General features: G+C 38.4%; 10 protein-coding genes and 3 long non-coding RNA genes across 28 annotated transcripts; 6 read left to right on the top strand and 7 right to left on the bottom strand.

Moving 5' to 3' along the window:
• The first annotated feature begins 11,063 nt into the window (after window positions 1-11,063).
• PEX6 (peroxisomal biogenesis factor 6) lies at window positions 11,064-39,338 on the top strand. 2 transcript variants are annotated; one of them, XM_026684088.2, is made up of 17 exons: window positions 11,064-12,548; window positions 15,030-15,193; window positions 15,951-16,034; window positions 16,397-16,499; window positions 17,071-17,207; window positions 19,673-19,784; window positions 22,282-22,490; window positions 23,147-23,339; window positions 24,298-24,374; window positions 25,399-25,531; window positions 26,144-26,349; window positions 26,435-26,496; window positions 31,144-31,252; window positions 36,414-36,530; window positions 37,244-37,321; window positions 37,759-37,898; window positions 38,846-39,338. In XM_026684088.2, exons 1-17 carry the CDS (start codon window positions 11,619-11,621, stop codon window positions 38,977-38,979), a joined length of 2,988 nt encoding a protein of 995 aa, XP_026539873.2. In that variant the 5' UTR covers window positions 11,064-11,618; the 3' UTR covers window positions 38,980-39,338. The 2 variants fall into 2 exon arrangements, with proteins under 2 accessions (XP_026539873.2, XP_026539864.2); XM_026684079.2 differs by having other exon boundaries at window positions 25,396-25,531.
• Window positions 39,339-39,863: 525 nt separating this feature from the next.
• Window positions 39,864-53,431, bottom strand: GNMT (glycine N-methyltransferase). The gene is made up of 6 exons (XM_026684108.2): window positions 53,131-53,431; window positions 49,069-49,196; window positions 46,263-46,376; window positions 45,332-45,474; window positions 41,375-41,496; window positions 39,864-40,590 (listed from the first exon to the last, which is right to left on the bottom strand). The coding sequence occupies exons 1-6, from the start codon at window positions 53,334-53,336 to the stop codon at window positions 40,419-40,421; spliced, it is 885 nt and encodes a 294-aa protein (XP_026539893.1). The 5' UTR covers window positions 53,337-53,431; the 3' UTR covers window positions 39,864-40,418.
• Window positions 53,432-59,283: 5,852 nt separating this feature from the next.
• On the top strand, window positions 59,284-65,284 carry LOC148132763 (uncharacterized). Of its 2 annotated transcripts, none has more exons than XR_015749061.1 (4): window positions 59,284-59,483; window positions 60,227-60,374; window positions 60,590-60,723; window positions 62,312-65,284. It is a non-coding gene; the product is annotated as an uncharacterized LOC148132763 (long non-coding RNA). The 2 variants fall into 2 exon arrangements; XR_015749058.1 differs by lacking the exon at window positions 62,312-65,284 and adding an exon at window positions 60,882-61,167.
• Window positions 65,285-66,885: 1,601 nt separating this feature from the next.
• Window positions 66,886-73,007, bottom strand: CNPY3 (canopy FGF signaling regulator 3). Its single transcript, XM_026684120.2, has 6 exons — window positions 72,866-73,007; window positions 71,405-71,528; window positions 71,014-71,110; window positions 70,760-70,882; window positions 69,544-69,661; window positions 66,886-68,205 (listed from the first exon to the last, which is right to left on the bottom strand). The coding sequence occupies exons 1-6, from the start codon at window positions 72,972-72,974 to the stop codon at window positions 67,973-67,975; spliced, it is 804 nt and encodes a 267-aa protein (XP_026539905.1). The 5' UTR covers window positions 72,975-73,007; the 3' UTR covers window positions 66,886-67,972.
• A 3,242-nt stretch (window positions 73,008-76,249) lies between these two features.
• PTCRA (pre T cell antigen receptor alpha) lies at window positions 76,250-81,355 on the bottom strand. Of its 2 annotated transcripts, none has more exons than XM_087962200.1 (3): window positions 78,792-81,355; window positions 78,192-78,236; window positions 76,250-77,077 (listed from the first exon to the last, which is right to left on the bottom strand). In XM_087962200.1, exons 1-3 carry the CDS (start codon window positions 78,961-78,963, stop codon window positions 76,938-76,940), a joined length of 357 nt encoding a protein of 118 aa, XP_087818326.1. In that variant the 5' UTR covers window positions 78,964-81,355; the 3' UTR covers window positions 76,250-76,937. The 2 variants fall into 2 exon arrangements, with proteins under 2 accessions (XP_087818326.1, XP_087818336.1); XM_087962210.1 differs by having other exon boundaries at window positions 76,327-77,074; window positions 78,792-79,208.
• A 110-nt stretch (window positions 81,356-81,465) lies between these two features.
• LOC113422950 (uncharacterized) lies at window positions 81,466-82,470 on the top strand. Its single transcript, XR_003372316.2, has 2 exons — window positions 81,466-81,607; window positions 82,063-82,470. It is a non-coding gene; the product is annotated as an uncharacterized LOC113422950 (long non-coding RNA).
• Window positions 82,471-90,546: 8,076 nt separating this feature from the next.
• POLR1B (RNA polymerase I subunit B) lies at window positions 90,547-115,627 on the bottom strand. The gene is made up of 15 exons (XM_026684149.2): window positions 115,367-115,627; window positions 114,243-114,410; window positions 112,816-112,962; window positions 110,403-110,535; window positions 109,006-109,142; window positions 108,231-108,454; window positions 105,864-106,035; window positions 104,134-104,305; window positions 101,857-102,138; window positions 99,325-99,458; window positions 98,841-99,011; window positions 97,303-97,459; window positions 95,421-95,617; window positions 94,174-94,421; window positions 90,547-92,443 (listed from the first exon to the last, which is right to left on the bottom strand). The coding sequence occupies exons 1-15, from the start codon at window positions 115,541-115,543 to the stop codon at window positions 91,564-91,566; spliced, it is 3,399 nt and encodes a 1,132-aa protein (XP_026539934.1). The 5' UTR covers window positions 115,544-115,627; the 3' UTR covers window positions 90,547-91,563.
• Window positions 115,628-115,655: 28 nt separating this feature from the next.
• On the top strand, window positions 115,656-136,523 carry LOC148132762 (uncharacterized). The gene is made up of 3 exons (XR_015749048.1): window positions 115,656-115,701; window positions 127,283-127,469; window positions 135,949-136,523. It is a non-coding gene; the product is annotated as an uncharacterized LOC148132762 (long non-coding RNA).
• TTL (tubulin tyrosine ligase) lies at window positions 124,427-143,262 on the bottom strand. 2 transcript variants are annotated; one of them, XM_087962162.1, is made up of 8 exons: window positions 142,922-143,262; window positions 134,734-134,812; window positions 132,109-132,341; window positions 131,026-131,161; window positions 130,494-130,763; window positions 128,682-128,825; window positions 127,822-127,864; window positions 124,427-125,138 (listed from the first exon to the last, which is right to left on the bottom strand). In XM_087962162.1, the coding sequence occupies exons 1-7, from the start codon at window positions 143,076-143,078 to the stop codon at window positions 127,849-127,851; spliced, it is 1,035 nt and encodes a 344-aa protein (XP_087818288.1). In that variant the 5' UTR covers window positions 143,079-143,262; the 3' UTR covers window positions 124,427-125,138; window positions 127,822-127,848. The 2 variants fall into 2 exon arrangements, with proteins under 2 accessions (XP_087818288.1, XP_026539946.2); XM_026684161.2 differs by lacking the exon at window positions 127,822-127,864.
• Window positions 143,263-143,750: 488 nt separating this feature from the next.
• Window positions 143,751-163,076, top strand: LOC148132761 (uncharacterized). Of its 4 annotated transcripts, none has more exons than XM_087962114.1 (7): window positions 143,751-144,604; window positions 146,335-146,456; window positions 146,879-146,965; window positions 155,078-155,288; window positions 155,512-155,695; window positions 157,564-160,845; window positions 162,833-163,076. In XM_087962114.1, the coding sequence occupies exons 3-7, from the start codon at window positions 146,935-146,937 to the stop codon at window positions 163,028-163,030; spliced, it is 3,906 nt and encodes a 1,301-aa protein (XP_087818240.1). In that variant the 5' UTR covers window positions 143,751-144,604; window positions 146,335-146,456; window positions 146,879-146,934; the 3' UTR covers window positions 163,031-163,076. The 4 variants fall into 4 exon arrangements, with proteins under 4 accessions (XP_087818240.1, XP_087818231.1, XP_087818234.1 ...); XM_087962105.1 differs by having other exon boundaries at window positions 143,751-145,479; XM_087962108.1 differs by lacking the exon at window positions 143,751-144,604 and adding an exon at window positions 145,489-145,863.
• Window positions 163,077-164,470: 1,394 nt separating this feature from the next.
• Window positions 164,471-183,773, top strand: LOC113422970 (vinculin-like). 4 transcript variants are annotated; one of them, XR_015749047.1, is made up of 5 exons: window positions 164,471-165,753; window positions 170,797-170,979; window positions 174,274-174,446; window positions 176,515-176,632; window positions 177,496-178,883. XR_015749047.1 is itself a non-coding variant. In XM_087962169.1 (4 exons), exons 1-4 carry the CDS (start codon window positions 165,697-165,699, stop codon window positions 179,579-179,581), a joined length of 360 nt encoding a protein of 119 aa, XP_087818295.1. In that variant the 5' UTR covers window positions 164,471-165,696; the 3' UTR covers window positions 179,582-183,773. The 4 variants fall into 4 exon arrangements, 2 of the variants coding, with proteins under 2 accessions (XP_087818295.1, XP_026539954.2); XR_015749046.1 differs by having other exon boundaries at window positions 164,472-165,753; window positions 170,820-170,979; XM_087962169.1 differs by lacking the exons at window positions 170,797-170,979; window positions 177,496-178,883 and adding an exon at window positions 179,570-183,773.
• Window positions 180,364-212,724, bottom strand: ZC3H6 (zinc finger CCCH-type containing 6). 5 transcript variants are annotated; one of them, XM_026684189.2, is made up of 12 exons: window positions 210,874-212,724; window positions 203,854-204,040; window positions 203,246-203,368; window positions 200,149-200,380; window positions 197,030-197,142; window positions 196,027-196,143; window positions 195,425-195,536; window positions 194,014-194,123; window positions 186,669-186,922; window positions 185,834-186,303; window positions 184,091-184,333; window positions 180,364-182,674 (listed from the first exon to the last, which is right to left on the bottom strand). In XM_026684189.2, exons 1-12 carry the CDS (start codon window positions 210,963-210,965, stop codon window positions 181,176-181,178), a joined length of 3,552 nt encoding a protein of 1,183 aa, XP_026539974.1. In that variant the 5' UTR covers window positions 210,966-212,724; the 3' UTR covers window positions 180,364-181,175. The 5 variants fall into 5 exon arrangements, with proteins under 5 accessions (XP_026539974.1, XP_026539983.1, XP_087818263.1 ...); XM_026684198.2 differs by having other exon boundaries at window positions 203,854-204,037; XM_087962137.1 differs by having other exon boundaries at window positions 211,349-211,718.
• Window positions 212,725-226,846: 14,122 nt separating this feature from the next.
• Window positions 226,847-257,530, bottom strand: FBLN7 (fibulin 7). Of its 2 annotated transcripts, XM_087962099.1 has the most exons (9): window positions 257,317-257,478; window positions 256,244-256,528; window positions 251,438-251,597; window positions 249,163-249,333; window positions 243,675-243,800; window positions 242,771-242,908; window positions 242,149-242,286; window positions 233,510-233,648; window positions 226,847-228,370 (listed from the first exon to the last, which is right to left on the bottom strand). In XM_087962099.1, exons 3-9 carry the CDS (start codon window positions 251,589-251,591, stop codon window positions 227,998-228,000), a joined length of 1,239 nt encoding a protein of 412 aa, XP_087818225.1. In that variant the 5' UTR covers window positions 251,592-251,597; window positions 256,244-256,528; window positions 257,317-257,478; the 3' UTR covers window positions 226,847-227,997. The 2 variants fall into 2 exon arrangements, with proteins under 2 accessions (XP_087818225.1, XP_026536272.1); XM_026680487.2 differs by lacking the exon at window positions 256,244-256,528 and having other exon boundaries at window positions 257,317-257,530.
• Between the last annotated feature and the right edge of the window lie 5,181 nt (window positions 257,531-262,711).

The following is a 262,711-nucleotide window of genomic DNA, read 5'->3' as shown; positions in this document are numbered from 1 at the left end:
TGGGCAGTGCTGGGATTGGCAGGATGTGCAATGGGGGTCGCCATTCCTGCTTTAAAGAAGTTGGGAAAGGGTGCGTGAAATGTGTACAGTACATGGGAGTCATTTGTGAAATATGGGATGATCGGTCCAATGTAACGCAGGTTTTCTGTGTCATTCATTGTCAAGGAGAAACAGCCCAATAGAGAAAAAATCCACGGAGAAATTTTTCAGGAAGCTACTCGGAAGAATGACAACTGCATTGCAGTTAATTTTGCTTGCGTTAAAAACAAATATTTATATATGGTATATCGTGACTGGAGGTGTTTTGGTATTGCTGGTTTGTTGACACTGTGCTAATTCGGTACAATAATTTCCTACTGTTGGAAGTTACCCCCCCCCCCGAAAAATGAAATATTTCAGGGTATATTTAAAAGGCAGAATATTTCCCCTAAAAGAAAAGTAGAAACTCAAGAGAGGTAGAAACTCAGCCCCCCTACCTTTACTAATGGGCCATTAAGGCCTGGGGCAGTCTATTCTACATAACAAAGATCTACCTCCTTCAGGCAGACCCATAACAGGAATCTCAAAGCCTTTTCATTACATCATCATCCAGCCAGGCTCAACCAAGCCTGGGACTCAGGACAGCCTACAGAGTTGCCCCTGCATGGCCCATGGGAGTCTGACAAGCTCAAAATCAAATCCCAACAGAGGGCATAAAACCCAGGAACTCTCAGCATCACTTCCCTTTTTTTCCACCCAGGAGCTCCCAGGCATGTAATTCTGTCCAGCATTAAACCATCTTTCCAAGCAGTCACCAAGTTTCCAGTGTCTTTTTCCCCACTTGGAACTGAACCCAGAAGAATATTTCTTCCAACACTACAAATATGTAAACAAAAGTATCCTAAAGCTATTCTCTGATATTAATTAAAAATTATATTATGCAGACTAAAATTAGAGTGAAGTAAGTTTAAATTTATAAGAAATAAATTAACTAGATTATACCATACTCATTGAAAATGATTTTTTTTTCAATCAATAAAACATATACCAAAAAAAAAAAAGATTCCCCCCCCCCACTTTTTTGGTATAGGGTTCAATAAACTTCACCCAGGCTGGATTTACACAATTTGGTTTGCATTAGGCCTTAGTTTTCATTGGTTGAAATGAAAACAAGGCTGAAATTTGAGACATCTTTGCTGGGATTGTGGATCTCGCACTCATTGAAGAAAAGCAATGTAAAAGTAAAAATTCGGCTATTATGGAAAAAGTATATCTATACTTGAAAGAATTATTCACACATCATGAAAAATGTATACTATTAAGTGCTATTATTTACTGAATAAACTTCAGTTGCTGTGATAAAACATGTTAAGGAAACGGAACCAAATCTTAAATGTTCCAAATTAATACAGTTTTACCAAGCTAGTCAGTGTCTTTTTCATCAACATGATTAGGTCAATTAGAAATCTAGTCTTTAGATAAGCTATATAAAAATTATACTGAAAAATAATAGATTGAAATATCAGAAGCAGTTTGAGAAGAAACATTGTGAAGATTTATAAATATTACAATCTTGGAAAACTATTTTCCCTTCTGAAATTAAATGAACATGTGCAGTTTATGATAACTATATTGAGTTCAGCTGAATTTATTTCAAACTAAAAATACATAGGACTGGATCAACAACATATGTGAAAAATATATGCATTCTATAATATTTAATCAAATATACTCCCCAAAACATAAGTATGCAATGCCAGGATTCGTAGCAATAGTTATTTGATTAGATAACTCCACAAAAATATCATGATAATCAACAGCAATGTTCCTGTAGTATTATAACAAATATTGTACACTTATTGCACAGATTATGATAATCACAAAGACCCCAAGATGGATGTTGTAGGAATGGGCAGAAAAATCAGTCCTTGAACATTATTTATAAGCATACTTAGCAGAAATAAGTGGTTGAACAGAATGATTTATTTAAATATGGTTCTAAAATTGAACCAGCCAAGAGATTCTCAGATCCTCTCAGACTTGAAGAGAGGAAGGGGAATGGGAAAAAGGTTTTTCTTGCTTTTATCTGGGACTTTGATCAGGACAAGTCACTGCAATTGAAAGTAGAATTTTATATGCCACTAAGTGACAGACTCTTAAGAAGCTTGTCTCTACTGAGTTTTTCCCCTTTTCCTCCAATTTGGCATAAGTATTATAGCCTTTTCTGCCAACTTGAAATCACTGTCCTTCGGAAGCAAAATTGACAAATGTTACTTCTTGCCAAGACTGAACATGATGTACAGAGTAGCAATAATAAATGGAGCAAAGAGTGGAATCAAAAAAGTGTGCACAGACTAGCAAGCCATAGAATAGCTAAATGCCTCTGGCTGAGGTCCACAGTTCTTTCAAGAACAATTGTGTATAAGTAGTCTTCATTCTTTGGATGGCTATTTGGCTTACTCTTTCAAATCCTAGTAAGAGCTGATGGTAACTCTTTTGTTTTATTTATTTCGGGGGAATTACACATCTGGAAAAGTAGAAGGTTGGATTTTATTTAGGAAAGAACAATAGAGCACCGAAAAGTAAGAATGACTCTGAGATGTGACAGCATATTAGATGAGATAAAAATATACTCTGATTATCCATTTGTGCCCAGAACATCCAAGCTAAAACATTATTCTACTCCAGTGGAACACACAAAACTATACAGAAAGTCTCCAGGTTGCAGGTTCCATGACTTGGATTCACTAGCCACCTGATAAGACTGCAGTGTCAGAGATACCATAAATTTCTGAGCATTGAGGACAAAGCTGAGGAAGAGTGAACCCTTCTGGAATTAGATGACCAGCCCCAGGATAAGACTTCCACTTATTGAATATATATTCATGTAGTTTTACACATTACTTGACTAGGAAGCAATGTATGACCAGTTACCTCTTTATTGGGACTTAACATTTATAATTAATATTAGACCTCAGATGTTTCAAACTGTCTTCTGGAAATTAAATTCTTATGCTTATAAAATGCACCTAGGTTTATCAGGTATAACAGCCCTATTTGTCAAAATTTGTAGAAAGGAAATTACAGTATATGGATGGACAATCAATGAATGAGATATACCACCTTACTTGATCACTATGAATAAAAAAATAGAAATATTATTTATGCCATGTCTTCATGCTAGAGATTCCATTAATCCTTCATCCTGGGAAGAACTTATTTCAGTATACAGGTGAAACTCAAAAAATTAGAATATCGTGCAAAAGTTCATTTATTTCAGTAATGCAACTTAAAAGGTGAACCTAATATATGAGATAGACTCATTACATGCAAAGCAAGATAGTTCAAGCCGTGATTTGTCATAATTGTGATGATTATGGCTTACAGCTCATGAAAACCCCAAATCCACAATCTCAGAAAATTAGAATATTACATGCAATCAATAAAACAAGGATTGTACATAGAACAATATCGGACCTCTGAAAAGTATAAGCATGCATATGTACTCAGTACTTGGTTTGGGCCCCTTTTGCAGCAATTACTGCCTCAATCCGGTGTGGCATGGAAGCTATCAGCCTGTGGCACTGCTGAGGTGTTATGGAAGACCAGGATGCTTAAATAGCGGCCTTCAGCTCTTCTGCATTGTTCGGTCCCATGTCTCTCATCTTTCTCTTGGCAATGCCCCATAGATTCTCTATGGGGTTCAGGGCAGGCGACTTTGCTGGCCAATCAAGCACAGTAATCCCACGGTCATTGAACCAGGGTTTGGTACTTTTGGCAGTGTAGGCAGGTGCCAAGTCCTGCTGGAAAATGAAGTCAGCATCCCCATAAAGCTCGTCTGCAGAAGGAAGCATGAAGTGCTCCAAAATCTCCTGGTAGACGGCTGCGTTGACCCTGGACTTAATGAAGCACAGTGAACCAACACCAACAGATGACATGGCTCCCCAAATCAACACAGACTATGGAAACTTCACACTGGACTTCAAGCATCTTGCAGTGTGTGCCTCTCCATTCTTCCTCCAGACTCTGGGTCATTGGTTTCCAAATGAGATGCAAAAGTTGCTCTCATCAGAAAAGAGGACTTTGGACCACTGAGCAACAGACCACTTCTGTTTTTCTTTAGCCCAGGTGAGACCCTTCTGACGTTGTTTGTTGTTCAGGAGCGGCTTGACAAGAGGAATACGACATTTGAAGCCCATGTCCAGAATCCATCTGTGTGTGGTGGCTCTTGATGCACTGATTCCAGCCTCAGTCCACTCCCTGTGAAAGTCCCCAACACTTTTGAATGGCCTTTTCCTGACAATCCTCTCCAGGCTGCAGTCATTCCTTCTGCTTGTGCACCTTTTTCTTCCACACTTTCCCCTTCCACATAATTTTCTATTAATGTGCTTTGACACAGCACTTTGGGAACATCCAATGCGATTACCTTTTGTGGCTTTCCCTCCTTATGGAGGCTATCAATGATGGTTTTCTGCACAACTGTCAGGTCAGCATCTTTCCCATGACCAGACTGAGAGACCATTTAAAGGCTCAGGAACCCTTTGCAGGTGTTGTGGCTTAATTAGCTGATTAGAGTGGGACACTTTGAGCCTAGAATATTGAACCTTTTCACAATATTCTAATTTTCTGAGATTGTGGATTTGGGGTTTTCATGAGCTGTAAGCCATCATCATCACAATTATGACACATCACCGCTTGAACTATCTTGCTTTGCATGTAATTAGTCTATCTCATATATTAGGTTCACCTTTTAAGTTGCATTACTGAAATAAATGAACTTTAGCATGATATTCTAATTTTTTGAGTTTCACCTGTATATTGCTGAAATGACTTGACCTCCACAACAGACTTTGAAAATAAGGGCTGTCATAAGTCATAAAGCTAAACATTTTATAAGGTACAATGAGCCCAAGAGTTCAATTCCCAATAGAGAAATTTGAAGCATATAGGATCTAAGGTTAACATATGTTTGTCAGATAAGTCCCAATAAGAACCAACCAGTCATACACTGCCTTCTGTTGATCAGGAAAAGAGTAAAACCATAGGAATATATATTAATAGTCTCCCCTGTGAGGGAGAACGTCTAGTATGAGGCCATGACAAAGATAACAGCTCTATCTCTGAAGGCTGAAAGCTCAGACAAGGAAGGTATATGCCACTCATGGATTGTCCAGATATTTCAGGGAAGCATAAGAATAGACAAAACAGATCAAAAGCTTGTGACTCTTAAGTAAGGAAATTCCTAAGGATAACATGATTTAAAAGGTACTGCATCCGCAGAGATGTAGAGAAAGAAGTTCACAACTGGGTGATATACATTGGGTTATTATTATTTGCCCTGATCTTTTCAATGTGTCTGGCGTTCTTGGATAAAAACCAAGGAAATATTGCCGTGAGGTCCAAGATGCAGAAAAGTCAGCAACTATTAGAGTATGGAGATCTACCAAAAAGGAAATAAAAAGACAAGTCATGTCAAGAGCTCCTGTTTGGTTGTGAAGAATAGTAATCAAAAGAATCAGAAATGTGCATTTATGCACAAATCTCACATTCTATCCAGTCTTCTGCCAATTTCTGTTTTTTGTACCTTCATATATGCATATATGAAAAGATGTAGAAAGAGAATTTCCTGCTGCTCTGTAATGCCTTATTCTTGTGGATATTAAGGGCAGGATGTTGACAATCTTTGGAACATATTTATGGGTTTCTAAAATGCTTTGATCCCACTAATACTTCTCGCAACCACCTCAATGGATGCTCTCGCTTGCTATGGCAAGCTTTCTCTTATTGGCTTGCATTACAGTAGCAGATGCCACATTTCTTGATGGATTTCAGTGTGCTTGGCTTTCATCCAAATATGGATACAGCAGCTCCGCAGCTCAGCAGTATCTGATGGGTGGCTAGAAAATGATTGCATTATGTATGTTGCAAATCCCAAGACCAGCCTGTCTCACATGTGCCAACCAATTATAAGGGTCTATGGGCAGTGTCTAGGGTGGATGGGCATTTGAAAACATCTTCCTCTTTCATGTATCCCATATGAATGTTGGTTGTCAGTTTTAGAGCACTAAAGATATATCCAGATGTCATAATTCCCTCCCACAAGGGACTAAACCAACAGCTACCTAGCTACCACATGCCAAATTGCTAGTCCCCATTATGGGAAACAAAGGCTTCCCATGTCTGGCATGAAAAAACAAACATCTGGCACTGAGGAGTAAGCTGTAAGGATTTGGGATGTTGGGGATACTTGTTCTTTTATGCTCAATACTTCCCTTTCTTTGCAGTGAACCTACTACATGCATTTACCAAGCAATTAATCTGACTGAGGAGGCCCTTGCCAACGCACTCTTCCATATGGATAGCGTTGATCCAACTGCCTACTGAAACTCCTTTGGCTAATGGATGATTTCCTGGCCAGAATGCAGATGGCCTGCATCTACTTCCAGAGAACTCATAAAATGGTTTGGCATTAAGATTGATGGCTTGATAATTTTGCATCTTCCAAACTATTATACATGAAACTAATAGAAATAGTGTTGTTTTAAGCATTTTGAATATGGCTTGGATCACATCTCCAAATATATGATTCTGGTAACCAGTTCACCATGGATGGTTTGTGTAACTTTTATTCTTTAAGTCAGTTGGGACCCAGTTCCTGAGCATTCATAGGAATAATGGCTAATTTCCTGCCAGATCTCCAGACCTGCCCTTGGAGGTTGATGAGAACACATATGGTTCTGGTGGTCAAGGGAGGTCAGGTACTAGAACACTATCATTATAGGATATACTGTAAACAGAATTTTGAAAGCCTGACTGAGTTTGCTTGCTCTTATATCAAAGAGAGTCAAGCCAGATTTATCTTGAGTTTCTTTCTCACCTATTTTCTTTCCCAAAATTATGTGGATCTTTACTTAACTATTTTTACATTTCTTCCTCAAGGTTATCTCCATATTCCTCAGAACAGGTTGCCATGGTACCATATATTTTCCAGCTGTATCTTCCCCTGACACATCTTTCTTTACACTCAGGCAAGGTTAGCAGGTGGCATCAGTGTTATATTGGGAATCCTAATCAATCATTATCCAGAAAAGCATAACCCTTTTGAGTGAGAAATGCAGTGAAATGTCAAATTTGCTTTGCTCTTACAATATATAACACATTGACAGACTATTGTCTGTGAACAATTCCCAGCTATTTCCACAGTCAGCATACAAAGTCCCTACTAACCCTTTGTTAGTGACTATTCCCATTTTTAATGGGGTTATTCAGAAGTTGCCGCTGAGATTACCAAAAATCAAATAATATGAGATGTATTAGTCCTATAACTGGAAACTATTCAGGTACCAAGATTACAAACAGGAAAACAAACAGGAAAACCTATGTTTTCCAGGAAAAAATTTTTTGGATGCCCCTTCTGATGAGCCTCAAAGAAAGAATAAATGATCAACCTCAATGCCTTATTATTACTAATGCTATTACATTAGGTGCTACTACAACTAGCACCTTCTCCTAAGCAGTCATTTGGAATGAATAAATACGCTTCCTATTAGATCTTGTGATGAATCAAAGTACAGTGTGAGATAATGTCAAAGTAGGGAATGAAAAGGATGTATGCTTCAACAATAGAGTTTTAGTTAATAGGAAATGTGCTGTGCCATGGCCTCAGAAAAGTATGGCCCTGAATGTATAACAAACATCAACCCTACAGATATTGCATTGTGCTACAGACTTGATGGATGCAGGAAGACATTCCAGAAAAATACTAATTCTTAAGGATGTATAACTGGAGATAGTCATGAACTGCCAAAAGTGGGATATGCTATTCTCCTAAGCCTGATGCTCTAGTCAGGATGTCCAGGTGAACATGTGACATTCTGTTCTGGACCTCCCTGCTTGCAGGGAAGAATAATAAAATTATATCTGTGGCTATCTATATACAGTAGATGGGAGCAAGGGGCCTTCAACAATTGCCATAGCACCCGGTAGAGTGGACATTTGGGCATATGAATAAGCTTCACAGAATGCTTTTGTCTTCAGTGTCAAGCTATAATAACTTCTAGCCAATGTCTCCACATTTTGCTTGTATGCATTTAGCATTTGGGCTATGTACTATATTGTGGGCATGGACTGCCAAGGCTATGCTATGCTATTTAACACATAAATCTGCTAATTCAGTTACATGTCACATAGAGCATCAATGTGTCCTGAGATGTATGAAACCCCTCACAGCAGAGCACAATGAAGAAAGCAAATTTTAAAAATTCAGTTTCTTTTAAAAAAAAAACCAAGTAAGGACAGAATCTTGAAAATCATGATAGGAGTTCCCCAATCTAATTGAATAAGCAGAACCACCTTGAAATGTTTTGAATATTTTCTTAATTTTTTGAAACCTGGACTGGGCTGCCATTTATAAGAATAGCTATTAATGAATTTCTCTCCTGTCTGTTGGTTGTCTAGGTCCAACTTTTCTCCTGTTACTTTCTCCGCTGTCCCAGTCTCCTACTGGTTGCTAGCATGTGCCCTATTATTGTATTCATTCTCCCATATTCCCTTGTCCTCTTCTCTTATGTAAGGCTTGAACAGAGCAGAAAGTCTACCTCCCTTGATCTGAGCTTCTTGTCAATAAAGAAACGTATCCTTCCAAGGTGTGGCTGTCCTTTGTTTTGTTTTTTTTGGCCAGATCAAAGGGAATAGTTAAAGAGTGGGAGAAGAAAACTAACATTTGACATTTTATTAGAGAGCCTTGAATACCACCTGCAAGGGATGGGTTTAAGGGAGTGAGGGAGGAATGAAGGAAAAATACACTGTAGAGTAGGTACAGATGAGAGAGAAGGTAGGGTAGCAAATGGAAGTGAATAATAGAAAGGGATGTTGTCAAATTAGAAGAAAGCAGGATATATGGACAGTGTGTAGATGTTACACATTTTGGTGTTTCTTAATGCTCAGACCAATTTTATGGCTTCCCCCTCCCCACATTAGTGCAAGCCTAGCCAAAGGGGAAGGGGTGATTTACATCTCAAAGCTTTGTCAGTATTCTAAGGCAGTGATCCCCAAGCTTTTTTATGCCGCGGCCCGGTACCGGCATCAGCTGGGCGCCGCGGCCCGGTACCGGCATCAGCTGGGCGCCGCCATCTTTTTTTGATGAAAAAGTGCTTCCGGTGAGCTTTCTACCCGGAAAAGCTCACCGGAAGCGCTGGCGCCGCCATCTTTTTTTGATGAAAAAGTGCTTCCGGTGAGCTTTCTACCTGGAAAAGCTCACCGGAAGCACTTTTTCATCAAAAAAAGATGGCGGCGCCCAGCAAACCAGCGGCCCGGTAGGACTTGTTCCACGGACCGGTACCGGTCCGCGGACCGGTGGTTGGGGACCCCTGTTCTAAGGAACATAGGATGGTGGAGGTAATCAGTGGTGGGATTCAAATAATTTAACATTGCCCTAATGTTCTTCCAAAAACTAGTTCACCAAATGGCTCAGAAAGTTTAACAACCAGTTCTCCTGAACTGGTACGAATTGGCTGAATCCCAGCACTGGAGGTAACCAAGGCAGAAGGATGGGTTGGATTCTGGATTCTGCAAACAGTAGCACTATCTGATTAACCTAATTATCCGGAACAGGAACCAGTAATAGTTAATCTGGCTGGATGTGTTGTGTCAGTAAGACCCATGTTTTCACTGGTCATACTGTAACTGTTCACTAAATAGACTAAAGGAAAAACCAGTCAAAGAAGACATGGTGGCACAGTGTTTAGAATGCAGAATTGCAGGCCAACTCTGCCACAACCAGGCGTTTGATTCTGACTGGCTCAAACTTGACTCGGCCTTCCATCCTTCTGAAATCAGTAAAATGAGGACTGAGATTGTTGTGGGCAATATGCTGATATTTGTAAACCACTCAGAAAGTACTGTAAACAGAAGTGGTATTCAGCAGGTTTTGACCAGTTCTAGAGAACCAGTAGTGGAAATTTGGAGTAGTTCGGAGAACCGGCAAATACCATCTCTGACTGGAGATTTTACAGTATTCTTCCCCTGCCATGCCCATGAAGCCATGCTCACAGAACTGGTAATAAAAAAATTTGAACACCACCACTGACTGTAAAGCACTATGGAGAGATATATAAGTCTAAGTGCTATTGCTATTTCTGCTGCTATTATAACTTGGTTTACTATATGAATTCAAAATTTTTGTTTAATCATGTCTTCTGTCTTGAATTTTTTTTTTCTGTTATGTTCAACACTCTAAATTTAAAAATAAAATCTATGCTGGGTATGTTATTTGTGCAACAGAAAGATACTAAATAATGCAGTCTACATAGATGAACTGCATTATATTGCATATACCTACTATATGGCAGGAAGCAAGAACCAGTATGTTTGACTATCCCTAGTTTGCACAGAATAATGTAAGCATGTTTCAGGTATAATGAACTGCACAAATAAGCTGATAACCTAATTTAAAATCCTATCTATATTACTACAAACTGTTATGTGAAAGATTTAATTGACCAAAGCCATGATGGGCAGCATAAACCAGCATCAGAATCAGTATTTTCAATTTAATTAAACACATGTTGTGCATTGACAATAAATGTTTGATTCATATCAGTATCAGTAATGGTTATGTCAAATGGAAGATTATGGCTTAATATTAAAGAACACAAATTAACAAATGCAACGAGAGAAAAAAATACATTATGTGTCTGAAATGAAAAGATATAATCAATTTGAATGAAGATGGTCTGATCGTATGGAGTGAATTGATGAATATATGCACTGAAAATATAAATTATGAATGAAAAGATGTTATTTGAATAGTTTGCTTACAGAGTAACTATTCAACTTTTCCGATATGTATGATGTTGATGTATGTCTAGTGGTTAAGGCGCAACACTGGAAACCAGAAAACTGTGAGTTCCAATCCTGCCTTGGCCATGAAAGCCAGCTGGATGATTTTAGGCCAGTCACATACTCTCTCGGTCTAACTCATTTCACAAGACTGAAAGTTGAGGGGAAAATAGGAGGAGGGAGGAGTATTATGTATGTTTGTTGCCTTGAGTTGTTTATAAAAATAATAACAGTGGATTAAAAACATTTTTTTATCCCACTTTTATTTTTGTTAGTTATTCTTTTAGCCACAGAAATGGCTAGTTATAGAATCATTTACAACTAGTTCCCTGCTGAAGTTGCCTTAATGTTACCACTACACCATGAGGTTTTCAAAAAAAAAAAACCTCTGACCACTCGTTTTCACAATTGAACCGCATGGAAATATATGACGATGAACCTAAAACACTCCTTACACGGAGAGTTTCTAGAGCATTAAAGGTTAAGCTGAGCTCCCGTTTTTATCGGGAGAGAAGGCTTTAAGAAGCCGCAAGATTTACCCGGAAGTTAAAAACTAGGAACACATCTTATTTTTTTCCTTTATCTATTCTGCGCTGCCGGCAACGGCATTGCTTATACTGGTAGCCATTGGCATCTTTCCGTTCCCACGCCGCTCAACTTTTTCGGTTGGGCGCTCGGCAAGAAAACCAGTTGGCTTCAAACCGGAAGTGCTTGGAACGGTGCGGGCTTTGCGCTTTTCTCTATGGCGGAATGAAGTTTCCTTCGTTTCTTCTCTAGACTTTAGCCTCGGCTGCCTTTCCATGGCGGCGTCGGGGGCGTCGGCGGTGCTTCGGAGCCTGGACGAGCCCGTTCCTCAGGACCTGCCACCGGCCACGGGGTTACTGGTGGCTCCGGCTAAGGGAGCGTGGGCAACGGCCTGCCCGAGCGGCTTCCTAGTGTTGGCTGCACGGCCGGCAGGGACGAAGTTGCAGCCGATACTCTTGTGCGCGGCGCTGCTGGAGGCAGAAGCCTCGGCAGCGCCGGAATTGTGGCTGAGCCGGGCCTTCCTGAGGCGGCTGGGACTGGTGGCGGGCAGGACCGTGAGGGTCTGGCCTGTGCGGAGGCCGCCGCTGCTCGGCTGGGTGTTGCTGGGCTCATCCGCGGCGGGAACCGCAGGGCGGCCTCCTCGATCGTGGGCCGGCTCGAGCTCCAGCATCCTCGTACGGCGCGGGGAGATCCTGCCCGGCTCGGGGCTGCGCGTCTTGGAGAGCCGTCCCGCTCTTCAGGGACTGCTGGGCATCGGCACTCGCTTGGCAGTGACGGAATGGCGAAACGGCGTGGAGGGCCAGGATCGGAGGGAGCTGCAGACGCCTCTGGTTTCCGCCTGGGCGCGCGGCGGGGAGCGGCTTGTGGCGGCGCAGCGGGGCCACCCTGCGCTGTGGGGAGGGGACCCCGTGGCAGACCAGTCCCTCTGGGTGACCCCTGGCTGTTTGCGCAGGCTGGGCCTCTTCCAAGGAGAATGGGTGGTACTGCGGAGGCGGGAGGGAGACTGGCCGGAGTTCACCGCCCCCCGTTTGGCCTCTGTGCAAGTTCTCAGGCCCCAGTGGTATTTCCCGCATGGAGAGAACGATGACGGGCACCCCCAAGCCGCAAGGGGGGACGCCTTTCCGAACGAGAGTGCACTGATTCCTGCCAGTCTGGCTTTCAATCTCTCCTGCGATCCTTTGGAAGGGAGCCTCCTGACGATCCAGGTGGGTGTTGGCTGAGCAATAGACTTGCGAATACCTGTTAGTAGGGTGGAGTTGGAGATTTGAACATTAATTCCTCAGGGCAAGTTAAGTAATTGATCTATCTCAGGGGTCTCCAACCGTAGCAACTTCAAGACTTGTGGACTTCAACTCCCAGAATTCCTCAGCCAGCAAGGCTGGCTGAGGAATTCTGGGAGTTGAAGATCAAACTTACTTACTTACTTACTTACTTATTTACTTACTTATTTATTTATTTATTTATTTATTTATTTATTTATTTATTTATTTATTTATTTATTTTGTCAAGCAATTATAAGATAACAGGTATAAGTATAAACATAGTTATGGATACATGAAATGAATACATATAAGAAAAAAAAAAGAAAAAAAAAAAGAAACAATAGGACAGGGATGGTAGGCACGTTGGTAACGTTGGAGACCCCTGATCTATCTAGTATAATGTGATTAACTCAGAGGTGGCATTCAGCAGGTCCTGACCAGTTCTGGAGAACAGGTAGGCAAAATTTTGACTAGTTTGAAATGCCACCTCTAACTGGCCCCACCCCCATCTATTCTCTGCCTCCCAAGTCTCAGCTGATCGACTGGGTCTTCTTTTGTTACCCTGCAAAAGGAGAACAGAGCTGGAAAGCAGGTTAGTAGGGTTGGGAGAGAATGGGGATTTTACAGTATCCTTCCCCTGCCATGCCCACCAAGCAACACCACGCCCACCAAGCCACGCCCACAAAACCGGTAGTAAAAAATATTGAATCCCACCACTGGATTAACTGTAGTCTTAGGATAGCATAAATGTCATCGAATTTAGATCAGCTCAATAGATCCCAGCTAGAGACACTTTGGGAGCTTTTTCTCGAGTTCTAAAACATGAATAGATTTGTTTGTAATCCAGGATTTCCCAAATTTTGAGGTATATCTCCCTTGGGGTGGCGAAGACTGAGCCCAGGCAAGATTCAAAAAACTTTTTAGTTTCATTGTTAGAATAAATCTATCTTTGCTAAAGTTTCATTGTATTGTTTTAATTGTTCGATTATGTTCATTTTAGTATTTGGATTTTTAGGGAAGGTGCATACTTTTAAAGGAGGTGTGATGGCAAAAGGTTTAGGAACTCCTCCTCTAGTCATTTTCTTAGGTTAGGTTCTTTCCAGCAATCCACTTCCCAATATACAAACCACCAGTAAAGCTGCTTTAAAAAACAAATACAAAAGCCCATGTAGGATTTAACAAGTGTTTTGGAAAGTACCAATCAGGCATTGTGTGGACAGATTCTTCTAAGGAAGCCAGAGTTCATGCCAGAAAGATAATGGAATGGCTGCAGGAGAAAGGGCACTAGTCTCAGATAGTAAAGTGGAGGTTGGCAGATGATGGCTTCCTGCTGCTTTATTTACAAGCTGAACAGATTTAAAAAGCTTTGAAAAAAAGGCCCTGTTATTTATAAGTCACAAATTATTGTCATAAATATTCCAAAGCAGATATATATTTTGTTAGTTTTATTTGCTAATGTTGTTTTCTTAGAGTGAGTGACTTAACAACTTTATGATGATGATCTTTAAGTTGAACTGGTGAGAAGTCTGCATTTTCCTCCTACTTTGGATACATGGGAATAGTGGGATGGCAGAGATCTGTTGAACAGTGAACTGTGAGTTGAAGGGAGGAGAGGACACAGGAATCTCTGTTACTATTGCAGAAGATTCTGCCCTGCTGAATGACCATAGCTTTGGATATGATACAGGTAGTCCTCGAATTACAACAGTTTACTTAGTGACTGTTCAAAGTTACAACAGCACTGAAAAAAGTGACATGACCATTTTTCACACTTATGAAAATTGTTGTATCCCCATAGTAATATGATCAAGATTCAGGTGCTTGGCAACATTCATATTTATGATGATTGCAGTGGATCATGTGATCATCTTTCAGGACCTCAAGCAAAATCAATGGGGAAACCAGATTCACTTAATTGTGTTACTAACTTAACAACTGCTGTGATTCACTTAACAACTGTGGCAAGAAAGGTCATAAAATGGGGCAAAATTCACTTAACTGTCTCACTTAGCAACAGAAATTTGGGCTTAATTGTCATAAGTCAAGGACTACTTGCATTTTCCTTGCAGCAAGATGAATTTTATTTCTGGTGATATTTTGAAAGCTAAAGAATTAATAGCATATTTCATACACTAGAATTAATTTCGTTAGGTGTTATAGGTTTTTAGAATAATTAACTTCGAAATGAAGAGATCAAAGGGGCCATTTCGGATGTTAAGTTCCAAGCACTTTATTTTGTAAGGAGGGAGTCATAAATTGCCAGGGCTTAGAAAAATGAAATACAGTAGACAGTTACAATTGTTATAAAGATTACATGTGAAAAGAATTGATATTTTGCAGGTTGCTATAAAGTAATATTAATTTAATCTCCTAGCTATTAAGTACATATAGCATAATTAGAATATGGCTAATTGTCCTCTATAGAGATATGGGGAAGCTGCTGGTGTGCAAGAGATAAAAGGAAGTCGATCTTTGCTATCTGTGCCACCCATTGCCAAGGAACTACACATAGAAATTGTGACTTCACCAACCTACAACACCAGAGGAATCTATGATCAAATTCTTTATCAGCACTTTCAAACTCCCAGGTTAGCCTATTAGTAAAGATAACAAGTTGACTTTTGATAATCTTCCTCTTATTTGTTTACTTAATAAGAATACTGAACCGGGTATGGCCTTACTGTATATGTCAGTTAATTTTTTTCCAGAGTTATCTAAAAGTGTTTTTTCTGTTTTGTGTGCCTGTAGGTGCATATTCTAAATTATGATCTCATAGAAATTTCTCAAAATTTATCCCTTTTTCTGCAGCCAATAATGCTAATTCCAAAGCATTGTTTAGTGTTCTTTCCCAAAACCTATATTGTAAATTGGATGTAAACTGCTAGCCCTATTTGCTTTTTTCTCTGTTTTTCCTTTCCAATGTATTGTTAACAACTTGATATCATTTAGTGATTTAAAGGCAGTAATATTTCATTCTGAAGAAAAGATTTATTGATTATACTTTTCTATAGCAAATCTTAATCTAATAAAGATAATCCCACATTTGAGAAGCACATATTCACTGATGTTATTATACTATATATTGTTTCAACAGAAATTCATATATTTGAATCATTTCTTTTAGTCCATTGCTGTCATTCATGTGTGTGTGTGTGTGTGTGTGTGTGTGTGTGTGTGTGTGTATTCATTCATTCATTCATTCTTGGGTATTTACCTGTTCATATAGCTTTAAAATTAAGGGATTGTCTTAGATTCACTGGGAATACAAAAAAGGCAGATCTGTTGGAGACAGGGAGAAAAAGAGTTGGCTTCAATATAATTCTTCATTATAGATTTTTTTTGTAGGCTTGTACAAGAGAATGATATTCTTTGTCTCCCAACTGTTGGACATCCTGAATTCTTAGAAGAAAATTCAACTAAGTTTGTTAGGTATGTTATTATCAAAAGTTAAACGGGCTACGTACTCTTAATATCTACACTATTAGTTTGGATTTCTTTGAAATAGTGTTTTGGAAGAACTGACTTAGAATGTTGAAACTTGTTCTGGACTTTGGTATGTTACAGTGATCTTAGAAATTAGATAGTCCAAGCTAGAAAATGATAATGGCAGTAATTTAGTGAAATGTGATGACAATTACAAAGCTGTTAAGAACTTGAGCTCTCACAAAATTTAATTCCAGTTATACTTGTTGCTGATTTTGTAATCAACCAGAAGAATAATTGGAATAATTAAATGTTGTAAAATGTCAAATACGTGGTTCCAAATTATAACTCATTTGTTCTTTCCTTAGATGGCCAGAGCTGTGCTTCAGGGTAAAAAGGATATTACCAGCAGAGAAAATACAGCAAAGTATAGGTTACTTAGCTGATACTCAGAATACTTCTTTATTCCTGGTAAGTTAGTAAGAATACATAAAGTAAAGAGCTTTTGGGTGTCTTGTTTGTTATTTGTACATCTAAACAGAAATAAGTTCTGTGGTGCTCTTAGCTTAATTTTAATATTTATTTGAAATCTGTTCAGTCCTTACAGTGGGGTCTGAATTTTGCTCAGTATGGGAACAAGACTGGCATTGTTAGATAAAAAGCTCACTTCATCTCTTCATCTCCACAATGGCTTTAGAATTGCCACTACTGACATAGGGCTTCTTATACACTTTCTTATATACCTACAAGAAAAATGGACGTAGACAAAAATGTCCCTTCTTTTGGATAGTAGATATAAAAAAATGATAGTAGATATAAAAACCTGAGAAAAATGTAATGCTTATCAGTGGGGTTTCTTTTTACTTCCAAAGTTTCACATACACATATATCTTTCTTAGCGTCTTACAAAAGTACAGACCATTTCATTTTACTTTTTGTTAAAATTTGGTAGGAATGTTAGCATCAAAGGTATTCAGAAAAATAGTTTCTCTGCTTTTATGAATCCGATTGAGAAAACAGGTGTTATTGCCTTGCCTTGTAGGTAGGTTCTACAAACAACGCTATTCCATCTTTTCCCTCTCATAATGGCTGTAGTTTTTGGAGCAGTTTGTCTCCTGCTGGGCTTTGCAGTACAGTGAAACAGCTCTGTGACATTCTTGGCCCTCATTTACACAATAGGTAAGTCATCTGTGGATTTGAATTCTACCATGTAGTAGTGTTCCATCCCCCCTGCATTGTACTGCCTCATTGTGGTAGTGGAAGGGAATAAAGAATGCTAGGAATGTATGCCAGTATATAATCTCAGCAGGATTAGTCAAGATGTGATGGTCATCCAAGGTGCCCAGCTAAAGCAAACTGCTAATTGGATAGCAGCGAGATGGAAAAATGCTGGAGGTGGATGATCATTTTAGTGACAACAAAGACATTATTTCATACTGTGTATCTTTTGTAAACTTTAAGACAGCCTTTGAGACCATTTCAGGATCTTAGTTATGGGACAAACTTCAACAATCCAATATGGATAAACACTTGCTGTAACTTATCTGCAAACTACACAAACCAACAAATGTGAAAGGTGATATAGCACCAAAGGGCAGCTAATCAATCCAATAACATCAGTGAAAGGTATGAGAAGGGTTATATTTTGGCTCCATGTTTATTTAGTGTTTATATCGACTCTTTCAAATATTTGTGAGACTGTCATCTACCTGATTTCAAAGTAGTGGACAAATATCTCCTATTTTACTTTATGTGGATGATGCAGCTGTCTTTTTTTTTAGAAGAGCCTCTAATGTATTCAGTCAATTTTGTGTTGAAGACAATTAACTCTACTACTTTTATAGAACCAAAAATAATGGTGTTTTCTAATAATGCCGCAAAATATAATTGGTATATAAATAAGCACCAACAGAGTACGTCAGCTACGTCAAGTACCATGGGATATTTTTTCCAAGTTTCTAAGACACCAAATAGCGTACATCAAATATGACACTTCTGTAGACCAGAAAAGTAGGGTAGACATTTTAAGATTCTTTTGGAATCAGGGTGGGTATTTTGTAAATTGCTTGTTTCTAAAACAGAGGTTGGTTGAACTGTTTGAAACCAAAGTGAAACAGGACAAGAACTTATCAATTTATGCCAATTCATTGCTAACACAGTCTTCAAACAACCAAAACGATGCTTATATACATTGAAGTCACCAGAATCAAATTGGTTATATTATTTCCGTGGAGGTAGAAGATCTTACAGGTGGCCCTTGAGCTACAACTACTCATTCAGCAAATGTTCAAACTTGGGACAGTACTGAACAAGAGAGATTTATGAATGTTCCTTGGAGTTCTAGCCATTGCTCCTTTCCCTCAGTCATGTGATTGTGATTTGGGCGCTTGGCACCTGGATCGCAATTGTGGCATTGCAGTGACCCAGAGCTATGTGATCACAATTTCCAAAATTCCCTGCTCGCTCACCAAAAAATAAAGTCAGTGGAGAAGCTGACAGAAAGTCAGAAGTCATAGTCACATTTAAGTCCTTGTTTAACAACCTGCATAGTCTTCATTTATAATAATGACAATCAGAACTGCTATAACTGCTGTCTCTACGTGACCCAGTCACATATCATGCTAAGAATTATCCATTGAATATTGGAATCCTACGTGGAAGGGAGATGCCAGGTGTTCAGGTTAATTTTAGAAGAAACCAAAGATATTATTGCTGATGCAGCCTGGATAACTGAGAAAGTCAAAGGATACAAAGAGCAGTCAACATACACTTTGTTGACCTTTGTGTCAGTCATATCAAACTGTAAATACACTGTTAGAGCAACCATGAAAACCTTAGAAAAATATTCAGGTGCTAGGATATGTCTACCTGCAACAATCAGAATTGTTCAGGCAGTGGTTTTCCCTGGGATACTGCATAGAAGTGAAAGTTGGACTTTGAAGAAGCAGGCTAGAAAGAGTAGTGAGGCTTTTGAATTTTGGTATTAGAGAATATTGAGAAGAATAATTACTGTTATTTATACAATTTGATCATTTGGTCATTTGTGCCTCTGGACTGATTTGTATGATGATGGATTCTCTGGAGTCTTTTCTGGAGACTCCCATAATGCTGAGAGAGGTGAACAGAGAAGATAATGATTAGTAGCAAAAATTAGAGTTGTGATAGATGTATTGTTGGAAGACATGAGAGACCAGTTTTCTCCTGGAGAAAATGCATCTGCTAAGAGTTAGCATGGGCTTGATGGCATATAATCAACCAGTAAACATAATAATAGGTTTGTGGTTATAGTTTTTTGTTGTGGTCTATTGTGATATTTGAGGAGTTTGAAAACTTTATTTTATTCTCTATGAAGCATAAAGTTTTTTCATTGACATTTATGCAAAATATGTACAACATTTTAAAAATCATAACCCTAAATGGAATGTTTAGTATATAAGAAATTCTGTGAAAATATTAAACCTCAGCTATTACTTGTTTGTATGGAACAGTGACAAAAGAGCTGCTGTTTTCCAGATTCTTTCCTTTAAGATAAATGAAAATTTTCATTAACTCTCAGAGCCCCTCCTTTTGCATGTCCTTGTAGTCTCCCTCTTCATTTCTGAAATAAAATCATACCATGATTATTTTTTTCCCCTATATTTCAGAGAAACCCTGCTAAATGGATCTGGAAGTATTCTTCTTTCAGGACCCAGTGGTGTGGGAAAAATTACAGCTGTTAAAGCTGCCTGTAGCCGCCTCAATCTGCATTTCTTCAAGGTAGCTTTAGAATGTTAAATACATTCAGAATAAAATGCTGATATTGTTGTACTTTCAAAAAGAAATGTGCTTTTCAGTCCAGGAGCACTGAAAGAACAGCCTCTCATGCCCCAACACCTATCGTGCTGCTGCTTGAGTTCTCCGGCTAATTGCGGCCAGACGCCACATGTCACACTGCAACAGTGCCACCGCTTGCGGCAGGACACCATGTGACATGTTGCACCACGGCCGCCGCTTGTGGCAGGATGCTACATGTCTCAGCAATGCCACCACTCATGCGTGAAATGTCACAGCACATCACACAGCCTCCTGCCACGACTGGCAGCACCGGCGTGGCGTGCCAGATGGCATCCTACCACAAATGGTGGCACCGGTGTAACGAGCCATGCAGTATTGTGCTGCAAATGGCATCACCAATGCAATGCGCTGCGTGGCGTCTGACCATGAGCAGCCGCAAAAGAAGTCGCACAGCAGCTCAACAGGTGTCAGGACATGGGGAAGCCTGGCTGTGGGGGTCCTAAGGTAAGCGGGTAAGACATCTCCTGAAAATAAGACCTGGTGCCTCTTTTGGAGGCAAAAAAAGTATAAGTCTGGTTCTTATTTTAGGGGAAACAGGTAGTTATTCAAAAATAAATTTTCAACTGATGCCACATTTATTTTTTTATATTGTCACTTGCCACTGCCAGAAATCTCTTCCCACAACTGTTAAAGAAGCAGAAACCCTTTGCTTTTCAGTTTCCTTCAAGAGATGGTGATAGTTCACAGTATAAAAAGAAAAGCATCTCCCATGTTGAAAGACATGGTCTTTCCATTAAGAATGGAAAATTGGAATAACAGGTTGGAGATTCTAGATCAGGAGTGTCAAACTCACATTGTCACAGCATCACGTGACGTATCTGGATTCCCCCCCCCCCTTTGCTAAACTGAGCGAGGGCGTGGCCAGTGTGTGACGCACCCAGCCCGTGGGCCAGGAGTTTGACAGCTCTGTTCTAGATGAAGCCCCTTTTGGTTTTTCTTTTGTTTCTGTTGGATTTACATAGTTTCGTAATATATTTTTCACCTTTTCTTTTATCCTAATAAAATCATGCCATGGCAAAAATAAGATTACATAGTGGTTTTTGGCAAATTCAGATTTTCTTAATCACATACATTCTACAGATTTACAGATAATCAGAGTTGGAAGGGACCTTGTAGGTCATCTAGTCCAAACCCCCACCCAAGCAGGAGACCCTACACCATTTTTGACAAATGGCAGTCCAATCTCTTCTTGAAAGTCTCAAGTGATGGCACTCCCATAACTTCCAAGGGCAAGCTGTTCCATTGGTTGATTGTTCTCACTGTCAGAAAGTTTCTCCTTGTTTCCAGGTTAAATCTCTCCTTGTTCAGTTTCCATCCATTTTATTACTTGTCTGGCCTATAGGAGCTTTAGAAAATAGCTTGACCCCTTCCTCCCTGTGGCAGCCCCTCAAATATTGGAAGATCGCTATCCTGTCTCCCTGGTCCTTCTCTTTACTAGACTAGCCAAGCCCAGTTCCTGCAACCATTCGTTGTATGTTTTAGCCTCCGGTCCCCTAATCATCCTGGTTGCTCTTCTCTGTACTAAATTCTGAACTTAAACACCCAGCCTTCCTGAATTTCAATTGTTTATGTTATGTGCAGGTGATATTTTTTTTCAACTTCACTGCTTGTATGCAGAATCTTACCTTTTTAAATAATGCCCTCTCAGGGTTTTTCCTTCTTTCCATTCCATCCCTCTTAACTCTTTTCCTTGACACTCAGTTTTCTTCTCTTTTCTCCTTTATACAGTTCAGCAATCCTTTCCTCTCCCACATCTAAATCCTTTTCGTTTCCTTCAAAAACAAGGAATGTATGTGTGCATACTTCTGTGCTGTTTATGGGAGTAATTTGTACATGAAAATAATTATTATATGCTAGTGATGTGCAAAGCATTTTGATTTCAAGTGTTTAGAGCAAGGCTCTTCAAACTTGGCAAGTTTAAGACTTGTGGACTTCAACTCCCAGAATTCCTGAGCTAATATGACTGGAGGAGGAATTCTGCAAGTTGAAGTCCACAAGTCTTAAAGCTGTCAAGTTTGAAGACCACTGATTTAGAGTATAAAGAATTGCAAGTTTCTGAATTTTTCATTTTTAAAAAAATGTAACTGCTATTCCAAACATTTTGGATGTGCTCCAAGTACATCCATTTCCAAACTCAAAATGTTTCCAAAATGCTTGAAATAGCAGTATGCCCTGAGAAGGTAAGCTTTGTGAAGTTTCAAACTTCAAATTGTTATTATTGAATTGTGTTGCATAGCTTACCTCTATACAAATGTAGAACCAGTTAATTTTATAAATGAGACACTTTATTAATTTTACTTGGTGGAATTATTTATTTTCTACACGTTTTTGTACTGATTGAAACTAATCCACTATTACAGTTTTATCTTCATTTTTTACACGGCATCTACTTTATCTCTGCCATCTGACTTCATGCTAGGTGAATTGTGTTGCTTTGTGTGGTGATACAAGTGGATCTACAGAAGTAAAACTACATAATGCCTTCTCAGAGGCTGAGTTTTATAGCCCTTGTGTCCTGCTAATGAAAGATGTAGAGCTGCTGGGAAGAGATCGTGATGGATTTGGGGAAGACTCCAGGGTCATTCTTGCATTAAGGCACCTTCTTTTGGAAAGAGAGATAAATACTAGGTATATACTATTTCATCTCTGGAAAATTCACAACATTATGGTTCTACCATGAATGTAACTATTCAGAGTATTGCTGAAAACTGAGATTTTACTACAGAGCATCCCTCTAATTTAGTTAATAGCTTTAACTCTTAGTATTCTAATATTTTAAAAATAATTGTAGAAAAATATGTGGCATTAGTATAATTTATTTTTGTAAATAGTGAATAGGAATGCAGACAAATCCACTATATAGAAGATGTATGATTGTTTTAATATTTCAGAAATCTAGCAGAAAGTTGTGTGTATTGGATAATAGAATTGCCACCCTATTTCTCTCTCTTCTAATAAACCCTAAAAGATGCTAACCAAATCTGCTAGAAACTCAATTTTATACTCAACCAAGTATATGCAAAAATGGAAGATTAACCATGTTTCGGGAAGTTGGAAAATGATTCCATTTTTCAAACTGATTCAAAGGCTCCCTAAGCAACCTAAGGCCAAATTGAATCCAAATCTCTCTACTGTATCTTAGTCTGGGTCTTTTATAACTACAGAAATGATGTCACAAATCATGTAAATACTGGGATGAAGTATAGTAGTCCATGGTATTTCTTTCCTAGCTTCTATACTGCAGCTATGAAATGTTTATGGCACATCTTTATGTTTCTTAACAGTTATCCTGTGCTGGTGGTAGGCACAACAAGCAAACTTGCAGATGTCCCTTCAGATGTGCAAACAGCATTCCTTCATGAGATGAAAATTGAAGCACCAACTGAAGAACAGAGGAAGGACATGCTTAACATGCTAACACAGAATTTTTCACTGGGCAAAGAAGTAAGCCTGACCAAGCTAGCCCAGCGGAGTGCGGTGAGTGAATTTTAATGCAGAAGCTAGAAGAGACAAAGAATAAGGGGGGTCTAGATTTGAGATCTCAAAATGCCATAGGATGGTTTGGTTATTGTAACTCGTTAGGACTATCTTCTTCATATAGAATTTGCCTGCCCATACAATTTAGCAGGGAAGGATGGCTGAGTATCCATTAAAAAAAGGATTTGGGTTAAGACCAGAGAATAACATTCTTGGTAATATTCCTCTCTGGAACAGATTGCCCCTTAAAGTCAAATGTGTCTTTATTCTGACACTTTTATATAAAAAGGTGAAGTTCGTCTTCACAGCAGTGTTCAGATAGTAAAATGAGTCCATTGATAGCAACAATTTTAAACAGTTTTATTACAACTGTCACGTGTTATAATATATTTAGTATCATATTAATAATTATAATATCCTATAGTTTAAACTGTGCTTCTGTCTATTTTATATATTTTTATTTATTTTATTGTATTTATTTTTAGTTCATAGAATTATAAGAGGTGATTTGCAAATAATTGTTAATATATGAATAAATATAATCCATAATTATAAACATTTACACAAAAAAAGGTTCTCCCTGAAAGTTAGTGATGAATAAAACAGCCTGAATTACAAGAGAGTGCAGTCCAGATGTGTGGATTTTAGCTCTCAGAATTTTTACCTTTGACCTTGTTGGCTTAGAAATAATGACATGCAGATTGACATCTTTTTTATTATTTCCTTTGTAAGTACTTTCAAATGGTATAAGTATTACCTTTGTTATTTCATTTATATGCTCACACAATGCGTTAGGAGAATGGAAAGAAAAAAATTACTTACTTTGGCTTTCACACAGCAATTCATACAGACTACTTTTACCATGTAGAGAATGAAATATCTTCATCCATTCCTTTCAAAATTCTTTGTCTATTTGTCATGGGACTTGCTGCACCAATATTTTAATCCATGTTTTCAGGGCTTTGTTCTAGGAGATTTCTGTGCTTTACTTTCCCACAGCAGTCGTGCTGCCTGTACAAGGATGCAGAATTCAAGGTACTGGAATAAAATATTTTCTGGATTCTGAATATTTAAATAGTAACTGTAAATGTAAATGTGTCTTTTTTGACACATTAGGATGTCACATTTAAACTAAGTGTGGATGGAATGGGATATCAATTTTCAAACTATTTGTAGCAGTAGGGAAGAATTTGACTTCCTGTTTATGTCAAGTTTTATTATTAACATTTTACTAAGCAGACTTTGATAACATTATACTGAATGTATATTTGAGGGTAAAAACATGCTACCTTTCAAAGCATGTAAATAAACTTCTACATTCTTTTTGTTGTCAGTCCCTATTTGCAGCCATAGTTCCTAGATCTGTTGCTGCAGTAACAGTAATGGTTACTACAGTTTGGGAAGAACTCCTTCTGTTATATGTCTGCTCTTGTACAATTGAGCATTTGAAAGAGACACTCCCAAAATGTGCAAATGCCAGTGAAATATTCCTTCTCAAATTCTTATTGCTTCAAAATTTGTCTCATTAATATACAGTATATTTTGCCTAGCCATTTCACTGGCAGGGTGATAGATTCAGGAAATGCAGATGGAGGCTCAGACAGCTGGGGAAAGTATTCAGAGAAGCTGCACTGAACCTTCTGGGGACATGGATGCTTGATTGCTTTGAAGAGGATGCTTAACTCACACCAATTTTCTTTGAAAATTACACCTTTTTCTTTCTAAATTCAAAGAAATGTAATCTTATGCTTGTTTGGCATCTTGTAATGAACATGACACCAGTCTTATTGGATGTCAGTGCAGTAATTTTCCAGTTCTATTCTAGAGAACTTCTGGATCTGTCCAATCATCTTTGGGCAGCATGTTTATTTTTATTGAGATTCTCAATCATCCAGGTCATGGTTGACCCAAAGCTGGATTTTCTTGGTTTTTTTTCTTTGAAAACGTTTTCAAAGGGGAAAAAAAACCAAGAAAGTCTAGATGCCTTTTGGAAAACCTTCTTTGAGACATCTTTGGGCAGCATTAGGACTGCTGAAACTTTCTGTGCCTTCTTCAGCAGCTTCCCAGGGGGACCAAATGAAGAGGAAGAATATGATTTTTATGCTGCTGGTTTCCCTCTTCTAGCAGAAGATTTCATTGTTGCACTAGATAAACTTCACGACGCCCATTCACAGGCAGTAGGAGCCCCAAAGGTATGACTCTTAATAAATACAAGGCAAGGTATAGCCCCCTAATAAATATAAGAAACATACCAAAGCTTACATTTCATCCTGTTTTGATGAATAGCTGTAATAAATGGAGTACTTCTCAAAATAAAGAGAAACTGGAGGGTTTTTAGGCTCTCAGTAACATATTTATAAAACTTTAGAGTTATAGTTGCAATGAGCCAAAAAGGGCAATTTAATCAATATAAAAGCTAATCATAAATTTTAAAAATTGAAAGAAGAGTTCAATTACAGGAAAAATAGGCAATTTGCTATAAAGTATAGGAAAAAATAAATTAACAGCTATCTATAAATTTTCCTGCCCTTTATTAAAATTTGCTTTACTTTTTGATTTTAAGGGAATTGCTGGCAAGTATGAAAAATAGGATATGAAAGCCACAATATGAAAGATTTCATGTGGAAACTACTCTTCAAAGATCTTGAGGTGTCTTTTAGAGGCAGAGATAGGGTAGTGTGCAATAGTTGTGACTCGGTAGAAATAAAAATTATGTCTTGTGATCTTTGAAGGTATCATAAAGTTTGATTTGGGATTGGGCATGTAAGAGCATCGGCAAGTTTTAAGACTTTTGTCTCCTGCAGATTCCCTCTGTCTTCTGGCAAGATATTGGAGGGCTTCAGAATGTGAAAAAGGAAATCCTGGACACCATTCAGCTTCCATTAGAACACCCAGAGTTATTGTCTTTAGGCCTTCACCGCTCTGGCCTTCTGCTCTATGGTCCTCCTGGAACAGGGAAGACATTGCTAGCTAAAGCAGTAGCAACAGAATGTACTATGACTTTCCTCAGGTAGGTTTTGTGATAAAAGTGGCCAGGAGAGTTTGGCAATTGCACTATTGGAATAATTAACCCTGTATTTTTTTTTTCATTTTAGTGTAAAGGGCCCTGAACTAATTAGCATGTATGTTGGGCAGAGTGAAGAAAATGTTCGTGAAGGTAAGGGTGAAGCCATAGCATGGAGGACTTCGTTCTGTGGGGAAGCTTCCTTTATAGCAGGGGTGGGCAAACTACGGCCCGCGGACACATCCGGCCCGTTGGTCATTTTAATACGGCCCGCCTCTAAAAAAAAAATATTCCTCTCTGAAAAAAAATTGGGGCCGGCCAAAGAGACCCACGCCCGCTAAAAAATTGCACACACAACATGGAGCTGGGCAGCCGCTTCCTGGTAGCGGGGCCAAGGCCACCGCCCGGGAACGCCCACTGCTTTCCCTCGCCAGGGCTGGGTGGTGGCGTGTTGCCCTGCGCTGCGTGGCCCCCGCCTGGCAGCATGCTTCTCAGCTGGTCTCCTCCTCCTCGGCCATACAGAAAAAACAGGCAGAGAAGGAGGAGACCAGCCGGCTGGCTGGGGGAAGCTTTCTGCGCCGAAAGAGGCAGCTACTAATCTCCGGCTTTGCTCCGCTTCTCCAATGGTCCGGCACCACCCTGTTCTTCTTGTGTTGCGAAGAGGCGGCTAATGATCTCGGCTCGCTCTGCTTCTCCAACATCCGGCGCCGCCCTGTTCTGTGTCAGGCCCAGCAAGTCCGAGCAGCCGGCGCACAGAACAGGGCGGTGCGGATGTTGGAGAAGCAGAGCGGAGCCGGAGATCATTAGCCGCCTCTTCGCAGCACAAGAAGCCTCCCCAACTGGCCAGCTGCTCTCCTCCTTCTCTGCCTGTTTGTTCTGTATGGCGAGAAGGAAGAGACCAGCCGGCTGGTTGGGGGAAGCTTTCTGAGCCGAAAGAGGCAGCTACTAATCTCCGGCTTTGCTCCGCTTCTCCAATGGTCCGGCACCACCCTGTTCTTCTGGTGCTGCGAAAGAGGCGGCTAATGATCTCCGGCTCCGCTCTGCTTCTCCAACATCCGGCGCCACCCTGTTCTGTGTCAGGCCCAGCAAGTCCGAGCAGCCGGCGCACAGAACAGGGCAGCGCCGGATGTTGGAGAAGCAGAGTGGAGCCGGAGAAGAAGCCTCCCCAACTGGCAGCACAAGAAGCCTCCCCAACTGGCCAGGTGCTCTCCTCCTTCTCTGCCTCCTTCTCTGCCTCTCCCCTCTTGCTCCTCACAGTTGCCCTGAGCTGGTGCGGTTCTTTACTTGGGCAGCCAGACGCCCGCAGCAGCGCCCGCAGCAGCAACAGGCAGTTCTGCCCGGGCTCTGCTCAGGTGTCCAGCTGGGGCTGTCAGGAGTTGCTACCACCGGCGCAGCTCGCGCGGCTCCAGTCCCATGTTGCCTTGGGAAGGAAAGGCAAAACCAGGAGCCGCTGAGCCTGAACCTCCAGTGCCGTTGCTGCCGTTGCAAAGCACCGCCGCGGCTCTTCCTTTTGCCTTTCCCTTCCCGAGGCAACGTGGGACTGGAGCCGCGTGGAGCTGTGCCGGCAGTAGCAACTCCTGACTCAGGGGGCCTCCGAGGGGAGGGGAAGGAGGAGAAGAAGGGGGAAGGGGGGCAATTCCCAAAAATCTTGTGCTGACCTGGCCCGTCTGTCAAATTTTAAAAGTGAATGCGGCCCCCGAGCCAAAAAGTTTGCCCACCCTGCTTTATAGCCAGGCTAACATAGAAAATAATTCTTGCAAATCACTCCAACCTGAAACAATATCCATATCTTTGTGGCTACTGCATTTATGCATGTATATAATCTTGCAAGTGCACACACTTATCCAAATTTTGGAACTATAGCAGTCTTTCCCAGCAGTTTTACACATATAGAGTAGATCATATTCTGTACTCTGGCAAGTCAGCAAATAGGGTAAATATTTTTTTCAGATGTGGAAATAGATTTCAAGACTATCCAAGAAGAATCAATACATATTTTATTTTATAGAAACAATGTTTAGCTAGTGTACTTTTTTATGCAGATCAGTAGCAACTGTAATAGAAATGAGAATAAGATGATAATTTATCTTGGGCCCTTCAGAAACCAGATTCAGTTCTAGGGTAATAGAGTATTAAAGAGCCAGAGAAGGGCCACCTGAATTTTAGGGGGTAACCTCATTCCAGAAGACAGATACTTCTACAGGGAAGGTGTATTTCCAGGATCCCAATAGATTGCATTTAATTGAAGGAGCCAAAAGCTCCTTCACCGTCAAACTGGCAGCCATTGACTATGGAAGATAAGCATCCCCTCAAATAACCAGGCCCTATGCTACATAGGGTTTTATAGGTAAAAAACAGTATTTTAAAATGCACTTGGAAACAAACTGGTAAACAGTGCACCTCACAAAGTAGAGGTATTACATTTTCACTTTAGTGCCCCTTCAGAAACCAGATTCAGTTCCTAGGGTAATAGAGTATTAAGAGAAAGACTTGCTTCTGTAAATCCCAACAGCAAGGTGGCAGTAAAAGCAGTTAACTGTAGATAAGACTTAACTGAGCAATCCACTTTTCCAAGTCAAGTAGTCCAAAGTGAAGCCAAAGATTTCCAGATTGAGGGGTCATGGTTAGTAACAAGCCAGGATGGGAAAGAACTAGATTCCAAGTGTCACAATAGGCAAGCCAGATGCTGGAGTTGCTTCTAGCAAAGATCATAATTTGTTTGCAGCTAAAATACTCTCTCTGCTGAATGTGCACAGCTGTGGTCGAACCTTGCTGGTAAGTTCAGCATATTGCTGCTTGCTCATTAGTCACACACTTTGGCAAGATGCAGTGATCCTAGGTAGAATAGCTGGCGGGGGAGGAAGCATGTGAGTGCCTGTAGCAGCTTGTATCGCAACTGAATCAAGCACACGGACATGACATACATAGGCATACTGTAATGGTATATGGGAATGATCTTGAGGAATGAGGGGAAGCATTGTTGTCTAGGGAATGGTCCAAAAAGAGGTGGAGGAGCCCACAACTGCTTAATGGTCAGAGAAAGAAACTCAGGAAGAAACACCACCACCCCCATTGGTCAAGTTGTAAAAAGTGAAGAGGGGAGATTTGTACTTTCAGACTTTCAAGATTGATGCCAGCCCTCCAGATAAACCAGCCAGAAAACATGACCAGATAAGCTAGTTCTACTTTATTGTAAGGTTACATTAACAGAACCCTGCAAGTCTGAGAATACAAATCTCCTGCAGGTTCTTTTTATAGTCTACCAATTAGGGTGGATTCTTCCTTTCTCTGACCATTAAGCAACTGCAGGCTCTCTCTCTTGTCTGACCATTGTCTAAGCAGCATCTGTTTCCTTCCTCCTTCAAGGTCATTTCCACATACTTTTGCACATATACTGAGGTATGCCCGTCAAACTCACACTACTGCATTCCAGACTATTTGAAACTTCCAGATGCTCTTCAAGGGCAGTCTTATGTAGGTTGTGTTGCAGTAGTCAAGCTATGAGGTGATTAGGAAATCAGTGTTGCCTAAGAAACCTCCCAATTTAGGAAAGGGCACAATGGATGCAGCAGATAAAGGCCTTCATGATGGTAGTTGCTATCTGCTTTCAAGCAGAAGTTGGGAGGACAGGAAGATTCTATGATTGTACATCAAGATTGAAGGAGGAAGTACTACCACATTCAAGGTCAAAGATGGAATATTCTGAGTTTTGGGTGGGCCAAATACCCACAGCCACTCCGTCTTCATAGAATTTAGTCAAAGACAGTTCCTCCCTATCCAAATCGGCAGTCTCTAGGCACCGGGACAGAATCTCAACAGCCTCACTTGTCAAGCCTGGGATTGAAAGATACAATTAGTTATTTTTAGTGTACTGATAATTCCAAATTAGTAATTACCTCACCCAGTAGTTTCATGTAAAGAGAGAGAGAGAATGTGAAACCCTGTGGCACCTGACCCAGAAGGGGCTTGGGAAGTGAACTCAGCCAACAATGATTGGAACAGAGTCCAGAGAAAGGAAAAGAATGACCATAAAATAGTGCTATCAATCCCCAACCCATAAAGCTGGCTTACAAGGATACTTGGTTAATGGTATTAAAAGCAGCCGAGAGGTCAAGGAGCACAGGGATGGATGTACCACCTCCGTTCCATCTCTGCTACAAGTTATCAACAAGTGCAATCAATAATCCTCACAGTGATTCAGCAGATATTTCAAGGGGCCTTCTCTACCCAATAGGAGCTAAGTTATTCTAAACAGAGCTGGTGGATGGCTGTTGATGGATGCAATAAGGTGGAGGAATATTAATATATCTTAATATGAATATGGCTCTTGCCAAGGGCTGCTCTGATTCAGTTTGAGTCTTCCTCCAATGATGCTTCAGGCATCCGTTTTAGCATTTCATGTCCCAGAGCCCCTCAGCAAGACAAGGCATATCCCAGGATTGGCATATAGGAATAGGCCACATAGGCAGAATATGATCCAAGGCCCCAAACACCTGCCAATTCCATGCGCCTTGGCTGAACCCTCCCATCAGATCTTTGAGAAATACTCCAAGCTGTCTCTGGAACACTTTTGGGTCTATTAGTCATCTGAGGTGGGCCAATCGAAGGGCCCGTCTCCATGTCTATTTTTCAGACATTCTGTGGCCAAGTCTGATCTTCCCATGTTTACAATCACAGCATGTGTCCTAATGTGCATCCCTGTCTGGGTGGCAGAATAGTTTATCTTTTATAATTAATATATTTGTTGCTGGCTTTAATGTGAATATGCAACCTGATTTGTATCTCTATCTCTTTCCTCAGTGTTTGCCAGAGCTAGATCAGCTGCTCCCTGCATTATCTTTTTTGATGAACTTGATTCATTGGCCCCCAGTCGTGGACGAAGTGGTGATTCACAGGGTGTGATGGACAGGTAAGGACTGCTTGTTAATAATGAACTATTAGCTTCCTGTTTTGATTTGCTCAGTACTGTTTTTACAAGCAGCCTCCCTAACTCACTTTGTGAAAACATTAAAATATTCACATATGCACAAAACATTTCCCTGTCTGTACTCAATATAGTGTTTTTGGCAGGCAGTCCATAAAAAGTGGTGATACGCTAAGAAAGAAACAGGGATGATTAGACATGAACTAAATTTGATAGATATTGAGGAAAATGCACATAACTTAAAAACTCTTAAACATAATTTCTTTGAATCAGCAAATAAACCAGGAAGGTGGTTGTCCCATAAATTAAAAATAGAGAAAGAGAAAAGATTAATTCAGCAACTTAGGGTGAGGAAGGGACAGTGTATTATCGGATGGAGGAGAAAAAGAATTGTGCAAAGGTATTTTGGCGAGCTTTATAAGCAAAAAGAAGTTATGGAAGAAAACATCAGATATTACTTGGAAGGAAATGTTCTGAGCCCAATCTCAGAAGAAAACAGAGAAACATTTAATAAAGAAATTACACTAACAGAGTTACAAAAGGCGATACAAAAACAAAAAAATAATAAAACACCAGGTGAACTATATAAAAATTTAACTGAAATATTTGAACCAATATTACTGGAACTATATAATGAGGCATTAACGCAAGCTAGACTACCGAGGTCCAAGGCATACATCTCCTTAATTGCAAAAGATGGCACTGATCAACAACTAATTACGAACTGTAGGCCAATCTCGTTGCTAAATACGGATTATAAGATATTTATGACAATATTGGCAGAAAGAATGAAACCAATTTTGAGTGAACTTATACATACAGACCAGAATGGTTTCCTGCCAAATAGACAAATCAAAAACAATATTAGGACAGTACTAAATTCGATTGAATACTACGAAGCTCACCCAGAAAAACAGGCAGCCTTAATTTTCTTAGATGCGCAAAAAGCATTTGATAATCTTAATTGGAAATTCATGTTATATCAAATTAAAAAGTTGAATTTTGGTACTAATATAGAAAAAACATTACAAGAAATATACTCAAATCCAAAAGCAAGTATATTATTAAATGGAAATCGCACTGAAGATTTTGAAATTGCAAAAGGAGTGAGACAAGAGTATTCATTATCGCCTTTGTTATTTATCTTGTCTTTAGAAGTGTTGCTAGCTGCAACCAGACAAAATCCAGAGATTTGTGGAATTAAAATTAGAAATGAGGAATATAAAGTTCAGGCATTTGCCGATGATTTGGTATTTATAGTGGAAGATCCAATGAATTCGGGACCAATATTGTTGCAACAAATAGAAAAATTTGGGGAAGTGGCAGGACTTAAAATAAAACAATGATAGTCAAAAACTGTATAACAAAACAGAAAGTAGAATTAGAAATTATAATGGGACTGCAAATAGTAAAAAAGGTGAAATACCTGGGAATTTGGATCTCAGCCAGATGCTCATCACTAAAAGAGAACAATTATGTTAATCTGATTAAGCAAATCAGAAAATAATTGGAATTATGGGCCAAATTGAAACTGTCTATATTAGGAAGAATAGCAACGCTGAAAATGAATACTCTACCAAAACTACTATATCTATTCCAAATGATTCCAATTAAATTAGGGAAATCTTTCTTTATAGAAATAAATAAAATGGCATCCAAGTTTGTCTGGTTGGGCAAGCAGCCACGTATCAAAATGAAATTATTACAAGATGATAGGAGCAGAGGCGGTCTTGGGCTACCAGAATGGGAGCTTTATTACCAGACAGCGGTGTTGAGTTGGATTAAGGATTGGGTTAAATTAAGAGACAAGAGAATCTTAACATTAGAAGGACATGACCTCCTGATAGGTTGGCATGCATTTTTGTGGGATAACAAAAGTAATGTACATACTTATTTCAATCAACACTTAGTAAGAGATTCATTTATTACAACTTGGAAAAAAATCAAAGGCAAACACTATATGGAAATCCCACGATGGCTGTCAACCATGGAAGCCATAATCCATCCAAATAGATTAGACCTACGGAAAATGGTAAGCTATGAAGAATTATTAGATAGTCAAGGGAAATTAAAATCAAACCAAGAACTGAAGGAAAATGGAATTATAATCTACTGGTGGCCATATTTGCAAATTCAAAATAAATATAAAAAAGATTTAAAAGATTTTAGATTTGACAAAGGGCAGAACTGATTAGATAAAATATTAATGGGACCGGAACAAAAATTTATAACTAAACTATACAAATATTTATTAGATTTCAAATAGAAGAGAAAATAATCAAAAGCACAATGATTGTATGGGCACAGAATTTTAGATATACTATAGAATTAGAGGAATGGGAGAAAATGTGGAACATAAATTATAAGTTAACGGTATCTGCAGCATACAAAGAAAATATGTATAAAATGTTTTATAGATGGCATTTAGTTCCAACGAGATTGGCAAAAATCTATGCCAACATGAGTCCCAAATGTTGGAAATGTAAAAAAAGTTGATGGTACATTTTATCACATGTGGTGGTTATGCCCCGAGGCCAGGACTTACTGGATTCAAATTAAAAATTGGTTGCAAGAGATCACTGGGTACCAGATTGAGCTCAAACTGGAAACCTTCCTTTTGGGAATAATCAAAGAAAGATTACCGAAAGAAGTAAAACACATACTGTTATATATTACAACAGCCGCCAGAATAGCCTTTGCGCAGGTATGGAAAACACCAAATACCCCTAATGAAGAACTAATAATACACAAAGTAACAGAAAGTGCTGAGATGAATATGCTAACAATGAAATTTGAAAGAAAAAGACGACTCTGAATTCTTTTCAATTTGGAATAATTGGTATAAATGGCTAACAAACAGAACTAAGGAGACCAAAATTTTAATTGAAACAATCCTTAAGAAAGTAAAACAAAATTTTGTAAATTATATAAAGATATAAGAATAGTAATTATAGTTAAAGCTATTATTTAGTAGTAGACAAATGTAATATAATGTATTATTATATTTAAACCAAAAACCTGTATAGATGCCAAGAACGTTGTTGATGTTTTACTATGATGTTTTGCGATGTAAAACTATGATGTTTTACGATGTAACAAAAGAAACTTAATAAAAATATATTTTTTAAAAAAGTGGTGATACATGCTGAAAATGCAGGGGTATCTATTTCATTATGCACATATGCTTTGTGCCTGACCCTAGATCTAGATCAGGGGTATCCAACCTTGGCAACTTTAAGACTTGTGGACTTCAACTCCCAGAATTCCTCAGCCAGCAAAGCTTTGCTGGCTGAGGAATTCTGGGAGTTGAAGTCCACAAGTCTTAAAGTTGCCAAGGTTGGACAGCCCTGGTCTAGATCATGTGAACATGTTAAAATGTGTTGAAATACAGTATATTCATTATTCTTTCTACCAAATGCTGGCTTCCAGTGAGGTTGAAATTAATACCTATATTGTAGCCTGTTTAATAAAGCAAATAGCAGATTTAGCAGCAAAGAATAAGTATCACAAAACTTGTAAATATTTAAGCTTTGCTAAAATAAGTTTGGTTCTTCAGAAACAATTTTTAATAGCTAGGCATCTGTATTTTGAACCAATTTTCTTTCTCCAATCAGTATTGGTTGGTGCATATATTGCACATACATATAAGGTAATACCTAACAATAATTCTTAAGCTGGACATTTGTAACAATGCTGTAATGCACGGTCACATTTCACAACTTTTGGATATCTAACGAATAGAAATATTGATCTCCAGGATTTCTGAATTCACCTCCAAACATTAACAAAATTATTTCATGTTAATTCTTGGCTGCTGTTTGAAAGAGAACATGGACATTGCAAAATAAGGGACCACTTATGCTGGGATGATCATTAGGATAGTGTCCTATGAACAGGCCAGAGGCAGCCTGGAGTTCCAAGGCTATATGCAGCAAATGGATACACTTTTTATGTCCTTAGTTCCTCCTCCAATCACAGAGGCACAGAGTTTGTAGAGTCACTTTATTTTACATGTAGTCCTTGTTTAATCACCATGCATCAATGACTATCTGAAGTTATGATAATGTTGAACAAATGGTAGTTACGACCTTTGAAATTATGCCTGTTGCAGCACACCCCCTACCCCATAGTCACATCATGAACATTTAGGCACCTAGCAACTGGCCTACATTTATGACTACAGCATGTTCTTCAACTCCCCCTACCCACATCTCCCCTCAACTCTGTCCTCTTGGCATTCTACATCTACCACCTACCCCTTCCACATCCCACCATTTCTCAGCTGACCTTCATTGTCTTCTTTCTCCCACTGCTGGCCCAGGATCTAGGCTCTGGGAGGAGGCAGCAGGATGGAGCCGATGGAGGAGGAAGGGCAATGATACAGATACTGGCTCACTGGGTGAAATTGGCAGCTCTTGGCAGTTGGCTGGCAGTGTTGACGCCTTGGCTTGGCGAGCCAGTACTCATGCCACTACCCTGCCTCTTCTCTAACCAGGCTCAACACGCTTCCTTTGGGAGATGAGGCTCCACCACTCTGTTCTACTTGCCACAAACTCCCAGCACTGCACCCTTGCATTGTGCCTTGATCCAACAGTGGGATGAAGATGGTGAAAGTCAGCTGAGCACAGCAAGTGTAGGAGCTTTGTCTACCAAAGGGAGGTTGCTGGGCCTGGCTGGAGAGGAGCCATGGGGTAGAGCTGGCAGTTTGTGCAGGGCAGAAGCATGAGGTCCTTTCCTAACAACTGCAATTGGGACGACCGAAACTGCTGTCACTAACTGTTGCTATCACATGACCTTTCAGTTAACCGCTTTACTTAGCAACAGAAAATCCCTGTCCCAATTAGTCATTAAGTAAAGACTATTTGTACCATTGTATTTTTAGTAATCTTGTGTTTTGCTGTATCCTGGTAAACTACCTTGATATATACTAAATAGTACAATGTACAATGCTTTGAATAAATATATTTTGCCTGTATGAATTGCTTTTGAGGTCTTGGTATTTTATGTGTTCATTGTATTTATGTTACTACTATATTTTGAATCTGGCTTACATGCCTTAAAAAGATATTTGTGTATCTGCTGAGTTACCCAGTTCAGTGAATCCACAAAGATTGATGGCAGCATATTAAAATGTTTCCCTTGGTAGAGTTGTATCTCAGTTACTAGCAGAACTGGATGGGCTTCACTCTTCTCAAGATGTATTTGTTATTGGAGCTACAAACAGACCTGATCTGCTGGATTCAGCTTTACTTAGGCCAGGCAGGTAAGGTTCACATCATAAATGTCTCTGTCTGCCATTATAACCACAAATCTTTTAAAAGTATTTTGGGTAAAACTAGATAAACATGGGATTCAACTTACCTTTTTCATTATACTTAATTTTGGTGTTTTTGTTATGAAAAAACTTAGGGTTAAGATAGTATTCCTATCCTTAGATCTGCAAACACAACATTTAATTGCCCCAAAGGCTAAAAATTGAGGTGCTTCCTTTAGATAAATTTTACTGATTATTTTGTTGGATGTGTTAATAAAATAAATAATGCTATAGTGGGTGTTTTTTCTAAGAATATTCTGTGATACTTTGGGAATCCTGTGTTCCATTGGTAGAAGCGTGGCGCTATATATATATATTTAAAATAAATAAATATTAACACAATATATAAATACACTTGGTGATGCAGGAGGTCAGGTTATATTAGGAATCTAAAGATTTATTGGGGATGCTGGAAGAGTACTGAAAATGGAGAATATTATTGTATTATGGCAATTCTGTTTCATGTTTAATATACACAAATATTTTATAGATGTGAAGCACATGAAGTTGTACAATTCATACTAATATATTGAATAAAAACTAGTTAAATCAATCTAAGGACAAATTGTTAGGTGATAGGTATTGATATATGATTTGAGTGCATAATATGGAAGATGGCTGCCTTATTTTAATGGCAAAAAATATTTTTGTATCCCTGGCAGATTTGATAAATTGGTTTATGTAGGGATAAATGAAGACCGAGATTCCCAGCTGCAAGTACTAAGTGCCATCACCAGAAAGTAAGTGCCTGTTTTTGCTTATTATAATGCATAACAGTACCAATTACAATTCTTGAGAAAAATGTGTACCTTTACTAATTATTGTAACTGAACTAGATATTCAGCTGTTAAAGATAAATCTGCTAAGAGAACAGCACTACCCTCAATATGTATTTAATATCAGTATGCACATAACCCATGTGTATGGGTTAAATGATGCTCTAACACTTGTTCTTGAGGATTGTGAATAAATGATACTTATGAACATTATTTGCTGCCTGTTCTGGCTTATGAGTTTTAACTCAATAATATTTTAAATTAACTACAACATTTAAAGAATGTTATACACATGAAGCCATGTTTTATAAAACATTTCTGCCCAATTTCCAAAATTATATTCTGATTGCATTTCTTTTTTCTATGACATTAAAACCCTTGGCGATATCCTTTTGGGATAGGTTTAAACTGGACCCAGCTGTGAATCTCCCTAGTGTCTTAGATAGATGCCCTGCACAGTTAACAGGAGCAGACTTGTATGCACTCTGCTCAGATGCCATGATGTTTGCTATCAGAAGAAAAGTGGAATGGATAGAAGAAGGTAAGGAACAAAGCTAGAAGGCTCAAATGTTAATTAGCTTGATTTAAAACATGTATGTATGTATGTAAATAATAGACACAGGTTAAAAGGTCAGTGTTTTACAAAGGTTGCATTCTGTGTAGACATCCAGATGTCTCCAATCCTGTTAGCCTTTCGCATAACACTAAAGTCCTGGCTATTCCCCATGGCAGGGGTCCCCAAACTTGACAACTTTTAAGACTTGTGAACTTCAACTCCCAGAATTCTCCAGCCAGGAATGTGGAGCTTTTTTGCAATCTCAGACATTTATCATTTGGGTTATTGTTCTAGTTGCTGGTTATAATTCTGCTCAAAGTTGTGGCTGTGAGATGGGCAGCCACATAAATCAAATAGTTTTTTGAAAGCAGAAAAAAAACCTCTATTGTTCAATAGTAGACCAGAAAATTGGATTGTGATTATCTCCAAATAAATGCTGTTATTCAAAATAAATTTCCATTGCTAGAAATTAGGAAAATGTGTAATTGGTTCTCTGGTATACATGAAGGCTGGCACGTAGAAGCAGGCAACACACTTTAATTTTAAAGCTTTGAAGAACAAATGTATTGAATCATATCCGTTATTTCTGAACTGTAGCATATTTACTAGTTATCTTTCATTACCGCATATTGTTTTTCTATTACTACTACAGGTTAAGCTTTTACTGATCTTTTAAAAGTTACTGGCTTCTTTAGGGAAATACTGAATTGATATCCTGTTTGATGTAAGGCATGAGTGAATAAGTCATATGATAAGAGACAACACCTATAGACTTAAGCATGAGCAAAGGAACCATGTTTAGACCAGCACTGATTTTTTTTATAAATAAATGATATATATATTTATCATTGGCTAGCCAGGAGCAACATACACTATATGATATGTCCAAAAGGATTTTAATTTTAATTTAAATCATTTTACTTTTATTCCAGGTCTGGATACTGAAAGCTCAGAATTTACTCTTACCATGGACGATTTCATACAAGCTGCAACAAGGCTACAGCCTTCTGTTTCTGAAATGGAGCTACTTAGATATACATTGATCCAGCAGAAATTTGCTGCTTGATTTGAAACAGACATGACCAAAAAAGAAATTTTCATATAACCCCAGAAGTACAGAATAAAAGCTGCCATGAGAACATTGTTCTTATTAAAAGAAATAGTGATGACTTAGTCACAATCGTGTGGAGTCAGATGAGTTAGAAATGTGAGTTCAAGGCATGGACCTGAAACTGATGTTCAGATGCACAGGATGTGTTGCAAATTATTCTTCATTCATACTTGGGACCATTGCATCTATAAAGTGATCAGCATCAGATAGGAAATCATAGGCCCTCTAATGACCCTTTGAATTATGAGGGAAATGACTTAAGTATTTAAATGTATTTAAATAAAGGCTGTTTTGCTTTATCTGGAAAACAAAAATGCTATCTAATTCACTAAGTGAGAATCTTATCATTTCTCATAAATGTGAAATACAATATGTGTATGTGTGTGTGTGTGTTTCTTTCTGGGTTTAAAATTGAGAGAATCGGTAGTGGCCAGATTTTAAGTACTATTGTTCCAGAGGGCAACAACTGATAAAATATGATTGCAATAGTTTCTGCAGCTGATCACATGCTGGCTTCTCTCAGAAGTAGTTTTGAGAATTTTCTAACCTTTGGAAACTCTGTAAAATCAGAACAAGAAATTTGGAATTCAGGCAAACCCTCCATATGTTAAGATTAAAACTGTCAGTCTAAAATGAAATCATAGTTCTCTGCCATCTCTTCCCATCACTACTAAGGTGTGCAAAAATAAGTGGAAATTTTGATTTTATTAATGAGGGAACTTTTTAAAAAAGTATCTTCTATTACTGTAAAAATAAATTTCATTGTTCTATGGTCTGTTCTACAGATGCAGCAGCAAAAGACACAAACACACAGAAATGCTTGCTGCAAGGGACAGTAATAGTGTGAAGGCAGGAAGTAGATTTATTTTGAAGTTATCTCACAAGGTGTTGGAAACACACACCAATCATCAGTCCTGATTAGCTCCAGCTATGTAGGCTGTAGGCTGTGAGGAGTATAGTCCAACTTAAACCGAAGGGGCACTGATTCCCCAGGTACAATAAAGAATGAAATAAGCTTTTTTGTTCCTATTGTTCCGTTCTTCCCAGCTCTTGAAGAAACCCTGCATCACTGTAATCATTAATCTGACATAGAGGTGTAAATTAGCCAGGCGCTTCCAGCAAAAAGAGGAAAAAAGTAAAGAGAACCATGAACTTTTTATCCAGCTGTGCAATTGAGACTGAGATGCAAAGTAATCTTATCCCATCTCCTTCCCTCCAATGCCATTGAGCAGTTCAATCCTCAAAGTGGATTAATTAGACTGGACTCTTTGGAAAAATTATTTTCTGGTTTATATTGTACCTCTGCACATTTATTCTTGCTTGAACAAGTTCTGCACCTTGCCACCCACTGAAAAGACCCCATACTTGAGCTAGAGCAGCCTGTTGACTAGGTCTCAGCCAGTTCTCTTCAATACATGGATGAAATAGCATGGGGCAGGCTTCTGGCCTAGTGTGTAAGGCTTGAAGTCTCCTAGGACTGTGTGTTCACATTGGCCTTGAAATGCATTTTTCAACAGTTCTGTGAAAGGCTCCAGACGATGTGGATAATAAGAAAGACGGAACTGACTGATAAAAGACAGAAAATTTGTGTTAATAGATAAGTAACAGAAACATGAAGATATTAATACAGAGACACACCAATGTAAGGAACTTGGCTTTTCCCCTTTCCATTTAAATCACTTCAAATTCAGGAACATTAATTTGTCCATGATCCTTTGAGGATCCTGATAAAAAAGCATGCTTCAAATCAAATTTACTGTACTTTTGAGATTGATTGTAATTAAGAAAATAGAATACTTTTTATTAACAATTATTAGTGTATGGATGGAATCTTACTCTCTGCATATATTAGTACAAATCAAGAAATATTAACTTACATATCAGAGGGTCCAAACTGAATGTATGAATGCTGTTTCATAGGCTTAGATAATGTAAAGTGGTCCTGTCACTTATATCTGTTAATTTGAGGGTTTTTAGAGATGAGCAGGTTTCTGGGGCCATCTCATGGATAGGTACAGTATAATATGTAAAGTAATTAAAAGACATAGCGGTTTCCTGCGCATTTGGGTCAGGCAGGTAGATGAACTCTTTTTATTGATGAGAGAGAGATTATTATTTATCCTATGGCACTGGGAGTTTATCTGTGATGGATTTTTTAAATCTTTATTAGATGCCCAGATTCACTGTCCAGAGACATCAGTAGCACTACAAATTGGATGGATGCGTGCATGCATGCATGCATGCCCAGGAACGTCTGTTTGCTCTATCCCTATGCCAAATGGTTAGTTATGCTAACCCTGGTTATCAAAGTGGAGATACGGTAATCATGTGGGTTCTACAGAGAACATACCTTAAATCTGAATCTCCATCATTGCCTTCATGTGGGACCTGCACAGTGTAGTCCAATGTCACCATGTTTGGTTTGTTGTTGACAAGGAGAACTGAGGTAGTAATGTCTTTGGTTAAATCACTCTGAGAAAGAAAGAGAGCGAAATTAATTAGTTCTCTGCACTTATGTTTTTCTGCATTTGTTTCTTGGTGGCTTGTTCACTGTGTTAAGCCAGCTCCAAATTGCAGAACAACACTGCTGCCTTTTATAACCTACTTTTCTCTCTGTCATAAGTAATTAAAAAAAACCAAGTTTGTAACAATGGTTGTTCCTCTTCCTTCTGGTTATATCATAATGTGCACTCTGCCCATAGTCAGTTAATTACTTATTCCTCAACTATATTTGTGCTATTTTATTCCCTCTGGAGAAAAAAGTACTGTATGTTGTAGTAGTGGTAGTAATAATAACAGCACAATGCTACTCTAGAAAAGTGGTAGCTGGAGATTCTCAGTTTTGATCTTTGCACTGCCAACAGGCTTATGTTAGGTAATCAGCTTCAACTATTAATATGTTATGTTTGGAGCCAGATATCTCATGACTGGGGTAAGAATGTTTTTACCATCTATTAGATCTACACCTTTATGAGTACTCTAATCATCTTGCTATCTACATCGAATTCTACAATGTTCTCAGTTGAGTAGCTTCATATGTAATAGCAATAGCAGACTTATATATCGCGTCACAGCACTTTACAGCTATCTCTAAGCAGTTTACAGAGTTAGCATATTGCCCTCAACAATCTGGGTCCTCATTTTACTGAGCTCGGAAGGAGGGAAGGTTGAGGTAATCTTGAATAATGTACTAAGTAACTAAGTAACTACTGATATATTGAGATCTCAATGTCTGGAGTAGATATGAGACTAGAAAACTATTAGCTAACAATTTAATTAGCAATTAAAAAGAATACATATGCTATAGGAAAAAGCTTCCTGTATGTCTATTCCAATACTATCTACTATGATGCAGTAGTGCTTTGAAGTCACAGAAGTCAATGTTCATATGCTTTTAATTACAAACTACAATCTATGCTCTGCTAACCAATGTATTCCCACCCAGCTCTGAAATAATAGTAAAGGAATTAACAGATTAAACAGAAACTCTGGAAGCAACATAGGGACAGATTTTCTTCTTCTCTAGTGTAATATTATGAATACCAGTATCTAAATAGAGTCAGATAGTTTGATGCGGTCTCATTCTGCTCAACAGATTTCCTTTATATCTACTTGGAAAATATTTTTTAAAGGATCACATTGACATATGTGCTATAAAATAGTACCCTATTAGTATAATTAGCTCCAATAAGCTATAAAAAGAGGTGTTTTTGTTGTTTTAAGATGTTTTATTATCACTGACACAAAAGATTAGGTCAGTGGTGGCTAACCTTTTTGGGCTCATGTGCCGAAAATTGCGAGCACCCAGAAGGCAATGAGCGCGGGGGGACCCCATAACCCCTGCGCATGCATGCGCAACCTCCCTGCGTGTTGCACATCTCTGCGCATGTGCCCCCGCATCTCTGCACATGTGTGTGCATCTCCCCCGCATGCGCGCCAGATCCCCGACAATCAGCTGGTGGGCGGGCAGGGCGCACATGCACAATGGGGCTCTTCCAGGCGACCTCTCGTGCCGGCAGAAGTGGCTCTGCGTGCCACTTCCAATGGACTTTCAGTTGCTCTTCCATCATGGTTTGAGCAGAATCCGCGATTGTGCGTGGTTTTGCTCCAAGCTCACTTGTTGGATGGTCCCAATTGGGACCAGAACCACCCTGGAGAGGTGGTGAAGAAAGGGAGAATTGCTTGGAGGGTCGAAGGGATCCATATCTCTCCTTCCTGATAGGATCAACCCCCTCCGAAGAAAAGTTGCAGTGGTGGTCAAAATGGCCACCACAAAACGGGAAGCAGTCCAGGAAACTGTACTGGAGAGGTGAAGTTGCGAGCAGAGTGTGAACCAGGCTAAACATATGGATATTAAGGTACACTGGAATTAAGGAATAAAGAACTATTTTGTAAAAGTGTATTGAAGCGGCAACCAGAGAGAGAAAGAAGGAAATTGGAACTTATAAAATTGGCTTTGAATATTGAAAGAATGTGGAGGTGAAAATCTAGAGGAAAATATTTGAACACAAAAGGCTTGGAATTTAAATTGGATAATTATTGGATTTTTTGCACTAATTAGGCATAAGTAAATGTTGGAATAGAATGTGATGAAAAGAAATAATAGCTAATAATTGTAATTAGCAAAATTAACAAAAGTTTTATATTAAAAAAAGAGGAAGAAGTGAAAGAAAGGGTGGAACGTGGAAACAGAATTAAGAGCGCCATCTAATGGTACAGCAAAAATTTCAGTGACTTTTTGAAAAGTGTCTGGTCCTTTTAAAATTGACTAGGAACTTAAAAGAAAGTAAGTGAAACTTCATTATAATAAAATAAAAACCCTGAAAAAGCCTGAAAAGTGAAATATCAGAATATTACAAAGGGGAAGACATCTGAAGAAATTGCTTTGGAACTATCTGGTGACTTTGGAAAAGCCAATAGAAGAAACCTGGAAACAAAGACTAATGGACATTGATTGTTGAAATTAAATATAAAAGATGCTGGTTGAAACAACTTACTGGACATTTGGATTGTATAATTATCAAGGAAACCAGGGGGAAAGGAGCAGCCTAAAAAACGGGAGAACTATTTGCAGAAATGAGATTGGATCTACAAGATATGAAAGAAATGATGAAAGTGAATCTGGAAATGTGCAACAATATATTACAAAAACTAGAAATGGCGACTCAGTTTGAAGAAGAACAAAGAACCAGAAGGGGAGGAATTAAACAAAAAGGAAACCAGCCTTGAAGATCAAGTGGAACAACGACCATTTAAACGGGGGTGGGAAAGAAAGTTAAAAAGTTGTGCTTTGATGTAATAACAAAAGGGGGAATGGTTCAGAAAGTTAAAGGGAAAAAGCAGAAGAGGGAATTACAGAAGAAAAATCGAAAGAGGGAGGGGGATAAAATAAATGACTGGAATGAGAAATGGAGGGAAATAATAATGGGAAAAAGGAGAATTAAGAGAAAGGACCAGAAAAGAAAGAGAAACAGGAAACAAACAAGAATGAAAAGAAATTACATAGTTAATAGGATGAGAGACAATGGGTAAAAGAATAATAGGGAAGAAGATTCTGCAAGGTCATGTGCTGTGATATATAAAAATAAGGAACTGAAGGAAAGATTTTTATAATTAATTGAGCAGATTAATATTTTTGTAATATATAGATGATTTATAAGGTGATTGAGAGAAAGAATACCATGCGGAATCTGATCTAAAATATATGTATATGTGATATGTAGTAGACAGAATAATATTGTTATTAATGTAGAATGAGGTAATTATATTGAATTAAAGGGAATAAATGGAGGGAAAACATAAGGTAAGCTCAAAGTGACAACCAAAGGGGACAATTTTTAACTAATAGAATAAGGATGGATATATAACCATGACCATATTTGTATTGAAATGTAAAAACCTGGAACCACACTGCTCGCCAAGACACACACACACACACACACACACACACACAATTTGAATAATGAAATTATTATGTATGTTTAAACAATATGGTGATTGGCATTAGAAGAAGGTATTGGAATGCTGAATAATTAAACAATGAAGGATCACAAACTATTATAAATATGTGTATCAATATTAGAATTATATATTCAAATGTGATGAATGTAAGGGATGTGATTAATGTTGCTATTTCTGTTTGCACCAAAATGTATGATGATTAGGTGCCACACTGTTTATGTATTGATGACTATAAGTAGAATAAATAAATAAAAATTGGGGGAGAAGTGGCTCTGCGTGCCACTTTCGGCACGCGTGCCATAGGTTCGCCATCACGGGGTTAGGCAGAAGTTATTTCCAGCATTACCTTATAGTAGATATTTTTTCCAGGAGGAGCACAACCTGTTTCCAAGATGTAGTCATAATTACGGTGATCAATGACAAGAATGCCACCTGGACGAACCATGCTGGCAATATTCCTAAGAGCCTGTTTATGAACACTCTGGTCACCTAGGAATAGGTACAAAATTTGTGTTAAATGTCTTCCTGTTCTCTTTATATTGCTTTTTGCCTTCAATCCAAGGGAACTTCTGGCTATCCTAGACATATTTTTCTGTTGATTAACAAGGCAATACCTAAATTATGGGTATTAGTGCACTCAAAAACTACCCCCCATTACCCCTCCAATAGCCATCCCTTTGTACCCAGTACTATTTTTCTGGAGTTCCCCTTGCCTAAAATAATTAGAGAGCATTGTAGTAATAGACAGCATGTCTGTGGAGCATGTGGTTTGTATCATCCATTCTTTGCATATTTTTTTAACTGTGAAGTTAGAATCTGATAAATTCATTTTTTAAAATTTACAGCTCAGTGCTGAAATTTACATTATCAATTCCCTCCAGCACTAGCCTGGAAGGAAGGAAAAAATACAAAATGGAATGCATCTAAAAGTGCTTGAAATTTGGATAGAATCTGCAAACTAAAACAACTATCATTATATTCATTTCAGGAAGAATATTTAAACCACTTGGATTCCCTAGCAAAACTGATGTAATTTTCAACACAAAGTTTGAATGTAAATAGATTATGTGAAAAAATATGAATTTTATCATAGCATAACGTCCAATAATTAGTTCTTTTTTAGAATTTAAATGAATTACTTATTTCTGCTAGCATTTTTATTTACTATTTAAAGTCAAAGTAAATTTCTATACAGACTGAAGAAAAGTCTCAGATTTTCCCTTTCTATAGTGTTCGCAATGCAACAGACTTCTGAATGACAATCTTTTGACATTCACCTTTAAAATCTGGAAGATGGGCAAAAGAATTCCCTAAGCAGATGACAGCATCAAAGCCTTCACCAGGTTTCTGTAGATCCTTTGTCAAGGTGAGCCAATTAGCCTCTTCAATTACTGCAGAACAGAAAAGCACACTTTATATAACACAACCTTTGCTTCTTCATCATGTCTTCCTCTATCTAAGAAAAGATGTTATGTTTCCAATGCAAAAGTGAACTGAAAATTATCAACTTGCCACCTTAGTTTCATATGCTAAACCTGTAGTAGTATATGGCTTTATCATTGTACCTTATACATAATGGTTTGTGGTTTAATATACTGTATGAATTGAACCAGTTGCGGTTTGTATACAATAAACTATGGGTTAAGCAAGTTGCATCTTAGCATATGTTAAGCTAACCTCACTTTTTAAAATGTAACTGCTGGAAAGTCTGTTATGAAACAGCTTGTCTGATAAAAAAAATGAATCCTCACTTTTCCTCTTCCATTCTACTTCTATCAAAAGAAACCTTATTTCCTGAAATCTTACTATTACTAGAATAAATTGTTAAGAAATACTGAGCTTTCTATAGCATGCGGCACTTTTGCACCTGTGCTAGTATTCAATCATTCAATCTGCTTCTATCCAGAAATTCTCCTGATTATTGTAAAACTGTGGGCCAATTCCAATCACCATCCCACTTTTCCTATATAATTTTCAGATTCTTCTGTGGACTTGTATGTTTTATGTCCGTATAAATTTAATTAATTACCACATGGCTTTGTTGTTAGGATCAAAAATGAAATAATAACTTGGGTTTATCCTCGAGCTAATTGTTTTTTATTAGATTCGATAACTCGGTGTTGCTTATGTTACAAACTGACTGTGATGAGACCTAATTTTTTGGGGGGTTACATTAGACTGATACTGATCCAGTGGGAATGCCAAGAGCTATTGGTCCATAGACCAAACTGAGTTATGAAAAATTACCTAAAACTGGTCAAGAAACTGTGTGCTGCCAGATTATGGCCAAGGAGAAATTGATGTACAGTTAAATATATTCAAGATGCTTTTGTAAGCTATGGTTTCAAAGATAATCCTCAAAATCATTGGTATTATGTAAAGCTTTAATTAAGTGTTAAGGAAAATAAATGTTAAAGTTTCTTAAATCCTTGTCTCATCCAGACATTAAGCAAGACATTAAGCAAGAGTATCACAGTTTCTATATCTTTGAACCATTTCTAAAATGGTTCTGGTTCTTCTGCTTACCAAACTAACCAATCTTAAACTATTGGCCCTGTGGAGGAGATTTAAATGCATGTACATATGGGTCAAAGCAGTCTTAGGTTATGTTGGAAGAACGTTAACTTGATGCCTCCACATGTTGGCAACTTGTTCCAAATGGTTAGGAAATGGTGCTATAAAGGACACAGGCAATATTGAGTCATAATTTCATTGATCAATTTTCAGAAGGCCAAGTTAGTTTTCATTCTTGTTTATGAATGAAGGTTAATAAATTCCAGAGGCAAGTTATAAAACCTTGACTGAGATGAGGAACCATTCATTTCCCCACTATGCCCTACAGGCACCTCTTTTACCTGCACTCCAAATATGTCAGCAGGGAGCACGTTATAACATTGGCATTCTGGCAGCTGCTCCAACAACACTGATCAAATTTCATCATGCTCTTCTTGTCAAGACATAAATTTACTGCTAGTTTAAACATAGCCTGGAAATGATGCTCAAATACTGTTGTTGGGAAACATTCAAATCCCAATAGCGTAAGAGCCCAGGACCTGTTTTTACATGGGGCTAAGATTCTGATCAAGTCAACAGTTCAGACTCCAACTAGCACAATATACAGAAATGTTAAATAGTAGAGGTGTTTATGTAATGACCGGAGAGTGCATTAACATAGAGATAGGTGGTTCATTAATCAAAGTAATATGTACGACTACATTGATTAATGAACTTTTATCACTATAGTAATGCAACTATCGCTGCAATATAATCCCAATCATCATGAGGTAATGTAATCATGTATAGCTTTATATTATTGTATGTGTGGTTAGGCATGTATGAAAGATATAAAATATATGAAGGAACACAAAAAGTAAAGTTTTACGCAGGAAGAATTTGTCTTGTGGAAATGTACCAAACTGAAAAGTATGAAGAAGTCACAATACATTAGATAGTTCTCATGTGAACTAGGTGTGAGAAAAGTCCCAAAATAAGAGTGTTCAAGCATTGATAAGTATTATGTCAAGTCATGTTGGGGGGGTGTATAAAAATATATGGGCCCTTGGGAGTCATCAGGCAGAATGAGCATTTTATGTTAGCATTATGCTTCAATTCTTCTGGAATTCAAAACTGCCCTGGCTGGCTAAACTTTGAATTGCGAAGGTATACAAGGGTGTGTAAATAATTGAGCTTTTAACTGAGAACAATAAAAATAGTAAGCCTGAATTTGTTTCTACATGTTTGAATCTCTGATTAAAAAAGAACATCATGGAAAGCACTTTTCAGCCTTGTATCTGACACAGATCCCAGACTAGCGATTTTGGGAACAGACCAAAATGTAGCACCTAACTACTGCTTTTTCTACATTCAGACTCTGCCCTGGAACTAATAAAATGTTTTAATACTTTGCTGTCAACAGGATATGAATCAACTAAGAATACATGACTCCAGACTTCCAAAACTAATATTCTCCAGATCTGTTGGACCAAAGTCCCAAAATTCTACAGGTGACACTCCAATATATCTGGGGTACATAAAAGTAGGGAGGGCAATCAGTTGATATTCTTAAACCAAAAATTAGAATACCCCAATGATCAAACGGATCTTCTTTTCGACGGTTCCATCGTTCCTTCAAGGCGTATTTGAGCATTTTGTCACTGGCATCTACACTGGTGACACTAAATCCTTCTTCAACCAACATAATGGAATCCACACTGCACCAGAAATGGAAAGAGAAAATGATTTCCAGGTACTCTTTGAGGGATGAAATCTAAAGTACCATTTTTCAGATTAATTCAGCATAATAATCTCTTCCACTTACGTTAGCAGTTACATTTTAGTAGTTAGAGAAAAAAATCACCCACGAAAGATAGGGCAATGGCTACTATACAAGATTCTTTCCTAAGGCTGCATACACAATATCTCCTACATGTATATCTCTTAATTTATACATAAAAAAACAATACCTGCACATATTCATTTAAAATCTATGCAAAGATAAATTCAATATTCTCTCCCTTCTGAAACAGCAAAGATGAGTATGTTCTTAAAAGAAAGTACCGTATATTTGTGGAAATGATTCCTCCAGTTTTATTTTTCTCATCTCTGGCCCTTTACTACATTATTACTTTTTAAATGGACAATGATTAACAGCAAGTAACCACATGCATTACACAATCCTTGTCAACCGAATTAAGAAGGCCTGAATTGGGCTGTTGGTTTGAGCTCTGAGCTTGGCAATTTGGCTGCAAACATTTCATCACCATTCAAAGAGACATCACCAATGCGCTTTGAATCAATTCTCGAATAATGACAAAACGTTTGCAACCAAATTGCCAAGCTTGGAACTCAAACAAACAGCCCAACTACCAACCCAATTCAAATACATTTCAAGGCATAAGTTAAGCACGTGTAATTTCAAGTCTGGCCAAACTCAAGTTAGGCTAATGAACCATAGAAAATCATTCAGAAAACAGGAATGGACAATGATACCCACCATGGTGGAACTGAAATGTGCCATATATGTAACTTGTGACTACTTAAATCCACATCCACTGGTGTGTGTGTGTGTGTGTGTGTGTGTGTGTGTGTTTGTTTTCTTGAGTTTTCGCGGGTATTTATATGTATGGTATTCAGCTTTGTTCGGGTATTTTCCCACATCATTATAGTTGTATATATATTCTCATATATAGATCACTTAAGCACAACCTCCTACTGTGACAAACAGAAAAGGTAGGTCATCAACATTTTTCTCATGTTTAAGAGGGATGAAAATGACTGGATCTCAGGGTGTTCCAAAGAGTGGGAACAGTGAATGAAAAAACCCTCTCAAGGTCCCATCATGTGACATCCTCATAGGGATGAGATCTGGAGGAAGTTTATCCTATTTGATCTTATTGCATGAACTGATGAATATAGAATGTGGTCCCTCAGACAACCAGAATCAAATTTGCACAGGATAACAAGTGGCAACCCATGTAGCTCCTTGAAGCAGTAAAATCTTCCAAGAAAATTGGGACATGCCCATCACAGCCGGACTGTTGGCAACCTCCAAATGCTCTTTGAAAAGCAGTTCTTTGTACAGCACATTCCAAATTGAGGTGAATGACTGTAAGCAGGTTCTTGTGATCCATGGTCAACTGGCACACAAATGCAAAACCTTTCTAGCTACCTGTTCTTCCAGTAGTAATTATGAGTGTAGGAGGACTTCCAAATTGCAAACCACCGTTCAGATTTAGAGATGGAATTTCTCAGGAATCATCAGGTACCCAAAACAAAATCACTCCATGTTGAAGGAATTCATTTAGAATCTTATCTCCCCATCTGCACCCTCGATAGCACTGGGTCAGCACTTTTGATGCATTTATTTTATTAACAAGCAAGCACCAAATCAGTACCATCACCTATTCAGGCCAGGGACATGATGTATAGCTGATTATCAGCAGCAAAACTTACATCAACAGGTTATTTCCCCCCCCTCTTTTTTTAGATATTAAAAAGGAGTGAGAAAACCCTGAGGTACTTCACAAAATAGCAGCCTCAGGGAAGATCACACCTCTCTTACCAACACTGATTAAAATTGTCCCTTCAGGAAAGAAGAAAGCCACTACAAAATAATGTTGCTTACAATACCAATCCCTTAGAAATGGTCCACACAGATATCATATAGTTTATGGTTTTTAAAGTCACTGAGAGATCAAGGAGGACAAAGAGTTGAACCTTGCCTTAATGACTGCACAAGCATGACCAGTGCACTTTCCTGCTATATCATGACCTGAAATCTGATTGCCAAGTGTTCAAATAATCTGCTTCCTCTAGGGTTTTTTGCAGTTACGAGGCCATAACTTTCTTAACCGTTTTTCTTTAAAAAGGAAGGTTAGTGACAAGTTCAAAGTTGTCCAAAGTGGATTGAGAAACAGCTTCATGAGAAGGAGGTACACCAAGACTCCATCAGAGCTGATTGAATCCTCCCTCCTCAACAAAATATTGATTATTGCTCAAATCTACACTCCTACCACCTCATCCAAAAGACTTAACCAGCCATTAGAGGCAGGAACCCAGTTAGGAACTAGCAGAATTAGCACTGCAGAAGACCCCATCTTCTTTAGAACCCCAAATGAGCTGTATTTGTGCCTATAAATGCCTATTTTATAATCCCCTGAATATTCTTAGACTGCATAATCAACATTCAGCAGTACCTGTTCTGCACGTGTTCAGGTGTTCGTATCTGTACATTTATTTAAGCCTATACATATAAAAACAAGAGAAACAGAAATAAATGTACAATGTGCCATCCTAGATGATTCACACTACGAGAAGATGTAGACTTCCAAGTTGCCCACCTTGACACAGACCTATTGACACTTTTGTTTGTCCAGGAATATGTTTGACTAACATTCTGTTTACATTAACTTCTCTTGCAAAGGTCTGTAGAGAATCCTTCCATTCCCCACTATCCTGTCAGAGCTGAAGAAGCTTCTCAGATAAGAAGAGAAACATTTTCAAAAGAAAAAACAAGAAAATCCAGTTGCCTCCTGAAAAAAGCACCTTTGGGTTCTCTTGAAAAGGTTGAATGCTTCATGAGGCAAAGTTGAGGCAATTACCTCAGGCTGATTTTAGCTGATACGAAAGGGCAACAAATTATTAATATTTGATGTATTAATCAAGTATGGATAGGAAAAAGCAGCAATGTTTATGGGAATTTCCATATGAATTTCCATACCTCTGAGCATGGAAAAGGGGATAGAAACACTTTTTCTGGCAGAAAAATATCTTGGGCAGACCATTCTCCCAATACAGCTGATTAAAAAGTGCATTCTAAATTATGTATTAATTAAAAGTACAATAAAATAAATGCATCAAACTATTCCTATTTTAGGAAGATATTGAAGGTAGAAAAACAAGTAATAAGAGAGAAAGCTTCTGCTAAAATGTCACATACTGCAATAGTTGTAGGCATTATTTTAAAATTTTTGTATGTAAATTTTGTATGTAACTATGGACATTTTAGTCTTTAGGCCTCAGCATGATGCAATCATAGGTCTTTAATCTGAAGACAGCCTAAGGCTCCAAACAAGCCTTAATCATTTGTGAAAGAGAATCACCCAAGCTTATGCCAAAGCTTTTGAGTGTCACAAAACCCCTTGACGTTTATGTCCCCTTGGTCGTAGCTGTTTACTCTGAGTAATGGCTAAATTTGGACTCACTTCTTTCAGATACCACAGGTGGCAGAACTTTTTACCCGAGCCCCTGACCGAGTGGGAGTTTGGAAAGGTGTGTCCTTTCAGCAAAAAAACAAAAAACAAAAAAGTGAGTGACTTTGGAAGACCAAAAGGCAGATCTCCCCTTCCCATCCCCCGGAAAGGGCTCCTTCCCAAGTGGGCAAGCACGTTCACCCCCAGATACAACCAAAATGTGCAAGAGCGGTTGGCCACAGATCTGAGGATTTCGACGCGCGTTATATCTGTTGTCGAGAGGCAGCGTGGAGATTCAAAGGAAGCGCTGCGATTCCCGGTTAGCTAGTATGGAGCAGCAGCTCCAGCGATATGCTCTACCTGCACGTTTACCACAAAAATTCCTGGCGTGCGGCAGGCAGGCAGGCAGGCAGGCAGAGAAGCGGGCCCAGCGACACTTCTCCTGGCGACTCACCCGGTGCCGCAGGCCACGTCCAGCACCGTCTTGCAGCACTGAGCGCGCAGCAACGACATCAGCCAGTTCTTATACTCGGCCGTGCGGCTCCGCGTATCGCCGATGTAGAGCTGCCAGACGCGCGCCGCCCGGCCGTCGGCATACTGGTCCGGGAGCCCTTCGGCTGCCACGCCCAGCGAGCGAGTTCGGTAGATGCTGTCCACCATGGCGAGGCGAGCGGCTCAAGGCGCAGGTGGCGTGACGGCTGCTTCGACCTCCTCAACGGCTCCGGATCAGCTGCGCCGGAGCTGCCGCTTCCAACAATTAGGATTCCCCAGGGGAGCCGGCAGCCAGTCGCCACAGCCAGGGACCGCCCCTCGGCGCAGCCGACCAATCCAAGGAGGGGATAGCAGACACTCCCCCCTCCGCCCGCTGAAGGGCCATTCCTCCTCTCCCCACCTCCCCTCCCCCCACCCGTTCCTGAAGTCAAAGGTCTTGACCCAGGCCTGCTTAATATTTCTCGAGCCTTCCCAAATCTTCCCGGGTGGCTTGGATCCCCCTGGCGTTGGCCTTGCTGACTATGAATTATGGGAATGCTAGTCCAACATCGCTGGAAGGCAGGCTGTCAATGCTACTTACGCTTATCTTGGAATCACAGACTGAGAAAAACAGGCATAGAATTATTACAGACAAAAAATCCGGTAGAACAGGGTCTTAACACGTTTTGTCAGCGTTTTCTTTAAAAATGTGACTATTGTAAGTGATGTATGTATTTAAATTTGGATTTTGTGCTTCCACAAATGTGAGTTGTAAAAATGTAAAAATATTTTAATAAAATAGATACTTACTTCCCAAGTTTATATTTTGCTTTTTAAAATCAAATTCCAGGCTTAATAAATAATAAAAACCAATCACAAATCCATTATTAAAATTATTTAATAAAAATCATATACTCACATGTGATCAAAAATAATATAATAAAATCATATAATCAAAAACAGTTCAATATATTTATTTATTTAGTAAACATTTATTTGACATACATTTAAAACAGACAGACAGACATATATATATATATATATATATACACACACCCACACACACATACACATATATACATACATTTTACAGCGTATATTGAGCAATGGTGAATTTTTTTTTCTTTATCATTGACGTGATCTGCCTTGTTACAATAACTCCTTAGTTCTTTTAATGTTTTAATTTCTCTATATAGTTTATAATTAAATGCAGTCTTCTGTCATTTCCATAACTTATCCAAATATCAAATATTACCTTTTCTTTAACCAATCGTACCAAATGTTCCATATTTCATAATAGTCACTATCTTGTTTATTTTTTAACAATTTGGTTAGGCTATCCATCTTAGCACATTCATGTATTTTTTTAATTATCATATCCTCTGAAGTAATGAAAGACAATTTCCAGTTTTGTGCATAGGTTATTCTGGCCGCAGTTATGATGTGCAAAATTAAATATTGATATTTTTTCTCCATGTTTAAATCTATCATACTTAGCAGAAAGGTTTCGGGTTCAAGTTTTAAATTTTGTTTTGTTATATTTAAAATCCAATTTCTAATATTTCTCCAAAACTTCTGAGCACATGGGCAAGTGCACCAAAACAGTTCAATATAATTCAAAGCCACAAAAAAACAAAAACAGTACAATGACAATAGTTATCCAGTTCCAAAAGCTTCTTGGTCTGTATCTCTGTTCTTTTTCTGAATGAATAAGTGTGAATCATCCAGGGTTCAGAGAGACCTGATTGTACACATCTGGTTTTGAAAAGATATTCTTTCTCTCCTTTAAAATGTTTCATTAAATTTTTCTTGTTGATATTGAAAATAGAACTGGAAACAAGCCCTTCAAAATGCACAAATAACTTTCATAGCTATATGCAGGAAAAAACTTTTCCAAGATAATATTGCAACTTCTGACAAAATAGACCACAGTCTACTTCATGAGCAGTCCTGGTTCCTAGTAGAATCCTCTAGGTTGTACTCTTCATGGTTCTGGTTATTACTCTTAAAGCCTGATGTGGCATGGACCAGGATACTTGTGGAACCATCTATCCCCTGCCTTTTCAGTTACATTGCATGCCAAGAGCAGGCACTATGGGACTGGTTTTGATTTATTGGCAACTTGTCAGTGCTCATAGACATACAGGTAAAACTCAAAAAATTAGAATATCGTGCAAAAGTTCATTTATTTCAGCAATGCAACTTAAAAGGTGAAATTAATATATGAGATAGACTCATTACATGCAAAGCAAGATAGTTGAAGCCGTGATTTGTCATAATTGCGATGATTATGGCTTACAGCTCATGAAAACCCCAAATCCACAATCTCAGAAAATTAGAATATTACATGCAATCAGTAAAACAAGGATTGTACATAGAACAATATCGGACCTCTGAAAAGTATAAGCATGCATATGTACTCAGTACTTAGTTTGGGCCCCTTTTGCAGCAATTACTGCCTCACTGCGGCGTGGCATGGAAGCTATCAGCCTGTGACACTGCTGAGGTGTTATGGAAGACCAGGATGCTTCAATAGCAGCCTTCAGCACTTCTGCATTGTTCGGTCTCATGTCTCTCATCTTTCTCTTGGCAATGCCCCATAGATTCTCTATGGGGTTCAGGTCAGGCGAGTTTGCTGGCCAATCAAGCACAGTAATCCCACGGTCATTGAACCAGGTTTTGGTGCTTTTGGCAGTGTAGGCAGGTACCAAGTCCTGCTGGAAAATGAAGTCAGTATCCCCATAAAGCTTGTCTGTGGAAGGAAGCATGAAGTGCTCCAAAATCTCCTGGTAAACGGCTGCATTGACCCTGGACTTAATGAAGCACAGTGGACCAACACCAGCAGATGATATGGCTCCCCAAATCAACACAGTCTGTGGAAACTTCACACTGGACTTCAAGCATCTTGCAGTGTGTGCCTCTCCATTCTTCCTCCAGACTCTTGGTTTCCAAATGAGATTGAAAAGTTGCTCTCATCAGAAAAGAGGACTTTGGACCACTGAGCAACAGACCACTTCTGTTTTTCTTTAGCCCAGGTAAGACACTTCTGACGTTTGTTGTTCAGGAGCAGCTTGACAAGAGGAATACGACATTTGAAGCCCATGTCCAGGATCCGTCTGTGTGTGGTAGCTCTTGATACACTGACTCCAGCCTCAGTCCACTCCTTGTGAAAGTCCCCAACACTTTTGAATGGCCTTTTCCTGACAATCCTCTCCAGGCTGCGGTCATCCCTGCTGCTTGTGCACCTTTTTCTTCCACACTTTTCCCTTCCACATAACTTTCTATTAATTTGTTTGATACAGCACTTTGGAAACATCCAACTTCTTTTGCAATAACCTTTTGAGGCTTTCCCTCATTATGGAGGGTGTCAGTGATGGTTTTCTGTACAACTGTCAGGTCAGCATCTTTCCCATGATTGTGATTCCTGACTGAAGCAGACTGAGAGACCATTTAAAGGCTCAGGAACCCTTTGCAGGTGTTATGGCTTAATTAGCTGATTAGAGTGGGACACTTTGAGCCTAGAATATTGAACCAATATTCTAATTTTCTGAGATTGTGGATTTGGGGTTTTCATGAGCTGTAAGCCATCATCATCATAATTATGACAAATCATGGCTTGAACTATCTTGCTTTGCATGTAATGAGTCTATCTCATATATTAGGTTCACCTTTTAAGTTGCATTACTGAAATAAATGAACTTTTGCACGATAGTTTAATTTTTCGAGTTTCACCTGTAGATGTTACTCTATGAGGTTCAAACCCAGGAACTGAATTCATTAATTTTTGCACTTTATGTGATTATACACAGTGCATTAGTTTTATGAGCTATCCAGGTGAACCACTGAATGAAATCTTTCAGGTCTATATCTCTGTATCTCTCACCTCTGGCAGGAATGGTGGACTATATAGGACTCTAAGCGGGATGCCTATTTATCTGGTGGTTTCCATGTATCCTACTAAATCTGGCAGATAGACATGTTCAGTGAAGCAACATCACCTGGTGGGTCCTAGAAAGTATATTTCTATCATGAGGCCTGCCTTACTGAACAGCATCCTCCCCGGAGTTTCAGACAGCTTTGGCAGTTTTGACCTCCCTGAAGACCTGGTGTTTTTCAAATAAATAAATGAATGAATGAATGAATGAATGAATGAATGAATGAATGAATAAACTGATTCCGTCTGCCCAACACTTTTCCTGACTTGCCCCCATTTTATTTCCTAGGAGTTTCCAAATGAATAATTCTGTGGCTGGTCAACGCCTCTGTTTTTAAAGCCTTGCCTAATTATCCTGACTGTGGGTTTAGAGTTCCATGGTGCACGAAATACACAGGCTGCCTAGGGCACAGGGTGCAGTGTTTATCATTCCCATCAGTGTGCATGTGTCTCTTTCCCAGACAAATGGAAATAATGCAATGTAACAATATACTGTATAACAATAGAGCAAGAAGAAATATGTGCTATGGGTACAAATGCACACACAAAAATAATGCTTTGTAATTATAGAAATGGCTTGAAAAGTTGTGAAATATAAAGCAAAAGGTTGATGTTGTATTATTTTTGTAATCTACTGCACCAAAGAAAGTTGGATGTCATTAATTTTTTCTGCCTCTGCATTTTTCCTTTCCTTGTTTTTCTAACATTTGTTTCTTCTGTATTTTTATCTTATAATGAAACTTAGTAGAATTATTATAAACAGACAAAAATAATTCAACATATTGAAAGTCTCAAAATGTTCCTCATCACCACACACAAAAATGTTACTGCAACATTCTTTTAAAACAATAAAGTTTAGGGAGATTCAAAACAGAACAGGGCCTGTTGGGTGTAGCTTTAGTACCATAGTCTGTTATGGTTTCTATGGTATGACATCTCTCTCTTTACCTCCCTCCCTCCCTTTCTCTCTGTCATCTCTGATTTTTCTGGAATTCAAACAGCAAAATAAATAAATAGGTGTTGCTTTAGAAGTCTGTTATGGTATGACATCTCTCTCTCTGTGTCATCTAATCTCTGATTTTCTGTTTCTATCTCCTGGCATTAAAATAAAGCCAGTATGTTTCTTTTTTTAAAAGATAACAGCTGACTAATAACCAGGAATTCAAATAACTGAATTATAGGAATACAGGTGTAGATGAAGAAGAAATAATTATTTTATTTCTCAAAAACAACTTCAGACAGGCTAGGCGGGAAGGTTGAGAAAAATAATTTCTCCCTCCCCACCTTTTTAAAAGAAAAGCTGCTTTCCTTTGAAAACGTGCCTGCAGTGTTGAAGGCACACCCAGTGCACATCCAGTACATCTTTATGTGATCAGAGTAGATTTTGAGGATCATAAAAATAAGGAGGCTGGTTCTTCATCTTGGCCATAGGTTGACTACACCTGCATCTCCCATGAGGAAATTTTCAGGCAAAAAAGCACCAGCTGGAATCACTGTTCATAGTTGCTACTCACTAATATATAATGTGACCATGGTTGCTGGTTATGCTCATTTGTTTGGACTGGCACAGTTTCAATTCAGCTTCAAGTGCATAACATGTGTTCATCCAATTTATGCAGAAATCCTGTTCTGGAAGTATTTCAGAAAAGCTGCATATTCAAAATTACATGTGCAGTTCCTAACAAACACATATGTTCATTACATGTTATCTTAACCACACTTTATTCACAGAAAGTACTACACTAGAATCCAAAAAAATTGAACTATAAATATGAGCTGGGATCACACAACAAATTAAGCCAGACTATATTGGGTGGCTAATTTGTGGCTGAGAATGGTATGTGATCACAGTTATTTACTAATACCCTCAATGTTCACATTTTGGTTGAACCCACATTTATCTTGGCCTTGCTGCAGAGTTATAATGGTTCCTCTTGTGTTTTTAGGCGAGGAGGCCTTTTCACTGTTTTGTAACATCAAACTTTGAACTTTTGGCAGCAAGGTCTTGTTTAATATTTGAATGAAAAGCTTGGGATCAAGGTGAAATTGTATCAAGAAAGAGAGCAGAGAGAGTCAAAATTGAGAGACTGCCAACATCTCCCTTGGTTAAAATAACGCAGATATTTGTCTTGGAGCCTTGGACAAATTGGTTGTGAAATACAGAAATTATGGTTAAAAGAGACAATGCAGTTGATGGTTCTGACATTACTAGGAATGCCATATTAGGAATACGGAACAGATATAAACCCAGGCTGTGCTCCAAAATACATTTATTAGCTTCAACACAAGAAAAGAAACAAGAAGCAAAGAGAAATGGTTAAGGAGTCCTAGGTGCTCTCTGAACTTGGTTGTTTTCTTGTAGACTGTTTGGAATTTTTGCTCATAATGGAAAAAATGAATTGGTGAGTTATGGATATACTGATTAAAAAGGTTGAATATGGGAAGAAGGGGACCATCTAATGTAATCTTAAAGAGGGGGAAGAGATTATGATTATGATGAATGCCTCTTTGTGGGAGGATCTGTCTCCTTAAGAGGCTATCACAATATTGTACAATTTTTGTCCAGCATTCAGCCCTTTAGGGGAAAGGTTGTTGAGCAGTGGTAGTTTTGTAATTTCAAAAGGGCTCTGGAGGAAGCAGATTATTATCAGGTACCAGGCCAGGTTATAGTACCATGATGGCATTAATCATTCCTGTAAGTGAATTTTGGCAGGGTAGGGATGGGGATTGTGGCCTATAATTCCACTGATCATAGTATCCTTCTAGACTGGTTGAGGAGATTGGGAGTGGGAGTCAATGTTGTTCAGTGGTTCTCCTCCTTCCTCAGATTCTGATTCCAACTGAGTTGGTGAAGGGGAGAGTTCTAGCTCTAGGCCTCTGCTTTGAAGAGTGCCTCAGGGCTCAATTCTTTTCCCACTCTCTTTCAACATTAACATGAAAATGTTGGGTTAAGTACTTTATCATCAGTTATACTGTCCCATCCAAGTAATGCTCCCAAGGCACTTTTCAGATGCTTGGAAACTGTGTGACCCTTGGGCGGTGGAGTGGAATGGGTTTCAGCTCAACCTGACAAGAGTTAATTGTGCCACTTCTGGATAAGAAGGCACTTCTCAAATTAATCCATGCCCTAATCATCTCCCTATAGGACTGTTGCAGTTTTACTGGATATAATTATGCTCCTGAAGATCATTCAAGAACTTCATCTGGTCCACAAGGCAATGACAGGTGCAGTACTGAGTGCACCACAGCATACCCATTTAGCACTACTGCTTCATAAGCTGCACTGGCTCCCAGTAGGTTTCTGAGTGCAATTCAAAGTGCTGGTTATCACTTTTAAAACCCTAGATGGCATGGGCCAGATTACTTGCTAAACTTCCTATCCCTGCGAGATTCTGGTCATCCCACTAGATACAGCAGCATAGTACTGCTCCTGGTTCCTCTGGGGAAGCAATGCCATATGATGGGTTTTAAGAAGCATGGCTTCTCTGTTATGGTACTTGCCTTATAGAACAGTGTCCTATTAGAAATTTGGATGGCATTGATCCTTTTGACCTTCTAGAAGGCCATGAAGACCTGACTTTTCCCACAATTATTGAGGCTGGGATGTTAATGGATCCTATCACATGCATGTGGAACATGTTGGTAAGTGGCTTCAGTTTGGTTCTTTCAACTGATTTTAATCAGTGCAAGATATTTTAACTTTTATTCACTGTTGAAAGTTCCATTGGTCATGGTCATAGAATATCAATGTATGTATTTACCATTTCTTTATGCTTGTTATTTCCTTGCTCTATTCTCAGCCTGAAGCAGCAACTAGAGAGAGCCACACTGTGTTTCCTTACATTTAGAAAAGAACTAGACAACCTGTGATCTATTGGCTCATCACTTCAAAGATATTTCCTCACCAGATTCCTCAATACTTTCAACAATGGCAGTGCTCCTAACATCCTTGAAAAGTTCTTAGAAATTTAGGGAGCTCTTCCTCACTAAGTTGAACTGTACACCTCAAATGTCCACAGAAAATGTTTTATGACATTTTGTATTATGTCACACATTTTAAATAAAATTTGCCAAATTTCAATTCCCCAGGAGCCAGGAGCCCTGGATATTGAACATATTATGTAAATTAGACCATGTGAGAAATCTTCATTCAAAAGGCTGCACCATATGATCCTGTGTTTTGCCCAGCTAAAGGTTACAGACATGAGAATTTTTGTAATACTATATACTAAATGCACAATCAAGACTAACACTGATCTAGACCTAGATTTTAGTCAGTACTTTTTGGCCCATATGAGAAAGGTAACAGGATGAAGAAAAGCCATTGTAGTTCAGTTTGGGATGATCTCTTGTCTGGCAATATTACAAATTCAACTCCTAGGATTTCTAATTCAAAACAGATTCATGTGACTCTGAATAGATAAGATCATGCATCTGAGACAATGTTAGACAAGATGGACCAATATTTGAAATGAAATTCCCATGACATTGACCATTAACAAAATGCAAGTCCCCATTTGGGTAACAAGTCTCTTGAACTCATAATGCTCCATTTTTATTTACAAACTCAACCTGGAGACCTATCACATTAATAAATTACAGCCATAATACCATGCTTTCTATCCACTTCTCTTCAGACTATAACACTCAGATTGCAAAAATCTAGACAGATATTGGATAAAAGCAGATAATTAACATTTCTCAAAGTTTTTGATGCCAATAATGGCTATCCCAATTTTGAAGTCTTAGGTCAGGTAGCTTTAGTTTGGATCTATGACACTCATTATTTTGTGAAACAAATTGGATAAAGTTCCAGTTTCCATGTTTGTATTATATACCTCCAGGACAAAAATGCAAATAACTGAAACATATTTCAGTTTTCTCCATAATGCAGGCGGTAAACAAAGCATTATGTAATATTGACATCCTAAAATGCTATTAATATTGATATAATTTTTACTTTTTCCTATTTTTTGCTACCTTTTCAGTACTTTAAGCTTTCTAAATAATATATGCATAATTTATTATTATATTACACAAATATTGCATTGAAATAAGTGTATCAAGATCTATAAGGTTACTAAACCTTATAAAAGGGGAAAAACAATGTAGTTGAAACTATTTTGACATAGTAGTGTTAACTCATCTAATCTAGTCCTTCCTCAGATATGTTAGACTTCAACTCTCATTATTCCCAGCTGAAAGAGACATTTGGCTTTTACTTTCTTAGAACTGATGTTGTGCAAGTCTGAAACATCAAAGACACTGAAGCTTTGTCCAGGTGACATGATCAATTATTACAAGATTTTATATTCAGATTTCAAAATGCACAAAACAAATTTTCTGTTCAAAGGTGTAGCAGAGAAGTTTTTAAAATCTGTCGGAAAGCCACTATAATTGACACTCAGTGTTCACTATCTGCTGAGTACACAAGTTGATTCATTCAATATAATTTTCCCTCTGCTACACAGAGAAAAAAAGTTTTTTTTAATGTCTTCTATCACCAAGCAAGATTATTTAGCAAGTCCATCAAAGGGAACTTGTAAAATTATACAGCAGCAAACAAGTTGACATAAACATTGCCAAGAGGTGTAAGATTTCTGCACATGAAAGATGGATCAGTGTGCAGCAAATGCCAATGGAGGAGCTGTACTGCGAAGCCAGCTGTGACACTCTACATGTTTAGATGTTTACTAACATTAAGCTGCAATAGCAGACTCTTCTTATTGAACATGCAAATAATTTGCATTGCCCATGGGAATAGCATAGAAATCTGACTTTATGTCCCAAGACATTTTTTATTGTCACTGCTTGACAGTCATTGCCTACAGATGATTAACTTTTTTCTAGGTATTTTTCAAAAGTAAACACTAGCTTCAAATTGTGACTTTTCCATCATAAATCAATGTGCAACCACAATGTTGTCTTTTGGGCATCTACTCTATAAAGAATTAGATATTTCTACCGTCACCTTGGAAATGTGTTAGTATTAAGCTGGCATTAATACATCAGTGTACTTAAAAAACCTTATTATAAAGAACTTAGCTTGATGAGTTGGGAAATGTATGAAGTGTAGATTTTCTAAATAGACTCCAAATAAAGTTCCTTTATGTTTACTAATACTGAAGGAAACTCCAATGCAGCTATAACAAATTGAAAATCAATGGAAAAACCAAACATAGGATTTCACACCAAAAATAAAGTAATGAATCCACTAAAGATAACAAATGATCATAGATTTACCTCAGATTAACAACAGTAAACATGAAAAAAAGACATGAGAATGTCTTGTGGAGAATTCACAAGCTTGCAGGTTTTGTTTCATTTTGTTTGGTATAGTAACAGTATTATCCAACTCTAGGTTTTATTTTGGTATTGTTTTTAGATGAATATTTTTGGTTTAAAAGCCATTATTACTTTTTTGAGACAGAAAAAAAATAATGAAAATGTAATCATCACATTGAGAAAAGCAATTTTCTTTTACATTTAACTGTTGACTCCTGGCAATTGCCTGGACAAGCCTTTGCAGGTTTTTTTTTTTTTTGCAGTTTTCAGAAGTTTTTCACTGTCTTCTGACTGAGAATGACTGGTCCACAGTCACCCAGCCGGCTTTGTGTCTAAGGTGGGACTAGAATTCACTAGGTTCTTAGCCCAATGCACCAAACTTACTCTTATGAGAAAACATACTTGTGTTTAATTGTACAACCATTTAAAAACACAGCTAGTTTTCAATGATGAGTGTAATTAGTGACGGGAACTCATTGTTGACAGTCATGAAACAAAAAATAACAATTGTGCCTACTTATGACAGAAGTTCCACCAGTTCTGGTGGTAGATATAAGTGAATCACATGCAGTTGATAAGTACATCAAATGACCTCTATCTGCAGTCCTCCTGGTCTTTGAACAGACTGTCACGAGCTTCATTTTAGAGTACAGATGATGCAAAGATAAAAATTAAATTGAAAATTATTTATATTTAATTCATATGTAATACTGTCTGGATCTACAGCTCCCAAACTGTGCTCTGCAGTGTCACAGGATACCATAGAATATTTTGAATTTTCAAGGGAAATAAAATACCCAACCATCAGTCACACACCATGAGTCAGTAGCATGGGGGTGCTTTGAAAAAAACTTACTGAAGCTCCAAGGGTGCTTTGGAGTGGGAAAGCTTAGGAACTTTGATTCCAGACACTTAATGGAGATCCTAGGAGCTCCTCCACCCAAGATATCAGATATCTTATATTCTTCTCATTCCATTATATACTTGTGAACCTTGAAACCAGAGACTCTCTACTTTGATCTTCAAATCCATTCTTAAAGTACAGGAAAAAGCTAATTACAAGCAGAGAAACTCCAGAACAACTATTGTAGTGTAAATATAATTAAAATGTGTTGTCCTCTCTGGTTGTAATTTTAAGCATTATTAGGCAAATTAAGCGTATCAGAAGCAAAGTATTCAGTAATTCTACATAAAATTGAGTCAAATATACTGTGAGACAGACAGGAATGGTGATATCTTGATCTGGTAAATCTTTGCAAAAGAAGATGAATCAAGATCTCCACAGTAATTTAGTTTAGATCTGGAAAAAAAAATCCAGAAAGCATTTTAACCCTGGAAAAGCAAACTAAAAAAAAGTAGATTCCTTCAACTAAAGTTCAACTCTTGCTGACTTTCCATGCAGTTTTGTTCACAATATATAAATGATTTGCCACTTAATTTTTCCAGGATTTTTCTTCAACAATATAGTCAAGCATGCACCACAGGACTTTCCAGATATTCCTGCATTCAAGTGCTAATCAGATCTGATCTTGGTTAGTTTCTGAGATCAGACAGTATTGGTTAGATGCTACTATATAACTAGGCCAAACAAGCTAAGCAATCTCAGTAACATAACTATGATTAACTAATCAGTGTCTCTGTAGTTCTTTTTGAAATGCCACATGTACTAATGAACACCTTATAGGTAATGCATATAAAATGCTGCAGAGTTGAATTTAGAAAGTGAATATGTTAATATTCAATATGTTAATCATTGTGTGATTCAATGGCAATAAATTTTGACTATGTTGGACCAATGGAAAAAAATATGCAGACCAAAGGACTGAAATGTACTTTTAATTATAGTCTTAAAGAAAACTTTTATAAAATGACATACCCGTGGTATTTAACTCCAGATTGATAAATTGTCTGAAATGTACTAAGGCCTTTTGAATGTTTGCTGGACGTATAACTGTACGGAGGGTACTTTTTACTATACATAGTGGATGTGTTATAAAGCAAACAAATATTGGGAACAGTGCCAGGTTTTAATTCAGAAGATTCTTAAAATTGACTTATAATGGAAACCAGAAATTTTTCTTTAGGACTATTACATAAAGAGAAGGTAAAAAATTAGAACGTTGTTATGTACCTTGATGGCAGCAAGAATCCTATATACTCAAAAATGGAAAGAGGCATTGACTCCCACAATAGAGGAATGGACTGAAAAGATTGTGGAACTGGCAGCGATGGCAAAGTTAATTCCATTTGTTAGGGGAAAAACCCCTAAACCAGTTTTGTTTCCATTTGGAAAATCACTTTCGGACTCTTGAAAGAAGAAAAAATGAAATTTTGATTTTGGGTTTTGTTTAAGTAGATCATGGTTATAGAAATGGCTAGTATTTACTGTTTTAGATAAGTAAAAAGTTAGCATTGTGACTGTATTATGTATCTTATAGCACTGAAAGTCGTTGCTTTTACCTCTTTTTCCTCCTTTTCTTTTCTTTTTCTTATTTTATCCACCTTTCCGTTCCCCTCTTTTCTCATTGTCTTTATTTCTATTTTATATTGCAAAAAAACTTTTAATAAAAAATGAAATGCCACACGACAAGATGAAATATTCAGAGATTGAAACCTCGGTCCAGGATACATAGAGAGGAACGCAGATACCCAACTCTTGTACATTAAAAGGCCATTATTTCCACAGCAAGAAGGTAGTCACACAAGTCAGACTGCAGCACATTTGTCCTGAAAGGAACAGGGGAAAAATGTATAAGTGGCATTACAAATATTTCAGATGCCTGTAAAAAAAGGTACTAAGAGAAAAAGGCAATCTCTGTCACAACAGATGAAATAATGAAAAGCCCCGGTAAATATAGGACTACCAGATGTGGGCTGCAAAAATTCACATGATTAACAGAATACAGCAAAATGTTACAAGTTTTTGTATCTTTGTCACCATTTAAAGGTGGTCTGGATTTTGCAGCTCATATATAGCAACCCTAACCCTAAAGAAAAGGGAATTAATTCTAAAAGGGAATGTTCTGAATTGCAGCAAACTCTAGCTAGGGTAATTTAAAACTCTTAAAGTCAAGGCTCGCTGTCCTTTCTTGTGAGAAAAGGCCTGAAATAAAAGGCAAGTTTGCAAAATTTGCAAACTGAAGGAGCTGCTCTTGCCATTTTGCTCACCCTCTTCTGTTATATCTTATAGCAAAACACATTCCAGCTTTGTCCTACTCGAAGTATGAGAAGAATATGAAAAAAGAATATGAAAAAAGGTCTGAGAACAAAATGAAAAGGCCAGATAGCTACACCCAGGTGTTCATTTGCTGGCTTAAACATCCATTTGATCACTTAACTTGACATGCCACAATTCTTTTCAACTCATGGCAAAGGAATTTCATAATAAAATTTGCAGACATTGGCTGGATTCACACATTGTGCTAAATAGTCACAACGTTCTAAGTCATAAACAATGATATACAAATCACTTTATGACCTAGTATAATGTGTGAAACAACTCAGAGACAACTGTTCCTCTTATAGGACACCACCTTTATTTTAATACCACTTTTCAGCAACTCCACAAATATGTTTTGTCCAATAATAAAAGATTAATAACAGAACTCATAAATGATTCATACAGAAACAAGCATGTGGATTCAGTCTGAAAATGATCTTTAGTTGACCACTTTGCACCTGGAGGTTCTTGGCTATCTCATTCCTTAGTCCCTTGAAGAAAAAGTGTTATATCACTCTGAACACAGAACAGAGATAATAGGTGCATTCTCTGGAACAGATATGGTCAGTGTAGGAACTAAATGAAACACGCATTATGCAAAAAATACCCTACATTTTTATTTTAAAAAACTTCAGAAAATGGTAAGCATGACTACAATATGTTCAGAAACACATTTTGGGGTTTGGAAGCATCAACAAAGACATATGTAAATGCTCCTCTCATTGAAATGGCTGAAGTATTGATTCCTTACTGTTAAGGACTTTAAAAAAAAAGAAACAGAACAGAAACTCAATGCCCTTTATCCTGACAGAATTTTCATTCTTACTTCCTCCCAAATGAACAATGTTCTGTTTAATAAGGAAGGATAGCACTAAACGTATCTTACCCCCTAATAGAATGTACAAGTTAGAGACCTTAAGATACAGCCAAATCCAAGAATATGGCAGGAAAATGAACTGTCACAAGATCAGAGTGTCTTTGTTTATGCTTTTCATTTTGCTTTTTTCATCAATGTTGTCCAGCAAGTCAAAGTCAGAAGCGATGGGATAGAGAATTAATGAGGGCAGCAAACTCAGTTTCCAAAGGCAAGCCACATAGACTAGATAGTTAACAGCTCAACTGCATCTTCCACAGCACTTCTAATTTGACTGTCCACCAAAGAATACAAGTGGCAAGCTGGCTTCCTGTACCTTGCCTTTGCTGAGGTGTAGTAACACTGAAGAATTCAGTTTCAAGTGACCATGATCATTGCCCATTTCTCCACTTCCTCTTCACAACAATATGGACCTTCTTGCAACTCCCACAGGCCACAGCAATTATCAGTGGTTCAAATACAAGCTTGCAAACCCACAAGACAAGTGTGGATAGAATGTGACTCTGAAGATCCTACAGTTCATCCGTGCTGCGTGAATGTGAAGCTAGCTTCTGATCATCATCTTCCTTTTCAGTCTGATCAGGTGTCTCTAATGTGCTTGGTTGCATGTTTTCTGTTTTTTGGTCAGCCTTGGAGCGTTTTTTATTCTTTGAAGGCTTTTTTGCCTTCCCTTCCTTTTTCTTGGTCTTCTGCCCTGTATTTGCCAAGTCTCCTTTTTTCCCAGCCCACGTTTCTTCCAGACAGCCTAGAAAAAGGACAAAAACAGTTCCTAAGTTATCATCAAACTGCCACTTCCATCTATCCTGACTTAAACATCACTATTTTTCTTCCTCTCTCAACTGTTACAATTTCCATTCAGTTTAAATTACTAGTTCCTGAGACCAGGGACTGCTGAGTTGATTCCAGGTTAATATTTCACAGAACTATTGTGAAGATGTGACATTTAAGAAAGACAGGACCTGCAAATGTCAATTCTGCTAAACAGATCGAAGGTTAATACTAAGCATAGAAAAACTTTGCATCATCTACAACTGAAACTACTGTATTAACATTATATCCTGATTAAGTCACCTCTTCCTTTTAATTAATGAAATCTACCTATGAATAAAATTGGCTTTCAATTCCATCCTTCTCAGACATGAAGCAAAAAAAAAAATTAAAGTAAGAATTGCTATATTTACCTCTTTTCCCTTAGCAACAAAAATGGAAAGCAGCTCTCAGCAACAGTCTTGGCTTTTAAGGATAATAATTCTTTTTAATATGTTTTTTCATAAAGAGCCAAGAAAGGAAATTCATTAATTTATTCTAATTAATCTGATTCACAAACACTAGAACTCTAGTGGCCAACCCAATCTTAGAACCACTTTAAGTGCCAAAGAATTGGAATTGTACCCTGAGATAAGTCATGGTTTATTTTGATTATAGTGTATGGATTTTAAAAATAAATTAATTCTTTAAAAAAGAACTAAAAAACTAAAACTAAATAAACCACACTTTTTCCCATGTGGCCTGAGCAACCAGGCATCATGGTGTTTTTCATAAAATGTAGTGAAGGGGCAGACGTCTATCTCTTTGACTATGTCATTTCTTGTTTCCTAACCAGAATACTTCCATTAAGTTAAAGAATGGGGCTGCCATGGTGGGCCTTGGCCACCCAGTTGTTTTAAAAGCTGGACTCAGCATAATTTTTTGGGAGAAAATAAATTTTTACCAATTTGGTTCCCTTTTCTGAAAGAAAGAAAGAGCTATCCATGGAATCCAATGTGTTACTTAATAAGTCACAAAAGTATGATGTTTGGCCTAAATTTAAAAGGTTTCTCTAAGCAGTACCTGGCGAGGAACATCTATCCTTTTATTAGCAGCAACTGGGCAGAAAATGAAAAAGCAGAGTGAAAAAAGATTATTCTTCCCACCTATTTTTATTTCTTTCATGCTTCCCGAAATGCAGAGCTTGACACTGCACAGAAAAACATGTTTCCCACCTTTTTTTTTTTTTTTTTGGGGGGGAGATGGGACTGTGCTGCACAAGCATCCCTAGATCCCAGCCACCCACTTTAATCAATTCCATGAAAGGGAAACTCACTGGCATCCTTTCCTTTCAACACATGATTTGCACATAGAAACTGGGAAATGTCTTCTTGTTGATGGTTTTTATACCAATCTTCAATCACATCTTCATATTCTTCCACCATTGTCTCACACTAGCAGATAAAAGTGAGAGGGAAACCAAAATCATGAAAGCATGACTCTTCAGAGAAACCCAAGGTTTCACACCACATCTTTTCACATTTTGTAGATAATGTCATTTGTTATAAAATAACTATTCAGGTGCCTCAGAAACCGGTCACTGAAGAATAACAGAAACAGACCAAAAATAACACAAGAGAAAGGAGTAGAGAAGGAAGTTCAGTATTTTTAGAATTCTAGATTTACATGTTTTATTTCCAAATCCCAGCAGTTAAATTAGACTATATTGATTACATTTTACCCCATTACATAATTAAGACCAGTGTGTGAAGGATTTCTGGATAATCCCCCATCCAGGCTCCAACTACACCTGGATCTGCTTTTCTTCAGGAAATTCTGTTATCATGTGCCTTCTAGCCTGGCTGCACAAAGCAGACTGCACCCCGCCCCAATAGTACAGACCTTTTGAGAAGACCATACCCAGACATACTCAAGGCTTAATTTCTCTCTGTGATCTTACTTGATTCTTAGTTTGAAATCCCCCCCTACTCAGAAGGCCTCCAGTCTTTAGAAATATACATTTACATTTTTTCCCAAATGGTGATTGGCAGAATCAAGAGTAAAGATCTAGTAAACCACTGAAGCTTCAAAAGTCGCCCTCCGAAACAATTTCTCTAAATTCTTTGTAAATATTCAGATTAACATAAATGTTAGCTAATGAGATGTTTCATTAATTTTTTTTGAAGTAACTGACCATTCAGAAAGATCTTCTTTTTTGGGGCCCTCAGAGCCTCCCCAGATTACATCATACTGAAATTTTGAGGCAGAATAGCAATTCTTGATGATATATTTTTTTAGAAATGACTTAAGGTATATAAACACATTCAGCCTCATCCATTCTTCTGTGAATTAAAGCCCCGTCCTCCAAACTGAAAAAAGATAGGTTCCACCCACTCCATGTCCCTGCAGCCCTTGAAGGCTAAAAATAGTAGATTCAAAGAAAGGGAAACCTCAGGCAAAGTTTCCTAACATCATGTGGAACTGGAGGAATACTATCATATTTTTTTAAAAATATTACCAGTGCAAAAATAAAGGTCCTTCAACTACCATACCTGTTTCTTAAGATCAGCCACTTCTGCAGAGGTTTCATTCCATAACTCATATGGAATGTCCATCACTACTTTTACTCCTTTGTGCACCAAGTTATGAAGAGTTTCAAATGTCTCAGATATACCCTAAAATAGAGTGAATAAAGAATATACTTTGAAAACACCGAGACTGCCAAAGGAAAGTGAGGAACAAGTAATGCAAGTTAATGCTTGTAAAAATTATGCAATAAATGCTAGAAGAATTCTAAGTTACAAACCTTTGCAAATCTGTTGCTTCCTGATCTTTCTTTGTGCAAATTATACTCCAAAAGCCTCTTGCAGATGTTTTCTGTCACTTCGATCAGTCGAATGTCCCTGCAGACAGAAAAGAATGCTGGGAAATTAAACAGCATTTCTGGATGTCTATTATTTCAACTATGAAAATGAAAACTCAGGTTGCTTTAATTATGGAGAACAAATGGCCAGTTTAATCTTCCATTTGCTACCTCCACGTTTTTTTGTCTGCCAATGCTATGGCACTTTACTTTGTAATTCATGTTTTAGCATTTTGTTTATACCTCAATCCATTCTCAGGATTCCTCTGTGAATCCTGAGGGAAAAGCCAAGATAAAAACCTGTTGCATTTCTCAACAACCTTGTTCCACTTACGATTTTGTGTACTTGATTTTGGATCCCTTGCCATCCAAAAAGCCATATTTCGTGTCAATCACCTCCTTGGTCTTGCCAGTTTCATCGAAGGAAGTCTTCAGTTCCAAAGCAACATACTTGCAAACTAAATACAGTCAAAATTCAAAACAATTAGTAATGGTAATTGTGACTGCTGATCTGCTGTATTACAAATGTTGCTCAATTTTCCACTAGCTTATGGCAATGAACATTCTGTAAAGCAGTTGAGTAGCCTCACTACTCCATTTGCAAAACTTAATGACTTGCTATGCATGGATATAATGAAAATTCACATACACATAGTACTAAACTCTTTATACCATGCATTGCTCTATGCTATCCAGAACCACATTTTTTGAAATTAGGCAACCACAGAAATTCTTTACATAATAAAACAAAACATACATTTGCTGTTCCAATGAGCCCACACAACTAGCTTTGCTGAACTCATTTTTTCAGTCTAAATTCAGTTTGCTTTCTTTACACTGCAATGCTACCTACTTTAAAAACTTTAAAAACTCACACCTAGGGGATCATATTTCTTTCTGTTCCTCTTTTCTTTTTTACTCATCTCACCCTATTTTAGTGACAACATTTTTTCAGATCCTTTTTCCATTCTATTAATACCATAACGTTTTTAACTAAAAACCCCAGCCTTCTTTGAAAAACAGCCATTTCGTGGTTATCATTCGCTATAGTAATAAAGTCCTGTCATATAATTTATTTTATTTGCTAACATTTATATCTGGTGTACTTTTAAACTCTCCAAGCAGCTAATAGGCTGCAATATAAAAAAAAAACATAATGATGAGAATGTTATCCCATCATTCCCAGATTAAAATCATTTATTTTACACCTCCCAAATAACTTTGTAGCACTAATGTCATTTCATTAGTTATTACATTAGTTGCCTTGTGGAGAGATGGGCAGCAAACAAATGTAATAACTACATTTGAAGTATATAAACATTTCCTCATATTAGGAGTTTCTAAACACAATTACTCCCTACTCCCTATATTGTTGCCTGCCCCATCCCGTAAATCTATTGTACTATCTCACTATATGTTACTCTCATGATTACAACTTAAAAATAACTAGCAATTAGGAGAAGGTATTGATCTAGTGCTGCCGGAGATAAATATATTATTTTATATCCAAACATTGTTTCACCTTCAGAGCATTGTAGCATTTTAAAGACAAGAACGTAATCAATACCGTAATTTTCGACAAAAGTAAGACAAGATCAGTGCTCCATTCATTCTGGGACTATCCTTGCAAAAATATTTAACTGTCTTGTGGTGCATTGGTATCATCCTCCTAGCTGGACTTTACTAGACAAACTTTGCCTCATCTAAGTTTCTATCTAAATAACCGCCGCTACAGATTCGAGACTTTTCATCCACTCCTTCCAGATCCCATCAGTACTCCTGAATCCAAGCTCACCTTCGCATTTATTGGGTAGTTTAACCCAGTCGCTGTCATCAGCGACGGCTCCCCACAGCCCAGCCGGAACCAGCAGCAAGACCAATAAAGCACCGACGCCCGAAGCCATCGATGACCTCCCTTAAGGTTGCCACGCCGCCACAGGCACAACAGCCGCACGAACTAATACTCATAATCCACCCTCCGCTTCCGGGATCCTCCTCTTCTAATGTAACTATAACAACCAGCTGTACCAACCAATTGCGGCCACAGTCGTGGCACCTTCCAACAGACGGCTCGGATTGCTTCGCTTGCCAGCCAATCGAAGACTCACATAGCGCTCTCATTTCTCCAATAAGCGTGCTCTGTCCTCCTCCTTCTACCCTTGAAGTGCTACCCTCCTTACTCTCTGATTGGCCGGTCTGATTCCGTCCCTGTTTATTACGCTTACCCCATTCGTTAGAGAAGACGGGATGAATGGGTGGGAGCGAAGTGCTTGCTTCCTGATTGGTTCCAGGGCATGTTGAATGCTGTACAGTAGTAAAGTTCAGTGCTGTACAGTAGTAAAGTTCGGTGTGCTTTCCTTATATGATTCAGGTTTCACTTGTAATAGAGAAGATGTGGAGTAGATGGACCTTCCTTTGCTTCGTGCTTCTAACTAGATCTGGCCTGAAGAAAATGATAATGGAACTAAATGAGAATTCTGGGAGTTGTAGTTCAACATATTTGACAGGCATGCTATTTGGAAATAGGCTCCAGACATTTTGCTGCTGAGGCTGAGCAAAAATTGGCACCTCTTAAACAAATACTATTCAGACCAAAATGTTGCCTAAAATATTTTGAAATTGTTATTTCCTGGCAGTACAAATGCTAAGGTGACCAACTTTTTTACAAGGAGGAGAACACAAATTGAAGAAAAAAGCCAAAGCCACTTGCGTGTGGCGCACTCTTGCGCGTGGCACACTCAGAACAATTCTCTGTGGAGCGCATGCGTCTCATAATCGCGTCTCGGCGCACTGTACCAAGGCTTGACGAATCGTCATGTCAAATACAAATAAGTTACATTACACACAACGGATCGGATCGGCATCGATCAAATACAGAGATTTACAGATTAGTCTTCAAATATCAAAAAGGAGGAGGTGTAGGAGGACACTTTTCGAGAGAGGACAGAACTTACAAAAGAAGTAAGGGAGGACAGTTGGTCACCTTACAAATGCAAAAGCAGAATGAGGTTACAATTTGCTGGTGTTCACTGGGAACTGCCTAAGGCAGCTGCCTCATTCTGCTTAGGAGTCTTCTGCAAATGGGCACCCTCCAAATATATAGGACCAATTCCCACAATTGATTCTCTCTGCTGGATAGAGGAATAGGGAAGTGGAAGATGAAGTGCAACTATAAGACATCCAATGTGGGAAATCTTATTTACAAATATGCAGTAGGACAGTTGTACATTCCACTAAGCAATGGTGCTTTTTCTTACATAAATTTGTAAATGATTACAATCTTGATTATGTGCCATCAAATTGTTATCGACACTTAGTGACCACATGGAAGCGAACACCATCTCCATGATTATTTTTAGCCTGGTCCTTTAGTTCTTCCAATAGTGTCCTATGTTTCCACTGAGTATCCATCTTGCTGCTGGTTGTTCTTTTTCCTTCCACCTTTCTTAATAGAAACATGGGTGTTCAGTTTTATCAGTATGGCTACAATTGGGAAAGGTTTAATAAAACTTCCCCTTACCTTGAAGTCTTCACTCTGCTTAAAACTACACACCTCAAAATTTCAGCCCTTTATTTCTAGAGAGACAAAAGTTTCTAGGGATCAGATGGTATTGCATAATTATGCAATAATTATGGATCAGATAATTAAAAATAATAATTAGGGATTAATTAAAAATAATAATTAGGGGAAAAAAATAATTAGGGATCAGATGGTATTGCATCAACAAATAAATGCTCTGTCTTACATATTGGCAAAAATATCAGAAAATAAAATACAAGCTGAATAGTCAAGATCTTGTTGATGACCCAAGCTCTGTAAAGGACCTTGGAATACTCACCTCTAATGATCTAAGTGCTAGAGCCCACTGCAACTACATAGCCAAAAAGGCATTAAGAGTTGTTAACCTAATCCTACATAGCTTTTTCTCTGGTAATATCACACTACTAACCAGAGCATACAAAACATTTGCTAGACCAATACTCGAATACAGTTCATCAGTCTGGAACCCACATTACGTATCTGATATTAGCACAATTGAGAAAGTCCAGAAATATTTCACAAGAAGAGTTCTCCACTCCTCTACTCGTTGTAGAATACCTTATGCCACCAGACTTGAAATTCTAGAACTAGAAAACCTTGAATTACGCCGTCTTCGGTCTGATTTAAGCATGGTATATAAAATCATACATTGCAATGTCCTACCTGTCAATGAATACTTCAGCTTCAACCATAACAACACAAGAGCACACAATAGATACAAACTCAAAGTTAACCGCACCAAACTTGATTGCAGGAAATACGACTTCAACAATAGAGTGGTCAATGTCTGGAATACTCTACCCGACTCTGTAGTTTCTTCCCCAAACCCCAAAAACTTTAACCTTAGACTGTCTACTATTGACCTCACCCCTTTCCTAAGAGGTCTGTAGGGGGCGTGCATAAGTGCACCAACGTGCCTACCGTCCCTGTCCTATTGTTTCTCTTATTCTTCTTTTCTTTTTCTTATATGTACCCATTTCATGTATTCACAACTATGTATACACTTATACTTATTATCTTGTAAACAATTGGCAAATCAAATAAATAAATAAAATAATTCCATTCTGATACCCCATCCTCATCTATGAAATTGTTTTCTTTGTGCTGCAGAATACAGTATAGATCACCTGTGGTCTACTTCCCATCTCTCTTCTATTCCCACACCATACATAGATTTAAAACTGGAATAACTAAAAGCTACTCACATTGGAACTGTCCATACAGTACTTATTTCCCACAATATGCTTTTCCTGTGATTCTCTCCCCCTCTCTCTCTTTCAGTCTCTTTCTGCTTTTGCATGCTTTGTCTCATTTTTCTAGCTGTTTTGTAATAAACATCAAGCTCTATTTTTGTTAGCTGAACTACATGGTGTGCATGGTTGCTCTGATCTTGCCATATAGACTGACAGACTAATTATCCAATGCATTTAAGAAGAAATCATTGAGTTCAGTGAGTTTTTAATATAAATATACATTGGATTGAATTGTTAGTCTTTGATCACTTGATGATAACACAAAAGATGATCAAACATTTTGTATGTTATTAACTTCAAGAACTTTATAAAGTTCCCTTCTCCATTTCTCCAATTCTTAGGATGCTCCCTGCAAAATGGCTCATGAAAAGAAAAACACCTCAAGCAAGGATATCAAAGCTTTTATTGAGAGAGAAAAAAGCACCAATGAACAAAGCAGCCATCTCCACCCCAAGGGAGTAAGGGAACCCACAGAATGGAGAAAGGGGAATGCTAGCTGGGAAATTCTCGGAGTTGGTCCATATATCTTAGAGTTGCTGAGATTGAGAAACACTGCCTTAATTCATGCTAGTCTTTTTTAAAACTTCCACATAAGCCTGAAAAAAAGATGATGATGATTTAATGAATCAGACATGGTTTAATAAATGATTAAGGTAGCACATTTTAAATTCTTACATTGCATTAATCCTGATGATTAAGCAGCAACATGGAATCAGTCCGATGTGTCTTGAGGCCATCACATGCAGAGTTCCCATTGATTAAGTTTTATCAAAGATTGCCTCCATCATCCAGTTGCTGGAACTCGGGAGTTAATAACTGAATACTTCCTTATGACTGGAATTCTGAATGGACATCACAAAATGATAGGATTGGACCTCAAGTGTGCCGTAAGCTACCTTGTGCTACATTCATAGCATATCTGATAAACAGATGACCAATTTAAGTTCATTGCTGTTTGAGGCAGTCTGTTCCAGATTCCTTGAAGCATTTAATGCATTTAAAAATATTAGCAGTTCTTTTCATGTTTCTTTTTAATAATTTGAGCTTATAGTAACAATGCACTACAATTTTGCTTATCTTTTGTAAAGGATGCAGCAGGTCATCAGTACATTAAACATTAGGAACTTGAACAGCAAAGTTCTGATGGCCAGAAGATGTAATTCTTGTGTACGATTATGCAGAATTTCAGTAGACAACATCTGTTCCTCCACTACTATAAAAAGCAAACAAGAACCATATTATAGAGTAATATTTGTAGCAAATACTCAGACATTTTTGGTCCTGATGTATTCAAATGAAAATTTTGGTGCTTTTATTAACTATCTCTTTGAACTTGCTTTAAACCAGAAGTTCAGAACCAGGATGTATTACTGTACAGTAAATTGTTAATGTGTGTCACTACAGTTTTACAAGTCATTTGCTCTGTTGGTTGAAAAATCATAAATATTATTTTAATCTGTTTGTTCAGCTACTTTAGTCTCATAGAAATCATGTAAACAAAAATATAGTATTCAGACATGCGACATTCTGATAATATTCGGTGAATTAGTTAAACCTCAATAGGTTTTATTTGGATTGATTATTTATTCAATTTATTTATTTATTCAAACTCAACCAAGTGATTCTGGGCAGCTTACAATTTTAAAATTATAAAACAATTTTAAAAAATTAAAATGATTAAACATCCACAAAATCACTAAGTACAAATAGCAGCTGTGGTGATTAATCAACTAATAGTAAAACTAAGCAATGGGACCCTTAACACATTCCAAGCCCAGGCCTGGGTACACAATCAAGTTTTTACAGCTTTGCAAAAAGCCAACAGGATTGGGGCCATTTTAATCTTTGAGGGGAAAATATTCCATAAGGCAGGACTACATTTAAAAAGGCTGTCTTCTAGTCCCTGGCAGCTGACACCCTTTGGGCTGACAGGTTCTACAGCAAGCCCAATCTGTTGGATTGGATTAGATGGATAGAAACTTGTAGAAAAGGACAGTCACTCAGGTAACCCAGTATCAAGCTACGTAGGGCTTTAAAGGTGATAAGCACCTTGAATTACACCCGGAAACACACCAGCAGGTAGTGCAGCTCGAGGAATAATGGTGCTACATGTGCCATATAGTCGGCACCATTTATGTAGCTATATTTCCACCAGTTGAAGTTTCTGAATGCTCTACAAGGGCAGCCTTTCTGTTGACTGAAAAAAGGTAGAGCATAATAACAATGATCAAATGAATGGTCCATATAAAATGATCAAATGAAGCAAACTCCCCTCTGAAAACTGACTCTCTAACTACTTGGAACATAAAGAAATATTCTGTGTTTACCTCCTTGATTTTCATACAGGCATAGATCATCCATATGTTGCTCCTCTGGAAAAAAATAATAGTATGAAACATTATTTTCTTGAATCCTTAAAGCTTCCAAGTAATTCATGTTTTTAGTAAAGTTAATGAACAGATTGATTTTTAACAGCATTCTCTTCATCTAGATTTTAGGACTTGTGTGGAGAATAGATCATGTTTTACATAATGTTTATGCAGAAATATTGAAAAGTCAGAAGACTTCACAAACTTTTAAGCACCCAATTCAGTTATTAGCGATAACCGATATATCTATTTCTGGTCTGGCCAACCCTAATAAAATTGTTATTTATTTATATGGGGCCAACATGCACAAATTAATTTATTACTTTATATTGAGAAGCAAAGCCCCGGTGTGTTTGGGTTTTGCTTGTTTTGTGAATTCAGGCGCACTTGTAAGCAAAAATTTTATGACTTGGCATGACATGCTAAAGTAGTCAACTCTGTATTATTTAATAAACAATCATTAAGTCAGAGTTAATCCAATTTATGACTAATTGCAATAATATTATCATTTAATGTATTTTTTACTCTTAAATATTTCCTTCCCCCTTTGATAAATACCAGAGATTTGTAGAGAGGTAGTGTTCCATATTCTTGAGTTTTGATTTTGTGCAACCGAGCAAATGACAATATTCCATGATTCAAATTCTTTGCTGGGTATGGAAATTTGTGCGATTGTGCTGAAAGAGCCATCTTCTTCCTTGAAAATGCCGTAAGTATAAGAGTCCAACATGGTCCCATTTCCATTAGAAAACCAAATTACTCCTAGTGAGTTCTCGGAGAAGTCATTCACCAAACATATAAACAGGGTCTTTCTTTCACCATTTATTTCCAGATAGAGTGGTGGTGTCAGAGTTGAAAATAGACCTAAGGAGTGGTGACCTGTTATTCAAAGAAATGGTTTATTATAAAGATGCATGCTCAAAATTAGTTTAGAAGACTATTTTCCCCTATGGAAATAATAGTGCATTATTAAGATTATTGTTGTTTTTGGAGGTTCACTAGGATTTATCTCTTTTTCCATAAAAATATAGTTCCTTCCTTTCCTTCTCCTTGTACTGTCACTTATGTTCATTCACATAATTGTTACATTGTCTTATTTATGTAACTCACCTATGTTTTTCCAATTGATTTTCTTTTCTTTTTTCCAAAGAAGTTTTGAAAAATTTACTCACATGTCAGAAGCTGGAAAACTGCAATGATCAAGAGATGCCCAAATGGCCTCCAGGCCAGGTTCACTTGGAAAGCCCACAGCATCATTTCAAGGAGCAAGGATGCTTCTGAAAATGTGTGTTTGTAACTGACAAACTCAACTGAAGTTCTTTCTGACCACTGTTTTCCTTTCCCATTGGTAACAGCTGCACAGCTGCTTGGCAAAACCTCAAAGTTTTTGCTTAAGTCACTCTCCTTTTTTATATTTTCAAAATGGCTTGTCTCTTTGTATTGCCATTGCCACAAACAGATTTTGCATTAGTATTAAAAAGTAACTGTATCTGAAGCATGAAGAGATGATACAAACACCTGTACACATACACATCACATTTATTTATTGATTTTAACCATCTCAAACTGTCCCTGGACAGCATGTATATATATTGACTGTTAATGTATCATCAACTCATTTTTTTTTATTCTGTGACCACACAGATGGATTTTGTCCATGGCATTTTGCCCCTAACCCAGTCTTCCTACTGTGCATTTGTCATCACTGTAATTGAGTCCATCCAGCTGGTTGCTAGTCGTCTTCTTTCTTTCCTCCTTTCTTAGCATTAGAGTCTTTTCTATAGAGCTAGATATCTGCATAATATATCCAAAGTAGGATAATTTGAGCCTGGTCATTTGTGCCTCAAGTGAGAACTTGGAGTTGATTTATTCAGTGATCTATTGGTTTGTTTTCTTGGTTGTCCACATATTCTCAGGAATCTTCTCCAACACCAAAATTCAAAAGCACCAATATTTTTCAGTCAATATCTTCTTCAATGTCCACAGTATATACTTATACAACACACCTACAAACAGTTTTTTTAAAAGGCAAAGTGTAATTAGCATCTCTCACAGGTTTTAGAACATGTTAACATCTGTTGGGAGGAATAAGGAAGACAACTGGAACAGGTTTTGTAACTCTTTAAAACAACAAACTTTCTTGAATCAGACTCATTGTCTTTAGTTTCAAGGAACTGTCTTGAAATAGGCAATATGTGGACTTCATTGGGGAGAGTAATAAATACAGGGAATGCTAAAAAGTGACCAGATTTGTTAATGGTAATTTCTTAGGTAATTCTGTCTTTGACCAGATCATTTTCAACAATGGCTGTTTATTTAATTCTCCTGTGTCACTATTGTCAAGGCACTTAATAATGTAATCTGTGATCCATTCACATATTAATATTTGAAATGCTACAATATTCTTGGTGGTTTTTGCAAACAACTAACTCAGCCAAAAGTAAAGCCAAGTCAGCTCTACTACTTGTGACTTCGTGAATTATTTATTCATTTTATATAGCTGTCTACTCCACATTCATGACTCTGGGATGCTTCCAATTAAAACATAAACAGTACATATATATATATATATATATATAAAGCAAACATACAAATAACCCAAAATGAATATATCTATGTACTGTAGTTTGGAGATAACTGATTTGAGCTGTAAAAAAAATCAGAACCATCTTGGCAAATGTAAAAGTAATTTGTCACTGCTGCCTTCTGGGATTATTATTTTTTTTTTTTTGCAATTTTTTAAAACCTGCAACTTTGATCGTGTTTCTTGCTTTCTCATCCAAGTTCTAAGTAGGACCCATCCCACTTGCCTTTTCACACCAGACTACCTCTCTGGAAATTCATATGAACTGTAAATTAGGGTTAAACTCCGCGTTTTTCAAACTTGACAACTTTTAAAATGTGTGGACTTCAACTCCCAATGCTGACTGGGGAATTCTGGGAATTGAAGTCCATACTTCTTAGAATTGCCAAGTTTGGAAGACACTGAGTTAAACTTATGAATGAATATCAGACCTGGGCTGTCAAAAATCCGGGTCGTCCCCCCCCTCCCCAAGTCACTTAGTATATCTTTCCAAAGTTGGCCTAATACACTTCGATTTCTGCCAGTGCCAAAGGCCTTCAGAGGAAAGAAAGCCTTATTTCTCGTTAACGAAAGAGGCCCAGAACCGAATAGCGCCCAGTTGCAAGTTGTGATATTTCCCCGCTAATAAAACGAGCTTGGTACGGCCTGTCCTCATTCTCCCTCCTGGCTGCCTTAATTGCAACTTCCGGGAAGGATTCCGTAAAGCGGGCGGGATTTCGCTTTTGGGGGGGAAAAGAGTTTGGCACTGAAGGTCTTTTTTTCCCCCGGAGTCTCTCTCTTTCTGGAATGGGTAAGGCGGAAGGGGTTCTGTAGGGCAACAGGACGGTTTCTCTGGCTCTTTGAAGTTCCCGGGCTTTTAGGAAGCGCTGCGGGGCCCTGCTTTGCAGTAAACACGCTATTCACGACACGGGGAAGCGGGGGGGAGCGATCCCTGAAGGAAATTGTATACTGCATGTTCAGCCTGAAAGTCCGCGGAGCTGTCGCTCTTTCGAAGCACCAAACCAAAGCGATCACAAAGCGGGTGGCAGGTCGAGTCCTCCGCCCCGTTCCTCACGTATTACGGGATGACTAAATGTATGGCCCTTCAAATGAAGGAGTTATTTGTGCCAGAGCCCCGGGACTACTTGGGAAGAAGCCTTTTCGCGGGCGGTTGGCTGTTCATTCTCAGGGTTGAGGGTGGGGAGGGGGGGCAAAGGTGCGGCCAAAGGCAAAGATGGCAAAAATCCCATTTCTCCCCGTGTTTAGGGACGCGCCTGAGGTTTCCACTAAGAACCGGGTGATCAGTGTTGTGGATTAGCCTTCCGAAGAAATGGAATCTGCTGTAGCGGAGACCGCAAGTGGATTTCCCAGGGCAGGAAGTGACAGCAAGGAAGAGGGACAGAACAGCCCTGCCGACCCACCTCCTGCTCCAGATACCTCTGTGTCATTTTCACAAATGCTTCACCTGATCCAGACTGGACAGGACATCCCTGGACTCCAGAAGTTAAATATCTCCGCCACGAATGGGAGTCCGACACCATCACAGATGACTCAGAAACCCAAGCCGTGGGAGACAAAAGCTTGACCAAGTGGTGGAGTTGGAAACTTTGAATGAGAGATTTAGCACTCTATTGGATATTAAATAAATATCTTGGCCTTTCAGTTCTAAAATGATTGAGTGTACTGTTAAAAATAACAGTTTGTTTCCGTGAAAGCCAATATCCAAAGATGATTTCTGTGGTGTTATATATTCATACCTGCACATACCTTTCACATTCTTTTGCTAGATATAGGTGAGGCAAGGAACTTAAAAGTTTCTACTCTTAACTGGGCTCAAATTTCTCACTTATCATAAGGTGGTTTGTTTAGTTTTGGCTTAATGTGGTGTGTGAAGTAAAATGAATCACATATTTCACAGACCATGGCTTATAAAAATAATTGAAATACATAGAATTAAACATAACTGTAAATATTTGGGTTTTAGTTTGGTCTCAAAATACAAGATCTTGATAGCAAAAATAGAGAATGTGTGACCTGCCAGATGGAGCCCAACATTCCCACCATTTTGAGCATATTTGACTGAGTACAGCAGCCAGTAGATTTCCTTCACTAGCTAAGTTCATAGGGGAGACGAATGCTATAAACATAGTCTCAAGATTCTGAGATTGTAGTGTGCATATATGCGTATGTGTTTAATTTAAAAAAATACTGTAATAAACATGAAAAGAAAAGCAGTAAAAAAGTGCAAAGAAATAAATAGAGAAAAAAAGACAAAAGTTATATAGAACAACTTCTGGTCTTCTTAATAATTACAAGTACGTTTATATTTTACTCTATGGTTGTAACATAAATTCTTTCTTTCCATAGTCTATTCTTTCTAAACCCTTAAATCACAAGTTCATTTTTTTCTTTCTTTCAGCAAAAAGTCCATAGCAGGTTTTCAGTATTAATAAATGTAGATATTGTCTTTCCATTAATTAAGCAAGTCAAGTTTGCTATCTCAGCTAATTTTGTCATCTTCAGCAATTATTCCTCTTGTGGGTATTTCATAGTTCATTTTTGGGCATATAATAATAATAACAATCCTAATAATAGTAATAATAATAATAATCTTGCTTAGTTTTTTGAAGTTGCCAGTCAGTCAGTTACGAGTTGTTGCTTGCCTGGTTTCAAGTGACATGATGGAATCAAAAAGATTTTTCATTGTGTCCCAAAGGTGCTTTTCCAAGAAGCAACTGGACTTTCTGGTTTGTTTGTTTTTTGGAAGACATTTCGCTTCTCATCCAAGAAGCTTCTTCAGCTCTGAGAAAAAACAAAAGAAAAACCAGAAAGTCCAGTTGCCTCTTGAAAAAGTGCCTTTGGGACAACCATGACCTGGATGACTGAGAATCTCCATAGACATTTTTCATTGTGGTTTGTTAATCCACAATTTATTAAAGGAGTGTCGGGACAATATCTTTAAGGGAGAAAATGAAGATATAAGTATGTGGAAACATCACAATCAAGCCTCTTTATAGATAGTTAACCTTTCCCAATGGGGTATTTTCCCGATGTAGTGGGTTATAGCTCCCCAATTCACTAGATAGCACCAACTTGGAGGATGGGATTTACCTGTTCGCCAAACCATAAAATTAGCTACCGGTTTTCCCGACTTCCGGTTTGCCAGGCTGCGGCGGCGGCGGGGATTCGCGATCCTGCGCGATCCCTGTTGCGCTAGCCGTCTTGGTGCCTCCGATCCTGACGGGTCTGGAGGATAAGGCTGCCCCGTAGAGGCAGCCGAAGATAGGGAGGATCCGGAGAGGGGTTTGGGGGTATCGCAGACCCCCTCCCCACCCGGCATAACCTCCTTTTCTCAAGGCGGTGGAGCGGCGGTCAGCAATGGCCGCCACAAAGAAGCCGGCAGCTGGATAAGATTGTGCTGGAGGAAGGAGAAAGAAGAAACAGGAGAAGTGAAAGTGCTGGCTGAGCCGGGACAATAACAACTTTCAAATACCCTGGAAACTGAATTGCTTGAATTGCCTGAAAGATACATTGTATCCCTAAGAAGATTGGAAAGCTGCGGAGAAAGCTGTCAAGGGAAAGTTTTTTTTTCTTCACTCTCCCACCCCATATAAAGCCAAGGGATAAAGGTTTCCTGGACATTGGATTTAACAACTTAAGAAATCGGAAAACCTGTATTGGAGGTATGGATTTCTGAACATTTAAAGGAAAATTGTTGTTGTAAGTGGGAAGGGAGAGGAAAAAAAATTGGAGCAGAATTTGAAAAAGGAGGAGATTGCCTAGAACTTTAAAGAAAGATATATCTTAATTGGAACTCTTTGATTAAACAGTAACCCCAGAAAGAGAAATAGAAGAAAGAAAAAAAGTATTAAAAGAAATAGTTTATTTGGACTCTTTGGTGACTTTGGAACTTTTTGGAATTATTCTTGATTAAAAATACTTGGGTGGTTGTTTTGGAAAAAGTTTTTCTCTTCACGATGGCATTGCTTGTGGTTGAACTAAAAATTGAATATCAAAAATATAAAAAAGAAGAACAAGATGGAAAAGATACTTTGGGCACTCTTTTTCAATTTCTAGAAATGGCGGTATGCACTTATGAAAAATTGACTACGCAGCAGGACGACTGGGACAAAGAAGAAGAAGAAGCCATCTTTGATGAACAATGGGTTCTTTTTGGGGAGGAGGAGAAAGAGGAAAAGAAAAAGGGGATTTTAAGGTTTGAAAAAACAACCAAAAAAGAGAAAAATAAGATGAAAGGTGGATACAAGGTTAGAAAACAACAGAAAGGGGGTAAGCAGAAGAAGAAAAGGAAGGAGGAGAGACAAAGGGGTAAAAAGGGCAAGGAGAAGAATAAGCAAGAGAGAAAGGAGGGAATGAGAAGCCATAATGGTGGGAAGCAAGATTTAAAGAAACAAAACTTATTTAGAGACAATGGGTAAATCTAATTGAAAAAGGGATTCTGGAAGGTACATAAGATTGTGTTTTTATATGTGTATTTAGAGTAAAATGTTTAAGATATAAATGAGCATCAATATATATGATTAGCTTTTTAATGGTATTGATAGTGGTTTTATATGCTTTTATTTTGTTATTGTGTTTTTGTTTTTCTCATAAAATTTATTGTGTAATTTTAGAATGTCCCAAAAGCTGTGTAGACAAGTATAGACAAGTATATATCCCAATATAAATTAAGTGTTATATTAAGTATTATTAAGTTAGGGGAAAGAGTCAAAGACGTCACTCCAATCAGTGTACAGGAGAAGTATATTTAAAGAGAAAAGATGAATGGATAGCTGGAAATAGAACAGACAAAGAATGATAGGTATTATGAATTGAATTGAGATAAGATAAATAAAATAAAACTAAGAAAGATAAAAGAGGGAAGAAGCTATATAGAAAATTGAAAATGGTAATAAGATATGGAATGATATATAAAGTAAATATGATTTTTGAATTTGTGTCTGTGCGAAGAGTTTTAACCCGAAATTAAGCAGCTTTCAGAAAAGATGTTTTATGTTTTTTATGTTTTATGTTTTGTATGTTTGTGTATTGTTTTTGAAAGGCAATAAAATTTTAATTAGCAAGAAATATAATTTGGATAATAGAATGAAAAGGAGAAGTTGGGATAAGATATGAAGTTGAACAGATAACGTAAACATATATATTATAATTTGAAACTATTTTGTATGTTGTATTGGTTTTCTTAGAAAAGATCTTTTATGTTATTATGCCTTGATTGTGTATTGTTTTGTAAAACTAATAAAATTTGTCTTTAAAAAAAAATAAGCTACCGGTTTTCCCGAACTGGGACAAATCGGTAGCAGCCCACCCATTTTGATGTGAACATTTTGTTCCAGTACTCATTATTTGTTTGTACTCAACACACAAGCTACAACTTGTCACTATTAGCTGCCTTGTGACTCATTACATTATTCCTTATGGGAAAAAATTGTTTGGTACTCATTGTTTTTGGTACTCATTGCACCTTCTGAAAGCAATTAATGTGTACCAAGGTACCACTGTACTTACAACTTATTTTTTTTCCAAATACTTGTCTACACAGCTTTTTTTTAAAAAAGTGTCACCTTAAATTGAAAATGAGCAAGGAGTGCTGAAGAATTAAAGAAAACCCTAATGTCTAGCTGCTAACATCTTTTAAGCCACAAAGTCAGCCTCTGCTTGTTGCAAGCAAACATGCACCTGAATAGTTGTGCTCTGCAGTTTAACCAAAAGTCATGTGTCACAACTTCTGGAAGTGCACCTGCTGTTGATGCTGTATTACTAAGTGGCTACATGTAAAATGCTGATTGTTGGCAAGGCAGTTTTTTATTTCCCTAAAACTATTTTCCTCTCTGTTGATGCCTATTATCATTCAGAGAAGCTACTGATGAGATGCAAAGTTGGTCCTCTTTATAAAGCATAGTTAGCTGTACTAAATCATGATTTGTCTGAATATGGTATAGCGAGTAACCTGTAACTGGACAGATTTGCAGAAAATGCTCGGCAGCAAATCATAGTTTATAAACTAACTGGCTTTTAAATGTGATGCACTAAGCTATTTGGCTTTGGATTAGTGTGCTACATGAACCTGTCCTAAATTTTGCCATGTCTACTTTATTGCTCTTTTATAGGAAAACCAAAATACACATTTTATGATTAGGGGAGAAAAACACAGTACCTATTGGAACAGCAGTTTCTTCAATAATTCATACTACGAAGCCCATGTTGTGTAAGACATTTTGGAAAACAAATGATACTGTTCCTAAGCAGAGTTTGAATAATATTGGCTGAAATAACATCTTGAATTGTAAGACTGGTGAAAGGTTAGGACAGAATCATAGTAATGGCCACATGCCCCCCTCAATAGCAATTAAACATCTTCTCTTCCTGTACTTAGAGCACTCAACCTTGGCAACTTTAAGATACGTGGACTTCAACTCCCATAATGCTAGCTGGGAATTCTGGGAATTGAAGTCTATAATCTTCAAGTTGCTAAAATTGAGAAACAGAGTCCTGTTCCTTAATGACCGCATGGACACGCCCATATAATTTTCTTGCAATGGGATGGAAGTGGTTGCTATGGTGTTCAGTCTTTTAGGTTTTTTTTTTTTTAATCCCAGTCTAAATTAACAGCCTTGCAGTTTCCTGGTGATCCCTGTGAGGTCCAAAGCCACTTAAGCCTTTTTAAAATCAGTCAAGGTTGACTAATCCTATCTTCTGCTGCGATTATTTATCCAAATAGAATTTTGCTATTATTAGTGACATGCAGTTTCTGTTCTCCATATATTGTTTACAGCAAAATACTGTGATTTTTTAAAAAGATATGCAAACACTGGTTGGTGTTGATGTAATTTCTGGGTAAGGTGCTCTTAAGTTTCCTGTTCTAAGTAATATAATGTCTCTGTTCAAATGTCACAGTAATGAAAAAGCTTATTTATTAAATATTTATTATTAAATATTAAAGAGGCTTTAATATTAGAGGCTTCAGAGGTTGAAGATTGTTCATTAACCTGGCTGTTTATAAAGAAAAAAGCAAGACAATGATTGCTGGTTTTCCTGCTCAAACGTGATTTAGATGCTTAACTAGTTTTGAGAAGTAGAAATGTTCCTGTGGTTAGATGAGAATAGAAAAAGCTTCCTTGAATAGGCACAAGGTTGCATTCAATGAATTTTTGATACATGTACCAATTGTTATTTCTCTCTATACTGTTCTTCCTCTACTTTGTTCCAGAAGCAGAAGATGGGCAGCAATGTAGGACTTAAAGATCTCTTCAACTTACTGCCTTTCTCCTAGTTGAGAATAAAAATCGATTAGCAAAATGGAGTGTGTGAATTTGGGTGTCATTAATAGAATGGAATTCTTCTTTGGCCAAGTGTGATTGAACACACAAGGAATTTGTCTTTGGTGCATATGCTCTCAATGTACATAAAGGAAAAAAATTACATTTGTCAAGAATCATAAGATACAGCACTTAATGATAGTCATAGGTTACTAATTAGCAATCAAATCATACTAGGAAACAAATAAAACAATATAAATTGTAAAGATACAAGTAACACGGTTATAGTCAGAAGTGGGAAAAGATAGGTACTAATAAGGATGAGAGGAATAACAGTAATACAGTCTTAGTAAATAAGTTGACAGCATTGTGGGAATTAGTTGTTTAACAGAGTGATTGGCATTCAGGAAAAAACTGTCCTTGTGTCTACCGTAGTTCTGGTGTGAAGTGCCCTATAGCAGGGGTCCCCAACCACCGGGCCGCGGACCGGTACCGGGCCGTGGAGCACTCTCTACCGGGCCGCAAAGAATTTTTTTTTTAAAAAAATTCTGCCTGCCTGCCTGCCTGCCTTCGTTAATGGTTGAATCGGAACAGCTTCGGCTGAGTAAAAGAGGCGAATAGTTATTATTCTCAGCCGAAGCTGCTCCCAAACAACCAGAAACTAAGGCAGGCAGGCAGAACGGGACACTGTGGATTGAAGCGCGCACGCGCGGGCGGGCGGGGTGGGGGTGGGGGTGAAACGGGTGCTTCGGAATAGCTGCGGCGACAGGAAAAGCCCCCCCCCCCCGCTTCTTTGAAGCAGTTTCTTCCTGGGCTGGTGGAGCAGCGAGAGAGCGAAGCCTCCTTCTTCTCTCCCCCCCCCCCGTCCTTGCAAAAATTTTCTGCTTGAAACCGGTCCCTGGTACAAAAAAGGTTGGGGACCACTGCCCTATAGTGTCGTTTTGAGGGTAGAAGTTGAAATAACTCATGTCCAGGATGTGAGGGGTGTATAGATATTTTCACAGCCCTCTTTTTGACTAATGCAATATACAGGTCCTCAATGGAAGGCATGAATAAGTAAAAGGTTCTTTGGGGCTGTCAGCCTTGAATTAATTATGAGCTTATTAGTGACATTAGTGATTGCACAATGTCAATAATAATGACAAAAGGCTGTTTAGATAAATAATCCCAACAGAAGGTAGGATTAGTCAACCTTGACAGATTTTGAAAAAGCTTAAGTGAAACAGATACAACAATTCCAGGAACACTACTTTATTGTGATAAGTTATAACAACAGAATATTGAATGCTTGTCTGCCCCACATTATACAGGACAAAATCAAGGCAGGGCTATTGTTCTGTTACATGCTATCCACCTTGCACAAACTGAGTTAGTTTCACTCCTTTTGGGGTTCATTTCTTCCAAGATGATCTCTACATTCCTTTACCAAAGCCAATCTAGGCACAATCATTGCCCAGGCTGCTTTACCCACAAGAGTTTTTGTCTTTCTGTTATCTCCATGTTTTACTATATTTTGAAGTATGCTATTTGTACATTAAGGAGGAATATCTTTAGGTATAAGATTACATCAATCTTCACTCTGTTGATAATCTGTGCGTTTATGTGCACTGTGCAAAAGGTCATTAAAAAAAGATCACAATGGGTAAAAGTCTATTTGCATCATACTTTCCTTAAGGATGAAAGCTGCAGCCATTCTAAAGTTACTAAACACTTCTGATCAGGATAGAAATTAGGATAAGAAGCTGTGAAGTTAAGACTGGAGTCCCATAATTGAAACTGTTGCCTTGGCTATAGATGAAAGGACTAATGTCCAAATGTAGGTGGTGGAATAGAGACTAGACCTTGAATTTCTGTTTTTATTTTTCCTTTCTTCTGCTCACTAATCCAGTCCATTTTACATTGGTTCAGATGCCAAAAACAGATACTACTGAAGCAATAAAATATTCTATTTCTGACTTTCTAGAAATCTGAAAAATAATTCCATTTTAATAACAAACTTTTTTCTTTACAATAACAAGAATTGGAAGGGACCTTAGAGGTCTTCTAGTCCAACCCCCTGCTTAGGCAGGAAACCCTACATCATTTTAGACAAATGGTTGTCCAATCTCTTCTTAAAAACTTCCAGTGTTGGAGCATTCACAACTTCTGGAGGCAAGTTGTTCCACTGATTAATTGTTCTAACTGTCAGGAAATTTCTCCTTAGTTCTAGGTTGCTTCTCTCCTTGATTATTTTCCAGTCACTGGGGAACAAAAATTAATTGCCAATCATATATCTTTTTAATCTTTTGATTAAAAGGATCCTTCTACCTTCTAGCTTTCTGCATATGCGAGACTCAAACACCCTAGATAAAACGCAATGAACTGTGATGATCTCCAATAAATATAATTGAAGTTTTTTTTTTCTGGTCAAAAGCCTAAGCAGTACTTTAAATAATTAACCTAGAATGAAATCCATTAAAATCAGTACCCATTTGATTTAAAGTTTTATTTTAAAAAGCTCAGTCTCACTCCCACAGAGTACACAGATTTTTTTTCTGCAATTTATGATCAAAATAGGCAACATTTCAGCAATGTTCTAAAAAAAGTCGACAAGTACTTTAATACCGTAAAGAAAAATCATCTGAATGCAAATTACAATTTTCTTTCTGTTCTGAACAATGTTAGATAAATGGGAAAAGTAAAACAAGAACTACTCCATTCCTAAGCCACTTTCAAATCATGACTTCTTGCCAGATGCAGGATATAGATTATGAAAGACACATATGCAGATCCTGACTGACAGTCAAGGCTGAATGTCAAACAGATAAAAATAACTCAAGCAGACAGTGCAGCCATCTCCCTTCAAAATGGAAAGAGAAAATATTACAGAAACTTTCTGGGTATTTATTAAATACAAACCAGTCAGAACTCCTTTAATCTTTAATTCAAGGTAGGAGTTGCAAAAACGAAAAGAAAAAAAAAAAGAACAAGCCATCATGTTGCTCTTTTTCCTTTCCTTATAATAATAGCCACATCAAGGAAAGTGCTATAAAGGCACTTTGACATCACTTCTCAGTGCTAACTATTAGGCTGCAATTAAAAGACTGTTCTGCTTAAACAATGTAGACAACGATTAAATACTGAAACGTGATAGGGGCATCTCAGCATCTACTTGTTTTCTATGGAAAAAGCTTCTGAACGTCATTTCCTATGTTTCCAATGTAAACCCCAAAGAGTAAAAGAAAAATTATTGGGCTTTCTAGGAACAAGGAGTATTGTGTTGAATTAAATTAGCATTCAATCCTTTTAGAAAGACTCAAGACTTGTGCTATTAAGCTTATTAAATAATTCCAAACATCTCTAGGGTGGTTTTTTAATGTAGAAAATATGCTGAGTGTCCCTTTCCTTATAAATATATATCAGTCTGATCTTACAGTACTACACAAATGAATAAGTCCTTTTATAACAACTTCTATAGAATTAGAAAAGGACAGCTCAGTTGCCATAATTACTGTACATCAAGTTTCACTTTGACATTAATAGCAGCCAATTCTGCCACAAAGCAGCGGAAGACATAAGGGACAGCAATTGTTTCAATGGTGCTACTTTGGTCACAAGAGGCACAAACGTATTGCCGGGCACAAGTGGTGGACCAGGCTGGTGGAGCTTTCAGGAGAGGTGAGAGGAGACTACCACAGTCAACACAAACGTGGGCCACTGAACGATCTGAGCAATTGAAGAGACGATCGTGCAGCAAAAAGGACGTGCCATGAGCCAACAGAGCATCCCGCTCCATCTCCCCAAAGCGGATGCCGCCCTGAACGTTCCTTCCTCCAATGGGCTGGTTGGTGACTTTATCGCGGGCCCCTGTAGTCCTCACCTGAAATTTGTCAGAGACCATGTGCCTCAGGCGCTGATAGTACACAAGACCAATAAAAATGTCTGCTTCAAGCTCTATTCCAGAAACCCCACTGTACATCCTCTCCGTCCCATAGTAATTATAGCCGGCAGCCTTCAGCAGCTTGCCAAAGTATTCCACAGCGGAATTCTCTTCAGAAAACGTAAATGGGGTTGCGTCATGACAGAATCCATGAAGTGAGGCAGATTTTCCTGCCATGCTCTCAATCAGCATGCCAATGGTCATTCTGGATGGAAAACCATGAGGATTGAAGAGGATATCCGGCACCATTCCACTTTCGGTAAAGGGCATGTCTTCAGCTGGCCACAATCGGCTCAAGATGCCTTTCTGCCCATGACGGCTGGCAAATTTGTCCCCAATTGTTGGATTCCGGGGGACTCTGAAAGTGATGCATACACACTTGAATCTTCCAGTTCCAGTATCATTGCTGCACACCTTGATGTTATCTACAATATAAGTTTCCTTATTCCTGGAAAAAAAGGAAAGAGTTTAATTATTACCAGAAGAGCTCCTGAAGGGAATTTCCAACATACTTTGGGGGGAAATAAGTACTTGCATAGAGACCACACAGGAGAAGATAACCATGCAAATGCTATACATACAAAGAAATGCCGATTCTCTCAATGTAATAGCATTCTGAATCTTAATTGTAATTGGGTTGTTTTGCATACAGAAGGAAGTGTTTGTAGAAAAGGAACATTATTTATGCCCATAAAGTCTGTAGTTTAATATTAGAGTATGCATTTTGGAAGTCAAAAAGTTATGGGTCCAACTGTTCGACTTTCAATTCAAAAAATTCATATCTCTTGAAAGTGCCTTCACCTATGACTCTACAAAGCTTCTGTCATCTGCTAACACAGATCAGACTGAGACAGCTGGACACACAATCTAACATTGTGGATAACAGTTGAAAATACAATTTCCAAAAAAATCATCTGGACTTTGATGTGCAGGCACCAGGAAATATGCCATGAATTTAAAAATGCTCCCACCTAATTTTTCTCCCTTTTCATTACAGTTACAGTGGCATGATCATATCCAAGAGATTAACGGTCAAATATGCTGCCAACTACATAACAGCTTCCTGTTTCTTACCTCAGACTCAGGCAATTCTTAATCAGACCTAGTCATGTTTTGCCCACAAACACTGTTTTTACATGCATAAAATTAAAAAAATGAAAGTACTTTTAACAAGCTGCTGAGGACTTTTAAAGTTGGTTGAGGTACTACATTCAATACAGATTTACAAAGTGATAGTGAAAACAGAAAAAAAACTCCAAGTCATAAACAACTGTTTAATGGGGTGGACATGAGCTTTACTATATATAATTACTTGTGACACACAGAAAGAAGAAAAATATTGTTTTCCTTTCTCCCCTTATAAATATAAAAGTTGGGATCACCAAATAAAATTGAAAAGTAGATTCTAGGAATTGGACAATTATTTTTCCTCTGAACATAGACTTCATAGCTAATTTATGGATTTTCTTGATGCTTGCTGGAGAATAGCAATTCAGATATCCACAAATGGGGATCAAATTAATTCACTAATTTTATTATTTGCTAGTGGCATTCACAGCTACACACCACCACCACATCCAGAGGCAATACACCACTAAAATAACCTGGTGGGGAAGAAGAGAAGGGCCTTTTTCCTATCAAGAGTCTTCCATTAATTTTCTTTTGCTTCAATAGTAAAAATATCTGCATGATCTGAAAGGAAGCAAGTCAACAAAGGTCTTGCAACCATGAGAAGTTAGTGAGAGGAGAGGAGAGGGAGAAAAAATGCTTGTAGAAAATGAGAACCTGACTTTCCTAAGGTTGCTTACTCAACATCATTGGAAAAATCAGTGACAACTTGCACATTCCAGAGGAAACACAGTTTCATAACTCTCACATTTTCTTCTATAGACAATATTTTTGAGTTGGTTAGATAGGCAAGCTACCTGTTAGGGATCAATGGCTATTAACTTTGATAGTAATGTGACTGCCTCTGAACGTCATCTGCTTGGAGACAAGCAAACTATCTTGTACAGTTGATGGAGCACTATAAGACTCTGGATTGTGCCAAGCATCTGTTCGAACAGGGCCATACTTGTGTTATTATGCTATGGTACCCAAACAATTGAGAGAGCTGCAAAAAGCACTTTCCAGTTTTCTATTGTAAACAACATTGATACATCAACAACCAGCACTTACTTATGGTAGGTCACAAAGCTTTCCCCTGTGTTGAGATTCACATAGCTATAGTAAGGATCTCCATATTGAAGTATAGCTCCAATATGGGGCAGGCCATCAGGGTCCAAACTCTGCACAGGTTTATCATGCCCAATCCCAAACACTAGATTGTCTTCTCCTTGTTTTACTTTTTCTCCAAGATCAATACGTTCTGTCTTGTAGATGCTGCCATGTGCAAATCCCCTCTCCCAAGAAGACTTGCTCAGGATCTAAGGAGATACAAGTTCACACTGAGTAAAAGAGTCAATGCCTTTATTAATGTAAATGACCCCGTTTCCCACATTATGGAAATACAATAAGAGTTACTTTCAGATTTCCCCACTTTCTATAAAACCTAACCCACTTCCAGATGTGTTGGGTACTACTTACAGCAGGGGAAGGGTACAGTGGCACTACACACCAAAGGGGTGCTACTTTGGAGCTACTGGTGTTTGGGGAAGAGCTGCTTGGATTTCACAGTGCCTGAAATTTCTATCCCACCCTCAAAAGATATCCCAAGCAACAGGCCTGGCTCGAATGGGGATAGGCAGAACTTCATTGTTTTAGATTAAGCTTAAACAAAAAGTTAACATTAACATTCCCAAGCAAAATATAAATCATTGTTTTTGAATTTTAAAATCACCTCTTAACCTCTGATATGTTATAGTAAATGTAGGTGATCTTTTTTTAAGCAATGATGCTCATGTATGCAACTCCTTTTAAGAAAATTCTTGTTAGATGCTTTCTAAAAAGAATGACTTTCTGTTCCCACTAGGTGAGGTAGAAATATTTTCACCACAGAGATTAAGACCATTACAGGTAGTCCTCAGTTTAGGATCACAACTGAGTGCAACATTTTTGTTACTAAGTGGGATATTTGTTGAGTGAGTTTTGTCCCATTTTACAACCTTTCGCCAATTGTTAAATGAATCACCGCAGTTGTTAAGTTAATGACACGGTTGTTAAGTAAATCTGGCTTCCCCGATGATTTTGCTTGCCAGAAGGTTACTAACGGTGATCACATGACTCCAGGACACTGCAACCGTCATAAATATGAGTCAGTTGTCTGAATTTTGATCATGTGACCATGGGGACGCTGTTGTAAGTTGAGGACTACCTGTATTTGGAAAATCAAGTTTATCATATTTCATGTGATTTTCACACAAGTACGGAAAGAAAAATACTCTGAAAATTTCCTTCTATTCATATCCGTTTTACTACGGCCTTACCATTGCATCTTCCATATCGTAACCACTATAGGAGATCACAGCAACAACGGCATTTGTTCCAATGGGATAAGAGTCCATATTGTAATAATCATATATGGATGGCCGAACTAATGGGCTTTGAGGAGTCTGAAGCCGGTATAGTTTGTCATCAGATCGATACGGGAAGGTGAGAAGTGGAAAACCCATTGTCTGCTTACCTGGGAGACGCAAGTGGGGATAGAAGAAGGAAGGAGAAGGAAAAAAAAAACCCAGAATAATTATTTACAGTTGGAAAAGGTATTCAAGATATATATTGCAACTTTCATTAAGGAAATGGCCATAAACTGGTGGCAAAAGTCATGTTTTCACACTTAAAATGATAACAGTCTACCATTAATAGGCAATTGGCTATGGAATAAGATTCCCTGTTTCAGACCACAGACTTTTTGCTAATCAGAAGAGACAGGAATAAAGGTACAAATATTCTGCCCTGGTAGAAAGTCCTTTCCTTTTCTTTCCCCTTTCCTTTCCGTCTTCCCTTCCCTTCCTTTCCTTTTCCTCCTTCCTCTTTCCTTTCATGTTTAAGAACTATTCTGTTCAGCGAGCAATCCAAATTTCACAGCTCAGGTTTCTTCCTTCTCTGCCACTGAACATTTAATCCCTTCTTCTGCTTTCTAATAATATACTCAATGTAACTTCAGTGTTACATCTCCAATATGTAACAATAAAATTGGCATGGATTAATCTTCTTGTCTGCTTCATACTAACCCTGCAGGTAGCACATGAGAGAAGCTCTAGAAACATGTCTACAACATTGCCAGGCTGGCCAATCATAATGTCTGGATCCCAGTGTCTAGCCTAGTGAAAATCTGTTTCTAATTTTAAGGAGATTAAATAACAAATGTAGTACACATACAGGAGATACACACACCCAAACTGGTCCAAATTCTTATTTCCAAAGTGGCAGAGCCAGAACAACCACTACAACAACAAAAGGACAAGTATCTGCAATCAGACATAAGAGAAAAGCCCCTTGCTGATCCTTGTTTTTCTTTAAAAAAAAAAGGTATGGAATCCAAGGATAGAAGAGATTCTCTATCTCAACTCTTTTGTTTTCCCCCTCAGTGAAAGAAATGGCTTCTCTGTTTCCCTTAAAGAATATATGTTAAACATCCCCCCCACCCCCCAAAAAAAGCATGTCTCAAGTTTCTAGTTATAATGTGAGTCCTAGCCTAAGAATCCTCTCAGTCTGCAAATCCTGAGGTGCTCTGTGGTTTATCAAGGAGCTCAGGAAGATAAAGTAGAAAGCCTCTGCAATAGAGGCAGAATGAATGTGGCATTTTCGAGGACACAAGGTCAGCAGAGTCTCTACTGCATAAAATACTCCTATTTATAGTAATTGTCACTTTTTTCTAAGATTCTCTATTCTGTTCATGCTGCCAATAGTCTATCTCTTCCCCTCATTTTTTTTAATGCTCAGCACGTTCCAGGTTTTTCTTGGATATTCCTAATTTGTATTCTATTCCTTTTTCTAATACTATAGTTATGCAAAATGGAAGTCCTTGGAAATCTTGCTGATAACTCCTGCACAGGTGTAGTCATTTCTTGCCAGGAAATAACTAGTCAGGCAAGGGGGAGGCCTCAAGTGTGGATTTAGTTTTGAGTCCTTGTGCAACCACAATAGGTCCAGCTGGGACACCCACTCACCCCTTTAAATTCCATAGAACTTTATCTATCTGTTCCCAGGCTAAGGCTGGAAGTCTGGAATAGGCAGAATATAACAAATTGGTGAGCTTGAACCTTTCATCTGTAGGTCTGGTTGCTTCTGCCTGCTTGATTACAAAGATGCATACTATGAAAATAATTGAATTATTAGTATAATTAGAAAACAGTAAAGACTTACCCATCTGACACTGGTACATGTTTCTTGGACTTTGATTGTGATCAGAGAAAGGAATGAAACATGCCACCACGCTTAGCATGCTATAGGGAAAAAGCTCCTGATGAGTGGTCAACCCAGGTTGAATTTCATCCTTGGACACGGCAATGTTCATGAATACCTAAGGAAAACCCAGTTTCCATGACTTTCAAAAGCTATCAAATCGACTGAACTGCTCCCAGTTCTTATTATTACAAGAATAATCATTCTGCAAAACTAATCCATTAAAGCAGGGGTCCCCAAACTTGGCAACTTTAAGACTTGTGTCTTAAATTTGCCAAGTTTGGAGACTTCTGCATTAAAGCTTTAGCAGCCCACTTCAGAAAAATTCGATCTTAATATGCAAGATCCAGAAGGCCATTGTTTTCAATGCTCTTGATATTAGAGTTTATCATAATGTTCATGATAATGACATCATACCTCATATTTTTCTTCCTAAAAATATATCTACCCAAGTTAACATATCTGATATTTAGACTGACAAAATTATAAAAGGCAGCAACCAAAATGAATAGTCTTAGATATGCAGCCAATTGGACAAAATTCAAAGGTCTTATTAGTGATCTTGTTATCGACTGCAATTCGATAGCAATTTGTTTTAAACTACAAGATAAACACTGAGCACTGCTCAATATTATACATACTGACCCAACTTCCCAGGGGTTCAAATGACTGTACTTTTTCAACCTGAATGGATAATTGAGGGGGGAATGGGACACAAGCCAAACATGCTTTATTCTTGAGCTAGTGATATTTGGAAACATAGAAATCCAAAACTGAGCACAATGGTCTGTTACTTATCATTTAAAATGGACACTTGCTAATGTTAAGAAAAAGGGTTCAGCTACATCAGGGGTCTCCAACCTTGGCAACTTTAAGACTTGTGGACTTCAACTCCCAGAGTTCCTCAGCCACAAGTCTTAAAGTTGCCAAGGTTGGAGACCCCTGAGCTACATAACTAAGCTATTGCTGATCACATGTATCAATGGTCAGAAACACATTTCCAGGATCTCTCAACACTCCCAGATAATAGTCTTACCCCCACCCACCCACCCCCAAAATAAATATTAAAACAAAAAAACAAAAAAAAAAACACCTCACAATATCACCAAAATATTCATCAAAATTTGCATGCTTTCAGAGACAAAATACAAAAGCCTGCAACATTGATGGGGTGGAAAATGCAAGATTTGAAACTGTCAAGATCTTGTAAGATTTGGTAGTCTTACACAATTTTGCCCACTTTTAATTTCATTTCATTTTGGTGCCCTCTATCAAGTCCAGAGAGGCTGGCAAAGTCACGAAACAAGAACCCAACTGGATTTCTGGAAAAGAATGTAGGAGAATTCTGAAAGTGTACCCAAGACATTCTCCAACACAACTTATACCTAGTATAATTTTGGCAGATCTATTCTGCATCTCTTTCTCACCCCCCACTGCTGAAATACAATAAATTAATTTTGGATTAGCTGATACTTTATTATAAATATTAGAAGTATTACCTGTTCCATTGTGCCAATCCATTCTTCTTTTCCCAAAGCCAAGTTTTGTACAGGACGCATCATCCTACAAGGGGTAGTGAAAATAAAAAGTCCTGGGTAGAGACTGGGTTTCCCTGTCATCGGAATGAGCACCACTTCTGTCCAACCTGGAATCTTCTTTTCTTGCATTGCCTGTTAACAGTTATCAAGTCTCAAAATGATTTATTTTTATATATTTTATATACAACAGAAAGGAGAAATAGTTAGCATTTAAAGTAATTCACAGGTAGTAACAATAAGCCTTGTAAGATTTAAAGAGAATTAAAAGGAAGGAAGGAGAGACAAGTGACTTCGTCAAGAGCTATGACTTTTGAAGGAAGCAGAAATGCACCTGGAAAATCATCTAATTCTGAATGACAATCATGGGTGCCATCACCCAATCCATACAATTTTCCAAGAGAGTGGAACTGAGATAATACACTGTAGTCAAGCAAGGAAGACTCACCTTGAAGTGTCTGAAAGTCTCCACAAGATCAGGAGCCTGATCCTTTTCTATCCAGCCCACCAGAGCTCCATCTAATGTAACTGGATAACATTCAGCATAAGGTTGGCTTGGTACACCATCAACTGGGGTGACACCTATGGAAACATTTTGTGGCAATGCTTATCATGTTATGAACAACTGTACAGAAACTTCCCAGAAAGTTAGGGGAGTCCAATTTAACACCTTCTCACTGGTGTTCTGGAACTGCTATTCCTAAAATTCCCCAGCATGGCCATTAGGTAAAAGACACAGATGGGATTTGCTTTGATCAAGGAATCCTTATTATGGATGGAAGTATATGGAAGACAATGGTAGAATTTCTTTTTAATGTAAAAAAAATGGAAAATCTAAAAACCAATTAAAGCCAAAAAAATGTTGCATTTGGACCTAATATATTCAAAGCCCCAATTTAACCACAAACTAAGCAAATTGGTGAAAAAAATCTCATTATCTACCTCATCTCCTCCTCTGGAGAATAATTAATGCGTTTATTTCATAGATAAGGTTCATAAAAATGAACTATCTTAAATTATGATACTTATGCCAGTTCATCCATTTTACAGACTGGCTGCTATAGTCCACTTATTTAATTTTAAGGCTTTCTGAGATTCATCTGATAGCCAGATTATAATATGTGGAACATCTTGAGACCAAATCTTTAAAAAAAAAACCTTCTTTTTTGATATTCTTCTCTCAAGTGAAAAACATTATTACATCACTATTTTAACTTAAATAATAATAGACAGTTAACTCCTTGAAGGGTCTTTTCTATTACATTACTGTACATCTAATTCTATTTCTTAAAAACACATTTTCCTCAGTATTCAGCCAAAAAGCTTCCAGAAAGGCTTATAAATATAAATAGTGAGGCAAGATCTGTCCCCAGGTTTACTATCTAAAAAGCATAATAAATATCATAAAAGGGAAAATGAGGACTCACAAAACTACCAGTTCTTAAAAGATAAATTACATAAATTATTAAGAACATACGTAGATATTAGCATCTTTGTTAGAAGGGAATAGAGAAAAAATTGATAAAATAGAAATGAATCACTGGATTGCTATAAGTTTAAGGTTCTGTTGTGATAACAAATAGTCAAATATTTGAAATTAAAAGAAGGTACCACCAGTTTGAAGTTTAGATGAATGTATGAAAAATCCCTTAGTCTACCTAGTTCTGTGTGGCTGCCCTTTTAGGGCAGGAAGATTTTTTAAAAATAGGGATGGATGAATGTATCTTTGTTCTCAGTAAGTTCTTTCTCATTCCAGTTTCCTTTTGTCTTTTTTCCACATGCTTTTAGTGTTTTAAAATGTGCACAATGATTGGTGAGCGTTTCTTTAACTATACCTTTTGTCTATACTCTCTCTCTAAATGTATATTGTTTGTGAATATTATTTTGCAACACAAAGTATGTCAAGTGCAAATTGTGCACATTTTTGTATAACCTTTGCCATTTAACTTAAATCACATGCTGCATTATTACATTGTTGAAAAGTGTCCAGTTTGGTGCAATTCCATTCCATTTTCAGGAATATGAATTATGAAAGTTCAGATAAACATTTATGAGATTGATTTCTTTCCCACCTTTATTTTCAGGCAGAGATAATCTGCTTCTAAATACAGGTAATCCTTGTCTTAAAACAACACTGAATAAGAGACTTATGACTGATCCTCACACTTATAAACGTTGCAGGGTGTTCACATGATCAAAATTCAGGTGCTTGGCAACTGGCATGTAGTTACATTGCTTGCAGCATCCCAGGGTCAGGTGACTGTCCTCTGCAACCTTCACAGCCAGTTTCTGACAAACAAAGGCAATGTGGGAAGCCAGATTTGCTTAACAACCATGGCAAAAGTGATAATAAAGACAGGTGTGACTCACTTTCCAACTGCCTTGCTTAGCAACAGAAATTCTGGTATCAAATGTGATCGTAAATTGAGGACTACCAGTAGCCTTCTGCAAATCCTTCTGAATAATTGCTGAGGAATGCGTACAAGTGCATGAGATACATTTTTCTTTGAATTATTACTGGAGTTATGCCAGATTCACATGACTACTTGGGTTGCTCCTGGCTTGCGTATTCATGATCTACAACGGGGTTCTTCAAAATTGACAGCTTTAAGACTTGTAGACTTCAACTGCCAGAATTCCTCATCATCATGTTAGCTTAGGAATCCTGGGAGTTGAAATCCACAAGTCTTAAACTTGCCAAGTCTGAAGACCCTTGATTTACAGGATGGTTCTATAATACTGTTAAGATGCAGCTGTACTTTATGAAGAAAGATTGATTGCTGGAGTATTGCTGTTGATCGGAGGATTTGGATACATCTTCCAGGGAATATTAAGATCGTTCAGATCCAGGAAAAAGACCACTGCTTTATAAATGGTTGTACACATGCAGAAGTTATACTTCTGAAAAAGTGATCATCCTAATACAAGACTGGTTTACCATAAAAGCATTTTCTGACCATTCCAAATGATTAACACTCACCTAAAGAGCAAAGCAACGGTAGCAGAGATACAGTGTTGAAAGTCTGGGTTACGATTTCACAGGGGGCCGTCATATGGTTCATCAAGCCACAAGGCTCGCCGTCTGGTGTGTGGACAGGACAGAGGAAGCCCCAGGACTCTGGCAACAGCTTGCGCACTGTTGTGGTTCTCATTTTCAGAAAAGCAGCTCCTCTGTGCACGCAACGGAAGTGGGAGAGGTAGCGGAAGAAGTTCAGCTTGTCTGCTATCACACATAGACCTGATGCTTGCAGCAAGCCCAAACCTTGGAAAGTCGTAAGAGGGAGGGGGTGGGAGGAAAATAATAGAAATCTGATCTTCTCCAATACTGTACTTAGACCAATTGTTTGTGAACAGCAGCAGTTTAATGCTTTTATTATGAACAGAGTTTGCCAACACTCAGCTCTAGTTACATTTGTATTTCTCAGGGAGACACATAGCAAGCGTTAGAACTTCATATTTTAGACAAGGAATATCAGTACACTTGGGATTCAAGAGATCAGAAAAGAGGAAGAAGCCTTGCAGGCATTGCATGGATTCCCTAATCTCCTTTTTAGATGCAGTTTTTTTACTCTGTGTTGCTGACTGGTTGCAGTAATGTAATTCTGGAAGAGGCTTAGCTGAGAAGAGCTGACCCTAAAGCAAAAATAGTCACACACAGAAAACAAGCACTTTTGAATACAATAAACAAAACTCAAACATGTAAGTTTGTTATATGGGTTTTAGTTTGTATACTCCACCCTAAGAAAATTTAAGATTCAACATTCAAATCATCAAAATTTGGGAACAAAATGTTATTTTTTAATCAAATTTTTACATTGCCCATATCACTTTCTAAATAATACTGGGTGGTTTAAAAGTAAAATACTCTAGAATCCACATACAAATCCATATAAAAATAAACAAAGTTAAAGAATTGTGATATATCATGCACATACAGCAGATCTGAATGATTTTCTTATTCCTATTTTGAATTGTCTGAACTGTTTCTAGATGTTTTTAAGAGTGAGAAAAGCTAGGCAATGTGGAAATCTCACCACAAACATCTAGCCACCTACGGTGCTTTGGAATGAGGCAAGAGAACAAAATCATGTTAAACAAACTGTGAATTTGGCTTTATACCATGCTGGGTGTACACTATCTCTGTGCCATTAAGATTCAATGGTACATAGGAAGAAGCTGACTATTTTGCTTGTGATCTGCCCAAAAATGCCTAGAGAGAACTAGCTAAAAGATCCACATATACCCAAAGAATGTGTGTATTTCATACATAAAGCCAAAATTGCTTTCTTTAAGAAGTTGTAACTTTTTTGGTAGTGCATGGTAGCCATGTATCTTCTTAATTGAAACAAGTAATTTTCCTGGGATTATACAGCAACTTTGTGGTTTCTAAGAGTAAACACCTACTTAATGGCATATAATCAATCAATAAAAATGGCATATAATCAATCAATACAAAACCAGGAAAATATGCTCCTTTAAGGAGACAGATGTAAATGTGGAATGTGTGCAACGCTCCCTAGTACACTATGGGGCAAGATCCAGCAATGTGTCTACTGAGCTGGAAATGTTTTGGCAATTTTGTAATTTGCAGCACTGATTCAAATGGCCAAGTAAAGTTAAAGACTCAGTATAACTCTTTTATGAACTATGATTGCAATCTTTGCTACTAAGCTGGAATAGGGATAACCCATCACAGCATACATTACAAAAAAAAAATAACCCATTATTTTTTGAAAATGCTTTTTCATACAACTTTGGACTAGACCAGAGTTGACATCTAATTGTATTCAATTATTCAATTATTTTAAGACCCTTTAGGAATATAATGTTGTACCAATTTCATTAGAACAGGGGTAAGGAAACTTGGCTCTTTTATCACTTATGGACTTCAACTCCCAGAATTCCTGAGTGAGGCATAAAAGGTTCCCCATCCCTGGCCTACTGGTTTTTCAGTTGTGGGGGAAATCAAGTTTTGACTTGAATGGGATTGTTTAATATATAAATGTAGGACATATGTAAATAATCTGCTGCAAAACTTTAGAACATATCTCCTACATTTGTATATTAAACAGTCCCATTCAAGTCAAAAATTGATTTCCCCCACAACTGAAAAACCAGTAGGCCAGGGATGGGGAACCTTTTATGGCTCACTCAGGAATTCTGGGAGTTGAAGTCCATAAGTAATAAAAGCGCCAAGTTTCCCTACCCCTGCATTAGAAAAAAGGCAGATGCATAATTAGATTGCAGACAATCCTACCTGACTTTGAGCGCAGGTTACCAGTTGCCAGGAGATATTCAAGCATCCGGGTGAGATCTATTCCCATGCCAAGAATCTTTATCATGTTTTCTGAAGTAATTGTTACATTTGACCTCTGAGCTTTCTTATCTAATGCTAGTTTAACTGAGTGTAGCCAAGTTTCCATCTTCTCCTGAAAGACAGGATGAAAATAAATAGAGTTAAGGTAAATTAAGAAAACATTGAATAGTCTATTAGTAGTAACTTAGTCACTACATTTTAAATGGAGGGGCAACATATATTTTGACTGAACCCAAATATGCATTTGTAAGATTCTGAAACTCAACTTTCTTGGATGCTCAACTTCCTCAGGTGATGCCCCTTTTGTCATTAGCTTGTAGCAAATTATTCCATGACTCAATGCTATAGACCAGGGCTGTCAAACTTGCTGCCCGCAGGCCGGATGCATCATGCACTGGCCACATCCATGCCTGGTTTAGGGAAGTGGGGGGAAAGTCATGATACTTCATGTGATGCCGCCGTGACGATGTGAGTTTGACACCCCTGCTATAGACAAAACATCAGTGGGTTTTGCAGCAAGCAAGAATTGAGTTGCAGCAATGTAATACAAAGCCACAGATTCATCACACCTCTTGATTAGGGCACCTTATATAAAAAATTTCAGCTTCAAGTCCAGAAACAATATGTTACAGCTTCTAGACTTGATCCCAGCAATATTAAGGGAAATGTAGACAATGACGTATGTGAACACATATAGTTCCCCAGGGTTTTAAAGAAATGCGGTGCCCATTTGAAACAAAACCACCGGAATATGAGGAACTCTCCTGCTGTTTTATAAATCAGGAGTATCTATACTGGTGAAAAAAAATCCTTGAATCGCCCAATATAAATGCCATTCCTGCAGCACTGCAATCAATCAGTGTTTCTTGTTTCTATGCTTCGCCTTTTTGTGAATTCAGATTGTGGAAGTCCAGTAATGTGGACTTTCATTGGTAAAAATGGAGAATACGCAGAAGGAGAGCCATCCAAAATTAGCACAAACATAGACTGACAGATGAAGAATCTATGAAAATAGGCAAAGGACCAGGCTCCCTCTCTGTTCTGTTATCAGATTTCCTGGCATAACAGGCCACTATTTTTACTGAAAACTGATCCAATTTGTAAGAGTTTTATCCAAGGAAACTAAGCGCGTTCATATTTTATTAAGCCTAGGTAAAGACTGAAGATACAACATTGGAATCAGAAAAGGGGTATTTCCGTGTGTCTCATGAGACTCTCAAGCACAACAGATATTGGATAATTATTACATGGTAGACAATGGTTGGACTCATACATCAGATGAAACCATAAACCAGGAGTGCCAACCTGCAGCTTCCCAGCATTCCATTTGTAGACCAAGATTATACCATCAAAATGACAAGACACCCCCCCCACTTCCATTCCAAACTTTATACTACTCAAAATTTGATAATCAAGAGGTTCAGAAGTTTCAGCCTTGTCCCTGAGACTGTCACCTTACCAGACGGTGTGCAATTCTTCAAGAGACCAAAAGACTAATTCCTGACCTATTATAAATTATGGTTTACAAATGAAAAATGTAGTTCAGGCATGGTAATCCTAAAATCAAATGAATCACATTAACCCAGCAGTGGAAGTCTGTCTGTGCAGTGTGAGCATAACCATGTTTGGAGGGAAAAGAAGGGGAGAGGGGACAAATTTAAAAGCATTACCTTTAAAAACATGAGGTAAAGTTGTCCTGAGGTGAGCACTTCTTGATTCATTAAGCTGTCAGGATTGTCCTCCATGCAACCCTCTTTGGATAAAGTAAAAAGCTTTCGTGTCATGAGACAAAGCAAGTAGAATTTCTCAGCTTTTGTTTTCAAATGTATGCAGATGCACTGGCTATAGGAACAATTAATAAGAGCAAATCACCCTCTGAATTTCCTTATCTTCCCAATCCAGCAGCTGTCTACTCTGTTAGACAATCTGGATTAAGAAAAAAACTATATACCCTAAAATAATTTCTTTTTTATTGGAATAAATTCAGTATATTAATGCAGAAAAAAGTAACCAACATCCTTCAGAAGATTTTGACTAAAAATACCACAATGCTTTCCTTCAGGTCACATGGGCTAAGGCTCATGAGATTTGAAGGCCAAAATGTCTCAAAGGTATTACATTTAGTACAGATTTGATTGATGTAATGGGGCAACTGTTTCTACCTCAAATGCATTAGGTTTTAATGTGGAATAAAATTACTAAAGGGAACTGGGATTACCAATTAGAAGGCAGAATTTCAAATGTAATAGCAAAGTTTCCTTCGAGAGTAACTCAACTGCTGGAGACTTCAAGAAAAAAATTTTTTGGCAATGAAATGTAAATAATTTGCTGCCTTCTTCTGGATTTTCTTTTATTGTCCTGTTTAACCTATAGCCTCAATATTCCCTGGAGGTTCATCCATCTAATTCAACCATCAAGACAAGGCAAGTGCTGCCTTCTGTTGAAAACTGTAATCCGCCCAGAATAGTCAGAAAACCAAGATACACAATGTCTTTCTCAGTGATATTACATATTTATGGAATCTATCATTATAGCAAGAGCTATGAATTCTTTGTCATTAGACAAGGCCATAAGACTTATTATACAGGATAAATATATATGTGCTTGTAGCAGTGATATGTTGATATGTGGCTCTGCCTATGTTTTAGGACTACTTAAAAACATAAGGATGGGGGAATAAGAGAATTTCCAAACAAATTTATTCCATAATTCTATCAAGAACAGTTATTCTTGACTTATGACCACAATTGGGATCAGAATATCAGTTGCTGGAGCAAAGCGATTATTGTGCAAGATATCACCTGAATGCAAACTCAACTACTTTGTTCAACAACTGCAATCCTGGCACTCCTGGTTGTGGTTGTTCAGCAATCACATAGGTGGTTATGTGATGGAGTCCTAGGTAAGGAATACGGGGTGCCTTGGGGGAGTGTTGAAAATTCTGGAATGCTCTGTTCAGGAGCTGAAAATCCTCACTGCTGAAATCCAAGCCGTTGAGTGGAGAGATACTCTTGCACAGTCTGCAGAGGGGCTCCTTTACCCTTGGGAGCCCACGCACAAAAGGGAACTCCTTTGGTGGGGCACAAGAATCGAGTGGAATTTCAGTTCTGTTTCTGCACTTTTTGGGAGGCAGCTCTTTCAGCCAGTCCCAAGAAAAGGGGGTGTCCTTTCAGTAGGCAACTGCAGCTTATCACCTTTTCTGCCAGCTCCCCCACTGACTTTCTGGGGAAGCCAGTAGAGAAAATTGCAAATGGTCCTCATATGATTGCAGGTTGCTTGGCAATTGGTTGTAAGTGCAAACAGGTTGCCAAGCATCTACATCATGATCACATGACCAAGTGCTTCATGGAGTATAAAGTATCTTTTCCAAGGCCATCATAATTATGAACCATTGTTAAGCGGGCAATCATAAGTCAAGGAATATCTGAAGTTTCTTCTAGTGTTCAGCTAAAACCTACACTGTCTTTTAGGCAAATTGTATGTAGTCCTATCTCTGCAGGTAACAGAGAAAAACTATTATTAACTCAAGATGAATTTGACCCTGAATTTAATGATTCCCCCTACTCCAGGACAATTTGACATATGACTTTAAAATAGCAATTCTATTAACCAAAAGACTGATTAAATTTCCCTTAGTTTTTATTTTAAGGAAATAAAGTCTTCTGTTCTCTTATATAAGAAGACTTTATCTGAGATGAGCAGTGTGGAAATTTGATAAACAGTTGTTCATATACATGAACCATGCAGTCATGACTATTGTGCAGCTACCCTTCTCAAGCCAAACATATCTGATTCCTCCAGGCTAAATATAGCTGACCCTTTCCTCATACGGCCTCCAACCATAATTTATATTCTTGGTAAAGCATGACACTGAGAACTCAACACAAAACTTTAGATGATTAAAATGAAAAAGAATACTTCACGCAACAGGAAATATGGTTCATTAGGAAATGCTTAAGCTTAAAACATCGATATTTTTCCCACATGCACCATAATGTAGGCTCCAGTTCAATCTGATCCTAAATAGTTGTACCTACTTGAAAAGGAACTCTCCAACCCGCTCATTGGAATACCAATCAGGAAGGTTCAATTTTACTCTGAAGTGCTGCCCTAAGAAGATTAGCACTTGCTTCTGGGTCACACAGCCATCCTCTGTAACCAGCCTCAGCATTTGAGAGACACAGTTCTTATAAAATGTATCATCTTCTTTCCCTTTAACCAGTTCTTGGAAAATCTGAAAGTCTGAGAAACCAACCAATGCCTGGAGCAGAAAAATAAAAAGTTGGAATTTTTTTAGATGTTTTGGGGCTTGATTAATAAAGAATTCATAAAATCATTTACTGGAGTTATTATACTTATATTCTTGTCACTCTGGAGACATTTTATAGTATTCTAAATTACGTAATTTGATAATAGTGGCCTCATAATGGTTTGGAGGTGGTGAATACCTTCCAGAAATAGAACCCCATTTCTGCAGACAGTAATGTTTAAAAATAGTTTTTCTACCACTGAACTGTGTTTGAGATATACATATTGTATTAGCCTGGTCAACCAATTCAGGATCTGACTTCTGCAACTGAACCAGGCCACAGTCACTGTGTTGTGAATAACCATTTATACCAGCTTTGTTGACTACAATAGAGCCCTATGCAGCCTCCTAAGAAAAAAAGGTCTACCTGTTCTTTATTGCTTCAAGTTGCTGCTGAACTGGATGGAACTAATTCTTACTATGGTTTTGCAAGCAAGGTTATTGCCCCACATCTTATACTTCTGGAAATAGAGCCCCCTGAGTACAAAATATAATGACAATACCTTAAGGAGAAATCCCAGCGGGATAAAAAACAGCTCCTTCTGATAGATGAAGTTCACCATCACCGAACCGCTATCAAGGTAGTGTAAGGTCATGTTAACAGATGTATGCTCATCTCTAACACAGTGCATGGAGACCCCTAAACACCATCAAAAGATACACATCTTAACATTATGTTTCATATTACTATCAAAGTTGCCCTTCCCAGGTAACCTCTATGGCCTAAGATGTACTATATTGGAATTATTCTTCCCAGAATTTCTAGTGCCATTAGACAGCAGGCATCCAAGACCTTTCTTTTGCTCAATGCAAAAGTTACGACATAGAAATACGGATAGTATTCAGGTTAGAATGTAACTGGGAGCAGAAATTCCTTCACTAAGTAATATGGTCATAAAGAGTATCATGACATTATCACATCACTTTGTGACAACAATTCTGGCGGTCCCTATTGCCTGCCATTGTTAAGTGAGGACTGTGGGTTCTTAAAGTGAGGGCTGCATGTGAGCACCATGTGGGAAGAGATCATGAAACTGCCTCCCAGAAAAAACAGGCCAGTTACAGGCAGGCACTACAGAGAGTGGGCAGGTGCTACAGGCTACCGCTAGAGTATAAGATCCCAATGCTGTCCAGGGGCTCATTGGGAGAAACAAACGGCAGGAGCAACTTGTGACTTCCAGCTGGCTTTCCCATTGATTTTGCTTATGGGAAGTAGGTTGTGAAGATTGCAAATGGAGATTATATAATCCCAATATGTTTTTAGGGTTGGCCATAAGTCCCCCTCATTCAGCATTGTTGTAACTTTGAACGGTTGCTAAATGAGTGGTTGCACTCAAGGACTACCTAAGGCAAACATAAGGAACTGGTGTAAGATTGAACATAGAGGGGGGCATGTTAGAATTTTCAATCAAAAGGCCTGTCTGAGGATCAATCTCAAAGAAATGAGGACCAAATAAGTAATGAGCATGGTGAAAAGCACATTGAATTTAAAATATTTAAAATATCACATAATGATAAATATAGTTTAATATGATTTTTTCCCATTTATTGTCCTTCCGTCTCACAATGTCACAAAACACATTAAGCCATAATGTAATTTTTTTCATTTTGCAGTTGTTTAAATCATTTAGCACTGCATATAAAATCACTTTGGAGTCAATTTGAGCCAAAACTTGTGAATGATGGATTTCATGAAGGAGTGTACACGTAATCAGGGAAGGCAAGTCAGTATAAATAAGGGATGCAAGTACAATACACTATTTATAGTACAGACTTTATCACAGTTCAGATTAAAAAATGTCCTAAAGAAAATATTACCGTATATCTAAAATATCTAGCTTCTACCAAGAGAAATAGTAAAAAGATGTGAATAAAGAGAACTTATAAAGTCAAAAGTTACCATATTGTGTGTAGCCTGGGCCTCTAGATTTCCATTTTGGTTTTATCATTGCAAGAGGAAAGTTGCGCCGAGGCATAATCATCATTCTTATCACCTTTTCTATTCCATTAATTATGAAATAACCACCCATTTCCTGCCAAAAGTGTAAGAAATGATAATTAATCATAAACCAAGCCATCAGGCAAAAAAGGATGAAATATTTCAGCTGATCAACTTAGTTTTGAGTAAATTACAAAATTGAGAGAAAAATGAAATTTTAAGAATTATATTTTCACAAGCTCTATTTTTTTTACATATACTTAACACTAAGTACAGAAAAACAGGTAATCTAAATTATGACTATTACAATAGTTGCTTATGTTTCTATGTTGATTGTTTTGTATTTTCAGAGTGTTGAATTATCATTAAAATTCCATTTTAAAAACTGATATAACTCTTCAAGTAATCCATCACCATCAAACAGTAACTATACACACACACACACACACACACACACCTCAAAAAAATAAAGGGAACACAAAAATAAGACATCCTAGATCTGAATGAATGAAATATTCTTATTAAATACTTTGTTCATTACATAGTTGAATGTGCTGACAACAAAATCACACAAAAATTAGCAATGGAAATCAAATTTAGCAACCCATGGAGGTCTGGATTTGGAGTTACACTCAAAATTAAAGTGGAAAAAAACACTACAGGATGATCCAACTTTGATGTAATGTCCTTAAAACAAGTCAAAATGAGGCTCAGTAGTGTGTGTGGCCTCCACGTGCCTGTATGACCTCCCTACAATGCCTGGTCATGCTCCTGATGAGGTGGCGGATGGTCTCCTGAGGGATCTCCCACACCTGGACTAAAGCATCCCCCAACTCCTGGACAGTCTGTGGTGCAACGTGGCGTTGGTGGATGGAGTGAGACATGATGTCCCAGATGTGCTCAATTGGATTCAGGTCTGGGGAATGGGCGGGCCAGTCCAGAGCATCAATGCTTTCGTCTTGCAGGAACTGCTGACACATTCCAGCCACACGTCTAGCATTGTCATGCATTAGGAGGAACCCAGGGCCAACCGTACCAGCAAATGGTCTCACAAGGGGTCTGAGGATTTCATCTCGGTACCTAATGGCAGTCAAGCTACCTCTGGCAAGCACATGGAGGGCTGTGCGGCCCCCTAAAGAAATGCCACCCCACACCATTACTGACCCACTGCCAAACCGGTCATGCTGGAGGATGTTGCAGGCAGCAGAACGTTCTCCACGGCGTCTCCAGACCCTGTCACGTCTGCTCAGTGTGAACATGCTGTCATCTGTGAAGAGCACAGGGCGCCAGTGGTGAATTTGCCAATCTTGGTGTTCTCTGGCAAATGCCAAACGTTCTGCACGGTGTTGGGCTGTAAGCACAACTCCCACCTGTGGACGTTGGGCCCTCAAACCACCCTCATGGAGTCTGTTTCTGACCATTTGAGCAGCCACATGCACATTTGTGGCCCGCTAGAGGTCATTTTGCAGGGCTCTGGCAGTGTTCCTCCTGTCCCTCCTTGCACAAAGGTGGAGGTAGCGGTCCCGATGCTGGGTTGTTGCCCTCCTAGGGCCTCCTCCACGTCTCCTGATGTACTGGCCTGTCTCCTGGTAGTGCCTCCATGCTCTGGACATTATGCTGACAGACACAGCAAATCTTCTTGCCACAGCTCGCATTGATGTGCCATCCTGGATGAGCTGCACTACTTGAGCCACTTGTGTGGGTTGTAGACTCCGTCTCATGCTACCACTAGAGTGAAAGCACCGCCAGCATTCAAAAGTGACCAAACCATCAGCCAGAAAGCATAGGAACTGAGAAGTGGTCTGTGGTCACCACCTGCAGAACCACTCCTTTATTGGGGATGTTTTGCTAACTGCCTCTGCTTTCCACCTGTTGTCTATTCCATTTGCACAACAGCATGTGAAATTGATTGTCAATCAGTGTTGCTACCTAAGTGGACAGTTTGATTTCACAGAAGTGTGATTGACTTGGAGTTACATTGTGTTGTTTAAGTGTTCCCTTTATTTTTTTGAGCAGTGTATATGTGTGTGTGTGTGTGTGTGTGTGTGTGTGTATGTGTATGTATGTATGTATGTATATATGTATGAATGGTATTCAGCTTTGTTCGGGTATTTTCCGTCATTATAGTTGTGCTTTTAAAGTTGTAGCAACTATAATGACGTAGGAAAATACCCGAACAAAGCTGAATACCATTCATGTAAGTACCTGCGAAAACTTAAGAAAACAAATATATATATATATGAATAATAAATGGAATTCATTTCCCCAAAGAAGAGAAAATCTCAAAGGAGTACTTCTAAAACGGATGTTAAAAACCCACTGAAATTACAAGATAGCTTTTGCTTTACACACAAACAACCAAATTAAATAATACCTCTTCTTCTTCATGGTGTTGGATAAGTGCTTTGGGAGAAAGGCCATGGAGATGACAGAATTTAGATTTCACCATAATTGGAATATTCCCAAGGGTCTGTTTAATAATTCCTTTAGGAATTCCATTCACTGACCAGCTGATATCACCCTATACCGGAGGAAAAAAACAGAAGTTATTTTATTTAAAAAAATATGAACAAAATAACTTTGAAAGAGTACTGGGATTTCTATTCAAAGAAAAAAAAACCCACTCTAAACTCTTGTAACAAAAATGTCTAAAGAATATTTATCTGTACTATATATAACACTTTTAAATGTTACATGCACAAATACACACACCCTGATTATTTATTTATAAAATTTATTGGTTGCTCACTTATCACAGGGTAACTTATGCTTATTAATACACTGATTATTGGAACATTATTCAGAAATCTGACTAAAAAATAGAAAATAGTTAATTACAGTGCAGATAGAGAATCTAATTAGGATCCATAGTATAAAACTCTACACCTTTATCTATCAGAAAGAAGGCATAACCAAATTATATTCTCCAGCACTTAGAATCAAAATGCTTGCAATTTGTTATTGGATGTAAAGCCTTCATAATAAACAGCCTTATGTGTTAAATATACCAGGCGTAGAATCATATTTCTTTTTCTATTGGAAACTAGTGTCACCCCTTTAAATTGCCAATTGTAATTATATCTTATAATAACAAGTAGTTCCTGAATCTGCCACTACCTCATTTCACTGAATGACCTCAGATTCCAATACTGCCAAAAAGGGAAAAAGATCAGCACCTGAGCTTTCTGTATTTGTTCAATTATTTAAACCAGGGCTCCCCAACCTATGGGCCATGAGAGATTTGCAAATGGGCCGTTGAAACGGCTGGTGTGGACATGTGCGTGCTTTTCATTTGTGTGAACACAGGCTTGCGTGCACGCCACTTGTGGAAATGGAGCTGCACATGCGCACTTGCTGGCCACTTACGTGAACTATCCCTTACCCCCACCAGTCTGCAAACCCGGAAACGTTGGGGAACTCTGCTTTAAATGAAGTTCTAAAACACTTGGAAGTATAAGAGCCATAGTGCTGCAGGGGTTAGAATGCAGTATTGAGGACCCAGATTGTTGGGGGCATCATGCTGACTCTGTAAACCACTTAGAGAGGGCTGTAAAGCACTGTGAAGCTGTATATAAGTTTAAGTGCTATTGCTATTGTAGATGAATTCTGCCAACTTCCAGGAGCTCAATCATGACCAGCTCAAGGTGGACTTAACTTTTCATGTTTCCAAGGTTTGTAAAACGAGGACCCAGATTGTTGGGGGCAATATGCTGGTTCTGTAAACTACTTAGAGAGGGCTGTAAAGCACTGTGAAGCGGTATATAAGTCTAAGTGCTACTGCTGTTTTATTCCTCTACTTACAGTCAGTTTCCCACGGTAGGTACTTCTACGTCCTCGACATTCTGCTGGATAAACTTTCAGTTCTTTACATATACTCCCTTTTGGTACCATAGGAGGGCTGATGGTGGCCCCTGAAAAGGCCAAAGTAATCCGATCATTCTTAAAAGCAAACTCCAAAGGAGGAATATCCTTTAAAAAAAAAAAAAGCAATGTTTACCTTATGCCAATTAGAACTAGAAAAGATCTAAAAAAATCAATCCTGGACAGAAAGTATATTTTTATGGCTGGGATATCAAACAACCTTGTTTCAATGCATAGGTGCTTTCAAACTTTCTAAATCGTCAACTAGCACAAGCCATTCTGTCAGGCAACAAAGCAGAGAAACCACCCACCTTTTGTCTTTCCCGATTTGTAACCTTATGTCTAATAAGCCAGCTACAGGTGAGCTTATTACATTAAGAGTTGGTGGTGATGCTTTCTTTTCTTTCCTTATCCTTTTCTTTGTCAAGTCTTTTAAATTATGAGGGTTAGGAAGTCAAAGTGAGAGCCTTTTTCAAATGAAGAGTGGAATTAAAAAACAGGTCAAGATTTCATTTATGTGATATGTACTGTACATTAGTATAAACCTGATAAATGACTACAATAAATATGGTCTCACAGAGGAAAAGCTTCCCTATGCTGGAGCTAACCAATATAATTAACAGCCAAAAATCAGAGGAAAGAACATAGACCAGAAACGTGAATAGAGAAATATGAATTTACAAAAACATAAAAAAGTGCAAATTGACAACATTATAGCATGCTGGGGGTTAACTCTCTAGCATGGCACTTTTCTAGAAACTATATGAATTGCATCAAAAATTCCTTTCCCTCAGTTCTTGATTTACAACCAAGCTCGTTAAAGAGATCTGATAAATACAATGAAGATACTGCATCGCATAAAGTGCCTTTTTTCCCCTAAGCACTATTTGATTTGTTGAGGAGGAATCTCCAAAAGGGGTCTTCTCTACAAGCAAAAACTTCACTTTTATATTGTTTTCCATCCCGGTTCTTTTGAGATCCCCCACTCCCTCTTAATCCGCTCCCCACCTCGTAGCAATGTTTTTTTTTTAAAAAAAAAAATCTTTCCTCTCTTAATTTCTCACCTGCGCGGCACGGTTCAGTCCTTCGCTTACAGCGTAGTTGAACGACTCAATATGAGCCCGTGCAATATCCTGAAGGGCAGGCCTCTGCTGCTCTCTGGGCAGGCCGTAGTCCGACGCCGTAAGATGCTTGAGGCTGGGACTGTTGGGCAAATTCCTCCACTTGCCCGCAGCATCCATGCTTTCTTAGGTGCGAACAACCACGTGAGCCTTCCTCTTACCGGAAGAGAGATGCGTCTTTACCTTCCTTCCCGCCTTTCCCCCAAAGCTTGCTGGGACTAGTAGTTGGGAGGGTCCAAGCAAGCGAGAAGAGCCTTCTATTCCCAGGGTGCAATGCGGTCAGTCTTTCTTTCTCTGTAAGACGGGGGAATAACTTTTAAGACCTCCGTCTTTGTTGCCACAGAATTGGATTTGGTGCCAAATTATTTAGTTTTAGTAATGCAAAGTGGAAAAAACTATGGGGAGGCTATAATTTTTTTAAAAATCAGCTTCTATGCAGAAAATACAATTTAGCACGGTGCTGGGAAAATCAGTCAAATCTTTATATTTAATTGGCATTGGCACAACTTTTCGAATAATTAAGTTGGAAGGGTCTCACGTATACAGTAATATATTAAGTTACGACGTGTAATTAGTAATATAACGAAGGACATTTTTCTGACGGCTGGAGGTTAATACTTTTAATTTGTAATGGCACATATGAAGGTCCGGGGGAGAAGTTTTCTGTTTTTTTAAAAAACTGAGATGCATATTTTAGGTCAACCTGATTGCTGCTCTGTGTTTCCTGCTTTGAGTAGCAGAAAATGGTGCTTCTGTTTTAATAGCATAGCTGGAGAGTTTCTAGGTAGCACAAAACGGGCTTTTACCACTACAAGGAGACCTGGTTTGTCTTCAGGGCAAAATAAAAACTGGTTCAATATTTTACTAAGAAAAACAAATACAGTGGAAAAAAACATGCATTCCAAAAGTCATAGAACAGCTTGTAGTCAGGTATAGAATAAAATAATTAAATGGGATATGGCTGCAAAGAAAACTAGCAGGGTTAGTATGATGGAAAGGCATTGGATGGTGGTGGTTGTAGTTATATTTTCTTTTTTTGCCTCATATGTTCAATATTTTTTGTCTTTCTATCTCTTACTTCTTTTCTGTTTCTTATCCTGAAAGGGAACTCTACGATCGGTATAAATGTAGGAAAGAAAAAAATACAAACACAAAATTCACAAAAAATAGAGAACAATCCAGACACAGCTATAATTTACTACTGTGATTTACATGTTAAAAGCAATAAAACAAGAACCTGCCACTCTGTAAAAGTGGGTAGGATCATTGGTATGGTGAACCCAGCCATCTGTTTACTGGGTTCATGGCCCTTCTAGTGGGTGAAGGTTGCTTGGGAAATGTGTAGCTGGATTCATGCATTATGTCAACCCCCTTAGGGAGGGGGTGCCTTGAAAGAGGCTATAAAGTACACCTTTTTCTCAAGAAATTGAAATTTCAACAGTTCTCGACAATTTTCATGAGTTTTCCAAACTTCTGATTCTAGGATTCTTTAGACTCTTTTCATTAAATAATTATACTTCATTAAATGTATAGTAAATGATGTCTGATTCCCAGTAATTCTTAGTTAGGTGTCAGATTGAGGCATATTATGGAGCATTGTTTGTCCTTGTTAATGACTTCAGATGGAGCCAGGATGAGAGTAATACAATCATCCTGGTTTTTTTAATCTCTCAATGGCTTTTAATGCCATGAATATACTATCTTGATCATCAAGGAGTAGACTTGAGGGCACTCTCCTGCAGAGTTTTTCTCCTTTCTTGAGCTGTTCCAGTCAACAGTGGCACCAGGGGGTAGATTTAGCTTAATGTCCCTGATGTGTGGGCATCTGCTGTTGCCCCTCATTTCACATCTAGATAAAGCCCTATGTCTGTAATCTATCAATTCAGAGTAGGTGTAAAGCAATAGAGGTAGCCATGAAAGAGCCTTTATCTAAACACTAGCGTAGCTCTGAAATGGAGAAATGAGACAGAAATGCAAGATTGTGAAAATTGATTCTTTTTTATGTAAGGAGTAAGAATCTCTATCAGGCTTTTCAGATTTTGTTATTATAGCCGTTAATAATAGAATCATTTAAAAAGTATTTAAAATATGGCTGTATTCCCCGCTTCCTATATCTTGCTGTTAGAATGGATAATAAATCTCCTACTGGATTATGTATGTTGAGATGGTTGCTTTTCTTTTATAGATAGGCATTTTTCTCCTTTGTTATATGGGTTTTGTATGTTTTTATTGTTGTAAACCACCCAGGGTTGCCATGGAGTTGGTCGGTCTTATAAATCTCATATAAATATTTATACAGCTGCCAGACTCTATGATTATTTGTTGTTCATAAATAAATAAAATCTATTGTCTAATGGCTATTTTGTTGAATACTAATTTTTTTAAACTTGCCAGCTAAATAAGCAAAAAATTCCTATGAATTATAAAACTAAAGGCAAAATAAAATCATTCCATAAAATTGTTTCATATGTAATGAAAAGGCAGAAAAACGTACAGTATTTCAGTTAAGAACAGGGTAAGTACAGTAATATATGGATGAAGTATAGCCAAGAGGAAGGATAGCAGGAGTCAATTTAAATCATATTAGTATTCAGACTTTGTATGAATACCAAGCAGAATCTGTTATTAAGCAAGTGACTGCTTAGTTTGAGAATATCAGTTGTCGATACAGATTCTGCAGGATCAGAGGAAAGTAAATTAAATATAATCACATTTTTAATGCACTTTGTGGTATTGCCACATCTATTTAAAAAGGTAATACAATAATAAAACAAAGCCAATTTTAGAAAGATTAGAAAATGCTCTTAAAAGGCAATTATGTCATTTAGATGTATGTACCCATGCTTTCATATATTTTAATGCATCTTTATTAATTGAGGCACGCATGCATACATATGGTCCACAAATAAAGTCAGATTTTATTTATTTTAATTCATTTAAGAGAGGTCTAAGTACAAATATCAGCAATACATGCATTGCTTACAGTCATACAGTATATTCCATCAGACACAAATGTATACAACCATACTATAACTTTCTGAAGACAGACAAAAAAATTAATATGACATAATTTTAGAGAGAGAGTGTTCAGTTCTGAAGTTTTTCAAACAGTGTAATATGGAGGCCTGAACCCAGAGTTAATTTGGTTTGGAGGCAGAAACAGCATAAACATATTAGTAATTATCTGTATGCCATCCTCTAAAATTGTAGTCACAATATATTTTACTCTTGTTGGCACAGCTGTTGTAAACTAACACAGCTGTTGTAAATTAAACAACCTTTCCTACAAATAAAACAGTATCTTATGGTTACAGTAAAGTTTCACTCATTACCAATAGAAAACCTAATCTTTGAATAACTACATTCATATTTATATTCATTTAATATTCTTAACTTTACAGCATATTGCATGTTAAGCACATACAATGGTTCTCTTTTACCTTATACTCTAAGAATAAAGCTAGAGGAGTTGTGGTAGAACTGAACCTAATGTCGTCTCCAGTTAGTTAAAATAACACACACACACACACACACAGGAGAAAATCCAAAGGAGGAAAGGATTTGTTAGTTTCTGTTATATTCTAGGAGATATTATTTTAAATATTTGCCATTTGATTCATTGAAAAGGAGCTATACCTTCATTTCAGTAACACTGTGGTGTAGTGGTAATTTTTACTAGGAAGTTGATTAAAATCTGCCCTGAGCCACAAATGCTGTGGGACTTTGGACCAGTGATGCACTCTTAGTTCTGACAGGGAGATGGGGATGATGCACATGCTTTCTTAAGTTCCCAGAATGAAAGGCAGACTGTGCATGTATTTGAAAAAAATTAGAAATCCAGTAGAGGATCTACAATAGGGGAAAACTTTGGTGTGCATTATGTGGATGTGTGTGTGTGCCTTGACTCCTGGCAGCTATGTGGACTCATCTCTGCAGTTTTTTGGGGCAAGATTTGAGGAGTTGTTTCCTATTGCTTGCTTCCTGGGACTGGGAGTGTGTGTCCAGCCCAAAATCAAGCAGGTGGCTTTGTGCCTAATGCAAGATTAGAATTCACTATCTTCTAGCCTGGAAAACTACACCAATAGAATTTCTGCCTACTATATTTGTTGAGGGTTTAATCACAATTAAGAATGCTGACAAAATTACTTAATTACTAAAAATAATTAAAACTATCTTTAGATAATAGTCTATTATTAATCCATGGCCATTTTCTTTCCAAGTCTATTCCATCTGCAGACATCAGTTGGAGGACACCACATAAATTGTTAAACAAAGCAAAACCAATTCAAAGTAGGTAATTAGTGGAAACAAATCTGATGTCAACCGGTGAGTAACAGTTCAGTCTTATGGATGCTTATTTTTGAAGAAAGGGAGACTATTCTACATAGACATTCATAGAATTGTAGTTTGGTGCCATATATATTTACTATTTAAAAATCATTTTAATTTTAAAAACTATTCTTTTTTAGTGTCACCATCCTATTGGGAGGATATTGGGGGGATATTTCTTTTGCTTTTATCTACTAGTCCTTCTTTCCATGCAAATTCCCAAATGCCTCTTACCCATACCCACTCCTTCCAATTTCTTCTATAGGGCTGAGGGAATCCAAAGAGGAGGTTTGGATAGCCCCACCAGAGTGGAGTAAAAACAAAAGAGAAAAAAATCACTGTATAAATAATGTTTGTGTCACATTGTGCCCTTTGCTCCATCAGCAAAACACATGGCTATGCCATTAATTGTTTAAAAGAATTGTGCATGTTCAAAGAGCTGAATCTTTGAGGGTGCAAAGAATTTTTATATGCAAATCTGAAATATTTGTTTCAAGTATTTGGTGAGTATTTTGATCTTGAAACATCCCCAAATGAACTGAAATGACCTGTTTGATTCTTTTAATATCTGTTATCAAATCCTCTGCAAAACATTGATGCTTCATGGTAATTTAGTACCATGTCTTCAGGGAGCTCTGTATAGTTAAATAAAATGACATTAACAAACTTTGCAGTGCAGCTGTATTTAAAAGACAGAAATAACTGGTATTAACTTGAAAGGCACAGATATATCAGCTTACCACTAGTGCTTTATTCATGAAATGATTGGGCTTAAGTATTTATGTATTTATTTATTTAATTGGCAGTTGTACATGTTCTTCTAGCAGTCTTCCTCAACTGTTGTATCCAGAATTCCTCTCCCCATCATTGTCAAAGCATTACTAAAATATCTGGATATTGTACATGAACATTTGGACAGAACACACAACCTCATTTTTAAATGTTTGCTATAGAAACAAATCAGATCCATTTATTTATTCATTCTTGAACAAACTTTCCTATTTAACATAAAACTTCAATCACTTTATGGAACAAATGTTCGGAGTATATGAGTATTTATAGTTTAGTGATTTTACTACTTAAATGCTTTGAAGGATTGTAGATCCCCAGTTCCCTAATTCTGTTGGAATAAATCTACTGACCAAAGGATTTTCACTGCCTAATAAATACTAGCATGCATGATTCCATCACATTATGAAAGACACAGAAATCAGATAGTGTAAAATATATACCAATATCAGAAAAGGCCATACAGACAATTGCTTAAGGTGGAATACAGCCCTTTTAAGAGATTTTGTTTTAAATAATCAGGTGTGCTATTTTAATATTCCTATATAAGGCTTTCCCAAATATTACAGTATTAAACATTGAGTCCAAAAGTTAAAAGTAAGTTCTGCATCTATGAATTCTTTCACAAAGTTATCCTGCCTGTATAGCTTCAGTTTTGCTTGCTGCCTTAATTTATACATGTATAAAGGAAAATAACATTGTACTACATTATTTTTGCTTATGCAAGGCCTAATTGCAAATAATACATAATTAAAGAAAATCATAGTTTTACTGACAGTTACATCCTGCCCCCCTCGCCATTGAAATAACTCTATAAAAATAAGGAGAAAATTATAATTAATGGACAGATATGGCAGTATGGTTACAATAAACAGAAAAGTATGTTAAGAAACATGAACAGTGACATTTCAGCATCTACTATGTAAAATGAGGCATATCCTAAGACACCTGGATGTCCATACAGTTTACAAACAAGAACTGAATGGCTGAAAGGATATTCCTCAGGCTATCAGTTCTCAAATTAAGCTTACCTAGTAAACTTAGGGCATTGCATAAAAACTTAGGATATTACAATAGCTAGTTTGGTTTTTTATCCCACCTTTATTACTTTAGCAAATAATTCATGGTGACAAACATACCTTACACTCCTTTCTCTTAATTCTTTTAATGTTAAATAAACATGGCAAAGCAAACATCCTCAGCTGAAAAAAAAAACCCTGACAAGCAAAAATCATGAATATTCCTATGCCTTAGATTTAGGAATACTGTATCTTTCCAAGCACTCCATATAATTTGTATTAGGCCAGCATTATTTCATTATATTCAGAGTATGTACTTGCAAATTAGTCAAGTCAAAAGCCTGTTATTCAAGAGGAATTCTGGGAGTTGAAGTCCACACTGCCAATTCCTTGCCTCTATCTGTCTAATATCCATGAATTCTATTCAGGATCACATTCTCTTCTGTGTAAACCTTTTCTCCATTCTATTATAATTAAATTATCATTCTGATCCAACATTTCTCCTTGGTTTTAAATCCTAATGAGTTTAGCCATCTTCTTGAAAATGTGGCTGCAAATTTTAAGCATAAGCTTGTGTTAGTCAATACAAGAACAATACAATGTATACTCTGAGTGTACGTAGTAGTAGTAGTAGTAGTAGTAGTAGTAGTAGTAGAATTATTGTAATTCCCATTCAATCTGAGTCACTCTGAGTACAATGGGTTGATACCTTATGAATGTAATAATTAGGAGTAATACGGTAATCGTCTTCCAACAATTCCCAATATGTCACCCAATCAATTTTCCCTTTTTTACTTCAATAGAAGCAAGACTTTTAACTGGTGATTTACATCTGCCAGATCACACTCATTGGTCCACTGACAAATGGCTAATTTCATTTCATCTTCCTAAGTTATAAAGCTGTCCTACAGCTTTGACTTAAAATATTATAACATGCAACATGCAGTGGTATTTAGAATGACAATGTATTTATATGACATGCCTAACAATCTTAACAAGAAATATTAGCAAAGTATGTTGTGGCTTCCTGAATTTTCAGCATAAGGCTATGATCTAAGTATCTGTAGGTAGTTTCAAATAACTGAACCTATTTATAAGTAAGTACATATAAGTTCAGGATATACATTTTCAGTTAGTGTCTCCTTTTTTTGCTAAACATTCTGAAGGCACTAACAGATTATACAGTAGATTGTTTACAGTACAATATTTGCTATTATTTATGACACTTTCAGGTTTCCAAGGAATCATGATAGTGCAGTTATGTAATCTGAACTATTTTGCCTACCTCTTTGAATATTAAAAGGATACTTGCCTTAAATGTTAGAGTGTTTTTCCCATTGCATTTGGCCTGAGTAACATGTTTGCTTAAGACAGAAACTAGCAGTCTTGCAAGGAGAGAATTAATGTTTTATATAATAAATACATTAAAATAAAATTGTTAATTTTAGGATCAGAAGGTCTGTTGACTCAGTGCTTTTAGTAAATATATAAACTATGTCAGTGATAAGAGAAGTTATCTTCTCATTATAATAAGAGAATGCCCAATTTAGGGAGGTCAGGCATGAAATAGCTCTGGAAAAGTTCTATTTTAATATTGAGAAAGGATATTTTGCAGCAATAGGTTGTAAAAAACCACTTATGTTGCTTCATGGAGTGCATTCTTGCTGACTATAAGTTTGCATATCCACGTCAGCCCTAATTTTGGAAGAGGACCAATGAAATGAAGACATGAGTGATGTCTGGCCAGATTCCATTCTCTTCCTATGGACTGCCAGCAAGTTTCTTAAATCCAACCATTCTTCTATGTACTCTTTCTCTAGAAGAGCAACAGGGAGAATGCTGGTTCTGAGAAGAGTCTTCGCTTGTTAACTGCTAATGCATATTGGCTGGGTTCATGCATGGTACAATTTATTCAGTGTTATGTGCCACTTTTCCAATAAGACAAAACATTCAAAGTGGCTTTCAATTAAAACAGGGGTCTCCAACCTTAGCAACTTTAAGACTTGCGGACTTCAACTCCCAGAGTTCCTCAGCCAACTCTGGGAGTTGAAGTATACAAGTCTTAAAGTTGCCAAGGTTGGAGACCCCTGAATTAAAACATGCTAAGCCATTATGTAGCTTGTTTAATTTGGCTCAGCTTATGCAAACCAACCAATTGTGATATAGTAACAAACTGTAGCATAGTACAATACCTTACCTTACCTGCATTATTGTGGGATTACTTAATGCTGGCAAGAAATGCAGAGCTGGGATAAAACAATTGCCCTGCCACTTATTTGGGAGACAGGAATGACCTTCCCTAGAACTATGGTCTACTCTAGAACACTTTGCACATGGTTTTAACTGGATTTTCAATCATGATTTGGACTTGGTTACTATGGATGTGATTAGCATCAGTTTACTCAGACTGGACAAATTAGAAAGGGAATATGAATTCACAAATGATAGACAAATGGAATAATGTGGACTTCAACAACCAAGCCATTGTTTTGCTATGCCAAGTGAACTGATATAAAATGGCTACTTAACCCGAATTCAAGCATGATTTATTGAATAATGGCCTGGGTTCCATGTATTATGATGCCTTACTGGGTGAATTCACATATCATGATCATCGCAATGCATGGATCCAACCAATATTTGTGGAATAAGGAAAGGATCAAAGTCCTTTAAAAGCTTCAATTTCACTATCTCAGAAACATATCCGTAAGGTAAAAAGACAAGCAAAGGGATGAGATTTAAAACAAACAAACAAGAATGTAATAGGATTTTGCAGTTGTGCCAGCTTGTCAGAAGAAAAAAAAGGATGCAGTTTTGCAGTCTCCCACAGTTAGTTTCTCGCAAAGAATATCCTTTTTTAAAAAAAAAATGAACACACAAATAAATATATATAAAGGCAAAGATATTGAAGAAACTTTGTACCACGCAAAACAGGGCAGCTTTTCTGTTTTAGTTTAAAAGCAACATTGTACAAACAAAACAAATTAGGAGAGTTGTTAGGAACAAAGCTAAGGCACTAGAACTGCAGCAAGTAAAGAAAGAAAAGATTGACAAATCTTAGTGGAAAAATCTTCAGTTTCTCAAGGATACTGAAACTTGCATTTGCTAAAACAATTTTTTAATTTAGAAGGAAAAAGATAGATAAAGACAAGACTTGATCATACCCCTGGATTTTGCTGACATTTAAAAAAATGATTACGTTGTCCTCAAACATAAAGAAAGGCTTCAGTTACAGGATTTGTTATTGTAACAATACTTTAAAACATTCAGAGTTAATCAGAGCTTTTTGGTTCATCTGGGACTTTCCTCTGAAATGTTCCTCTTCTGAAATTAAAAAAAATATGCCACTTTTTCCCTTCTTCTTTTTGGCATGATGTGCAGATGCAATGTTCAATGTTTCTTGGTCTTTCCTGGATCCAAACAGGTGGACGCTTTCCAATGTGTTCAATTTGATCCTTAATTATGACAACTTTATAAATACAGATGGTAAGTTCTGTTTTTGAATAGTATCATTCAGAGGAAAGATGCAAGAGATGGCTACATCTATGATACCTTGGCAAAGCTCTGCATAAAGTTTCCTAAAAACCAAAAGGTGGAAAACAGTAATTAAAATTACACTTGTAAAATACTGATTAACATCTCAAACATTGATCCAGAATAACTACAGTCTTGGCCCTGTCAAAAAGCTGATGTCACAAGACCGTTGATTTATTGATTTTGATTATACTCAGAAGTTTCCATATTTCTTGCTGAAAGCTACAGCAGATGTACATAAGATTTTAGTGTGGATTTCTTTTTCTCCACAGGAGACAGGAATTAACCTCTCCCAGAAGACAAGAATAGATCTCAACTGTTAGTTCATTGCTTCTGTGCTCCTAACTTGAGCACATGTTACTTTATTTTTCACCGCTTCATAAACTGCAGTTAGAAAGATAGGCAGGGATATCCAATACCTACTGGAGGCCTCTGATGCCAGGGGCTACAGAGGAAGCCACTCTGCTCTGGACTTTTTTCAAAGCCCTTTCCTTGCAGGGGAAGATTCAGATGCAAGGCAGTTGGGACTTGATTATAGTGCTGATGGATGCAATAGTGGATGACCTAAAGGGCCAGGTAGGATTCCAACCATCCTGTAGAAGATCCATCTTTATGAACTCTAAGTACTGACAACCATCTTAAAACAGAAGAATAGCAGGGTTGCAACTGACCTTGAAGGTCTTCTAGTCCAACATCCTGCTCAAGCAGGAAACCCTACACCATTTCATACAAATGGTTGTCCAATATTTGATTAAAAACTTCCAGTGTAGAGTAGAGCATCCATTAACTGTTCTGTCAAGAAATTTCTCCTTAGTTCTATGTTGATTCTCTCCTTGATTATTTTCCATCCATTGCTTCTTGTCCTGCCTTCAGCTGCTTTGGAGAATAGCTTGACTCCCTCTTCTTTGTGGCAACCCCTGAGACATTGGAACACTATCATGTCACCCCTAGTCCTTCTTTTCATTAAATTAAACATGCCCAATTCCTGTAACCATTCTTCATATGTTTTAGCCTCCAATCCCTTAATCATCTTTGTTGCTCTTCTCTGCATTCTTTCTAGTCTTAATGTTTTTTTTTATATAGTGACCAAAACCAGATGCAATATTCCAAGTGTGGTCTTACGAAGGTCTTATAGAGTGGTACTAATGTAATCTTGATTCTATCCCTCTGTTCATGCAGCCTAGGACTGTGTTGGCTTTTTGGGCAGAGGTAGAACACCGCTGCCATTCTGATGACATGTAATCAATAAGCACTAAGAGGGTGTAGAATTCAGCAGATCTCCAGCTCACTGTAAAATCTCCACAGTGAGAGTTTTGGAACCTTCCTGAAACCAAACTTTACATGTTGGGAATCGCTGGGCTTGGAGACTGATAAAGGTGACAGTAAGAAGACTCTGATGTTGTGATTTCTTCTTTCAAGGTTAGAGTCCTTTCTTTATCTTTGGAAAGTGAAATCCCAAAAATCCTATGGACATTGGGATATTGCAGCAATTAAAATTTGGAACATCATATTACTCTAAGAGATTGATAAAATCCCTTCCACTGTTTATATCCTGAATTTTAAAAAAATCTGTTTATATGTTACATTGTGTTATTAATAAACTTACTTAGTTGCAATAAACTTGTTTAGTTGCATTTAGTTCATGGTTGAGAGCCCTGTTTATTTTTAATTTTATTGTGATTATCATTTATAATCTGTTAGTTGATCTCAACTAGGCTCATATATTTCAATTGAAAGGTGAAGATTTTGACATTATTGTGTTGGGAAGAGAATAATTTTCAGGTTCCCAGTCAATCAAACATTCACAAGGATTCAAAATGAAGGTCAACAACCATCCCAGAAAGAGTATTAAACACACGCAGACAGCAGGTGCTGGCCATGGATTTAGGAATGCATCAAAACACTTGTTCTTTATCACTGGACCATTTGTTTTCCTGACACTAGCTGAAAATAGCATCTTGAGTTACTACAAACAGATATGAAATGCCAGTAATCTTTCAATACAATTGAGCTTTTGTCACAAAAGAGGGTTAGCGGTGGCTCATAGCTTCTTTCTCCTCTTTAACAGGGGAAGGCAAGAACAGCTTTCAATTAGTTTTCCAGTGAAGTAGGGGAAACCTGAGAAGGGAATGAATGGTAAATAAAATCACTGAGGAGCCTTTTTGAATTGATCCTTTTGCACTTCAAGGGATTACACTGGATTTCCTTTCATAAGTATGCAACAGTTGCAGTCTCCTTTGAGCTTCTGCCTGCAAATACTCCCAGCAGGATAAAGACCTAAAAGCAGTTACTTGGAAGCAAACGAAAAATATCCATTCATGCAGTTGCCACAAATGAAGATCATTTGCTTTCCAATAAGTCTTTTCCAGATTTCTGTAAGTACCTCAAATTCAGCCAGACTTGCGTTTATTATGCTCTAAGTGATTCCAAGAAAAATAGTAGCATATTATTTTGTGTATGTTCTATATTCAGAAGACATAATTATCAACCTCACATTGCAAGGTAGGAAAATATCTCCTTGCCACAATACCCTGAGAAATAGCTACAGATCAGTTTTAGGGAAAGATGAACCAATAGAAAAAAACAAAACCTTCATACATTAGGGTCTTTCCCATGTATTCCTTAGCAAAAACTCTTCTGTTGCCTATTTTTCATAGCTCTCTAGCCTAAAGCAAACATAAAGCACAAAGCATGTAGATTCCCTAAATTATAGTATTGCTGTCTTACCACATAATTTTATTTGATCTGATTTCCTCAACGTAGCTGTTCCCTAGAAGAGAGGATAGTTTAGGATTGTCCAGGCAGAGGGTTTCAGTTGGCCATCTCCTGACCTTAGCTAGAATGAGCAAAAGTAACAGCCAGGCCAATGGATCTTGCCTCCTATTAGCCATTTCCAACACAAAAAATATTTGGGACTGTGAAAGACATTTAGAGCCAATCAATCAGGGCTGATTGGAGCACAGGCAAGGAAAAAATAGATTGTTAAGGGAAGGAGGAATATCCAAGATAGGCAGGAGTAGAGTAGAGTAGAGTAGAGTAGAGTAGAGTAGAGTAGAGTAGAGTAGAGTAGAGTAGGCTGGGCTGGGTTGGGCTGGGCTAGGCTGTAATGCTTTGACCTTGGCAGTTGTATAAGAGTGCAGCCTCTAATGATGGCCTTTCAGAAGGCCTGAAAACATGGTTTTGCCTTCTGGTCTAGGGTAAAGATAGTGGTGCCAAGCAGTACAATAGTAAAATGGTTGTACTGTTCTGAATAGATTGTGGTCTCCTATTGACTGTACTGTGTGATTTTAAAATTGTTTTTAGCTTTTTATGCTTCTATGGCTATTATATTTTTTTTTGGGGGGGGGTTACTATTGCTTAATTTTGTAAGCCACCTAGAGTAACGAAGTTGAAATCAGCAACTATTTAAATTTGATCAAATAAAATAAATCCCAACAAGAAGGAAAAGGAGGGGGGGCTAGAATCTATAGTCCACCTATCCCAATGCTGGCTATGGACAGCCTTATCAGTTCAAAACAGTTTTACAATAAAACTCTAAGGAAGACATTATGCCACGTATTCAAGGGAACATTTAGAAGGATGCTTACTGGGCACATGCAGGAGCACCGTTAACTTCAATTAGCCAAACTTTCAAGTCCTCATCCACCATGAAATCAAAACCAAAGAGCTGGAAACTCTGATAATGAAGATGTTTGGTACTGATAGCAGGTTCTATACACATAAGGCAGCTTCTGTAAATAGAATGAAATATTCCATCACTGAATTATTTTAAATTATGCTTTGTCCAACACCTACAATATTTAAATCAGGGTATTAAAAAGAAATGCCAATACTGAACACTGTATCTTTGCTTAAAATAACAATAAAGTCACTGAGTAGGGTTAGATGGTAGAATTTTCCCAATGAATGGGTTCACAAATTGCATTAAATCCATAATGTGGTTTTATACTTTTGACTCAACATTTTGTGTGAACAGTTAAGTATTTATCACAGCTTTCCAGGATCCGTTTCCCATTTGTTTTGGATTTGACTCCATATAACTGTACTGGTCAAAGTGGTGGGAAATTGTGGAAGTTGTGGTCCAGTATATCTAGAGCCCAATAAGTAGGATTTTAAATGATTTTGTATTCAATAGCTAAAATCTGTACTGTCCAAAATTTGCAAAACATACAATGAAATGGTCGATGGAGGGTTTCTTTTAGACAGACAGTTAAGAGAAGCCAAATCCCCCTATAATTGTCTAAAATAAAGATAAAGATTTCCCCTAACTATCTGTATCCAACTCTAGGGGTGGTGCTCATATCCATTTCTTAGCTGAGGGAGCCAGCATTGTCCACAGACCTTTTTGGTGATCCTGTGGCCAGCATGGCCGAGAGCGCGGAATGCTGTTACTTTTCCACCAAAGTGATATCTATTTATCTATTCACATTTAAATGCTTTCAAACTGCTAGGTGGGCAGGGGCTGGGTCAAATAATGAGAGCTCATGCCATCTCACAGCACTCCGGTCTCGAACCTGGACTGTCAACTTTCCAGCTGACAAGCCTAGTGTCTTTAATCACCTAAATTTTATTTTAGGAACTGTATTAAATGTTTAAACTTTTCACTTTAGCACAAATGGTTTGCAAGCAGCATTCCATGGCAGGTAATCGACTTAACATGATGCAAGTCATCGTGATGATACACATTACAGATTTTTTATGGAAGGTGGACTTGCTATAAAGTAAGACGCCTAGAAACTCTGTGACTGATTAAATTTGCCTTATAGTATATACATACAAAATGGTAGAAACTTTAATTACAGGTGGTCCTTGACTTACAACCATTTGTTTAGTGACCGTTCGAAGTTAACAACAGTGAAAAAGGTTACTTCTGACCTCTTTCCCACTTACAACCACTGCAGTATCCCCATGGTTACATGATCAAAATTCAGACGATTGGCAACTGGCATGTATTTACAACAGTTGTTATGTCCTGGGATCACGTATCACCATTTGTTACCTTCTGGCAAGCAAAGTCAGTGGGGAAGCCAGACTCACTTAACAACCATGTTACTAACAACTGTGTTTCAATTAACAACTGTGGCAAGAGAGGTTTACATAAACTAGGGTGAAACTCAGGCTATCTCGCTTAGTAACAGATATTTTGGGCTCAATTGTGGTGCTAAGTCAAGGACTACTTATAATGGACAAGGAAATTGTTGGATATTCTTAGAATTGTTTTCATGCAGCAAAAACATGGAGATAAAGCCCGTGTATATTAAATATAGCTGCAAATAGAAAAAGAGGCCTCTTAGCCTCTAGTCTCAGGTTGTTAAGAGTGCAGATAATATATGAATAATAGCTGTGCAAAAAAGTTACTTGTAGATAGGCTGGGATGAAAATAAAAGACAAATACATACCTTATTATATTTTTGACTTGCAGTAAGATTGTATTTTCTAAAGTAATGTTCAAAGTATTCACCAGGTACTGATTAAACTCTTCAAAAAACATTTCATTCCCTTCTTCATATCTCCCATAGTTTTTAGAATATTCTTTCTGAATGCAGTGATTGGTCAAATGACAGGTTTTGTCCAGGAAATTAGCACTATTGTAAGGTTCTGAAGAGGTCCGTAGAACACCTTCTCTATAGAGGTAGATACTATACTGGTGATCCACTAGGACCCAACTTCTGAAAGTTAAAAAAACACCACATATTACAGTGTATAGATTTTAAAAAAAAATAGGTAACACGATTCAAAATCAGAAGAATTAGATTTAACAAATATTTGACAGTATGTGGTAATTAACGTGAATTAAAAAATAAATATTTACACAAAACTAAAAACAGCAATACAAATGCACATATCCAATGCATTTGAACAAACCTAAATTGACAGAAAATTAATGAAAAGCACCTCAGATACCAAATATTTTTAAAAAGAAATTATTACCTAATATCAAATTTGCGATGACCTGGTTCTAAGAGCATAGGCTTCTCCAGGTATTTTTGAATCACATGCACTTGTCCTTGATTATCTATAAAATCCAGAAGTTCAGTAGCCTCTGAAGAAATAAGAATTCCTTCACCTAATTGAAAAAATAAGGGGTTGGATAGAAAAGTACTAAATAAAATATCAACAATCCAACCCTACCATTCTTCAAATTGTAACTCAAAATATTTTTGGGAGTTTAACCTATAACTTTGGATATCAATAGAACAAATAAGAGAGTACAGGGATGAATTGTGCAGTCCTTGGTGATCTCTGAGCTAGATTGTTTTCTTGTAGGTATTTCATTACCTGGCTGGAGCATAGCGGAAATCAAGGGACTACCAGGAGAACAATATACTCCCACCAACACTGACAGGGCAAGCTCTGTATATAAACAGAGAGCAAGTCTCATTCTCTTCTAGCACTGAAGGTGTTACCTAGCCAGGTAACGAAAGATCTGCAAGAAAGATCAGTTTTCTAGGCCCCTAGTATAGTAATAAAGCTTTGACTGCTGTTGCTGAGCCCCAAAAAGCAGGCTTGGTTACTTTTCTCACATAACTCTCTTTGTCAGTGGAGTTGTGGTCTCAACAGATCTGCAAGAAAGTTACTACACAATATTTGACCTTAGGGAAGGGAATAATTTTTAAACTGGCTTTAGTATCAGTCTCCAGATTCTGTTATGCTAAATTATCCTGGCTGAATTTGCATATCAAGCTATACCATGGTTTATTTTACCCATGGTTTCTCAAATAGGCCATGTATTGCTAATGTATCCCAACAAGCCCAAAATTTGATCGAAAAATGCAACAGTTGAGCTCATGAGACACACTAGGTATAAAACAAACACACCGCATTGTGGCTTAGCACCAAATAGTAATTTACCCATGGAACCCAGGAGAACATGTCTGAATCAAAGCCAATCAGTGATTGAATAACAAAGTTGGCATTTGAATATGAGATATTTTTTATTAATAAGCCATAGCTCTCTAACTTCTCTTGGATAAATTTAAAAAATGCATTCCAGAGTCTTTGTCAGAAATTAACCTTTGGCTCCTGCTGAAGATTTGGCTATCCACACATTTCCTTCTCCACTCTCTTTCCTCTTCTGATAGGATGACAGAAAGACTTCTCTTTCATCTGTTCTTGTGTTGTTTATCAGATGATGAAGGCCATTCTCAGCTGGAGCTACTGGGGTCTTCAAATTGGTTGGATAAATCACATAGGATTCTGGAAACCACGTGCAAGCCTCCACCAATTCAGGACTTGTCTTGATTAATCTACACACACACACACACACATGGGGGGGGAGGAGAGGGAGATTTTATATATAGATATAGATATATCTTAGCTGGTCTTGTTGATTTAAACATCTTTCATATTACTGTGAATTGCCTCCAACACAGGGGTGTGCATCAGCGCACCAACGTGCCTACTGTCCCTGTCTTAATGTTTCCTTTTATTCGTATCTATTTCATGTATTAATAATGTTTACATGGGAAGTAATTATTGTATTTGTGAACATGATGATCCTGATCTTGGGTGAAAGGTAGTGTTTTGATAATCTTATCCCTTATGAAATCACATTCTAATTGTATTACCATAAAGCTATTTTAAGGCGGCAGCCAATGTATTTCATGATGCCTGATACGTAATGACCTGCACAATTTAACTGTCTCCTAAATGAATACACCCTTTTATCTATCCCCAAACCTCTCACCATTCAACCTGGTTAGAATTGTTCAGATTTGATGTTATAGAGAAAAAGAGAAAAAACATCTTTACACTTTTTCCATATTATAAGAAAATGAAAGCAAGCTTCACTATAACCGCCAGCATAAATTTTATCTTCCAAACTGTGACAAGTTCATTTTAAAAAATTTCCCCCCTAAAATGACTTTGCTCACAATCGGGTGCTATTTTCAATCAAATGCCTTGATAATTCTGAGATAGACTTCCCCACCCAACTTGCACTCTCGAAATACGTTGAGCTTATAACTTTAAAACTCCCAGGCATTATCAAATAAAGTTTTGGATGAAGTAAATGGTGAAATAGCTGTGAGTGAAAGAGCCGAGATGATACCATAGCAATGACCAGGCACCAAGCTCAGTTTATCAGAATCTTTCTGAATAAATGAGAGGATGTGAGATTCTTCTCAGATGGCTATTGTTCATGAGGAGACTTCAGGTTAGTAGTCATCCTGCAGGTCAGGGGTGCCCAAACTTGGCAACTTTAAGACTTGTGGACTTCAATTTCCAGAGTTGAAGTCCACAATTTTTAAAGTTGCCAAATTTGGAGACCCCTGCTGCAGGCCTTGGCATCCAAGAGACAGAAAACCATCAAGCTCTTAACAGAGCCTTTAAGGACACTGGATTTTGGACAGCCTTTAAGGACACTGGACCTTGTTTTCTAATCACCCCAGGATTTATAATTATTTTACAGTTAAGAGGTCTTCCAAAAAACAATTTGCAAAACTACATGGTAAATAGGTAGTGTGTAAAAACTTCAATTCAGAATAGAATAAAAGCTAACTAGTAACTTAATACAAAAAATGGCATAAAGCTGAATAAGAATTTAATGGATTAATGGACCAGACAGTTTTGGTGAGCAACAATATTCTACAAATAATTGGCTGGAAAAGACTGGTTTGGAATCAAATTTACCAACAGTTTAAAGAAGATATTCTTGTTGTGCCAGTTAAAATTTCTGAAAACCAAAGGGCAAAACTGCTATACATTTTGCAAGATTTTTAAATGAATCCTAAAACACAGTAAAACATTTAGCAAAGCCCACAAGCATTTTATTTTATGTTTCAAGAAAGGTCAGAGGTTTGAAATGCCAACCAGAATTTAATGGATTTCATATCCTTAAGGCTTATTAGTATATGTAAATCAACAGAGCATAAAGGTTACATATAATCCAAATGTGTATTATCCATTAAAACATGCCCTGCAGCACTCCTTTTCACTGAAAGAGAGTGGCCCATCATGCAATTTTTGCCAAGCAGCACAAGTCTAGAAGCATTATAAAGTAATCCCTTTAGCCATATTATTTATTGATTCTTTAAAATATATATATTTGGCTTTTCATAGCCTTACAAGTTGAAAGAGGCTCTACCTTCCAGAAAAGTATTTGTTTTGCTGCTATTAAGGAACATGAACAGAAGGTTATCAATTATATTCAAAACTCATTCCAGTTCCCAAGATCTGTGACCTGAAAGTAATTATTGAGCAGCCCTATCTGAAAATGAGGCAATGCCAGTTTGAAGTCACAAGGCTGCAGGAAATATCCTGTATTTGAAATTAATTGACAGTCAAATGGCAGCACCGAGAAAGTAACCAAGAGGAGAACTGCACATGTATCACCTCTCCTGTGCGAGCTGCATTGATTGCCGATTTGCTTCCGGGTGCAATTCAAGGTGCTGGTTGTCACCTTTAAAGCCCTTCATGGCTTGGGACCAGGTTATCTGAGGGACCGTCTCTTGCCGGTCACATCTACATGACCCATCAGAGTGGGGAGGCAGTGAATGCTGCGGGTAAGGGAGATATAGAAGAAGGGACCCAAAAGAAGGGCCTTCTCCATGGTGGCTCCCTCTCTCTGGAACATCATTCCTCCAGAGATTAGAATGGCCCCCACTCTTACATGTAAACAAGCAAGCAAAAATATCTTACCTCACCAAAGAAGCTTTTCGACAAAGTTTATCAGCCCCTCTGTAGTAGTTCACCAACTGTGTAAGTCCAGGTTCATGACCTATGAAAAGGGAAGGTTAATATCCATGTTGTTTGCATTTTGAAAATCTTTTAAACAAATATAAACAAGCATTTATATAGATAACACCATTATTATCCCTTGTGCATCATGCCCGGCCACATACATTGGACAGACCAATAGAAGAATAAGTATCCGCCTGGATGAACACAAAAATGCAGTAAAAAAGCTGGAACACACTTCCTCACTAGTCCAACACATGAAAGCCACAGGTCATAGCATCAACTTCAATGGCACCAAAACCCTAGCCACTATAGAAAACCCCAGCCACAGAATTATCAGAGAAGCCATAGAGATTGAAAAAAAGACCTGAAAGCATGAATAGAAGAGATGATTCCACCAGACTGTCAATCATTTGGAAGCCTGCACTCACAAACAAAAAAATCTCCACACCACTAGCCAGGCAAACACCTGGGCACAAACAGATCCCCCCTGATACCTCCAGCTCAAACACACCCCAACCTGGCACCCAGATGAAACCTAGCTTCCTAACAAATGATAGCCGTCCATTTACTCGGAGCCAAGCTGCACTAAAAGCCTCCAATACAGGAACACAATGTTGCCAGCCAATCAAGACACAAAAAAAGCCACAAAACAGACAGAAGATATTAGAAACACCAATCAAGCAGAACACAGCGAACTCCAAGACCAATAAACACAGACCAAGACTCCCAACCAATCAGGATGAAGAAAAAAACATTCTGGCACAGCAGTAGGCTAGCCCCAAATTTAAAACTGAAACAACTGTGAAAGTCTGACTCACAGACGAATACAATACAGAAGCCTGATGATGGCAGATGAGATTCTGCCGAAACGTTGCTACAACTTTAAAAGCACAACTATAATGACGTGGGAAAATACCCAAATAAAGCTGAATACCATACATGTAAGTACCCGTGAAAACTTAAGAAAACAAACACCATTATTAATCTCCACTTTTAAAAATAAAGTTTTTTTACTGCAGAATTTTTAATATCAGCAACTTGTATATCTTGCATATATTTGAGTTAAATACATATTGTTGGAAGATGATTAAAACCTCTCCCCATAATTATGCATGGGCTAATAAATAACACTATCTAAATAGTGACAGGATATTGCTAACCATCTCTATCTAGTTCCAGATCAACAAAAAGAATGTGAAGACTTCCTAGATGAAATTAGATCCCCTATGTTTTGCTACGCTTCACTAGAAGACAACCTGCTTTACATGCAATATCACAGATTCAGTCTCTAACACCTTGAAATGTGGGTGATCTGTCAGCAGATGTTGGGAAGACCAGCAGGCCAAAGGATGAAGATCACAAACAGAATGACTTTTTGATTCCTGGGTTGCACTCATTGATGCTGGAAATCATTGGCAAGCAACTCAATTACACTGAACTTAGGCATCTTATTATGGTATCTTTGCTTAAAAATGAAGGCAGTTCTTTTATGGAAAAGTCTGAATTGCCTCAAGCATTCATCAGCAAATCTTTCAGGGGTGGGTTTTTTTTTGACCAATCTTGGATGAATTTTCAATGAGCAATTCCTGCAAAGCACTCACAATACCTTACCAGGAACCAGCTGGGCTCTTGAAAAGAAATTGTTCTGAGCGTGTTACATGACATGTTTTGATTTAGATCTAGGTTTAACTGTATTCAGCCTTGCCCACCTTTTGGGGGGGGGGCTGCTTGAAGAATTTGACAAGATTAGAGAAATTTTCTATGACTCCTTTATCAAATGTACTTAGCAAGTATTGCCACAGTTAATAAAGAGAAGGAGGATTCCATTCCTCCCACCCCAAAAATACTATAGGACCAGTAAGCAAAGAAAAAAATTGAACATATTTTTTCTAAAAAAATTAATGCAGTAAGACAAGATTCCTGTGCATTGTTCCCTTTTATTCCTTCCTCCATATTGTCTATTACTTTGTAGTAACTAACTATTGAATTAGAACATTATGGTTCCCATATACAGATAATATGTAAAAGAATCAAGGAGCTTTTTCAATCCAAGTAACCTACAGTTTTCAGAATCAGAAATGTATTGAGAGGATAAACCTCTCAATACCCCAAAACTGTCAACAGTAATAAATCAAAAAATGAGATTCAATATAATATGTAAAAACTATATACAGAATGTTTTCTAATTTTTCTTTTCTTTTTTTCTAAAAAAAATGTGAATATTTAGAAAGTCTAAGACCACGGATATATAACTGACGCTGGAGCTTCATGCTCTTCAAAAGAATACATTATATTCTTGCCAGAAAGCTTTTATTCTATTTTCTTATTCAGTTCTGATGAACTGAAATTTTAGATGCAGAGACTTTGATTTGTCAATTATGGCAGGAAAACCACACCTATTGATCTTTTTCTTAAATTAAAGTAAAGGAAATAAATCATTGCAGCTTAAATATTTTGCTTCTCATTCTGAAAATCCCCAAAGATTGTTATGTTTCTTCAGGTTTTTTGTCTTTTAGGTTCTCACTTTTGGAGGCTGTAATTCATTTTTGCAAAACTATAGCCTTTGCTTTCTTACCTATTCTGCAACCCAATCTTCCCTTCCCTCGCATAAATATCTCTCATCTCCATTACTTAAAGATATCATGCAGCACTTATACTCCTTTTTTGAAACTGCGTCGAATGCCTCAAAGTTTCCAAACCTGAACAAATTGCATCATCATCTTTCCTCTCCAGTACCATTCTTGAAAGGTGGACGTAAACAGAGACATCCACAGATAACTACAATTATATAGAAAAAGATGACAGCCATGCAACAATGTCAGGACACAATCTCTATCCTTTTGTACTTGTGTCTCAACACTGGAGACAAGAATATAAGTCATAAGGTTTGAATCATGACCTCATAATATAATTTTGTCGCTTTCTCCCTGCTTATGATGCTGATGGGCAAAAAGCCTCTGCTAATGCAATCCATTAGTCTTTTAAACAGACCCCTCTCACTGCTGACTCATGTTACTCGATCCTCAGTTCTAATTGCTTTGATTCTGCTGGCAAGCTGCTCAGATTTTGCTTTTAATAATTTCATTACTTTTTGATGCCTTTTTCATTTAAAAGGCATCAAAAAGTAATGAAATTATTAAAAGCAAAATCTGAGCAGCTTGCCAGCAGAATCAAAGCAATTAGAATTTATTAATTTTTTTCTTCAAGTTTCATACGGGATAGAAAAAAACTCAGTTTATCTGTTCTTGATTTGTCAAAACCAACATGGGCAAGCTTTTCCAACCTGGCAATCTCCAGCTGGGTTGGAATATTTGGAGGCAGCTTAGCCTTGCAAAAGCTTGTGGCTGACCCACTTGTTAGACTTAGCTATGCTGGCTAGGAATTCTGGGAACTGCAACTCTAAAACAGGTGGAGCAGCATATTGGGTTAGGACGGGTGGTTATAAAGTATCAATATTATGGCTGGGTAGAGCAGAAAGCTGCTTTCACACAAGTTGGTAACTCCTCAAAGCATCCATTTGCCAGGATGACTAAGCTATCAGTCCTCACTCCTCAGCCCTCCAGGAGCCGTGATGTGAGCCCAGAAAAAGGCATGTTTGGTTTAAGGACTTGCAAAACGGTGCCATATTCATGTATTTCTGCTTCAAACCCAGAACATTACATTTCAAACCCAGAACATTTTAATAATAAAATCATTGTGCCTATGCCCTTCCCTTGTTACCACCTAAGCAAGATTAATCAAATCACTTTCCTCTCGAGATCAAGAGAAACCTAGCAGGGAAGACAATCTGAACTAGAAGGCACTGCCACCATAATAGTTTGTTTAACATCAGGGAGCCTGCTAATTCCTTTGCTAGTGAGGCATTCTGAGCCCATTATCCCCAAATTTTTAACGTAGAAGCAGAATTTGAAGAAGAAACAAAATGTAACCAGACGTAGGATAGCTCAGCCTAACTAACTAATTCCTCGCTAACAGGACTGTTGCATTTAAAAGAGAAATCAAACGATTTCCTAAAATCTATCAATTCCCAGCCTTGGTATCATTAACAGTATATAGATGGGGGGAGGGGGGAGAAAAAAAACAAAATTGATTGCCAAAGTAACACAGATACCCTTCTTGGCCCAGAATTTGTAGTCGTTCCATTTCAGCCATAGTGTGTCCGACAATGGAACCACACCAACATTTACACTACCATGAATGTTTTGTAGCATAAATGTTCCACAGGATTTTGCCTTCTGCCGAAAATATGATTTACGACTTGGATGCATAATGAATACTTCTCTTAAATAAGCGTATTTTTCTTTACATTAAACTTTTTGCTGTGGCATCTTATTTTGCTTACTCATATACTGAATAATGGCCATCAGCACAAAAAAGCACGCAATCCATTATACAGTCAGAATGTTTACAACATTATACACCCTGGCATTTGCTGGAGCACTCATCCTATTTTAAATTAAGCAACCGCCAGTATCACTTAGCGGCTGACTCCAAACTGATGTCCTCCAGATGTATTGCACTCTAATTCCTCATACTTCCAGGCAATATACTGGCCAGGGGAGACAGGAAGGCCGAGTTTTAGTGTGGCAGTCTCCAATTACCAGTTTATTTCATTCCAACTTCAAAAACAGAAGCAAAAGTAATTTTTTTTTTTTTGAAATCATGGCTAAGATTTGCAGCAGGTGTAAATCACAGAGTAAATACTTTTTTGGAAGGAGGTACAGTCAAGGGAGCAGAACAATGCAAACAATCTCATAAAAATCTCAAAAAATCATAATACCCCAAGGCAGTTTCAATAATTCTACCTCTTCTTTTAATAAATGGGTCATAAGGTCTTGTTTGATTTGTTTAAGTAGGATCCAGTTCAGTATAAAAACCACAGCTGCAATGTTATGACCATACATTTGTTTTGAATTTTCTGTTTTACTACCAAATTCAAAGGAGAGGCAATTTTTTTGTCAAACAACATAAAATTTCCAGAGAAATATTAGTGTTAAACCACTCTAAACATCCTCCACAAGAACAGTGTTTGGAAAGCAAGAGGTATGTCTATATCAAGGGTCTTCAAACTTGGCAAGTTTAACTAGTGGACTTCAACTCCCAGAATTCTTGAGCTAACATGAATGGAGGAAGAATTCTGGGAGTTGAAGTCCACAAGTCTTAAAGCTGTCAAGTTTGAAGACCCCTGGTCTATATTGAATAGAAATCTGTAAGTTGCATGTAAATCAGTTACATCTTTCCAATTCAAATGTAACGAACCATTTTTCAGGAACTAAGAGTGAAAAGTAGATCTAGAGATCTGTTAGTCCTTGAGGTACCACAATTCTCTGTTGCTTTAAAGCAGAATTTTGGGTATGATTCAATACTTTTTACTGGTTCTTGCAATATTTTGCATTTTCTAGGTTGTTTTGCTTTCTCCTCTTTTTTTTCACATCCTCAAAAACATGAGCTCCCTCACCTCTTATACAGGTTAAAATAGGTTGGTTTTAGTTATGCTTTCAGCGTACAAACTTTTACACTTTTTACTTTTAGTTAAATGTTTTGTTAAATATTAGTCTATTGGTTCAGAGCTCACCCTCTGGAGCATGCTTTCTTAAACTTGTTTTTAGGCTATAATCATTAACGGTGAGCAAGAATGGAGTCGTAGTCAATTCACATATTGGGAGGATACAAACTTGGGAAAGTTTGGAGAATCAAAAGGGGCAGATTTGTTCTAGTGTTTAATTGAAGATAGTTATGCTATTACCTTCAGTGGTAATAAATATCCTTAGCTAAGCATACTTATAGGACTTGGTCCCCCTGTTCCAGTCATTCCAGGTAATTTTCCACATTCAGCAAGTCATACCATTGTAGAATTAAAAGAAGCCAATAAGGACCTGAGGTTCAATCTGCTACTTCATGCAAGAATCCAGATTAAAGCATCTCTTAACAGATAATTGTCCAACCTCTAAAAAAAATCAGAGGAGAGCACAGCCCTCTCTTAACAATTGCCTTTATTTCTGGATTAAATCCAAAGAGATCTCCAGATTAACCATACATATAAATGTAAAAGCAAAACCTTTCAAGTTGAGCTCAATTCCTTGTATCTATAAGGAATAACCAAGTCATTTTCTTGGCAGGAGTTTCATAGTAATTTGCAATTGTCCTGGGGGATGGAGGGTTTGGTGACTTCAGTCTTAGCTATAGTCCTAGAATTCTCTAGAGCAGGGATCCCCAACCTTTTCGACGCCGCGGCCCGGTTCCGACATCAGCTGGGCGCCGCGGCCCGGTACCGGCGTCAACTGGGCGCCGCCATCTTTTTATGACGAAAAGGCGCTTCCGGTGAGCTTTCTACCCGGAAGCGCTTTTTTACCAAAAAAAAGATGGCGGCGCCCAGCAACCAGCGGCCCGGTAAGGGTTGTTCCGCGGCCCGGTACCGGTCCGCGGACCGGCGGTTGGGGAGCCCTGCTCTAGAGGTGCCCAGTTAAGTTCTAACTAAGCTCAATGCTACTCAGCTTGTGAGTTCAACCAAGGCCATCCAGAGGCCTGGGTGACTCTGTTTCCTTCTGATGCCAGTGAAACCTGCATGCAATTTAACAATAAATGGAATGATTGTTGTGACTTTCTAACCTCACAATAATATAAGAAGCCACTATATAAAAGGAAGCCATTCTTTTTCTTTGTTTTTGAAAGGCTAATGCAGAGTCCATGAACTGAATTTTAAAACAGCCCACTTGAAAAAAAGCCTCTTCTTTTAAATTATAGCCAGAGGCATCTTTCAGTCCAACTCCCTGAATTCTCAATCAGTAAGGCATAAAACTTTGAACTGTATTGCTTATCCACTTTTCAGTGGGAGAAAATGGATTCTACAAATTTCTTCCACTGAAAAGTTGAACAATTCAGTTCAAAGTTTCATGCCATACAGACTGAGAATTCAGGGAGTCGGATTGAAAGATGCCAAGTTAAAGAAGCCTGTTGCTTATTTATAAACGTTAATTGCTTTTTTTGATTTAATAATTGTTAGTATTTCTCAAAGATTATCCCAGGGTGGAAAAACATTTCACAATTCACTTGAATAAAAATCATTGTAAAAATCCATTATATTCATAATCCTGGCCTTAGTCACAATTTAACAGAGACATGTAGCACAATACTACATGGATCTACTCAAAGCTAAATCCCATTTGAGGTTCCTGGAGCTTGCTCCCAAGTGAATGGGGATTGCAATACTAAAACACTCATCAATGCATACTGTAATATTCTCAATGGGTTATGGAAATTAGAAATGCTTAGAGATTTTTCCCTCTGCCTTTATTATGAATCATTTCAAGGAATATATCCACTCTTTAAAATTCACTCCTCATAGAATATCCAGTCTGTAGGCTATTTAAATATACCCAGTTCAAAGCAATTTGAAGAAAAAGACAGATAACTTGATGCCTGACTTCTGACACAATCATGCTCAATAGTCTGCTATTGGTGAGCAACATAAAGTATTATTGCAAAAGCAAAAAAGGAATTTTTTAAATCCCAAAAGGAGTCAGCAAAGTTGCATTCATACTGGAAAAAAAATCACTGACATACCAATTTGAATACAGCATCAATTGTTACAAAAGCTGTAAAAACTATTATTACTGTAATTTTATTATGATTTTAGATATCTATTTTCCAGGGGAGTGAATATATTGTTGCAAAATAAAGATATCGGTAACAATGCTAACTTAACGGATGATTCTGTCCCGCTTTAAACAAGAAAATACAAACAAACATATCAGTATCTGTATTTCCCAGCAATATTTTCTAACCCCAACAGATATGTATATATTCATCCACCCTTTTCACAACCTGGCATCCAGCTAGTCTCATTAGCTTGCTAAGGATAAAGTCACTCCTAATGTTGCAGCAGGCAACACCCCATTGCTAACACCTGCAGACCCCGGTTTGGCAGGCGTTCCCTACCGCACCCCTCTCGCCAGCACTTCCAAACTTCGGCCGCCGCATGCAGATCAGTGGGGTCTTTGGAGGCCGATCAGGTGCCGGGGCTTGGAAAAAGCCAAGACCCCCTTTTTTCCCCCCACGAGCTCCGCAGAAAGGTTGCCTCAGGCTTTGCGCGCCCGCCCGCAACCCGGCCGGGTGTGCCCAGGTTTCGCGCGTGCGGCGTGCTTACCCAGTCTCCCGAAAGGCAGCCTGTTTCTCTCGCCCAACATGAGGTTGAATCTGGGATTATCTCTTTTGAGCCTCTTCCATTGTCCCGTGGAGAGGAGCATCTTAGAGACTTCAGCATAGATGCTGCTGTTTTCGTCTCGCACCACAAACGTGTACATCTTTTAACCGCAGGTCTTAGCCTTATGGGGTGTGGAGTGGGGGGAAGCTCGAGCTGGAAAACCCTAATTAAAAGGGCATCAGTCTCGCCCATTCACGCAAGCTGACGTCTCTCGGCTGCCCTTCAGGAGAAATTAAAACCGGCATCGCAGGAGGAGGCGCTCCTTTGCAGCTGGGGTGGGCGCCGCGCCGCGGGCTGCCGTCTGCTCCGGGTGAGGCGGCAGCTGCGTCCCCGGCTGAAGGGACGGGCGCGGGGGGAGAGGGTCGCTCGGCCTGATTTCCCTCGTGAGCCGCGCCCGAAGGAAAGCCGCTTCAACTCTCTCTCGGAGAGCCGCCCCTCGCCTCAACTCTCTCCAGCACTTCCTGCAGCGATGCCTCACATGCTGACGAGGCGGCGGCGGCTCAGCATCCCAAAGCGGCGGCCGGGGCAGAGGAGCTCCCGCCGAATCCGTCCAGGTTGCCCGTCATCCGGAGGACGCTGACAAGCCCGAACCGTCGGCCCCCTTTGCGGCAGGCGGGTAGCCGCCCATCTGTCGGGCTGCCTTGTGCTTTTGGACCCGGAGGCTCGCCCATTGCCATGAGGACTCCTCCCCAGCGGGGCCAGCGCCGAAAGAGGCGGATCCAGCGAGAGGCCGAGCCTCGGCGGTTGCCTCACGACGCAAAAAGAGTAATTGAGTCGCGCCGCCCTCTCAGTTCCCCCGTGAGGAGGAGGAGGAGGCTTCCCGTGCGGTTAATTCGGAGCCTATCCAGTTTCAAGGTGGAAGGAATGGCGACGGCCTGCGTTAGGCTGGTTTGGGAGAGGAGAAAAAAATAATACTTGGTCTAATTCTTCATCCAATAAAGTGGAAAAGGAGGATCCGGGTGTTTTTGTTTTTTGCTGCCCGGCCCATCACACGCAGCCGGGAGGAATCTTGCCGCAATCTGGCCCAGATGATAGATTCTTTCGGGTGATCGTAAAAAAAAAAAAAAAAAAAAGAGGAAAGACCCGCCTGGCAGAGCATTGCTGTGTTTCGATTAGCATTGGTGGGGAGGGGGAGTGAAGCGTAAACATGGAGCTCAGAGAATAGGCAAAGCGGTGTTTCTCAACCCAGGGAACTTTTAAGACTTATGGACTTCAACTCCCAGAATTCCCTAGCTAGCAAGGATTTCTGGGAGTTGAAGTCCACTCCTATGAAAGTTGCTGTGATTGAGAAACAGTGCACCACAGTAATGGGTGTGGCTTGTGGGAATTGGGTCCCCGCTCCCCTCCCTTCAATGGTTGACGTAACTGGAACCCCCCTCAGGTCTTTTCCCAAGGAGGGAAAGGACGCGAGGCAACCCGTAAAGCTCGTCTGCTTGTTTATTGTTCATGTACAGATGAGCGTCAGCTGCTAGGGCGGTTGTAAAGGGCATTAGGCAGCTAGAAGGCTAGCTTGGTCCCAAAGCATTGCTGGCCATGAGTATTTCGGGGGGAGACTGTGACGTGTGTCATTTTTGTCCCCGGAAAATGTACCTTTTCAATTTGTTTCAAGCTGACAAAAATAACCAGGTGATTTTCATCTTTTTTTTTTTTTTCAGGAACAAAAAAATGGATATGCTGAGCCACTGATAGCCTTTAATCCAGCTCATTTAATAATTAAAAAAAAAAGATTAGAAAAGGGGAGTAGAGCCAAATTAAAAAAAAAAATCTATCTCACCTTCTCCAGTGACATTCTAACATTATCTCTCCCTTTTGTGGTCTTTGTCAGCTGACACAGAGAAATTGATTTTGATTGCTTGTATGTCAAATGGATATTGACTTCGAACAACCACATAGGACAAAGAGACTACCCACTGCAAAAAGTTGGTTCTTTGGTGTTCCTCCAGAATCAAAGGCAGTATATCTGAAAGTAACAATTTCAGAATAGAAATAGTGGTGATTGGGGGGGAAGTATTGCTTCTCCTGTTTGGCTTCTGGGCTTTTTTTTTTATTCGAGTTTTTATTTTATAGCATATAAAAATTCCAATTTCAATTGAACAGTGTGTTGTCTGGGTACAAATATTTTTAGGAAATAATCAAAATATTTACAACAATATTAATTACCTTGATATTAATTATTAGTGTCAATAATAATAATAACAATATTATTTACTTAACCAATTCAACATACCTTCCTTATATCACTGATCCTTTCCATATATTTCCCTGTATCTAGCTCCTGTTTTTTTCAGCTAGCCATTGATAAAATAAATCCCAAGTCAGAAAGTATCTTCTGGGCTTTCTTGATGGTTAATGTAGGAATATATCCCTGAATAAAAAGTGCAGTATTTGATCTGACTTAGGAGCTTTTTTCTTGGTTTTTAATAATTAGAGATGTCTGTTATGTGCAAAAAAAGAAGGAGGAGGAGGAAAAATGCCCAGACAAAGCATGCATCTCTTCTGCAGTAAGTAAAATTAGTGTTACATATTCATGTTATGTTATATGATTAAATGAGTAAATTATTTAATAATTAAAATCAAACATACAAATGAATGTATGGAATTCAAATTCCCTAATAAAGGATTTGTACTCATAAAATTTTTCTTCAGGCATAGAAAAAGTTTAGCTTTTCAGACCATGGTATGGCAGATCGGGTGGCCTAGAGGTGGAGCCTAGAGGTGAGTTTGATCCTAGATAGAGGCTAATATTTTGAGTAGACTCTCCTGCTGGAGCAGGGGGTTGGACTAGATGACCTCCAAGGTCCCTTCCAACTCTTGTTATTCTATGATACTCTGTATAAAAAGAACAGATGAGTTTTCCACCCTTATAGATGTCTGCATACATGAAAGTATGTAATTTTGATTTCTGTTGTCCCTTGTTAGTTTAAAAATTATTTTATTATATATTTTTATATATTTTATTCAAAAGCTTAGAGAGTTTGCCCATTGTTCAGGCATGGATGCAAAACTTGTCCTACTTAACTTCAAATAAAATATGGAGTAATTTGCACACCAGGGCATTTTTGTGTGATTCAAAGTTTATTGCTCTTCTTCCGCATTCCTTTGTGGAGGTGGATTTTAATAGTACACACAGGATTATTTGTGCCATAATAGTGACTGACTAATGATTTGGGCTTTGGAAAGTTACCACATCTCATTTTCTAAAGGGTTCCTATTACTAGTAAATAAGCTTGTTTAATTATTTATAAAGCTGAGTTCTCATGTTGCATGTATCAGTGAAGAATGCATCCTCAGAATCTACCAGGACCCAACTGAAGTAACAAAGGAAATTATTATCTTGCTCTTTTTCTCTGTTGCAGGCATCTCTCTTAAGTTGGTATCTATCCGAATAATTCCTTGAAAAGGAAAACTGTCTGGGTTGTCATGTTTATTTTTCATGCTGAAAAGAGAAATGCAAAATGAATTCATAGTTCAGCAGTCTGTGAGTCTTGATTATCAGACTAATTTGACATTTTAATTGTCCTCATTGAGCAAGAAAATGTAATTTATCCATTCGGAGGAAGCTGCCTGGTACTGCATGTACCTAGTCCAGTTTTGTCTACTCTGATTGGCAAGACCTCTCCAGGGTGTCAGGCAGAGAATTCTTCATATCACTTGTTGCTGATCTTTAGAAAATTGATCTACAAATATCAGAGGCTGAAATTGGATTTTCTGTTTGCAAGGTCTATGTTCAATCACTGAGCTTTGGGCTCTATCCTGACTTCCACCCTGATAATTCATATCTTTGGGTGAAGAAGAAAGCTACTTTAGAATCTCTTTTTGACTTTCCCCCCCTTGATATTGCCATTTCTTTTCATTTTTTTTCTCCCTTGTTTCAAGTGTTTTATTTCATTTTCTTTGCAGGCTGGGCTTTTTAATTAGTGGACTATGAGACTGGATTTTTTTATAACCTCCAAGGAATGACATATGGGGAGAACATGGCAAAGACAGGTAAAATAGAGATCTGGTAGAACATGTACATAGCTGGAGATGAAAACCTTTTAAAGGTTTCCTTTTATTTAAAAAAGGCCTTTTTGACTGGCCATGTAATGTAAGCTTGGCTCAAATGTCTGTATCTATTCAGAAATCAGCTCCACTGGATTCAGTAAGATTGATTCCCATGCAGAATTGCTGCTGCATTGGTCTGAGCTTGTCATCTCCCTAGTAAGCAGAGGGTATTAGAAAGGGGATATGTAAGTCTACAAAAGTGGGGAAATTTCTAGATGTATCATCTGGAAGGGAACTTTGGGGAAAGCCTGCTATTAGGAGGGAGAAGCGTTTAGGCCTGGAAATGTAAGGAGTTTGATTGATGGAAAGTTTGTTTTAATTTCTGGAAATTGCCTGCTTTCCATTTGCATTGATAAAGTGTAGATAAAGTGCATAAATAACTAAGTACACGTGAAGCTTTCCCCCTAGGACATGTATAGTTAGATATGTATAATTAGATTTTAAAATGTTTGGCAAATGGAGAATATTTGAGATTAAGAAATAATTGCTAACAGAATCTCATCTGCCATCAGATGAGATTCTGCTGAAACGTTGCTACAACTTTAAAAGCACCACTATGGTGTTCGGCTTGGTTCGGGTATTCTCCCACGTCATTGTAGTTCTTTTTAAAGTTGTAGCAACGTTTCAGCAGAATCTCATCTGCCATCATCAGGCTTCTGTATTGTGTCCGTCTGTGGGTCAGACTTTTACAGTGGTTTCAGATTTAAATTTGGGGCAGCCTATTGCTGTGCCAGAATGGTTTTTTCTTCATCCTGATTGGTTGGGAGTCTTGGTCTGTGTTTATTGGTCTCGGAGTTTGCTGTGTTCTGCTTGATGGGTGTCTCTGATATCTTCTGTCTGTTTTTGGCTCTTTTTGTATCTTGATTGTCTGGCAGCATTGTGTTACTTTAATGGAGGCCTTTAGTGCAGCTTGGCTTCGGGTAAATGGACGGCTATCATTAGTTAGGAAGCTGGGTTTCATCTGGGTGCCTGGTTGGGGTGTGTTTGAGCTGGAGATATCAGGGGGGATCTGTTTGTGTCCAGGTGTTTGCCAGCTTCCTAACTAATGATAGCCGTCCATTTACCCGAAGCCAAGCTGCACTAAAGGCCTCCATTAAAGTAACACAATGCTGCCAGACAATCAAGATACAAAAAGAGCCAAAAACAGACAGAAGATATCAGAGACACCCATCAAGCAGAACACAGCAAACTCCGAGACCAATAAACACAGACCAAGACTCCCAACCAATCAGGATGAAGAAAAACCATTCTGGCACAGCAATAGGCTGCCCCAAATTTAAATCTGAAACCACTGTAAAAGTCTGACCCACAGACGGACACAATACAGAAGCCTGATGATGGCAGATGAGATTCTGCTGAAACGTTGCTACAACTTTAAAAGAACTACAATGACGTGGGAGAATACCCGAACCAAGCCAAAAACCATACATGTAAGTACCCGAAAACTTAAGAAAACATATATATATATATATATATATATGGATCTTTGGTTATTCGGGTTTTCTCCCGCGTAAGATTCAAAGTATCTAGGCAACGTTTGGCGAGGTCCCACTCGCCATCTTCAGGCTGGTGCTTTCGGCTTAGTGCCAGTGCAAGCAGTGTGTGACCGGAGCTGCCATCTCTATATATACAAGTGGTGGGGGATGGTGTGCTGGGCTGGTTGGCTGTGCTGCAGCCTCTTGATTGGTTGATGGAGTTGATGTTGGTATAATGGGCTGTGTAATGGCCTTTTGTTGTAGAGATATCCTGGATCTTGTGCTGTCATCTCCTGGGTTGTTAGCCTCTTGTGTTTTAACGGCTTGGGTAATGGGTTGTGTGATGGGCTTGTGAGTTCTTTTGTTGTGGTATCCTGGGTCTTGCATTGTAATCTCCTGGGTCGTTTGTGTTTTGATCTCTTTTCGATTAGCCTCCTGTGTAGTAACAGCTTGGGTAATGGGTTGTGTGATGACCTTGTGAGATTTATTGCTGTGGTATCCTTGGTCTTGTGCTGTGATATCCTGGGTCATTTGCTGTGTTGTGACTTCTTGGTTCTTGAGGTGTAATTTCTTGAGTTTTCTGATGTGATGTCCTGAGCGGGTGGCTGTGATGTAGCATTTTGGGTTTTTAATATGGCTTTGAGTTTGGGGTCTGGGTCTGTGTTCGTTTGGCTTCGAGTTCGTGGTCGTGCCACATCTTCATGGTGGGGGTGAGTTCGCTTCATGTATGGTTCAGAGGAGTTTGAAGTGGGTAGTGATGCAGCTGCAGTGCGGCTTCTGGTCTGTGGTCGTGTCTCATCTTCTGTGTGGGTGTGAGTCTGATTTTTACGTGGAAGTGTGGTGGTGGCATCTTGTGTGGCCCTCATGGGTGTGGGTCTGGTGTCATTTATCATGTTGGGTACTCGTCTGTTCATGAGGGCGGGTTTCCAAATGGCTGGTAAGCGGGAGGTGTCATCTCTTTTATTCATGCTGTGTGGGCGTTTTTCTATCTCTATGGCTTCTCTGATTATTCTGCTGCTGTGGTGTTCAGTTTTGGCGATAGTTCTGGTATTTTTAAAGTCAATCTCATGTCCTGTGGCTTTGAGGTGTTGGACCAGGAAGAGGTTGGTTCTTCTTTTTGATTGAGTTCTTATGTTCTTCAACGCGTGCACTTATTCTTCTGTTAGTTTGTCCAATGTATGTGGTGAGGCAGGCAGTGCAGGGGATTTCATATACTCCTTGGTTTTCTAACTCGATTTTGTCTTTAGGGTTTCTTAGGATGGTGGATATTTTTCTGTTTGTGCAGAATGCTGTTTTAATGTTGTGTTTTTGGAGGATCTTGCTGATTTTGTCTGTAGTGCCTTTTATATATGGGAGGAGGGCTTTGCCGTTCTCTTGTTCTCTGTCTTGGATTTTGGTTGGGGTTTCTTTTTGGATTAGGTGGGTGATCTTCTTTCTTTGAAATCCATTGGCTGTTATACGTTGGTGAGAGTGTTTAGTTCGGTTTTTAGGTGTTGTTCATCAGCTAAGCATTTTGTTCTGGAGATGAGTGTCTCAGCTACGGAATTGATCTGTGCTGGGTGGTGGTGTGAGAGTGCGTGTAGATAGCGGTTTGTATGTGTTTTCTTTTGGTAGATGGTGTGTCCTAGGGAGCCATTGGGTTTTTGTATACCAAGACATCTAGGAAGGGAAGTTGATTGTTAGCTTCTGTTTCCATGGTGAATTGTATTTTGGGGTGTAGGCTGTTGAGGTGTGTGAGGAAGTTGTTCAGTTTTTCTTTCCTGTGTGGCCAGATTATGAAGGTGTCATCTACGTATCTGAGCCAGAGTTTGGGTTGTGATCATATTTTTCTAGAGCTTGTGTTTCAAAGTGTTCCATGTAGAGGTTTGCGATGACAGGTGAGAGGGGTGATCCCATGGGTGCTCCTTCTATTTGTTTGTATTTTTGTCCATTGTAGGTGAAGTATGTATTGGATAGACAGTGGTTGGTCAGATTTAGGATGTGCTTGGGGGTTGTATTTGTTTTGGATGGCTGTCAAGGCTTCTTTTATTGGCACTTGGGTGAAGAGGGATATGACATCGAAGCTAACTAGTAGGTCGCTGGGTTGTAAGTTTTGTTTCTTTATGATCTCGATGAACTGGAATGAGTTTCTTACATGTGAGTTGATGGATTCTGCATAGGGCTGTAGTTGTTTGGCGAGGAATTTGGCTAGGTTTTGTAGAGGTGAGCCTATGGAGCTGACTATTGGTCTAAGTGGAGTTCCTTCTTTGTGTATCTTGGGGAGACCATAAAGCTTAGGGCATCTGGATGATTTCTCTCTGGGTATGATTCTTTGCTGGATTTCTTCACTGATGGGGAGGCTTTATTTTGGATCTGGTGGTTTTTCCAGGTAGGTGGTGGGGTCTGTCTTTAGGGGTTTGTATGTGGGGTCTAGGAGTAGGTTGGTTAACTTGGTTTGGTAGTCAGATGTGTTCATAACCACTGTCGCATTGCCCTTGTCTGCTGGTAGGATTATTATGCTGGTGTCTTCTTTCAGGTTACGTAGTGCAGTTTGTTCTTCTTTGGATAAGTTGCTTTTGGGTGGTTTGCTAGTGCAGAGGATGTTGGTGATTTGAGTCTGATTCTATTAGCCTCATCAGGGTTGGTTTTGGTCAGGCTGGTTTCAACTCCGCATATGATGGTTTCTGTGGGGATGTGTTTGGGAGCAACAGCAAAGTTGAATCCTTTTGAAAGGACCTTGGTTTCGCTTCGGTGAGGATCTTGTCTGAGATGTTGTGCACTGTTTGTTTCATGTGTGGCTGTGAGGGGGAGTTGGTTTCTGGCATTGTTGTAGTTTTCTGAGTTTGTTGGTGTGTGTGTCTGTCTTGAGGTGGTCTGTGTGTCGCATTCTCCAGACAGCGAGTTGTTTGGATTTGTCCCAAAGTAAGGGGTGAATCTTGTTGCTGAGTCTGAGGTGAAGTGTAAGAAGATCTTTGTTGATTTGGTCTAGGAGAAATCTTTTTGTGTGAAGTTCCTATATATATATATTATATATATATATATATATATATATATATATATATATATATATATATATATATATATATATATATGTTTTCTTAAGTTTGGCTGGTACTTACATGGTATGGTGTTCGAATTTCAATTGGATTTTGTGGGAGTTCTTTAAAGTTGTAGCAACGTTTCAGCAGAATCTCATCTGCCATCATCAGGCTTCTGTATTGTGTCCGTCTGTGAGTCAGACTTTTACAGTCAGTTTCAGATTTGAATTTGGGGCAGCCTATTGCTGTGCCAGAATGGTTTTTTCTTCATCCTGATTGGTTGGGAGTCTTGGTCTGTGTTTATTGGTCTCGGAGTTTGCTGTGTTCTGCTTGATTGGTGTCTCTAATATCTTCTGTCTGTTTTTTGGCTCTTTTTGTATCTTGATTGGCTGGCAGCATTGTGTTGCTTTAATGGAGGCCTTTAGTGCAGCTTGGCTTCGGGGTAAATGGACGGCTATCATTAGTTAGGAAGCTGGGTTTCATCTGGGTGCCTGGTTGGGTGTGTTTGAGCTGGAGGTATCAGGGGGATCTGTTTGTGCCCAGGTGTTTGCCTGGCTTGTGGTGTGGAGATTTTTTTGTTTGTGAGTGCAGGCTTCCAAATGATTGACAGCCTGGTGGAATCATCTCTTCTGTTCATGCTTTCTGGTCTTTTTCAATCTCTATGGCTTCTCTGATGATTCTGTGATTAGGTTTTCTATAGTGGCCAGGGTTTTGGTGCCATTGAAGTTGATGCTATGACCTGTGGCTTCCATGTGTTGGACTAGTGAGGAAGTGTGTTCCAGATTTTTGACTGCATTTTTGTGTTCATCCAGGCGGGTGCTTATTCTTCTATTGGTCTGTCCAATGTATGTGGCCGGGCATGATGCACAGGGGACTTCGTATATGCCTTGGTTTTCCAGGTCAATTTTATCTTTGGGGTTGCTAAGGATGGCTGCTATTTTTCTGTCTGTTTTGAAGGCAGTCCTGATGTGATGTCTGTGTAGTACCTTACTAATTTTGTCTGTAGTACCTCTTATGTAGGGCAGGACAGCTGTTCCATAGGTCTGTTCATCTTCTGGGTCTCTATTATGTTTCAGTGTGTTTTTGTGGATCAAGCTGGTGATTTTGCTTTTGTGGAAGCCGTTGGCTGTCAGTACTTTAGTCAGGGTGCATAGTTCAGTCTTAATGTGTGTCTTGTCTGCCAGGCGTTTGGTTCTGGTAATTAGTGTTTTAGCCACGGAGTTTATCTGTGCTGGGTGGTGGTGGGATTGGGCGTTGAGGTAGCGGTTGGTGTGGGTTTTCTTCTGGTATATGGTGTGTCCTAGTGTGCCATCTGTTTTTTTGTAGATTAGTACATCTAGGAATGGTAGTTGTTTGTTTGTTTCTGTTTCCATGGTGAACTTGATTTTGGGGTGTGCGCTGTTTAGGTGTGTTAGGAAATTGTTTAGGTTTTCTTGTCCATGGGGCCAAATCACGAATGTGTCATCGATGTATCTTAACCATAGTTTGGGTTTGAGGATGGCATTGGCCAGGGCTCTGGATTCGAATTCTTCCATGAACAGGTTTGCAATGACAGGTGACAGTGGTGATCCCATGGGAGCTCCTTCTATTTGTTTGTATCTTTGTCCTTTGTATATGAAATATGTGTTGGTTAGGCAGTGTTCTGTTAGTTCCATGAGGTGTTTAGCTGGTTGGTATTTATTTTTGATGATTTCAAGGGTCTCTTTTATCGGGACTTGAGTGAATAGTGAAACCACGTCAAAACTTACAAGCAGATCTTCTTGCTCCACGTGTAGATCTTTGATCATTTCCAAGAAGTGGTATGAGTTTTTACATGAGAAGCTGCTGTTTCAGCATGGGGCTGTAGCTCTTTTGCTAGGTGTTTAGCTAGGTTTTGTAGTGGTGCTCCTCTGGAGCTGACTATGGGTCTGAGAGGTATGCCTTCTTTGTGTATTTTTGGGAGGCCGTATAGTTTGGGGCATCTGGAAGATTTCTCTCTGGGTATGATCATGTGTTGGATCTCTTTGCTTATGTGGCTGGTTATAATTTTCTTCTTGGTTAATTTTTCCAGATATGTGGTTGGGTCAGTGTTTATGGGTTTGTATGTGGAGTCTTGGAGTAGGTCTGTCAATTTTGTTTCGTAGTCTTTTCTGTCCATTACTACAGTGGCATTCCCTTTGTCTGCTGGGAGGATGATTATGCTGCTATCTCTTTTCAGGGTTTGTAGTGCTTTGATTTCATTTTTCTGTAAGTTGCTTTTTGGTGGTTTGCTTGTGCATAAGATGTTGGTAACTTGGTGTCTTATTTTATCAGCTTCATCTGTATTTAATTTAGTTAGGCTGGATTCTACTGCACATATGATGGATTCTGTGGGGATTTTTTGGGGTGCTATAGCATAATTGAATCCTTTGGTTAGGACATCTGTTTCTGTTTTGGTGAGTTCTCTGTTGGAAACGTTGTGCACTAATTGTTTCAGGTGTTGTTGTGAGTTGTTGGGGGTTTTCTTGTCATGTTCTAATTTCTTTAGTTTTTTCAATAATTTTTCTTGTTTGTAAATGCCTTCAGAATCAGCTCTCCAAGTTGTAAGTTGTTTTATCTTGTCCCAAAGTAGAGGGTGGATTTTGCTGCTCAGTTCCAGGTGTAGTGCTAGCAAATCTTTGTTTAACTGATCTAATCGGAATCTCTTATTGTGGAGCTGGTTCCTTAGTAAAGCCATTTCAGTTCTTTTCAGGATACGTTTAGTGTACACCCCAAAATCAAGTTCACCATGGAAACAGAAACAAACAAACAACTACCATTCCTAGATGTACTAATCTACAAAAAAACAGATGGCACACTAGGACACACCATATACCAGAAGAAAACCCACACCAACCGCTACCTCAACGCCCAATCCCACCACCACCCAGCACAGATAAACTCCGTGGCTAAAACACTAATTACCAGAACCAAACGCCTGGCAGACAAGACACACATTAAGACTGAATATTAATATATATTCAGCTCTTTAATTTCAATTTTTTTACAATTTTATTGACAGTGGTTGTTAGCTAGAGTAAATAGCACTACATGTTTTATTAACTTTCTGATCATGGTGTTCTTATGTGAGTGATATTGTTTATGTAGCAAAAAAATGCTATCTGCTCACCTTGTCTGTAGTGAAAAAACTGCATTCTTTTTTAAAAGTGTTTTGAGGTTGTATGATAAACAAGAATATGAACTTTTTAACACTCCTGCTATTGCCAGTTTGATTTGTTTTGAATCACTTTTCAATAATATTTTACACAACTTGGATTTAACAGTGCTTATGAAAATTTCTCTTCAAATTTTCCACCCGCAACATCTACCACTGTTGACAGAAATGCTAGTAACACCAGACAAAGAATTAAGATGTTTAAAAATAAGAGCTGATTAAAATAGAGATATCTGTGGAGATCTGATACAAAAAGTGTGATTATGATTTTTTAATAAGAGCTTGCCTCAGAAATATCCTTCAGAACTTTATAATTCATGTATCATAATATTTAAATATATTTACCTAATAAATATAACTCAGATAATTGTGTCTTTTATTTCCAAAACAGAAGCAGTAGAATGCTTTTCCCTGTATGACATCAGTGCTATTGTTTATACCAAATCCACGCATAGAATTATTTTGCCCATGATTGCTGAACTTTACAATTTAATAATAGCAATTGAGCAGAGAGAAATTACCCATGAAGCTTTTGCCAATTTAGAGACAACTGCAGAAGAATTAGCAAAAGCTACGGAAGAATTCAGCTGTATTGCTAGAAGGTAATATTTATTTTAAAATATAAGCTATTTAATTGTGAATTTTGGGCTCAAGCTAACCATCAAGTAATTTATATATTATAAGAAGGAAATGTAGGTTTGCAACTCAAAAAAAAGCTGTGCAGAACAATGTTAGGTGTCGGATATGCGACCTCAAAGACCGGTTTGTTTACAGTACCAGCTCCCATTAACTGAGCTAAATGCCACATCTTTTGTCCCATTCTAGGCTGGCTGAAGAATCTGGTGATGAGGTCCTTGAGAAAGAGATGGTGCCAGCAACTCAAACTCTCCTGGTATCAGGAAAAAACATCCTTCTTGCTGTTCAGAAGCTTCTCATTCAACCCGATGCTTGCAATTCTGTAGAAGAATTGGCTGTTTCTGCAAAAAGGATACTTGTGGGAACTATAAAAGTACATTAAATTTATTCCTAACTATTGAAACATAGTTTGGCATGTTTGGCATAGCAGCTGGTCAGTTATGTGCAGAGCATTTGTGAAAGCTTGTTGCTAAAAGCAAGATATTCCTTGCCTTCTATCTGGTTGCTTTTGAGGTTTTGGGTAGAAATGAAAAATAAACCTTTGCTCATTTCTGCTATACTGTTTATATTCTTATGTCCCACAATGGGTACTGAAGTTTCTGCAAATGGCAAAATCTCAGATACGTATCGGCTGCCAAAGGTTCAACTATCTATATGCCTTTAAGGATGGCTAGATCTGTAGCAATATAAAAATGATGATACAGCAGTATTCTGCCAGTACATTCCACCCCAAGAAGAAAACAAATAATTGATCTGTACCTCTTACTTATGACTAGCTACTACTAAAATACATGAGCAGAAAATGCTTGACTATCAATTGATATTTGTCAGATCAAAAAAGGATTACCTCAGGGACCTCATTTTGTTATCTCAACTTGAGGGGTAAGAGAAGAATTATGGAGTAGAAGGAGAATCTGAAGTCATTCTAAATACTTCCCAATTATAGCAATAATGACCTCCATGCAACAAAGATTTTACTGATGTGGCAGTGTAGCCATTTTCTAATTAGTAGTAATAGCAGTTATAGAAAGTAAGGAAGATGATCTTGATGGAGATATGCAAGATCAGTTGTCAGGGCAATGAGGGAATGAAACATATTTTAAGCCCACAATGGAGATTGTTTGGAAGGCTCACCTCCCTAATTTACTGAAGCATGAAAAGGAATAAGAGGTACAGCAGAACCAGATTTGCAAGTTTCTGTCTTTATGGCAGATTTCATTAAAAGTTGTTTTAGACTTCTTGTGGAATTGATTTCTTAGTCTGGTGTCTGTTTAGTGGGATTGATAGTCCTAGAGGACTATATTATATGTACAGATAAAGTAGTTCTACTTGTATATTATTAATGATTTACTGTACAATAGTAAGTTTTCAGATACTTTTTAATGATATTAACAAGGGAGATTATTATCTGTTTTAAATACACTACAGAAAGGGAAGATTGGTCTTTTTGATATATTCTAAAAGTTTGTCCTTCAGCGAATCCTCCACTTTATTATATTACAGATATGTTATAAGGATGTCACTATTTTACATTTTCTATAGAAAGATGGAAGCAATTGGCAGCATGCAAATTTAAATTGTGGTTTATCAGAATTGTGCAATATCACTAGGCTGCTTATACTCCTGTTTTAATTCTATTGCCCTTTCATAAGTTGAAATAGCATAATCTCCCCCCTCCCCAGATGCCTCCTAAACAGAACACAGAGGTACTGGGAAGTAAGTATTTTGTATTTAAATAATGGATGAAAAGGAAAGGGAGAGAAATCATAAATAAAATTGACCAGGCTTCCTTTATGACTCACATGGTATTTCTAATCTGTATTCAGGTAGAGTTATAGCAGAATAGGATGAACAAAGAAGTGGAAGATGAATAGTGAGGCTGTACAATCATATAGCTAGATTTGCCTCATTCCCACTGGACTATGGACTATGAAAGGTGGATGTTTTTTTGCACTTGGTGGTGGTATGATGAATGATAGAATCAGTCAATCACTTTGCCTAACATATATTGGGTCTTTACAATTAAAGGCAGGATAGGAATTGACAATGGGGACAGCAAATCAACGAGAGGTTGATGGCATTTTAACTTAGCTGGGGAGAACGGCCCCAAATGACACTGTTGTTAACATTGCCAAATAACTTTGCCAAATAGATTGTTGCAATAATCTTGACTACTGTAAAAAGAGACTTCTCTTAACAATTGCTGATATTACCATTATATTTTAAAATTTAATTTACAAGGTTTTCTGGGCACAAGAGGATTCCACCATCAGGCAAATAATCCAAGCTGCTCGTTGGCTATTTGATTGCCTGCTGATGCTGGACTCTGCTGAAGATGTATCAGCGTTACTAAGTGCTTTTCGCCCCTTTTCAGAGGCTCTCCTGTTACTCATCAATCTGACAGAAAGACTCCTTTGGGATCTTAAAGAATCTTTGCAACGGAAACATTTAGCTGAAAACCTGCAGATCCTTAAAAACAGCATCCCTATGTTATTCACAGCAAAAGTCAGCCACCTTCAGCATCCCCACGAGCAGCAAATGAACCTATCAAAAAATTATATTTTTGACTTAGCAAAAAGTAGTATTAAAAAATTGATATCCCTGTTGAGGAGCAACATAGGAAGAACAAAAAAATTGCATGAAAGGTATGGCCTTTTCCCCCAGTATTTGCATCAATTTCTAGGCCTTATGTTTAGTCCACAGCCAATTCATCTACATGAAGATAAATTAAACTTACCTGTAGAAGTGCTAATTTTCTATTGCATGCTGTTTGCTGATTCATCAAGAGCAACTCTAAAGCAAAAACTAATTCAACTTTGTCATCATTTACTGAAATTCAGAAAAGTGATTGTCATGGATGTAAGCACATTTAATGGCTTTCCAAAGGAAAATATAAAAGATGAGTGTTTGGCCATGAAAACTGAGTTGGAACATCTTAATCAAGTAATACGTTCTGCTGTTATCTATCATGTTTTGGATAATTTGGTTGATATTAAAGGCCCCATGAGGAGACTGATAGAAGCTGCCATGGAGCCATGTTCTCATGTTGGAAAGGAAGACCTCCTAAGAAAATTGAAACCTTTGGCTACCACATTCTTCAGCCATTCCACGCAGATGCTTAAAGCAGCCAATTTGATTCTTGTTACATGCACTGAAAGGGAAACTGCTGAAGATATTGAACAGTGTATAGAACAATTTCATAGACTTCTTGCCACAGTGCCTGGTCTCCTGAGTGAACTGAGCCTTTTTCCAGGAAATGATGATGTGTCTAAAAAATTAAACTTCTTGTCTCAAATATGGTCAAGCACAACAGAAAGTTTGATGATGTGTTTGGACAAAATACTGGATTTGCATGAATTCCTTGATGCATCTGTTCAAGAGTTGATGAGACACAAAGAAGCAAGTGAAAAAGCTTTAGATATGCAGCACTTTGAACATTTTTTGGGGCACACATCTAGACTATGCAGACAAGCAACACAGATAGTTGAGTTTGTTAATAGATTTGTGGCCAAAGCCAGAGATCCCATTTTCCGGAATGGGCTCTTGGTTTTAATTAAACAGCTGAAAAATGCCATAACACAGACAGAAATTAGCATAAATTGGTATATGGCAAGAATGACCAGTTTGCAAGCTAAAGAAGAATATTCAGAGAGGACAAAGGAATTGATAGAGTTTGCTTGTAATGTCCGAAAGGGGCTAGATGAATGTAATCAGCCAGATATTCTTAGTCCACTTCGGGATGGTGTCCATGATTTCAATATTTCCATAGATTTTCCAGATGCCCTTGCTTCACAGGATCCTATGGAATTTAGTATACAAAGTTTCATAAAAGAAAATAGCTCAAATAATGCAGAATTGCTGGTCGAGTCTTTGGATAAATTTAAACCAGCCTATTGTCCTTCTCCGGAATTTCCCAGAATAAATATTATATACCAGAAAGATGCAGTCAGAAGAGCTAATTTACACCCACTGATTAGTGAGCTGACAACAGCAACAAGAATACATGATGCCATACACCTGAATAGCATTTGTGCTGATTTGCTAGAACTTGCTAACTGTTGTATTGATGCAGCTAAAGAAGCCTTACGGATTGTTGAATCACCTATGTCTGATAAATTATTGCATTACAAAGAAATAGTGGCGTTAATCCCTCATTTTATTGGATTAGCTGGAGAAGTAGAGGCAAACCCTGTTCTCAATTCAGAGCAACTGCTGCAAACAGCTATGTTGCTTTCTAAGAAGATTGATGAGACAAAGCACAGTCTGACTTTCGTTGTAAGTTCTTGGTACAGGCTGGCAAAGCAGTTAGTTGGCTTTATGCCTCCATGTAGTTCTCATGACGAAATTCAAAGTTTAGATGAGATCATGAAGATTTTAGAGACGCTGGTTCAGTTAATTAGCAAAGTGGTCCATTCAGATGACAGAAAATTGCTCCCCGAGTGTTCCAGCCTTCAGGAAATTTTCCTACGAGTTCAAATTCAGTTCACTTGTGTACAAACTAGAACAAAATATCTGCTTGAAAAAGCACAGGATATTAGTAAATCTCATCCTGATTTTGCTAAACAGGACAGTTTTGATGCAAGTTGCATTCTGTGGTCTGTTACCATCCAAGCATTGTTAAATATTGTAGATCAGTTTATAGGAAGAGATGTATTAGCCTTAAAAGAGTTACAAACTAAAATGAAACATCGGCTTTGCTTGCAGAGCACGCTGACAACAGTATCTGAAAATTCTGTTAGAATACAGGAAGCTGCGAAATTGTCAATTCTGTTATGTGCTAGACAAGGTATTGAGAATGAGATCCCATCTCAAACAGAACAGATCAAAATATTGACAGAATCTCTGCTTCAAGTTGCAAATGCTCTGGCAGTCTCTCCAATAGCTGCTCCCAGTTTATTGGTTCAGTTTGAGGTTCTCCAAAGAAAACTTGCCATAACAGTCAAAGCCGTCTTGCTTCAACTGAATGGACTCAATGGAGAATACTTGAGCAGCATCCAGAGTGTTGTCAAATTAAGCCAATTTATATCACATGGCACTGGAAGTGACAGTGACCTCATCCAAAAGGAGACCTTTGGAAGAAAGGCAGCCTTTCTCAAAGCAAATATCCAAACAGTGGACAAAGTCATCCGGGATGCACTGGAGGAGCCATCCAAATTTCTAAAGCCGAAAGAGAATGTACTCACCACTACAGGCAACCTTCTCCTCCTTACGGATGAAATTATGGGACTGGCTGGACAATTCCAACTAGACCAGCATCATCATCTGGTAGATAGTCTTCTGTATGAGTGGTCTGCTAAAGCTGGTTATCTTGTAAGACAGCTTCAGTCCATGAAAGGCATGAGTGAAACAGTTCTGCAAGTTGTTAGAAGGTGCTTACAAAATGACGAGGGACATATTTATTCCATCCAGCCTTCCTCGTTGAAGAAAGAAGATTGCACGCAGCATCAGAACACCCCATCCCAAGAACACAAAGCCATCAAGGCTGGAGAAGGATTTTTTTCTGCCTGTAACAAAATTACCATGGTAATATTGACCTCTTTCTAAAGCACAAAAGAGTTACATATGTTTTAAATTATAGCCATAGAGAAAATGTGATCTTTTGTCCGATATGAGGACACAGTTATAGGACAGCAGGTTTTACATGGTCTGGTACACAATGCTTTTCACTATTCTGTATCATTAAGTTTAATAGTGGATGCTGATGTTTTAAATAATATTTGTGGAATATTGAGAGACATGGGCACAGCAATGACATTGATATTGTTGGAATGGCCTGGAGCAGAATTTTCAGCTCTTTTAAAATCATGTTCACCACATTAGCTCACCAGTCCCTTTGGGCTCTCAGGCCTGCTGACACAACCAAGTCTTGAGGGACCATCAGAAGCTCAGAAAAGATGAGATCAAGCTCCCTTTAGAGGGAAAAGATCCCACAGTGCAGGTATCACTACAGAAAATGCCAGTCACACTGTCATCTAGCGGGCTACATTTTAGCTCCCTAGATGACAGAACCCATAAGATGTCCTCTTTGCTAGATTTGGGGAACGGGCAGATTAAATCGGAGGGAGATTGTCCCTCAAACCCACATCATGAAGGGCTTTAAAGGTCAATACCAACACATTGAATTGAGCTTGGAAATAAATTGGTAACCAATGCAGCTCCCAAAGCGGAGGTGTAATGTGTGTTCTGCAAAAAATACATAACTCCTCATACTGCTGCATTTTGCAGCAGCTGAAGTTTCCTGATACTTTTCAAAGGCAGCCCCATGTAGAGCACATTGAATTAGTCCAAGCAGAAGGTAGGGGGCGTGCATAAGCACACCAACGTGCCTACCGTCCCTGTCCTATTGTTTCTCTTATTCTTTTATTTTTCTTATATGTACCCATTTCATATATTCACAACTATGTATACACTTGTACTTATTATCTTGTAAACAATTGACAAATCAAATAAATAAATAAAAATAAATAAAGGTGACCAGGGCATAACTGACCATGAGTAGTGTCCTTTGATCTAGGATCAAGCGCAGCTGGCACATGAAGTTGTGCAAAGGCCCCTTCTCTATGAACACCACTTGCTAATCGAGCAGAAGTCTCCGGATTGTGCACAGGGTCTGTTTGACACAGTGCAACTCCAACCAATACCAAAGATGTATAATCCTAGACCCAGAGGGTCTCAAACACTAAATCTACCCTTGACAGAGTTCAGTTGAAGCCTGTTGTTCCCCATCCAGAGCCTCATAGTCTCCAGATGCTGGGATAAGATGTCCACAGCATCGCTTAATTTGCCTGGGGTAGAGATGTATAAGTGGGTATCATCAGCATAATGATGATGCCTCAGCTCATGGCAGCATATGATTTCACCCAATGGTTTCATATCACCCATATGGTTTTCATAAGTTAAATAGGAGAGACAAGAGCCTGATCCCTGCAGCACCCCACACAGTTTGATCTGGGGTAGAATCTCCCTTCCCAATTGCTACTGACTGGGATTGACTCTGGACAAAGAGACAACCCAACACCAATCCTCTGAATTGATCCAGAAGGGATCAGCAGGGTTGATAATATTGAAAGCTGCTAAGAGGTCAAATAAGACAAGGATGGTCATACAGCCACCACCTTGGTCATGCCAGAGAGCCAAAGTGCTACCAATATCCTTTCCATTCCATATCCAGGTCTGAATTCTGACAGATAAGGATCCTGATAATCATCCAAGGTCCTATCAAGCAGTTGCACAGCCACCATTGCACTTATTTTTCTGGAGTGCAGCAATGAAACTAGGAGGAGAAGCATTGGGTGGACACATTATGTCTTCGAGTCTTTGCTTGGGACCTCACAATTCTGATAACATTAGTGGTTTTCAGGCAGCATGGCCAAACTGCAGGCTTGCCACCATAATTTCTGGAGGTTGGTGGGTTGTGTGGTGGTGGGTTGCCTCACAGCATAAACCTTTTGAAAGAATATGAACATCCTGGAGCTTCAGAGATAAATAAACTGTTTTGTTATCTCCACAGTATTGGGAAGATCCTCCAAGTGATTTCCAGACTGGTCACTCTGAATGCAGTTTGAGATCCAGTCCAACCTCATCACTGGGAGACTCGGAGAACCATGGCTGTCTTATTTCACAAATAATCGAGGAAATGAGAATTCAAGTGTCATACATGGCTCAGTTTCTAAAAAGGAAAGGGCCAATCATGGTATTTCCTCTTTAACAGTTTTGCATGAAAGAGTGTGTATTGGGGATAATATCTTATTTTGCCTTTCCCTTCAAATTATTTTGTTACATTTTAAAAATCAATCATTGTTAAACATTTCAACATTTTAATTTCTTATTAACAGCTGAAGTCAAGCCATTCTAATTTTCTATTTTTACAGAACAATACCATCTTATGTATCTTTTTGAAATTGTACCCTTTGTCCCTAAAAAATTCCTCTTTTCCCATCTAATTTCAAAACTTTTCTCTGCCTTTCCCTTTCTTTCTTCCCCACCAAATCTTCCTACCCCCTTCTTCTAGCCTCTGCCTGCTGGCATCCCTTCTCTGTTGTGTTCCCTTTTCTCTTTGTTTACTATCATTATATTTATTTTGCATCTTATTTTTCTTTTCTTAAATGTTTTTTAGATCTTAAGTCCTTCATTTTCCTCGCTTTCTTCCTTCCTTCTTTCTTAGTTAAATTTTGGAATTCATTAAAGATGGCATGTCTTCATCTTCTTCTTCTTGTTGTTCTTCTGCCTCCATCTGTTGTATTGTTTGTTGATAGTTAACCAGCGCCATTTCTAAAAATAGGAAGGCTTTTTCCATACCATCTTTACCGGCTGTTTTTATTTGCTCATATTCTTCCCTCAGTTCCTCAAAAGAAAAAGCCATTATAGATCTTTTCTTTCCTTTTTCCCTCTTTTCTTCTTACACCAACCAAGAAATTTCAAAAAAAAGTAAAACAATCCCAAAATCCACAATCCTCAATCAATCCAAGCCAAGACAAAATTCTCCCTTTCTTCCAGGGGTAGTATCAGACAAAAAGAAAAAGAAAGTCCAAATCTGTATTTTGAAGCCTTATTGGAGTTCTATTTCTGTCTTCAAATCCTTAAGGCATCTCCTCCAACAAAATCAAACCAGATGAATATATTTTTGTCCTCTCCCTTCCGACTTATCCCATAAAGCTAGTTTTGCCTGAAAAAACAGGTTTCTCAATGTCCACTTATTAATTCCGCGGGAAGGAGAGTAAACTTTCCTTTCAGCACCACCAAACTGCCGCTTTTTTCCTCTCTTCTAGAAGGTATCATTCAGAAAGTCATAATTTTCAGGAGTTTTGTTAAATATGTCTTAGAGTCCTGGGAACCAAGAAAAACTTTCTCTTTTCAAAACTTTCTCCACTTCCTCCTGCGCATTCTTACCCGGCTGCCAGCTTCTTTGTGGCGGCCATTGCGGACCGCCGCTGCACTGTCTTGGGAAAAGGGGTTCTGCCGGCCGGGAGGGGGTCTGCAACACCCCAAACCCCTCCGGATCCCCCTATCTTCAGCTGCCCCTGCAGGGTGCAGCCTAGCTCCGGACCCATCCGGATCGGAGCACCAAAAGCGGCTAGCGCAGCAGGGATCGCGCAGCTTCAGAATCCCTGCCGCCGCTGGGCCGACAAACCGGAAGTTCCCAAGTTTCCTGATACTTTTCAAAGGCAGCCCCATGTAGAGCACATTGAATTAGTCCAAGCAGAAGGTGACCAGGGCATAACTGACCATGAGTAGTGCCCTTTGATCTAGGATCAAGCGCAGCTGGCACATGAAGTTGTGCAAAGGCCCCTTCTCTATGAACACCACTTGCTAATCGAGCAGAAGTCTCCGGATTGTACACAGGGTCTGTTTGACACAGTGCAACTCCAACCAATACCAAAGATGTATAGTCCTAGACCCAGAGGGTCTCAAAAACTAAATCTACCCTTGACAGAGTTCAGTTGAAGCCTGTTGTTCCCCATCCAGAGCCTCATAGTCTCCAGATGCTGGGATAAGATGTCCACAGCATCGCTTAATTTGCCTGGGGTAGAGATGTATAAGTGGGTATCATCAGCATAATGATGATGCCTCAGCTCATGGGAGCATATGATTTCACCCAATGGTTTCATATCACCCATATGGTTTTCATAAGTTAAATAGGAGAGACAAGAGCCTGATCCCTGCAGCACCCCACACAGTTTGATCTGGGGTAGAATCTCCCCTTCCCAATTGCTACTGACTGGGATTGACTCTGGACAAAGAGACAACCCAACACCAATCCTCTGAATTGATCCAGAAGGGATCAGCAGGGTTGATAATATTGAAAGCTGCTAAGAGGTCAAATAAGACAAGGATGGTCATACAGCCACCACCTTGGCCATGCCAGAGAGCCAAAGTGCTACCAATATCCTTTCCGTTCCATATCCAGGTCTGAATTCTGACAGATAAGGATCCTGATAATCATCCAAGGTCCTATCAAGCAGTTGCACAGCCACCATTGCACTTATTTTTCTGGAGTGCAGCAATGAAACTAGGGAGGAGAAGCATTGGGTGGACACATTATGTCTTCGAGTCTTTGCTTGGGACCTCACAATTCTGATAACATTAGTGGTTTTCAGGCAGCATGGCCAAACTGCAGGCTTGCCACCATAATTTCTGGAGGTTGGTGGGTTGTGTGGTGGTGGGTTGCCTCACAGCATAAACCTTTTTGAAAGAATATGAACATCCTGGAGCTTCAGAGATAAATAAACTGTTTTGTTATCTCCACAGTATTGGGAAGATCCTCCAAGTGATTTCCAGACTGGTCACTCTGAATGCAGTTTGAGATCCAGTCCAACCTCATCACTGGGAGACTCGGAGAACCATGGCTGTCTTATTTCACAAATAATCGAGGAAATGAGAATTCAAGTGTCATACATGGCTCAGTTTCTAAAAAGGAAAGGGCCAATCATGGTATTTCCTCTTTAACAGTTTTGCATGAAAGAGTGTGTATTGGGGATAATGATTTTGTGCTGTATTAGCATGCTCCAAACCCTCGCAAACTGATTGGTCCAGACGGACAGCGACCTGATTGGTCAAAGCCCCGGCCGTGATTGGAGCGCCTTAAGAATCTACCGCGATTGGCCTGCCGATCGCGGGAGATTCAAAGCGCTGCCATTGGCCGCCGGGAGCGCGAGCCAGCCCTATATGAAGGGCTGCCGCGGCTTGTATTCTTCACACTGTTCCTATTCTAAATAAAGAGCTGAACTCACTAGAATGGTCTCGCGTCTCCTTCGAACCGATCCACTTCAGATCTAACACTGGCGACGAGGGTGGGATCGTGAGACAAAGAGACCACCCAGCACGTGGCGGCGGCACACAGCAGCAAGCAGCATGGCCGGCATCAACTCACCACCCGCACCTTTCAATCCCGCTACCGAGGACTGGGAATCCTATACCGATAGGTTCCAGATGTTCCTTGAGAGTAGCAATCTTAAAGATGCCAACGGCCACAAGAAGCGGGCCAGTATTCCTCACACACTGCAGACCGGCAGTGTTTAAAATGGCCAAAGCCTTGGCCAAGCCGGGAGGACGCCAAGACCATGGAGTGGGGCGATCTCGAGCCCCTGCTACGAAAGCCACTACGCCCCGTCGTGCCCATCCTCATCCGGCGGCACAATTTCTACAGGCGGGACCAGCGAGGGCGAGGGGCTTGGCGACTTCATAGCGGCACTACGAGATTTGGGTGGCCTGTGCGAAGTTCGCCGACTTGGACGAGGCCCTGCGAGACCGCGCCATCCTGGGACTCTCGAGACCCCATTCTCCAGAGCCGCATCATGGCAAAGGGCGACATCTCCTCACCGATCGCGCCACAGAGGTAGCCGCGGCTGAAGCGGCCAAGAAATCAGCGGCTCGGATGCGACAATCGAGCATCGCGCCACGAGCAGCGACTGGCGAGACGACACCAACCCCGAAAGGCGACCGAGATCGACCACCGGGACACAACCACGCACCACGGCGACATTGACTCCTTTTCAGAAACCGAGGATGAGGAGGAGGAAATCCACCGCCTGCAAGCAGCACGAGGGTGACGGGAACCCCGAGGTCATAAGTCGAGGTTCCAGTGCGCCGGCTGTGGAGGTGATCACCCCCGTTCGGACTGCCGGTTCCTCGATGCCGTTTGCTGGCAGTGCGAGAAGCGGGGGCACATCGCCAAGGTGTGCAGAAATAAAAAACACTACAGCCCGCGGCGACAGACGGCAGCCCACGGAGCAAGAGAACACCCCCACCAGATACCGAGACCACCAGACGGAGAGCCGCTGGAGCCAAGAGGGTCGGAACAGGCGGCTCAACGAGGCAAGACAAAGGGAGGAAACACACCAGACCGTCGGCGGCGGCCATTCCTCCACAAGCGACGCCAGAAAGGTATACGTGACGGTGGGGATAGATGACCAGCCATGCAACATGGAGGTGGACTCCGGTCCTTCCTCTCCATGGTCTCATGGCACACCATCAAGCGCCTGGTTCCCTCCATCCGCCGCAAGGAATTAGAAGACCAAACACTAACCCTCAAAGACTACCAGGGAAACTGCATCCCTGTAGTTGGCAGAGGCCATTTTAAAGTCACCTTCAAGAACCACACCGAAGTGCTACCCTGACCATCGCCGACCGGGATCGGCCGAGTCTGTTGGGATTGCAGTGGTTCGTACTCTAGGCATTGAAGTAACCGGAATCCATCGCACCACAGAGTCGGACTGGGAAGCGGCACTCGTGGAGGACTTCCGGGAAGTTTTCGACGACAGCCTAGGCAAGTACCGGGGTCCCCTATCTCTTTTAATATAGACCCGAGCATCGCACCAATCCGCCTGAAGCCCAGACGAGTGCCATTTGCACTCAAGCCCAAGATCGATGAGCAGCTAGATAAGCTCATCGCGCAAGGGGTACTGGAGCCAATCGATCATGCCAGGTGGAGACCCCCATAGTCACCCCCATCAAGCCAGATGGGTCCGTGAGAATTTGTGGGGACTATAAGGCCACCCTAAACCACGCGCTCCAGCAAAGCGCATACCCCGTTCCAGTAGTGCAGCACCTTCTGCGCCGCTGGGGAGGCCGGACCTTGCAAAACTCGACCTGGCACAAGCCTACCAGCAACTGCCGGTCGATGCTGCAACCGCCGAAGCCCAGACCATCGTAACGCACCGGGGGCTTTCCATTGCAACCGGCTCCAGTTCGAGTCAGCGTGGCACCCGGGGTCTTCCAAAGCCTCATGGAAAGACTCCTCCAGGGCATAGAGGGGTGGTGCCCTACTTTGACGACGCCTTGGTGGCCGTGAAAACGAAAAGCAACTAGAAGCCCGGTTGAGGGAGGTACTGAAGAAATTCAGAGACTCGGGACTCAAAGTCAAGAAAGGGAAGTGCCAGCTACGGGCTGAGAGGGTCGAGTTCCTAGGGTACCTCCTAGACAAACAAGGGATCCACCCACAGAAAGAAACTGAGAGCCATAAGGGAAGCATCACGACCCAAAAACAAAACGGAACTGCAGGCTTTCTTGGGACTGTTAAAGTTTTACAATGTCTTCCTACCTCAAAAGGCGACCGTGGCGGAACCGTTTGCATAGGCTGTTAGATAAAACAGCCACCTGGACCTGGGGAGCACAGGAGGAGAGCGCTTCAACAACACAAAGAACCTGCTAACATCTGACACGGTACTAATCCAGTACAGCGAGACCCTGCCATTAACGGTAACGTGCGATGCATCGCCTTTTGGGATCGGGCGCCATCCTCAGCCACCAGCTACCAGACGGGAGGGAAGCCTTCTCATCAAGGACACTTTCAAAGCCGGAGCAGAACTACAGCCAGCTCGACAAAGAGGCCCTAGCAGTCGTCGTAGGCGTCAAGAAATTCCATGAATACCTTTACAGTAGGACTTTTACAATCATCACGGACCACAAGTCGCTGCTAGGGATCCTGGCAGGAAATAAGGCCACACCGAACATTCTATCACCAAGAATGACAAGGTGGTCTGAATTCCTGTCAGCATACAATTACCAGCTGGTTCACCGACCCGGAAAGGACATCGCCCACGCAGACGCCCTGAGCTGCTCACCCCTGCCCGACCTAGAAGACGACCCAGCACCCACGACAAAGGTACTTCAAATAGAGACAATACCTAACCCACTAGTGACCGCGCCAGACATTGCCAGAGAAACAAATAAAGACAAGCGGCTGGCGCGAGTCCTAAGCTGGGTTGGAAAAGGATGGCTGGAAGGGGACAAGGAAGAACGATTCAGACCCTTCAGAAACAGACAAACTGAACTCTTTACCGAGAAGGGCTGTATACTTTGTGGGGACAGAGTGGTAATTCCGGAAACATTGCAAGAAAGGGTATTGGGGATGCTGCATGAGGGGCACCCAGGGATGGTTAAGATGAAAAGCCTGGCCAGAAGCTATGCATGGTGGCCAGGCATGGACAAACAGATCGAAACCTGGGTAGCCAAATGCAAACAATGCCAAGAATCCAGACCCAGTCCTCCCGCCGCCCCAATACATGAGTGGGAAACACCAAGAGGACCGTGGTCTCGGATTCACATAGATTTCGTGGGACCAACCAAGGGACACATGTACCTCATCACAGTAGATGCTTACTCCAACTGGCTGGAGGTAAGCACCATGAAATCAACCACAACGGAGGCGGTAATAAGGAAACTGGGCAAACTCTTTGCCACACACGGCCTGCCAGATATAATAGTGTCGGACAACGGGCCCCAGTTCACCGCACTAGCGTTTGAACAATTTCTGGCAGGCCAGGGCATACGCCATGATTAACCGCGCCGGCAATCCGCGCGAACGGACGGACGGAACGCATGGTCCAATACACAAAAAGCCATACAGAAAATAGAAACAACCAACATACAAGATAAAATCAATAAAATGCTCCTCATCCAACATATTACACCTAGCGCAACCACAAATAGAAGCCCGGCAGAACTAATGATGGGCAGAAAACTACGATCAACACTAGATAGAATGCACCCCACATACACCCCTGACAAACCCCCAAGCTCCTCCAGCAAACACAGAAAATTCAACATAGGTGATGCCGTATACGCAAAAAACCTGTCAGGGGCACCACTCTGGATACCAGCAACAATCACCCAAATAACCGGCCCCGTATCATACCGACTAGAAACAAGCGATGGGAAAAACAGGAAACGGCACATTAACCAACTGAGGTCCAGAATAGTCAACAACCATACACCCAAGCAAGAAACTAGAAGGGGGGGAAACGGCAAGCGTTAAAGAAAGAGGGACCCCCCTAGCGCAAGCTGAACAACCCCCACCCAGAACAAATAACCCGCAAATAAACCGGTCCTACTCACCAGTAAACGCCGAACCAACAGAACAGGAAACCCTGGAATCGTCACCGGGAAGGAGCAGCCAGGCCAGTTCAACCAGCCCGGAAAAATCCGGCGGGAACAACAGAGACGGCAGCTCAACCAGCCCGGGTAGACCGGGAGGGAGCTACCAAGAAAGGCCCAGCCCGACCTTCCAGGCGGTTCCATCCCTGGGAACCGGAGCGACAGAGAAGGCCTCCGAACCGGTCGACAACCAAACAAGAACTGAGCCGCGCAGGTCAACTAGACAGGTACGAAGCCCTGCCTACCTGCGCGACTACATCACGACGCACCGACAGATGAAACCAAGAGGGGAGGGGTGTGCTGTATTATATTCCAAACCCTCGCAAACTGATTGGTCCAGACGGACAGCGACCTGATTGGTCGAAGCCCGGCCGTGATTGAGCGCTAAGAATCTACCACGATTGGCTGTGCCGATCGCGGGAGATTCAAAGCGCTGCCATTGGCCGCCGAGCCGCGAGCCAGCCCTATATGAAGGGCTGCCGCGGCTTGTATTCTTCACACTGTTCCTATTCTAAATAAAGAGCTGAACTCACTAGAATGGTCTCGTGTCTCCTTCGAACCGATCCACTTCAGATCTAACAGATTTCATTTTTGTTTCAGAACAAAATGTATTTTTGTTTCAGAACAACTTGCAAACTGGACATGCCTTGTTCAGATATAAATGAAGATCAGCAGGGAATTCCAAAGCAGTAGGTTAAAGTAGAAATTAAAACAAATATTCCTGGAAAAAAGTCATGTCAGACCACCTTCATATGAATTACAAAACAGCATGGGTGTGTCCAGGTAATCAGCAGAAGTCAAGCTGAACCTGAAGATGTCTTTACTTTTTTTTGTAAATAAAGCAAAATGTTTGTGAGAGAGTAGATGCTATCCTGCTAGAACACAGAACTCTGAAGACATAGGGTTGAAGCATTGTAGATTGTGGCTAAAGTTTCAGATTCATGTCTACTATCAGGCATGGAACTCATTGAATGGCTCTGAGCCAGCTGCTTTCAACCCAAAATAGGAAATAGGTTGGGCTGAAAGTGGCTGGCTCAGAGCCATCCAATGAAGGGAATGCTTGGATCATTAGTACATATGACAAGAGTTGACACCATTTCATCAAAATCATTAATCTTTTGAATGTAGAGCAGTTGTAAGCTTTGCTTTGCTGGCTGGTGAACTCTGGGAGTTAAAATCCCCTCCCCCAGCCATTTGTCTAAAATGGTATCTCCTGCTCAAGCAGGGGGTTGGACTAGATAACCTCTAAGGTCCCTTCCTACTCTGTTTTTCTATGTTCTTAGTATTAGTACAGCTTTACAATGCCTTAAGGTTGAGAAACACTGATTTAGAGCCATGAAGTAAACCTTGTGGCATGCCACTGGAAACTACACTCCAGTTTGGCAACTTGATTAGCATGTTTGGAAACCATCTGTAAACTAGCTATCCCATTTACTGCTATTCAGTCTTACTTGCCTGCTTTTCTATTCACAATATAATAACGTACTTGTCAGCTGTGTTGTTAAAGTTAAGTTATCTGAAGTTTATAGCAGTCAACTGTTCTGTCTGTCCTCCCAGTAGAATGATTGTAGCAAACAGGCAAGCTCTTATCTCCACTATCACCCTCAAAACCTACCTGGTAACCCCTCATAGTTTATACTATCTGAGAATCAGTATTTTCTCTCAGACATTGTCGTTAGCATCAATACAAATGAAATAATCATAGGAGAGCCATATTAGTTTAGGGTAGCCAAAATGTAACAAATTTTGTAGAAAAGTTTTATTTAGAATATAGGTTTTGTGAGCAACTACATCTTTAATTATCTTTGTGAAGTGAGCTATAGTTCATGAAATCTTATACCTCTATAATGTTCTGGTTTGGCTCTGCAATCAAACAGGACAGACACAGACTTCAACAGATAATTAGATCTGCAGAAAAAACAATGGCTACCAACCTGCCTCCATTGTGGACCTGTATACTGCATGAGTCAAAAAGAGGGCTCTGAAAATATTTACAGACCCCTCACATCCTGGACACAAATTGTTTCAACTTCTACCCACAAAACAATACTATAGGGCACTGCACACCAGCACAACTAAACACAAGGACAGTTTTTCCGCCGAATACCACCACTCTGCTAAACAACTAATTCCCACAACATTGTCAACTTATTTACTAAGACTGTATTACTATTATTCCTCTCATCCTTCCTAGTACCTATCTCTTCCCACTTATGACTATAACTGTGTTGCTTGCATCTTTGCAATTTATATTGTTTTGTTTCCTAGTATGATTTGATTGTTTATTAGTAACCTATGACTATCACTAAGTGTTGTATCTTATGATTCTTGATGAATGTATTTTTCCCTTTATTGTACACTGAGAGCATACACACCAAAGACAAATTCCTTGTGTGTTCAATCACACTTGGCCAATAAAGCATTCTATTCTATTTTAATAAAATCTATTACTCTAGCAGATGTGATTTTCATAAAGAATTAGATTCCCTCAAATCTTTCCTCTTTGCAGAGGTAGAGATCCGGGGTTCTTTCAGAAAACAAAGCAGAAGTCAAGGGATATGAAATAAGAAGATGGGTATAGCAGCTCCCCAACAACTCTGAGAAATAGTTGGAATTGCCCCAAGAAGTTGGGTAGACAATCCAGGGAAAAAATAGGTGATATAATGTCAGGAATCAGGTTATTTTAGTAGAAGTAGATAAAATCTAGCCAAAAGTCTAGGTTAAACTTTTTATTTCTTTTTTCAAAAGAAGTGTTAAAAACTTTCTCTATTATTCGTTTTTGTGTTCAGATAAGGTATTTTCTGCAATGTCAGATTGAGTTCAATATTTACTTGCACTTTATTAATTTCTTCTGGGCTGTTTCTTTTCCATGATCACTAAATATGATGTACCAGCACCATCCTGTAGTCTGCCAAAAACATTGTGTGTATTGCGTGCTTTTCCAATTGAGCTTTATTTATCTCAGGGTTTCTTAATTTTTTTAAATCTCTGAGCCCCTTCCCACTTTTAAAAATTATGAAGGATCCCAAAAGAGCATTTGTTTTTATGAATTATAGTCATTGATATTTACTATATTAAAATTAGAATTGATGCATTTGTAGAAAACCTATTTATTGAATCATACATAACTACTGTATATTAAACTCATTAGATATTGACATAATCATATTTTTCATGAAAAAGCATATATTTTCTAACAAATTAAACTCACAATGACTCATATTTTTATTTTATTTTTAAAATATTTAAAATATTTGTGAATATCTTCACAATCTGGCAACTAATTTTGATTTTGTGGACCTCTGAGATATTTGAAGAAACACTGTGGACCACTATAAGAAACACTTCTAGCCTATCGCTGTTACTATTTTTAATATGTTAGGACTTATCATTTATCTTTAATTTGATTTATTTCTCAGGTGATGGGGGAGAGGTGAAATCACTAGTCATGTTGCCTCAGCTTTACGCTCATCATATTTTCTGTCAGTTTTACCTTCTAATAGCCTGAATAGGAACTGAACAATTCCATTGTTTCTATTTTATCTGTTAACATTTTGATGTCTTCATTGAGTAACTGAAATACTAAGGCATTAATTTTGAAGATATCCGAAGAAACTTTTTCTTGTTATCATTCATTACCTTCTCAGCTCATTCTTTACAAAGACAGGCCACTCATTTGTCTATGTCTTACTTTTTTTGTACAACACGAGACAACATACATATGCTTCCTTTTCCTATTTTCCCCACATCAAGAACCCTATATAGTGGACTTTTCAGGCTGAGTTTTTGTATAATAGCTATGTGATCTGATGCAATCTGTTGCCTTTCATATCACGAGCAGTTCAGCTTATTCTTGTTGGTCTCCTATCTTTCTAGGTGCAGGAAGTTACTGGTTTTTTTTTTAATATCAGGGAAATGCATTATCTTGGCCCTATGATCAGAGAGGTACTGTTGGACTATATCAGTTGCATAAACTAGCTTCAGGCCATAGACATGAGTTCAGATGAAGGCTAGAAATGTATTAATAGAGAGATAATGTTCATTCACTCTTCTTTTTTATAATTGGTTTTTGTTTAGACCAAAGAGGAAGTCATTGCCACTGCTATCCGAGTTATTGCTGGAGGGGAAGCATTGGTGAAATTTGCTGGCAGAATTACAAAGGATTGCATAGATGAAAGACGTGCAGCTGAACTACTGTGTGCCTTGGAGAAAACCAAAACAATTAACTATCAACTTAGCATCATTACGCGGTAACTAGATTTTTGAAATAATTTCCCCCCCGAAAAAAACAAATTATATCCGTATTTTTCTTCTTCTGGTGCCAAGGTACTGCCCTTTCTGTAGTATGACCTATAATTCAGAATGACCTTCAGCAGCTCAGAGCAACGTAGGAGAATATGTGTGTTGTAATCCAAGAATGTGGAAGGCATTGAATGGTGCAGAGAGAAGTGGTGTTGGAGACCTGTGCCACCAATCTCTATTTTTTTATTTGTGTCAATGAAATTAAATAAGGGCTGACTTTTTAAAGGCAGCCGGAAAACATCTTTGGATTACCTTGCTCCAGACGGTTAGTTGCACTTAATTTTCACTGAACTTAAAGTAATTCGAATGAAATATCTGATTTGGCTCATTAATTTACAGATAGTTCTCAACTTACAACCATTTATTCGGGGACCACATGAATTTACAGTGATGCTAAATGAAGGGATTTATTGCCAGTCCCTGAAGTTTACAGCCATTGCAGCAACCCAGCAATTGTGATTGAAATGCAGGTGCTTGGCAGCTTTCTCACACTTAGAACTGCAGGGACGTTTCAACTCCTCTCACCTGCCTGTCTGCTCCATCTATGCCCTTTTGGCCCCCTGTACTCAGCAGTCCCTGCCTCTCTAGCTAATCTTTACAGTCTTCTTGCTCTGCTGCTGACCAAGCATGCCCAGCCTGGCCCTTTGTGAGGTATTTCTTGCGGGGCTTTCCCCCCCCAGATTGTAGACAACAGTTTCCTCATGAGTCCTGGCAGAAGCTCAGCTGGAGTGACAGAGTGCAGGGCAGAAAAGGTGGCTGGGCTGAAGTGGCAGGAGTTTTGTGCTGAATTGCTGGGCTGCAGCTTCGTGCTGCGCTGCTGGGGCTTCCTGGGATAACTGGAGCTTCCTGGGAAGGTTGTGGCTTCATGTTGCACTCCTTGTCTGTGACATTGTACCATGCTGCTGGGCTGCAGTTTCACATTGTGATGCTGGAGCTTCCTAGAGTGCCTGGGGCTTCATGTTGCACTGCAGCTCAGGAGCATCTTCTCGAAGCCTTAGAACTGCAGTGCACGAAGATGCCCCAGCTGCGTGGTTCTAAGGCTGCTTGCCACAAGGCAGGATGCAAGGTGGCCAAAAGGGCAGATCTGGGTTGGGGAGACAGATAAGGAAGAGTTGAATGAGAGGTGGTCCCGGACCTCACGGAGGCTCAGAACTGCGATAGACCCAAGCTTGAAATAGCTTGACATGGGTGGGGCCTCAGCTAATGACTGGTGGAATTTGGTTAACAATGGGGCGTGCTGGAATTGAAGTTGCTGAGGGATGCAGACAAATAATGTGTTTTACCTTCCAAACCATGTTCCAAAGTGTGGAACATTGATTATTGACAGAAATTTCAGTCCCAATTGTGGTTGTAAATCAAGGACTACCTGTAAGTAGCATTTTAGTTCAACTAAATTTGGTTTCAAATTAATGTAATTATATTTATAAGTGACACTTAGAATAGCTAAACTGAAATTAATGAGACTTAAATTAGAAATAATTTAACATAGATCCCCTTGATTTCAGTTTCCAATTCATCATCAAATTTAAATTCATCTCATAAAAAGTGAACTCTTCAATAAAATAATCCATTGTGAAACCTGAAGAAAGTTTCTAATAAGTCAGCTTATTTGTACCAAATAAAATAACTTTTCTTTTATTTGTACCAAATAAAATAACACCCCCAATCAGATGAGCATAGCTGAGCATGCTCAATCCTCATTAGAATGTTTTACTTGTTGTTAATGCTAAATAACTACAATACTTATGTTGTGATCTTCTTGTTACCTGGGAAAAGGAGGTTTGGGAACTTCAAAACATCTGCAAAGTTTTCTATTATTTGGAAGAAGTTAGCTGATTCTTCTATTCAACAAAGGTTTATTACTAAAAAAATAAAGTTTGCTCTAACAATCTCAAAGATACGTGTTTAGAAGTGAAAGTATTTAGCTGTCAAGATTCCTGTAACTGAATCCAATTTTCTTGTTACACTTTTTTGTCCTCTAGGTGTTACATAATGTTTTATCTCATTACTTCCAAGGGTAATTGCATCAACAGGTAGCAGTAGGTCATCTGTGGAACACCTTGTAAGCAATGCTCAAAATCTCTTCCAGGGAGTTCTTCAAATGTTTATGGCAGCAGAAGCAGCTTGTGTCAAAGTGAGTAAAATGTGCTACTCTTCAGAATGTATGATGTAGCAAATCTCAATGTGAACTTGAAAGTCCAAAAATCTTCCCTACTTGGCAGTACCCCTTCATTCTGATAATTGCAATTATCAGAATTTCTCAGCTAGTGGGAAATATATTTGGAAAGTGCCAGATTGGATAAAGCTAATTTAAATATTTAACCTCCAATCTGACAGGATTTTATCTGTGTCTGCTCCATTTCTATTCAGAGTTGGGGTTAGCACAATATGGCAAAAGTGCTATAAATGTTCCAGTATATGTTTGGGCTCCATTTTTAATATAAATCATATTACATATGCTATTTCCTATAACTGTGGGTCCATTGCACTGTAAATAATGTACTCCAGTTTGTGCTAAGTTACAGCTACCTGTATTGAGTAGTTACACATAGTAACTATGGGGTAAGTTTGTCAAATGAACACTGCCATAGTCTCTCAGCCTAACTCGCTCACATGCTTTGGTATCAGTTCAAAGGAGGAAGAAGAGCTATGTATGCCATCTTGTGTCTTTGGAGGACATACAGACTATACATTAAATAAGCAGATAATAAGAATTCTTCAGAAGGAATTACGAATAGGTTTGGAACTGGAGGAGGACCTTAGAGGTAGAAGACAATGAGTTAACTTCTCCCCTTCCCACAATATTGTTGCAGTGCTCAAAATATCCCTTGTAGGTATTCTTGAATTTTGATCGATGTTCTCAATTCCTTTTTGTGTCCCCATCAAAATACTTTTAATGGGAAGTTTTTTAAAAGGATTGTATAACTCTTAACACATTTTGCCATGAACCGTTTTAATGTTAAAACTCTAACATTTTTCTGATTTCCCCTCCTTCAGGGTTTGCAACACCCGTCCCCTGATACAAAAGAATCAAATACAGGTGCATTTTGCAGCCAATGGAGGAAGAGTCTTCATTGATATGGGGCCAAGGAAAGTTTGAATTCAGAGAAAGAGAAACTGGGACTCTGCAAAACAGGACTGTGGCCCAGCCCACTTTCACCTCTGTGATCTTGGAACTTTATTATAATAGCAGTAAATAGTCCAGTCCCTCTAAATACAGGTAGTCCTCACTTAGCAACTGCTTCATTCAACAATCGTTCAAAATTATAACGATGTTGGAAAAATGACTTTACAACCAATGCCCACATTTATAACTTTTGCAATGTCCCCCAGTCACGATTACTATTATAGCCACTATATGTTGCTCTCTGTCCTGACCTGTTGTTTTTCTTTTCTTTTCTCTCCCTGGTAGATTGGAGCAATAGGGAATACAAGAGAATAAGCTGGTACACCATCAGGAATACATATTTCCTTTCAATGTGTATGCCCATTGTGTATCTTCTTACTCTCTTATAATCCCTTTCTTTCCAATCAATGTAACTAGAAACATTTCCTTCTTGCTGGGATGAGCAGTCCAGAAAGTGGAGGAGTGGGAAAAAGGAAAGCACAGTCACATGATTTCCCATGCTTAACAATGGAGCTGTTGAACCCAATATTGGTCACTAAGTGAGGTCTGCCAGTATGATGAAACTATTGAAAGGATAAAGCTTAAGCACAATTAGGAAAATTAGCATTAAAATAGGGAGTTAGGATGAATAAGGAAACATGTTATCTAAGACGGTTTCACCCCACTGATTGCCCTCCAGATTTATTGACTGCCAAGTCCTATGATCTCAGGAGTCCTTGGTGCTCTCTGATATTGTTACCAAGTTGGGTAATGAAACATCTGCAAGCAAACAATGGAGCTAAGAGAGCACCAAAGACTCCACAATTCAAGCCTGAGCTACTTGTATTCTTTCTGTTGGACCCTACTTCACATGATTTGGACAAACTGCTAAAAGAGGATTGTACTTGAAGAAATGAGCTTCTAGATGTAATGTTTTCTGCTTTCCCATAGGAACATTTATTTTTGTCTGTATTAGTTTTCGCTTACATAGAATGTCACAGGGAATATTATTGCTTGCATGCTCTTGATTTTGGTAGGTATAGACACATCACAGCATCTGAGTATCTTCTCCAAGGCCTTCATGGTGGCACCACATGTAACACTTTGTGACATATTTCTTGACTGCATGTTTCTTTACTGATGATTAATTCTTAAAGCATTAGCTATCTATCACTTCAAAATCTTGGCAGATACCCAAGGCAACATGTGCTGTACAGATAGGGTCCTATCCCTAAAGACTGAATGCTAATATAAAATAAATTTATTCTTCCCCCTAAAATATTTGTTTATTTTTCAATTAAAGTGGACAGTTTATGTGATATTAAAGGTGGGAAAAAATTCTGAAGTGGTTTATTATATTGGTCTGATTTTTTTAATGTTGTACAAACCTGGCATTTTTAACAGGGCTGTGTAGTTTTTTTTATATCCACCGTAAATTGGGAATATCTTGTAAGGTATCTTAGATGTTGATGTCATAAGGTAAAGGTTTTCCCTGTCCAGTTGTTTCCAACTCTAGGGGGCAGCGCTATCTCTGTTCTTTAGTCTAGGAAGCCAGAGTTGTCCAAAGACATTTCCATAGTCATGTGGCCAGCATGAATATGCCAAGATGCACAGAACGCTGTTACTTTCCCACCAGCAGTGCTTGTTCATCTACTTGCATTTGCATTCTTTCGAACTGCTAAGTGGGCAGGAACTGAGGCAATTAACAGAATCTCATGCTATCAAACAGCACTTGGATCTCAAACCTGGGCTGTCAGCCAGCTGACAAGCTCAGCATCTTTAACCATTGAGTCACCATGCATCTCCTACCTTTAACATACCTTACCATAACCTGTTAACTATGTCTTTTTTCCATGTCTGTTTCCATCTTGTTTTATATTTGTTGTAATGTTGCTTGTCTCTTCTATCAGCTCTCTGAAACTATTAAGTTCTTTTTAAGATTTTTTTTCTCTTCTCAATTTCCAGGTTTTTTTCTGATATCCATTTTGTTTTCTTACATTTCATCATCTTTGAACATTTCTCATTTGCATTCTTTCCAGGATGTTTGTTGAATTCGCAGTCTAGCCTATTTCCCTGTACTAATCAAACTTAGTTTGCTTAGTTTCAAACATTTTGATTTGGGAATGAAATTAGCATGTCAGGCTACTTTCCATGTGGCATGTCATACCTGAGAAATCAATTATAAAATAATTGACTCACAAAAATGTAAGAGAACTTATGGAAAGGCCGTTCATCTGTTTGGAATGGACAGCTAGTTTCGTATGCCTCAGATGGATCTGACAAGTACCTATTTTTATAAGCCTTGATGCCGATATATGAATGCTAAATTAATATAAACATCAGCTTGTTTTAACCTTTAAGAATTTTGATGTTGGGGGAAAGGGTGCTAACCTTGAGAGAAAGATAAGAACACAGAATTCCCATTTCCTCATAAGTTTAATGCTTGCACCTCAATGCTTAGCATTTGGAGGTCAACCCCCTCACCTCCCTTACACAATTTATTTAGTTTGCTTAGAGAACTTTTTTCTCCTCAATCATTTGCCCCAATTTATGCTGCTCACTGATGACTTGCAAAAGTGAAGCTTTTGATTTTTGCAAGATAAAAATTCAGCTGTAATATTTTGGCCAAGAGGTTATTTGAAACAGTCTTCACCAGAGGTGGTTGACAACGTAAGAAATCAGAATTACAGCAGAAATTCATGAAATTTTCTGTTCATGAAGTCACAGATCTAAGGAAACCATGAGTCTGTGGAAAGTCAGAGATTTCACTCTTTTAATTTGTTAAAAATGCCAGACACATGAATACATGTTACTGTCATTACATCAATACAAAAAAGCAATACAAATTAAGTAGCTGAATACAAAAATACATTGAATACATGAACACCACAATGTGACATAACACAATAGAGAATAGGGTATACATGAAAAAGTAAATACATTTTATAGAACTAGATGTTTTCTATTTTAACAATAATGTCTTAGTTATGTCCTTTGCATATATACAGCATAGAATAAAATACTTTAAAAAGTTTATTCCGCTCCTCAGTATGTAATACAGTATCTTTTAGGCTAAGAATATCAGTTTCATGAGTAAAAAATGTTGCCCTGTGTCAAATGCTTAGCAAGTTGGGCTTAAGAAGATTAGATAATTATCATTTTAAATAATGTTTCTCATAGTAATGTACATTATATTGCTTGAAACTGTACAATCATACAAAAGTGGCAAACATAAAATGCTGATTTTGAAAAGACACATTACACATATACAAGTCTTTAAATTGAATCCCTTAATGATGATTTACAATGAAAGTGCTTCTATTGGACCTAACATGATATACACTTTTATTTAAACGGATCAATGATTCATATCCCTGAAATGGGAAACTTATATAGAAAATACCAAATTGGCAAACACTATAGTATACTGTATTACTGCATGTGGTTCTGAAAATAGCAGCCCCAAAGTATTTCTGGTTATAATTTAAAAATAAATAAAGCATAGAGGTAAACCCAGTTACAAAACTGCGGAAACCGGCATTATTCACAATGGTAAAAAAATCTTAATTAGCTAACAAAAAGGTGAAGCAGTTGGGTCAAAAGTCTTGAAAACATCTTTCAGCGATTTGTCATCCGATTCCCCATTTGGATCATTTTCTAGTGCTGGAGTGATCTGCCCAGGCTGCCTTACTTGCCTCTGATCACTGTATTGTGGTCTGATTAACCCTGATAAAGCTTGGATAGGAAGGTTGTGCACCGCTGGAGCAGAATTGGAGTGTTTAGCCTGAGATTTATTGAGATTAGCTACTTTCTCTGAATTGGTTTCCCCAAATGCTTCCACATGCTTTTCTACATGCAGGGATGCTTTTTGAGGCAACTGTTCTTCTGAGGTGGCTACTTCATTCTGACCAGTGTTTTTCAAAATACCCTTTTTCTGGTTTTCTCCATTCTCTCCTGAATTAACTGGAGAAGAATCCAATGAAGTATGATTTCTTGGATCATACAAACTAATGCCACTTATTATTGAACTAGAGGTGCCTAGTTTGGAGCTTGCAGATGACAACTTAGGTGCATATGGAGGCAATGTATCTGAGTCAGACTGGAAGGTTGCAGCTTCTGAGGACTGTGATGTACTAGAGTTGGATCTGGCCAACCTAGGATCAGTTTTTGAAGGCAAAAGATCCTTCACCGTTCCATGATGGGAGTCTGTACTGGACAGTCTATGCAGCCTGGGGTCAGTGATTTTTTGTAAGCGAGGATCTCCTAGTTTATTTGTATTACCAGAATGCAAATCTGTAGAGTGCTCCAAAGATCCACTCCTGTTTGCTAAATTTATATTATTTTTTGCTTTTGCTGCTAGGCGTGGATCAGATGGAACCGTACTTAGGATAGAATCATTTTTGTTATTCCTTAATTGATTAAATCGCTGGTCAGCTATAAGTGGAGGAAGGGGTAAATTGATTGAAGATACTGGATCTGGTTTTGGCAAAGGTACTGGGAGTAAATCTTCAGGAGCCCATACGATATGCTTAGCAAAATTGGGTTTGCTTAGAACAATGTCCATTTTAATATGGCTGAACTGTCTAAGCTGAGATCTTGGATCTCGTAATGTTACTCCAGGAAGAGGTTCCAATGGTATGAGAAAAGCTCTGTCTCTTAACTCTCTTTCACCATCTTCATCATCTTCATCCAATCCTTTTTGCATGTTCTTGACAACAGGGTTTGAATAATGCGCATCCAGTTTTGCTCCACCAGTAGAGGAGCTTCCATGACTGCTTTCATTACCCTTTAAAGTTCTTGGATCTCGTGCAAGCCTTGGGTCCACAACTCCTGATTCCGATGATTTCCTAGCATTTGATCTAGAAGCTGATCTGAGTCTTGGATCAACAGCCTGGTTTCCTGAACCACGTTCCTTAGCAAGTCTCGGGTCAACTGGCGTAACACGCAGTTGCTGATCTGTTGACTGCTGATTTCGAAACGTTTCACTTTGTTTTTTTAAGGTCTTCAGTATGGATTTAACACTGCTTCCTTCTTCTTCTTCACTACTAGAATACCAATTTACATTATCATCTAAAAGGAAAAAAGGGATAATTAAATCTCAGGAACATGCTACGTATTGTCTAAAATAGGATTCTATCATTTCATAGGAATAAAAGTTGCAAAGTGCTATTATGAAATTTTAAGCTGCTATTAAAATGACATACGGTATAAAAACAAGAAGATAAATGGGTTAGCTATATATCTGAGTAGCCTTTCATCTTGTAATCAGCAAAATTCAATGCCAAAACCTTCCAAAGTTAAATTTTTTAAAAAACATTGGGGCTATATAACTGTTTAGATAATATTTTACTTTCAATTTTAAGCACTTTTGAAGTGCTAAAAGTATAGAAGAAATCCAGAACACCCCCTGCATAACTCCAAATTTAAAACATTTTATTTTAAAATATTTTATTTTAAAATTTTATTTTATTTAAAAACAAAACTTTGTAATTTTTAAAACATTATTATTATAGAAGATTAGCCAGCTAAGTGACCTTGGGTCAGTCTCTTCTTTCTCAACCCATCCCACCTAACAGGGTTATATTTGTGAGGAAAATAGAAGGAAGCACTATTACGTATGTTCAATGCCTAAAATTATTTTAAAAAAATAATAAAGGCAGTATAAAAAGAGTATCACTAGGATCTTAAGTGCACCAAAATCCTGTAAAATTTCAGAAAAAAACTTATTTGTGGGAGGTGTGCAGTTGTATTCTGGATGTATCCATTTTTATTAGCCATTAGCAAAAGGACTCATAAAAAGATATGCTAGTGTTCACAATGGAAGACTACACGGTAAAGGTGATGGCATTATCAGAGACGGGGAAGCTGTTTTAATTAAAATGAAAATTTATTTTTGTTTCTATTTGGAAACTGCTTCTGAACTTTTTGCTTGAATTTGAAATAAATGAAACTTTACATGATTAGAATGATTTTGTTATCATAGAAATGGTTTGAAATATTATGAAAAGTAAAGCAAAAGGGTAGTTTTTTGTATATGTGTGTGTGTGTGTGTGTGTACGTGCACGTGTCTGTGTATGTATGTATATTACTGCGATGAAAAAAGTTGGAAGTTACCACTTTTTCCCTCTCTTTGCACTTTTTAAAATCTAACTTTTTTCTGTATTTTTATCTTATAATAAAAATAAAATTTATGAAAAAAGAAAAATATAACTCGTTATGCTAATATGTAAGGGGGACTCAATCAGTCTTTCAGTATGACTGTTTTATAGCAGACACATGCATGCTTTTCATTAGAGGTTCAGCCACACAACCCTATTTTCTTAAACCAATTGGGAGTTGATTATGAAATAAATGGTGAGCTTAATAAAACTTACAATGACTATAATAAACACAATAGGGAAGAATACAGTAAAGTATTCCAATATCTGAAAAAGAAACAATATGCAATATAGTATTGTATTTGACAAATGCACAATCTGAAAATACCTTCTTCTCTACTCAGTGACCTTTGACACTGATTGCTCATCTGTTCTCCATCATCTTGATGTTTTTGACTGAGCCTTACAAAAAGGGCTTTCTGCATTGCAGGAAGAAAATCAGGTACATTCATAGCTGAATTGTGCCCTGCTGTAGTGGCACAATCTGATTCATACTCATTTCCACTGTTATGTGAATCTGATGAATTTATGTAAGACTGGTGTTCCGTAAAGTCTCCTTGCCATGTAGCATCTGCATTAAGTATTACAAATAATTAGTATTTATTATGAAACTTTAGAAGTTACTTAGTATCATTTAATAAACCAACTATAAAATCAAGTATAGTTGTGTGATAATTCCTTCAAAATTGAGGATAGTTTGGGGCTCCTTGATAACTGTGCAGGAAAAATATCTAGAGTACTTTAAACCAAACTGAACTTTTTTTTTTTTTAAAGGCTCTTATACAGAAAAAGGTGTAGTGTTCTCAAGGATGTCTTTAAGGACTGATTCCTAAGCCATCATTACTTCACTTTTTACCAGCTTTTCAGTTCAAAGTAGTAGTACCCAAGCAGGTACACATCCAGTTCCAAAGAGGCAAGTATTCTGCATGAGGAAAGCTAATGACTAACATTTTACTTGCTGAGGCAGAAGTTTTACTTGCTGAGGCTCCTGAACAGAAATGAAGCATTTAAATATTCTTCTTTAGGAAAATATAAACATATACAGAATATATAAGGTCTAGCTTGATGTAATGGTTTAGGGCAGGTGTATCAAACTGCTGGCCCGCGGCTGGATGCATCATGTGCAGGCCATGCCCACCTCGGCTCCACAGAGGCAAAAAAAAGCCAGGATACGTCACGTGATGCGATCGAGTTTGAGCATTTGTGGTTTAGGGCAACAGGCTAAAACAAGCTAAAACTGAAAGACAATTCTACATCTTGCCTTACGCATTAAGCCAGCTTTAGGTCAATAATTTTCTTAGTCCTTGAAAGAAGATAGTGGCAAGCCACTTTCTAAAATCTTACCGAGAAAACTGCATGGTTTTGTCCAAGCAGTTGCCAGGAGTCAAGAATGACTTAAATACACCCTCACCCACATCCATCTCTTTTACAAGTGAGTATATAATGCATGCAGTACACTTATCCAAGGTTTCCAGATCCCACTTACAAAAATTCTAGAAAGAGGTGAAATTGTTCCATTGCAGAATATATAGATTACCAAACTTTTCCTTTCATAAGTTTTCCTGTTACATAGTACATACATTTTGAAAACACTTACATATATATCTTTAATTAAGGATTAAGACAAACTGTCTGCAAACATTTACCCCAAACTGCAAACTTTTAAACTTATTTACTCATAGATTATAGTTCTTATAATTTCAAGAGGTTTAGGAAGTTTGTTTAAGATACATTTACTTATAGATTTCCCTACAACTAAAGCTTAGCAAGGTGGGATTCCTGATTGCAGAAAAACTTGTTAAGTAGATGAACATGTGGATACTCTTTCCCTACTATCACCAACACCCCAAAACCTAAAAACTCAGAACTCAGTGTGTAACGGTCTTGAGAAATGCCTGTATAGTTCCCTTTTAGAGACGAGGCTTTAATGCTTATCCTCTTAGCCACATCACACTTAACTCTCAACTTCGGATACTTAAAGCTTGCAGAAAACTTGATTCTATCAACAGATAAGATTCTTCAGTTCAGAGCGATGAACTAAAATGAAACAATGTTATAAATTAAAACTTACCATTAGCATTATTGGTTGTTTGGAAATTATGCACAGCCTGATGTGAATAGTAGTTGTCATAGAAATTAGCTGGATTCTGAAGAGTCTCATATGCAGGATTTGGCTGACGTTCACTAGGAATGTGCTGATATGGTGGACCAGGTGGGCAGTGATTGTCTCTGGGCATGTTTGCCATATGTTCTTGAGCAACTGCACAGTTGTATGGTACACCAGATGGTGTTAAAGGTGGGCCACCCTGATTTCCATGCATAGGTCCACCAGCTTGACCTTGTACTCCTAAGTATCCTGCAGGAACTGGCTGTAAGGGTGGACTATGTGGCACCACTGGACCAATACAGGGATGACCAGGAGAACCTGGGTGCCCTGTAGGTCCATTATGTCCTGGACTTGATTCTGTGTTATACATGTGTGGATCATTTCCTTCAAACTCTGGTCCAGGGGGTGATGTACTATTATAGAATGCTGGTGGACTGTAAAACAAAAACCCAGGTTAAGTATATTTGTGTACAAATATTAGATTTAGAACACAGTTGACAAGCAGTACTAAATCTGCAAAAGGCAATGTATGCTATCTTCCCCAAATTGGATTTTTAAGATTACTACTATTGAATATGTTTACTTCAATGCCAGATTACTCTATACAATAGAGTAGATTCTACAACTAATATAAATTGTACAGCTATACCAAAATGTGAGAGGGGAAATAGTTGCCCTAACAGGATACTGGATAATGTATTTTGAATTAATTTATTGTAAGGCTTGTTTAAAACCATCAATTTTCTGAAATTGAGTTCCTCATTAAAATTTAATGGATAGTTTTAATTCCTAGACTTACGTTTTTCCAATTTTATGTGCTAAATCCACAGTAGGTTTCACAACTATTTCAAAGAGAGATGGAATTTTCTTGAATTCACCAGAGGGATCCTGAAAGTTTTCTGCATCTTCCTCCATAAATGAATATGGCTCTGGTGGAGTGGGCAAAAGTCCAACCCCTGGAGGTGGCTTAGGAAGAGGAACTATGCCACGTTTCCTAAGTTCTTCCACTTCTTTTTCATCATCATTCTGAGGCTCATCTTCCGTATTCAGTACCTAAAAACAACACATTAGAATATAATCAGAACATATGGGCTACTGGCAGCTATTCTAGAAGTTAATGGCAATAGCACTGATTGAGATCTCGGATACCTGTTTTATATAGCTCAGATTAAATTAGAATATTTCAAAACTACAACAACATTAAAACATCAGTACTTATTAGTTTGGAGTTATTCTTCAAAATTCGTGTCTGTGAACATTTAATAAAAATTCAGGCATAATTTAGTCTAAACTGGAGTACAGAATAGTACTGGGCCCATGAATTAAATTATATATGGCAAGGGACAAAGTACAATTCCACCTCTGTCTATCATCCAGCTGCTTTGAAGCTAGAACTTACAGAGAGAGCACTTTGAAACAACAGCTAATCATCAGCTTTCCCCACCATGTCTCAAAACAGAACATACAAGGCAAAATCAGCACTAAATAAATAATACTTAAAGTCATTTTAAAGGTCATTTCCAGGCTGCCCAGTTTCTCCTGCTCCATGATTTTCCTAAAAGAATAAGGTATGTCATAGCAGAAGCTAAGTAGTGGCATTTACATGGAATATTTTCAATAAATTGTTCTTTATTAGCTACCGTCTGCCCTGTACCTTTTCATGTGAAAATTATTGGGCAAGGGGGAAAGAAATGAGCACATGACTTTATGAAAACTTTCCATTCCTTTCTCAAACTTGATTTTACAGATCACCATTCAAATTCTTAGCATTAAGAGAATGTTCCAAAACTTTATATAATACTACTTTATAATGTCTTGGTAAGACCGCACTTGGAATATTGTATCCAATTTTGATTACCATGATATAAAAAAGATGTTGACAATCTAGAAAGAGTGCCAAGAAGAGCAACAAAGATGATTAGGGGACCGGAGGGTGAAACATATGAAGAACTGTTGCAAGATTGGGCATATCTAATTTAATGAAAAGAAGGACTGGGGTAACATGATAGCAGTGGTCCAATATCTGAGGGCTGCCACGAGGAAAAGGGGGTCAATCTATTCTCCAAAGTACCTGAAGGCAGGACAAGAAGCAATGGATAGAAACTAATCAAGGAGAGAACCAACCTAGAACTAAGGAGAAATTTCCTGATAGTAGTTGGAATCAGTGGAAGGAGTTGCCTCCAGAGGTTGTGGATGCTCCAACATTGGAGACTTTTAAGAAAAGATTGGAAAACCAATTGTCTGAAATGGTATAGGGTCTCCTGCTTATGCAGGGGGTTGGGCTAGAAGTCAACCAAGGTCCCTTCCAACTGTTATTTTGTTCTATTCTAACTGGGGAGGAATAGGGTATTTTATAAGAAAACAATTTCTCAAGTAGTTTCCTATTTGATTAGAATTCAACAATTACACTTATCCTTCTTTACATGGAAAAAGAGTGGATTCATACTCTGGAAAGCATCACAATTCAAAATAATCTCCCCCCTCAAAACCTGGAGGTAAAGAAAAGGAATAACCTGCTGAATGCACACTACCCCTCCTCACGCCAAGTTCAACTGAGTATGTTTTGTTCTTCAGGCAATGGGCACAAGCAAAGAACCAGAAGCAAGACTGTTTTGTTTTTTTAAACAAATTTTATTAATTTTTAAAAGCATACAAAACATACAAGATAAACATAAAACCTTTTTTTCTAAAAATTTCTAAAAATTATTTGAAAGTTTGACAACATTAACACATTTCCTTACAATCACATATTTTCCCTTTCTAACTTGCTTTATTTTCTTCTATCTTTCTCTCCATTGTCCTTTTCTAACCTTTCTCCAAGGTTTTATTAACTCATTCAAACATAAACACATAAGAACACAAAACTATATAAACATAAAAAAAAAAACATCTTTTCTGAAAGTTGCTTAACCCCGGGTCAAAACACTTTGTACAGACACCAACTCAAATTCATATTCATTTTATATGCCATTCCATATCATTATTACCATTTTCAATTTTATATATACCGCATATACTCGAGTATAAGCCGAGTTTTTCAGCCCATTTTTTGTGCTGAAAAAATCCCCCTCGGCTTATACTCGAGTCAGATTCCCTCTGAAAAAAAATGGTGGAGTCGCTGCGCCGGAGCGCCCGCCGCCGCGAAGGGAAGGCAAGCGCTTTTGCCTTCCCTTCCGGCTGGGCTGTTGGGAGTCGCTGCGCCGGCGCGCCCCAGCCCGTGCTCGGGAAGGGAAAGGCAAAGCGCTTTTTGCCTTCCCTTCCCGGCTGGGGCTGTTGGGAGTCGCTGCCGCCTGCCTTTCCCTTCCCGGCTGGGGCTGTTGGGAGTCGCTGCCGCCTGCCTTCCCTTCCGGCTGGGGCTGTTGGGAGTCGCTGCCGCCTGCCTTCCCTTCCCGGCTGGGGCTGCTGGAGTCGCTGCCGCCTGCCTTCCTTCCCGGCTGGGGCTGTTGGGAGTCGCTGCCGCCTGCCTTCCCCTCCGGCTGGGGCTGTTGGGAGTCGCGCCGCCTGCCTTCCCTTCCGGCTGGGGCTGCTGGGAGTCGCTGCCGCCTGCCTTCCTTCCGGCTGGGGCTGTTGGGAGTCGCTGCGCCTGCCTTCCCTTCCGGCTGGGGCTGTTGGGAGTCGCTGCGCCTGCCTTCCCTTCCCGGCTGGGGCTGTTGGGAGTCGCCGCGCGGCCCCAGTCCCGCCTCCTCGGAAGGGAAAGGCAGCGCCTTTGCCTTTCCCTTCCTGGCTGGGGCTGATGGGAGTCGCTGCCGCCGGAGCGCCCAGTCCCCGTCGCCTCGGGAAGGGAAAGGCCACGGCTTGGAAGGCCGCCGCTGGAGCGAAGCTGCGCGCTCGCTGCGCTAGCATCGGATCGGGCGCGCCGGACGGTTCCGACCGAGCCCCGAGCGCGTTTTGGTGCCCGCCCAGCGCGCCGCTTGAAAGAGACGGGCCGGGGTGGGTAGAAAGGCGCCGGGCACCCTTGGAGGAGAAGGTCCCGCGTTCGCCTGTCTGCCCGCGGATGTCAGCGGAGCAGCCGCTGCTACGGGAACAGTTTACTGCCATCGCCCTCAAAAAGGGGGCAACCAGACAGGGAATCCGAGGGCAGAGCTCGTTGCGTGCCGGAGGCGACAAGCCCCGCCGGGTGGACGTGTTTGCCCAGAGACCCCGGACGAAGCAGTGGCAAAGCTCCGCTGACATCCGCAGGCAGACAGGCGACGCGGGACCTTCTCCTCCAAGGGCACCCGGCGCCTTTCTACCCACCCCGGCCCGTCTCTTTCAAGCGGCGGCGACTGCGGGCGGGGTCGCCCTGCGGGGACACCGGTGGGCGCGGAAAGAGGGGCGGGCGGGAGAAGCTCCTCTCCTGTCCCGCCCCGGGGGTCTTCCCTTCTCCCGGTACAGGGAGCCGCGGCGCTGGGCGGGCACCAAAGACGACGCCGGGCTCGGTCGGAACCGTCCGGCGCGCCCGATCCGATGCTAGCGCAGTGGCTGCGCGCAGCTTCGCTCCAGCGGCGGCCTTCCAGCCGTGGCCTTTCCCTTCCCGAGGCGACGGACTGGGGCCGCCCGGCGGCAGCGACTCCCAACAGCCCCAGCCGGGAAGGGAAAGGCAAGGCTTGCCTTTCCCTTCCCGAGGCGGCGGGACTGGGCGCGCGGCGGCAGCGACTCCCAACAGCCCCAGCCGGGAAGGGAAGGCAGGCGGCAGCGACTCCCAACAGCCCCAGCCGGGAAGGGAAAGGCAGGCGGCAGCGACTCCCAACAGCCCCAGCCGGGAAGGGAAAGGCAGGCGGCAGCGACTCCCAACAGCTCCAGCCGGGAAGGAAGGCAGGCGCAGCGACTCCCAACAGCCCCAGCCGGAAGGAAAGGCAGGCGGCAGCGACTCCCAACAGCCCCAGCCGGGAAGGGAAGGCAGGCGGCAGCGACTCCCAACAGCCCCAGCCGGAAGGGAAAGGCAGGCAGCAGCGACTCCCAACAGCCCCAGCCGGAAGGGAAAGGCAAGCGCTTGCCTTTCCTCAGCGGGACTGGGCCGCGCCGCGGCAGCGACTCCCAACAGCCCCAGCCGGAAGGGAAGGCAGGCGGCAGCGACTCCCAACAGCCCCAGCCGGAAAGGAAAGGCAAAGCGCTTTGCCTTTCCTTCCCAGCGGCGGGACTGGGACTCCCGGCAGCGACCAACAGCCCCAGCCGGGAAGGGAAAGGCAGGCGGCAGCGACTCCCAACAGCCCCAGCCGGGAAGGAAAGGCAAAAGCGCTTTGCCTTTCCTTCCCGAGGCGGCGGACTGGGCTGCGCCGGCGCAGCGACTCCCAACAGCCAGCCGGGAAGGGAAAGGCAAAAAGCGCTTTGCCTTTCCCTTCCTGAGGCGACGTGAGATTGTTTCCCAAATTAATTATTTTTATTTTTGAAATTTACCAGTAGCTGCTGCATTTCCCACCCTCAGCTTATACTCAAGTCAATAAGTTTTCCCAGTTTTTTTGTGTAAAATTAGGTGCCTCGGCTTATATTCGGTCGACTTATACTCGAGTATATACGGTAGCTTCTTCTCTCTCTTAGATTCTCTTAATTTTATTTTATTTATCTCATCTCAATTCAAATCATAATATTTATTATTCTTTGTCTGTTTATTTCCAGCTATCGATTTATCTTTCTTCTTTAAAAAAAAAGCTTCTCCTGTACACTAATTGGAGTATGACGTCTTTACCTCTTTCCCCTACATTTATAATACTTAATATAAAATACCTAACTTACATTGGGATTCTATTTGGTACATTCTAAAATTATACAATATTATCAATACCAATACTAATCTATTCATTAATATTCATATTCTTTTATATCATAAACACTTAGCACATTACTTTTCAATTAATTAACATAGTTTTGTGGGAGCACCTACTTTCCATAATTATTCCCCCCCATGTCACATATTTTAAATCATTATTTCATTAAGGTATTCCTGCTTCTCCTACTTCAAATCTCTTTCAAAAAAAAAAAAATTTCCACTGAAATAACACAATCTAATTAATATTGACATTCATTTGTATCTTTCTCTCCAACTCCTTTATATCTTAACCATTTTATCCATTTCAATTAAATAACATGCCTTTTGGGAATACTTATATTTTCCACCATTATTTTCCCCCCCCCCACATCATATCTCAAATCCTTATTTCATAAAATGTTCCCCTTTTCTTAAGACAAGTTTCACTAAGTTATATTAAACATTTTATCACACTTTAAATTACACATTATTTCCAACTTTCTAAAATTATTTCTAAATACAAATATAAAAAACAATCTTATGTACCTTTAGAATCCCTTTATCAATAAAGTTTACCCATTATCTCTAAAAAACTCTTGTTTCTTTACATCTTGCTCTCTACTATTGAGGCTTCTCGTCCCCTTTCTCCCTTGCTTATTCTTCTCTCTGTCCTGTTTACCCCTTTGCCTCTCCACCTCCCTTTTTCTCTGCTTTCCTCCTTTCTGTTGTCTTCTAACATAATATCTTTTTCATCTTGTTTTTCTCTTTTTTGATTGCTTTTATAGGTCTTAAAGTCTCTTTTTCCTTTTTCTCTTTTTCCTTTCCTTCCCCAGCCAAAGTCACTTGTTCATCAAAAATGGCTTCTTCTTTGTCCCAGTCATCCTGTTGTCCATTCAATTTTACATAAGTGTAGACCGCCATTTCTAAATACTGAAAAAGAGTATCAAAAACATCCTTCCCTTCTTGCTTTTCTTTCTCATATTTTTGATATAAAAGTTTCAATCTGTCCACAAGTAATGCCATTATAAAGAGAAAAAGTTTTCCCAAGCAACCACCCAAGTGCTTTTAATCAGAGATAATTCTCAAAAGTAGTAAAATCACCAAGCAATCCAAGTAGGTTAATTCTTTTAAGCGCTTTCTCCTTCACTTTCTCTTTCTGGGATTGGAGTTTGATCACAAAGTTCCATTTAATATATATCTTTCAGAAGCCTTGTTAGTATTTATAGCTCTTTAAAAATTCAGGCAGTCTTCTCCTTATTTTCAAATTCCAATCCAATTTTTCCCTCTCCCTTCCCACTCACAGCAAAAAAATTTTTTTTAAAGTCTTTTTTTAAAAAAAAACCATTCAGAAATCCTTATCTCTTCAGTATTTAATTACCTAGATTTTCAGATTTCTCTTGTTATTCCATCCGCTGTCACGTTAGGAAGGAGAGTGAAGAAAAAAAAAAAACTTTCCCTTTTAGAATTCTGTGCACCGCTTGCAACTCTCTCTGGAAACAATGTAGCAACTTCTCCGTAGCAATTTTCAAGCCCCAGGAAACTTTCTTATCCCTTGGCAACTTTATCCCGGTCCAGAAACAACTCTCACAATTTCTCCGATTTTCTTCCTCCTGCACAATCTTATCCGTTTGCAGGTTTCTTCATGGCGGCCATTGCTGACCACCGCTCCTCCGCCTCGGGAAAAGGGGGTTTTGCTGGCTGGGGAGGGGGTCTGCGACACCCCTTGCCCCCTTTCCAGATCCCCCCTGTCTTCAGCTGCCCCTGCAGGGCAGCTATATCCCCCAGATCCAAACGGATCGGGGGAACCTTGGCAGTGAGCTCGGCAGGGATCGCGCTGGATCACAAATCCCTGCCGCTGCCGAAGCCTCGCAAACCGGAAGTCCCAGAAGCAAGACTGTTTTGAGTGAGGATTACTTCTGCGTAGGGAATTATCCTAGTTCCCTTCCAATTTCACATCTGTTTGGCACAAATCCTCCATTTCATATGCATGAACTCACATACAAGACTGTAGATTGGTTTAATATGCTTATGCATACATGTTACAAAAGACAAAAATGGTAACTAAAGGATATTATGATCTTTTTTTTAGAAAGTCATAATCTATTTTCCTTCATTATTTATCTGATGTGTAATAGAAAAATAGAGAGAACATTTTGAAACATTTTGAAGATTAGATTTCCTGAGTAGTTGTAGTCTCCTTAAATATATTAATAGAAGATTAGGCCAAAAATCTTCCACTAAAATATATAAAAACTGATCTCTTGCTTTGTAGCACAGTTTACAGGCAGAACAAAAAAACTTCTGTTTTCAGTTGTTCAGGTGCATTTCACATGCAGCTGATTCTCAATCAACTTATCTAGCTTTTTTGAAAAACTGGAAACATTTTTTATTAAAGTTTGATTAAGATAGCATTACTTACCTTATCAAGCAGTTCTTTTGTCTCTTTAGTTAGAGGATCATGAGAAAACTTACATTTGTCACCGTGGTAGCATTTTGCTCCTGTATGATAGAACTTGCAAGGAAATTCATGTGATCAAATATTAAGGAAACTAAATAAGATACTAGTGAAATTCCCATAATTTTGGTGTTAGCTTTTTAAAAAGGTTTATTGTAACACATGCTTAAAATAAATTCCTGAGGAATCATAAGTACTGTGGCTGCTTCCAAAATGGCAACCGCTTCCAGAATACTACAATGTAGCCTCTGTATAGGAGGCTCATATGGTAGCTCAGCCACTTCTGCTTCTGATAGATAATTTTTAAAAAAGGTAAGTGGACTGGTATGAAGAAGCGGGGAGAGGAGGCCCAACTGTGTTGGATCCAGTGACAGGTAGCAGATCACAGAGTGCATAGACTGGATGGGGGATGCCCTTGGAGACCTGGGACATATTGCAGAGTAGACCTAGGCCTTTCCAAGGCTTCCTTCCCTCACAAGGCATCCCATGCTGCACTTAACAACCACAATAGGAAAAGTAGGGTTGTGGTTGAATGAAGGAATCATATGGGCGCTTCGCTTAATGATTGACCAGATCTCTTTGGAAGGAGCCACAATTCTCACGATTCCTCAGGCATTTATTCTTAGCCACGTTACAATAAACTGTAAATTGAAGATTATTGTGTTCATAACAAAATTTACACAAATTTAAACAGTGGTTAAAGGAATAAGTAAAAGAGAAAGAAGAATGCATTGCTAAAAGTTTTTCCATAATGCTTTTATTTCTGTTTTATTATTAATAATTTCTCCTGCTTTGTTGTATCTTGAATCTGGCGTATCTTTCTAAATTTTTTTTTATAAATTATTCCTTTAAAAGAGAAAAAAAAATACATTCCTAAAACTGTTACCGTGTTTCTCATATAATAAGGCCGGGTCTTATTTTTTTTTGAGCCCCGAAAAAATGGCTAGGTTGTCTTTTCGGGGGTGACTTAATTCCCCCCCCCCTTGCATCTTTGGGCAGGCGGCGACAGCTTGGATGTTGACCTCGGCGTTGGTGGGGCACTTCGTATCGGGGTCAACGCAGGCAGCACCATATCCGGGTGTGCAACAAAAGTACTTCCTAACAGCAAGCCCCCCCACCATTCCCCCTCATTTCGCATGTTTTAATATAGGCCTTAATTTGGGGGGAGGGGCTTAATTTCATTTCATGCCTATAAAACATGCTGGGACTTCCTATTGGGGGAGGCCATATTGTTGGAGAAACAGGGTACTAACTAATATTTAAAGCTTCTAGTCCTTAGAAACATCTATAGTCTATTACAAATGAAACATTTAAAATGCTATGATCACTTCAGCTTTGATTATAATATGCCTGAAACATTTTTGTCAAAGGATATTATGCATGTAAATGCAGTTTTCTCCTTTGGAACAATAACCCTGAATGTAAAATTTACAGATTTCTTTTTTCTTTTCTATTTCTGCATCATGATCAAATTTACACTGGTCTCCCTGTAACATAAAGAGAATTTATAAGTTTCAATAATGACTTTTTACATTTCATACTGTTTTATTTTACTCCACCATACAAAGAAAATTATAAATTAATTTTACATCAAAAAGATAAAACAAATTGCAAATAGATGAAGTTATGAAACTAGAAAACAGATTACATTCTATCAACAGTCTCCGTATTCACATATTAATGGACCTGCTAAAGCAGGTCACCTTAATACATCGGGCTTCTAAGAAATATTCAGTGATGCAAACAGTATCTAAGAGCTAACTAGTAGAACATATATATTCAATACTAAATATGAAATGATAGATATAATTTTTATATAGATTTTTATGGCGACCTGGGTTTTGAATACCATAAGAATGAATGGATTTGGCAGAGTAAAATGTAACAAATAATTAAATTTTAAACTTTGAACAAACTAAAATAAAATCTATAAATTTCTTACTTTTTTCAAAGAAAAAAGTACAATTATACATTCACCTTAATACATCGGGCTTCTAAGAAATATTTACAAATTTGTTTTCCTTTGTGTTCCACTGTATGCTGGTTTATGAATGCCTGACTCATTGTTGGCCATTTCTTTATTGGCTTCATTTCCTGTTAAACAAAGGCTCCATTTTAATGTGGTTATTCACCAAAGGTCACTCAAAAACAAAATGGTCAAAGACAAGATAAAATACCTATGTCATGGTTAAACTATTTATTTATTAAATTTATTTTCCACCCATCTCATTTCAAATGACTCTGAGCAGTTTACAGAATTAAAAGCATTAAAGAATTAAAGTCATAAAAGATAAATATTTCTAAAATAATAAAAATGAAAATTACAATCAAAAATAGAACTATAGTTAAAAGATAGGGAGGGAGGGAGCAGGATGTGCAGAGGGGAGATAGGATTGCTTAATTCATCAACCATCTCCAGTGTGCTGCTCCTGTGTTGGAGCCCCAAAGCCATCTGGTAGAACCAGGTCTTCAGGCCCTTATGGAAAGGTCAGAAAGTTGGGAGTCGATCATACCTCGGGGTAAGATCTTCCAATTTCCATGCATAGATACATGAACAATATTCTTATCATAAAGATACCAATGTTGGGTATAGCTGTGTAGAAGGATTCAATTTTTATGAACAAGCAGGTAATAAAAAGCTACCTTGAAAATCAAAACCCAATAAAACTGATTTTTAAAAATGTTTTGTCTTTAAGTATTAGGGATATAAAAGTGAAAATTCAACCACTGGCTGCTCTCCAACCAAACTTTCCTGCACTTAAACTCACCAGGATTATATCTGTATTAGTCTGATTTTGCAAATGTAGTTATCACTGACTATTAAAAGTTATCTTTTAGTGATGTTACTTTTACTTTCATAATACAGTTAACTTAGTTCTAAGACGACTGAAAGAAAAATAAAGCATTTTACACTTCAATTTTGAATTAAGCTTAATAAAACCACTATTTTAATGCAATAAACCATTTCCACTTAACTTACTTCCTCAGATCCTTTATTTACCCCTCTTCCTCTTCCACGATCTTTGCGTTTCAGTTTCTTTTGCATGCTGCGCCCTCGGCCAATACCATAACTATTGCTTATTTGTGTAGCACCTAAAAGATTTACAAATTTCTGGGTGAATATAATGATTTAATACATTACGGTGCAGAAGAAAAACTATAATACTTATATTTTTCTATTTAGTGATTATTCATTAAACTTAATATAGTGCCAACTTTTAAAGTGTCTTGGCAGTTTACAGTAAAGCAAATTTAAAATAATTAAAATAATAATAATAATAATAAAATAGGACACAAATAATATCCACTGATAAAGTTGACTATTAACTTAACTGTTAAGTCTGTTCAAGAAGATGACAAGGACTTTTTGAAAATAAATAAGGAAGTTGTATCCTTGAATTGAAAGAACTAGAGCAGCAATATAAAAGAATTGACCCTAAATGCCAGCAGATAGATTGCAGCAAAAGTAGGCAAGTATTTTCAGATGGACTGACTAGCTGTGGAGCTTCCTCTAGAAAAAGGAAAGTTTTTCTCTCAAATAGCATTGGCCCAATCCATGTAGGCTCTTCTTTTTTGCCTTGGAACAAATTGGCAACTAAAACACAATCTCTTTGTGTTCTTCTTGAGACCAACCTGACTTCTAATTTCTGTACCAAATACAGATAGTCCTCAACTGACAACCACAATTAAGCCCAAAATTTATGTTGCTAAGTGAGAAATTTGTTAAGTGAGTTTTGCCCCATTTTATGATTTTTCTCACAACATTTGTTAAGTGAATCACTGCAGTTCTTGAATGAGTAACATGGTTAAGTGAATCTGGTTATCTGGTTGACTTTGCTTGTCAGGTTGTAAAAGGGGATCACATGACCCTGGGACACTGCAACTGTCATAAATGTAAGTCAGTTGTCAAGCATCCATTTCGGCCTGTAACAGGCCAGGGAAGGCCTGCAGAGGGCTGAACGAAGCCTCAGAGGGCCGAATCCGGCCATAGAGACTCCATTTCAGCCAGCAACGGGCTGGAGGAAGCCTCTAGCAGAGTGATGCAGGAGGCTGTCCAGGCCAAAAACAAGGTATGTGGGGACCACATGCAGTCCCCCCATGCCCTGTTTTTGCTAGCAGAGACATCATGGGCCAGTCTAGCTATTTCTAGGCCAGGTCCGCGGGCCAGATCTAAGAACCCTGCAGGCTGGATCCAGCCCGTGGGCCTTAAGTTTGACACCTCTGGCCTAGACCCTACTGACTTTCCAGAAATCTCTTAAAACATGGTTGTCAGCAGGCTTGGGGATCCAAAGTAAATAGAGAATGTACTATAACTATGTGGACCTTAAATACACTCTCCCATTCATTCTGCAGTGAATATATTTATATTTATGTTTTTAATTTTAAAAGTTTTTAAGGCTCTGTTTTTAATTGTTTCAACTGTAAGCCATCCAGAGACATATCCATGAAGTGGACGGCTATATCAATTATATAGATAGATCTACTGCTATGTGGCCATGTTAACTTTATTTCCAAAATAATGCAGACTTTGATTACATTACTTCTGGCCTATTGCAATGTGCTTCATATAAAGTTGCCTTTGACAATATTCTGAAATGGGCTAGAAGGCTGCAGTTCATTTACTATCAAATACTGCATAAATGGAGTGTAAAACTCCCTTGCTAAAATAGGTACATGGCCTTATAATTTGTTTCTGAATTTAATCAAAAGTGCTGGCATTACTGACCTTTAAAGATTTGAAAGATTTATGGGCAGAATATTTAATGGATTGCTTCTGTATGAATCCATTGAATTGAAATAATTTTCAGAGTATTCTTTGTACATCTCAAAACTCCACAATCTGTATGGCTGGAATAAGAACATCTTTTTGATAAATTTATCTAGGCTTTATTTTTAAATAATTTTATTCAACTTATCAAAATATAAGATATAAACAAATGACCATACAATCTCGTTCATGTATAATCTTGCTTTATTTAATATTTAAATATTTTATTGCTATTTTTATAATTCTGGTCTGTGGTTTGTTGTTTATATATTTTTATTGCTAGCTACGTGGGATCTTACAAGATAAATATGTTCTAAATAAACAAACTAATGTTATTACTAATCATTGAAGTCATTTTGATTACCAGCTATATAATTAAATGCAATCAACTACCCTTTAAGAAACAGTGCTTTCTGAAAATTGTCTATTCCCAATTTTAATGTCCTGGCAACTTAAATTTGGTTAAACAGTAAAGTAAGTATTCAAACTGTTTTTGAGGCAGGAAAAACTTAATTGTGCTTTTAATGTGCTTCTTCAAAGTATTAGCTGAGGAGCTGTTTGGAATCTTTTTGCACAAGACTATTTAACCATTAACATAAGACTGAAGTTGCAAAATCAATTCATTTAATCCTCAAAGTTTCAGGCTTTTCAGATCCATGATCTATGTTTAATTTACAGGGCAAATACATTTCTGTAGAATGTCTAAACATATGACAGAATTCAAGAACTGTATGGGAAAGGGACTTTTCAGCATTAAAATACCTGCTTTTACTATGTTTTCCTTTCCTTTAAAATAAAGGAATTCTCTGCTTTTCACCTAATCTTCAATTGAGCAGAGTTCTCTTTTCTTATGAAAAAGCATGCATCTCATTGAAAGGCATCAAAGAATGTGTATCAATGGCAAGAATAATGCTAGCCATTCTCAAGTTAACATGCTTACAAAAATTATATTAACTGGACTTCAGGTAAAAACATTACACATATAATTCCTTTTTTATTAATATGTAATTGTCCTACTGGAATAATATAACTATGTGGTCTATGTTCTCTTATGTTAAGATTTCTGATGATAACAGAGTGAACCTTTTTGGATATAGGAAAGCAGTTTAGACTGGAAGACAAAAGCCATAAGGCTAATGAACCTATAAAAGTATAATTAAACTCACTGGAAATATAATGGTGGTATGATTAATGGTAAGGCGATTATTGACAGTTTTTACTGCCGCTAATGGATTAATAGTGAAGTTCTGTAATAATAAATGTGACTTTGTATTCCATTCTGCATAGATAGGTACAACTCAGATTTAATAGTTCTTTGATTACTACCTTACCTTTGTGAATCCCTTTCATCCCTTGTTTCTTCCCTGGTTCTTTTGAAATCGGAGCTTCTAACTCATTAGTTTCTTTAGCTTGTCTATATTGCTTTAACTGGTCAGCAAAATCTTCTTTTTCATCTTCATTGTAGCCAAAATCATCACTGTAATTATCATAATCTTTGCTTTTTGATTTTTTATTATGCTGTGTCTTCTGTGAAGGGTTATATTTTCCTGAAATATGCCCGTGCTGGATAAAACATAAAGTTAATAAGCATAAAGCTCTAGTATATAACGTAACAAGATATATCAAGATGCTACCTGAGATTTATCAGCATATATACTGTAGCATTTACTCTTCTAACATTTTCTTTACTGTAATTTTAAAAAATATACTATCAGCATATTATTCTTACAAATTTTCAAAAATGGAAGGAAACTGTTTCTAGTGATTACACCCAGACAAATTTAACAGTTACTGAGGCAAGATGTCTGCTCATTTTATTATGAGCATATAGTAGTGTTGAAAGATTCTAAAATGAAATACCGTAATTGGATTATTGCATGTCTTTTTCAAAATCAATGTTTTCCCCAAAATTGTATATATAATTCATGTAATGTGGGTTATAGAAGACAATACTTTTTCAAGCAAAGCAGATTCTTTTTCCATGTGAAGCTAACTGTATACTGTGTATCTAAGTAATTAAGATGGATAAGAAAGTTTTAAAAGTAGTTAAAGAGCTCCTCTGAAACACAGATTTAATAGATTTGAATCAATATTTTGTTTGAGGTAAAAGTTACATGACTTTATTGAACATCATGGAGACAAACACCTCTGGTACAAACAGTTTTTCTTTATATCCTCTCTCCACTCTTTCTGGTGGGAGATAAAGATAGATATACAAGACCTGTACCTTCTTATCCTAGAGGCACTTTACTTTCATACCTTTTGTTTCTGCAATGTCAATTTCCTGTTTATACAGGAAAATAGTCAATTTGATGAATTCCAGAAAGAAGAAAAAGATCAGTATTACATTAAACTGTCTGAAAAATTTCCATTCTGGATTCCCTTTTTAATTTTTTTTTAAATGTTGACATTAATTCCAATCATATTAAGATTGTGTGATTGCTGAAAATGTTAAATAGAAATGATTTGATTCAAATTAATTTGTTGAAGTGAAACACTTATTCCACTTTATTTATTTATAAAATTTATTATCCGTCCATTTTACCACAGGGCAACTCTGAACAGCTTATAATCATTAAAGGTACACACATACACACACATACTTTAAAACAAATTAAAACAAGCCAAATATTACGATCCAATTAAAGATGGGGGGGCAGGATGGGAGGGAGGTGTGATCTGTTGTTAGTTGATCAACCCTCTCCACTATCCATTTTTGGATGTTCCCCCATTGGACCCCCAAGCTAGCTGGCAGAGCCAGGTCTTTGGGCTCTTATGGAAGGTCATGAGGATTGGGGCAAACCTGACACTGGGGGGAGGGGGATGGCGACAGCAAGATGTTCCAAAGTGCAAATGCAGTGGCAGAAAAGGTCCTTCTTCTGAACCCTGCCCGCTGGAATAAGCGGCCTGACAGGGCCTGCAGCATGCCGCCTCTGCTGGCATGGATGAGGTGGGGGCAATCTCAGTGGAATGAAATGGTCCCTCAAGCAGCAGTGGATTAAGGCTCACTGGTGACTTAAGCCCTGACAAATCTTGGTACCCCCCTCCTTTGTACATACTGTACAAACAAAGCCATATTCTCAACTTTGTGGTCCTGTTCCCCTAAGTACGTGCTTAGTCTGCTTAATGGTTAAGACACCGCTGCCCTCAAGTACCCTGAACCCTTACCATGAAGGACTGTACAGGTGATTACGAACACCTTGAATTGCACCTGGAAGCAAACTGGCAGTCAATGCAGCTCACAGAGCAGTGGTGTTCTATGGGCCGTTCTTCAATCCCAAGAACTGCACGTGCCATCACACTCTGCAGCAGCTGTAGCTTCCAAATGCTCTTCAAAGGTAACTCATATAGAGTGTATTACAATAGTCCAGTGTGAGACTTTCTTATAAATTGAAGAACATAAGCTTTGAAATGTCTTTTTCTGTAAGAGATATTTATTGGATTTGCTCGTCTATTATCTCACATTAATATAAGTATCATATAAGTGTAACAGGCAGCTGAACAGTATTCATGGAAACTTAGTTAATCAACATGTATCTGCAGCTTCATTATACCCCATTACAAAAAATAGTATGGTAGAGAGATTAGATTATGAGAAATCCAAAATAATATCCATTTCCTTTCAAAATGTATGAATTAAATGAAGATTTTTATACTAATTGGGAAAAGGGCAGAAATAAAAATGGTTTCATTTTATTTTACTCACCTGAAAAAGGCTTGGAAATTTTACTCACTCCAAAAAGGTGACATTCTTTTTATAAGGTAGTCCTTGACTTACATCCGTTCATTCAACAATAGTTCAACGTTACGACAGCCATGGAAAAAGTGACTTATGACTTACTTATACTTATGGCAGTTATATTCCTGTGGTCACGATTGCAATTTGATAGCTTGGCAACTAACTCACATTTATTGCTAGTTGCAGTTTCCTGTGATCATGTGATTGCAATTTGTAACCTATTTTGCCAATTTCTGCCAAAAAATGGCAAAATCACCCACTGGGGAAGTTGGATTTAGTTAATGACCTTATGATTTGCTTAACAACTGCAGTGATTCATTTAAAGACTGCTGTAAAAATTATCATAAATTTGGGTCTGACTTAATTTATGACTGCAATGACTAATGACAGAAATTCTGGTCCCAATTCTGGTCGTAAGTCAATGACTACCAGTGTTATATTTACAGTACTTATCCCTTACCTCTACATTGCGAAGAATAACAAACAAGGAATAAGAATTTATTTATGGAATATATAAAATATAATTACATATTTTGAAAACATTATAGTGTACACATACATCCAAACTAATCAACTATAATTAATTCCAAAGAATAATTCACATATTTTGGGAAAAATGGGGATTATTTTGGGTAAGATTAAACAGCATGGAAAAATAAACAAAATGAAGTTCATTTTGAAAGCTGTACCTGAAGGAATGAAGTTTCATAATCTCTATAGAAAGCAGCTCCTTTCTTATGTGATCTTTCTATACGTTCAGCATCAGAGTCAATGCTATAGTCGGAACTATCATCACTAGAAGGTGAATTATGCTGAAAAGGAATAACATTATCATTTATACAATGATTGCTGTAGTATGATCATATTGTGTATATGTCTATGTGTGTGTGATTCCACACACATCTATGATTGAAATTACTACAAGAAAGTATATCTGAACAAAAATGAGTGCAAGCTAGGATTATACAAGGCAAACTGGCACAAGGATCAGTTTATCACCAATTAAGGTAGGTTGTGCATATATTTTTATGCAGTATTGGAACACTTAATGAGCCTTGCCAGTACACATTTCAGTTCACATGGGAGTAAGAATGTTAGAAGCAGCATGTGATGATGGCTCAGTGGACTGTTTTTCTAGGCTATTTTGCAGTCTGTAGGGAACCTCACCTTTTCCAGGAGTTAATATTCAGTGACTTAATTAAAGCAAAAGCATTCCAGTATAGTTTTACATTTTGTTTAAGTGAGAAATAATTATTAGTTAGAAAAACTGCATAGCATGCTGAAGAACACTTCATACCTTGTGTTTATCTCGTCTTCTCCTTTTTGATTTTTTCTTCTCTTTTTCCTTTTTGCGCTTCTTTCTTGATTTCCTATGAGATTTTTCATTTTTAGGTTTATCTTCAACTTTTGTGCCTTTTTCTTCCTTATCTTCTTCAAGTCCAGCATCATCTATTTCACCATCTTCAAGTTCACCATCCTCTCTGCTTTAAGAAAGATAAAATAAGAATTTGAAAGATTGCAGGAAACAATGCAAAACTGTTTTATATTCATGTGTCAGAATAGTTACATGCATTTAAATATGCTCACCCTAAATTAGCATCTAGTGATATATTTATTTTTATTTCATATTTCTAAATATTTCATATTTATTATATTTCTTATATCAGACCATACAATTTCAATTGCAATTTTAGTATTATTTTAATAAATGTAACTAATTCTCAAAATAGTTCAGAACTATATAATTCTCAATTACCAATATACATATAAAATATATTAACACAGGTAGTGCATGACTTACTATCACAATATGGACCAGACTTCTGGTTATATGTTTTTACAGTCGTAAGTCGAGACACCCATATGGTTTTTTATGGAAGTTATTAAGCAAATCACTATGTCATTTTGCAAGCATCATGGTCATAAATGCAACCCATTCTTCCAAATGAGCAGTTTTTTCAGAAAACTGGCAAAATGTGACAAAAATTGCAGTCATGTGACTATGGGATGCTCCAACTGATGGTAAAGGCAAGCTGGTTGTTAAGTGCCTGACATGCAATCATGTGACAACAAGGATGTATGTTTGTATGTGGGATGGGATTTTGTGATGGTCAGAAGTACCTTATGGGCTGTTAAACACTTATCTGGGCCCATCATAATTTTTTGTTGTTAAGCAACTGGTCATAAGAGACTGCTTATAGAAGATTGCAGAAAGTAGTAAAACTAATAGACTAAAATCGAACATTACAAATTATTTAGATCTTTCTCAGTGACACAATCATTACAATATCTGCTAGAAGATTAAGATATTCTGATTTAAAATCTGGAAGAAATGTTTTTTGAGACAGTGAAGTGCAATGATTAAGCTGTGACACTATATGTGAAGAGACCTGTTTCTATTCCTACTCTTAGCCCTACACCAAAAATTGCTGTTGTGGGCCAAAAGTACACTTTGTACTAAAGTTACAAATACATGCCAGATAAAAATATTATTGCTAAAGAAATAACGAACTAAATGAATTATCCATTTATTTTATAATATATAATTATATAATTACAATATATGTAAATATCTGTAATTATGAAATATTATATATTATATAAACAGATTAGTCTACCCAATTAAATAGGCCAAATAGTATTTTAATGTTGCTGTTATATTTCCTTTGTTTGAAAGTTACTTTACATAAATTATAGTTATTTTATTTATTTTACTTTTGCTGAACTCAAGACAGCATATACACTAATGCTCCCACTTCAGATTTTCCACAGAACAATCTTGTAAGATGACTAAGAGCTTGACTGATCCAAAAATTACTTAATTGGCTTTCATGCTTAAGGGAAGTAGTAGACTATCTTCAGGTTTCTACCAAGCACCTTAGCTCTACTGTATACCAAACTGACTCAAACAAAATTAAATTGTATTAACTTGCATTTTTTTTCATGTCTGTTTATAATTTATGCTTTTAAAATTGTATTAAGGGAACATTTTTGGCATAGTTTTCTATGGTACAACCTAAGTCAAGGTTAGTGTAGATTTTAAGAATATCAGAGGTACTATGTTGAAAATATGGAACAGATATAAACCATGACTGTGCCTGAAAATGTCTTTATCTCAGCATAGGAAACATACAGGAAAGAAACAATACATAAAGAAAAATGATTAAAATACTGAGATATTATACTAATAATACTAATAATCAACATTCAACTGAATTCAGAAATTTTCTTGCTGCGATTAATGGACAGTTAATTAAAAAAGAGCCATGGAAGATTATTTTTATGTATGATTCCTGCTGTAATACTTTTTTATATGCACAAAAATGGAAAGACTCCAAAATACCCATAATGGAAGAAAGATGACAGAACTAGCAAAAATGGCAAAAATAATTTGTTTGATCAACAACTATATTTATCAGTGCCTGGAAACCCTTATGGACTTTTTGCTCAGAAAAAAAAAGAAAAATGAACTTGTGATTTATGAGTCTGACTGTTAGAAAGGAAAGCTTACAGAAAGAAGGAAACCATGATGTGAGAGTAAAATATAAATGCATTTATAACTGCTATCAAAAATATTAGAAGTTGCTTTATAATCTTTTCTTTCTTTTTCTTTTCTATTTCCTCTATTTTCTTATTCATTATTCTTTGTTTCTTTGATTTTTCTCATATTTGAATTGTTTTTATCTTATTAAAAAGTTCTTCAATAATATATATATATATATATATATATATATATATATATGTATGTATGTATGTATGTATGTATGTATATATATATATATATACACACACACACAAAACTTAAAACATATTCAAAGATAGATAAAACAGCAACTGCTTTATTTTTTGAGAATGCACTTTGTGGGGCCCTGGGAAAGTTCCAGAAATACAATAGCAATAGCACTTAAACTTATATACCGCTTTATAGTGCTTTACAGCCCTCTCTAATTGATTTAGAGAATCAGCATATTGCCCCCACAATTTGGGTCATTTTACCCACCTCTGAAGGATGGAAGGCTGAGTCAACCTTGAGCCTGGTGAGATTTGATCTGCCAAATTACAGGCAGCTGGCTGTAAGCAGAAGTAGCCTGCAATTACTGCACTCTAACCTCTGTGCCACCTAGGCTAAGATAAGTTTGCAGATGGTATTTTATCATATTTGCCACTATTTTCATAATTACAATATTTTAGAAAATTCATTTGGTTAGGAAATTTGGCAGTCATTATAAATGGGTTAGCAGGTAGACTGTTATTTATAGACACCAGATACTTCAGAATATAATTATGCCTTGTAGTTTATAATAATGTACTCCAAAACCAAATCTATTTACTACTGGATAAACTAAGCATATATCTCACACATTAGTAGATGCCTAAACCTATAGCAAAAGCTAGTATGATATTCTGACAAAGATCTCCTATTCTTACAGATACCCTTTATTTTCACAATTAGGAAGGGGTACAGAGTTAAAGCTACATTTGAAGAACAAAGTGTTCTAGGTCATAACAGACTTAAGTTTAATTCCCTTACTTTTCATCCTTACTTAAATTGGCCTTCTCCAAATTGGTATTGTCTAGATATGATGGACTATAATTCCCAGAATTCCATATCAACTTCTGGGATTTGTAATCAAATACGTCTAGACAATATCAAGTTGAAGAACGCCAATTTAAAATGCACACAGAGCTAGGGAAACTTTAGAACAAAGGAAAAAAAATATTCAACACAGCTAATAGAAACATTGGCACAGCTGGCAGAGAAACAGGATGTGTTCAGAAAAGTGACTTAGCTCAGCCATGCAATAAGCTCCCTAAGGTATAAACGAAATCATCTTTGGCAGCTTTAGGCTACAGTTATATAAGATTCTTAATTTATAAGTATTCAGATGTATTTAATATATCCAGCTTCCAAAGTGAAGTTACACAAGATGACCTTTTCAAAATGTAGGAAACTGTAATTATGTCTTTAATGTAATAGTTACTTAATACACTGACTGTAGGAACTTAATTGATGTAATTTTAATCTACAGTTTAGACATACAATAACTTTATATACAGTATTTAAAGTACAAAGTATACTTTTGCCACATTTTTGTTGTGTGTGTGTGTGTGTGTGTGTGTGTGTGTATCTATATATCATATTACAAAAGCAGAGTAACAGTGTAACAAGAAGATATCTTATATTGTTACTGAGAAAAATATTGTTTTGAAGCCAAATTTCCAAAACCTATTTAACTTCATCCTATTAATAAAGATTTTAAAAATATTTAATGTGATAGAAAGTAAACAATGAAGATAAAAAAAAATCTGCTTTCCATTATTTCAATTGAACTCTATAAAACTACACTATAAAGTTTTGCAACTTTGAAACTACATCAATTTTTTAAACTAATAAACTAAAACATGATAATTAATAACCGAGAAAGGCTTTTTCCAAATTTTTAATAGCAAACTTTAACCAAACTTAATTACTAATTTGAAACATTTAAATTATATAAAAATATTAAACAGTTCATGTGATGTATTAATTTTCAAAAAGGAAACTAATTTAACTCTGACAACCATAGAAGTATTAAATATTCCCATGTAGCTCTAAATTTTTATGGTATCTTCTAAGACTTCAATATTATTAACTTCTATGGAATATAATACTTGGGATTGTCACTGCTATTTCTATACTTTTGAACAGATGCTAATAGAATTTCCTTTGTATCTTAAATTCCAAATTATTTTATATGAAGACAAAGATTGATGTATGCATATTTGGGAAGTGTATTAGCAAATGGATAATTAAAGTCATTGAGTTAATGTTTAAATACTTAAATGTTAAACCAATTACACATGAATAAGCTATATTTAAATTTTAAGTTTTGTACATTATCTCAATTTATTTATAAACTCTCATGTAGAAAAATAGTCAAGAAATGCAGTTTCAGGGAGTTACTAGTGAATGGTTTAAGCATTTATCTTATCTATTCCAGATATATTTAGTTATGTCAGTACAAAAATGGAACAGGAGAATGGGCAACTAAGATGGGCCATAGTCACAGGTTAAATAATTAAGACCTGTCTCTAGATCATTTTATTGAAACAAAATGAAAGCTCTCTTGAAATGAAAAGAGCACATCCCTTTGTTTCCTTCAAAATGTTACATGGAAGTCAGTGAACAAGATAACTCCATTCTATTTGAAATACCATACTTGAATGTGGACTTTCACTACTTGTTTTGAGATTACTGACTTTTCTAATAAGAGAGAAGGGGGTGGGTGGGAGGGATGGAGATAGATTGCCTGGAAAGGCTCCTACTTCAAAATAAGGAAGTACAACTCTTGTGTATTATTCTGTCAAAAATAATTAGGTAATCTCAACTTTAAAGTTATCTACTTAAAATGTGTTTCATTGATTAGACATCTTGAAGGTTAAAAGGAAAGAATATAAGAAATTATTATTGCATTTATGATTAACAGGAATAATTTAATTAGGGCCTATTTTACAAAATCATACAATTTCTAAGCTTTAGGTGTCTTTCGCCTTAGTATAATTCCACTTATCTAAACAGATCCACTTATAGATTTAGATTGGCTGGTCAACATCAATATACTACATGAATAATTTTTAATTTTTTTTGTCCAATTGTATAGAAAAAAGTTTGTTGTTTGGCATGCATCTTGTATTTATTATTGAAGTTTGTCACTTATCTGTGAGTTGTATGGTATTTTGTTCTGGTTCTACTAATTAACATGCAAATCTTGCTGGACAGTTCAGTTTTAGGCTAATACATGTAGTCCTCGGTTTACGACCACAACTGAGCCCATAATCTGTGTTGTTAAATCAGACATTTGTTAGGTGAGTTTTGGCTCAATTTTATGACATTTCTTGCCACAGTTAAGTGAATCATTGCAGTTGATAAGTTAGTAACATTGTTTTTAAGTGAATATGGCTTCTCCATTGACTTAACTTGTCAGAAAGTTACAAAGTGATCCCATGACTTTGGGACACAGCAACGGTTGCAAGTATGAACCAGTTGCCAAGCATCTGAATTTTGATCACATGATCATGGGGAGGCTACAAAGTCATAAGGGTAAAAAATGGTCATAAGTCAATTTTTTCAATGCCTTTGTAACTTTGAACAGTCACTAAATGAACCGATGTAAGTCCAGGATCACCTGTATAAAAGTAACAATGCTGTACTGCAGTATCCATTTTGAAATATCCACTGTTTAATCAACAATTTAAAACACTGTAACTACATTAGTGAAGAAGTGGTGATCTGAAGGCATGATATATAAGGCCCAGACCTGATTCACTGTAGCTATTGGGCAAGTCATTTGAATTGCTATTCTCCTTGGTATTCCTTTTTGTAGAAGAGGGGAAAAGGCTATATCCTACTTACTGTGTTGCTGCATGAATAAGGGATTATGTAATGTTTTGTATCACTTTCATAAAACAGCATTGTACATACTTGTGGAGGGACATCAGGATTATAGGAAACTTGTCTGTTAATGGAACCTCCACTACAAATCTTGATGTAAAGAAATTTTTTGCATACATGTTGGAAAATGTGGGAGAAATAATTTCAGGTTTCCACATGTTTAAAAACAAATTAGTGAAGAAAGCCTTATCTGTATGAAAACAAACATTTGCACAGAGACACGGAGAAAGAAAGAGAGAGAGAGAGAGAGAGAGAGAGAGAGAGAGAGAGAGAGAGAAGGAGCAGGACCTCAAACCAAAAAATGCCTCTGGTTTATTAGATTATGGAATTAGAATTGTAAACTGCCAAAGAGAAAAATATGACAAAACCTCATATATACACACATACAAAAAAGAGTTCCAGTTAATGTGTAAGGTGTATACATTGTTATACAGCTTCATATATGTTACATATATGAGGGGATACAGTCTGCCTTTGAGTTCAAATGGCAATGAGACAGGGGATTAAGAACAACAGTGACATTACACATAGCCAATGTATAGTGCATTTGATGAAAAAAAATGTTTAAAAAAAGGAAATGTAAAAAAAATGCATGCAAAATGCACCTTGAAGTTATTACCCACCCTTAAAAACATCCTTGTAGCTAGACTAAAAAGAAAAAAAACCCACCCCTACCTCAGTCTGAAGGTGACTTTCCCCCATACAATGCTAGACATTTTTTTCCTTAAATTCATCTAGGCACATTTAAGACATAGTTATTACCACCACCACCACCACCATCATCATCATCATATAGCATACCATCATTCTTAGTTATTATCACTGTTAATTATCACCATTGAGAAGCGGAGAGAGAGAAAGAGAAAGAGAAGAACGTTACTCGACCTTTCGTCCCCTGCATGTTGCCTGTCAGAGTCGGGCATGTTTTGGTCAAGAACTGGGTTTGGGGGCTTGGAGAATAGGCTTTCAAAGGCCATTGTGCTGGCTGTGCCTGTGTGCAGGGAGGAGGAGGAGGAAGGGGGGAGGAAGGCAGGACGCTGCTGCCAGTCGTAGGGCGCAGGGAGAGGTGGAGGCGGCGCGCACTCGTGCGCACACACAAACACACACACACAGACACACGAGGGAGCGGCGGCGCTGCGTCTACAGGGCTGGACGACGCGAGGTGTCCCCTCCGTGCTGCGGCGAACGAGACTTCTCTCACGGGCTTACTGAATTGGGGGGAACACAAACATAAGCTACGCAGAGGGGCTTTTTTTTTTTTAAACGGCCGCTCGAGGGAAGACTGTCCTGCACCTCACGGGGAAAAAAAAGAGATGGGAGATAAAGGCAGCTTATGAGGAGGAGTTCGGTACACACAGACCATACGGAGGAAGGAGGCAGCAGGAAGAAACAGGCAGAGCGGAAGGGAGGAAGACGGGACACGTTGGCCGGAGAGATGAGCTGCTCTGATTATGTCTTCCTTACAAACATGGCGCCCGCCCGCTCGCTCACTACAAGAGAGAGAGAGAGAAAGACGGGAAAAAAAGGGGACCAATGGCGCGCGCGAAATGGATGGGGGTGGGGGCGGAGGTTGGACACGCTCACAAAATGGCGGCGGTTGGCGTCGCTCACAAAGCGCCGAGCAAGGCTAGGTAGGGAGAAAAACAACAGCCAGCTTCTCCCTGGCAGCTTTCGGGTCGCCGTGATCGATGCGGCGTTTGGTTGCGCGCTCTTCGGTGCCTCGTTGTCGTCATCGGATATAGGAAAGGTTTCCCCGCCTGCCATTGGCTCACGCCGCCGAGGGCAAGATGCCCGTTGGGCGCGCTAGGAAAAAAAAAGTGTGTGTGTGGGGGAAGCAAAAAGCGCGCGCGCCTATATGGCGATGGCGCAATCGCTCTCTGAGGGGATTGAGTACTACAGCCGCGTGGGGTGGTTCGTCTCTTTGGCTTCTCTTGGTGGCGCCTTGGCTGGAGAGCAGGACGAGAGGGGAACAAGAAAAGCAGGAAACTGATTGTTTAGTCAGTTCCAACTCACGCTCAGTAAAGTAGGACTGCACTAAAAACAAAGGGGAAATGGGTTCGCTCAAATGTTCGGAAAAGGCAAGGGCAGAACTATCAGCGTTAGGCTTGATTACTTTTTAGATAGGAAATACTTTTTAGATCACTAGGAAATCTCAGCTGTAGCTTGGATTGAGAAATAAAATTAAATACCCTGGATTCCTGGAAGAAGCGAAGGGCAAGCTCTCTTGGTCTCTCTGTTACTGTCAAATAAGCAATATCTTTGTGTCCATCCTGTCACCAGGAGCTGAACTGTTTAGTATATTTTAGCTTTTAGTACTTCATCCATTTTTATATTGCAGGTACATGGCTTGACTTTTGACACTGCAACACCCAGTCCTCTAAAAGTTTTACCAAATTGTAACTTTTTGAGATGACAGATTATTAAGTGATTGGAGAACCATAGTGCTGATTATTTAATTTTAACCATATTTGAATGAAGTAAAATATTTTGTACTACATGCTTACCTAATAAAGGTATGTCTGAAGCAAGCTCAATCCTTACTGAGTTCCTGAAAACTTTTTTGTGTGTGCAACAGTATGGAAGTGGTTTGCCATGGCCTTTTCCAGGATATTTTTCTAACCTTCCAGTCTAGCCTATAGTTCTGATCTATTTAATTTTATTTATTTATTAAATTTATATCCTGCCCAATTCCCAGCAACTCTTGAGTAACTGCCCAATTCCCAGCAACTCTTAAAAACATCTAAAAATAAGTAAACAACAAAACAAAACAAAAATGACAGAATTGGATGAGAACAAAGAAAAAAGCAACCCCCACAATTAAGGAGAGTTTCAGTGGCCCTTGCTTGGGTCAAGAGTGAGTTCTTCAGGGCTCTGAAACACCACTAGGGTGGGGGATATTTGAATCTTAAGAAAGATATTGCTACAGAGAAGTTGTGCTTCCAGAGTCCTGATAGATGCATTGTTTAATCAAAGGAACCTGGAGTATGCCAACCCTATCAGAATGACTGTACAGATAACAGTCAGCTATTTGAATCACACCCGGAAGCAAATAGACGACTAATACAACTAGCACAAAGGTGTTATATGGAAATTCCAAGGCATGCCCATTACTGCTCGTGCCTCTGCATTTTGGACCAATTGAAGCTTCTGGGTGACCTATGAGGGCACTTACATATAGAGTACATCTCAAAAGTCAAGCGCTGAGCTGACCGGGACATGAGTGACGATCTGAATTTATAAACCAATTTATGCTTTATGGTAGTTATTCATCCAAATTCTACCATCTAAGCCAGTGGTGACCAACCAGTGGTCCGCGAGAAAATTTTGGTGATTCACAGAGAAATGTCATCCCCAGAGCACCCCCCAAAGTAAATCCAGGCTGCGTAGGAACACAAGGCTGCGCCACCCACTCACTCCTTACCTGGTAAATTTGCCTGCTAAGATGCTATTTTTTTCTTTTTCTTTTCCCCGACCATCAGCTGTTCTGCTGTGCTGGTAGATTTAGATTAGCTAGAAAGCAGGAAACCATTGGATTTTTTGCTTTCTAGCTAATCTTTAGATCTTTGGCTCTGCTTTTAAGTCTTCTTTAGGACTGAAGTTTCTATTATTCAGTGCAGACTCAGGTAGCCTATGGCAGATAGATCTCTGAATGAATCTGATTCTATGAGCAACTCAATCTGCCTGCTTGCTTTGCCTGATTTTGGGTAAAAGTTGCTCTTTTTAATAAAAAAAATCAGTATTTACATATATGATGTTAATTTTGTGAGTTTGCTTGCAAGCAAATTTTATGTGACAGACTCAGGTAGCCAATGGCAGAATGGTAGATCTCTGAGTGAATCTGTGATTTTGTGAGCAACTCAATCTGCCTGCCTGCTTTTCCTGATTTTGGGTAAAAGTTGCTCTTTTTTTATAAAAAATTCAATATTTACATAAATATTTATAATATTTACATACAAGCCATGCCCAGCCAGTCACATGACCACCAAGCCACACCCACAAATTAGGCCACGCCCATAGAACCAGTGGTTAATAACTTTGAATCCTACCCCTGCCTCTGTGTTTGTGTGTGTGTGTGTGTGTGTGAGAGAGAGAGAGAGGTTAGATCAGATCTCTCTCTCTCTCTCTCCCACCAATGTCAGCAAGCCACCGTCAGTCAAAATTCATATTAGTGGTCCCCAGGATTTAAAATTATGAGTTTGGTGGTCCCTGAGGTCCAAAAGTTTGGCGACCTCTGATCTAAGCATCTTGGTATCTCATGGAGAAGCTGGCTCATAATGGTGGAGGTCCATTTGATGCAGGCAGTGGCTACATCTGAATTGTGGAAGTTGCCTCAAGAAGCTACATTAGAATATTTAACAGTCTTTCAGAAATTGATGAAAGCTTTTTTTATGAGAAAAGCTATACTTTCCAAGGAATGTACATTTATTTGGCATATTCTTTTAGCTGTTGTATCTGCTTGCTATGCAATATTATTATTTCTTCTAATTGTTATTCAAGCTATGTTATACTCCAAAGAAATATAACTGAAAACATTTCATTCCATAATAATTTGCCTTATATGTAATATTGCAGGTTGTCAGACATAATAAAGAATGAAGTTCTACATAGATAAATAAGAGCCTTTCCATGCCATCATTTCATATTATTCAGGCCTCTTGACCCTCAGCAAATGCCATGTAATCTCAAGGAAAGAATGTAGCTACTTTTAAGAATAGTGCTATATATGCTACTGCATAGTCAAAAGCTCTATTTTGGAATCAAATCTAAAGTGCTGCACAGCTCAACTTGATAACCTCTGAGCAGATACTAATTCTTGTTATTTATTTGTGTTAGAAGCTTCACAATTATAATGAAGCATACTCTATGACATAACATTTAAAACAAAATGCCCCCCAGCCCTGAGGACCGCGCTTGCCTCTCCCACACCCGCCAGGTGTCGGCTGGGGCGCGGGGTGCTGCCGCCAGGCCCGGCCCGTTGCCTTGGGAAGGGGGCCAACGGGGCCAAAACAAGCCCGAGCCTGAGCCTCCGGTGCCGCTGCTGCTGTGCAGGCGCGCGCCCCCCTCCCCCCGAGGCGCGGGACGGGGCGCCGCACCCGCCAGGGGCCTCCGAGGGAAGGGAACGGGGAGGAGAAATAACCCTCCCGCTGCATCATCATCTCTTCTTTTGGGTGGAACAAAAACCTTTCAGATAGGGACGTCCCAAAATTTTTTTTTGCCACGCGCCCCCAGCCCGCAAAGCCCAGTTTTTGTGTAGGGCCCGCCGTACAAGATTAAAATATGTACAAATTAAACAGAACTTGCCCAGAAACTAGAAACGTTGTGTTCTGTCGCACTGCTATTGATCAGGACACAAAGGGCAGGTATACATATGTGTTGTTGTCTGCATGTCACCATAATCACAGAACAGAAGCCACTGGATAGCCCCATTTGTTCAGAGTATTTTTGGATCTTGTACTGCTATGCAGTTTATTCAATGATTTCCATACTTCCCAGCTTTCATCAGACTCAGGTGCTAGCTCCTCCATTGGATCTTATCCAGAGGGGTAGGTCTAAGGCAGTGATGGCTAACCTTTTTGGCACCAAGTGCCCAAAGCGTGTGCAAACCCCCAAATGCAATGCACGCACATCCCCATGCATGTGCCCCACCCTCCGTGCATGTGCAGCAGAGACCCGAAGACCAGCTGGCTAGCGGGAAGCACACACACGTGTGGTGGAGCTAAGCTGGGGCAATGGCTTGTGTGCCTGCAGAGAAGGCTCTGTGTGCCACTTCTGGCATTCATGCCATAAGTTCGCCATCACAAGTCTAAGGCATCCAATAACCAATTCTAGCTTCATTGAAAGCAACATCTATTATCCCGGGATGGGTTGATTTGTACTAGCCTGGGCAAGTCTATTTGAGAGCTAGAGTTGTCTTAAGGACCCTTGGTTGGTGTCTTGTTAAAATGATTGATTTTAACAAGAATGTTAAAATGATTTTAACAAGAATGATTAAATCACACAATTCAAATATTCTTCAAATGTTTTTTACAAATGTTTTTGGAGATGTTAGAGTTCACTTTTGTGAATAACCTCCACTGGGACTTGGATGAAGAACTGTGGCTCTCCTGATTCTTCTAGTTATCTCAAAGTCCTCTGATGCTATTGACCGTACAATGACATTTAGATAATCTGTCAGCATTGAGCTATATAATAGTAGTTCTACTTTGTTCTGAATGGGCAGTTACAGCTGATATTAAAGGGGTTGGTTTGCTCACCTCCCTGCTCCTTTGTGGACAAGTACTGCGGAGCACAGCATCCTTCCCCCATGTTATTCAACATATGTGTGGCATTATAGGGGGAAATCATTGGTTTGGGGTGAGGTGTCATCAATACAGGTGACATCCTGTTCATTGCCATTCAGGTTGGGCAGGAAATACAGTGATTGTTTTATCCTGATGACTAAAGGCTATCAAAATTCTGGATGGGATGAAATGGTTGCGCCTCAACTCACAAACTGAATTATTGATCGTCCAGAAACCTTTGAATTATCTAATGACATTCAGTTCTTTCTTTTGGGAAGGGACTTATGTTTACTGCTTATAGAGTCAGGCTGATGTGCTAGATGTGGCCCTATTTGGAGCTGGAAGGCTTAGTGAGGATAATTTATGACCAAATTTCTTGTCTGGGTTCAGAAATTTAAAATGCAGTGCCAACAGATCTGCAATTTAAAGCACTTATACTCCAGGCCTTGCATTTGCTACTGCTTATTACTCATAATTCCCTAAATTGTTTACCCCAGAGTAACTATAGAATCATTTCCTCAAAAGGAACATCCTGATGTTTTCAGACCTGTCGTTCCACAGATTTCTAACAGCTGAAAAGCAATTTAAGCAATTTCTGAAAGTGATTAGAAAAATAAGTATTGTATACAAATTTAGTATCATTTTAAAGGCACCAACTACAGTTTGAGCAAGATGGCAATTCCTGCATCTCCCAGTGTTCAAAACCTTCTAGAGACTACAATTCTTTGGTTTCCTCAAAAAACCCCACTGTCTGGAGCACTTGCGGACAATCTTCTATCTCTCTCTTTATGCAGAGAGATTGGAAGAGCCAGTTTACTCAATGACTCTTCATTCTTCGATGTGGTCATCTGATCTGTTTTTGCAGAGCTATCTTCATTTTGCCATTTCTTCCTCTGGAAGAGATTTGCTGTACAAGTATTGTATGAGGCTCAAATAAATAAATATGAAATGCAGACTCTGCTTATTTTCTTTATTGCTGCTTTTTTCAGTCTTCTACTTTCTCAATATATTAAATGTAATTCCTAACGGCATCCCCAACAGACCTAAAAGGAAAATTTGGGGAAACATCCTTATTATTGATAAGTCTACCTTGATAAAAAGTTTATTATTTATGCTTGTCCACCAGGAGGCATGTTTGAGCTTTTTATGTTTTTTTTAAACAAAAGTAGAACCATTCATATAGAAAAAATTTTTGTTCTCCAAACAAAATACTGACAATACTCTCAATAGAGAGAAACCACTATTTTACAATGAAGAAATTCAGCAATGAGTCTTGTGGAAAAGTTTTTGAAAGATTATATAGTTTTTAAACATAGTGGCATTCCACCTCTCCCCCTACCCTGCCATATGAATAATAGCATTTGGAGTCACTTTTTAGACTATCTAGTTTAGTAACTCTCAATAGTTTTATCTATTTATCACAGACAAGAAATCTGCTCCATCTATAAATAGGTCCATACCAGTGGTGGTATTCAGCAGGTTCTGACCAGTTCTGGAGAACCGGTTGTGGAAATTTTGAGTAGTCCGGAGAACTTTTACAATTTTACAATATCCTTTCCCCTGCCACACCCACCAAGCCATGCCCACAGAACCAGTAGTAAAAAAAATTGAATCCCACCACTAGTCCATACATTACATTAAACCAAGATATAGTTTGGTTTTGTGGTAGGTTGTGTGAAGTTAGTCCATTATGATTTATTTAAATAATAATAATCTAATAACACCATAGTCTTATCTTGGAGGGCACTAGATTGTGGGAGGCTACATTAAAGAATTTATAAAGATGTGATACAACCCAGAGGAATGTTTTTCTTATACAAATATTCATCAAAGTGCAAGTTACTTCCATTTACTTCAGTGCAGGAGAATTGTGTACGAAAACTTCCTGTCAAGTTACAAAAATAATTGTTCTTTCATAATTATAATTCTATATTGTTAATTGTTTTGAAGATTCAAATTCCATAATATTTTCTATATTCTTCTCTGCATTATAAAACTAAAATAGAATATGTAATATTCATCATTTGAGAAAGAAAAGGAGAACTATATTTAAGTACAGTGCTTGCTTACTATATGCAAAATAATAATTCTGTATTCTCTTAGTTTAAAAATATAACAATATACTCAACTCATTGTTTTTTTCTCTTGCAAGTGTAAAATAAATGCTCAATTCATAGACAGCTATGGAAAGAATAAGCTCTCCAAAACACTTAGCCATAATTACATGCATTCTATGTTGCCAAGGAAAAATAATTGGCATATAAGAAGCTAATGAATGGCATTTTTTAATTAAATGAAAAGTGTAATTAAAATTGCTTTGTTTGGCTAACAAAATTTCTCAGTACCACAAACCCTCTCTAGTTACACAAATACCACAGGTACCAGGCTTCAGTAGTACATATAACTTAGTAACATACTTAATAACCATAACAAACAAACATGGTTGAAAATTTCATTAAAGTCTACATCAGGATTAATAAGCATTTTGGAATGTAGACTTCCTTCTTGAAGCTAGTTTGATTTTTAAATGGAAGAACTCTACAAATAATGAGATGTCTACAATTACTGAAGATTAAATTTATTCTTTAATACTGAGCATAAAATTCAACAGTTGAATAATCTGATCAACTCACAACAGTAAATTCTATATATACTGAAAAATGTTAGAACCTTTGAAAAATATCTCTTGGATTTAGAACTTAACCTAACGAATTGTGTAATTTCATTCTCAAGCAATGTCTCTAATGATTGGAAAAAATAAAATATTCTGTAATGGCTGGAAAGTAAACTTTGGAGGCTTTTACGGAATGAATTAAAGATTAAGACTGTAAGAAGCAAGAAGCAAGTATATAAAGTTTGTTTTTTAAAATGAGACATGTTTGTATAAATCTGGAATTCCTTCATGGGCTTTTTGCTAACATTGAAATTATCAATGATTTATGAATTTACATATGAATAAGTATTTGGTTACAGGAAGATGTATGTATGGAACGCTATATAGAACGCTAAAGGGTGTGATGAATTATTACATTTGTGATGAACTTTGGAAGCTAATTCTTTAGCTCCCTTTTTTCTATATTATTCTGTTTTGTCTGTATTTTATTCTCTGTTTGCTTTCTCCTCTTTCTGAGTCTAATTTGTATTTTCTTTTACCCTTGCTATTAACATTTTAATAAAGTATTATTTTTTTAAAAAAAGGAAAAGTTATTTGTTTTGGCTTTGGCACTGATTTTTCACCTCAGAAGGGAGGCTATTCAATAGGACTGGAGTAGCCCCTAAGAAAGTCTGCTTTCAAACTCTCAACTCTAACTTCCCAAGGAAACAACATACTCTCCTGGATCGAAGGAATGGTACAGGCAATTTTTTCTCACATCCAAGGATAACACTTCCATCATTGTTAAGCAGTATTTAATAATGAGCAGTGTTAATAGAAAGGAGGATGAAAAAGAACAGTCCATTAAAATGCTGGTGAACAATAGTAGAGAGGGAGGAAGAAGTTTCTTCTTGATAACTCCTCAGATGAGAAGGAAGCTTTAGAAAGCAACATTTGCCCAGTGCTGTATAATTAAGTGCTTCTTATTTGACCAGGTATCATTGTTATGGGCCCAAATCAGCAGGAGTAAATACTTGAGAATTACCAGACATGGGCAACAAAAGACAGCTACTGTACTCAGTGAGATTAAAGTGTGAGGAGGAGTGCCGGAGAAGTAATACCTCCTTAAAAAACCTTGGTCCAGCTGGCCCAGTTGGTAGCACCTTGTAAAGGCCCCTTTCCAGGGTTACAGGAGAAGATGGTCAACAGTTTTGAAGGCGGAAGAGGGGTTTATGCCCCAACGGCAGATAAAATGGTAGAACCATCTTCTAAGAGAAGGGAAACTGATTTCAAACCTCCACTGCCTTGTGGCTATATCTATTATTGGAAAAGGCTTCAGGAGTCAACCTCGAGGCAGAATCTGGAGCCGGAGTCCCAAAAGCAGTTTGTGACTGTGTACAATCACGTTCTGGTAACTCCTGCGACGCAACTGGACTATTTCAGTGATGTAGAGAGGGGGGGATCTGCTGCTTGGGTAACAGTTTGTCCTCCATATTAAATTACCCAGGCCTCGTGCTCTGGAGAGGCCACTCCAGCTTTGCATACAGCATTGAAACAACATGGGAAGTGGCAGTTACTGATTTCATAGCACGATACTATAGTCTCTTCAGACTGAAGGATGCCAATTCATTCATTTAAAGTGTTAAATTGCTTGTATTTCTTTGCTGCCATCTAGGCTAGTGGATGCCTATGTTTTTGTTGCCCTTTTCAGCTGTCTTTGGGATGGTGGCCTCCCCTTGACAGTGAAGTTAACCCTCCTTTCACTGCACTTAAGAAAGTAAAATATTGTTTTCATTAGCATTTAAAGGACACATGAACATTGGAATGTATTTCCAACTTGTAGTATTCTAGGGGAGTTACTATGCCGCCAAAATCAAGTATTCAGCTGCATGTTGTAATTTATTGTTTCTGTTAATTAGATTTCCAGAGAATTGTGTGGTTGACTCATGCTGGACTTCTTAAAAATAAGTTTGGTTTGGCTGCATTTCTGTATATTTCTGCATATTCTGTTTGGTCCAGGTCTCTAATAGTACAAAAGAATTTGATTTATTGTGGAAGAGCAGGGTGCTTAGAAAAAATTGCAAATACCTGTGATGTCTTCTTCATCTCTTATTTGAGTCTTCTCCCACAGCAGAATTTGTGATAAAACTACAACCTTAAAACAAATAGGGGAGGAAAACAGAGGAACCATGCGCGTGTTAGAAATTCTGCCGCCAGCAGCAGAGAAAACAGTCAAACAAAAGAAAGCCATTTTCCTCTACAGAGACTGGAGGGTCCAGAGGAAAAATAAAGAGACAAAACAAAGGACAATACAATGTGAGGAGTTGCAAAGAACTTTGCATGTTGCCCATTAATAGAGAAGGAAAAAGCAGAAGAAATTGCACAGAGAGGAATTAAGGCAGAATATGAACATTTTGCATCTGAGCAGCACACTTGAGTATGCAGATTGGTTTTATAATCTTCACCATTACAGTGAGATGCAATGAATTTTTATTTAACTCAGAATCACTGTTTCTAAATGTGCATCCATCTCTACAAAATTAGTGTATTTAAACATTATTCTTACTTTCTTTAGCCTTCTGGAGATGTACTTCTTATATTGGGTAGAATTTAAGAGGCCACATCATTTCTATTCAGAATATTAAGAAATGTTGAAAAAAACTTGTATTGTTGAGACATTTCACAAACAGAAAACTGTACATAGATTATTATTTTCCTGATTGTTGCATGAATCTGATTCACACTACACATAATGTGTAGTGTGATACATAATGTGATTTGTCTGTCTTGTATGAACCTCCATTTGTATGAACCTCCATTTGTATGAACCTCCATTTGTATGAACCTCCATCTCAAATGACCTAAATGCTAGAGCCCACTGTAACTACGTAACCAAAAAGGCATTAAGAGTTGTTAACCTAATCTTACGTAGCTTTTTCTCTGGTAATATTACACTAAAAACTAGAGCATACAAAACATTTGCTAGACCAATACTCGAATACATCTGATATTAACACAGTTGAGAAAGTCATCAAGAAGAGTCATTGCAGAAACCTATGCCACATTGAAATTCTAGACCTAGAAAACCAGAACACGCCGCTTCGGTCTATCTAAGTATAGTATATAAAATCATCATTGCAAACACAGCTTCAACCATACAACACTAGAGAGATACAAACTCAAGGTTAATCGCACCAAACTTGATTGCAGGAAATATGGCTTCAGCAACAGAGTGGTCAATGTCTGGAATACTCTACCCGACTCTGTAGTTTCTTCCCCAAACCCCAAAAACTTTAACCTTAGACTGTCTACTATTGACCTCACCCCTTTCCTAAGAGGTCTGTAGAGGCCGTGTATAAGCACACCAACATGCCTACTGTCCCTGTCCTATTGTTTCTTTTATATATATATTTTTATTTTTCTTATATGTATCCATGTATTCATAACTATGTTTTTATTTATACCTATTATCTTGTATGCAATTGACAAATAAAAATAAATAAAATAAATAATAAAATTGTGATTTGTAAATGATGGTTTGGAGCTCAGTATGTTTTTATGAACCTAGTCATTTAAAATTCATTCAACAGACAATGTTTCCATATGAGTTCAGTCAATTATGTATTCATTGAACAATCTTTCCTGCAGATTGCTATGGAGAGATACAGTAATTCAGGATTAGCAAACTGTAAAATCTGGTGACACATCAGCCTCTCTGATTATTTTTATATGTTGTGTCACATTAATAATCAGAAATGAAGAGGCAGATCGCCCAAGGAATGCTAGATGTAGCATTTTGCATTTGAGCTAAAAATATATTTAGTTAAGAGACAGTTGAAGCTTTTACTGCAGGTTATTCTCTAGGTTTTTTTTAGTTAACATACTTTTGGGTCTGTCTCATGGACCTAATGGCTGGAACTTACACAAAAGATTCTCTTCTCATTGCAAGATTCTATCATTCCAGACATCAAAAAGGTCCAATGGGCTTTATTCCTTAGCAAGATTATAAAGCAAAACTGTCCCCCACTATGTTTGTATATCACCGTGACATTAAAGCAATTACCATTACCTCCAAATAAATATTTGTACTTTGATAAGCAAGACTACCCAAATCATAGCCCAACTGATGCTTCTATTGGCACCTGGCATGTATTTAGGATGTTTCCAGTATTCTGGGGTCATGTGATGGTTTTGTGACCTTCTGACAAGCAAAGTCAATGGGGAAGCCAGATTCACTTTACAATCATGTTACTAACTGAACAGCTGTGGCAAGAAAGGTCATAAAATGGGGCAAAACAACTGTCAGAAATTTTGGGCTCAATTGTGGTCATAAGTTGAGGACTACCTGTACTGTGACAAGAAGTATAATGCATATATGATAGCATCCTAAGTTAACCAAATTCAGCAACTTATAATTGAAACAAGGAACAAATGCTAGAAAATGGAGCACATAATTTTAGTGTAACGAAGGCAGAGAACGAGTTTTCTAAAATCTCACCAGTACCACCTTTTAATCACTTTCTTGCTAAAGGCAAAGGCAATCTGGGAGAAAAATTCTTTGAAAGAGAAAGCCAATTGAGTGTCAAAATCAACTATGGGTCTATATAGATAGATATCTGGCTGATCTTATAAGGGGGTTGCTTGAGTCAGCAGTGGTAAGTAATGTACATTATGCAATTTTTCAGGACCAAGGATAGCAAAAAGGCAACTCATGTTGTAGAAATTAAACAACAACGCAGAGTCTTCCTTTAAGAGATCCACTACACTGAAGTCAGAAGAGAGCAAACAATATGCCCGTAATCTTAAATTTTTATTTCTCCATAAAGGAAATCCTTGATTCTTCTTTACAGGAGAAAATTGTGGGCTAGGTGCTTGATCTAAGAAACATATTCTTAATCAACTTATATAATATTGAATAGGATGTAGGCGGTTAATAGTATCTTGGAGGCTCAAACTTCCAGAAAAATTCATTGGACTCAGATAATTCAATACATATTTTCAACTGTTTAGATGGCAAAATCTTTTGATGTGGCAGCTGAAGGGACAGCATGTAATTTCAGGAAAAGACACCGTTGCTTAAGAGTGCAGAATGATGCTACATTCATGTTTTTGTGCATTAAAAGCACCTCTTTGGAACTGCATCCACAGAGCTACATAGCCCTAATACTTGCAATCTATGCACAGAGTAGATGGGGGGAAAAAACAAATACAAATACCTAGATTCAATTTTTCTGAATCCTTAACTTGCTCAAGGATGATTGTTTAGTAATGGATATGCATTGCTGGAGTCCATTCTTACAATGAAATTATTTGGCATGGAAATGTTTTTCCATGCATAACCTGGCCCTGATGGATCATGACAAATAGATTGCTGTGGTAGCCTTTTGCTATAAGTTGGTGAATTTTGAAATTACATTCCACAACTAAATATTAAGCAAGCATTCCAGAAGAATGAATAAATGGTTTATTTAGACTTTTTAAAGACATAAAGCCTAAACATAAAAGTTATTATTCTTCTGAATTCTTTTCAAAGGAACACACAAATAAAATCCAACAGATAGCAAAATAAAATAGCCAAATAATAAATGTAGATATTTTGTCCTTCCAGATGGAATTTTGCTTGACAGTTTTATTGTTTATTCTTTATAAATAAGGATTATTGGCTTATTGTTTGTTCTTTGGAATGACAGAAAAGAAATTTGCTCCCTTTCCTGAGTGAGAGTTCTTTAGATATTTGAAGACAATTTCAGAGTAAACAGATACATATCTTTCTTCATAAAACCTGACTTTCCAACCCTGAGCATCATTATGTAGTTTTCACTTTTCTTCTTAGAAAGATAATTTTGGAAAGGCTTAAGATGGAAAATGACAAAGAAGAACTAAGGAAAATTGATACCTGTGGTTGGAGAACATATAAGGGGACATTTTTTCTGCCTATTCTCATCTGGGAATCATGAGATACGATTTTTAATCCACGATCTTTAGAAAAGTGAATTATTTTGCAATTATAATAAAAGAAATAAGCAGTTCCTTCCTTGAACAAATCCATCTAGTCCAGCAGTCTGTTCTCAGTAGCCAACCAACTGCAAATGGGGTCTGCTAGTCTCCCAGCAGATGTTTTTCAGAAATAGTCACACTGCCATCAAATAGCTATTGATTCCCTTGACTTCCATGAATTGGTCCAACTCTTTTTTGAAACCAGTCAAACTGGTAACCAGCACCATAGCTTCTGGAATTTCTTTGAAAATGTATGGTTCCATAAAAGGAGCACTGTTCAAAGGCTACCTTTACATTGGTTGCTTCCATTTTAACAAGATACCTCATCATAGAACTGGAGAGAAGATAAAATATTTGATGTATATGATATGAACTACATTTAAAAAAAAATCAAATATACTGGTAGAAACTTACTAATTTAAAGAACCTCAAACTTTCAAGACCTGAAATTCCAAGGATGCCATGTTCTTTTATAGTTCGTTTCTGAGAATGAATATATAATAAGCATAGTAGTTGCCCAATTCTTCATTTTCATTTCACAAACAGTTGTATAATTGCTTCACAATGACTAAGGAATTCAAGGAGATTAAAATGCATTTGAATGAACAAATCGATTTGCAATGTAATTACTATGTTACAATCCAAACAAATCGATTTGCAATGTAATTACTATGTTACAATCCAAACAAAATCTACTTTCTGCCATAGGAAACAGCATTTTTAAAGTACTTTTATTTTCCAAGGGTTGTGGAATTATAACATTTTTTTAAAGCTGAAAATTGCCATGTTATAATTCCACAACCCTTGGAAAATAAAAGTACTTTTAAAATGCTGTTTCCTATGGCAGAAAGTAGATTTTGTTTGGATTAATATGTGCAGTATAAACCACCAAAGGAGTTAGAACATTTATTTACTGCTTATTTCAAATGATACTTGCAAAATCATGTGACTGAAAATTATAAACTGTCACTGAATTTTACTGGTATTTTGTGCCTTTGGCGTCTGCAAAATGTGCTTGAGCTCATTTAAATATCATGTTTTGCTTAAGCAAGATATATTGCATAAACCTCAATTAGTTGGATTTATACAACATGCTTGATCCAAACCAACAAAACATATGAAGACCAAGAACAACGTGTGAGCCAAGTTCTATTTGCTGATATCTAGGGTAGAGTGGATTTGATTTTAACATGACTAATATCCTTAGAGTATAATTGCTACCATGCAAATATGAATATGCAACTAAATGAAAAATGGATCCATTCTAGCTTTGAAGTGAGTGTGAATTAGGGGACACTAGCGGCCCAGAAAGATGATTACTTCTTTCCCTATGAGAAACATGAGGAGGCAGAGAGAAAGAGAGAAGCTGAGAAAGGACTATTGCTTTAGAGAAGGAATTTGACTTGTAGTAGGACATCAGCTAGCTTCACTATCTTAAGCCATTCACTTAAAAAGAAATGTAGATCCTTTGTAAGATTTGGTTTGCACTGTGATGGGAATCACTGTTCTGTGGAAACTTACGGTATATAGGCAGGTCTATCTATGGGAGTTTCCCTTAGTTTTGTGGGCTTCCAGTTCAGGTTTCAGTGATGTAAATGTCTTGAGATAGCCTTCCATAAAGGAAGTGAAGGGAGACAAAACAGCTAGAACTAACAACAATCACTAAACATTTTTGTATTGTTGGCCCAGATTTGCTTTCCTATCTAATTCTCAGTGGTAGCTCTGTTGTGATTTTATTTTCAGCAGCCTGCTATTTCAATTGTAACTTGAAAGCTGATTATATATTTATACGACTTTATATATTTACAGACTTCTAAAGTTTACTGAAGTTGTTATTGGTAGTTATGGAGAATCTTTTTTTAATTTATGCACAAAAAAGCCAGCCTGGAGACTAAATACACAAGACAAATTTGACTAAATAGATAGGTTTCTGTGATCCAGTTCCAAGAGATATATCTAAAGATAAAAAGAATCCCTAAAACATTCATTGAAAAATACAAAAAGATGTATTTAATAAGTGCCTTTTGCCCTACATTTCTTTGCCCAAAGAAAATATTTGAAAGGAAATAATATTTTCATTATAATAGAGCAGAATCATATTTCTGGTAGAGTCACAAACACATTCTTATACTGCTAAATTTCTTGGCTAACAAATGAAGTAAAACTCAAGCTAAATCAATGTTACTAGATTACAAAAAATAGTATACTACTTTTTGTAATGCTGTAATATTAAATGGCATTAAATGAAGTACATCATCCAGGCAGAAAAATAGTTTTCCCCAACTTTACTGAAAGTTGTTCTTTCAGAGATAGAAACAGAAACTATCAATTTGAGTTCTGGAATACAAAACTGAATTTGTGGCAGATATGAATTTCTTCCAAGCTTCATGATCCTGAAGTACAACACTTCTGTTAGGGAAATGTGCAACCTAGTCCACTATTTCACAATCTGGACAACTTTAAGATGTTGGCTGGACAATTTTAGACATTGAAGTTCAGACAGCTTAGAATTACCAAGGTTGAGAAATGCTGCTCTAGTCCAACATGCAATTATTAGAAAAGAAGTCTGATAAAAAGCAGATTTACTTCCATGATTTATCCATTGATAGGCATCTGTTTTCCAAGCAAATCAACATTTAATATTATATAGCAATATTATATAGCAATGTTACAAAATAGGAACGACCTCTCTCACTATGATAATATTGTTGCTTAGGTACATTGTCCACAGAAGGATCCTATATTCTCCTTTCTTAAAGTCTTCTAGAATGCAGGTAGTCTTGTTAAAGACTGGCTATCTATATCTAGAATATGCTGCATTGACTCACAAAGGGCAGGTTGAAGCTAGATGGGGTACAAAGTGTCGCTGGAGCAACAATAATTGATAGATAGGTTACACTGCTATTCTTCCCTTCTTTTAAGGGCTTCAGGTCATCTAAAGATGTGTTAAGATAGAAGCAGAAAGACTACATGCCAGCAATGCTGAAAAGAAGTGGACGATGTTAATTCAGGTGAGAAAGCCAAGCCATGCTTGATGCCATTCTTAATTCTGGAGTCTTTGACATGGAGCCAATAGTGAAACCAAAGAAAAGTTCCTGATGTAAAATTGTTTTTCCTCCCATGCTGAATCAACCTCCTTTAAAACTCATATACTGATACAAAGATGGTAATTTTGGAAACATGTTTAGCTTGGAAAGTGCGATCTAGATACTCGGACATCTCAACCTCCACTGTTATGGTCTGAGGCCCTTGTAGCCTTTGTACCAGCATGAGTTCTCCAGTCTGTCTGTCCGAGCGTTGCATCACAAAATGTCCTCGGCTGTTTCCTCCTATAATCCCAAACCGCAAGCTGTCAGGACCTGGCCGTCCAGGGGCCGAAGCAGTTGCCATGCGGAAGAGAGGAGTGGGAGTGGCGAGATCGGATGGCAGAGGGAGATAATGAAAGGAGATCGTCTTGGGGGCTTGATGGCATGATCTGCTGTTCATGGGACACGGATTCCGTTCACATTGACTATGAAGGAAAGAAAAGTAAACAATAATAGTATAATAGTATAATAGTATAATACCATTATTATTATCAGTCATTACTATTATCATTATCATGGCTTGTCACACAATCTGCCGTTCAAACTGGATTTGGCACTTTTGTCTCCCTGTCCTGTTCAAGGACCTGGGATAGGCAGATGTGGATGCTTGATGATGTTACAGATACTGTCACAGGATGTAAGGCATTCCAAGTAAAGCTGCCTTTTGTAATCGACTGATGATGGATTTGCCAATGACAATGGTGTTCAAGTGGTGCTCCAGTTGTTTGGGGATTGCAGCTAAGGTGCGTATCACTATGGGCACTACCTTTGCTTACTTTTGCCACAGTCGTTCTATTTCTGCTTGTTGGGCTTTGTAATTTGATATCTTCTCCTGTTCGGCTCCCCCCCCCCCCCCCCGATTTTGCTGTCTCTAGTTACTGCCACGTCCACTAACCAGACTATTTTGTCTTTCTTATGGACAATTGTTAAATCTGGGATGTTATATGGCAGACACCTGTCTGTTTAAAGTCCTAGAGTTTTTTTTCATTTTATATGACTTTCTCTATTTTATGGTCCCACTAGTTCTTGCTTGTAGGCAAATGATATTTCTTACAGATCTTCCAATGCTCCATTGTTGCTAGTTTGTCATGCTGTTGCTTGTAGTCAGTCTGCGTGAGCTTCTTATAGCAGCTTACTAGGTTGTTGTTGTTATTAATATTATTATTATCTCTTTTATTCATTAAACATGAAACTCAACTGAACATTTAATAATGTATCACAAATATCCTTGACTGGCACTGATGGTTGATACGGGTTGCTGCCAACATCCTAGGTATCAACCAAGTATCTTCCTAAAATGTACGATTATTATTATTATTAATGATGATGATGATAATAATAATAATATTCCTAAGTTAGTTTGGATTCCTGGTGACTGCCTGGACACATCCCTGCAGTTTTCTTGCAAGATTTGGGAAGGGCCCTGAAGGTGCTTTCAAAAGGCAACAGGACTTTCTTTGTTTAGCTTGAAAATGTTTTGTTTTTCACCCAAGAAGCGTTTTCAGTTCCCATAGACATATGGGAAGTAATTTGCATTACTTCTTTTTTTAGGGCTAAGAAAGCATGACCAGCCCAAGGTCACCAGCCCAAGTGTTTTCATACCTAAAGCAGAATTAGAACTCACAGTTTCGGGCTTGGCGCCTTAACCACTACACCAAACTGACTGTGAACTTTTTTAGTGGAGAAAACCTTCAAATCATTGTTCATTCCTGGTCTCTGCCTGGACTACTATCTGCAGTTATTTTAGCAAGATTTCAGAAGTAGTTTGCTGCTGCCTTCTTCCTAGGGTGGAGAGAGTGACTGGCCCGAGGTCACCCAACTGGCTTTATATCAAAGGCAAAACTAGAACTCATGGTTTCTAATCCAGTGCCTTAACCACTATCAAAACTGGTTCTCTTATGTCAGGGGTCTGCAACCTTAAACTCTCAAAGAGCCATTTAGACACATTTCCCACAGAAAAGAAAATGCCAGGAGCCTCAAAACGTGTGTGGGCGTTGCCAACTCATCACACACTCCTACCCAGTCATATGACCCCCCTCCGCCAGCCATGCCTACCCAGGTTCTGTGGCTCCTGGTGCTTCCTTTTCTGTGGAAAACAGGTCTATCGCTCTTTGTCTCTCTCTTTGTCTCTCTCTTTGTCTCTCTCGGATTCTGATTCTCTGGCACCTCATTGGTTGCTGGGTCTCACGGGTGCTTCTTCCGCCCCCTGTTGGTGCACCCAGTACCAACAAGGGCCAGAAGAAGCACCCATGAGACCTAGCAAGAGATGAGGCAAGTATAGGGGCCCTTTGCTCCCGCTCTGCAATATGGAGCGAGTCTCCGTCTCCCGCAGTCGCCCTTACTTTCTCAGGCCAGGCAAGGAGTGACTGGGAAGGGAGGGCAAAGGGTGGAGCCAGCCAGTGGTGGGATCATCTGACAGGGAGCCACACCAGAGAGATAAAAGTGCTGCATGTGGCTCTGGGTTACCGACACCCGTCTTATGCCTTTATTAGGATCACCCAAATTTATTTCCGTGAGAAATAAAAAAGTGGTAGGAAAGTTCAAGAATTACAATTTTAACTTTTTCAGCTTCTTCCTTATCCCTTCCTTTTCATATAACTTTTTTTGTTGGTGAGTTCTGTAGCACTCGAGAGCTTTCATATTCCTTTTGAGATACATTTGGGGAACAGAAAGTTTTATAATAGATGGACGTATCAAAAGGTCTTATTATAACCAGGCATAGCATTTAGCTAGTCATTAGAAAAAAATGGGGATAATATTTCCCTTTATTATCAAAACAGAAACACAGTCTTCTTTATGTGGATCTTTGTAAACAGGGAATATACTTGTGCCAGATGTTATATTTTTGGATTAACAGACATAAAAGCAGGCATTGTTTACAAGATTTCCAATCTAGCAGAGGAATTTATGTGTGCAAAACTATTTCCATCTGTGGAATGGCAGCAATACCAGATTAAAATATTGAGATAGGAATAAAAAAGGTATATTTGGGTAGAATTTGAACATACGATTATGCCCTTCTTTTAAGGATCCATGGGTACCAGTGACTGGATAAACATTTGTATTTATCTGAAAGGAAGACAACCTCCTCCCCACTCTAAATATTTTCTATTTAGGATTAGGAAACTGTCTAATTTCACTAAGAATGCAGCAGTGGGGGCAGAAAAATTCTTTCTAATAATCTCTTTTGTGCAGTAGTTCTAAGTTTGGAGGATGTTTCATGAAGTATGGTTTCTGGGGTGCTGTACATCTCCCTAACATTTGTCTTCTTTTCTGGCTCCATCTAAAACATAGATTTCTTTCAGTAGATCAGAATAAAATGGTCCAAAATAATCTAATACAACCTCCCCAATATTACATTCAATTTGAATTCTTGTTCCATGAACAATTTTATTTCTGGTCTAATAACACAGATTTTTTTTTAAAGATAGCAATGATTTATCCAGACGTATTAAAGTAAAAGAAGAAAATGAAGTTATTTTAAACCCAGCTGATGCTAAAGCAAGGTTGAATCATAAGGTTAGCTCTCTCACCAAAATCAATGAAACTCACATTAGCTGGTTTGTAGCAAAGATGCTATCAAAACTTAAACAAAGCTGCATTTTTGCCACTTGGCCAGGATGACTCATTAAGGAATGATGTATTTTGGTCACATATCAAAGAAGACATAACAAATAATCTTACTGACCATAGGGAATATATTTATACTGAATAATCCAAGATACAAGTTGCAAATTTTTCTGGTCTATGATCAAACAAGCAAAAAAAGCTTCACCATCAAGTTATTGATTTTGAACTTAGCTTTACAAGGCGTTTCAGAATCCATAATCACTATGGATTTCCTGACCAATAATGATTTCCTCTTTACTGTATTTTTTGTGTTATTGAAGAACACAGCTGACAAACAGAGGTCATCATTGTACAGCAGGTAATGAATGTCCGTGTGGTGAGGCAGTGCATGGAGATTCAGCCACACATTCATTCTTCTTTCTTTTAAAATGATGGAGTAATTATTAATTGTGACTGCTATATTCCTGAATTTTGATTAATTGGTCAATGCTGAGTGTATAACATAAGTTTGGCTGATGACTGGGAAAGCTGCTGCTTTAATTATTTCTCTCCTATTTAATACTCCAACCAAAACCTATATGTTATTTTACTTCATTTAATTATTTTTTAAAATTCATAATCACTAATTGATTTTTCCCTAGGAGCATGAACAGAGTAATAATCAAAGAAAGCACCTCTAATGAGCTATTTCAAAAGAAATGAATTAGCTTTTAATTCAAGGAACTGTAGCCCTGACAAATCTCAGAAGAGCTGCTGAAAGTGAAATTCAAATAATATCTTTAAAAAGTGTGATAAATAGCAGTCTTTTCTTACTACCTGCGTATGCATGAGAACTACTTTGTGACACTTTAAAAATGCCAAATGTATCTACAGACCTCAAAATTACACACCTATGAGGCAGGGGTGGGATTCAAAATTTTTTAACAACCTGTTCTGTGGGTGTGGCTTAGTTGGTGGGCGTGGCTTGGTGGTCATGTTATTGGCTGGGCATGGCCAACTCAACATCACTCACATCGTGCCATGCATCTCCTCGCCTGGCCTCGTGACTGTGGGGATGCTGCAGCAGTCGTAAGTGTGAAAAACGGTCATAAGTCACTTTTTTCAGTGCCATTGTAACTTTGAATGGTCACTCCACACAAGCAAAGTACCAGCAAAGGAGGGGGAAAAAATTCCAGAGAAGTTCCTGAGACAGGAAGTCTAGTCCTTCCAAGAATGTAATAAGGCTTAACGGAGAGGCAGTTTCTGTAAGCAACACCAGAATGTTTCCTTCCTGCCTTCCTTACAGGATTAGACCAGTAATATCTTCTAACAACCGGATCTCCAAACTGCTTAGAATGTTAACAACCGTTTCTAGAGAATAGGTGCGAACTGGTAGAATCCCACCCCTGCTATGAGGTAATGAAATCACATTGGAAATTATAAATGATGCCAGTTTCATGCTAAATCTTCAGTCAGAAGTCAACCAATGGAGAAGCTTTAAGCAGCTAGTCACCATTTAAAAGCCACTTCTTAATAATGGTGTTTTGAATTAACAAGAGAAACGTATATGATAGTTGTGTTTTTACAATGGTAGCTAGTTTTTACAGAAAATATACACTTTTTAGTAAACAGCTTAATGCAGATTTCTGCTGTGGAAGCACTCTTCCCACATTCTTTCTTCTCAGTGGTTGAGAACAACTGGAGTTGTAATCTAACTCATCTGAAAGGCACCATGTTGGAGAAAACTCATTTCTCATTATAGCAATAGCAATAGCACTGAGACTTATATACCGTTCCATTGTGCTTTACAGCATTCTCTGACTGGTTTACAAATGTCAGCATATTTTCCTCAGCAGTCTGGCTCCTCATTTTACTGACCTCAAAAGGATGGAAATCTGAGTCAACCTCGAGCTTGTCACAATTGAACTGCTGGCTATGAGTAGAGCTTGCCTGCAATGCCGCATTCTAACCACTGCGCCACCAGGGCTTTTTGGTGGGAGGGTGATGTTACTTACAAGGGAGATGTTTTCACATAGCTGACATTTCCAGCAGTCTGCGGACACTCTGGCTTGACACACTGAAAGCTTCCTCCGATGTTAATGCATGTTGTTCCCCTAATACAGCTGTGCAGTGAGAGTGCACATTCATCTATATCTGCAAGGTAAACAGAAGAGTGAGTGATAGAGGAATAGATTCAACTATTTTAAGGTTGGCAGACAGTCAATTCAAACAGAAACACAGAAGCTGCCTTATAAAACGGAGTCAGATTAATGGCCCATCAATTTTTGTACTCCATATGGACGGGCTGGATTCCAGGTAGAATTCTTGCACTCTCCTATATGGAGCTGCCAAAGACTAAGCCTGAGAGCTTTTAGATGTAAATCCATAGAAGTCAAATATATGATCTGCTACTGGACCATGGCTGAGAATTTGCTGCCAGAATTTCCATTGCCAGAGCATGTTCTGTGTGAATGGACAAGCAGCTAACCTCCTTTCCTCTTTCCTCTTCAGTACAGAGCATTAGACATCCCCATACCATCCAGTGAAGATGATCTTGCGACTTCCTGAGGCAGTCCATTCCACTTTCATACATTCTCTTTCGAGAACAAGATTAATGCTCAAGTAAAGTTTTATGACAGTTAAGTGACCTAATTGTTTATCACATCATCACCACTAACCACAGTTCAGAGAATTCAGAATCACCAGACTTCTACTATCTGGAAAAGCACCTTGGATAGATCTCATGGCATTTTTCTATATATATTTTTTGAGCTACATACTTTAGATACTATTGCTTTTAGCTGTACTTCTTGCTTCATTTTATTTGACTTCTATGGATTTTATCTGAGCATTGCCGAAAACCCCCTGAAATCTATTCTGTCTGTAGCATCACTTTTTCCACATCAAGGCTGTAATTGGCCTGTGGGTGAAGTGCTAGGGGCTGCAATCCATAGAAGAGTCAGTGTGAGCAAAATTAAAACTAAATTCAGTATAACTAATAGGATTCCTCACCAATTATTCATTTAGTTTCCCCCCCTGTCTGATTTAGACAACCTTTGGGAGTCTGTGGGACTACATCTAAGACTTTATGAGCCATAAGTTGCATTAGGATGTACACTTTAGTTTTATATCAAGACTAAAACATTTTAGCATTACATAAGAAATACATAGTTTTCTAAGAATAGTAATAGCTTTAACTAATGGAAAAAATGTAGCAGGAGGCAGCCGGGTAAGTTTACATAAGATTGTTTCCTTATTACCCTATTTATAGTAGAGAGTCCCAAATTTTTAGGCTGGCAAAAACATTTGGTCTTTTACAAGTTTATTGTAGGGAATCTTCTGAAGTTGTCCAGGTTACAGTGCGTGGGTAGTGGCTTAGGGGCATCTTCAGAGAGGTCAAAAGCAACAAGATGACAATAGTGGTGTGATTAAATTTCTGCTTTTTTATGTGTTGCACACATACAAAAAGTAGGTGGAGTTTGATTCCACAGTCACAGCTGCCAAATTAACATCCCCTTCCTTGGTGGATTCTCTTGGAAGGCTTGCATGTTCAGAAGTGGATGCCAGGGTGGATGTGGCCAACCACAAAACACTTAGATATGCAGAAGAAACAAGGATCCTGTAACCGCCATTCTTTAACATGTCACAAATCATTTGTGGGTTGTTTTGTTTTTTAGAAGAGGAATATTGTTCCATCTCATCATGCTGTGACCATCCAGCATTTTATTTCTGAGGATGGCTGAGAATTCAAAGGAATAAAGATGCTTTCCTAATAAAAAGAAAGACGCTACATTCAGATTTACATGGATCAGGAGCATTAAAAAAATCAGGATAGTAGCCCAGCCCCTTTTTACATATGTCATATACATGAAATATGTAAAAAAAGAGTGGGCCGTTGTGTGGTCACAGATGGCATCTTGACTTTTTTAACCTCTCACGGTCTCCTGTAGTACAAAATCTGAAGCACTTTTCGATCAATTTTCAAAGCATGTACAATCTTATATATGTAGGCATACATGGACGTAGGAAAAAACAGATTGAGATGGTTCGATCTTATGTATGCAAAGTGATGACACCGTGGGAGGATTTTCTATGCATGAGAGAATGAATATAAGAAATACCAGCCTGGCATTTTGTTCAGCCAATAGGGGAGGAACAGATGTATATAGTTACTCAAATAACTTATTAAACCATTAATTTTTGGCAGAGGATGTCTGGCATAATTCTAGGAGATGATCTCAAGCTCTTGTACAGTATTATGATAAAAGGGGAAGAAATTTTCCTTCTTCACTTTTCCTCCCAGTGGATCATTTCACTGATCTCTCAAGCTAACTCTGTTTTTGGCGTAAGATGAAGGTACTTCTCTGCCAGAACCCAATTCAGTTATTAGCAATCTGTGATCATTTGTACTTCCTCTTAACACTTTTTATTTCTACTGTAAAAATGCTTGAACAAGGAAAGGCATATAGATTAAAACAGTTTTCTCAATGATTGCTAAGAACTTTAAAGCTGGTTAAATTCAGGCCATTCTGCTAAAACCCATTTAAAGGAAGAAACTGAATCAACACCAAAATTAACTCATTTCTGTCATCATTCTAAGTCAATTTTCTACAGCAGCCCAGGAACACAGAGCACATACTTCATGCATAAGCACACCAATCGTGCCTACAGTCCCTGTCCTATTGTTTCTTTTTATTTTTCTTATAAGTATCTATTTCATGTATTCAAAACTATGTTTATTTTTATACCTGTATCTTGTAAGCAACTGACAAATCAAATAAATACTAAATACTAAAAAATATCCCTTTTCAGGCTGAGACAACTCTTTTTGGTACTTCACCACCATACCTTCCCACATACCTTAACTGCAGTACAACAAATATTTTGGTTGGGGGGGATTCTTCTGTCAGCATTCACAGATAGCATTTCACATTATGGTGTATCACAAATGGTCTTATTTGTGGGGAATCTGATGCCCAGACTGTTGTATTTTAACTAGGCATCAAATTCACATCAAAATGAAGGAATGCACAGATGTCTGCAAACTATGATAATGGAAAGTCAAGATGGCAAAAGTTTTTATGGGGGTTGCAACCCTCCTCTCATTCTTGATACGGTTTATATCCCACTTGGACATCAACATTGTGAGACAACAGGCTGCCTACAAAATGGCCAGAAGCTGTGCTGCTGTAGCCCTGTCTCTTTAAGCCCTCTTCCAGCTCAGCAACTGCTGATTATAAAAGCTGAGCAGAGGCAGTTCCCAGTATTTGGGAGAGAGGGAAGGAGATGTTTGTTTGTGAAGCAACACAGATAGAAAAGGCTACTTCTCTCCAGCAATGGGACTTGGGGTAGTAACTGGAATGGTAGGAGGAGGTGTAGTAGAAGGGGAGAGAGTGGAGCAGTGAGCACTGAGAACTAGACTTTGAATACTTGTGTGTGTTACCAGGTGCCTGTGTGGCTGTATTGTCTCTTGGATTTTGGAGCCCACTAACTTGGGTATAGGTAAAAGAACCTGTGATAATGTGGGTTGTAGCAATGGGATATCCATAAGAAAGGTAGGATATTCATAAAAAGTGGGATATTAACACAAGGTGGTAAGCCCACAAGTGGAGGTGGCTTAGACTCTAGGGGTTCTAAACACTTCCATGAAAAAAATAAACTTTGGCTAAAAAGGAGGCTGCAAAGGTAAAAGTATTGGCCCTTCCTCTGCTCAAACTTTGCAAGAATTAACCAACACCCTGACTGCAGAAACCAAGCCTCTTCTTACCAGAGCCTATACCAAATAAGCATGGAAAAGACAGAAAGGACAGATTCTCCCTTAGAAGCTACTACTTTGGCAGAGACAGGTATCCACTCTAGACCTGTTGTAAAGCCAAAGCAAATGGTAGACCAGCCTGAAATGGGACTGGCCAGAGATACTAGGGCCCAACTGATAAGGAAAGGCTGGGATTCATTTAAAAAGGAGATGCTTTAGAGGGAGAAAGAAAGGAAAGGTGGACTGGAATGGGAAGGGAGTGGAAGAGAGGCAAGAAAAGAGAGATTAAGAGGCTGATAGACCTGCTTAAAGGGATACAGTCACTAGAAGAGGCACACTCAGTTCTAAAGTATATAAAATCTATAGAGAGTGGAGGTGGTCTCAAAGACATTAAAATCCTCAAGTTGACAGAGGAAGAACACATAGAAGTCTATTTAGCCATGTTTGAAAGAGTGGCTACCTCTTTAAGTGGTCTGAAAGTGAATGAGTGACCAGCCCCATGTTTAACAGGGAAAGGCTTTGACAACCTTATAGTAGTCTTCCAGCAAGAGAAGTAGTGGATTACTCTCATGTCAAAGGGATAATCCTATACAGATACGATGTCACTCCCTATAGGTGGAGCTTAGAAATTGCACCTAAGACAAGCATGAAGAGGTTCATGAATTGTGGGCAAGACCTAGCAGGAAATGGTGGAGGCCAGATAAAGTAAGTAAGGAAAGAGTGGTAGAGGAATTAATTTTAGAACACTTTCTACAAGTACTTTATATCATATTAATGAAAAGGCAATTGGACTATCTTAGAACTATAGGTAGCACAAAAGTCAGAGATATTGAAAGGGAAAATGCAGGAGAGAGGAGAATAAGAAAGGCTGTTCTAGAATTTAAGAACTTTAAGGAGCTGGTAGACGGAAAGGTAGGAGTAAAGAAGCCTTTAGCTTCTACCCAACTTACAGGAAGGCCTTGGGAGGTCAGAGAGACCAGTAATTGTTACAACTGTGGGAAAAGTGGCTATTTGTCCAAAGACTATAAAAGAAAGCCAGGGAAAAAAGGAATGGCTGCAGTAATGCAAACATCACTGGGAAGAACTAAGAAGGTCCCAGCAAAAGTTAATAGATTTACTGTGAGAGGCTTAGTAGATACTGTGGAGTAGATGAACATTGCTAAATCATTGAGCAGCATCTCTGGGGAAAAAGCCTCTTACAATGGAGTTTGGGCAAACTGAGATGATCACATTAGTTAAAGCCAAAGAACAGGCCACAGGGAAAGGACCATGTAAAGATGGTAGGAGTTATCTGTGAAACCTAGTGACTGGAACTGATTTTCCACTTAAGGTTGCACTCAGAGAAAAGGGTTCAAGAAGAAGGCTAAGATATTGGGAGTAACTACAAGGACCCAGTCCAAGGCAAAGATGAGAATGGAGCAAAAGCAAGAAGGGAAGGAATTTGGGATTCTTCCTAGCCATACTGAATTAATAGAAGTGAGATATCCTAGGAAAGAGAAAGCTTTACAAAAAGCTGACAAAACAAGGGTGAACCCATAGGGATAAGAGAGACCCCTAAATGGGAAATTCACTTAGGACCCTTGCAAAAGATAGTTACAATATTAAAACATTGTTGGTTAACAGCAGAAGAGGAGGAAAACAAGGAAACCACACCCAGATTCCAAGAAAAAGAACAGTTACTGTACAGGGATAAGCTCATGTTTCTAGATATTTTCTAGGTATCATAAAAATCTAATTGAATATATCCTAATGCAGAGGAATAAGTTAAAGGACACATTGCCCAAGAACATTTAGATAACAGCCAAAGAAAGCCAAAAAGACATTACGATAAAGGTTTAATGGTGAAGTGATTAACATAGGAGACCAAGTCCTGTTACTACTGCCTATTAAAGCACACTACAGGCTAAGTGGCAGAGTAACTACATAATAAAAAAAAGGAACAGAATCATTAAATTATGACACAGAATTGGAAGACAAGAAAAACAGAATGTACCATGCCACAACCTCCTCACAAATTGCACAAAACAGTTGAATCTGAGATAGCTTTTCTGGTGCTAAAGAAAAGGCACCCAGAATTGTTTGGATCAAGTTTAGGCTGCAATACTGCAACCGTCTCATATAAATATACATATCCAGTTGGATCTAGGGGATACTCAAAAAAGATTTTAAAAAACATTAGAAGGGTGTAAATGTATGTTTACCATGCAACTGAGTATAACTATCTTAGTTAGACATAAAGCAGGTGAAACATTACAATGTCCCTATAGAATTCCTGAACAGTTGAAAGGTGTATTACACAATGAAATAGAAAAGATACTCCAGATGCACATAACAGAACCATCTAAGCAACTGGTATTGTCATTGATCCCAAAGCCAAATAGGGACATATAGTTTTGTGTAGACTTTAGGAAAATAAACTTTGATGGGTACTTAATGCCAAGAATGGATGAGTTGTTGGATGGCCTGGGTGGGGCCAAGTATTTGTCCTCTCTGGTTTTAACCAAAGGATATTGACAAATTCCACTGGATCAGCACTCCAAAGAGAAGGCAGTTTGCTACTCTGCAGGGTCTTGTTCAGTTTAAAAATATGCCATTTTGGTTTGGGATATCAGGAAACCAGATACAATGGTTGATAAGGAAGAAAAATACTGAAAAGGAAAAGATGAAAATCTTGAAACAGATAGAAGCCTCCAAAGCAAAGAAAGATGTTTAATCTTTCCTGGATTTGTTGGGATATTACCAAGATTTATCTCTCATTTTTCTGCTTCTGCTTGACCCCTAACCAACCTAATGAGAAAAACAGAACCCTCCAAGGTAGAATGGTCTTAAGAATGCCAGGAGGCAGTTAAGAAAATAAAAGATGCATTATGTAGTAAGCCAATGTTAAAAGGGCCAGATTTCTCCCAACCATAGATGCAGCTAACCTAGGCACAGTGCTTATTTGAAACCATGAAGGGATGGATCACCTAGTGACACACCTCACAAAGAAACTCCTCCCAAGGGAACAAAATTGTAGCAGCATTGAAAATAAAGCTTGTGCACTGAAATGGGCAATCAGTGCTCCACGTATGTGTATCTGGGATTGGAAATTCACTGTGATAACTGACCACCAACCACCAACCTGCAGATGATACAAATTCCCAATTAACCAGGTGGTATCTGGCATTGCAATCATACCTGTTCAGTATTACATATACGTCAGGACTGCAAAATGTCATCACTGACATTCAAGATATGGGAAGGACACAGAGATGGCAGTGGGCCCATAAAGAGTAGAGGAAATTATTTTTATTAAAAGGGATGAGGTATATCAGGCTGCCTACAAAAATGGCCTACAAAATGAGGGAAAGCTAGATCAGGGTGGGCAAACCACGGCCCGCGGACACATCCGGCCCGTTGGTCATTTTAATACGGCCCGCCTCTGAAAAAAAAAAATTCCCTCTGAAAAAAAAAATTGGGGCCGGCCAAAGAGACCCGCGCCGCGCCAAAAATTGCACACACAACACGGAGCAGTTGCTTCCCTGCTAGCGGGGTCAAGGCCACCGCCCGGGAACGCCCACTGCTTTCCCAAGCCAGGGCTGGGCGGTGGCGTATTGCCCTGCACCGCGTGGCCCCCGCCTGGCAGCGTGCTTCTCAGCTGGTCTCCTCCTCCTCGGCCATACAGAACAAACAGGCAGAGAAGGAGGAGACCAGCCGGCTGGTTGGGGAAGCTTTCTGCGCCGAAAGAGGCAGCTACTAATCTCCGGTTTTGCTCTGCTTCTCCAATGGTCCGGCACCACCTGTTCTTCTTGTGCTGCAAAAGAGGCGGCTAATGATCTCCGGCTCCGCTCTGCTTCTCCAACATCCGGCGCCACCCTGTTCTGTGTCAGGCCCAGCAAGTCCGAGCAGCCGGCGCACAGAACAGGGCAGCGCCGGATGTTGGAGAAGCAGAGTGAGCCGGAGATCATTAGCCGCCTTTCGCAGCACAAGAAGCCTCCCCCAACTGGCCAGGTGCTCTCCTCCTTCTCTGCCTCCTTCTCTGCCTCTCCCCTCTTGCTCCTCACAGTTGCCCTGAGCTGGTGCGGTTCTTTACTTGGGCAGCCAGACGCCCGCAGCAGCGCCCGCAGCAGCAACAGGCAGTTCTGCCCGGCTCTGCTCAGGTGTCCGGCTGGGGCTGTCAGGAGTTGCTACCGCCGGCGCAGCTCTGCGCAGCTCCAGTCCCGCATTGCCTTGGGAAGGAAAGGCAAAACCAGGAGCCACTGAGCCTGAACCTCCGGTGCCGCTGCTGCCATTGCAAAGCACTGCCGCGGCTCTTCCTTTTTGCCTTTCCCTTCCCAAGGCAATGCGGGACTGGAGCCGCGTGGAGCCGTGCCGGCAGTAGCAACTCCTGACTCAGGGGCCTCCGAGGGGAGGGGAAGGAGGAGAAGAAGGGTGGGAAGAGGGGGCGATTCCCAAAAATCTTGTGCTGACCCGGCCCGTCTGTCAAATTTTAAAAGTGAATGCGGCCCCCGAGCCAAAAAGTTTGCCCACCCCTGAGCTAGATTCACTTAACAACTGCAGTGATTTGCTTAACAACTGCGGCCAAGAAGGTCGTAAAATGGGGCAAAAGTCACTTTCACGACTGCTTTGCTTAGTAATGGAAAATTTGGGGTTCAACTGGGGTCACGAGTCAAAGACTACCTGTATTAGCTCGGGTCCTATGAAACGTTAAACTATAAAGGATAATTAGGCCAGTAGTAAACAGGTTTTACGCCAAAGCAAAAGAAAGCAATAATGATGAGCTATGGATGCAAATTCTAACACACTCGTTTCATGTTTGCGGCCTGACATGCTTGAAGCCTGCGTTTGGGGAGGAAAGTTATGTAGTTCTATAAAATGCCATCTGTTCCATGTTTAGTAAAAAGGAAATCTCTATGTCACCTTCACAATTTTTCCCATCATTGAAGAGCTTGTATCCAGGGGGGCAGGAGCAGTGGTACGAGCCAGGAGTGTTGATGCAAGCGTGCATACACAGACGAGGAACTCCCTCCAGCTTGTAAATTTCACATTCATTCACATCTGCCAGGAAAGAAACTGACATGACATTCCTGCAGGAACAAAATGCATCACAATGTGGCTGAGCAAGCAAAGAGAGTGAGAAATGTTCCTGGAATACAAGTGTGACTGATATGAAAGATAATGCAATTTACAGTATATTGTTTTAAATACATGTACAGCATGGATTGTGATATGTATGTATGGGAGAGGGAGGAGAGATAAGTGTAACCATGATTTAATCATTAGCTATTGCTTTTAAAAATTGGAGCAAAACTGAGTAGATGGAAATTGTAAAAGCAACCAGATGTTAACAATCCAAATGACATGTTGTGGCTGTAATGATGTTGGTTTCCTGGTCAGGACTAACCCAAGGTGTGAAATAGAGATAAAATACTAGTACTACCAATAGTAGACTTTGATGTTGAAACTGGGATTAAACTGATCTGGAAGCAGGAACAGCTCATCAACTTTTCTGTTCAGGTGTATCATTCAAATGATCTCTTACCCTGGCAAATACTGTTTTCTGTGGTGCCACTCATATGGAAGCCAGCTTCACAGCTGCAGTGTTGCATTCGATCTAATTGGGCACAGCGCGGCTTGCGACTGAAAGCTGGGTCATTTGTTATGCTCCATGCTGGAGGTACTGAAAAATGAGTAGGAAGAAATTACCGATAGAAGAAAATATTTGTAGCTCAGGGTTGACCTGTGGTGTCCTTGGTGTTCTCTGAACTTGGTTTTCTTGAAGACATTTTATTACCAAACTAAGTAACATCATCAGTGAAAGTGGGGTTTGCTCTCGTTTTATATACTTTTTGCTAAAAACATTTTTTTTCTTTTTCTTTTCCCTTTATTCACTATTTTTTCTCTGTCTTAAAACTGTTTTTCTTATTGTGTAAAATTCTTCAATAAAAATTAATTAAAAAAAAGAAAAACCTAAGAATCAGGTCCAGCGTGGAGTTAAGGTGTTGGACTAATATTGGGGAGACCAGGGTAAAAGCTTGCTGGGGGAAATTGGTCCAGTCATTTTCTATCTTCTTGTAGAGAAAATCTCAAGAACAAAACTCTATATCCAGCTCTTGAGGAAATACAGGATATTAATGTAACAAAAATTGTTCCTCCTCTTGACATAATCTCTATTTATACAATTTCTCTTTTCTTTTCCTTATAATAGTTTTCATATTTATGCAAAAAGTGTTTTTTCCCCTTCTAAAATACATTCAGATTTTCTTCTGCTTTTTGCAAAACTGGAGGAAATTGCAAGTATACAGTTTACAGCAAACCCTAATTTAAACAGGTAATTACGACTTGAGCTAACCATCTTGCCTTGATGCATAAAAGAAAGGAGGAGTGAAACATTTCAATTCCACCATATTTAACCCCCACCCCCCCACCCTCAGCAAAATACAAACCTGTCTGCGTTTGATACTGGCAATTGGGGCCGGTCCATCCCTGTGAACAAATGCATTGAACCTGGTCACCTGTCTCTGTACATGTTCCTCCATTCCGGCACTGGTGATTTGTGCACAGACTAATATCTGGTTAAAGAAAGAAATTACATACTTAGAAAGTTTGCTTCTTTCAGCTCACAAGCTGCATTGTGTAAGCATATAAAATTTTGCTACAGAAAACAATCACTTGTCCTTGGATGACAAGCAAAATCACTTGATATGAAGAGATAATGTAGTCCCTCTATTGGTTTTTACACATGTGCATTTGAACAAATTCATAAAAGGTGTGAAGGAGTGAGTTGTAGTTTTAGGAACTTCTTACCGTCTTCAACAGAGTGTTCCATCAACTCTAGCATGGGTATCTTTTCTCTTCACTGAGGGAATCATTCTGGATCTTGAACTTCAAAGACTCACAGAGGTTTCTGTGCTTTGAATGGCAATATTTATGACTTTACCTCAAAATCACCAAGGCTAATTCTGTTACATGGAAGAGAGGGAATCTCCAGCTCATTCTGCTAAGACAGCCCCTTGGCCTTGGCATCTAAACCCAAAATCATGTCCTGCTGGCAACAGTCAAAGTGGAAACCTCAACCTATGTCTTGAGATTGAAAGTGGGATCAAAAGACCATCTCCACAATAGTGGTATTTTTCTAAAAAAAAAAAATACCATTGAAAGAACCATAGCACAACTGCTGGTGTGATCCCTCATTTTCTTCTATAATTGCAGGAAAAAGCCTGCATTTAGTTTTTGAAGGCACTATCTTACAAGAAGGAGCAAAGACCCACTGAATTCCTTTCTCTGAAAGAGAGAAAGAGCAAGAAAGAGCAAGCCAGACAGCTCCTCCATTCCTTTCACCTTTCCTGAGTTTGTTATGTATTGAAATAATGAGTGTGGTGTGGAATTTCTTGAGGAAATAGGCCTTTGTAGGATGGCTGTAGCTATGCATCTGCTAAACGCCCAACTATTATTATTAGAATATTCTAAATAATCAGAGGTCTTCAAACCATGAAGTTATTGAATAATCACTCTCAAGAGGTTTAACTAACCCCCTCTTGTTTCACACACACCGTTGAAACTTCCAATGAGCTGAACTTCTCATCTGGCTCCCTGGGGAAGCAAGCAGGTACTGAAGGCTGCAGTATAAAAAATGCTTTAAGGTGGTTTCAAAAGCAAAATTTCTTGCCCACAAAGCAGCCACCAACTCCTTTTTGCATAACCCAAGAGTCACTGTGCAACAACAACAAAAAAATCTACGTAGATTATATGGAGTGCTGTCTTCATTTGTTCCTAGTTTCTGAATAGAAATAAGGAGCTAACGCTGTGGGTCACATCTGTTTAAAGGCAACATTTCCATATCTTCAGTCACAATGGAGGGCTGTGCAAGCAGCCTTCTCACAGTAGCTTAGGCACAGGTTCAATGGTGCATTAGCATTTTGCACAATGAGAAAGGAATTCCTTTAAACAAATAGCCGGGGCTAGGCAGACTGTGTGCAGGGGCCTGAAAAATTTAATCTCACTAAGAAGGAGCGTGTGAAAATTTAAACAAAATATAGAGCAAAACAACAACAACAAAAAAGGCAAGCTAATTCCTCCTCCTCTTCCATCATATTGGGCACATGTATGGATATAAATGGAAGTTCATCTCACCCATCCTTAACCTGACACGCCCTTTACACTAGGATAGTGCTTGAGATGAAAGGAAGGAAAGACTGCATCTCAAAAGGACAGAAGAGGGACTTTATCAAAACTCGGCATTGGGAAATGCCTTTCTAGCTCAACTCCTGTTTGAGATTCCAGTCATTCTTTTCCAGCATTTGGGGGAGGGGGCAGTCCAATAGCATACTGTGACAACTGGAAGTGCCAAGAAAGATATGTGGATTAACTTTGGGTGGGGACCCTAAGCAGGATCATTCTGTCTAAAAAAAAATGGCTGCATCTGGCTCTTCCTTCTTTCTTGTCTGAAAACAATTTCAGTTCCCATGGTCATTATTAAAAAAAATAACTTTAAAAAATGGATGCTTGTAATGGTTTCCCCCGCATTCCTTCCCCTCTTTTTTTAGTTTTAATTCTTTGAGGTGGGTAGACAGAGCCTATTTTTCTGATCATGTACAATTTGCACTTAAAAAGTCTTTTCATCTGAGACGTAAACTTGTTTCAGAGAAATAAAGCAGACAACCAAACAAACCTGTACCTTTCCTTCTGGATTTTTTTCTAAAATTTTTGATATCAATCAAATTTTATATGCATTTTCTTTGTATGCTACTGATTTTGTTAATTTGTGATTTCTATTCCATACAGTCTCCCAGTCTGATAACTTAATGTTGTGACCAATATTTTGATCCCATGTGATCATACATCCTTTCACTACTACTTCTTCTAATTCTACTTCCAGGAGATATTTGTAAATTTTGGTAATTTTTTTTTATCTGGGCTTAATAAAATTTTGTCTAATTGTTGTGGTTTCAGGTATATTCCGTACTCCTTTACGTCCTTTTTATATCAGCTTTGTATTTGGAAATAAGCCCACCAGTCTACCCGTAGCTCTTGTTCTTGGAGCTCCTGTATTGTTTTTAAATTTCCGTGAATATCCAATAAGTCTTTATACTTTAACATTTTGTTCAGGTCTAAATTATTTGGGTAGGTCATTGCTTCCATTGTGGATAGCCAGATTGGGATTTTTATATAGTGTTTCTTTTTAACTTTGATCCAATTGTATATCAGCGAATCTCTGATCAGATGTCTGTGGAAATATTTTTGTTTGGTGGATCCTGTGTGCTGTAGTAGTTTCATTTTTATTCTGGGTTTTTTACCCTGCCAAATAAATTTTGATGTCATTTTATTAAGATTATCAAAAAAGGTCCTTTCTAGTTTAACTGGAATGGTTTGGAATAGGTATAGAAATTTTGGTAATACAGACATTTTTATGGCTGCTGTTCTTCCTAGCAATGACAATTGCATTTTCGTCCATAATTCTAAGTCTTTTTTTGTTTGTTGTAATAGCTTATTATAATTATAATTATTGAGTAGAAGGTAAATTGTCTCTTATCTGGTTTAATTTTCTCCACACATCTATTAAATTTAATTCTTTAATCATTTCTGCACATATTTTAGGTAGTTCTTTTCTTTTTTTCCCTTCCCTTGTTTCTCCATTATAGTCTTTTTGATAATCTGCTACCGTGTTAAAGTCTCCTATAATACAAATAGTTTTCCTTTCCAGTTCAATGATTTTAGCATATAGAGCTTTATAGAATTCCTTTTGATTGGCACTAGGGGCGTAAATTACCACCAATAGAATTTTTTTGAAGTTTATCTGTATTTCTATTGCCAGAACTCTTCCTTTGGGATCAGCAAATGTTAATTTTGCTTTTATCTCTTCTTTAATGTAAACTGATGTTCCATTCTTTTTTTCATTATCTACAGAAGCCATAAACACTGTCTTTAATTTGGAGCAGTCTAAATATTTTTCCTCTGTTTTTAAAATGTGTACAAACACACAATCTTATTGCACCATGTGAACTTGTTGCACAGCATGCTGGCCCCGCAAATCTATCATACTATGTTGACATGTAGCTATTTTCCGTTCAGGAGTCTGACAGCCCACAATTTTTCCAAAATCTCAGAATTCTCCAAATTTCTCTGTTTTGTTCAGAGGTGATGTCATTTTAAGATAGAGGAGCAAAACCTTTCCTAAGCTGACAGGAAGAGAAAAAATTCCAATAATAGCAAAGTCTATCTATATTATTCCAACCCAATGGAACATTGGAAGAAAATTATGCAAAGATGCTTGAGATTCTGTAGCTCCAACACAAAGGCAGGTGAGCAACAGTTCAGAAGATTTTTGACAATTATATTCTTACTCTGTCTTCCTTTCTATTATGTATCTGTAAAAAATGCCCCGGTACTCTTTCCTCTTTTTTTTTTTAATGATTTTACTTGTCTTACTTAGAATGTTTCATTTTTGTTGTGAAACTTTATTTGATTTTTGCGCAAATCTGAAAAGATTTGATTTTTTAAAACCCCACCAGATTCCAGGGGTTTCAAATAACATTTTAATACCAGTCTGAAAATCCAGTTTCCCTTTTTTAACATCTGCATTTTAATGGCAGTCTGACAGACAGTAATGTAATAAATTATGATTTTTTTTCTGGCTTGGAAACAAAAGAAAGGGAAAAAACTGCATCTGGATAATAGACATTTGTCAAAAGCTAAAGAGCAAGGAAAGAAAGAAGAAAGCATCTAGAAACCAAAGCTTATAGCATTTTATTCCCCTTAACTACATAAGGGAAAGACCAGAAGCAGAATTGTAGGTTTTAAGTATAAACATAACATTAAATTAATGAGGAATTGCTATCGGGAGTTTCATAATTGTGGGTCTAGAGTTTATGTAATGCTAATTTATTTAAATAAGTGGTATCCCAAGATGTAATTAGCAATACACTTATGTCTGATATTAGGTTAGACTGGCAAAAGCACCTATTAACAGTTATAATAGCCTTATTTAGCAAATGTCTTTTTTCACTCATTTCTTGCCATCTTGAGATGAAACAGATTTATACTTGTATAAATTACATCCTCTCATGTTTGAATAACACAAGTTAAGGTGAAATCAGAGGTGGTATTCAGCAGGTTCTGACCAGTTCTGGAGAACCGGTAGCGGAAATGTTGAGTAGTTCGGAGAACCTGTGAATACCACCTCTGACTGGGGATTTTACAGTATCCTTCCCCTGCCACACCCACCAAGCCACGCCCACAGAACCGATAGTAAAAAAAATTTGAAACCCATCATTGGGTGAAATAGTATATGGATGTTCTCCCAGTTGATTGGATATAGGATCTGGGGGGAAACAATGGTTAAAGGTGAACAGTGTTGCCAAAATTAAAGAATAAACTAATAGAACTACCCAGGGGAATATATGGAATAGTTCATTGTAATTTATGCTATTGGATCAGCTTTCTCGGGATGCTTCCAATGATGTCATTAAGCTATTCCTTATTCTGAAATTAAAATAAGTTTAATTTCTCCCTCCTGTTCTCTAATATCCTACTAAAGCTGCAGATCAGGTTCCCACCACCCTCTACCAGGCTACTATTAACATAAGGAGAACATGTAAAGTGTTGCATCAGTTGTGTGTATGCAGTTTGAATATTATCTTGATTTATCTCCATTTAGGATATTCCTCTACGTCAGGGCTGTCAAACTCGTGGCCCATGGGCCGTATGCGTCATGCGCTGGCCACGCCCATGCCTGCTTTAGTGAAGGGGAAAAAAGTCATGATATGTCAGATGTTGATGCTGCGATGACACGAGTTTGACACCCCTGCCCTAGGTCAACTTTTTATATAGGTATGATTGCTACAATGGCATTCTTCTAGCTACGCATAGATAAATTTGTTCTGACAAATAGATGGGAGGTGTCTGTGCCCCAGCCAAGAAATAGAAAGGCAATACCTTTGCAGTGTGCAACTTCTCCAGTCCAGCTGCCATTTGGCTGACACATTCGAGAATTGGAACCAACAAGCTGAAATCCAGGATCACAGGTGAAATGGACTTCATGATCCACCAAATTTTTTGTGCCAAATTTTTTGCCATTTGCTGGAGCTTCCAATTTAGGACAGAACACTGCAAGCAGAGTTTGACAGAAGACAGAGAAAGTTAGTAGGTCTCAGAAAGAATAAGACAAACATTCAGAGATCTCTAACCACATGAGATCTGTGTGTACATGAGATTTAGTAATCTTAAAATGCAACTCAAACATCACCTTTCTCACAAGTCATACCATGCCTTTCTAATCTCAAATTCATTTACTGTAAATTGATTAATTTAGGAATACTCAAAATATCCATATCATTAAAACTTTGCATAATTTAATTATGAACAGATCATTAAACCATGCACCCCCCAGAAACATTCAACTCATGATTTCCAAACATCATAGTTAGCTCACATTTTAGCCCAGTGTGTTGCGTGAACTCGGGTCAAGTGATTTGTCTGTGGTGGTTCAGTGTTTTGCATATACCATTGGGTTAATTCAATAAATATATTGTCTCCACTCTGAGTGCCCTTCCAATCTGTTACCTTCCTGAATGACTGTGCTGCCCAGGGAATATTTGGAGTTGATATCATACATTACAAATCTATATAGGTTATCCTCATTGGACATTGAAGAAATCTGGAAAAAAATCGTGGTTCAATTAACCAGGAATATAACTATTGTGTGTGGCTAGAGACAAAGGTTTTCTCAGATCTTGGTCTGCTGCTTTAAAGATTCCACTGGAAGTTCAATGAGAATCCTATGCTCCTGACAATGGCCAAAGGCATCTGGCACTATCGCCCTACACTGAAGGATAAAATGACTGGCTTAAAAAGGAATGGCTGGTGAATAGCTACTAGTTGGTCAATTATTTTAATTGTGGAACTGTACCACTGAATAGGTTCATTTTGCATGCTCTGTGAGGGGTTCCAGTAGTATGCTACTTGGTCAGGAATGGATTTGTGGGTGATGGGGGGTGTTTTTCCCTTACCCGATATATAGTGCAAAGAAATAGACACTGCAGCATTACTCCCTGTTGTTTTCAGAAGAATGTGGCTTTGTATAATCTCATTTGACTGAGAATTGCCTTTGAAGAATGTTCTGAGATATCTCTGGCTAGATCAATATTGTTTGAGGAAGCAAAATGATTTTCTCCTCCTATTGCTACCTATCTGTATGGATGAGCAAATCTTGCAGTAAAGCAGGAGGGTAGTCTCACTTGTCAAGAGTGAAGGGATTATAAGTCTTGCTGTACCTCAAATTCTTTTGATTAATTATTTAGGTCCCTTGTTTTGTAATATGTTTCCATGCATGTGTCAACTCTGGAAATGACTTTAGCTAAAACTATATTCTCTTTTTCTTTGTTTCTTAGTTGCCATACATATGGGGGGAGGGGGGACCAATGGAGTATGGAATGTTTTCTTCTAATGTGCCAGACATAACAGCGATAGGGCTCATGGGAACCAAGGTCATCTCAATGAGAGCTCGTTACAGCCGGAGGGAGCAGCTGAGAAGCCTGCTGCTTACCTGGTTGGTCAGCATGATCTGTGACACTGGGGGTGGGTGGGGAATATCTATTCTTTTAATTATACCAAACAGCAGGAGATATTTAGAGTTGGATTCACACCTGAACGTGCCGATATGATGTACCCAATAAAGGCGATCTTTGAGGAAAGCTACAGCCTCAGAGACTTGAACTGATTGAGATCATTACTTGGAACCATGACAGCATGTAGAGATCTCACACAGAAGATTTTGACAGCAAATCCAAAGTGATCATAATTCAGCACTGTTCAATCTGATACCTTTCAGACAATTTTAACTATAGTTCCTAGCCAGCACAGCACAGCCAGAGGACTGGGCACTGTTTTCTGCACTATTATTACAAAAAGTAGAAAGTTGTAATTATATCCTATACTAATCCAGAATTAATTTGCCTTGAATTATGCAACCTGCTGAATCATAAACAAACCCCATTGTCTGATTTTCCACACCAACCTACACATTAGCTAACTATGCTTTTGTGTTTTGTGTGGCCAGCCAAAGTGTGAGGTAGCTGCTTTAGGAAAGCATGAGTCATAGATGTAGGATGCCAAGAGTGTCCTTCCTTATCCTATAATTTCATTTTGGTCCATGAGCTCAATCTGAACAAAGTTCCTGCCCCCATCCTCTGAAGCTCTGTATTCTTTTTACCAGTTTGTAGGTCTGGGATAGCTTTAGTCACAGTGTTCTGCAGATTTGTGAGTCGGTGTTTCATGATGCGTAGTCCTTCAACAAACCGTGTTTCCTGGCCTTTGAGAAACTGCTGCATTTGGCGGATGGTAGCCAGAACTTGATGTTTTGTCATGCAGTTCTATGGGGGTGGGGGAAAGAAAAAATCACAGATTGATGCATGTAAAAATGTCACATTTGCAAACCATAACATTCGACAGATATGGAAAATGATGTATTCTAATGTTTTCTCTAGATTATTTATATCCTGCATTTCCTTAAAGAGACAAAAAGTAGCCTTTTAATTTCTTGCAAGTAGAACAAGTTGCCAATACCATTCTAGGAAAATCATATATTAGCCTGAAAAAGTAATATTGGGCATTTCTTAATGAACACACACAAAACAGTGTACTCACCAATGTGTCAGATATTCATTGTGTCAAAAGAATACTGCTGTAGACACAAATGTTTTATGATATTTTGTTTATCACTGCTACATAATAGAATAGAATTTAATTTTACAAAAATAATTTTACTAAAAAAATTTTAAAACAAAGATTAAAACCACTAACATAAAATAAGCAAAAATAAAATAAAATAGAAAACTTGCAAGTGCAAGAATGAAATAAAAAAAAAAAGAAAAATAAAGAAAAAGGACACAAAGAAGTAGCTTCCAATCTTCTTCACAGCTGCTATAAACACAACTATAAACTTACTTCTTTCTCTAAAATTCCTGACTCTCTTCTTTCCATATTCTGTCCTGTCTAATTATCAAAACCATAAATCATAAGAATGTTTTATCTTCTATGCATAAGGAGTTTCCAGTCATCAATAAACATAGATTTTGTCTCTGGTAAAGAAATTATTTTGGCCCTCTCAGCAAGTTCCATCATCTGCACCAATCATTCCTCTGTAGTAGGTCTTTCTATCTTTGTGCACTCAATAATCTGGCTGGTGTTATCATATACAAAAATAAAGTTTCATTACTTTTCCCCCAACTATTTGCCTGAAGAGAAAGACATTTGATCTCAGTTGTAGAGCAATTTTTAAAATCCTCTAAATTAATATACAGTATATATTTGAATCCAAAATTTCCTAGCTCGTTTACATGTCTACTAAGGATGATAAAATGTCCCTTCTTGTTGTTCACATTTCCAATATACATTTGAAATGCCTTTGTCCATGTTCCATTAGGAACTGGGCCATGCAAGCAAATTAAACTTCATCTACACATGTGCGGGATCTAGGTAGCGTGCAAAACCATGTTCCCCCAGTCCCTGGTGTCCAAAAGATTAGGGGTCGCTGTCCTACACAATTTCTCTGGGGTTATATAACAGAATATAATTTGTTCTAACTGAAACTGGCAAGAAACAATAGGATAGACAACTGTCATTTCTATATATAGAAAATGAAGTTTTGTTAGGTTTCCACTTGACTCATTAATATCCCAGGCAGACAATAATAGATCCTTGGAACTATCTTGTCCTCATGTGTCTTGTCCTTAAGGCAGCCTGACTCAATCTGGTCAACACTCTCCAGCTGTGTTGAGATCAATCCCAGAATTTTCTGCCACAGAGCCAGTAAAATGCAAAATGAGAATTCTAGGAGTTGCAGTCTACAGCGGAGATCAGGCTGGAGAAGCTGACAGTGAACTGACTCCTGAAAAACGGAGTAGGACAGCCAAAAACCGAACCTTTGATTGAACTTTCTGGATAGTTCAGGTCAAAATCAGGGTCTACTGAATCCTGAGAGTCTCATGAAGAAACAGGAATGAGCAGACTTCTACTTTGGATGTTATAATGATCAGCTGGAAAATGCAGAAGCCTTTTTGAATGACATTTTAGAAATCTTGTCATCATTGACTGGCCAGCCAATTAAATGCAAGGACATAAGGCTGAATTGCACTGAACAGCTACTATCACTGCACAATTTTTCATTTCTGTCCTGGACCAAGATGTTCATTCCTGTGTACTTTGGCCTTGAGATATGTGCAGAGAAAGCAGCCAAGAAAGCCCTTTCATGTTAAGAGGCTGCATTGTTCTCAAAGCAATGACAACTAATAATCTCTGTACCGATATTCCTAACTGCATCTTAACTGTAGTTCTACCCTTTCCATCTACAATAACAATGTATAGATTTATTTTTGCATGTTTATCATTCAACAAATATATTCATACATGCACACAATTGCATCCAGGCATTAATGAACTTGTGTAAAGTGATTTAGCGGCAAGAGACAGATAAAGATGCTATAAAACATATATTTTTTTGGTGAATTAGTTTTACCATTACTCAAAAGTCACTGCTAATATTGGGAGCTGGAGTCAGACATTATATGTGACTTTTCTTTTTTAAAATTGCAGAATTTAATTTTATGCCAGGCTTAGGAAATACTTAGCAAGGCTTTTTCCTGTCCAAGATGCTTATTGTGTGTGGTATGCAGCAGATTCCAAGAAAGGCAGAAGTCACACTGTCTATTGTTATAAAATCTTTTTGTGAAAGGATTAAGTTTAACTTAAACTGTTGCGATACACTGAAACACAGTAAACTTTGTTATACTGAATAACTTGTTTTTAGTATACCAGCAAAGTGATTTGAAATCACCAAATATGTGGTAACATGAGTGATTTGTTTAGGTATTTGTGAGCAAAATTTGATTTTATTTTCTAGTCTAACAAGGGAACTGCAAAGTCTAACAAAAACTACAATTTCTGTTGCAACTAGCTGCCTGATAATACCAATTTAACTGTGAAACTAATTGTAAACCCAGCATGTCTGGAGCTGCACAAATTTCTTCCTCTGGGCTAGTATTCATGGAACTAAGATATCTGTGATGGCAAGGCTACTTTTCATGTTTTCCCTAATAAAATAAAAATGATTGTATCAATATTATTGATCAAATTTATGACTTGCTGTTTTAGATGCCAGTCTATCATTGCATCTTCTACCACTTCTGTTTTGTGCCTTTCTTAAAGGACCTCACTCTGAACTTAAAAATATCTTCATCGGGATGAAAATATCTTCACCAATGATTTCATTGTTTTTAATTAAAAAAAAAAAAACTTTATTTAATACAAACGATTAAAATATACAAATACAAAGGTAAAAAATACAAAATTGTACAAACAAACATCACACCAAATTCTATAGTGCAACCAATCATGTTTTCTTCTACTACAGTTTGACAGTGATTTAAATATTCCATCTAGATTATTAAGTGGCAATTACTTTCTATCCCTTGTAAAATACCTATATTAATAATATATATAATGTATTAATCTATTCTTACTCCTGGATTACAACTATATAATTTTATAAATAAATCAATTATTTGGCTTAAGCAAAACGAGAGAGGAATAAAAGCTCGTGCTCTATGATTTCCTGTCTTTTAACCTATATATGGTAGTATATTTCTTAAAGTCCTTATTTCTTTTTATTTTATACATTGTTTTTCTTTATGATCTATCCACTCATACCATTTATTCCAGATCTGATAATATTCTGTATCATCTTTCTCTTTTAATTTAAATGTAAGCCTTTCCATTTTGGCACATTCAGATATTTTCTGAATAACGAAATATATAGGCGGTAAATTAGGTGTTTTCCAGCAGTATGCCAGTGAGATTCGTGCTGCTGTTAAGATGTGAATAATCAGATACCCTACTTTATGTGAATAATCCCCTTTAATTATACCCAGGAGAAACAATTCAGGTTTCCACTCCAATCAACCTGGATTAATTCTTCTATCCATGACTTAATCTTGATTCAGAATTTTTTAACTTCTGGACATTTCCACCAGAGATGGAAGAAGGTATCATGGTTTCTCTTACATTTCCAGTAGGCTGGGTTTGCTGTTAGATACATTTTTGCCAATCTAGAGGGTGCCAGATGCCATCTATATAACATTTTGTATAAATGTTCTTTATAGGATACTGATTTTGTTAATGTGAGGTTCCTTTGCCAAATCTCTTCCTAATCATCTAAATCTATATTATGGCCAATTTTTTTTGTCCATGCTATCATTGGTCCTTTCACAATTTCCTCAGCTAGGTCATATTCTAATAGATAATTGTATAATTTGGATATCATGGTTTTTTCTGGACCCAGAATTATTTTATCCAATTGTGTATTTTTCATTTCTAATCCAAATTCTTTTGAAACCCTGTCATATCTCATTGCTACTTGGAGATAGGACCAATGGTCGATAGATAGTCCTTGAGCTTCTAATTCTTGGATCAATTTAAGTTTTCCTTCATTATCTAAAATTTGTTGATATTTAAGCTTTTTACTAATATCCATTGTATTAGAATGAAACATTGCCTCCATTGTTGATAACCTTGTCGGGATTTTAATATAATGATTTCTCCTAATACCTGACCAAATTTTTATCAAAGATTTACACAGGGTGTGTCTATGAAAATATGTGTGACTTTTAGTGTTCGGATTCCATAAGAAGGCATGCCACCCTATTTGTAAATCGTGACCTTCTAATGTTAAAACTCTTTTATTTTCCAATTTAATCCAATCCTTTATACAAACTAGCGCCGTCCCTCTATAATAGGTCTCCCAGGCAGGGAGTTCACCAATAATTTCAATGAGGGGAAGGGGAACTCATCAAATTTGCAGATAACACCAAGTTGGCATGACACTCCAGAAGATAGGCTCAACATACAAAAGGATCTTGACAGACTTGAACACTGGGCCCTATCTAACAAAATGGAATTCAATGGTGAGAAAAGTAACTTTAGGCAAGAAAAATTAAATGCACAGGTATAGAATAGGTGGTACCTGGCTCGATAGTAGTAACTATGAGAGGGATCTTGGAATGCTAGTAGATAATCACTTAATTATGAGCCAGCAGTGTGATGCAGCTGCCAAAAAAGCCAATGTAGACCCAAGCTGCATTAACAGAGAATAGAATCAAGATCACATGAAGTATTAGTACCACTTTATAATGCCTTGATAAGATCACATGGGAACACTGGATCCAGTTTTGGTCGTCATGATATTGAGATGTTGAGACTCTAGAAGGAGTGCAGAGAAGAGCAACAAAGATGATTAGGGGACTGGAGGCTGAAACATACGAAGAACAGTTGCAGGAATTGGGTATGTCTAGTTTAATAAAAAGTAGGACTAGGGATGACATGATAGCAGTTATTTGAGGGCTGCCATAAAGAAGAGATCAGCCTATTCTCCAAAGCATCTGAAGGCAGAACATGAAGCAATGGATGGAAACCAATCAAGGAGAGAGAACCAATCTAAGAACTAAGGAGAAATTTCCAGGCAGCGTGAACAATTAATCAGTGGAATAACTTGCCTCCAAAAGTTGTGGTTGCTCCAACGCTGGAGATTTTTATGAAGAGATTGAACAACCATTTGTCTGATGGAGCAGGGGGTTGGACTTGAGGACCTCCAAGGTCCCTTCCAACATTGTGATTCTGTTATTGGCTGGCTGGGGCATTTTGGGAGTTTGACGTCCATACATCTTTAAGCTACCAAGGTTGAAAAACCCCGGGGCTTGAGTCGGGGCTCCCTCTTGTCTGGAAGCATCTGGCTCCCTTCCCCGCTTGACCAGAAAGTGGGGCTGTACTAAAAGGTAACCTAGCCAGTCACTTTTTACATTTGCCTAATTGCCTTGGCCAAAACAAAAAACACCAACAAGTGAACAAACAAACAGAAAGGCAAAGAACAGGTAAAAGAGGAGACAGGTTCGAATTTTTTTAAAATACACAGAAAAAAAGCCCCTCTCGCAGTTCCATGCAGAAAACAAAGTGTGGCATCACGTTCTATACCCCTAGTAGGAAACAAGGGACGCGTGACAGAGAAGAGCCCCTTCCCTCCGTCCCACCAACAGCCCTTACCTGGGAAGCTTGCAACTCTTGACCGGCCGCTAGGCATAAAACGAGGACCAGGCTGCTGAGGCTGCATCGCCGTGCCAAAATCATGGCTGTGCGCTGCTATCCTGTTGCGATGGCCGGGCAGCGAAGTGGAGGAAGTGAGCGAGTGCTTCTCCGCACGACCTGCCGCTCGCCCAGCCCAGCGGCAGAGGCTGAGCTCTCCTGCCGCCGATCTTGGCTGCAGGACGGGTCCCTCGGGGGAGGGGGGAGTTGCTCCCGCTCCCCCCCTCCTTTTAAAGTTCATACCTGCGATCGCTGCCTCTCGAAGGGGCTGGCTTGCTGGAAGGGCTGCTCTTTTCTCCAACAGCAACTCCAGGCCAGGGCGAGCGGGCGCATCTCCCGCGCAGCCTGCTACTCAGCAGCTTGGGACTATAGTATGGCTTAAAGAGTTTTGGCCATGTCCTCTCTTGCCCAAGGAGTCGCTGTAATAATTTATTGGGGCCAACCAGGAGACGGGATGGGGGGGCGGGAAGCATGGGTGTCTTTTGCAGTTCCATGTCTTTCTTTCTGGTTTCATCCAAGAGCTTTTGTACCTTCTCCTGGTATTTTTTTTCCCCTTTCTCTAGAGCAGGGGTGTCCAACCTTGGCAACTTTAAGACTTGTGGACTTCAACTCCCAGAATTCCTCAGCCAGCTTTGCTGGCTGAGGAATTCTGGGAGTTGAAGTCCACAAGTCTTAAAGTTGCCAAGGTTGGACACCCCTGCTCTAGACGATTGTATAAAATAGTCCCTCATGACCGTGTTACTGGCATCTTAAACAGTCATTAAATTTGTCCCTTTACTCAGGGTTTTATCATAATATTCATTTAATTTCTACTTGATACTAAATAATGAACTCAGTAATAACAAACAACCTAGCAAAATAGTTTGCTACTGTACAATTGTGGGACTTTTGTTATTTCAGCAGAATGGCTCAAAGGAAAAGTTTGCTGATGCTTAAAAAAAAAAAAAAGCAAAGCAAAACTGGAAACAACTCTATGCAAGCATGCTTAAGGGGTTGGTGATTTTTATTTAAGAGGCATAGAATCCTTTCCAATCCTAAATCTACTGCCTTCCAGAACCTATTTGCTCTAGAACAAGGGTCTTCAAACTTAGCAAGTTTAAGACTTGTGGACTTCAACTCCCAGAATTCCTGAGCTAACATGACTGGAGGAGGAATTCTGGGAGTTGAAGTCTTAAAGCTGTCAAGTTTGAAGACCACTGCTCTAGAAGATGCTATAAAAGCGTTTGAAATTTATTTGAACGTTGACTTGCCCATTAATCTTTTTGTTTTTTAATTTCTTTCTCTCACCTCTATCTAATTCAAAAAGATGTGGAGGATAAAATAAGGACACAGGATATATATATATATATATATATATATATATATATATATATATATATATATATGTATGTATGTATGTATGTATGTATGTATGTATGTATGTATGTATATATATATATATATATATATATATATATATATATATATATATATATATATATATAGGCAAATGGCTTGGGAGATTGGAAAGTGGGGCGACATCTGAAAACTAGGTTCCTTCTTATACTGTTCAGCACTTTGAATTGTATGTAGATGTGGACCAGCAATTGGTAAAACTATAAAAAGAAAGTTTCATATGACAAGGAATTGGCTCTAAGAAACTGAGAACATACTACTATAGAAGACAATTGAACAAAAAATAGATCCTAATGCAGAATGCAGTAAAGCAATGCAGGCTATCAAGGAAATAAGTGACAGCTTCTGTTTAGCATTCAGGCCCCTTGTCAGTGCTTCAAGGTAGACCAGACTAGGATGCCAGAGTTATGAATGCTAATATTTCTTCATTATAATGTTAGGGTAACAGAATCTTGCAAGTCTGAATGTGCTTCCCTTCCTCCCTTTATTGTATCTTTGTGAAAACTAAGGTGGTCGTGACTCAGACACTTACTTAAATTACATTTCTGCCCCAGATTTTTTTTTTCATTTGAGCATTGCCTTAGCTATAGCTCTTCCTCCTGTTGTTAAAAGTTATTCCGATTTCCCATTACATCTACAGACCTATTTCCAGAAATCACCATTTTCCTTCTCCACATGCCCTCTACCAGTCAACCAAAATTACAAAGGGGTTCATAGGAGGTTGGTAAAAAAACAGTCGAGATGTCCACCACAACTATGTGATTGAACCTCCACCTCTTTTTATTGTGCATCAGAGAACAGGGCTTTGATCCCACTGTTGTCCTTAACTATTGAAAACTAGCTGAAAAAAATATATCTTCATGCTGGCTCTAATTTCACAGGGATAAAATAATAAACTGTTCAGATTGATATTCAATCCTGAGGATTTTATTGCTGTATTCTACTATGGTGGAATGTTTTTGCAGACTAGAAAAGAAACCCCCCCACAAAAAAATTGCTTCTGTTAAACAATAGCATTCCCCCAAAATCAGATTCTAAATGTCAGATTAGGTACAGTACTCTCTTATGCAATACAAGCAGTAGGAATTTATCCTTAACTCTAGCACCATCTACTGTGAAATTATTTTACCCCATGCCAACAGTAAGAAAAGAAACTAAAGATATATAGTCACAGTGTTTCATTTCCCCCCCACTAAAGACTATGGAAAAAGTGTATCTCTGACTGTTATTTCACAACCTATTTGTTTTACAAATAAAACCCAACCCATCTTCTTTGGTATCCTTCAATCTCAAAAGAGACTATGGTATCGTGCTCTGAAAAGAGGTCCTAAAACAGCATCTAGTGTGGCTGAAAAGGCCAATTTGAGAGTGGCAATCCCTTCCACACTGAGGACAGATACAGTCTGTCCCCTGTCCAGATTTTGCTGGTTCTAGGACTGCTTCTTTGCCTCAGCCTGCTGAACAAGTGTCTCTTCAAATTGGAGAAGGCCGTGCTGCGTCTTTAGCCTCCAAGCTGGACGATCAGAGGTCAAGGTTTCCCAGCTGTTCATGTCCATTTCTAAGACCTTTAGATCCCTCTTGCAGATATCCTTATATTGCAGCTGTGGTCTCCCGCTAGGGCGCTTTCCCTGCGCTAATTCTCCATACAGGAGGTCTTTCGGAATCCACCTATCAGCCATCCTCATGACATGCCCAAGACAGCACAGACGTCGCTGTTTCAATAATATATACATGCTAGAAATAATATATACATGCTAGAAACCTTCCAAGACTGCGCTATTTGGAACTTTATCTTTATAAGTCTTTTATTGATTAGCCCTTGGGCCATATCAAAATGGAAAGTTCCAGCAACAATTTGTTACTAAAATTTAATACAAGCAATTCAAATTGAAATTTGATAAAATACAATTTAAAATGGAATCTAGACAAAATACGATTTAAGATGAAATAGTAATAAAATACAATCCAAAATAAAATTGTAATAATGTACAATAATTTAAGATATAGATAAAATATAATAACATTATATTTCAGAGTTGCCCTTGCAATCTACCCCAATTAATCCCACATATGCAGATCTCAACCGAATCATTTTGTTTAAATACTGTGCTACTTTAAATGTTATTTTCAAATTCTGGCTGGACATGTTAAGTTATTTTGATATGGGTATCCCAATAGGTCATTCATCTGATATATAGACCAAGATACCTGTCTCTCATCCTCTTATACAGGCAACAGTCAAATAGGATGTGAGCCAGGTCCTCTACCTCTGCCACTCTGCAAATGCAGAGATGCTCATTGTATGGTATTGCATGAAATCTCCCGTATCTAACCATTGTGTCAAGCTGTTCAAATCTCGCTCTCGTGAATATCTCCCTAAGATGTTTTGGGAGTTGTGATTTGAAGTAACTATCTACTTGGAAAGTACATTTGTATTTACTCAACCATTTCAAGTTACCTACCTTACTAAGGATAGCTATATGCCTCTATATCCTTAATTCTTTGGGCAACTCTTTTTTTAGATTGTTCTCCTGTTACACAAAAGATAGGAAGACCACAGCTTTTTACAAAATTTGTTGGTTTAATGGTCCAGGAGGTTTGTGATTGTAGTTTTATTTGCTCTAGTAGGCATACTTTGGGTAGTCTATCAGTCTCCATTTCATTAACTTTGCACTAGTAGTTATAAGCTCTAATTTTAGATGATGCCTGAATTGTATAAATTCCCAATTCAGCTCTAACTGCTGCAGCAGATGTTCTTGGGTCTACACCCAAAATACATCTCAAATGCTGGGACTGTGTTTGTTCTAGGACTGTGGTTGAGTAAAGACCCCAAATTTCTGCTCCATACAAGAGCATTGTGGTAACCTTAGCCTTATAAACCTTTATAAGGTTTTTGCGTCTTTAGCCTCCAAGCTGGATGATCAGAGGTCAAGGTTTCCCAGGTGTTAATGTCCATTCCCAAGACCTTTAGATCCCTCTTGCAGATATCCTTATATTGCAGCTGTGGTCTCCCTCTAGAACGCTTTCCCTGAGCTAATTCTCCATACAGGAGGTCTTTCGGAATCCACCCATCAGCCATCCTCATGACATGCCCAAGCCAGCATAGATGTTGCTGTTTCAATAATATATACATGCTAGAAATTCTAGCACCTTCCAAGACTGCGCTATTTGGAACTTTGTCATGCCAAGTGATGCCAAGAATACATCGGAGACAGCATATATGAAAGGTGTTCAACTTTCTCTCCTGCCATGCATAAAGTGTCCAAGACTCGCTGCACTACAAGAGTGTGCTCATGACACAGGCTCTATAGACCTGAATCTTTGTATGTTCCGTTAAGCTTCTTATTAAGCCATACTATCTTTGTAAGTCTGTAAAATGTGGCAGCCGCTTTACCAATATGTCTATTCAGCTCAGTGTCTAAAGAGAGAGTGTTGGAGATAGTTGAGCCTAGGTGCACAAAGTCATGGATAACCTCCACTTCTTGTGCAGCGATTGTAATACAGGGAGGTATTGACTCGTGTTTTTTTCAGGCTGATTGTTAGTCCAAAATCTAACTCCAAATCCAAAATCTAAATCCCAAAAAACCCAACCGGTACTATATATTTTAATAACTTTTAAATATATTTATTTTATTAACAAATTTTAATTACAATAGGAAAAACTATACAAACTAAGCTTAGAAAAAGAGAATGGAACAAAAGAATAAAAAATGCAGAAAAAAAGAAAGAATACAATGAAAAAAAAAAGAAAATTACATTAAGAAATTATTTTCAATCTTAATCACATCAATATAAAAATTTAATATTTCTTCACCTCTATAAGGTTATAAACAGATTCTCTTCATACCAAATGCCATCTATTACTTATAAGCAAATACATTAAAAAATCATTTTTTTTCAATTCTGGTGTTAGCCAAAAGTTCAAAAAAGGTTGGTTTTTTTTTTGCAAGACAACAAAAAA

This window comes from Notechis scutatus, chromosome 1 (genome assembly GCF_049901735.1).
Source record: "Notechis scutatus isolate UNSWTSFEM ecotype Mainland chromosome 1, rNotScu1.2, whole genome shotgun sequence".
Lineage (NCBI taxonomy): Eukaryota > Metazoa > Chordata > Lepidosauria > Squamata > Elapidae > Notechis > Notechis scutatus.
This window is presented reverse-complemented; position numbering and strand designations above follow the sequence as displayed.

Excerpts from the sequence above, each read along its gene's own strand:
- LOC113422970 (XM_026684169.2), top strand. The coding sequence starts at position 165,697 with ATGAGAATTCAAGTGTCATACATGGCTCAGTTTCTAAAAAGGAAAGGG. Across the intron at positions 174,447-176,514 it reads CAACTTAGCATCATTACGCG|GGTAATTGCATCAACAGGTA; the intron begins GTAACTAGATTT and ends ATTACTTCCAAG. Across the intron at positions 176,633-177,495 it reads CAGAAGCAGCTTGTGTCAAA|GGTTTGCAACACCCGTCCCC; the intron begins GTGAGTAAAATG and ends CCCCTCCTTCAG.
- LOC148132761 (XM_087962114.1), top strand. The coding sequence starts at position 146,935 with ATGACATATGGGGAGAACATGGCAAAGACAG. Across the intron at positions 146,966-155,077 it reads GGAGAACATGGCAAAGACAG|AAGCAGTAGAATGCTTTTCC; the intron begins GTAAAATAGAGA and ends TTTCCAAAACAG. Across the intron at positions 155,289-155,511 it reads TTCAGCTGTATTGCTAGAAG|GCTGGCTGAAGAATCTGGTG; the intron begins GTAATATTTATT and ends GTCCCATTCTAG.
- GNMT (XM_026684108.2), bottom strand. The coding sequence starts at position 53,336 with ATGGTGGACAGCATCTACCGAACTCGCTCGCTGGGCGTGGCAGCCGAA. Across the intron at positions 46,377-49,068 it reads AGATCCGTTTGATCATTGGG|TAATTGAAGAGGCTAATTGG; the intron begins GTATTCTAATTT and ends TCTGTTCTGCAG. Across the intron at positions 40,591-41,374 it reads GATGGAGATTCAGATTTAAG|TCAGTTCCGTCTTTCTTATT; the intron begins GTATGTTCTCTG and ends GTCTTTTATCAG.
- TTL (XM_026684161.2), bottom strand. The coding sequence starts at position 143,078 with ATGTACACGTTTGTGGTGCGAGACGAAAACAGCAGCATCTATGCTGAA. Across the intron at positions 131,162-132,108 it reads ATCTTCAGCAGGAGCCAAAG|GTGAAGGAATTCTTATTTCT; the intron begins GTTAATTTCTGA and ends TTTTTCAATTAG. Across the intron at positions 128,826-130,493 it reads CAAGTCAAAAATATAATAAG|AAGCTGCCTTATGTGTATAG; the intron begins GTATGTATTTGT and ends TTCTATTTACAG.
- CNPY3 (XM_026684120.2), bottom strand. The coding sequence starts at position 72,974 with ATGGCTTCGGGCGTCGGTGCTTTATTGGTCTTGCTGCTGGTTCCGGCT. Across the intron at positions 71,529-72,865 it reads ACTACCCAATAAATGCGAAG|TTTGCAAGTATGTTGCTTTG; the intron begins GTGAGCTTGGAT and ends GACTGTATTTAG. Across the intron at positions 71,111-71,404 it reads AAAATCAAGTACACAAAATC|GGACATTCGACTGATCGAAG; the intron begins GTAAGTGGAACA and ends TTCTGTCTGCAG.
- PEX6 (XM_026684079.2), top strand. The coding sequence starts at position 11,619 with ATGGCGGCGTCGGGGGCGTCGGCGGTGCTTCGGAGCCTGGACGAGCCC. Across the intron at positions 17,208-19,672 it reads GGCCCTCATTTACACAATAG|AGAAACCCTGCTAAATGGAT; the intron begins GTAAGTCATCTG and ends CCTATATTTCAG. Across the intron at positions 25,532-26,143 it reads AGGCAGTAGGAGCCCCAAAG|ATTCCCTCTGTCTTCTGGCA; the intron begins GTATGACTCTTA and ends TGTCTCCTGCAG.
- PTCRA (XM_087962200.1), bottom strand. The coding sequence starts at position 78,963 with ATGTTGGACTCTTATACTTACGGCATTTTCAAGGAAGAAGATGGCTCT. Across the intron at positions 78,237-78,791 it reads TACCTCTCTACAAATCTCTG|AGGAGCAACATATGGATGAT; the intron begins GTATTTATCAAA and ends ATTTTTTTCCAG. Across the intron at positions 77,078-78,191 it reads CCTGTATGAAAATCAAGGAG|TAGTGGAGGAACAGATGTTG; the intron begins GTAAACACAGAA and ends TGCTTTTTATAG.
- FBLN7 (XM_026680487.2), bottom strand. The coding sequence starts at position 257,400 with ATGATTTTGGCACGGCGATGCAGCCTCAGCAGCCTGGTCCTCGTTTTA. Across the intron at positions 233,649-242,148 it reads TGATGGGAAAAATTGTGAAG|ATATAGATGAATGTGCACTC; the intron begins GTGACATAGAGA and ends TTTACCTTGCAG. Across the intron at positions 228,371-233,509 it reads TATGTGAAAACATCTCCCTT|TCAATGTGAACGGAATCCGT; the intron begins GTAAGTAACATC and ends TTTCCTTCATAG.
- POLR1B (XM_026684149.2), bottom strand. The coding sequence starts at position 115,543 with ATGGATGCTGCGGGCAAGTGGAGGAATTTGCCCAACAGTCCCAGCCTC. Across the intron at positions 104,306-105,863 it reads TTTACCTCATGTTTTTAAAG|GAGAAGATGGAAACTTGGCT; the intron begins GTAATGCTTTTA and ends CCTGTCTTTCAG. Across the intron at positions 99,012-99,324 it reads AGACTTTCAGACACTTCAAG|GCAATGCAAGAAAAGAAGAT; the intron begins GTGAGTCTTCCT and ends AACTGTTAACAG.
- ZC3H6 (XM_026684189.2), bottom strand. The coding sequence starts at position 210,965 with ATGGCCTTTGAAAGCCTATTCTCCAAGCCCCCAAACCCAGTTCTTGAC. Across the intron at positions 204,041-210,873 it reads CAACATGCAGGGGACGAAAG|CAGAGAGGATGGTGAACTTG; the intron begins GTCGAGTAACGT and ends TCTTTCTTAAAG. Across the intron at positions 186,923-194,013 it reads CAAAAGAACTGCTTGATAAG|GTACTGAATACGGAAGATGA; the intron begins GTAAGTAATGCT and ends TGTTGTTTTTAG.